Source organism: Lepidochelys kempii, chromosome 2 (assembly GCF_965140285.1).
Source record: "Lepidochelys kempii isolate rLepKem1 chromosome 2, rLepKem1.hap1, whole genome shotgun sequence".
NCBI classification, from domain to species: Eukaryota; Metazoa; Chordata; order Testudines; family Cheloniidae; genus Lepidochelys; species Lepidochelys kempii.
The window spans coordinates 185,534,765-185,823,122 of record NC_136381.1 but is presented as its reverse complement, the minus strand read 5'-3'; positions in this window follow the sequence as shown (position 1 = coordinate 185,823,122).

Sequence of the window (288,358 nt, the reverse complement as noted above, 5' to 3'; positions counted from 1 at the left end):
ACTAAACTCTCATGGAGATATTGGGCAATCCACTGCCACAAGTTCTTTGGCAGAGCTGCTTTCTTTCTTGCCCCATTAAGGATAACTTTCCCGTGCCATTCTGCTGTCACTGGGGGAGGGGAGGACCATTGCTGAACACAGACGAGCTGCATAAGGGCCAGGGCGGAAGCTGCGGTCTTGGAGATGACCCTTCCCTGTTCACCCTCAGCAGCGAGATATCTTCCATAACGAACACAGCCTGTGGAAAATGTGGGGACAGGAATGATGAGAAGGCCTGCACCGCCATGCTGGCTCTCCCAAAGAGCCACGTGCCCAGTGTACAGTATGGTCCTGGAACACTGATTTCCCCTGTCCATGCGGCTACTCACCATTTGGGGGTCTTGTGGCTCATGTGTGCTTGCCTCGGGTCAGCCAGTTAGTGACAGGTATGTGAATAGTGGCTGCGTTTTAAATCACTGAATCAGTGGTCTGTGGGTTGCAAACAATACTGCTTCTGAAAATGTTGCATTTTGGCTTCACAGATATGACCTTGGGAGCCCAGACTCCCCTTTGTTATTGCTGGCTGAACGGCTGCACAGAATTAGAAAGTGGCCACGAAGAACTAAAGAGGACGTTTGTGTGTGAAGTCATGATGCACTCCATGGCCGAAAAACAAGATTTGAAGGAGTGGCGGGACAGCAAGAAGAGGGACTGAAAGGAGAACATGATGCACCAGAATGAAGCCACAGAGCGGCTCTTAAATGTTATGGGGCGCCAAGCGGACATGCTCCAGGTGCTACCAGCACTGCAAACCGAGCAGCTCCACGCCCGCCCTCCTCTCCAGCCTCTGTCGCAAAACTCTTTCCCATGCACCCCTCAGACACCGCCAACACACTCTTATCAACCTCCTGGTTCCAATCTGTACCCGTAAATTCCACTCCTGCCCTGTCACAGTCCAGCCCTGCAGACTCCCAGTACCCACTGCACTCAGCACCCGTCCCTCTGCAGTTTAGGCCTGCTGAAGTACAGTACCCATTGCACTATACTCCAAAGGACAAGGTTGCATATGATACCTGGACATACACAAATATTTAACCATCCTGGGACCCTCCATTCCTCCATCCCCCACAGTGCTGATGTGTGTTTTTGTTTCTCTCTCCCCTCTGGTTGTTGTTTTTTTAATAAAAGAATTGTTTTGGTTTGAAAGCAATCTTTATTCCATAGCAACAAATATTAGTGGCTTTCAGCTTCAAATTGCTGCCTCAAAGCATCCCTGATCCTTATGGCCTCACACTGCGCCCCCTCTAATAGCCCTGGTCTCTAGCTGTTCAAATTCAGCCTCCAGGCACTGATCCTCAGCAGTCCAGCTCTGAGTGAAACTTTCACCCTTCCCTTCACAAATATTATGGAGCGTACAGCACACAGCTATAAGCATAGGAATGTTGTCATTGGCCAGGTCCAGCCTCCCATATAGGCAGCACCAGCGGGCCTTTAAACAGCCAAAAGCAAACTCAAGAGTCATTCTGCACTTGCTTAGCCTGTTGTTGAACCGCTCCTTGCTGCTGTCAAGTTGCTCCATGTATGGCTTCATAAGCCACGGCATTAAGGGGTAGGCAGGGTCTCCCAGGATCACAATTGGCATTTTGACTTCCTCTGTGGTGATCTTTGGGTCCGGGAAGAAAGTCCCTGCTTGCAGCTTCCTGAACAGGCCAGTGTTCCAAAAGATGCATGCGTCTTTCCGGACCAGCCTTTGTTAATGTCCGTGAAATGCCCATGGTGATCCACAAACACCTGGAGAACCATAGAGAAATACCCCTTCAGATTAATGTAGTTGGTGGCTAGGTGGTCTGGTGCCAGAACTGGAATTTGCGTGCCATCTATCGCCCCTCCACAGTTAAGGAAGCCCATCTGTGCAAAGCCATCCACAATGTCATGCACGTTGCCCAGAGTTCCGGTCTTTTGGAGCAGGATGTGATTAATGGCTCTGCATACTTCCATCAACTTTCCCACTTCGAACTGGTTAGTGACCTATCGGTAGCACTCTGGAGTAGCCAGCTTCCACAGTACAATCGCCACGCACTTCTCCAACAACAGGGCAGCTCTAATTCTCATGTCCTTGCACCGCAGGGCTGGGGCGAGCTCATCACACAGTCCCATGAATGTGGCTTTCCTCATCCGAAAGTTCTGCAGCCACTGCTCGCCATCCCAGATGTGCATGACGATGGGATCCCACCACTCAGTGCTTATTTCCCGAGCCCAGAAGTGGCGTTCCACTGTGGTCAGCACCTCCATGAAAGCCACAAGCAATCTCGTGTCATAGCTACTATGTGTGGCGAGATCTATGTCGCACTCCTCTTGCTTTTGTAGTTTAAGGAATAACTCCACTTCCACTCATGATGTGTTAGTGAGCTGCATATTGGTCAACAGTGCGGGATCCATTCCTGCAGACCAAAGAGGCAGAGCACACAGTACACAAACCATTGAAAGATGGCGCCAAATGCATGTGGAAGCACAGGGATTGCTGGGATGCGAAGCAAGGCACCATGGGGCATTGGGACAGGATCCAGGATGCCCAGTGACCCCCTCTGCCTTCCCACAACCCTTAGCCGCAGAAGAGGAAGAGATGCTCTGTGGGATAGATGCTCGTTCTCTATCCAGAGTGCACTGCTCTGAATACCACTGCAAGTGCGAACACGCTCTTGCGCAGGCAGCTGACAGCGTTAACACACAACAGCGGTTTCCCTACAGTGCTCTCTGAGTGGTGCTGTAACTGCCGGCGATGTAACTCTGCCAGTGTAGACATACCCTTAGATCGACCTAGCCAAACAACCCTTGGGTATGAAAATTGCATACCCTGACTCGAGATGTAGTTAAGTCGACCTAAGCCCTGGTGTAGACACCACTAGATTGACGGAAGAATTAGCTACTGCCTCTTGAAGGGGTGGATTTACTACAGGGATGGAGAAACCTCTTCTGTCGCTGTAGCTAGTGTCTCCACTACAGTGCTGCAACATAGCTGCCAGCATTTGTAGTATAGACATATCATAAACAAAAACAATACTGCAATCTGAACTGTGGGGGCAACTCCCTGTGCCTGTGCAGAGCCCTGTTTACTCCAAAGTGAATGCCCACGAGAATCAGCTTGCCAGATTTGAGGGAACATCACAAATTTTATATAGGGATTAAAGACTTCCTGGTTTTGAGGTGCATATGTTAGACTTGGTAAAATTAATAAGCTATCTCCAGGGGGCAGGTAGTCCAGTGACACGGGCACTGGACTGGGATTCAGGAGACTTTACTCACAGCTCTCTTGCTGATCTAGTATGAGGCCTTGGGCAAGTCACTATACCCTTCTGTGCCTCTGTTTCTCCACTCGCACTTTGTCTCATCTATACAGGGCCAGTTTGTGATATCCTTATATTATTTATTTTCATTGTATTTATTTATTTTGATTTAAAATGATAAAAAGCAGCCTATCCAAGGTTCTAGGTGCACCTTCATTAATGATGCAGTGTCATTCATACAAATTTAAGGCCAGAAGTATGTATGTAATTCATACATGTTTAAGGCCAGATTATCTAGTTTGACCTCCTGCATTACACAGGCCATAGGACTTCCCTGAATGAATTACTACTTCCAGTCCAATAGCTGTAGTTGAACCAGAGCATATCCTTTAGAAAAACAGCCAATCTAGATTTAAAAATTTCCAGTGATGGAGAATCTATCACAAGTCTTGATAAATTGTTCCAATGGTTAATTACCCTCCCTTGAATATTTGCACGTTATGTCTAGTATGAATTAGTTTAGATTCAATTTCTAGCTGTTGGACATTATTTCTTTGTCTGCTAGACTGAAGAATCCCCTTTTAACAGATTTCTGTTCCCCATATAAATACTTACAGACTGTGATCAAACAGACCTTCTGTTGTTAAGCTTAATAGATTGAGCTCTGTGAGTCTTTAATGGTAAGGCATGTTTTCCAGTCCATTAATCATTCTTGTTGCTCTTTTCTGAACCCTCTCCAATTTTTCAACATCCTTCTTGAATTGTGGACACCAGACCTGGATACAGTATTCCATCATTCATTGCATCAATGCCAAATAAAGATGTAATATAACCTCTCTACTCCTAGTCCATGTTCCCCTGATGGATCTCCTAAGCAGGGGACTAAAACTCCCATCAGTCCCTTTCCCACTGCACTTCCTGTTTTTGACAATTTACCATTTCCATCAAGTAATGTACCAATACCACTGTTAGGATTCCTTTTGTTCCTAATACACTTTTTAAAATCTCCTTGTTGTCCCTGGCTCTGCTTGCCATAGATTTTTGTCCTTTTGTTTCCCCCATCAATTTTCTACAGTTTATAGATTCTAATTTATATTAATTGCTATCCACTTCCCCTTTTTTCCATTTGATAGCTATACGTATCTATATATCTATATCAATTTTAATTATAGTTGCTTTCACTTCACCGCTAAGGCAGGTTGGTTTTTAAGCCAGTGTGACCTTTCTCCATTGTGGGATTTTGGCTTTTGGGTATAAATCTTCCTAAACCGTTCCCAATTATCATTCATATTTTTCTGTTTAAATTCTTTCTTATAGCTGATTTGGTTCATACTTGTTTTCTGCTTTGTGAAACAGAGTCTTTTAAAGCACCAAGTATATATATTATTTGTTTGGATTTTACTTTGCTTACACATAAGTGTAATGAAGTTGCGATCATTTGAATCTAAAAAACTACTAATTTTTAGTTCTGTGATCAATTCTTCTTTATCTGTCAAGATCAGGTCTAATATAGAATTTCCCTGTGTAAGGTGCAACACTTTGAGTTAGAAGAAAAGGAGTACTTGTGGCACCTTAGAGACTAACCAATTTATTTGAGCATAAGCTTTCGTGAGCTACAGCTGAAGTGAGCTGTAGCTCACGAAAGCTTATGCTCAAATAAATTGGTTAGTCTCTAAGGTGCCACAAGTACTCCTTTTCTTTTTGCGAATACAGACTAACACGTCTGCTATTCTGAAACTTTGAGTTAGGAAATTCTTTTATTAATTTAGTTAATGAAATCCCAGCAGCACTAACATAATTACTGCACAGGAACTCAGCCTGCTGGACACCTACAGAAACTCCTTCCCACCCCGTTTATCATTCTGGGAATCAGCCTTTTCCTACCAAATGGATGTATTTTGCAGCATGCTTGTAAGCAACAGATTTGGCCTTTTTTGGAAGCAAAATAGAAGTGCAATGCAGGGAAAAGTCCCATAGACCCCTCAGAGAATGCTCTCTCAGCTTCCCCCTCTCTTTTATAGTGAGGGGGATCCAACTCATTCATCCTAACTGACTGCAATTGTGGCAGTATGTATGTCTAAACTATTTAGGAACAGATTATGATACCCTTATTCATTCTGAGAAGTACCTTACTCCAGAATTATTCCCTTTGACTTCTGTACGACTAGTTAGGTCAAAAGTGCTATTCAACATGAGTAAGTGTAACATAAACTGGCCCGTAGATCTTGATTCAGAAAAGCACTGAAGTTAAGCTTGTGTTATAAGTACTTCCCTAATTCAGGTTCTTAGATTTGTAAACTTTTCAGGTCAGGGGCTGTTTCTTACTATTTGTCTGCATAGTGCCTAACAATGGTGGATGTCTAATCTTAAATTGGGGTCCCCAGCAGCTATTGTAATACCAATAATAAACAGGTATTATCTGCACACACATTTGCATTGGTTTAATTAAACCACACAACTTCCTTCATGGATATTCTTATTTCAGTTTGGGTGGCTTATTTTGATTTAGCTTAAATCTGTTCCCAATCAATTTAAGCTAAACCAAAAGCAACCCTCATTTAAACGGAAATAAGAACTGAATATCTTTTCCACTAGTGTACTAACTCAGCTTAAGATAACATCCTTAGTTCAACCAGTGCAACTCTGAATGTAGACCTACTGATTGTAATGAGATACAAGATAATAGTTTTTTAAATCCTTTTGAGCATTCTTTCGCTGTCAGAATGTCCTGTATGTTACTGAACCACATGCTCACTATTGATCCCAGCTAACCTTGGATTAATAAAAAAAAAACAGTAGATATATTTAATTGGCTGTTGCCCAAACAATTTTTGTTGTCCTGGTTAAATAATTTTTAAAAGTCAATTTTCTGAGATGGGTTTCAACAAAGATATCAATAAACCAGAGACAAGCTCACTTAAAATGTTACACTGTTTTGAAAAAAATTACTGTTTCCAGTGATATTTCTTATTTTTACAGTGCTGAATCCATTAAAATGGTTAAATCATACAAAAGAGTGTACACGTTTTTAAGGGTCTGTATTGTACACCTCTGCTTCTTAAGCCTCAGTAATTTTTTGTTCTCTGATTAAATTGGTAAACTTTCTGTGCTCACTCGAATATATTTTCATAAATATTTCTTGTTTTGCTAAGCAATATATTTTTCCTGAGGTCACTCTCCTTATGGGGATGTCTTTAGACTTTAAAGGATTTATTTAGATTTGTATAGCTTTGTATGTGAAATCTTTCTAATCCTTGTTAACTGCATTTGAATGATTGCTTGAATGTAATTATTTTAGGGAATCAATATTGGGGATGAGGGGGGGGGGGAAGAATTCTTCTAAAAATAGATGCAAGAAAACCCCACACATGGATCAGAGGAAATCCTAGTTCCTCTTTGCATCTTTCAGTATCTTCTTTTGAATTTCACAGTTACAAGGCAAAAGTAAGGGAGAATAATACTGATGGAAACATATTGTTATGTCATGGTGTTACCAGTCTGTAGCAGGCTTAGATTGCCAAGTAACAGAACATATCGCCCACCAATTATTGCTAAGAGGGCAAAACTAGAGGTAGCTTCCACAAATCCAAAGTGGATATTGTCCTATTTTATCCAGGCCTACAATAATATAGACAGTATCTATTTACCGTGAAGGGGAGAAGGAAGATGTTCCCACTGTAATCAGGAGGAGACATTACTTTGTAATTTTTGTATTTTAAGATTTTTTTATGGTTTGTTGATTTTGTTTTTTGTTTTATTTTGTTTTAAAATCCATTTAAACTCAGGGTTTTCCAAACCCCTGGTTCTTCTCTGATGCTGCCTTGAGATTACATTCTTCAGTGCCCTAGCAGGAAACCTAACGCAAGGCTTGAGTTTTTCTCTCATCTCAATTTGTTGCCTCTGCTTTAGTGCCACTTATCTACAATCACTTACTTCCATGCTAGGTCATTAAGGGTCAGAAATTGGGATTGGAATCTTTAATGTCTTTTTCTGTGGTTCCGTAGAAGATTGGGCAGCAAAGGTGCAGACATGTGATGCTCTGCTGACCACTGAATTGCTCTCAAAGAACTGGGAGCATCACCAATGCAATATTCCTAATGCCAGCAGGTGTGGGGAACAGCAGTCCCTTCCCAGGATCAAAACTATGTCTTCTGTATGGCTGCCAGCCTGTTCACTGATGCTTGGCCATCAGGTCAGTCTTGCAGTGTTTTCACTAGTTTGCATTTAGGATTTGAGATGAGCAGCAAAATAAAGACTGCCAAGGAGCAAAATCTTTATGGGATTTTGCTGTCATCGGACTGTTGGGGTATTGCCCCTTTGCCGTAACTTGTTTAATTTACATTATATACCCCAGTCATTGAGCCCAGTGGCCAAAGAGCATGCAGGGAATCCCCTCTCCCAGAAATCTCAGCTAAGACACCAATGTCTCGTTGCTAGGGAGCAATTCTTTCCCCCCATATTGACTCTAGTTACAGAGATTAATTCAAAGAGAACACTGTCCAGCTGCTTGCAACAGCTTCCATTAAAGAAACAATACATCAGAAAATGAGCGCAGCATTTCTTCAAAGACTGAAAAGTGCTCACAAGCTAAGAAAAAGAATGTGTACAACTGTGTAGCCATGCTGTCTGGGGAGTCCCACCAAAACAGAGAAATTAAATCTCCATAGGACCTAGGTACACTCCAGCAAGATTGACCTAAATTCTGCAGCAAAGCCCCTTGGTTTCTGCAGGCCTTTGGGGTGACGGGATAGAAATCATGCAGTAGCTTCTGGTAAATCCAAATATGGACCTGTGTACTGAATTAACTGTGAAAGGGTGAAATACCCCCTCTCCCCCATGTCTTCGCATCAAGTGGGATGATCACTGCACTACCACCAGCATCCTCACCGAAGCCAATGTCACCAGCATTGAAGGAATGATCCTTATGCACCAGCTCCACTGGGCTGGACATTGTGTGCAGATGCCAGACTCATGTCTCCCAAAACAAGTCCTCTACTCTCAGCTCGCCCATGGTCAGAGGTCCCAGAGTGGTCAAAGGAAATGCTACATAGACATATTGAAAGCATATCTCAAGAAAATTGATGTGGACATCACAAGCTGGGATGAGCAAGCCACCAACCAACCCCAATGGCACCACGTTCTCCATCAGGCAGTGGCCCACTTTGAGGAGAAGTACCTTGCCACTGAAGCTGTGAAGAGAGAGAGAAGGAAGGAAAAATAAAGAACTTTCTCCCAGCAGGCAGCTGACCCACGAGGAAATGTCTCTACCTACTGCGGGAGGATCTGTGGTTCCAGGATTGGACTCCTAAGTCATGTCAGGACCCATGTGTAAATCCATGGTAGAGATCATCCTCAAATCGAGGGATCGCCAATGATGATGAGTCTGGTTAGGGAGCTTGGCCCAAAGGGGATAATGAGAGCATCAGGCTCTTGAACTACAGCTCTCTTGAGGCAGTAAATACTCTACAATAGGAAAATTTTGAATTTTGCTCAGCTCTACCCTTTGTCTGTAAAGGGTCAAGTAGTTAGGGTGACCAGAAAGCAAGTGTGAAAAATTGGGACACTTTTGCCGGGGGAGAGGGATAGTTGTGTATATAAGACAAAGCCCCTAATATCGGCAGGGGTGGCGAGTTTTATATGGGCTTATGGTGCCCGGATTCCAGCTGTATTCAGGGTCTGGGGGCCCAGCTCCCCCAATGTTTGGGGCCGGGACTCTCCCCCGGCCCCACCCGCCTCCCCCACCCGCCTCCCTCCACTAGTGCCAGGGCAGGCTGAGCCTGCCCCTGCCCTTCTGCCTCGGACCCTTCACTTTTCCAGCAGCACCCTCCACCAACACAGAGGGCGCCCCTGTCCGCAGTCACCACTTCTGCCCCACTCTGAGCAAGGGGCAGCCCCACTCCCAGTGAGGCTATAATGAGAGGCAGGAGCAGCAGGGGAGGAGGCGCACATGTGATGGCAGCCCCCTCCAGCACCTACCACAGTGGAGGTGATGGGGCTTCCTGGATCTGAGAGGGGCCGTAGGAGCACGTGCAGTGACAGTGGTGCGAGGTGAGTGTACTGCTGGGAGGGGGGGGGGCCCTCCCCCGGGGGGGCCCTCCCCCGGGGGGGCCCTCCCCCTGGAGCTCACTGCTGCCAGCGGGGAGAGAGCTGGGGCGGAGTCCTGCTCCAGCCCTGGGGCAGCCTGCCTGCACCCCAAACTCCTCATCTCCAGCCACGCCCCACCCCAGATCCTGCACCCCCAGCCAGAGCGCTCATCCCCATGCACCCGAACCCTCTGCCCCAGCCCTGAGCCCCCTCCTGCATCTTGAACCCCTCATCCCTGCCTCCACCCCACAGCCTTCACCCCTACACCCCAACCCTCTACTTGAGCCTCTACCACACCCCAAACCCCTCATCACCAGCCCCACTCTGGAGCCCTCACATTTTTACATTATTTAAAAATATATATATATTGGCTTACAAGGCAGATGTGCGTGGGGGGGTGGGGCGGGACTTGGACCTGTTCTGGGCACCACCAAAAATTATACAAACCTGCCGCCCCCGAATATTGGGACGTCTGGTCACCCAAGAAGTAGTGGGACTACTGGCTGCTATCCCAGGAGACAATGCCAATTAGCAGTACAGTTGCTTTTTCTAACAAAACTCTTTTCGCAGCAGCTGAACATGGATATATGTAGGAGAGAGAGTTCTATAAAATCATATTTTCTTCAGCTTCATACCATATAGTCAAGTGCAGCCAGGAACTCCATCATGGTCCTTTGAGTCAGATAAGAACTGATTGTTAGGTGCTCTGTCTCTCACCTTTGGCAATTAACTGTCTGGGCTTATTCTTATCTGACTAGTAAATGACCACAGCACTGATTTTTAATCGTCCATTATATTTGAAGTGGACCCCTGGAGAATGCAAAGGCTAAGATTATTTAGTCTAGAAAGGAGAAATGTTGAGAGGATTTAATTGAAGCTCTTAAATGCTATAAAGAATAGAATGAAACTGAACAGTTGCTACCTTTCGCCTTTCTGGTAAGATGCAATAAAAATAAAAACCCCTACGGATAGAGCTGTGCAGAGGATGGAAGTTTCATTTTGCGAGGGCTGTTGAAAGTTGTCTTTGTTACAAACAGGAATGAATACTGAAACTTTCAAAATTCTCAGCAAAGGAAAAATTAAAAAAAAAAATCATTTTGGAGTCTGCCAAAACGTTTCCTTTAAAATTTGACTTTGCTGCATTCTATTATAATGCAAATTTTAAGAAAATCAAAATTAAGTCATTTCAAAATAAAAAAAATCAAAATGTTCTGAAAAAGTCAAACCAGTATGCTTTGACAGCATTTTTCCGTGGTTTTCTTTCAGAACAAAATTCTGGCAAAATCAACTCAGTTGCATGAAGCATTTCAATGGAACTGTATATTCTGACAAAATATGCTCTGTCAAAGTTTCTCCAGTCAGCTCCATTTATGGGCCAAATCTTGAGAGTTGCTGAGCATCTGCAGTTTCCGAGCTATAGCAGCTGAAGGCTGCAACCTTTGGCACATATTGACTATGGACACTAGAAGCAGATTTAGAAAAAGTAAAAGGGAATGATACTCTACACGTTGTGTAGTTACTATGTAGAAGTTTTCGTGGGCCAAATCCAGAAATCTTTGCTCAAGGCACGCATGGAGATCAATGACAAAGACCTGGATCCACAACGGGACATGAGGCGTTGAAGTGCTCAGCTTTGCAATACCTAATTGTTAGGTGCCTAAAAAATCACTGGAATCCTCAAAGTCTGAGTTAGGTGTTCAGGCTCCCTGTACAATGCATGGGGAGAGAGAGGCAACTAGGAATGGGATGCACAAAAGCCGGCATGCTAGCCAATAGCAGATGCTGACAAGAGGGTTACCTAAGCCCTGCCCCTCTCTGGGACTTGGCTATCTAAGCCTGGGCTGGAAGAAGGTGCCTTCCTCTGGTTGGGGTCCACAGCCATGAGTCCTCTCCTGGAGCTAGGCACCTAAGCTGTTTTTGTTTTTTCCAAGAAATGCCAGAGGTGTTGGTGCTGGTGTTGTCTCCCTTATAACTTTTAGTCCAGTGGTTAGCGCACTCACCCCAGATGTGGGACACCCAGGTTCAGTTCTCTCCTCTGTCTGATGTGAGCAAGGATTTGAACAAGGGTCAACCACATCTCTGGAGAGTGCCTTAATCACTGAGCTATGGGATATTCTGGTGTGGGGCTCCCTCCATCTCTCTCATTGAAGCTGTTCCACTTTGGATAAATAACTAGTTATTGAAACAGGGAGGCTAAAGCCTGGGGTCTCCCACCTCCCAGGTGAGAGCCCTAACCACCAGCTATAGACTGGGACTTCAGGTTTTTCCTCCCTGTGTTCTCAGGCAAATTCTCGCTGACTTCATTAATCAGTGCCCAATAGTTAGTTATTTTTCTCTGTGGAGTTGTCTTGGTGTTAAAAAAACAAAAAAAACAAAAACACACAATAACAAATTCAGCCCTTGGCACTGTCACTGATTTCTATTGACAAGCGTACTTGTTACTGTTGTATGTCCTTAAGAAGGTTCCTTGTTAAAGGCCGAAGGTTAACAACTGAACCCAGATTGTCTCCAGTGAACAAAGCTCAATTTTCTTGAGCTTATTGAAAGCAATCTGCTCTACTGTAGCTAATTAGAGTAAAGACTACAAAATGTCAGGCTGGCCCGCCACCATCTCTTGTATTCTCAATTACGCTACGCATTTCCTTCCTGCAATCTTGTGAAATCATTTACTTCAGTCTATCTCCTTTTCCCCTTTGTAAAAGAAAAGCTTGCCTGAAAATGGAAACTCATGCACCACAGCAATCCGGCAGGTCTGATACTGCTGGTAGCGTAATGTGCAGGGTAAGTACCATCAGATTCAAGGTCCCCCTCTATGGGTGGATTAATGGCTATTGGCTGACTCTGAGATGATTCGAAGAACATTGAAAATTCATTTATATAAGGAAATTGAATTACCTAGCTGGGATCTGTAATGCTGACGAATTGAGTTTATTTTCTGTCGGTTTGTATTTTTTTTTAAGTCCTGTTTGTCTCACAATCGTGGATTCTGTGTTTCGCGTGACTTGAGAGAGGAACCATTGAGGGACCATTCTTGTCATGTATAGTTCCATACATGAGGCGATTGCTGCTTCATCATGTAGAAGAAATAGGCCTGAGCTGCAAAGTTCAGATCTTGACTTTGAATATCCTAAAGTTCAGGGCTGTTAGGACCAAACTTTTGGGTTAGCTGTTCCTGTGGAATGGTGGCTAACATTAGACACCCACATCTGAAAATGTTGCCCTCAACTTTTAAAGTGACATTGTGTTCAAAATGTTAATATGTGAAATATAAAAATATATTGACCTGTGTTTGTTTGAAATCCCTCAATCAAGATCTCTGTCTCTCTTTAGGAAAAGGATTGTTTTTTCCTTGGGATAGGAAAGCTTCTTGATTTTATATCCTTCCTTCCACATCTGCATCCTTCAGATTTAAGGTGGAGTTTCAGCAGTCCCTGGGAAAGACTTCTCCAGGTAGGATCATTGCCAGTGTAATCAGGAGCAACTCTGTTTATCTCAAAGATTTGCGCCCATTTATACCAGCAGTTAAGGTCAGGATGAAGTATATGTCAGCAGGGGATAAAGAACAAACATGCAGAGGAGATTAGCTGAATATAGAATCTGGCCCTTGTAGCGGTGTGGTCACCTGCTCCTGCCTGGAAGGGCTTAAAACAGCCCTAGGAGAGGGTTGGGGCAGGGGAAAAGCTGGGCTGATTGGGAAACAGCCTCAGCTGTGGCCACACCCCAAACAGACGCAGCTGGCCCCATAAAAGCCAGTGAAGCTAGGAGAAGAGGGACTCTCTCTCTAGCCTGTTGAGAGGGAGGGATCTGGCTGCTGCGAGCATACCGAGGTAGAGCAGGGCTGGGGGAGGGCTAGAGGAGCTAGGGAGCTCCAGCCTGGAAACCCCCCAGCTGCAGGCCTAGTGGAAAGCCAAATAGGTACTGGGGTTGCAGAGGGTAGCCCAAGGGGTAGGCAGAGGCAGCAGGTCCAAACCCCCCCTTGCCTATGATGATGGAGCTTACACTGCACTTGGCCCCAAGGAACGGGGCCTAGGTGATGACTAGCAGTGGCCATAGACTGAGGTGAGGTGGGGGTAGAGGGTTGGGAGTTCCCTGGGGAGGGGAGACCCAGATCTCTGTGGGGTATTGCAGGTTTCAGCACCCTGGCATGAATGGGGGCACCGGGGTCCAGGAGGGACTCGGGGCCCAGTGGCAAGCGGGACACTGGCCTGCAGAGAGTGCTCTGGAGGCTGGAAGGCTAATTTCCTGGACAACCAGCAGGAGGCGCTGCAGGGGTGAGTTGCTGCCCCGTCACAGCCATCTTTAAGAAACACTGCAAAACTTTTTTCTGTTTGACAAAGCCTTTCCATCACAACATCAACCACCTACTTCACCCATAATCCCTAGCCTAGAACAGAACCTGGTATGGGAGAAGAGGTAGTGATTCCACTGAAGTTCACAGGGTCTTTGACCATGACAATCTATTTGACATTCACCGTGCTCATATCCTATAGTTACAGGCAGGCAACACAATACCCACAGATAGAGTGAATTTGCCCTCCATTAGTTCGTTTGACTGTTTCATAATGACTTGTTCCCCATTTCCCATGTTCTGTTTTGTCTTCATAACCATATCATTAACATGTTTCAAATCCATTTGGAAAGAGGGTGCTAAATTTTAAAACAGATACCGAAAACCATATGTTTTAAAAAAGCAGGACTGAATATAGAGGGCAAAAAATATCTCCAACTGCTTGATCCAGCTTCTCTTGATGTTAGACAGGTGAAAGTGAGAATAATTAATCAATGTGAACTTTCCAAATGTATCATCGTTAAAACACACCTGTGCCAAACAATTTTATGCTGAGCCTGTGTAAAAATGTGTACTGTGTTTGTTAACCATGAATACTTCTCATGCCTCATCTGTGGGGAAAAGGCCAGGAAGTGGGGGTTGCTCTGATTCATGCTGAGCTACTGCTATATAACCTTGGCTAAAGATCTAATATGTAGCTATTCTCTTTTCCCAATCTGTATAACTTTTTAATGTGAATGGGAGCTATATGTGAGCAGTGCTGCTCTTCCCCCAGCCTTATGGACTTCTCTGTTTCAGCATATATATTTTAAAAGGAGTTTGATGGATGGTAGTATAAGATGGCGTTGTGTAGCCAGAGCCCAAAATTAGGGTTGATCCACTATCTGCAATTTGGCCCAAATCCTCTTTTCCAGTGACTAGCTCAAGTAATTCAGCCAGATGCTGGGGAACTCTGTGGGCTGAATACCTCAACACTTGACCGTAGGTTAGGTAGTGGTGGCCTGGAGTCATTGTGGGAGGTTGTATCAGTAGCTGTTGTGGAGCAGGGCTATGTGATGCTCAGGGGTGTGTGCCCCAAATGTGTGCAGGCTACTGGCAGGCAGTTATTTGAGAGAGCTTCTCCCCTCTGTCTGACTGTGGCCTTAGAGGTCCTCTCGTGGTTTATTGTTGGTGCTCAGAGCTCTGCTTTCCATGTTCATTGCCAAGGTTTCTTCAGTACAGGGCCTTGTCTGTGGGACTTGTGGACTGGCAAAGGTAGCCAGAGTCCAAGTGTGGTGATGGATGTTCAGTGTATTAGCATAAAAGCTTCTGGTTCGTTTGTTCAAGCCTATAACCCAATGTATTTTGTTTTATTTGTTGGTTGCCAACCAAGGCTGAGAGTCCCTGGGCATATGGTGAGGCACTGATTTTTATTGTTAAGCTATGGTCTGACTCAGACATTTTGTAATTGTTTTATGAAATGTAAGATATACTAGGGTATGAATATCTGGTAAAATCTAGATGCTGCATGAGCAGCATACATAGCTAATAAAATAAAGTTACTGTATCAAGTGGAATATTCCAAAGATATATATTCCAAAGCAAGACTGTTTCAGCATGTACACTGTAGAAATGTTAAAGGTACAATATTCCTACAGTGCTTTTAGTCAGGGATTTATAGGATCTGTGAAATCCTGCAGCGAATCCAGGAAAATCTGCATGACAAATTACAATACATGTCTCCCACAGGTCCTGCACTTTTCAGCTGTCTCGATTGTAGCTTATTTGTTGGGAATGGGTACATTATATTTTCAATTTCTTGTAGGTCAGGAGTAGTTCTTACCAGGTATTTTGGATGCCTGCAATTTTGTAAGATTGTCAAAATAAAATATCTGAATGTTAAATGTATAAGTTGCACCTTTGAATATCACCAGCCACCTGGTGCTAGCAGCAGCAGTTGAAATACCAGGAGCTGTTGATTCTAAAAAAACAACCAGAGCAATTAACAGAACAGGGTAATGTGAACAATGTTGCGAATTTCATACACAGTTTGATAGCACAAGTGCTCTGCTTGAATGGCAGCTTGTGGTATCACAGACCCTGTTTATGAACTACCCAGTAACATAATCTACACAAGAATGGGGAGTAATGGATGAACCTCAAAAAGCTAAGTGTGGAGTCAGATTAACCCATACTGGTGCAGTGAGGTGTAACTGATACCTCCCTCAGCCAGTTGATCTTGAACCCCAGAGGCCATCCACCCTGATAGAGGGCAGGCAGAATTTAATTCCCACCAGGGGTTCCTTTACCAGCTCTCTCAATTCTTTGAAAATTTTCACGATATTTACAGTTTATTTTTAAAGACTCATCTCTTAGAGCTGTGTAAGAATCTTTTTTTTTTTTTTTTTAAAGCTAAGTTTCTAACCTCCTGGCTTCAGACAAAGGCTTGTAAACATGAATGCTGAAGGCTCAAAAATCTGAAGGGAACATTTTCCCCAAATGTATTGGTTTTTTAAAAATGTCATGATTTTTAAGCCAACCTCATGGTTCCTTGGCGTGCCTGACTCCTGATTAATGCTTGGGTTGGAAATACTAGGCTCCATAGGAGCTCCACTGGTGGAAGTTCCCAAGCAAAAGCTAGGAATTGGAGCCCCGATACTCAGACCTCAGTGGTTCAGGAGCCAAATCAGCAATCATCATTAGCCAAAAGAGCCATGGTAGTGTGAATTAATAGTTTCATTTACTATAGTAATACATATTCATATTTAAACAGTGTGACGGGAAATATTTAGTGTGTGCGTGTGTATATACACACACATGCACAATATAATCTCACAACAAAAATGACTGACCAATTATTATTTTTAACTACAATTGGTTAACAACATAGTAAAATCATCTTGATTGGCTAATAACTTAGATCAGCTGATTAAAACGCTGTGTGATTAAATTATTATGTGCTGCAAAGAGCCCCAGGAGACACATTAAAGAGCCACTTTGTGCTCTTGCGCCTCAGTCTGAGTATAACTGAATTAGAGCGTCCCCATGCCACCCTATTCATACCCTTCTCTGGTCTGTGTTGCCCCTGTTTTGGGCTGCAGTCGTTACTGGGATAAGGTGCATTGGTGCAAGTCCTGGTTTCCATTAGTGCACTGTATCTACATTGTGGATTTGCACTAGTGTATCTACATTAGTGTAAGAACTTCAAGGGCTAAAGTCCAGGCCTATTTTTGGTTCTTGGTTTGGTCTGCATAAGCATGCACACATTCAAATTCTTATCCAAACTAGCCAGGCCTCTTGGGTCTACAGGACCAGCTCAAAAATCCTGTGAGAACCAGCCACTCTTCGCTTCTTGTTGGGCCAGAAATAATAGGAAAATCGGTACACCTGGTACTTGAACACTTCAGTTTGATTGTTGGTGGAACCAGGAATTTCAGAGGCATGAAAAGAAAAAAATGAAAAGTCTCTTGAACGCTGAAGAAGGAACTTTATTGAAACAAGATGTTAAGATGGCCCAGTACCTCAGTATACAGTCACCAGTCTGTTGTGAGTGGACATAATGATGGTCTCACATGCTTCCAAGCCAACTGAGTCTGTGTAGAGTCCAGTCCTTGTTTCTAGCTCTGGACACACTTCCAGACCCTTATTTGATGCCTCTCTTTGCGATGGGGTTTACCATTGTCCAGCCACTTGAGACACCAAAACCAGTCTCTGAGACTGAGTCCACCAGTTGCTTATACACGGTCCACCAGAGTTCTACCTAGGTTGTGGTTCTCTTGGGTTTTAGTTTAACCCCTTTGGGAACAATGTGGCAGTAAAGCAAAGAACACAGGCATAGAAAAGAAAATTCTTACCTGTTTTGGCTTTAATCTTAAAGCACTTGAAGAGCTAAAGATTTTTGAAAGTAACAAGTCCTGGGATGTGCTCTCCCCTTGTCTGAGTTCACCCTTTCTGTGAGTCCATGGTTTGTCAGCAGTTCACGCTGGTCAGAGTCTGTCCTGCTCACTACCCTCCAGTCCCGCTTACTTGTGATAGTCACACAACCTGGCCCCCGCACAGAACAGCACCCTGTTTTTAAATGAGGCCTTCATTTCTGAGCCATGTGCTCACACTGAGAAGCTCCCGATCCATCAGTCATGCTTGCCCCCTCTTCAGGTCCCTGAACAGAAAGACAGTTCCGTGGGGATGGGCCATTAGTTGAGACAATCAAAGGTGATGACTCCAGATTGCAGTCTCAATGGCTCTCTGTGATAGACCTTCAAGGAGATGTCAAGCAGGGCAGCTGTCTGAAATGCAGCATAACAGGCCTGCTCCTGGACAAGTTCAGACTAGTGCTCAGCACATAGTACAAAATACAGTGGGATAAGCCTGAATCAAATTCTGTCTCACAAGTAAAATATTGTCCCTACAGCTACTCTGCACTTCTTTTCTTTACCCTAGAACTTTGGCCTAGGATCTCACCCAGCCCCTTCTGCCTGGCTTCTGGTTACAGTTTGAAAGTATGGACACATTGGCAGCCTCCATTTTGTAAAACAAATTTCTTTCAGGTCAGTCATTTAGAGCTGGGGTTTTAATGGCCACTTTTAGCAGTTCTTATTTCACAGATAAAAATTCTTTAATGAAAGCAAAAGTTATTGTATTAAAATACATTTTCTTCAAAGGAGGGAATTGAGACACCATCTGTCCTGCTCTTGGCTCCCATCCAGAGCCTTCAGACGAAAGCCAAATTAACAGCAGCATTCCTCCCCCACAGTTGTCTCTCTGAGCTTTGCACAGAATCTTTGGGAGAAAATACCGCCTCTGCAAAGACAGCTAAAAGATTTTTTTTAAAAAAAATGTATAACTAGAATAGCTAATTCACAGATCCTTATAAATCACTACTTCACCTAATATTTTTATCTGCCCAATTTAAAGTTCTCTTAGGGTTTTACACCACCACCCATTGCTGTAGGATCTTAGCACTATCTTCTTATAATCAATAACAATAGGGAAGACCCCACTGGACTTTCTGGAGTCTCTGGGTCTCCTCACTTTTTGGGATATAAAACCGAATTCTGCTTGGTTTTTGTTTGGTTAATTTGTATTTTATTTTGGGGGGAGTTATTTGGATGGAGGTGTCAGTGTTGTGCCAGGGCTTTTTTGAAGGGAGGTTTTATAGCATGTTTTACGGTCAGACTCTGGATTCCTCATTCCCTCTGGAGGTTTAGTTTTCATAGAGAGATCGCCTTGACCAAGAATGTGATATCCCAGCTATCATGTACTTCAGTCCAGGCTTTGTGATAAGTTGGAGGTATTAAGGGTGGGTGGAAGACTAGTGGGAGATGCTGCCTGCAACTTGAGGTGGTGCTGGTAATGGAGAAAAGGCCTTTCTCTTCTTCCTTGTGGGAGGAGTTTGGAGGGTGGGGAGGGAGGGAGAGATGTTGCTTCCTGTGTTCATGTTCAAAACTCGCATACCCCAGAAGTGTTGAGAAGGAGGGAGGCAGTGTTCCTCTGTCTGGTGGAGGGTGGGTTGTTCTGTCTGCCTCTGTATACTTATAGTCAATAGATCTCTGTACATATTTCATCCCATCCTCACCCCTTCAAATGTGATTCTGCTCTGAAAAGTAACACTGCAGAAATGGGATTGTGGGATTCCATACGTACTATGTCTCTAGGAGTCCAGATTTACTAAGTTTAAAAGTAAAAATATGGCTTCTCAAGTGCTGCTCTGGCAAACTCAGCCTGGCATCTCCAAGTCAAGCTGAGTTGTTTCCTTCCAATGTACCATCCCCAGAAATAAAGATGCTGCTACAGGAATTTCTGTAACTGCTCTGCTGATGGTTTATGAGCCAAATCAGAGTAGAATTGCAGTCTCTCTCCCATAGCTGTATCTTCTCTGTAGTGCTCGGGGGGGCTGGGACTAGGTACAAAGTAGTAAAAACAACTACCAAGTACAAGTCTAAATGTATTTAATTCTTAAGATTCCTTGAGAAGATACGTATGGGAGCTCTGTGAAATGCAACTACAGTTTGACCTATTCACTCTTTACCATGACTGCACCTTCAAAATCCGCTAAGCAGTAGCTACTGCACCAAGTGACTAAGTTGACTAATCAGTCTTTCTTTTTTTTTTTTGCAGTAAGAGCTACCTATCTAAAATAGTGCTGCAGAACTTCCTATGGTAGCAGCCTGACATTCTTACTTTACTGTCAAATATGTCTCTTAAGCTCCAGAGAAAGACTGACTGGAGTAAATGCTGGTGGTGTCTTTAACAAGTGCCCCAAAGAGGCAGACTCCTAAAACCTTCTCAGCTTACCAGGGCTTTAGCACTACTACTATTTACTACTACTATTCACTACTAAATACTATTTAATAATAAATACTTATTTCTCACAAAATCAGGCAGACTGAAAAATTATATTTTTTCCTTGGCATTCATCTTAAACCCATGCCAGAAAGAATAAAAACTTGTATAAAAAAAGCTAGAGAGTCCCAGAGAACTACTTCTACCATAGTGCAAAATTACTATAGTATTATCTAGTAATAGTCTTGAAGTCTATAGCTTGCAATGCTATGCATGATATGGTTACAATAATCTCCCTCTAGAGCCGGAAAAGGAAAGGAATTCAGAGGCAAAAGCAGAAATGAGTTACATTTTTCACCTTGCTGCATTTTTAATATACAGTATGAATGACCAAAGACTTGTAAATGCTGAAGTTAGGTATTCTGCAAACATAATGAATATGTATTTATATGCTTTGCAAATAATTTGGTTGTATTGCTCAAAGCTGACAAACTTTTTGGATGTTTGTGCTGCAACCGCAACACTAAAAAATGTAACAGGCACAATGATGATTTTGAAACCCTGTGAATAATCCAGAACTGTAGAGTGTCAGTTTACAGGCAATTCCAGTTCAGTGCAACTCTTAAAATTTGCTTAATATTTGAAAGCTAGCACTTTAAACTTGTTTATCTTTTTGGCTCAATCTGCATTTCTCACTCAAGTTGGGTTGCCAGCCATCCAGTTTTAGACCAGAACGCCCAGTTGAAAAGTGATCCTGGCGGCTCTGGTCAGCAGTGCCGACCAGGACATTAAAAGTCCAGTTGGCGGTGCAGTGGGGGCCCAGGTCTAAGGCAGGTTCCCTGCCTGCCCTAGCTCTGTGCAGCTCCTTGAAGTGGCTGCCAGGTCCCTGCAATCCCTAGCCTCCTGGGCGGCCAGGGAGGCTCCATGCGCTGCCTCTGCCCCAAGTGCCAGCTCCACAGCTCCCATTGGCCAGGAAACCGCGACCAATGGGAGCTGCAGTGTGGCACCTGCGGGAGGGAGGGAGGGCAGCACGCAGAGCCTCCCTGGTTGCCCATGCGTCGAGGGGCTGCAGGGACTTAGTGGCTGCTTCCTGGAAGCCATGGTAAACACCACCAGGACCCCCAAACCCCACCTGCACCCCAACATCCTGCCCCAGGCCAGAGTCTCCTTCTGCACCCAAACTCCCTCCCGGAGCCCCCCCCCCAACACTGCAACCCGCTGCCCCGGCTCCCTCAAACCAGAGCCTGCACCCCCAGCCGGAGTCCTCTCTGAATCAGATAGGCTGTTTGAGGTATTTGGGACCTATTGTTTTCCAAAGAGAAACATCTCCATGCAAAGGAGAATTCTCTGCGAGAAATCAGGGACCTACTGAAACAACTGATGAGTGGGTAACCCAGTGACAGTTGATGATAAAAGCTTGTGCTTCCACGGATGGGATGACCTGCTGAAGGATAGGATCTTAATGGGATCAAACTCAAAAGAAATATCAGAAAAACTACTAATGGAGGAGAATTTAACATTAGAAAAATTAGAATAGCCCGTCATGACAACATGCAAAGAGCAAATGAAAGACATGCGCACATAATAAAGGAAGCAACAGCAGGGTACCAGCCTCATGCAGCATTAAAAGAGAAGTGTACAATAAAGGTACAGACACAGTAACAGGGTCTGTAACAGATGTACATTCCATCATGCAAAGCAAGAAGAATGCCCATCTGTAGGGAAGGTATGCACAAAGCAAAACCATTTTGCATGAGCATGCAACACAGGCAAACAGAAAAGTACAGTGCATGTAATTGGAGAAGGAGAGGAGTTTCACAACAATGACACAGCACTCTTTTTGGCTAGAATACAGAATGAGGAAAAGGATGGCAATGAAGCATACCATGAAGCTGAAAATTGACACTTGGGCCCAAGTACACTTCATCTCCGAGACAAAATTTATGAAAAGGCTAGTCCACAGCATGACACTATCACTTGTATCTATGAGACTAGCAGGATAGCGAGGGCATCCATTCCACATAGTGGGGAAAATGAAACGTTAAATGTTGGTCCAAAGGAAAATGTCAAAATCCAGATTTCTCTATAATAAACACAAACAGAACTAGCCCTGGGACTGAAAGCTTTAAATCATTAAACTTGATAATCCTAATGGCAGTAGAATCTAAAAGGACCTCTCATAACAGAGGGAATAAAGAAAAGATTTCCTGATGTGTTTGAAGGCTATTGCAAAATCAAGCTGTCTACAAATGCAGTGCTGGTAGCTCATGCAATGTGATGATTGCCATTAACTATAAGGCCCAAAGTGGAGATGAAGTTCCAGTGTATGGAATTATTGGGTATAACTGGAAAGATGGAGGAACCATTGGAATGGGTTAGCTTGGTGATTGCAGTAGAAAACAAGGATATTGGAGCAGTCTGGATATACATCGACCTAAACAAAGCAGTAATGTGTGACATCACTTACAAGCTGTCTGCAGCAAGTATGCTAGATGCTCAGTCTGGATTCTGGCAGATCAGAACTAGATGAAGACAGAAGTAAATTAACTACTTTCCACACTCTGTTTGGAAGATGGTGCTTCAAAAGAATACCTATTGGTGTATCATCTGCACAGGAGATCAGAGAAAAAGATCTACAAAATACGAGAAGGACTGACAGGACTCAAAGTCATTATTAATAACATTCGTGTACCTGGCAGCACCAAAGAGGAGCATGACAAAAACCTAATAGCGCTACTCACAAGATGCATTACTCATAAGTGCAACCTAAAACTGAATCACAGCAAAATGCAAATCAGCATAGAGCAAATGAGTTGCTTTTTTCATATCTTAGAGAAAAAGGCAGAAGTCATAATTCAAATGAAGTGAAAGTGATACAGCAGTTAAAAGCACCAACCTCCCCAAACCTATTGGAAACCATGTGAGGGATGGTGACCTACCTACCTACCAAGTTATATACCAAGATTAGGAGGAATCACAGCACTGGGGGGAAAGAACACAGCGAGTGGTATTGGGAAAGGAATCTGGAGAAGACTTTCTAAAACATGAAGGATGCCATCAGCCTTGAAACTGAGCTAAAAAACAAGGTAACTACACTCAAGTAGTGCAAGTGTAACCCACACACCACCTGGGTGTGGCGTTCTGTCCCATCTGGTGGCACCAAGACCACTTAGAGTAATTAATGAGTCTGCTCTACAGCCTTAGCTAACAGGCAGCTGGCTTTTAGCTCATGCTGTAGAGGCTCATGCACTAAGCTCCAGAGATCCCTGGTTCTATCCTGACGACCTGGGTCTGTCGGTGATACACAAGCAGCAGTTGGAGCAAGATAGTTGCAAGAAGGATCTCCAGTAGCATACCCATCCAGAGGGCTGATGGCAACACAGCACAATTGTGTTCAAAATATTTTAGAAAAACTAGAAAAAAAATTTGCCATTTTTGCTAATGTCAGAAATTTCAGTACCTATATGGCCTCACGGTAACAGCTGAAACAGATCACACGAACTGCATGCCAGAAAATATTCGTGACAAACCTCTACCTTCTGCACCACCAAGACTTCAGTGCGTGACCTTAAATCTACAAAGGTATGATCTGAAAGGGACCACTCAACATAGAGGGGCCTGTTATCACCTCTACAGTCATAGAACAAAAGGAGGTTAAAGTGGGCTACAGACTGTGATGCCGACAATGATCCGTAAATCCAGGGTCTCTGGCCAGTCCCTGATTTTTAGTGTCTCGCAGAGTTATGAGTTTTAAAAAAAAAAAAAAAAGAGCCTCGGAGCTTAAAGTGTTTGTGAAGGTTTCTTCAGAGGATGAGGACCGATAGCGTGATCGCTTTGTGAAAAGTGTTTACCCACAGGTGACAGGGTGTTTTTATCTATCATTTTTCTGGGTGAAACACAGGCTGCTCTCCCTTGAATGACCCCTTACAATATGTGCTAACTACTTATGCTAAACAATGTGGTCCACTTGCATTTTGCGGTGTTGCTTGGAGTACGTTTCCCGGACCTGAAGAAGAGCTCTGTGTGGCTTGAAAGCTTGTCTGTCTCTGTCTCCAACAGAAATGGTCAAACCACGTTTATTACCTCCCGCCACCTTGCCTCTCTCTTATCCTGGAACCAACACAACTACAGCTACACTGCATATTTGATGAGCTCATTTCAGATAATGGACCATAATACATACTGAGGAATTTCAGATTCCCAAAGGATTGGGGTTGCATACACACAATTAACAGTCCATATCATCCACAGTCCAGTGGATTTATAAATAGTCAAGCATACCAAGGCGTATGATCAAGACCTTTACCTCATTTTAATGAGCTACTGAAATACACCTATGAAATCAGGGCCTTCGCCTGCACAGGTGTTAATGAGCAGAAAGCTCAAATCATTAATTACTACAATTCAGGTCTCCTAATGCCCAGAGTTGTGAATCATGACATCATAAAACAGAGCTGTATGGATGGAAGAAGACAACAGAAATCCTATTATGATAATGCCAGAACAGTGTAACTCTCAAATTCCAGTGTAATGATGTAAATCTCAAGTGATCAGTGGCATCCTGGCTCAGTAACTGAACCAGCAGAACAACCTGGATCATATATAGTATAGACAGAATGGACAGTTATTTAGGCAAAACTGTAGACACTGGAGACCCGCTCCTCTTAGTGCAACCACCCCTCCTGAGGAAACATGGCCTGTGATGCAGAAATGGCAATTGAAGTGAACGCTAACTGCGATACAAACAAGTCCTGGGCAGAGACGAGACGACAAAGTTACAAGCACAGTCACCAGATGACACTGCAGTGGTGCTTCCAAATACAAGATGCAACTCTTACTCCAGGTATGGAACAAGATTTAAACCCAAAGAGTAGAAGAACTAGAACATCTGGAACAGCAGAGAGGCTAAGAGAGGGAGTTTGCCTGGGATCTGTCTGAGAGGAGGTACGCTAAGGGCTGCATTAGGGAGGCCATGTTGGTGAGTGTCTGTTGTGGGGACAGTTTGACCGTGTGCTTGATTGGTGGTTTTGTTTGAAAAGTGTGACTTGGAAGTGCTTTGTCCTAGGTGAGCCTTGAGTGGGCCTGACTGTTATACAAAGCCAGTCAGCTGCGAACCAGCTGAGTGGCGAACGGTGGAGAGGCTAACAGAGGGAGTTCGCCCAGGGAGAGTCCACCAAGGCTAACATCTTGCCAGCTTCTCTGAGTTGTGACTATAACTCCTGAGGAAGCTCGTAGAAGGAAAGTAACAGGGATGGGGAGCGTTCAGCTGTTGTGACCTGCACTGGATGTGCCATGTTTGTCTTTCTTCCACAGGACAGAAGCGACTTTATCTGTACAAAGTGCAAGCTGGTCTCCATATTGGAAGAAAAGGTTCAAGGTCTGGAGAAACAAGTATCGACCCTGCGTTGCATAAAAGAAACTGAAGATTTCCTGGACACATGTCAAGATATGCTCCTATGGGCGCAATATTCTGAAGATTCAGAGCAGGCTGCGCAACAGGGACAGGAGGACGGTGAAGAAATTTGGCAGCGTGTGACCTCCAGAAGAAGGGGAGCGTCCATGTACCAGTAGCGCAGATACAGGTAAGCAACCATTTTCATGTTCTCTCCACAGGTACTAATGCGGAGAGTGGACTGGATGATACATCTGAGGGAAGGGAACAGAAGGAGACTCCACTGACTGGAAGGTATGGGATGCACTGTCCTAGGGATGGGGATTCCACGACCACCACTCCCAAGAGGAGGCGGTGGGTGTTGGTTGTCAGGGACTCTCTCCTCAGGGGGACTGAGTCATCTATCTGACGCCCTGACCAAGAAAACCGAGAAGCCTGCTGCTTGCCAGGAGCTAGGATTCACGATGTGACGGAGAGACTGCCGAGACTCATCAAGTCCTCTGATCGCTACACCTTCCTGCTTCTCCACGTGGGCACCAATGATACTGCCAAGAATGACCCTGAGCGGATCACTGTGGACTACGTGGCTCTGGGAAGAAGGATAAAGGAGTTTGAGGCGCAAGTGGTGTTCTCATCTATCCTCCCCGTGGAAGGAAAAGGCCTGGGTAGAGACCGTTGAATCGTGGAAGTCAATGAACGGCTACGCAGGTGGTGTCAGAGAGAAGGCTTTGGATTCTTTGACCATGGGATGGTGTTCCAAGAAGGAGTGCTAGGCAGAGATGGGCTCCACCTAACGAAGAGAGGGAAGAGCATCTTCACAAGCAGGCTGGCTAACCTAGTGAGGAGGACTTTAGACTAGGCTCACTGGGGGAAGAAGACCAAAGCCCTGAGGTAAATGGGGACGTGGGATACCGGGAGGAAGCACAAGCAGGAGAGCACGAAAGGGGAGGGCTCCTGCCTCATACTAAGAAAGCAGGACAAACAGCAAGTTATCTCAAGGGCCTATACACAAATACAAGAAGCCTGGGAAACAAGCAGGGAGAACTGGAAGTCCTGGCACAGTCGAGGAATTATGATGTGATTGGAACAACAGAGACTTGGTGGGATAACTCAGATGACTGGAGTACTGTCATGGATGGATATAAACTGTTCCAGAAGGACAGGCAGAGCAGAAAAGGTGGGGGAGTTGCATTTTATGTAAGAGCAGTATGACTGCTCAAAGCTCCGGTATGAAACTGCAGAAAAACCCGAGTGTCTCTGGATTAAGTTTAGAAGCGTGAGCAACAAGGGTGATGTCGTGGTGGGAGTCTGCTGTAGACCACTGGACCAGGGGGATGAGGCTTTCATCCGGCAACTAATGGAAGTTACTAGATCGCAGGCCCTGGTTCTCATGGGAGACTTCAATCACCCTGATATCTGCTGGGAGAGCAATACAGCGGTGCACAGACAATCCAGGAAGTTTTTGGAAAGTGTAGGGGACAATTTCCTGGTTCAAGTGCTGGAGGAACCAACTAGGGGCAGAGCTCTTCTTGACCTGCTGCTTACAAACTGGGAAGAATTAGTAGGGGAAGCAACAGTAGATGGAAACCTGGGAGGCAGTGAGCATGAGATGGTCAAGTTCAGGATCCTGACACAGGGAAGAAAGGAGAGCAGCAGAATACGGACCCTGGACTTCAGAAAAGCAGACTTTGACAACCTCATGGAACTGATGGGCAGGATCCTGTGGGAGAACAACATGCAGGGGAAAGGAGTCCAGGAGAGCTAGCTGTATTTTAAAGAATCCTTATTGAGGTTACAGGGACAAACCATCCCGATGTGTAGAAAGAATAGTAAATATGGCAGAGGACCAGCTTGGCTTAACAGTGAAATCCTTGCTGATCTTAAACACAAAAAAGAAGCTTACAAGAAGTGGAAGATTGGACAAATGACCAGGGAAGAGTATAAAAATATTGCTCGGGCATGCAGAAGTGAAATTGGGAAGGCCAAATCACACCTGGAATTGCAGCTAGCAAGAGATGTTAAGAGTAATAAAAAGGGTTCTTCAGGTATGTTAGCAACAAGAAGAAAGTCAAGGAAAGTGTGGGCCCCTTACTGAATGAGGGAGACAACCCAGTGACAGAGGATGTGGAAAAAGCTAATGTACTCAATACTTTTTTTGCCTTTGTCTTCACGAACAAGGTCAGCTCCCAGACTGCTGCACTGGTCAGCACAGCATAGGGAGGAGGTGTGGAGAAAGTGGTTGGTTTGAGACTATTTAGAAAAGCTGAACAAGCACAAGTCCATGGGGCCGGATGCACTGCATCCAAGAGTGCTAAAGGAGTCGGATGTGATTGCAGAGCCATTGGCCATTATCTTTGAAAACTCATGGCGATCCAGGGAAGTCCCAGATGACTGGAAAAAGGCTAATGTAGTGCCCATCCTTAAAAAAGGGAAGAAGAAGGATCCTGGAAACTACAGGCCAGTCAGCCTCACCTCAGTTCCTGGAAAAATCATGGAGCAGGTCCTCAAGGAATCAATTCTGAAGCACTTAAAGGAGAGGAAAGTGATCAGGAACAGTCAGCATGGATTCACCAAGGACCAGTCATGCCTGACTAATCTAATTGCATTCTATTACGAGATACCTGGCTCTGTGGATGAGGGGAAAGCAATGGACGTGGTGTTCCTTGACTTTAGCAAAGCTTTTGACATGGTCTCCCACAGTATTCTTGCCAGCAAGTTAAAGAAGTATGTGCTGGATGAACGGACTATAAGGTGGATAGAAAGTTGGCTAGATTGTCGGACTCTACGGGTAGTGATCAATGGCTCCATGTCTAGTTGGTAGCCGGTATCAAGTGGAGTGTCCCAAGGGTTGATCCTGGGGCCGGTTTTGTTCAATATCTTCATTAATGATCTGGAGGATGGTGTGGATTGCACCCTCAGCAAGTTTGCAGATGACACTAAACTGGGAGGAGAGGTAGATACGCTGGAGGGTAGGGATAGGATACAGAGGGCCCTAGACAAATTAGAGGACTGGGCCAAAAGAAGTCCTTGTTGAACCTCATCAGATAAGTGCAGAGTCCTGCACTTAGGACAGAAGAATCCCATGCACTGCTACAGACTAGGGACCGAATGGCTAGGCAGCAGTTCTGCAGAAACAGACCTAGGGGTTACATTGGATGAGAAGCTGGATATGAGTCAACAGTGTGACCTTGTTGCCAAAAAGGCCAATGGCATTTTAGGATGTATAAGTAGGGGCATTGCCAGCAGATCAAGGGACGTGATCATTCCCCTCTATTTGACATTGGTTAGACCTCATCTGGAGTACTGTGTCCAGTTTTGGGGCCCACGCCACAAGAAGGATGTGGAAAAATTTGGAAAGCGTCCAGCAGAGGGCAACAAAAATGATTAGGGGACTGGAACACATGACTTATGAGGAGAGGCTGAGGGAACTGGGATTGTTTAGTCTGCGGAAGAGAAGAATGAGGGGGGATTTGATAGCTGCTTTCAACTACCTGAAAGGGGGTTCCAAAGAGGATGGCTCTAGACTGTTCTCAGTGGCAGCTGATGACAGAACGAGGAGTAATGGTCTCAAGTTGCAGTGGGGGAGGTTTAGGTTGGATATTAGGAAAAGCTTTTTTGCTAGGAGGGTGGTGAAACACTAGAATGCGTTACCTAGGGAGGTGGTGGAATCTCCTTCCTTAGAAGTTTTTAAGGTCAGGCTTGACAAAGCCCTGGCTGGGATGATTTAATTGGGCATCGGTCCTGCTTTGAGCAGGGGCTTGGACTAGATAACCTCCTGAGGTCCCTTCCAACCCTAATATTCTATGTCCTAATGCCATTGTTAAGCAAGAACATGAGTAATGGCATCTCCAAATATCTTTTGCTGACAGAAAGGATGTATTGTATTCATGCACAGTTAGATACCTGGTGCACTGTGCCTTTTTAAGAGGCACAGGAAGAGACGCTGTGACTGGCTCTGAGCGTGTGCACACTAAGCTGGGCTGTTGAAAGCAGTGTGTATTTGCAAGCCATGTAAATAAATTCTGTTTAGTTTACCCTACCTTGTGTGGATCTCCATTCTTGTGAGGAATGGAAACAAAGGCAATACAGTCAAGATCCTTCAAATTTCTGTTGACAGGTGGCTGTTTATTTAGAGGGCTTAAAATATTCACTATAGAAAGTTTGACATTCATATTTATCTTGTGTGAGATCAAAATAAATTAAACAATGCAGTAGTGTTCAGAGAGGATAGCAATACCTTAAAGATGTTCTCTGTTCAGCTGCTTTCCTATTATGCCATCCCCTTTCCCCCCACATTTTAAAACTTAAAAAAAAAAAAGAAAAAGCAAAAGCTTTTGTAAATCAGGAATGCTAAAATAAGAAAAATAACTTGTTTTAGTTAAGGAGCAATTGTGGTAACATTACAGGGGAATTTAATGGCATTTTACTGTGATTAACACAAAAAGGAGGAAAGCAAGCTTTGGATTTATCTTTGTTTTGTATTTTTGATCGGTAAAGACTAATATCAGTTGCAAAACTTGGAGCTGGATTTTGAACTTCCAAAAGTTTGTGTGTGAGATTCTGGTATTTGCCCATCTCCGATAGGTACTATGCCCCTGCAACATTGGGCCATATTCTTTGCTAGTGTAAACTGAGTGAGATTCATTTGACATCAGGGGAACTGAATTAATTTACACCAGAAGACAGTTTGGGCCACTATCAGTGTATACATCTAGTATGTCTAAATCTTAAGTTTTCTTATGAAATTTTTGGTGTCTTTTCCCATGTGATTGGGCTGGACACAAAGCACAGAAGGGAGCAAAAATGAAGGGAAAGAAAGTTAAACTTTTTCAAACTTCACATTGATTTTGGGTGTCTCACTGGCCTGCCAAAAAATTGAGACACAACCAGTGACCAGTTCAACATTTTGGCAGCCAAACAAAGCAGCCTGGAGAGGAGTAATGCTGGTCTCAAACAGGCCTGCAGTAAAGGGCAATATAAAGTGTGAGTGGTCAGACTGCCCCGCAGAGGAAAAGCTGGTCAGCACTACTATTGCATGGCGCTAGGCTGTTGATTAGGTTTTTGTTTGTTGGACAAAACAGAAGAATTGCAGGCTGCTGCAGGAGTGTTGTCCCACTACAGCTGTCCAAATCAGGATTGTACTCCCCTGGCCTGTAATCACCAGTGGTGTTAAATTGAATTGCAAGTTCAGTTCACAAGGTGTTGACTACAAACTAATCTCTTATGTTCACTTGGAGAGTTAGGTTGGCAGACTAAAAATTCTAAGGAAAATCCCAATAGCTTCCTCTCCACTTCTTCTGCCTCCTGGGTGTCTTGCTCTGAGTTTTTCAGATTATTGAACTGCCAGTTGACTCTTCCCCATGTCTTTTACCTTTGTTGGGGGCTGCCGGGGAAAGGAAAAGGTAATGCTTTCTGTTCTGTGTGCAGTGCAAGTTAGACAGGCAGAATGGCAGGGTCTCAATGTGTGGATGAGAGGATGATATAGGGAGGAGGATTTTAGATTTACTAGGAACTGGGGAACATTTTGAAAAAGGAGAAGCCTATACAGGAAGGATGGGCTTCAGCTAAATCGAAATGGAACTAGATTGCTGGCTTGTAAAATTATAAAGGTCATAGAGCAGTTTTTAAACTAAGGGCTGGGGGAAAGTCGACAGGTGCAGAGGAGCACATGGTTTGGACAGACCTCCCTTAGGGGAGGATCTATTAATGGAGATTCTCTGTCCTTGTAAAGAGGAGAGGATGGAAGTTACCATCCAAGTAGGATCTGATGAGAAACAGTCAAATGAAAGAGTCCCATTCAATTACATCACGTAATGGCAGACAGCTAAAAAGTGACAATTTAAGTGCTTATATACAAATGCTAGCAGTCTGAATACTAAGATGGGTGAACTTGAGTGCCTTGTGTTAAATGCGGATATTGATATCTCAGGCATCACAGAAAATTGGTGGAATGATGACAATCAATGGGACACAGTAATACCAGGGTACAAAATATATCAGAAGGACAGAATAGGCTGTACTGGTTGGGGAGTGGCACTATATGTGAAAGCGTAGAGTCAAATGAAGTAAAAAATCTTAAATTAACCAAACTGTACCATAGAATCTCTATGGATAGTAATTCCATTGTTGAATAAGATGGTAGCCATAGGGATATACTACCAACCACCTGACCAGGATGGTGATAGTGACTGTGAAATGCTCGGAGACTAGAGAGGCTATTAAAATAAAATTCAGTAATAATGGGGGATTTCAACTATCCCCATATCGACTGGGTACATGTCCCCTCAGGACGGGATGCAGAAATAAAGTTTGACATCTTAAATGAATGCTTCTTAGAGAAGCTACTCCTGGAATCAACAAGAGGAGAGGCAATTCTTGATTTAGTCCTAAGTAGAGCACAGGATTTGGTCCAAAAGGTGACTACAGCTGAACCGCTTGGGACTAGTGACCATAATGTAATAAAATATAACATCCGGGATGGGAGGGGGGGAACACCAAAGCAGCCCACCGCAGGAGCATTTAATTTCAGAAAGGGGAACTACACAAAAATGAGGAAGTTAAACAGAAACTAAAAGGTACAGTACCAAAAGTGAAATCCCTGAAAGCTGCATGGAAATTTAAGTACACCATGACAGAGGCTCAATTTAAATGTCTACCCCAAATTTAAAAAAAAACATCGTAAGAGGACCACCAAAGAGCCACCTTGACTAAACAACAAATTAAAAGAAGCAGTGAGAGGCAAAAAGACATCCTTTAAAAAGTGGAAATTATATCCTATTGAGGAAAATAGAAAGGAGCATAAACTCTGGCAAGTGAAGTGTAAAAATATAATTAGGAAGGCCAAAAAAGAATTTGAAGAACAGCTAGCCAAAGACTGAAAGTAAAAACAAAAAGAAATGTTAAGTACATCAGAAGCAGGAAGCCTGCTAAACAGCTGATGATGTGAGGGAGATTCCTAAACCTGAGCCATTCTTTTTAGGTGATAAGTCTGAGGAACTGTCCCAGATTGAGGTGTCAGAGGTGGTTTGGGAACAAATTGATAAACTAAACAGGAATAAGTCACTAGGATCTGCTGGCATTCATGCAAGAGTTCTGAAGGAACTCAAATGTGAAATTGCAGAACTACTAACTGTGATATGTAACCTATTTTAATCTGCTTCTGTACCCGATGACTGGGGGATAGCTAATATGACACCAGTTTTTTTAAAAGTCTCCAGATGTGATCCCAGGAATTACAGGCCAGTAAGCCTAACTTCAGTACCAACACATTCATTGAAACTATAGTAAAGAACAGAATTGTCAGACCCAAATTAACACGATTTGTTGGGGAAGAGTAAACATATTTTCTGTAAAGGGAAATCATGCCTCACCAATCTACTAGAATTCTTTTGGCGGGGGGGGGTTGTAAATGTGTGGGACTCACCCCGTGGCACCTCCTGCCGGTGTCCAGGGAATTAGCTCTACTTCCAGCCTTGGAGCACCCTCTGCAGGCCGGTGTCCCGCTTACACTGGGCCCCAGTGGTCCCCCCCCCCCCGACCCGGTGCCCCTTGTACGCCAGGGTGCTGCCCCCAGGCAGTAACCCCTCACTTGCAGGATCTCCCCACCCAGGGGAACCGCCACCCCCATCCCCACACCGCCTCAGTCTTTGGCTACTGCCCAGTCACTATCTAGCCCCTATTCACTGGGGCTGACTGCAGTATATAAGCCACTCATCACAGGCAATGGGGGTTTGGACCTGCTGCATCTGCCTACCCATGGGCTGCCCCCTGCAACCCCAGTACCTAGCCCTCTCTGGGGCTGGTCTATGCCCCTCAGGGCAGGAGTGGCTGTCTACCCCACTACAGGGGTCAACAAGCATGTGGACAAGGGGGATCCAGTGGATACAGCGTTCTTAGATTTTCAGAAAGTCTTTGACAAGGTCCCTCACCAAAAGCTCTTAAGCAAAGTAAGCTGTCATGGGATAAGAGGGAAGGTCCTCTCATGGATCAGTAACTGGTTAAAAGACACAAAACAAAGAGTAGGAATAAATAATCAGTTTTCAGAATGGAGAGAGGTAAATAGTGGTGTCCCCCAGGGGTCTGTATTGGGACCAGTAATGTTCAACATATTCATAAATGATCTAAAAAAGGGGTAAACAGTGAGGTGGTAAAATCTGCAGATGATTAAAAACTAGTCAAGATAGGTAAGTCCCAGGCAGACTGCAAAGAGTTACAAAGGGATCTCACAAAACTGGACGACTTGGCAACAAAATGGCAGATGAAAGTCAATGATGATAAATGCAAAGTAATGCACATTGGAAAACATAATCCCAACTATACATATAAAATGATGGGGTCTACATTAGCTGTTACTACTCAATGTGCAGTGGCAGTCAAAAAAGCTAACAGAATGTTGGGAATTAGTAGGAAATGGATAGATAATATTCAGAAAAATCATTGTCTATATAAATCCATAGTACACCCACATCTTGAATAAAGGTTCAGAAAAGGGCAACAAAAATTAGGGGTATGGAACAGCTTCCATATGAGGAGAGATTAATATGACTGGGACTTGTCAGCTTGGAAAAGAGAATAAGGGGGATATGATAGAGGTCTGTAAAATCATGACTGGTGTGGAGAAAGTAAATAAGGGTGTTATTTACTCCTTCTCATAACACAAGAACTAGGGGCCCAAATAAAATTAATAGGCTGCAGGTTTAAAACAAACAAAAGGAAGTATTTCTTCACACAATGCACAACCTTTGGAACTCTTTGCTGGAGGATGTTGTGAAGGCCAAGACTCCAATAGGGGTCAAAAAAGAACTAGATAAATTCATGGAGGATAGGTCCATCAATGGCTATTAGCCAGGATGGGCAGAGATGCAAAACCAGGCTCTGACGTGTCCTTAGCCTCTGTTTGCCAGAAGCTGGGAATGGCCAACAGGGGATGGATCACTTGATGATTACCTGTTCTGTTCATTCCCTCTGAAGCACCTAGCATTGGCCACTGTCAGAAGACAGGATCCTGGGCTAGATGGACCAATGGTCTGACACTGTATGGCTGTTCTTATGAGTTGAAGCAGCCTAACCTTCACAGAGCAGCAGGATAGAGACACCTTTCCTCTTCTACTATAGCTCTGCCCTATGCTTTAGGGGCCAGCAGTGCCTAACATTCTAGTGGAATTGCTTGGGAACATGCAGTATATTAGGACGTGAAATTCCTTAATTCCTAGTGTAGTTGTACTAAGCCTTATGGGATATTGCCTGAACTGGGTTTAATGCAGAACTAGGTGCATCAGGAGAAGAAGGGTTTCTTTCTCACAGCTTCAGCTCTAAATTCAGGCCACTTCCTGGCCTTTCTCCAAATGCCCCTGGAGTTTGGGTTGGGGTGGTAGACAGTGGCTTTGCCTGGGTCACTCCCATCTTTGAGGGCAGAAAGTGGAGAAATGACTACTCAGTGCCCTCTGAAGATCCTAAAAAAGAGCCAACGGAGATTTAATTGGTAGAAGAGGAGGTATCTCAATATCCACCCGCTGAGGATACCAATGGTATGTAAGGGAGCTCCACTCTTTTGTAGGGAAAGAAGGAAGTTGGCTGGGAGTAGAGACTGTACATCAGTGACATTTCTGGCTGTGTGAACTTTCATTTCCCCTCCCCATGTTCATTAAATGTTGCAGGCCAAATTCCTTCTTGCTGTAATTACCCAGTCAACCTTGACTCTGAGGTAAGTTTGAGGAAATGTGAGGCCCTCTGTGAATATTTCACATTGTTCTTGTTTAGAGGAGAGCTGGGTGATTTTTTTCTTTTTTTGGCAAATAATAAATTCACTGAAAAATGTGTTTTGGGGGGCACTGAAACTATTCACAAAATCTGGTGAAATTTGGCCAGTAGTTCTGGCTGAAAAAATTTTGTTTTTTTCCCCCCAAAGAAGTTGAAATGGTTCATTTTGAAATGAAATACTTTGACTTTTCATTTTGAAGTGTAGCTATATGTAAAATGAAAAAAGGTGAAAAACACCCCAGGAACAAGCCAAAACTAAAACTTTAATTTTGTTTGTTAGATTTTCATTTTGGGTGTGTTTTGTTCTGAAACCACGTTGGTTTGTTGTTTTTTTTGTTTGAGAAAAACCAAATGAATCAAGTTTTTTGTTAAAAAAAAATTTTTTTTTTTTTTTTATGGTTCAGCCTGCTCAGCTCCAGTTTAGAGTTCCTTGTTATTCAGAGCTGTGATTGTCACTAGCCACCTTTATTATAGCTGGTTTGGTTTTATTTGCCTTAACGGAGATTGTTTTTAATTCCCTGAATAATAAAGTACCTATAGATGGTGTCTTAATTTTAAAAAAGCCATTACAACATCTCTCAAATCTATTAAATGCATTAATAAAGAGGAAGAAAACTAAATGCAAGCAGGAAACTGAGCTGACTCGTTTTTTGCAGCTAGAGTGAATCATTTGGAATCTACAAAACTGTCATTTGGATTGCCCTTTCAGCCTGTGAGTGAAATGATCCAGCCCCATGGGAAAGAAGAGATACAGAATGAATGTAGATTTTTTTTTTTGGCCTGTAAGCTTTTCGTATACAGAATTCAAAAATAATTGGACCTTCTTGGGCTAATTTTATTAGGTATCATTTCATTTCTCTTCCTGAGAGAAGAAATAAAAGGAAAATTTCCATAACAATAGGACAGATTTAGCTTATAGAGCATAAATCACTATGTCCTATTAGCCAATTGTGGACCTTCCTAATTACTAACATTTTGCCTTGTAATGCTAATTGGACAGACTGTCATCAAGCCTGGACTTGAAGCCATACACTTTTTTTTCAATTTGGGTGTGTGGCATGTTTGACTATACTGGTACTTTGAAAGCTATGTCTACTTGGGCCAAAGGAAGAATAATGACAAATATAAAGATCTCTCTCTCCTGGGGGAATTATTGCCCTTATGTTAGGAAACAAAATATCTTTCATCATATATCTTGAATGCTGCAATATAATTAATTGATATATAAATGTACTCAAGATTTAGAACTGTGTGAAACTTAGTGATTTGGATTTGTTGAGGATTTGGCAAATGCCATTTTTACTATTATGGTTCCTGGCCCCTGGGTTTTTTGAGTTTCAAATTATATAAAAGTCAAAAGGAAAATCCACTAAAAACATTGAGTTTTTTTAATGCTTTCCATTCTGCCTCTTCAACCATCTCCCCACCGAATAGCCTTCCCATTTTCACCTTTGTCTCCAACTCTGTTCTATCTATTCTATCACCTTCTAGCACTAACCACAGCTGTTCTCTGTGACAGTGATTCTGTCCTGCCTGGCTGTCCCTCAACTTTTTCCAACTGCTTAGTCTTTGTCTTGGACTCTCTCTAGAATCTCCTGGATGTCTTGTACCAGCTCAAAGAAAATGTGGTGGAAATTGAGCTGTTGATCTCTTCCCCATTACTCCTGCCACAAGCCATCCTTTCTCCCTAGCTTCCATGTTTCAGAAAACTCCAGGATCCTCCATCACCCAGGCTTGACATCTTGTGCTATATTCAGTTCCTCCCTTTTCCTTATATTTAGGCTCTCACCAAATGCTGTTAGTTGTTTCTTTACAAAATCTCTAAAATCTCTTTTTGTGTTCCCTAAATACCATAAAAACTTTGCCTACCTCATTGTCATCTCAGCTTAAATTTACAAAAGCGACTTTTGATTTTTGGGTACCTCCATTTGTAGGTGTCCAACTTGAGACGCCTTTCAGGTTCCCAGTGTTCTGGATTGCTCGGCACCTGCTCTCTGGAAGTCAGGCCCCTTTAAGGTGTCCCCAGCTTGACACCCAAATCGCTAGTTGCTTTTGAAAATCTAGGCTGATATTGCCTCAAAAATTGGAACCTTCTCCTCTCTGTATCTCATCTTGCTCTACTCATTTCCATGCTAGGTACTGCTGCTAAAAGGAAATACAAAGAAGATTATTTCCAGACAAAAACTTAAATGCTCTAATATAATGTATTTATTTAAAATAAAGCTTTCTACTCCAACCTAATAATTTTCATAAGAACGGCCATACTGGGTCAGACCAAAGGTCCCTCAAGCCCAGTATCCTGTCCTCTGACAGTGCCAAAGGCAGGTGCCCCAAAGGGAGTGAACGGACAGGTTATCATCAAGTGATCCATGCCCTGTCACCCAATCCCAGCTTCTGGCAAACAGAGGCTAGGGATACCATTCCTGCCCATCCTGGCTAATACCCATTGATGCACCTATCTTCCATGAATCTATCTAGCTCCCTTTTGAACACTGTTATAGTATTGGCCTTCACAACACCCTCTGGCAAGGCTTTCCAGAGGTTGACAGTGCATTGCGTGAAAAAATACTTTCTTGTTTGTTTTAAACCTGCTACCTATTAATTTCATTTGGTGGCCCCTTGTTCTTGTCTTGTATAGTATTTTCCCTCAATGTTATGACCCATCCTCCAGTAGGCACCATAAAACACACCAGCTGCCTCATTACATTCAAGCCTCCCATGCTGAGTTCATGGATCTTATAGTTTGGTGACTCATGAGTGGAGTTGGTCAGAAAAATGGAAAATTTTCTATGAGAAATTTCAAACAAAAAAAAATTACTTGTTCGAAATGTTTCAATTTAAACTATATTGTTTTCCCTGCAAAGATTTGAACCCATTTCAAATGAAAATTTTCATTTTGAATTGACATTGTAAAATGGAATGTTTTTGTTTTGACTTAAAGAGGTTTTGTTTTTTGTTTTAAAAATACTGAAACAAAATTTTAATTTCATATTGACTTAAAATGAAATGGTGGTTGAGAAATTTTCTTCAGGAAAATAAAAAAAATTCTTTGGAAATTATCATTTTCCCATGGAAAAAGGTTGTATTAAACAAAACCCTATATTTTTGGAAAGAAAACTTGGCACAAAAAATGACCAACTCCACTTATGATCGCCACGTAGGAATTGTTGAAAGTTTGTTTGCAACATGGCTTTCACAGTGGCTGTAAGTTTCTGAAACATTATTGATGTGTAATATTTACAGTAAATCCATGTAATGACTGTATCCAAATTACAACCCACATGAAAAAACAATTCCACATTTCCCATATAATGTGTAGAAACACTGTATTTTGCTTGCCAATACTATCTAAACCATTATTAAAAAGTATAGGTATAGTTCTGCTGCTGCTGTTGTAATAGGGGCACAGCCCACTTCAATTTAGACCAGCTGAGGCTCTGACAGAGTCTAGTTAAAAAACAGATGTCTTTAAACTTGGGAATGAATTAATTTTTTTCTATTTTAGGGATATAAAATCTCCAGAATGGACCAGTAGTCCCCCAAGTCAGGTATTCTGACTCTGACAAATGGCCTATGTCAGATGTTTCAAAAAAAAAAAAAGGAAAATTCAGTAATACAACTGCGCGATACTGCACGTGTGGTATGTGGAGAATCTGTATTTATATCAGTCTGAACCTGTATCGTCTTCTCATGTAATACTACTATTGACTCCAATGGGGTTATAGGACTGATAGTCTGAAAGGTGTCGGTTTACCTACATGTTAGTCATTATTATATGTTTGTTTGCTTGTGTGTGTCTGTACTTCAGAGGTCAACATAGCATACAAAGATGTAATCCATTAGTCCATTGTATGCAGTTGTACTCATGTTAATTGCTTTAATTAGAATAGTAATTTAGAATTAAGTATCTTATATGTGTGTTTTTTTATCTTGACTTACAAAAATGCCTATTTTTCCATGTTGTAATTACTTTTTATACTTACAACCTTTCACAGTCATCCTTTTTACTTATTGGCATAAGGAAATGTAAACAGGGGAGCCAGGTATTGTATACATGGCATATTTGTTCCAGTCAGAATTCAGCAGATAATGAAATAATTGAATTGGATAGTCCTGTGAGACAGTGGTTCCCAAACTTTTGTATTGGTGACCCCTTTCACAAAGCAAGCCTCTGAGTGCGACCGCCCTTATAAATTAAAAACACCTTTTTTTATATTTAACACCATTATAAATGCTGGAGGCAAAGTGAGATTTGGGGGTGGAGGCGGACAGCTTGCGACCCTCCACATCATAACCCTTTGATCCCCTGAGGTGTCACGACCCTCAGTTTGAGAACCCCTGATCTAGATTTTCAGTTGTCATTCTCTCCTCTCCTGATTCTCTTCTACCACTGGTGTAAATAAGAAGTAACTCAACAGGAATTACCATTGTAATGTGTAAAACCAATGTAAGTGAAAAGAGACTCTCTCTTTCAGTTATTGCACATGCATTTGAAACAGGCATTCCTTCAGTCAAATCATCTAGCACCCTAAACATCAGCGTGTCCTTATTAACCATATTAGTTACAGTACCTTGAAGAGAGTTTAGCTCATTACCAACCTGAGAAGAAGTGAATGTAGTGGGAGAGAAAGTGGAATAAAGTCAGGTTTGCAAATAGCTGCAGCCAAGCTCAGAATTTGCATTTAACATTTGAACACAGAAGAGCTAATAATAATATCTGTTGCAGTGGAACATCTGTTAGACCATCAGAACTTGAATTAATGGGGAACTCAAAACAAGCAGCTAAAGGTTACAAACTAATTAGTTTAATAATATTACTCTAGTAGCCTCTCCATAGCTTAGATTGCAATTGGCTTCCACTATAAAGTCACTCTATTTTAAGCACCCATAGATTTTTTTGGGTTGAAAAATTGGTTTATTTTGAAAACTGCTATATTTATGTTGAAGGCAAAGGCAAATTTTTCTGCAAAGTTTGGAGAAAATGTATCAAACTGTTCTTGAGTTACACATTATTTAAAAAAAAATTACACTGATTTAAAACGTTGACTTGTTTCTTTGTGTCTCACTAGGTCTAAAAGGCTTGTTGTTAGTTCATATTTTCCATATAGTTAAATCTCCTTAGAAACTAATGCACCAATGATGTTTGACCAGGATAGATTAGTATTAAGTGAAGTTATTTAGACATTTTTTGCCATTGTCTTTAGAAGAAGCAAGATCAGACTCTATGGCCTGAATTTTCAAAATAATATAACATCCACAATCAGGCCAGATTTTCAAAACAGCTGACTATGTTGGGCTCTTTCTGTAAAATAAATAAATAAAAAATAAAAAAATAGAAGAAAAATCTGGCAATAATTTAGGTGTCTGCATGGGAGCTGTTCTCTCTTGAAAATGTGGCCCTGATATGTTGCTCTTTACTAGCCTATTGCAAAAGGGTAATAGCTAATGTAGATAATAGCTTATAAAGATCTCTCTCTTTAGCTCATGTGTTAATATTGTGTTATTGGAGCTGTAGCACCTGACTTCCAGACCAGGCTCAATAGATGAGTGTGGTTTATTATGGGATGGAATTAGCCTTCCTATAGATGAGGATGCATAGTCCCATTAAACGGTTGCTTTTGAACCTTCTTGTAGTTAAAAGAAGAGAGCGCCAGGCTTTCAAGTCTTTAAGGTTGAGTCTTTGACAACTAAACAGTCTTCTGAAAACTTTGCTTAAACAGAGTGCCTACTTGGTGAGAATAAACTAATTAAGAATGGTTTCATTTTGAAACTTCTGCAAAGCACTTCTCTCCATCTACCCAGTGAAAGTCTGGTACACAAATTTTTGACAGTGGCTCATGCAAGAGTCAATTTTCAAGGAATAGTTTCACACACAGGTAAACACACACAGGGGAGGTAACAATAAAAACATTTACTTTTTGAACCCTGCATAGGTCTGTCATAATTATTTCTTCATTAAAAAAATCCCTTCCTTCATCTGCAGCTGGATGAGTAAAAAAGTATATATTTAGTATGACTCTCTCATTTTTAGGAGTTTATGCAAGAGCTGTGTGTGTGAGCTAGTTAACACCGATTGTATTCTTTTCCATATTGTTGGATTCATGGTTTTCCCAATACCTAATAACTGCATGATGCTTCCACTGGGAGCTTCTAAATAGCTCAATTCATCTCTGTAGCGAGGACTCTGTTTAATTCCTAGTTTGTTAGATAGAGGCTAACTTGGTTTTCCTTGGAAATGGAGGGTCAAAGAGCCCATTGATGCTCAGATCATCTCTGTTTCAATTACAACCATGTTGGCTCTTGCATATTTAAGATGGTGGTGCCCCAGATGTACAGTACTATTGTTTATATTTTCCTTTTTAGACCAGCTGATCCATGGTGTTGTGACAATATCAAGAGAACCACACTACATCCCTGAAAAGAGGAGGATTGTAGCAAGTTCCATTAAAATGGTTAATGGTTAACCTAATAATGGCTCTAACATTGTTTGGTTCAATTCACAAACTCTAGAAGACAATTGGCATCAGGTGCCATTCTTGCTATTAGCATACTAGATAGCTGCTTAGGGTGGGATATTTTGCTGAGGGAGCAGGGGTGGACAGGCCAAACCTGGGCAGCTCATTGACATGGTGTGCCCAGTCACAACTCCAATCATTTAAATTTGGCCTAGTTGCGCCTCTGCCTCTTCTCTCTCCCCCCACCCCCGTCATGATGGAGGGGCAGCTGGGCCAAACCTGAGTGAGTGGTGCTGTGACCTGGTGCTTGCACGTACTACCATAACCACAGAACCACCAGAAGGCTCAACATGCTCGCCCAGAAAGTCTGATGTGCCCCCAAGTTGAGAACCTCTGTTTCAGTGGGTAGGAGGGGGGACAGCACATTGAAGTTTTGCCTAGGGTGGCATATTGGCATGCAGCCTAGTGGGACTTCTAATTCACCATCCTAACCCACAAGCAAGCACCTTTTTAAAGGGTCTACCTAAATAACTCTTCAGTTTAGGTTTAGGTGGTCGCTCCTCATAATCAAGGTTGAGGTGCATTGGCAGGGCTTTGTGGTGAAGGTTTCAATGTTGCTGCTCATGTTGTACCTGTTGTATGAGGGTGAAATTCATCCTTGTGGAGAGGGCCTCCACAGGACCTATGTACAAATTAAGTCACTGTCGAACCCTCAAAGTTGTGCCCAGTTCTCCCTGGATGAATGTAGTTGCTCATTCTCCAGAGCTGTTAACCTGGTACCTTTCACTAGCACTAAAAATTCTCTCAAAATAAAACTTAAAAACAGAAGAAAAATACTTCAGCTTTATTCCCAGGGGTTTATTTTTTCACTTGTTACATATTGTTGGATTTTGTTCGTTGCCGCATGACTCCCAAGATTGTCATACGTGCTAGCTGTCTGCCTCACCTATACTCCTTAATATAGTCAGCAATGTGGGGATTAAGGACTTTTAATAATTCTCCTCTCTCCAGTTTAGAAAAGAAGCCTGCTTCTATGACACAGAGATTAAAGCTGCTTTCCCCAGTCCTTTCTGAAATGTACACATTGAGCTCAGTGTGATATTTGCTTCTTAGTGGCACCATTCAGTGTTTTGTTCCAGTGCCCTTCCAATTATTACTGTATATTAATTTTGATTAGACAGGAGGCTGCTTTGTGAGTCTTGACTTCCTGCCAGTACAATCAAGTGTGAGCCATGGGAATGAAAAGCAAATGTTACTTTTAAAACCTCTGTGAGGAATATATAACTTATAAAAATATATATATATAATATGACTAAATATGTCTCTGCTAGTACAGCAGGAATTAAAATAGGACATTCTCCCTACCCTAAATGGGGAGGATCATTTTAAAGTTAAGAACATGTGTAAAAATTATTGTCCTGATTTCTTTGTTTTTGTTTTCAGTATTCCACCTTCATATTCTGCTAATTTGAGAGCAACTGTTTCTTCCATGAATCAACAGCTGTTGGAAAAATTAGGGGTGCTGAACCAACCAAAGCTAGAAGAAGTAAGAATAGCTTAAGTTTTCAAGTGTTGTATCTCATAAGAAAGCCACAAGAAATTCAGACAGGAATTAATTCTGAAAAATCCTGTGACCTGTGTTATGCAGGAGGTCAGGCTAAGTGATTACAATGGTCCCTTCTGGCTTTATATTCTAGGAATCTATGAATTCTGATTGCAAGCTCAGACCTTGGATCTCTCAAAATGGGACTTATAGGGCTTGCATAGATTTTTAGTGTTCTTATTTTCATATTGTCTTTTCTTTCTCCCTTTATTTCTTTGGTTGGAGTTGTCATTTCCAGTTCCTCATGCTCTTTTTTTCTGGTTGGAGACCACTGACCTGTCACCTTACATTATGCCATTGAAAGGGTAACTCTTCTGGCCATGCTGCATCTGGCTCAGCCAGTAGTGGGTGCTGTGGGAACATGATGTGTTAATATTTCATGCATTTGAAACCAAGCATGTTGACTCTTGTATTGGTTGCTCCAAGGAACAGGATTCAAATGTCTATTTACTTGATGAAGGCATGATAAACTGCTGTTACTAAGACACTACTAACCAGGCAATATAAATCTTATTACATACAGAAAAGTATGTTAAAGAACATTAATGAGGTTGCAAAGTCAGGCACTTGAAAATTAGGAAGTGCCAGATTTATAGTTTCCTCTGCAACCTTAATTCTGCCTTCTTGCGTGTCCATCCTGTGCACTGAATGAGGCAAGGGTTCTGTGGAAAAAAATTGTATGCAAGTCATGTAATTAAAGATTGTCATAATGCATACGTACAAAGGGGCAAAACTGAGGTCCAGTGGGCAACCTAAATTCTGGCATTTCCTAACTGTTGACTGTTTGACTTTGCAATCTAAATAGTGTTATTTTTACTTAGCAAATGACCAACAAAAAAGCTAGGTTTTTACAAAAAGAAAAAGGTAAAAGCAAACATATTAGTTAAGTCTACACAGCAATGTAAGCCTACAGTTAGTGGGACTCGAGTTTGCTGACCCATGTCAGGGAACCCTGGACTTGAGCGCAGTGGCAGGTTAATGCATGGGCCAATGGGACCCGTGCCCAGGGGCCCTGGTCAATTTAGGGGCCCCTGCAGGAGCGCTGGAACCTGTGTAGAAATGGCAGGGCCATTGGTGCTGGAACTCTGGCCCTTCCCCATCTCCTCCTCCTTCCCCCACAAGGCTCCACTACCTGGCCAGGCTAGAAGCCAGAGCTGGGCCATGGTAAGGGTTGCCCAGGGAACCCAGATTGCTGTGGGGAGCCCTGGATCCTCCACCTGCTCTGGGCAAGGTGCCAGGTGCCCAAAAGCAGCTCCCAGCCCATGTGCCCGTCCCTCCAGCTTAACAGAGGCTTGGACTCCCCAGTCCTGCAGGGTCCTGGGACCCTGGGTCTGAACCTAAGTTAACATAATTGATGTGTGGATACAAGGGAGGGGGTTGGCTTGAGCTGGGCTTACATTGTTGTGTAGACATACCTATTATGTACAAATCGAACAAGTCCTCAAATCATACATCAGCAGCAGGGTTTGAGCCCTGAATCTTCTGCATTTTAGCACAGATCACTAATACTCAAGCTACAGGACTAATTATGCTTGTTTGATAGCAGGAGAAGGCTATTGGCCCAAAGCTGGGGGGTTGGCCACTGGAGCCAGTTGTTGGGCCTGTGGGCAGTTGAGGGGACCCTAGTCTGTCTCTCTTCTAAAACACCCCACTCCCTCTGTCAAGTCCCAGGCATTCCTAGTGCTGTCTGTTGCTGCTGCTCCTACTTTAGTGGTGGCATGGGCCTGGGGTTAGAGTATTCATATTCAGTTGTTGTTTTGGCATGCTGTCAAAACGTTCCTGAGGCATGGAAAGGTCAGTGGAAAATGGCAACAGCTTATATCTCAACAAAACCTGAGGAGAATTTCAGGGGGTAAAGTAAAGGCATTTCTCTAGTTTGAGGGCTTTCCCCTTCCAAATTTCAAGCTCCTGCTGCAGTGGAGGTGTTAGTGTCTCAAAGAAAGGCTGCACAAATTTTTATAACAAAGTATTTGGCAACCTAAATAGAGGGGTTGTTACCAGCTTCCCTTGCAATAACTATTTCATGAAACCAGGGCTGACTTGGCAGCCTGGTCCAAAGTGGATATCAGGGTTAGGGACTTTTAGGGGTGGTTTTTAAATCTGGGTTGGCAAAAGCTGAGATTGCTTAAGAGGAAGCATATGAATGTTTAGCAGCCCTAGGGAAAGAGGAAGGCATGGAACATCTAACATTGCTGTCTAGAAATTACCCTAGCCAATTCTTTATAACCATTGATGGACAGTAATTCTGGCCAATCTAGTCAAAATGGAGTTGGTTTAAGGAGCGTAAAGAGAAAAACAGCAGGGATACTTGGGTCTATAAAAACCCTTCCCTCAAAAAATAACATTTAAAGGCATCCTATTGAGAATTCACTCGGCCTCATTCTCCTCATCGATATTAGTCTTATACCTGTAAAATTTAGTTGACTTCACTGGATTTGGTTCTGATTTAAACTGGTGGGAGAGGAAAATTAAGCCTAATGCTTTATTTAACAGTTGTAGGAATGTTGGATTTTTTAAATGGTCCCCACTAATTTTTAAATTTTCTTTGTAGTATGACACCTACCAATGACAGGTTCTTGCTAAGACTGAAAGCAGAAGAGCTGAAATACTTAAGACAAGTTGCTGTGCTACTTCTGCACAAAGAATGCAGGGAGTTCCAGAAATCTCACAAATGTGTCCAGTCATAAAAGGTTTCCTGGCCAATTTTGCAGACTCCAGGGTAGAACTGCTTTAATTTTTTTGGTTTCCTGAAATTTTGACTATTTTTTTCCCAACACTTTTTAAAAATCTTTTCCACAAAATAATATTAACCCCCATTTTGACCAGCTCTGCCGAAAAGTAGACCTGGGTGACATTTTTCAGCCAAAACAGTTTTTGGCAAAAAATGCAGATTCGGTGTCACTGAAATATTTTATGTAGCGGTGTCTGTTTTGCTGAATTGTTTTGGTCAAAACAATTGACTTTTGGTTTCAAAATTTCCTTTAAATGTATTTTAAAAGCAATCAAAAATAGTCAAACTCTAAACAAAACATTCTGATATTGCCACAAAGAAATGTTTCATTCGAACCAAAATGAATTTTTTTTAACTTCTCAACTTGTTTTTTTAATCTAGTTTTCGGTTCAACATAAAGCGTTTTTTTTCTTTCAATTTTTCGGAATTGCTAGTGAACTGAAAAAATATGTTGTTTACACTGCTCTACTCGAGTTTTTGATTAAGGTTCTGAACTCTCAAACTTATCCAAATCAAAGCTCCTTTGTTGCTGAGGTTTGCTCACTAGTGACACCCACAGCTGGACATGTTACATGTGGTGCGTACCATTGGCAGAGGGGCCACGTCATCAGTGTTGGGCCCTCCCAAAGGCAGTGGCGAGGTGGAGCAGTGCTGGCCAGCCCATTGCCTGCTCAGGGTTGGCCCCACAGCTTCCCTCTCACTACTGGGTGGGGAGCACGAGGCTAAATCTGAGCAGTGCTGTGACCCCCGTCCCCCCACCCCCCCCGGCTGCAATGCCACTCAATTTTGGCTGCTGTTGCTGATGAAACAAAACTTCTCCTTTGGAACTATGCAAAGCAATCCAAGTGGAATAGAGCCAAAGATGGCAGGAAATGATGCGTACTGGGCCTTTAATAATAATAAAAAAAAGGCAACAGGAATCTCATAAGGTGATTAAGTATTTCAGCTCTTCTCCATTATGTGAGTGATGTGTGTCAGTGACATCTCCACTAAGATAGAATTGTCACCTGGCAGCTCCATCTACAGAGCCCACCTAATTTCAAAACCCCCAAATGTGCTTAATCTCTCTAAATCCCCACACAGTTCCAGAGAATATCAAATCTGTCGCCAGCCTGCTCTTGACTTTTGAGAGATTTATTTTGCCACCATGGATAGAAGCAGTGAGTTTGATGTAGATGTTAGCAGGTATGTTGAACAAACCCAGCAGAGTGCAGGATTTCCTTTTAATTTCCTCTAAGCAGCAAGCATTTCTTTAAAGGTATAAAGCAACGAAATGCTTGACATTGTTCTAATCTTTTCTTACTAAGATGTCCAGCGTTTCCCCCTACAACGCCTTTTTATAAGAAGCTTAATTATGGCCTTTGCACCTTTTATTTTATAAATAGTGTGCTTAAATGAAAGCTTGATTGACAGGTTGGTATATGTGCATTTGTACATATATGCCTACATGTACATACACATGCAGAAATCAGGGATCTGCTTGTGCACATCTGGATGGGTAAGAATATAACTGTCATCGCTAGGGATTAATTATTTTCGGAAATAAGGCCATATATCTCTGCATCTTGGGCTGAGGTCCCCTGCCTGGGAGCTGTAGCACACTCATATCTGGGGTTTAGGCACAGATAAAAATGGGTAATATGCACTGAACTGAGTGAGCTACAAGGGTACATCAGGGATGCATCTGGGAACAAACAAATGAGTTAGGCACCCAGGGGCTGAGAATCACAGCCTATATGTGCACCGGCGTTGAAATTTGCAGGAACCAAATGAGGAGCAGCAACAACAACAAAGTAATAGCTAGGGAACACTCACACAATTGCATGTGAGAAACCTTATTCTCGCCGAAGATTGAGGAGGGAGGTAATGCTGTTGCACACGATCAATCGTATTGAGTTATGATCATCTTCCTTTTTTTCTTGTTCTGGTTATGATGTGTGGTAAATGGAAACTCTATTCCGTTAAGTGAAAACGGTGAGCTAACATGGTAAAAGTGGAATGACTGGGACCTCACTTTCTCTCATGTGTCCTGTCTCACCACACCTGGGTCCTGTGTTGATTAGGAAAAAGTATGTGTCTCAGTTGTTGGCTCAATATAATTGTCGTCTTTGCAAAATGGTGCGTCTTTTTTTATATCAAGATAAGCTCCAGGTAGTTTTTACCCCAGTGTAGCTAGTCCGGGTCAACCCTATCCCACCCTTGGGGCTAGGCTACAAAGTGGTCATTTAACGTGTGTTAGCTTGTATCTTAATGGGAATTTTCAATCATGTTAACTTAGCTAACCAATTGAAAAACACACTTTTTTTTTTTTTGCTCATCAAGACATATCCACTGAGACCAGCTAATCTGAGAGTAATAAGCTATTCTATGAAGCTTCAGCCAGTTCTAGGCTAATGCATTGACAGCTACCTGTTTACCCACTAATAAATCCTAATGAGTTTTACATGCGACTGTGGTCTTGATTCTGATCCATTTTACAATTATGTAAGGACTAAGTCTCCATCATTCAACCTGCCAAAGCCTAACTGTGAGATGCAATGTATGACAACCACACAAACATTTTTCATGCAGGAAAATTGAATGCTGTGGGATTGATTAATTTAGTATAAATGACTTGTTAATGTCAGTTTCATAATTCTTTCTTTTTGATGTAAATTATTTTCAGCAATAAAGATGAGGGGACACCAAATTTGTGTGGAAGACAGGTAACTTTGTGACTTAAATGAGTGATGTCTTTAGACATTAGGGTCATTTTGAGAGGTATTAGTAACTCTAGTGAAGTTGATGGAAAGGTACCCATTTGTACACAGATATACGGTAAGTGAGGTCAGAAACAGGCTTTGAAGCCCTTAACTGCAAGGACAGAAATCAGTTCGTTCCTGGATAAGAATAAGGCCTGTTAGTTCAGATCTTTCAGTGAGGCTTGTCAGGTTCTTCTTAGGACAGCCATTTGTCTCTGACTGTGAGACATTTCACATAGCACTGGGGAAACAAAAAATCTTGAATCCAAAAATGCAAATGGTTTGTATTGCTACTGGGTATGAGTTTAGATGGAAAAGGTCTTTACTTTTCTCCGCTGAAGGATAGCCTGCCAGGTATTGAAAGCTGCTCAGGTTAAATAAGAAAAGAAATGTAAAGAACAATTTTAACCCAACACATGTAAAGTTTGATTGCAGGTCTCATCCAGAGAATTTGTCTTTCTGGATGATTGTTTCCCCTGATAATCCCAGTTGAGGTTCCAATAGGTAGGTGGGTGCCATTCTGAGACTGACAATAGCAATATGCACATTGGTGTGTTTATCTCCAAAAATAGCACATGAATCAGGATTTTTGTTGTCTGTTTGGCAAAGTCCCGTGCTTACTTTCTCAATTGCATTGTTTAAAAGAATTATTTGTAACTCCTCTGATATCTTACGTTTACCCCTCTGTGTCCAGTATAAAGCCCTCCTATCATTCATGGCTGCACATGCACGAACATGTTGTGCATCCTGATTATACATAGAAAATAATAGTAGAGATTTTAAATGCAATTTAGGAAGCTCTTATGAAATTGACAAGTGTACTCATTTGCACGCAGCACTCCCTGCTTTGTGCATAGAAATGGATGTATATGTAATGTTTGCAAACCTCGTTTGAGAGGCACCTTTGAGAATTTTGCCCTACAAGTAATGTGAATGGTGGGTCATATAAAGGATGTAGTTAAGTAAAAGGTACTGATGCTGCTGTTACTATGACCAGTGTATGTGGCAGGGCCTGTCTCATTTTTAGTTCCGGAAACAGACCAGTGCAAAGTTTGTCCGCAAGATGACAGGTCTAGAAAATATGAACATTTTCATATGTTGGCTCCTGTCCTCATCTCCCTGGCAGAGAATAATAGAACAAAAATTCTAGCCTGTCTCTTTCATATTTGCTGAGGAATGATCTATTTTATAATATATGCTATCTGTGCACATCAGTGCCTTGCTTCAGGAAGTAATTGTTTCACTGAACAAACGTGGCTGTGATATCAGGTCCTTTTTCTGCCTCTGTATGATTACCAGAAATATCAGTTCTTCAGGAATGCCACTAGAAATGTATACGATTGTTGTGTGTGTGGCAACATATGGATCGAAAAGGAAACTGTTTAATTTACAAGAAAAGACAACTGAAGCAACTGATTTTAAGCGACAGTTATATATATTTTTTAATGCAGTGGAAGACCAAAAGCTCTGTTTTTTTAAATTTTGTGACCCATAATACAGTTTTTAATAGTATGATACATAAGTATTGCATTCTGTGTGATACACATAAGGCAAAATTTTCAAAGCAAGTAAGTCCCATTTTTAAAAGGGACTTAGGCACTTAAGTTCCATTGGCTTTCAATAAGATGTAGGCTCCTTTCAAAATTTTATCTGAAAATTATGCAGCAACTGTAGCTCTGATGGGGCAGGAATACAGTAGTTAATTGAGAGACTCTGAGGTAGCGTGTAATGTTTTTTACAAGGTTAGGAATCCAAAACTGGAAAAGAGATGAGTTTAGAAATGGAATTTGAAAAGTATCAAGGGCTAAGAGTCTGTTTCAGATAGCAGGGGAAGAGTGGGCGAAGATTCTACAAGATTTTGCGTAGACATGGCAGGTGAATGCGTAAGTGTGGGGTAAGGAAGAAAAGATTGGGGAATAAATTGGGGATTAGAGAGGTGAAGTCAGAAGAAGAAGCAGAGTCAAGTCCATGAAGACTTGAGAGCTAATTCTACTCTCAGTAACAATAAATCAGAGAAACTCCGTTTAAATAAAAAAAAGAGGAGTCCGGTGGCACCTTAAAGACTAACTGATTTATTTGGGCATAAGCTTTTGTGGGTAAAAAACATACTTCTTCAGATGCATGGAGTGAAAATTACAGATACAGGCATAAATATATATTGACACATGAAGAGAAGGGAGTTACCTGACAAGTAGAGAAGCAGTGTTGAAGGCCAATTTAGTCAGGGTGGATGTCGTCCACTCTCAATAATTGATGAAGAGGTGTCAATACCAAGAGAGAGAAAATGGCTTTTGTAGCAAGCCAGCCGCTCCCAGGACCTATTCAAGCCCAAATTGATGGTGTTAAGTTTGCAAATGAATTGTAGCTCAGCAGTTTCTCTTTGAAGTCTGTTTTTGAAGTTTTTTTTGTTGAAGGATGGCTACTTTTAAATTTGTATTTGAATGTTCAGGGAGATTGAAGTGTTCTCCTGCTGGCTTTTGTATGTTAACATTCCTGATGTCTGATTTGTGTCCATTTATCCTTTTACGTAGAGACCGTCTGGTTTGGCTAATGTACATGGCAGAGGGGCATTGCTGGCACATGTTGGTATATATCACATTAGTAGACATGCAGGTGAATGAGCCACTGGAGGTGTGGCTGGGTCCTATGATGGTGTAGCTAGAGTAGATGTGGGGACTGAGAAGGCAACAGGGTTTGTTACAGGGATTGGTTCCTGGGTTAGGGTTTCTGTGGTGTGGTGTGTAGTTGCTGGTGAATATTTGCTTCAGGTTGAGGGGCTGTCTGTAAGCAAGGACTAGCCTGCCTCCCCAGGCCTGTGAGAGTGGGGGATCATTTTCCAGGATAGGTTGTAGATCACTGATGTGCTGGAGAGGTTTTTAGCTGGGGGCTGTATGTGATGGCCAGTGGTGTTCTGTTATTTTCCTTGTAGTAGGTGACTTCTGGGTACTTTTCTGGTTCTGTCAATCTGTTTCTTCACTTCCCCAGGGGGGTATTGTAGTTTTAAGAATGATTGATAGAGATCTTGTAGGTGTTTTGCTCCAATCCCTCAGATAGAGACAATGTGGTTGTATTTTAGGGCTTGGCTGTAGACAATGGATTGTGTGATGTGTCCTGGATGGAAGCTGGAAGCATGTAGGTAAGTACAGCAGTCAGTAGGTTTCCAGTATAGGGTGGTTTTTTGGTGACATCACTTATTTGCACTGTAGTGTCCAGAAAGTGGATCTCTGTGTGGACTGGTCCAGGCTGAGGTTGATGGTGGGGTTGAAATTGTTGACATCCAGGTGGAATTTTTCAAGGGCCTCCTTCCCGTGGATCCATATGATGATGTCATCAGTATAGCGTAAGTAGAGGAGGGGATCTAGGGGACGAGAGCTGAGGAAGCGGTGTTCTAAGTCCGCCATAAAAATGTTGGCGAACTGTGGGGCCATGCGGGTACCCATAGTGGTGCCGCTGACTTGAAGGTATAAGTTGTCCCCAAATCTGAAATGGTTGTGGGTGAGGACAAAGTCACAAAGCTCAGCCACCAAGTGTGCCATGACCTCATCAGGAATACTGTCCCGGACAGCTTGTAGTCCATCCTTGTATGGAATATTGGTGTAAAGAGCTTCTACATTCATGATGGCCAGGATGGTGTACAGGAAGATCACCAATGCATTGTAGTTTCCTCAGGAAGTCGGTGGTGTCTCAAAGATAGCTAGGAGTGCTGTAGCATAGGGTCTGAGGAGAGAGTCCAAATAGCCAGATAATCCTGCTGTAAGAGTGCCAATGCCTGAGATGATGGGGTGTCCAGGTTTCCAGGTTTATGGATCTTGGGTAGCAGATAGAATATCCCTGGTCGGGGCTCTACGGGTGTGTCTGTGTAGATTTGTTCCCATGCTGTAGCAGGGAGTTTCTTGAGCAGATGGTGTAGTTTCTTTTGGTAGTCCTCACTGGGATTGGAGGATAGTGGCCTGTAGAATGTGGTGTTGGAGAGTTGTCTGGCAGCCTCCTGTTCATAATGACTACAGCACCTCCTTTGTCAGCCCTTTTGATTATGTCAGAGTTGTTTCTGAGGCTGTGGATGGTGTTCCGTTCTGTACAGCTGAGGTTATGTGGCGATGTTTGTTCACAATGTCAGCCTGTGCATGTCTTTGGAAGTACTCTGTGTAGAAGTCCAGTCTGTCATTTTTGACCATCAGGAGTAGTCCACGCAGAATTCTTCTTGTAGTGTTGGTAGGAGGGTTCCTGTTGGTCAGTGCTCTGTTCGGTAGTGTGTTGAAAATATTCCTTGAGTTGGAGATGGCGAAAGTAGACTTCCAGATCACTGCAGAACTGTATCATGTGTGTGGGGGTGGTGGGGCAGAAGGATAGTCCCCGAGATAGGACAGACTCTTCTGCCAGGCTAAGTGTGTGGTTGGATAGATTAACACTAGTGTTGGGTGAATTAAGGGTGCCACTATTGTTGCCTCCGTGGCATGTAGGAGTTTAGATAGTATACTGTCCTTTTCCCTCTGTACAGAAATAGCGTGTGTTGTAAATGGCTTCAATTTAAGTCAATGAATGCACCAGTGTTAAACTGGTGGAAATGGGAACAGAACAAAGTCTTTGGAAAAAGATCATTTTGCTGGGTTCTGGGCAGGAAGCCAGTGAAGATTTCTGAGAATAGGATGCTATGTTTGCTCTTGTGGATACTGTAAATCAGTGTTGTCATGGACAACTTGAAGCTTGGGGTGGTATATTTAAATCGTGTGACAAAGTTCCTCCTCTGCCTTGGTGGGTACTGCGCTTATTGGTGGATTTTCTCACCTCAGAGATTCATAGGAGCCCACTTTCGCTAGTGGCTCAAACCTGCCATTCAATCTGCTAACCTCATCACTGGCCGGCATGGGGGAATGGAAGAAGAACAATCCCCGCAGTCTCTGCTGATCCACCTAGTGGGTTGGGGGACAGGCCAGGGACCTTCCCCTCTGGTGGGACCTATAGTCCAGGACAAATCATCCTGTATCCAATAGGGAGTTGGGGGGATGGGAGGAACCCGGGCCCACCCTCTACTCTGGGTTCCAGCCCAGGGCCCTGTAGATCATAGCTGTCTACAGCGTTTCTTATAACGGTTGTGTGACAGCTACATCTCCCTGGGCTACTTCCCCATGGCCTCCTCCTAACACCTTCTTTATCCTTACCACAGGACCTTCTTCCTGATGCCAGATAGTGTTTGTACTCTTCAGTCCTCCAGCAGCATGCCCCTGTTACCTTACCCAGGGAAAAAGGACCTGCTTAATTTGGGGCTAATATATCTGCTTTCTATCACTCTCCTGTAGCCATCTGGCCCGACCCTGTCACAATAGGTCTTCTAATTCCCTGTTAGCCCTTCTTTCTTCATTTTACATTACACCTGTCATAGTTTATTGTGCTTTCTATTGACTTCTCAAGGGTTAGATTTACATTTTCTGAATGATCCTGGGGGCAAATGTTCCCTTCTAGATTCACATGCATTGTCTCAGTGTTACGAATGGGGGTTTCTCATATGGATCTAGAGTAGAATAGGCTCCTTATTGTGGGTTAAACCTTTCTTGCTATAGGCCTTGATATTGCATTGTGATACCTTCTGGTAAAGTCAATGGAAACCAAATTGACAATAATGGAAATTACTGGGTAAATTCTTTTTATGAGCTTTTAAATAATGAAGTTCCCTCCAAATCTGTACTGCTCAAGAAAAACCTTGTCCTCTCATTCAATTAATTAATCTGTAATTTCCCCACGTTCAAAATTCTCCATAGGGAGTCTTCCTTCACACTTACTTTGACTATAGAATCTTATTACTCCTTGAATTTTTCCTTGGGTACGAAAATGAGTCTTTTCCAGATTTCAAAAGTCTTGTGGGACATTGATACAGAGTAGATCAACCCAATGGTAATTAAGACTATCAAAGGATAATCAATAGAAAATGACTTATAGGTAAGCTTAATTATAGGACCCATAACGCAGTTCTGGGGTATCATTTAACTTAGATCATGACCAGAGTGGTTTATGACTTGATCCTTCTCTGCTAGCGAAGGTTAAAAAATGAAATGGAGCATGTTATTTTACATTGTATAGTGTTTGCAAATTAGAGGCAAGAAGGTCGTTTGGAATTCCAAACATTTGTGGAATAATCATAAATAATCCCATTTTACTGACGGATCTTTCTATAATGGAACTTAATGACAGTAGATGTATTTGGCTACTGGTCACTAAAAGGGGCAGTGGATGGCAGGGGCAGAGTTATAAAGTCAGTTATCTACTTTAGCAGGGGACAACCTTCAATATGTATGGATTATATATTTCAAATATTGCTTTTCACATAAAGCCTTATTGTAACTTGATTTTTTTATTAAAATAAAAAAATTAGGCTTTTATATGGGTACAACATTTTTTAAGATTGAAAAGGTGAGCCCACTTGAATGGGTGACAGCATTTATGTTAAAGGCAGACGTGACTGATGTATGAAAGCTAGCTATGAGAACTGAGAAGTTTATCCAAGTGAGATATCCAAGTATACGTGAGAGGGGCTTCAGAAATAGGAGGGTACTTTGTTGTCTTGTGAGGCAAGGAAAGTAATCAATACATGTGTTTGCCTAGGCAACAAAATACACAAGGTGAGAATTCCTAATGTCCTAACCAAGGGGAGATTTCATGGAGTTGCCAGAAAGTTAGTGGAAGATTCCACAGAAGTCAAGATCTGGAATAAAATGCATTTTTTCAGCCTCAAACTAAAGCACCATAATCTATGTCTTCACTGTAGTGTAAACTTGGGGCTTACACTGAAGCTTGAGCCCAAACCCCCCTACCATCTACACATAGTTCTGTCTGACTCAGGCCCAGGCCCCAGGATGCAACAGGGTGGATAGGTTCAAACCCAGGTTCCTCTGTGACCTGGGTCAAAGCACCATCATTTTGCAGTGCGGACACAGCTTGAGCCCAGGCACCCTGGACTTGGGCTCTGAGAGTCTGCTAATATGATCCGACAACCAGGCCGGTGTTGTTTGTCCTCTCTATCCTAAAAGTAGCCGACTCCCAGGAAATGGAAGCAACCCCCCTTGTTCAAATCCAGCAGCTCAGCATTTAACCCTTTCATTTTATTCTGACCATTGAGCTGCAAACACAGTGAACATTCTCCTGCATATGCAATGGCCACTGGCCAGTAGAAATCCTTTACCTAGTGTGCTGCTTCGTGGTTGCAGGAGTACAGCGAGATTTTGGGTGAACCTCTGATGTGAGGCAAGCAAAATTTTTTTTTTCTTTTTTTTAGTAGGAGTACCAAGAATGAAAGCTTGTCTGTCTCACCAACAGAAGCTGATCCAATAAAAGATATTACCTCACCCTGGGACTAACATGGCTACAACTACACTGCATTTACGAATATAGTTCATTTAAATTAAATGTAGTCCATGGATGACTAAATCATTTGTCAAAAATACAGGGGCAGGGAGAAGTGGGAGTGGGGTTTTTAAAGAAATTCAGAAGTGTGCTGGGGGCAGGGAGGGGAGTTGGTGGTGTGGCTGTAGAGTTCTTTGAGCGTCCATATTAGCGTATGTTTGCAGGCAGTCATAAAAGGCTGTTTTGAAAGCATGGGGAGGCAGTAATCCAGGCAGATGCTAACACAGCATCCTGCTGATTCCCTCATGAATTTTGCCCCAATCCTGAGTGCTGATAGCTGCAAACTTTTCCCATAGCAGGAACTCCAGATAGGTAGTCACATTTTGGGGAAGCGATTACTTTGGTAGCATACGCAGCTGGCTTGCCATGGGAAGCTTAGAACAAAACCTTTTGCCATTCAGGAGCCACAAGAATTATGTCCTCCAAGATGTGGAATGCCTAAAATGATCAAGCATGCTGTGGCCATCCCTCTTGCCCTAAAGCCCAAGGTGGTCTGCAATTTGTAAACAAAGGCAAAAGAGGGGTATGCAGGTCCCCCCGAATAACAGTGGGGACTGTAACTCTGCTTACGACAATGTCATTTGGTGGCAATAGTGTCCCAGATCGTCCATGTCGGTAGACTCCCAAGTGGTCGAAAACCCTGGCATCATGAACCTTTCCAGTGCAGCCCTCACTGGCATCCAGAAATTGGTCTCTGCTGTCCACAAGAGCCTGCATAATAATGGAGGTTTATGTACTCATTTGCTCCCTAAGGAGGGCAAACTGTGGGCACCTGAGTCCAATCAATGGCCCCGGCAGAGTTTGGAAAGCCCATTCTCTCAAAGCAAGCAATTACTTCAGAAATATTGTTTGTGCTCACCACGGTTGAGTAAATCACATGCTTGACCACCTAAGAAACCTCTGCCACCACTTACCTCACAATTGACTTTTCAACATCAGACTGGTTAGCAACAAACTAGTAGCAGTCTGGGGTAGCCAGCTGGCAGATGGTTATAGAAACCTACTTCTGGACCGTTGTGGTTACTCTCATGCATGTCATAACATTGGAGGGTCAGGGCAAGCTGCTCACAAAACTGTAGAAATGTAGCTTTCTTCATGTGAAAGCTCTGGACCTACTGTTGATCATCCCAGGTCTGCATGACAATTTGATCCCACTAGTCTGCACTTGTGTCCCTGCCCAAGAAGCACCAGTCTACTTAGGAGGCATCAGTGGCTATAGAGAGTGCCGTGAGCCGCATCAGCAAGTTTGAGTCTTCTATGTCTGTATCCTCCTCCTCCTCCTCCTCCTCCTTCATAGTTAGCTGCATCAGGTGCCTTCAGTGGGCCAGAAAACACCACTGAAATGTTCATCAGCATCTCATGGAAGCTCTGCCTGTTTCCTGAAAAAGGAGTGAAAGCCTGAGCAAGAGAAGGTCTTCAAATGATGACTCCTCAGTGTTTCTGGCTTTGGTTGCTGAAAGCATGCAGACCAAAATGACAGCTCAGCAGGATGTGTGAGTGGGCTGTGACAACTTCTGGTGATGTACGGCATGGACAATCAGGTTTTCCCACACTGCACCACGAAGAAAGTGGTAGAGTGGCCACATTTTGGGAGGGTGCTAAGTAGTCTGGTTTATGGCTGGCTGGACTCAAGTCTGCATACTGGAGAGTGAATGTTGGGGACCCAGCCTCAAAAATTGTTAACCTGGGGGCCCTAATGCATGTGGATGCTCAAGCCCTGGCCTTTCAAACCCAGGGTCTGCAGACTTAAGTCCCACTATCCCTGGGCTTATCTTGCAGTGTAGACCTATCCTTAGACAGCCAGTTACAATGTCTAATGGCTGACTGACATCACACTCATCCAACCGATAGCTGAAGCATACATTCAGTTGGAACACATTATTATTATTATTGCTTATAATGACTTCAACACCTATGGAAAGTGACTTTACTATACGATCAGTAAATCAAATAAATACATTGCTAATCGCTAGCCACTGATACAAATATTCTCAATATCAAGGTGATCTCTATGGCTGAATCCAAAAGTCACATAGTCTAACCAAATTCTCACATATTAAAAATTTGCATAATTCAGTTTTTTAAAATTTATTTCAGAAAACAAAAGATTAAATGAGGGTGTGGAGGGATGGAGAAGTTAGATAAGTTAGAAATGAACATTCCTATCAGGTGAGTTACCTACTTCATGGAATAATTAATTGTAATATAAAATCAAATAAAGAGGAGCACTCACCAATTTGCATACATGAAATGTATGAATAGAAGTAATTGTACATTGACTGGAACCTTGTCCTCATGTCACACTGTTTCTGTCAGAATTTTGTTCAACCACCTTGACTCAGCTTTAAGTTACAGTAGTATGTGAATTTACTGACATGCATGAACTGAACTGTCACACATTTTTTATTTATAATCGGCCCAGAGAGAGCTTCAGTAAAATCCATGGAGAAATCTGCAAGAAACAAACAAAAGGGGCACATAAATATGTTGGTTTTGTTCTGAGCTCACAAAGATTCTTTCATCCACACATGTAATGATGTAAAGGATATCATTTAAACCTCCTAATCCAGGAATTTCTGTGTCAAGGAAGAATTTTCATGCATGTTTTAGCTCTTTGTTCCTAGTTTATTGCAGCATTTATAGAGCCAAATCCTAAAACCTTTACACAGGCAAACTTTCCATTAAGGTCAATGAGAGTTTTGGTTTAGTAAGGACTTTTAGGTTGGTTCCACCAACTCATATTAATTGGTGCAGGGACTGGAACCTTGGTGTTTCTTCTCCTGGGTGAGTGCTCTGATCACAAGGCTATATAGCCCCTGTTAGCTGGGCAGTTAAGTCACTACCTGGAGTAGAGATTTGTACCTGGGTCTCTCACATCTCAGGTGAGTGCCCTAACCATGGGGCTGTGGAGTATGTGGGGGGAGATCAGGCAGTGGCAGCAGCACCTCAACCTCCATTTTGTGAATGGCACAGAAAGTCCCCTTGTGAAACCAGTCCAAAATATTAGAGAGACATTTCCATTTTTTTCTGTGTCAACCAAACCAATTCACCAAAATCAATACAAATATGTGGAGTGTTTTGTTGGACCCAAATCTGCATTTTTGCCACTCTGTCTTCACTGCTATTTTTAGTCATGCCAGCTAGATTCAAGCTAGCACTGGTATGTCTACATGAGCTGCAGTCACACTTTCTGAATGCAGTATAGACATACCCACAAGGACAGCGAGAGTCCCCACTCTCCAGTGGTGAATAAGTGAACATAATTGGTGCCCATCCAAACCTTATGGAAAAGCCATATAGAATTTCTATAGAATTTTTAAACTAATTTATAGATTTTAATATCAGGGATATAATTCCCTATTGGATACTATAAAATGTTTTTTAAATGCTACAGAAAGTGTATTATTATCTATTAAATTTTGATTAGTTTGTGGAGTAACATCTTTTGAACCTTATTTGTTTCATTCTTACTAAATTAATTTTTTCTCTTCCATAATTGGAAGTGCATAAATAATAGTGTTCTGAACTTACTGTTGGCTACTATTTTACCTCTGTTGGGGGTTTTTAATGGGAGAGAAGTCCAATATTCCATATGGAGAATGAAACCTGTCAAATGCTTTGGAAAACTGGGCAATTCAGCCACGTTACTTAAAACTACTTTTATTTGCTCCTCTGACAGTAATAGCCTATCTTTTGTACCATTGGCCTTTGGCAACCATGGAAGCATATTTTTGAAAGAGGAAGGAAATAAAAATGGAATTAAGCCACAGGGAGCTGGGGGAGAGGAGAAGAAATCTTGAAAAAGCAGAGCAAACTAGGAAATATCTTCAGAGCAAGTGCCTCAAGTATAGATTTCTCTTTGTCACATTCTCCTTACATAGAACCCAATATAGTACACCTTTTCCACCTTTAATACTTTTGTTATGTCGAAACAGAGCTGGTCAAATGTTGCCATATTGTATGAATTATTAGTTTAACTCTTTAAAATGAATTGGTTTTTATTACGCTTTCGTCCCTTTTCTGTTTTGCTGCCCTCAGACAGTCACGGTTAAACTTTACTGACATGTTGTGATGACTGGTGTGTGCATTGCCTTCCTGCTCCCTGTGTTTCCTGGTTCCTGCACCCTGAACTCAGTCCTTGTTTAAGGCTGTGTGTGTGTGTGCAGTGTTGGATGTGTGCAGTTATTCAAGGCCTGCTGCTACATATCTGCTGTTTGGGCTGGTACTTGTTGTTCAAATGTTGCTGACATAACCCGTTCATGGTTATTACACGTTTTGATTGACAACCTACCTATGTATCTTTGGTTTGGGTTTTTTTTATTGCTATTCTGGGGTGCATCAGAGAAACATAATGGTGATGAGTGCTTCTTTTCTGTAACCCATGCTGCCTGTATGTCCTTTGGATGATGACTGACAATACTTTTTGTTTGAAATGTTCAGAACTATGTGCAGATCATGCAATCCTCTGTTGCTGCTAGGTTAACCTTGCTGCAGAACTGTTTAGGCTGTGATGAGATTGATATTTATGATGGACTTCCAGAGCCTGAGTCTTCTTTTGATGCAGCTGTGTACCACTTTAATGAGTATTTCGGCACTGGAGATTGTGTTCTGTTAAAGACAATTTTCTTTTTAAGCTCCCCAGCAGCCCAACAAAACCATACATGAGTTTGCATGTTGCTTGCAGCAGTTGGCCTAGGACTGTGAATTTGGGGCTGAAATGGCGATCATGCTCAGGAATATTTTTGTGGCAAGTCTAGCCAATGGCTGCCTGGGAGAACAATTACTGGCTGAAGATGCTAGAATGCCAACTTTTGATACTGTGTTTGCGAAGAGTGAGGCATTTGAGAGGGCTCGGGTTGAAAGGGGTTCTGTGCCTCAGGCTGCTGCTACTTTTGTGCCTACGCTTAAACAGTCAACTGCTGCTCCTATTTCCCTTGCCCAAAGTCATACAACGCTACCTGCTCCTGCTCCAAACTCTTGGCAGCGAAAGTTGCTGTCTCTTCACTGTTTTCACTGTCAGTATGGGTCACTTGGCCAATATTTTTGCCTGCCTGGCTAGCACTGCTGTGTTTTGAGTTTGCGGGAAGGAAGGATTCTTTACATTAGTGTGCTGTGCTACGTTGGATCTTGAAGATGGGATGCCTGAAGTGCATACTGTGAATGTGGAGCCACATGAAACCACCTTTACCAGGGACCCTGATGTTTCCTGTAGTATGATCGTCTCACGTGGCAAGGTGCTGGAGCTGGTATCCCATATCGTGGAAATTAATGGTACACTGTTGAAGTGCATGGTGGGTATGGGTGCAGAAGTTAACATTCTCCATTCTGCGTTAGCTCACAATCTGGACATTTGCCCATCTACAATGATTATAAAAGCTTGGTATCTGTATGCCTTGCAGACAGTGGGTGAAGCTGTCTGCTCTGTGCTCTACAAAGGCATAGCCTTGACTGCAAAGTTTTACATTGTTAAAGGCATGGCTGTGAATATTGTTCCATTTTTGTCCTGTGATCTGTGCTTACAGCTTGATATTATGCATGAACTCTCACAGAATACCTCAGGTGTGGTTATGTCAGATAGAATAGAAGGGGATACCCAAGATATTGTCCAGAGACACTGTGGTTTATTTAACAGTGGTGTTCTATCCACAGGATGTGTACGCTCTGCAGTTGGATTTAAACGCCAAGCGCTTTGCACCGTCTACATGTTGTGTACATCCTGCACTTGTGGAAAAGATCCGAGCAGAGTTGCAGTGCATGAAAGCTCATGGTATTATTTGGGAGGTGGAAGTGTCTATGGATTGGAGCTCACCCATGATGAGTATATACAAGAAGAATAGTGATATTCAACTGCGCACCAGTTTTAGGGCACTTAATAAATATATGAAATGTGAGCAATTTCAATTGCCAACCTTCAAAGAGGTGACTTGCCATATCAGTGGATCCTGGATATTCTCTTTGTTGGACTACTGATACAGTTATTGGCAAATATCTGTGGCTGAAAGTTTACAGTTGTTATGGACTTCTAGCACACCAATTGGCAGCTACTGGTAACAACAACTCCCTTTTGGCTTAGTCTCGGCTCCTGAGATATTTCAGAGAGTTGTCTTGGCTCCTGCGTAGTATCCAGGGTGCACATTGCTATTGCATCTTTTGCATCATCTTTGCTAAGAATCTTCCTGAGCATAATGCTATTCTGGACCAGGTGCTAACCTGACTCCAACAAGCTGGTATAAAGTTGAGTTTTTCAAAAGATGCTGCAGAGTTTCTATGTCATTCTTTATTGGCTGACGGTGTGACACTAATGCCTGAATAGCTACAAGCTGTTGCTTTACTACTGTTATCCACTGACTGGAGCGGTTTACATTTGTTCCTTGTCCTAGCTCAATACATAGGTGGCTGTGTTCTGCTCTATTTTAGTACCCTTGCCAAACCGCTGTGGGATTTAACCCACAACAGCTGGTTTGGACTAAAGAAGCAAAGCAGGCTTTTGAAACCCTGCATCAAGCCCTATGTCAGATCCAATCCGGTGCTTATTTTAATCCATGGAATTTAAGCTGCTTCAAGAGGGACAGCTGAGTTATATTTGCATCACACATTCTCACCATGATGGAAGTGAAATATTCCCAGACAGAGCTAGAGTTCTTGGCAATGGTTTTTCCTATTGTATGCTTCAAGGTATACTGAGCATGAAGACATTTCACCTTAGAAACTGATCATTTACCTATTCCAGGCCTCTATCATAAGGCCATTGACTTGCTGAGTGTGAAGCTTGCAGTGGTGGATTATTCAGTTTCAGCAGTATCGTTTTGATTTGGTTCATAAGAAGACATCATTTACTTGCCAGTGGGTCTTTCAAGAAATTCTGCTGGGTTGGCACCCTCCTATCTTGAAATGACAGAGTAATCTGAATGCTTTGGACTGAAAGATTTACCAGTTAACTTAGGGAAGACAGCTGATGCCACTCTTCAAAATGCTGAACTGTGCAGGGTGATATTTGCTGTACATATGGGTTGGACAGACTAAGTCCTTAATTTTTTTTTTGTCAGCATTCTACAGAATTTGTTCTGAGTTCACAGTGAAGACATGTGCTACTCCACATATTGGATGCAGAGGAGCCCAAGTGATCATTCCAGAAGCGTTGCGACAAGAAGTCCTGTATGTAGCTCATGAAGGACATTTGGGAGTAACGAAGATGAAGGAATTCCTGTGTAGTTATGCATAGTGTCCAGGGCTGAACTCAAACATTGATTGTCATATGAAGGCATGCTCAGCTTGCACAATGAATAGAACTATTCTCCCTCTGGCCTCTTTGAAACTGCTAGACAATGGTAGAGAATTGCAGTGGCTATTACTGGCCCCTCGATTACACTGCATGGTTACACACTCTTGATGTTACAGGCTGTTATAATTTCACAAGGCATCTAAAAGGAGCTTATTTCTTATCTAACCACTTTATTTGCTATATGAGGCCCTATGAGGACCAAGTTGTCTACGTGGACAGGCAATGTACATTCCACTCCTTTTGTTGTTCTCGAAGCTGACTAATGTGACGAGGAAACATACTAGTTTCAACAAGTATATCTATGCAAGACTCCAGGTATTCTATCCTGGACAAGCAGTGTATATTAGACGAGGGTCTGGAAACATTTTTGATACTTGTGTATGATCTTGTGGGCTGTAGAGTATGGGGTGTGATAAGTGCAATTGCCATAGGGAACACACTTTGTTAACCAGCCAGATATACTGCCCACTGAAAGGGGAACAGATAGGGAAGAGAATGCTCTTTCTGCATACAATGATGTTATGTGGCCAGTTGAGGAAGTGGCACCTAGGCATCAGCATCCACCTTTTGAGCTGAATCAGAGATGCCACTGAATGTTTTGGGAGAAGGGAAGGAAATTGTGATGCTTTCCTGTTTCCTGCTCCCTGAATTCAGTGTTCCTGTTTAAGGCTGTGTGTTTGCCTAGCTGTTCTGGGCCCACTGCTATATATCTGCTGCTTGGACTGCTATCATGTTTTGTTCAAACTTTTGCTGACCTAGTTGGTTCATGGTTACTGCATATTTTGATTGACAACCTACCTGTGTGTCTTGCTTCATTCTTTTTATTTTTTTTTAAGGTTGCTATTCTGGGGTTTATCAGAGCATAACACATGAATATTCTTGTATGTAGCACTATTCATGCTGGAAGTGTGTGTGCACTTATCCAATCAGGGAGCAGAAACAATGATTTATGTGACTAATCACAACTAAACAACTATCCTGAATAGTGAACCTGTAGAGAATGGTTTCTAATCAATCCATAGATTCATTTTTTAAAAAATGACAAAAAAATGTGCTGAATACTTCTGAATAAATGTAAAGAGATAGACATCTGCTTGTGTTTTTTTCCTGCAAGAAGAAAGAGGCATTATTATTTGCCTGATAAATTATTCATTGTGAATTATTCACCCAGCTGTATGGCTAGACAGAAACAGGAAGTGACAAGACTGCTTATTAATAGATTCCCCAATCTATAATAAGAAATTCATATACTGCTTGCTCTTTTTTGTGCTAGTTTGAATACATTTGAGTCAAATTTTAAAATTACTGGGTAGAATAGTGAGCTTGACATGGGTTAATTTTATACTTGCCATGAGCTCTTGCATTGAAAATAACAGCTTGTGTGGCTGCAGCCACACTTTATATGTCTGTTATGAGCTCTCATGACAGGACTGATATAAACTCATGATACTGTTGTACAATACATGGGAGATTTGAAATGATATCACCTGTTTTCCTTCTTTCTCTTTATATTCTGTACTTGTAATTGATTGCATAGGAGAAGGTTACGCAGTTGAGATACAAGTAGTGAAGTAATTGAGAGACTACAAAACACACATCTAGGTGAGGGCTGGAGCTACAGAAGCCCACCATTTTATGCACTATCAGCCTCACTCCCCCCTTCAAAGTCTCTATTTCTGAAGGATTAATGAACATTTTAAAAGGCTGTTTTAAAACTAACTGTAGTAGAACCCCTCTGATAGAATCATAGAAATATAGAGCAGGAAGGGACCTCAAGAGGTTGTCAAGTCCAGCCCCCTGTGCTGAGGCAGGGCCACGTAAACCTAGACCATCCCTAACAGGTGTTTGTCCAACCTGCTCTTAAAAAATCCAGTGATGAGGATTCCACAACCTTCCTTGGAGGCCTAGTCCAGATCTTAACTACCCTTATAGTAAGAATTTTTTCCTAACTGTAAGCAGGAGAATGATCCTGCTATTGTGGGGAACTTTCCTGTCTTCTGCACTATCCTGGTGGAACTGGATAGCAAAAGGATCTGAGTCCTCGCTCCAACTCCCTTTACCTGGAGGCCTGCCTGACCTCGAGGACTTCCTTTCCACTCTCCTGTGTGGAAGAATCCTTGTAACCAGACAAAGCTGAGCCCAGGATTCCTGGGAGGCTTAACCCCCAGTGTTGTCATTGTCACTTAGGACAGGGGCTAGGGTGTTCCCATGCTGGAGTACTCTCTCCACACTGGCCACTTCCCTTACATTGAGTTCAAACCAAATACAATTAATTAAACAGCAACTGTAAGAAATATAAGGAAAAATGGAAAAGGTTAAAGGAAACAAAGAACCTTGCCCTATGGGCACAGGGAATACCACAAACAGCAGTCTCTGAGGTGAAAGAAAAGTTTACAGTCTGTTCCTCACAAGTCCCAGGCCTTCCTTCCAGGACCAGGCTGTGCTGCGGTGATACAGTGGGTAAGACACCTGCTCTGGTGGTGGCCGCAGGCACTAGGTGGCAGGAATCCTTCTCCCCAGTATTGGTCCACCTGTCAGGTTCACATCCTCCCCCCAAATCCAGCTTCTGCATGATATCTGTTGGAAATCAGCTAATTGATAATGGCTAGGTTGAAGGGTAAATGGAGGTAGCTGATACTTAATCACATTAAAATAGATTAATAATAAAATACATCTATAGAATTTTGCATATTTGATTGTATCCTCCTCCCAAATTTCATGTCACATGTCATCTTAGAATTAGATTTTCAGAAGTGCTCAGTGTTGGCCTAACACTTCTCCTATTGAAAGTAATGGAAGTTTTACTGTTGACAGGACTGTGCTCCCATTAAAGCCAACACGAAGTGCTTTTGCAAAGCTCTGCCTTAAATTGTAAGCTATTTGAGGTGAGCGCCCCATATCTTTGTATGTGATTGTACTGCACCTGGCACATTTGGGCCTTTGTACTAACTGGGGACACTGGATGTTGCTGCAATATGCATATTTACTACTAATTAATAATAAATAAAATATTTGGTGTAGTGAGCAAGCTGACAATCAGGAATAGGCAGTGGTGAAGCAATTTTTCTCCTGTATTACAGCCATGAGTGACTGACAGCTGATAAAACTAGACAGAACCAGCATGAGACTTAGATACACTCTCAACTAAATTGCTAGATCACTTACGCAGAATTAGTGTCCCCATTAAGCAATAGTCATTTGTACTAAGTATTAGTGTTGAGCTGATTCCCTGGGAGAAGTCCCAGTTAAGTGGAGTTATAGTTAGAAGTACACTTGGCCAGAGTCTGTTGACAAGCACACGTGATATTACTTCACCATTGTAAAAAAGTAGCAGTATATCACTTTCTGATGTATTTTTATCTGTCAGTCATAGTTATATGTAGAATGGCATTTTGTCAGAATTGAACTGATCTTGTGCCACCATGCTGCTGCTTCAGTCAAGTTTTAGAATTTGAATGACACATAATGAAGAATACTTGATTGATTAAGTATTTTAACAAAAATAAGTTGCATTCTAAAAATCACCAATAAGCTAGTCTTCACTCATTATCAAAAGCTGGCCTGTCCTTAAGATCCCAGGGCTTTGCCTGAGGCCAAAATGGTCTCTAACACTCCATCAACTTCTATGACAACCATGGGGAGTCAGTGATTGTTAGAATTAGCCATGACATATTGTAGTCTTTATAGTGTCATTTAAAAAGTGCTGTTACACCAGATTATGCATCTCTGACTGAAGTAAATCTCTATGCATGACAGTAAAGTGGATCTACAGGTACTTAAAGGCAATGTTATGTTGTATTAATTTGGACCCCTCCCTAATGTCCTAAATGCCTACTAGTGGAATCATTCATTCCTGGGTAACAATGTCACATTGTATTGTAAAAATCGCGTAAGTGCTTCTATTTTTGCCTGCAGCCATGTTGCAAATCACTAGAGGGGAGTCGGAATTTGCAAACAAGCCTGATGAACTAAAAGCAAGCATATGGTATAAGTGAGCTGTTGCTCTCCTACTGAGATGAATTTAATATAGATACTTATATTTTAAATATACACAAATTGTAAATCCATTATTTGGCTCATACCACTAATAGCACAATCCGTGTTGTTGCTTTGCCCACTTGTAATTTACTCGTTGACTGATGTATTATAGATAGTAGTTAGGACAAAGCATTAACGGTGTACACCTGAAGAGTGTCTCTCTCTCTCTCTCTCTCTCTCTCTCTTTTTTTTTTTTTTTTCAGGAATTGTTGAACAATTGAGCAGGGGGTTGGATTAGATGACCTCCTGAGGTCCCTGCCAACCCTGATATTCTATGATTCTAAGGGCACTTCAAACAATTATATTTGTAACAGATAACCATGTCCTTTTGCCATTTTCTGGAGCTAACTCTCACACTGACTCATATCACAAGAGACAGAGATGTGATGGCATTGATTGAAATGGGAGTTTTGCTTGAATGAGAACTAATCAAACTTGAGGGAGGTCCTTCGGATTTGACTCATAATATAGTTTGATAGCTGCGGTAATGTATAATTTCTATTGGTTAGCTTTAGTTTCTTCATTATTAGAGCTGGTTGAAATTTTTTGAATTTCAAAATTTGGATGATGATTCAATTCCATGAAAAGCTTCCCTATTTCAACTTTTCATCCCAATGCAGGACTAAAACAAATGTTGAAATATCAGAATTTCCCGCAGGATGGGAATTCAGATAGGATTTATATATAAAATAATGCCAAAGGTTTTTAAAGGTCTTCAAAAACATTTTCCGAGTCACTGGAAAATTCTGTACTCAGCTAATTGACTGGAAAGTGGTTGCTAAGCCTTTGCTTATGTATTAAATCCCCCCACCCCTGCCCCAGAATTGATGAAACCTGGTTGAAATTCAGATTGTGTATGAGGCATGGCATCTGATGTGTGAACCTTGTTATACAGTGTTACTGCACTAGACCATGTTCCTTCTCATTAGCTTTCTGTTTAGTAGCCAAATGCTGACACACACAAAAATACTCACAATCACTTTATGAGCAAGTTAAACGAAGACTTGATATTGGTTCAGTTAAGATACACATGCTAAACTGCAAGTACAAATATTTTTAAGCTTGAAAACTATAGACCAAATTGTCAATAAAGTTACTAGGTGGTGCAGAGGTGCACGCACTCTGTATAAACCATAGAGGAATGGTTGCAGAAGGAATGCATTCTGTTATTTACCCTTTGAAAAGGTGCAGAATGCACTCTCCCCCACCAGCTGGTGTGTTCAATGCTGCCAGCAGCACTAGATTCTCAGAGATTTTCCCTCTCTGAGTAAGCAAGACTTTGCCTTATTACAGAGGCGCAATTGGTGATGTGGCTCCCTGGAACCCCCTGTGAGTTCCTGTGCAGAATTGGCTACAATTTGTGTGGATTTTTTACTGAATGCAATAGAAAAGAAGAAGAGAAAATAAAAATAGGAGAAATAGAAAAAGGGGTAATCCATAAAATCTCTATAACAGCCTATATAAATCTTTGGGAAATATATACAGAAGGAAGTTATTTTGAATATTACATAATTGTAGTTATGAAATGCATTATTGTTCTCATCCATTTTAATTCAAAATCCTTTAACCAGACGCTGTGTATTTATGAATGTTTCCAGTCCCTTTTTGAGGCACATACACTACAGTGCCCTTTCAAATGTGAATGTCACAAATGTGGAATCTGTCCAATACTCAATATTTAGTCGTGAGGAATCTGTCCAGCAGTGCAGAATGACTTTCACAGCAGCTGTGATCAAGATGATTGAGTGTTTTTATTTATTCCACACAATTTTTTAAAATTTAAACACAAGCATTATAACCCCACCCCCAAATCTTCCTAGACAGATGTTATCCATTTTGCTACAGTTCTAAACATGGCTGTAATGAAAGCCTTACCATACACTAGGGCCCTTGTCATGTTACAACAGTGTGCTTCATCAGTACAGTAAACACTCCTCCACATACAGGTGTGCAGCTGTATTGTTTATCTTTTCTCAGGCAAGTCCTTGTTTGCATACAGCCAAATCCTTCCCTCTCTCACAGTGGTGGTGGGGCCTTGACCTGGCAGAACCTATTTGCCTCTGGTCTAGGAAATAGTAGAGGAGAATTTGAGGACCTTAGCTGCTATGTTCCAATGCCCCAGTGAACAGAAGTCTTGAGCAAGGCCTGTAGATCCATAACTACAGCTATTTTCCCTCAAGGAAGAGGGAGTATACTGGCCAGGAGGGCTACTGCAGACCTGTGGTTGTACAGTTGCTTTACAGCTCTCCCAACCCCATGAAATCCCCATGTGCAGGTTGTAGTTTTATAACCTCTGTGATTGCTTTTGTATTTGATGTTTAGAGTTGCCAGGTACCTGGGTTTTGACCAGAAAGTCCGGTCAAAAGGGAACCTGACTGTCCGGTCAGATGTACTGACCAGACAACAAAAGTCCTGTTACCACAAGTGGGGGAAGGCACTGGGTCATCAACCCGTGCCAGCCCCTACTTAGCCTGAACTGTCTCCTACCTGTATCTCATGGGCGGCATGCAGGCACCACATCAGGCTACAGTTCCCGTCCCAGCACAGTAGCAGAGGAAGCTCAGCTGTGGGGGGAAAGGAGGTGGAGAGGATCCAGTGATGAGGAACGGGGAAGGTGGAGAGCAGTGAGAAACAGGAGAGAGGAGTGAATGTCTGAGTGGGGCCTGAGGGAAGAGGCTGAGCAGGGGCGGGGCCTTTGAGGGGAACAGGCAGGGCCTCGGGGAAGAAGCCATGCAGGGGGGTCCGGTTTTCAGCAACTAGAAAATTGGCAACCCTATAGTTGTTAATGACCTAGCTAGCTGGTGTCTGTTATGAGATATACACATGGAATTCTGAGTGTCTACATGTTTGGAAATACAGTAACTTAAACTTGCCTAATCATTTCCACCTTTCCTCAGAGGAAATTGAACGAAGCTAGGTTTATTTTGCTGGGATGGTTCTGGAGCTCCATAATTAATATTTAATGGCTAAAATGTTAAAATGCTATCTAAGAGAATCAGAACATGCATTTTCTTTTACAATGGAGCTGGACATATTTAATACTTTAAAAAGTGAAAGCAGAAATAGGTCTAGATGAGTGATGGTTACTACACTCTAATACGGGGAATGACTCCTACAGCAAGAACAGCTGATGCAGAAATAGCAGTGGCCACAGGGAACAAAATAAGAAAAAAAATGAAATGTGGAACTTTTAAGCAGGCTATGCTATCCAGAAGCAGTGAGAAAACTGGAGTCATAACAGCAGAGCACTATTTCTAAAAGTGAGAATAGATGCTGAAACATAGCTTAGCTTCTTCAAACCCTACTAGGCAGAAGAGTTGCTTCTTATTGTGATTGCAGGCATTCTCAAAACTGCAATTTTTAGACAACTGTGCAAGAGTTCCACATTGTCCTAAATACCAGCACAAGGGGACAAGAATACAGTCTATATGGTAACTCAGGCTTGCCAAGCCAACCCCTTTTTCAAGTTGACTAAGGATTTAAGGGTCTTTCCATAGGTCTCTTGAATAAACTGATTGGTCTAGTGCTGGACTTTGGGCTCAGTGTCACTGGATTTCATGTGAAGTTGAAGAGGGATGTGTGTGTATATTGGGAAGTAGCTTTTCTATTAAATTGTTTAAAAGTAGCCTTTGTTCCTTGGTTTTATCTCATCATTTAGATCCTCCATATCTGAATTCCCCAGGCTCATCCACAAGGGGGTGTAATTCAAAGCACTTTTTTTCCTCCTGTTTATTTTTAATATCCACATTTCCTGTTCAATTTGAAAATATTAAGACTGTCTTGGAATTGTCCTTGAAATTGTTCAGATTGTCCTCTGGGATCACAGAGCACAAGCTCTTTTGCAGAAAAAATGAGGGTGAATCTTTTTGGGGTGGGGAGAGGAACTTGTCATTTTTCAGTATACGAATGAAAACCATGATCTTGCAGAAGAAGAATAATTTTACTCACATGAATATTACCTCTGACTTCAAGTTATGCACATACATAAGTGCTCTTAAGTGGTCATCATAATTTCTTTGAAGCACCCCCATACAGTCTTGTTAAAAAGGGCTCACCTTTCTTCAGTTCCTTCTGTCATATTTGGTGTTAGTGAATAATGAATTCAGGGGTTGAAGTATTAGGACCTTGTTCGCTATAGCTAGCTCTTCTTTCTTAGGAATTATTTCTATGAAAACCATATTGAAATATGGCATGAAAATGGATTACTTTGATTTATATATCTATGGGGCCTAACATCAATAGTCTGACCTTTGACCCCTGACCTGCTCTTGGAAGGTTTATGCTTATGTTTTAACTATAATCTATGTGCCTAAACTGGTAACATTAAAGCTGTAATGCAATAGGAAACATAAAATATATATTGTGACAAAGTTCCTCCTCTACCTTGGTGGGTCTTGCGCTTATTGGTGGATTTGTTCGCCTTGGAGCTTCACGGCAGCCCTCAGTTTGGCCGTTTTCGTGAACCCACACTCCAGGTCAACTCCTCCTGTGTCTGACCAGGAGTTGGGAGGTTTGGGGGGAACCCGGGCCCGCCCTCTACTCTGGGTTCCAGCCCAGGGTCCTGTGGAATGCAGCTGTCAAGAGTGCCTCCTGGAACAGCTGTGTGACAGCTACAACTCCCTGGGCTACTTCCCCATGGCCTCCTCCAGGTGTCTGATAATGCTTGTACTCCTCAATCCTCCAACAGTACACGTTCTCACTCTCTGCTCCCAGCTCCTCACACGCGCACCACAAACAGAAGTGAGCTCCTTTTTAAACCCAGATGCCCTGATTAGCCTTCCTTAATTGATTCTAGCAGCTTCTTGATTGGCTGCAGGTGTTCTAATCAGCCTGTCTTAATTGTCTCCAGAAGGTTCCTGATTGTTCTGGAACCTTCCCTGTTACCTTACCCAGGGAAAAGGGACCTACTTAACCTGGGGCTAAATTACTCTCCTGTAGCCATCTGGCCCGACCCTGTAACAATATGTGTATTAATATTTAAAACAGGCTTTGCTTTAAGTTGAAGGCCTAATAAAACTAAAGCAGTTAGCCTAAGTTAGCATGAATGCTTGACCTAAGGTTATAAGATTTAGCAATAAACTTGCGATAATGTTTAAGTTTGAAATAATGGACGTGTGGGGGATTGTTGGGTATGCATAACCATGAGGTTAACCTCATTAATTTATTGGAAACATTGGGAAATGTATTAACGCATTATTGATGTGAATAGCTTATGTTAGCAATTGGAACCCTAATTATGGTTTCCTGGAACATCACAAATGGACTGGGCCCCAGTCAGCAATCTAAATATGGTCACCAGACATATTCAGGTGTACAGGAAAAGGGTATAAAATCAGGTGTATGTCTAATCTGTAGTGGGGACAGTTTGGGATGACAGGATGGCAGAAGTCTGGATTGCCATATGCACTTACTGCACTTTCTCTGCTTACTATTCTTGTCATCTTCACTTCTGATGGTCTTCCTAAGTTTGTGAGTGTGTGCAATACAAGGGGTCATTATCGTGGTGGTCTTACTTTTTTATAACTGCAATTCTACTTGTTTGTATTTAAGTACTTTAAATAAAGTTTTAATGTTTCTACTAGGACTGTCAATCGCAATTAACTCGCACGATTAAAATTAATTGCGATTTAAAAAAATTAATCGCGATTAATCACACTTATAACAATAGAATACCAATTGAATATTTTTGGATGTTTTTCTACATTTTCAATATTGATTTCAGTTACAACACAGAATACAAAGTGCACAGTTCTCACTTTATACTATTATTTTTGACTACAAAAACATGCACTATAAAAATGATAAAAGAAATAGTATTTTTCAATTCACCTCATACAAGTACTGAAGTGCAATCTCTTTATCATGAAAGTGTAACTTATAAAAACAGATTTGTTTTTGGTTACATAACTGCACGCAAAAACAAAACTGTGTAAAACTTTAGAGCCTACAAGTCCACTCAGTCCTACTTCTTATTCTGTCAATTGCTAAGACAAACAAGTTTGTTTACATTGTCAGGACATACTGCTGCCTGCTTCTTATTTACAATGTCGCCTGAAAGTGAGAACAGGCATTCACATGACGCTTTTGTAGCTGGCGTTGCAAGGTATTTACATGCCAGATATGCTAAACATTCGTATGCCCCTTTATGCTTCAGCCACCATTCCAGAGGACATGCTGATGATGCTCATTAAAAAAATACTGCATCAATTAAATTTGTGACTGTATTCCTTGGGGGGGGAATTGTATGTCTCCTTCATTCTGCATATATTTCATGTTATAGCAGTCTCGGATGATGACCCAGCACATGTTCATTTTAAGAACACTTTTACAGCAGGTTTGATAAAACGCAAAGAAGGTACCCATGTGAGATTTCTAAAAATAGCTACAGCACTTGATCCAAGAAGAATTAAGAATCTGAGAATGACGAGGTGTGGAGCATGTTTTTAGAAGTCTTAAAAGAGCAGCACTCTGGTGTGGAAACTACAGAACCCAAACCACAAAAAAAGAAAATCAACATTCTGCTGGTGGCATCTGACTCAGATGATGAAAATGAACATATGTCAGTCTGCATTGCTTTGAATTGTTATCAAGCACAACCCATCATCAGCATGGAAGCGTGTCTTCTGGAATGGTGGTTGAAGCATGCAGGAACATATGAATCTTTAGCACATCTGGAACGTAAATATCTTGCAACACCAGCTACAAAAGTGCCATGTGAATGCTTGTTCTCACTTTCAGGTGACATTGTAAACAAGAAGCAGCCTGCATTATCTCCTGCAAATTGTAACTAACCGTGATTGTCTGAACAAGAGGTAGGACTGAGTGGATTTATAGGCTCTAAAGTTTTACATTGTTTTATTTTTGAATGCAGTTTTATTTGTACATTATTCTACATTTGTAAGTTCAACTTTCATGATAAAGATTGCACTACAGTGCTTGTATGAGATGAACTGAAATTTTTTTTTTTTACAGTGCAAATATTTGTAATAAAAATAAATATAAAGTGAGCACTGTACACTTTGCATTCTGTGTTGTAATTGAAATTAATATATTTGAAAATACAGTAACCATTCAAAAATATTTAAAATAAATGGTATTCTGTTGTTTAACAGTGCAATTAATCACATGATTAATCACGATTAATTTTCTTAATTGCTTGATAGCCCTAGTTTCTACATGTGGCTCACCGATCTCATCCTTAATAATAATCTGATGCAGCTACCTGAATAAAGAACCTGTGGTTAGTAACTTGTGCATTTTGCACCCAAATCAATCAAAAGGCTACAACCCTAGGTGCACCATAATTACTTGCAGTTTTCACTCCACATCATTGTTTTGTTCCAGTTCCCCTTTAAAATGGGAAGGCATGATTTCCTAATGACTTGTGCCTGTATTCATAGAACTGTGATTATTACCTTTAACATTTCTGGTGTTAAAATACAACCCTACATGTATCACTAATTTTATTTTGCGGGGGTGGCAAAACAGGTGCAGGATAATAACTTTTATTACTACGAGGGGTGCATGGGCGTGAGATACCACTGTAGTTAATGACTTTAGTCTTAAAAAGAGAGCTTGACATTTGATTATAACAGAATTACCTAGCCAAAAAGAAAAAACAAATTCTTTAATGCTCTCAGTTCTTTGCCAAGTTATACAATCATCAGGACACTTGCCTCTGTCTCATACTTTTTTTTAGTGTCATTGTGTTAGGAGTTTAAAGTCTAATTCCATTTATGTGGGCATCCAATATTAGAAACTGAAGAATAAGATATGCTTTCTCTTCTCACCTAGCAATTCATATCATATTCATGAACCTTATTTTCCGGAGTAAACTGCTCTCAGTTTACCAAAAATATTCACCTAAACCCACTCAGATGACTCAGACATCCTCACCCACTGAGGACTAAATTAAAATCTCATAAATAATGTGTTTAGCATACATGTTTATTTCCTAACATTTTATTCTAAATAGTTCTTGTGAATGAATGACAATTCTTCTAGATTTTAAGTTAATTCATTTTGCACTGGAGAGTCCCAGCATAGGCTTTTTCTTCACCTTGGACAAACCTTATATCAAGGTGGTACTTATCACCCTGAGCCACTGAGTCAAAGCATTTGGGCCCATCTGAGTGGAGACTATACATCAGTTAGGCAGCCTTTTGGTCACTTTTATTCTATTTTTTCTCTCTTCTCATAGTACAGGCTTGCACCCACGAAATGGTGACGCATCTTGATTATTACCCCAGACCTGAGGGGGTGAAAATCTTGCCTAAGTAACAGGAGTGATTTTGTTTGCATCTGTTTTAGAAGCACCGTAATATGTGGTCCAACCCTGAAAAGTGCTATACTATATCACTGTGGGGTTCCATGCTAGTTGTGTTTTGCTGATATTTATATTGAATTTACTTTGTAAGAAAAGAATATTCTGCTTACCTGCTAGCCCATCAACTTACCAGGCATCTGAGAATCAAGCCGGGTGTTTTCATTTGGCACTTTATCACCAATGATACAGTATTCTGTTGTGCAAAATCATCAGCAGATAGACCTGGGCAGCCCAAATATCTTTAAATTATGCCATCAATGACACTGTATGGACTTTTAGGCTAGAACTGTGCTTTAATGTTTGGCAGCTTTGGGTAGTCAAACAAAATTACACAATTAAGTAGTCAAAATTTCACCCTCAAGGTTCTAGCCTTACAGTATTGTCATTGACAATCTGAGGAGAATGAGGCTGGGTATGTGAAAGGGCAGGACATGGCCTGCAGAAACTCTGTTACTAGTGATACATAAGATTGGGATAAGCTAATAGCTTATCCCAATGCATCTTCCAGCTCTAGATTGAACATGACTCTTCCACCTCCATTTTCTCCTATTCTGTGAATGGAGGAAACCCCTTGCCTTCCTGGGCAATAGACCCCGTTGATTCAAATATACATTCTTAGAGATCTGTTTTTTTTCATCATGAGTCACACTGATTCATTTTGCATGGCTAGTAAATCTTTGGCAAAATGATTGTAGCAGGAGGTGGGAAATCTGGTTTCCACATGGATTTGTAATATTTCTAAGGTGAGAGGTGCCAGCAACTCCTCACAGTGGAATCTGGGGTCTGTGTACAACATACTGCAATCTCAAACTTGCTATCACTAACTTGACCTAACTCTCTCATCCTGGCAGGGGGAGAGTGGGCAACTGATATTGGGGAAAATAGAGAAGCTTCTCAGTATATTGAGCCAAAGAAACCCAACACTGAGACTTCAATACCAATAAACCCTTTTTGGTGATTAGCAGTTTCCCATCAGTGACTGTAATGAGATTCTACAGTACTCCTTTTCATCAAAATATATCTAACAACTGTCTTCATAAAGACAGATAATTACATCAAGGTTCATTATCAAAGGATTACACGTTCTCCTCTGCTGCTTTTTCTTTCTACCTGCAACAGTCATTTTTCAAGGTTTTTTTTTTTTTTTTTCCTTTAGGGTTATTTTAGTTTTCAGAATTTGTTTTCCTGAGCAGTAGATCTTTTGAGTAGAACTTTTATAGATTCATAGATAGTAAGGTCAGAAGGGACCATTATGATCCTCTCGTCCGACCTCCTGCACAACGCAGGCCACAGAATCTCACCCACCACTCCTGCGAAAAACCTCTCACCTATGTCTGAGCTATTGAAGTCCTCAAATCATGGTTTAAAGACTTCAAGGAGCAGAGAATCCTCCAGCAAGTGACCCGTGCCCCATGCTACAGAGGAAGGCAAAAAACCTCCAGGGCCTCTTCCAATCTGCTCTGGAGGAAAATTCCTTCCCGACCCCAAATATGACGATCAGCTAAACCCTGAGCATATGGGCAAGATTCACCAGCCAGATACCCAGGAAAGAATTTTCTGTAGTAACTCAGATCCCACCCCATCTAACATCCTATCACAGGCCATTAGGCCTATTTACCATGAATATTTAAAAATCAATTAATTACCAAAATCATGTTATCCCATCATACCATCTCCTCCGTAAACTTATCGAGTTTAATCTTAAAGCCAGATAGATCTTTTGCCCCCACTGCTTCCCTTGGAAGGCTATTCCAAAACTTCACTCCTCTGATGGTTAGAAACCTTCATCTAATTTCAAGTATTATGCACACACAATACACTATTCCCTTATATAATTTGTATTCACTACTGCTGCTTAACATAGACCACAACAGAGAAGCAATATTAATAGGCAGTTTGCTCTTTCCTGAACTATAAAGATGAAGGAGATTCTAGTGTGGTGAGATTTTCCTGTATTTTCTTAACACTGAAACCCCGCACACCCTCCAAGCTCCTGAACGTTGCAAGACACCTACAGACAGACCTGAGTGTGGCCCCCATTCATTGAGGTACTTGAGCAGAAATCTGACTTTAAATATACAAAGTCAATGAGACCAGGCATGTGCTTAAAGTCAGGTGCATGCTTAAATACTTGATGATTCAGGCCCCGTGTATGCAGTCACTGGAAGTCACAGTAGACTCAAAGGCTTTGTCTGAAATCTGCTATATAAATACGCCTCACTCACCTGTCTTCAAAGGGACAGGGAAACAAATAGCTTGAGTTAATGATGGTGAATATGAATAATAAAAAAGAAAAATTAAAACAAGAGATTGTCCTGTAAAACTTTGTCAGAGAGGAAATGCATCTCTATTTTAACTCTTTTTCTTTTAAAACCTGTATTGCTTAAAAAAAAGAAAAAAAGTAATTTGTGGTGATGGAAAGATCCTTTTGCTTAAACAGCGCCTGGCCTCTTTACATACACACCTTTATTTATTTGTTATTTATTGAGCATGGCGATACTGATGGAATTGTGTCCTGTTATCTGCTGGCATCATATAAAGGGAAAACAGCAAGAAAAACAAGAAGCAAAATTAAATTCTGCTGAACTTAGTGATGGATGAACCTCAGAATGTTCCAACGTTTTGATTCACCCTAGATAAGTGCCCAAAAGTTTGGATGTTGATGCAAACTATCCAAGAACTCTTTGTTCTGCTAAGCTGAACCAGAAGTATAGAATAGACTTTTATGGAATAGTAGTTCTTATCCCCATCAAAATCAGAACGCACAGTAGTGCTCAAAAATAAAAATACTGGGGAGATAGTGTTTGAATACTTTGTAACTTTGGCTTGGGTGTGATTTAAATTTTTGGACAAGTTCCTATGTTCCTATTTATTTTATTTTATTTGTATTATTGTAGTGCCTAGGAGCCACAGTCCTGGGCCAGGATCCCATTGAGGCAGGCACTGTACAAACACAGAACAAAAAGTCTGTGCCTGCCCCAAAACTGTTTCATCCATCCTTTAGTTCTGTAATGTGATAAAATCTGGGTGAACATACTTTGTCTAACATCAAATTCACTGGAACATCTTGTGTTGTGGCAATGTTCCTTTGAGTTGAATCTTATCTAACCTTGCTATGGTGTTGCCTAGGCTGAGACCCACAAAGATATTTAGGTTCCTAACTAGGTTCCATTGATCTCAGTGGAAGTTAAGAACCTAAAATACCTTTGTGCATCTGGGCCTAGGCGTACTCCCATAGTATCTAATGCTATGGCTTGCAGCTGTAAACTCTCTAGTGTAACTGCTCTAAGCTGACGGGAGAGAGCTCTCCTGTCAGCTTAATTACCCAGCCCATGCGAGCAGCAGTAGCTATGTTGGCGGGAGAAGTTTTCCTGCCAGAATAGAACTGTCCACATCGGCGCTTAAATCAGCATAAGTTATGTCGCTCACTGGGGTGGCTAATTCACACCCCTGAGCAACATAATTAATGCTGATTTTAAGATGTAGTGTAGCCATAGTCTAAGACTTGAATACCTGGGCTAACTTTAGTTTTTATTAAAAAAAAGAAGATCCACAAAAGTCAAATCCTATTTTGAGTTACCAAAATGTTTTTAAAAAACTCAGGAAGTTTTGCAAAACCTTGCCCTCCTCTGGGTTCAGCCACTGTGATCTAATCTGAGTTCTTACACAAAGTGGCATATTACTGCCATCAAACTCTTTAATTGCTCCACTATGAGACAAGTGCAGATTTCTCTGCATGGTGTCAGGTGGAACATTACTGTATCCACACAGGTTATTTTTACTTGACACAGCGTGTCCTTTTTAACAATAGCATTCCAAAGCAAATTAGCCTTCGTATAAAATGCCAACAGCACTCAAATGCCATCCTGCCCTCCCTGTTCACAGGAGGTGTGGATTATGCTCTTATTTTCCCTCTCTGCTGTATAGTCAAGTACATGTTTGAAGGGGGGTGGGGTTGAACCTCTGTCAGACTTGACAGGTGCAGACTCAAGATGCACAAAGCTCTCCAGCCTTGCCGTCTGGGAGACAGCTTTTCTTCCTTGGTTTTGCTGCTGGGGCAAGATCTGCCGGCTGCTAGAAAACTTGGGCTCTTCATCTGTTATGTGGTTGTAAGGACCTGCTTGTTACCATATGGCTGTGTTTAAAAGAGAGAGAGAGAGAAGATTAGGCTGCAAAGCAACTGTAAGAATTTTGATCAGTGCTGTTTTGTGGTAAAAGTGGGTTGTTGGCTTTCCCTCCCACAGTCATCACAGTTACTGGTATAAGTAGGTGCACCTGTGTCCCTTCAGCTCCTGTCATTTGGCCACAAAGTTGTTTTTCTTTGAATCTGCCACATACTTCTCAACTTGGCACTATAAAATCCTGTATATTTTAGGGTGCTTGGCTAGAAGCCTAGTTTTTTTGTCCTTTTTTGTGAACATAAAACCAAGGGTGGAATGAAGTGAGACAGGATTTGCTTTGATGGAGATGTTTTGGAAAGCTTGCCAAGCTAGCTGTATTGATCTAGTGGGTAAACAACAAAGCTTCTGTCCTCTGCAAGTGGCTAATTCCATCACATCACAACAGAAGAGAATCCTTGTAGCAGCCTCAGCAACAACCAAAAGAGGATATTTTGCAATATAATAGTTCTGTCTGTATGGTTGAAGGAGAACAAATGCTTTCCTGGCTCCCTGTGGAACTAATAAAGAAAGGCAGGTTGAGGAGCCTTGGATAATTATTTAGCCATCTTAAATATTTATGAGGTATGGAGTATGGTACATACAATTTAAGATGCGACTGACAATTGCAACCTACATCAACTTATTTCACAGAAGCTAAATATACTTAATCTTTCTCCTTTAAAATAAAAACACTAATCCCAGATATGTCCTCAGCTAAGAGAGGGGCTATAAACTATAAATAGAGAGGAGAAAATCATTTTTCACAGGTATAGAGCAGGAAAACTGTTATAAGAACGAAGTATTTGCCAAGAGATTTCGATACTAGTTTTCTTGTATTTTTCTTACTGAAAAGTTCACCCTTGGCTGAGCCAGAGTCTGTGCCATTTAGTAGACTGGAAGTGGGCCAGATTTTCAAACCTGTGTTTGGCTTGTGTTTTTTGTGCCATAAAATTATGGCTGTACAACCAGAGGCCCAATTAAGGTTGCGTTAAAGACTTACCCCACCGTTTCTTCACTGCACTTTATAGATGATGTTCAGCACATGAAATCTTCCCTGTCTTCCAGTCAACATCCTACATATTCCATCAAGCTTGTGCAGAAGCATTTTCTGTTCCACACATGGCTTCCAAACACACACTCATTACAGGATGTTTGTGGAGGGCTTGTGGACAGTTTCAGACTTTATTACAACGTAAGGGCCCAATATGGCAGGTCTGTAGAAGTCAAATAAAATGTGTCATATACAGGAATTCCAGGATCATGTGCTAAGTTTGGGCGAGAGGATGTATCTGCCTCTTGTATATGGGATCTGTGCTCCTGTTGAAATCTCACTGGATGATACATTCCCAAGTTAATAAAAAAATAAAATGGTTTTTATACTGATAGAATGGCTTAAAAATGTTCAGTTTAAGTTCCGCTCATGATTTTGGCTGAGGACAAGTCTACATAGTACTTTGTCAAATCAATTTGCTCATCTTCCATCATTGCATGGATGAATTACTGTATGACAATATAATTGAGTTAGGTGGAATTTTTTTTTCCATTTCCAAATCTTTGCATTGCACCAGCACTTGAAAATGTTTACGTAATACCATAAGCAGCTGGCTCATGTCCTGGCTGATGGTTTATCCTCAGTGCTACCTATTTTTTTATTTTTTTTTAATTTTTTCTTTAACTGTAGTGCATCTTGCTCAAAGTAATAGCCTGGATATGACACTGTAGTTAAAAAGATCCATGGTCAAATTCTATAGACCAAATATAACAATGGTTATGTTGTATCCCTCCTGAACCATTGGAAGAGATCAGAACCCACTATCACCCGATGAAGTGAGCTGTAGCTCCAGAAAGCTTATGTTCAAATAAATTTGTTTAGTCTCTTAGGTGTCACAAGTATCACTGCATTGACACTCTCCTCCCCTGCAATTAAAATACTAGGTATGGTTCATATATGGTATCATATAAATAGTAAAATATGTGCAATTAACAGGCTTTCATTTATTGGAACGTAAAGATAGCCAGCAAGATCATGAGATGAAAGACATTCATTTTGACCTGGTGTAAATTGCATGGGTGGCTGAATATGCTTTAGAACAAATGTCTTGATGTGGAGAAGCTTGCAGGCTGCTTGTTTTGCATTGTTGCACAGAAAATAGTCTCTCTAACAGGTTTCAGAGTAACAGCCATGTTAGTCTGTATTCGCAAAAAGAAAAGGAGTACTTGTGGCACCTTAGAGACTAACCAATTTATTTGAGCATGAGCTTTCGTGAGCTACAGCTCACTTCATCGGATGATGAATGATGCATCTGATGAAGTGAGCTGTAGCTCACAAAAGCTCATGCTCAAATAAATTGGTTAGTCTCTAAGGTGCCACAAGTACTCCTTTTCTCTCTAACAGGATACTCATTCTTTCACTGAGCAAGTGCGTATTGGATTCCTAGTGGCAAAATAGTGTAAATTGTCTTCTTTGTAGTCAGTTACAGCATCAGTAGCCAGAGCTTGCTGGAAAGGGAGAAAAAGGGTGAGGGGAAGGAAAACATGCTTTCCAATTAGACAATGGCAAATACCATACTCTTATATATACAAAGTCAGAAAGGCAAAAGCCAAAGGAGCCACGTAATAGACAATCTGATGATAGTAACTAAGAAAATATAAAAGGCACCCAATTCCTCCCCCATTGATAATGCTGCCTGAGATGCTGTAGATCAATTTAGTCATGGTGGTGGTGAAGAAATTGCTCTTGTTTGATGTTCCAGAAGCAGATCATGCAGTTTCCTAGGAAACATCCTTTCCCACTTACAATCTAATTCTTTTACATTGCTTGATCTGATGAGTCACCCTACCTGACTTTTCTTTACTTCCTTTTACCTATTAAAATGTACCCACCAGGTGGAAATCCACTAACTGATAGGGATTTGAGTCCACATCACCTGGCTCTTCGATTAACTCTTCTGGTTCCTCTCTGTAATCCAGACAATGTGCCTGATTTGACAAAACAGAATTAATGGGAATGATAGTGTGAGAGGAATCCCTGTTTAATTGATTTACCCACTAATGGAACAGTGTGTTGTCCTATCTCCTAGAAAAAAAAGAGCTCACGCACTGCATGATCATTTTTCCTTCATGTCCTATGCTGGAATTTAATTTCTGTTTTGTAAGAATTAAGGGTGTGAGCCACAAAACAACTTGGATGCCTAAACTCCAGAGTTAATTGCCTAAGTCCCTGTGCATGACACCACTGCAATTTACAAACCAGGGGAAGATAGGCAAAGCAATGCCTATCTTGCATGTGGAACCTGATCTGGTAGGCATGCTCAGAAGCTGCCTAGCTCCTGGGGTACAGCAGCTCCTGGAGCATGGGGGGTAGAATGCAGGATACTGATAGGTGCAGGGCTGCTCATCCCCACACATAAAACATAAAACAATAACTGTGAGCACAAGGCAAGCAGGATTGTGGTTTCAAGCATGAGCCGGAGAAAGAGAGAAGTGAGATCTATTTGGGGAGACAGCAGCTTGGTAGGGTTGAGTACAGGTGGTAGGTTAGGTGGACTGGGGCAGGGATTAGGTTAGTGCAGGAGAGGGGCACAGATTAGAGATCAGGGACAGCTGGGGTAACGGGGTGGGGGGAGGGAAGGGGAGCCACAGATATCCGAGGTGGGGAGGGCATTTTGGTGAGGGAGAGAGAGGGCTGGGACAGGGCTAGGGAGCAGGAAGGGACAACTGTGTGGGAGAGTGGGAGCAGCTACTGAACAGGGAAGGGGGAAGCGGGAAAACATGGTCCAATATGATAAATAATAGCATCTTTATGCTGCAGCCTCTGCTGTGACAGAAGAACAAGGAGGAGGAATGGAGTCAAAGGGCAGAGGAGCTTGAGGCCAAGGCCAAGCCTGAGCCAGAGGCCAAGGCCAAGCCTGAGCCAGAGGCCAAAACTAGCCTCCATCCATAGCCAGCCCTGCAAACATACCGTTCTTGTTGGAGTTTTATGGGGATCTCATAATGGGCCTGAACCTAGTGCAAAGGGCTGGTCCTGGGCACACTCCAGCAGTTGTGTGACAGTCTGCAGGATGGAGGACCTATCCACCGCCACTCATAGGAACCAGCCACTATCCAGCATCATGTGGATCAGCCACTGGACCCTTCCAGTGCATCACCACATAGACTACTAGCATCCTTCTGGATGCTGGGCCCATTTTTGAAGGCCATAATCAGTATATGCCAGCCACCCAGAGGGAGAATATGATTGAGTTCCACTAGATTGCGGCCTTCTGTATCCTGGGAGTGAGTGATTGTATCGCATGTATCCTGGGAGTGAGTGATTAGAAACTGCATGGCCATTAGGAGATCACACCATGACCCTCATGCCTCAATAAGTAGACACTGCAATTATATGATGGATATTCTGATGGTTGTGGGTAATGCCAGGCTACATTTCATAGACATTGTGGCAATGTACCTGGTGTCATGCCATGATGCATATGTACCGTCACCATACAGACTGGTTTTGTGTTTGTTGTAGTCTCAAGAATTAACCCTTTATGGATCTCAACAACTAACAGAGTTTCTATTATTTTTTCTGCAGTGCTGTTGGGTTTTTATTCCTCTCTCCCTCACAGTAGTCAGTTTAATTGCTTTACAGATCACCTTCAGGGTGTGAATCAAATGACATGCAATTGATGTGAGTTTACCTGAGACAATATCATGATTTCAGTGTTAAACATGTTGCAAACCATATTTGGAAAACAAAGTCTCAGTTCTTGGGTAAGACACTTGAATTCTGAGGTGAATATAATGAATGGTACCTATGTTGAACGGAGAGTTGCCAGAGTAAGGGGTAAATGCTGCTCTGTCTGTGGCCAAAGAACAGTTGTCACAAAGCAAGTTAGCAGCTGGAGCTTTTCATGGCTAATGAAATCAACAGAATCCCCTGATAGAAAAACAGCCCTAGAATGTATAGTTACCTGTTGCTTGTTCTATGTATAAAACCTAATAGTTTGCAGGCATCTAATGAGCCCCTGTAGCTACATCATTAATACTAGTTTGGTCTAGCAGAATACAGCTTTTATTAAATCCCCAGAGGGCTGGGTTTTTTATCCCAACTCCATCTGGAGTTGGGTCAGAATCAATATTCCTGCTACCTTCTAGGGCCTCTGATTACACCAATTGTCATCATACCAGCAGATACACAAACAGCTGTGACTAATACCTCCAGAAGATGCAGCTTCTGAGACTGGTAGAACTACTGATTTAAAGAGGCAATACTTCTGAATGGTACAAAATATGACGCTCTTTGACCCTGTTGTTCCTAAAAGAATGTGGGTAGCAAAATTCCCACCATGCCTATCAGACGTCAGCTACATTCTCATGATTTTCTGAGTCTGTTTGTAAGAATCAGATCTGTTCACTTATGATTTCCTTCTGCTCCCTTTTACCTTGATGTGTATATATATTTGTACTCCTTCAGCACATGGCTTGTTCTGCTGCAGCTGGTGAGTAGGCGGTCTTATGTAAAACTATGTGGAATATTTGAGCATTCTTTCTGGTTTATAAGTCTATTTCCTGCATGTTAAAAGTTATAAAAAATAACAAAGTGTACAAAACAGCAAAACTTGAATAAAACTTGACTAATTAAAAATAAATAGCTTATAAAATACTCTGAGAGATAACAATGGTACTTGCAAGTCTGTGATTACACACAATTTAGAACTGTGTAAAAATAGTGACTTTTTTTATTAAGACCTTTGCAACCTCATTTCAGGTGATTCATGCCTCTACAACTTAGCTTTCCTGTTAAATTTTAGGGGTTTTTTCCTCATAGATTTAAGGTCAAAAGAGATCATTATAATCCTCTAGTCCGATCTTCTGCATGGCACAGGCCACAGAACCTCACTCAGGAACTTCTGTATCAAGCCCACAACTTCTGGTTCAGCTAGGTCATGTCTTCTAGAAAGATATCCAGTCCAGATTTAAAGATTTCAAATGATGGAGGATCTAGCTCATCCTTGGGTAAGTGGTTCCGATGTTAAATTTTACTTTTAATATTTTATTCACTTTGAAACGTGTAGAAATGTGAAGGATCACCTTTGTTCAAAATTTCCTGCCTGAAAAATATTGAGTAGAAGTTCTAAGGGTGGTCACCTTTGAAATTCTTCTTTTACATTATCATCAGTGAGGAGAGGCTATGAAAGTAGAGAAGATGAAGAAATGAATACATTATTTAATAATGTTGTCCAGGCTGCTGACTTTGTCCAAAAAAACTTGCCCAACGTGTTCTCACACAGACACTGGGGCGAGTTCTGCAAGAAGCTCTGTGTGAGTGAACACCTGCACACAGCCACATTGAAGTCAGTGAGCACATCCATGAAGCAGTTTGCAGGACTGGGGCCCTAATCTACCCATAGTCTATTTGGATGGAAACTCTCTTACCCACACAGATACTCAAGAAAGCAAATAACTGGCAATATATCGAGTGCCAGTATTTTTGCTAATTCTGCTTTGGGGAGATGTGCCAAGCAGGCGTAAAAAATCAATGGTAAACAGACATAGCAGCAGGAGCAAAAAACAGGCAGTGTTTTTAGATGGGAATTCATATAAACAATTGCTTACACACAGAGCAACAAGCCCTACCAGGATCCCATTGTGTGTCCAAAGCATTACTGATTTTTATCACCCATCTGATTCATATGCTCACAGTCAAAAGAGCGATCATGATCAGCTATGAAAAAGTATAATAAACTCATACAACTGCTGAATTAGACAATTCCAGGTCTCCTTCCCTCTGCTGAAAATATGTAGGCAAGGCATTAATGCATCTGAGTTGTGCACATGCTGAACGTACACTTGGGGGCAGACAGCTTATAGCTCATACTTCACGCAGCTAGTGCCGGAAACAAATATCTCCTTTTCCCCTTTCAATAATTCCTCCCATGCATATAGGACTGTGACAAGGATAAATTAAAGGGCATCTATAGCCCAGTCTCACCATTATTGGAGACCTATTGGCTTCAATGGAGCAACACTGACCGACTTATACCAGCTGAAGATCTGGCCACATATGTCTAGTGAATGTGGGGAGCCTCAGAAGATTCACTTGTTGCCTCAAAAACAGTCACAATAATCTGGAAACACCTAAGCCTAAAACACAATTCTCCCACCCTGCTGAGCAAGAAAATAAAAATGGAACAATTTTTTTTTATTAATAGTGTCTGCTGCTTCATATGAAAATGACAAGTGGAATTGTAAAAAGGACTATCCAGTTCGAAATTAGGAAGGAATGGCAACTCCTTTCCTTTTTAAACTACACTGCAGCTCTGGAATAGTCTCCTTCTGCCCATATACATCACAGATAATTGCCAAGTATTGCTACATGCTGGTTACATGACATCTGGCTGCTGTATGTGTCACTTTTGAGGCTGGCATGGCCCAAGCACTAAACAATTTGCCAGTCTAATTTCTTTTATCCAGCCTGACAAGCCCTTCATGTTCAAAACTGGAGCAAGTTGTATTATAGGATTTATTTGTTTATTGTTTGAAATATGTTGAATGGTTCAGCAGAACTTCGCTAGAAGAGAACAGAGGTTTGTCCCTGATGTGTGGGTCAGTTGAGTAATTCACAGACAAAACCACTGTTCCACTGCAGAATCTGAGTGCTCAAATCACTATCAGTTATCAAGGAAGAGAGTGATGAAAGAAGGATAATTTATAAATCTCTGCAAATCTCAGCAGTTTTGATTCTCAAATTCATGGAAACCTTTTCTTTTGTTTCAGTTTGCATAGGTCATCCCCCTTGAGTTTAACTCAAAATGAAACTGCTGAATTTCATCTGGTTCCATATCAAAATCAGACCATGCCTTGCTTCAAATATTCTCAGACCTTTTGATGAACTTGGTTTGATTCTTGAGACTACAACAAACACAAAACCAGGCAAGTTTGTGCAAGGCTTGGATTTCCATGCAGTGGTTGGTTATAGCACTAATAATTTATAGTATGCATGTGTGTGGAAGTAATAGGAACATGTAAATCCTGCCTAGCTGGTGTGGTCTATTGATTGGAGTTCAGGAGTCAGGAGGACATCTAGGTCCTAATCCTGTCTTTTTTTTTTTTTTTTTTTTTTGCTGTCAGAACAAAGCACATCACTCAATACCCAATGAAGCTCACGACTCACAGGTGAAGTGTATAATTCTTACTGACCTCTGAGGGTGGGAGGTTATGGAGGGAGTCACCAGATGGCACTGTTACACATAGTCTGGCTAGTTCTTTCTCTTAGCAGCAAACACACACTCTGTGAAGAGAGGCTTGTTTTGTTCTTGAGTTTGTGGTGATGTTTTTTGAGGGGGAGATGTGGCAAGCAGCCAGGACATTTTCTTTTTGCCCTAATCTCTCTAACTGGTCAAGATGTTCCCTTTATACTGGACGTTGCTGTTTTGGCTGAGAGACTCCCGAAAGAGGATTGCCTTCTGGCTGGCTGTGAGCCTCTCTGTTCAAAGACTGTTGTGGAAAATAAGCTTCACAGAGGGTAGGTTGACATGGCACACTTCTTTTGGCAGCGTGTACAGTACATACCCGTGTAGCCCCCTCAGCACAGGTATAAATAGCTGTGTAGACTCTACGGCACAGCTTAGATAAGTAAAGATGCTGGAAGGGTGTGGTTATGTATGTTAGGATATAGATATTCAGGCCTATCTGTAAACGCCTATACTCTAAGAATTTAGGTGTATTCTTATCACTTAGCTAGTCATAGAGGTATAAAAGAAAGAAAGAATCAAAATCACTGTCTGCTGGTGTAAGGGCCTTCTCTTACTGTGACAGTCTGAGGCCCTGTGCTTAGGCTAAGGCCTTTGGCTAAGCAGCAGAGGCAGCCATAAGCTGGGAAGCGACCGGTCACATCCTCACAGTCCAACCTAGTCACATTGAAATAAGGTGCTATTGGGCTCTTAGGAATACAATCCTGTCCTGATAATGCCTATCGCCTCCAGAGAAAGGGAAGTGCCTAGAAAATGTAAAAGGAAACTTAGTTTGATAGCATCCTGTCTGGCAAGAACTCACTTATCAATAGCTGGGGTGTGAAATCCTCACTTCTGTATTGTTTTGTCATTATAGTTCCCACTTTGCTATTGTTTGTCTGTATAACTCTGGCTGGTTCTGTGATTGTTCCTGTCTGCTGTATAATTAATTTTGCTGGGTGTAAACTAATTAAGGTGGTGGGATATAATTGGTTACATAATCATGTTACAATATGTTAGGATTGGTTAGTTAAATTTCAGAAAAATGATTGGTTAAGGTATAGTTGAGCAGAATTCAAGTTTTACTGTATAGTCTGCAGTCAGTCAGGAAGTGTGTGGGGGAAATGGGAACAGGGAATGGGGGTGGGGAAATTGGAATCATGTTTGGCTAAGGGCAGGAATGGGAACAAGGACACAGGTGTAAGGCTCTGTGGTGTCAGAGCTGGGAAGCGGGACACTAAGGAAGGAAACTGGAATCATGCTTGCTGGAGGTTCACCCCAATAAACATCGAATTATTTGCACCTTTGGACTTTGGGTATTGTTGCTCTCTGTTCATGCGAGAAGGACCAGGGAAGTAAGTGGGTGAAGGAATAAGCCCCCTAACAATGTACCTGAGTATGTACCCTACATGGCTCTTTACTTGCCCAAGCTATACCTCTCTGTCTACACTGCTACCTGCTACCTCCTCGCTGCTGGAGACTTTTGCTGCTGCAGTGAAAGACTTCAGCAGCAGGGAAAGGGTCAGCCTTTCCCCACTGCCAGATCCTTTCACGGACGTATGTAGCTACACGCTGCAGTGTGGATGCATCCTGCCTTTTGCTGTGGTGTGTAGCTACATGTACACTACATGCCACCAAAAGTGGTATGTAGTATGGATATAGCCTAAGAATATATCTAGACTTCATATCACTGAATTCCAGTCAACCCACAGGGCCTTGATATCTGCTACCACTCAGCAGGGAGGCAACCATATATTTCAGTTTCCTATGTCCCTTGAGAAAGAGATCAGTTTATTTCTATACCTGCTGACTAGAGCTGATGAAAAAAACCTATTTCTTTTTCTAAAAATGGTTTCCATTTTGCAGAATTTGAAATGGACCTGCTTTTCATTTTATTGAAACCATTGTCAAAACAATTAGTGAACTTTTTTCTTAGCTGTTAACCTTAACTGGATTTTGTCAAACAAACAAACAAAAATTAACTAAAGGGTTATTTTTTGTTGAAAAATAAACAAATTCAACTGATATTTTCAGAATGTTGTTAATTTTTGATGACTATCAAAGCTGTTACTTAACATTTTTATCAGCTCTAGAGATGACTCATATAGTGGCAGAGAAGAGATGGTGGAAAAAATTGATTGAACTGGTATAATGGCTGAGTACTTTGCACAACTTGTGTCTGGCATCTGATTCCATACTTATGCTTTGTGTGAGCTATACTCTCTTCTCTACAGCTCTGATGTGATTGTACATGCAAATGTATAATTTAGGTCAAAATCTGTCCTTGGAAGTATATGCAGGCAACTCCCATGTAAGATACCCTAGTTCTATTGACTTGAGTGGGAGCTACATGCAAGTATTATGAAAGCAGACTTTTCCCTATGTGTGCAGTATTTCTCTTGGAGAGCAGTGAAACTATCCTCGGCATGATGATGATATAATTATAGGGTCTCTCTTTCTCCTGAAGGGTAAAGGAAATGTTAGCTCCTATTATTGCAAAGTCAAGCACTCAGATATTAGGAAATGCCAGAATTAAAATTGCCCTTACAACCTTAATTCAGTCCCCATTATGATACAGCCTTTTAGTCACTTGATTATATACTGTTTTTTCCACAGGACTCCTGTGACAGTCTGTACCCCAGTATTCACCTCTTGCATGCTATTATGATAATCTTTGACAAGTATGCCGTGTGAGGTATCATTTAAAAATGAATAACTTGCTGGTCAATATTGTCCTGATAAAATACGTGTAGTAACATTGTATGAAAGTTATTCAGTTCTACTGCATGGTGTTACTCATACATATTCCAAGTCTAGGGAGTGGCAAAACCAGTTCCTCAGAGACAAAAGATAAGCCGACACCTCAGCCAGGTGTAAAGAGACCAAATGGGCTACCACCTGCTTAACTGGCTATTCATTGGCAGGAAAAGAGACATGGGTGAAAAATCTATATTTTAAAAAGTAGTAGCTTGGGGTTCCCATTCATACAGACTTTTTGTCTCCTGAACCTCAGCTGGAGAAGGCTTCTCAAGGAAGGGAAAGAAATATAAGAAGGGAGGGCAGACATTCCAAATTGTCCATCCCTTTCTCTCAACCACAACACCTGAAGAACAATGGAAGCAGCATTGGAGTGGGGGAGGGATCCTGACTGAAAGAAGTTCAGCAAGAGGACTGTTGACATGCATAGTGAGGGATGCCTTCTTTGATTCCACTCTAGTTTGTTAAGTTAGGCATTACTTGCATTTTATTTTTATTTTCCTGGTAACCAATTCTGACTTTTATGCCTTGTATTTACTTAAAATGTATCTGTTTGTAGTTAATGAACTTTTTTTATTTTATCTAAACCATGTGGTTGAACTGAAGTGTTTGGGAAACTCCATTTGGGATAACAGGATTTGTGCATATCATTTTCTGTTAATAAAATAACAGAGCGTATATGAGCTTGTATTGTCCAGGACAGAGCTGGGCTGTATAAGACATACACTTCTGTGGAAAGTGTGGGACTGGGAGTTTGCTGGTGTTGCTCTGTAGTGTAATTCAAGAGTGGCAGGCTGCAGCACTCCTACAGTATGATTGGGAGTAACTTACGTGCTGGAGGCTGTGTGTGTAAGTGGACCAGGAGTGGTAGCTCTCACAGCAAAGGAGAGTAAAAAGCACCCCAGGTTAAAGAGCTGAGGTGACACTGCTCTTTATCAGTCCAAGCGGTACCCGTAGTTATGTCACAGCTCCTACCTTGTTCAGTGTATAAAACATAGTGCTCACTTAATGAGAAGCTATTCAATATTTTGTTTTTTTCCCTCACTGTTCAATGTGTAGCCCCATTTACTACACACTATTCACACCCGGCTCTGAAGGCAGAATTATTGATTTCCTCCTGGGCTTATTTGTGGCACTCATCACAATAGAATCTGAGTGCCTCACAAACATTCATTTATTTTCACGACACTGCTATGAGGGGAGAGGATATTATCCTCATTTTATTTTACAGATGGGGAACTGAGGCACAAGTATCAAAAGTTTCCACTAATTTGGGGTGCCCAATTTGAGACCTTTCGGACCCAATTTACTTAGCATTGTGTAGCATGTTATATATTCAAGCAGAGCTCCCACTGACTTCAGTGGCAGCTGTGAATGCTCAGCATTTCTGCATATCAGACCCCATGGGGCACAAAGTCAGGCACTCAGAAAATGAGGAACATACAATTAGAGAGCACCTGTGAAAAATGTGTTCTAAGTGACTTCCTTAGCATCCCATAGGAACTCTTTGGCAGAGGCACGGATAGAATCCTGTTCTCCAGCGCAGTATTCATCTGCCTTAACCATCCTTTCTCTTCCTGCAATCGCCAGCTTCATTTACTACACACCTTCCAACTTCATAACAAATGAGGCAGAGGTCCTACAGACAACAGCTTCCTTCACTACTCACTCCTGATTTATCCACAGAACATGTCCATTCTGTCCACTGAATGAGGCAGTGGTCTGTGATAAAAATAACATGTGAGCATGTATGTAAAGCTTGTATCAAAATGCATACGCAAAAAGGTTGCACAGCTAACTTTAATGCTGGCATTTCTTAACTTTCAAGGACTTTGCAACCTGGATAATATTCTTTTAATGTAATTTTTCTGTGTGTAATTTCCTAGGCTTTTAGAAAAGCAAGCAAACAGAAAATTGAATCATGGGACATCACACTGACATGCACATGAGTCATTAGCTAGGTTGGATTGTTCGATCTACCACATACACCTTTGCCACTTGAGCTAATGGAATAACCGATAACAGATTATCATCTTCTATGTGGACCAGCACTAGAGGGATTGGGACACTTTACACTTTGAGTTTCACAAATATTTGCTAACAACAGAGGAATGGTGAGACTCAGAATCTTGTGTTCCATTCCAGGCTCAGACTCTCCACCCCCCACCCCCCACATGATTCCCCCCATCTTGACTTGACCCCTTCTGCCCCTTGCCTTCCAACCTGTCCTAGGCTCAGTCCTGTCTCTTCCTCACCCCTGGCTCCACATCCCAGTCCCCTAGTCAGTCCTGGTCTCCACTCCTCAGGCTTCTCATCCCAGTCCTAGTCTCTGTACTCAGCTAGGTCCATTTTCTTCTGCCCTGCTCCCCTTTCCCTGGGCTCCCAGTCACGGTTTCCCTCTTTTAGCCTCCCTTCACCCTCCTCTCTCCACCAGCATCCAGTTTTAGTCTTCTCCACAACAAGCTCCTTGCCCCAATCTACTCCTCCCACCTCCCACATACGGCTCTTGTCCCATTTGACTCAGGCAACTTCCTCTTCCATGCTCCCTGGGGAAGGGAGGGCTACATTGAGAGCACAGGAGAGACAAACTCCCTGCTTTCCATTCCAATGCCCAACCCTGGCCTGGCCTGCAGCAGCATGGAGCAGCAATTGGAGAGAAAGCCCTGTTCAGGCCAGGATTGGACCATGCTCAGTGTGGACAAAATTTTCAAGGGAATTTAGTTGCAAAGCCCTAGCAAGCCTATGCTAAGCACCTGCAAACTGACATTTTTCAAGGGCTTATAACTTGGTCACATTTGGGCAATTTTACATGGCCAACATTTATTTTTCAGTAGCTTTGTTCTCAGAAACAGCTGAACTGTTTTGGCTGAAATTTTACAAATAAATAAATAAATAAAAATAACTGAGCTTAAGGCAGACAACTGGCTGGAAAATTTTGGCCCAAATGGTTAAAATCTGACAAAGTTATAAGCCACCTGGAAATAGCAGAGACAATCTTACTAGACAGGGATACCAATCTGCCTATAATAAATACGTGATAATTTATTTTAACTTTAGACCTCTCACTCTTGAAGGTTTGGTTCTAGTGTTTAATTTTTCGGATAAAGATGGGACTTAATTATATTCCAAACCAGTCTCCCTGTCCCATACTAATGAGCTGTCTGTAATTCCTGCAGTCTTTTTACACAATTGTTCTACAGCTTTTTCATTTCCTTTTAAGAGGGCTATTTCCTCCTGGACCATCTCTCCTTTCAATGCCACTGTTTCTCAATCCAGATGTTTTATTTTGCTTATCAGAAAGAGATGCTTTGGAGACTGCCCTTACTCATAGGCCCCTTCATTTCAACCTGGCACTTTGAACAGAAGAACTCAAACCTAGTCAATCTTTGATATATGTGCATACGCATCAACATTGTCTAAGGATTTCTAACATGTCTATCGCTGTGATATCTATGTGCTGGACTGATCTGGTGATAGTATGGTCATTAATATTTGGACTACTTAAAATCCAGTAACAGCAAATTTTCAGTACAGGTGAATCAGAGCAACAGAAAAACAAATCTCAACAGCTATTTGTGCTGCAGAGACAGATATAGTCTGTATCTCCAGGGACAACCCGCGTTCCTCTTGCTGCCATTCTTTGTAAAACAGAGCCCATATCACACACAGTATGACAATGTGTATCTTCCCCTTGAGCTTCCTTCCAGGTATCAAGGCTTGGGTCGTCTTATTGCCCAAGAGACCTTATAAGCTTGACACTGCCTTAGTTGGAGAAAGGCTATATGGAAATGAGCTGGAATGCAGCATAGGTCTGAAAATGGTTTTAAATTCTGTCATCATCACAGTTTAACGTGACTTTGGGATCTTTTAATTACTCCCTAGAGGGAAAGAACTGCTCATACTGACTATGTTGAGGCCTTTCACTAAACCCGACACACCTGCATATTCTAAAGATTGGTATTAGTTATACCATAAACTTAAGCAAAATGAGTTTCAGTTTATTGACTTTCTGGAGTCAGTGGAAGTTGGGGGTGCTCAGCAACTCCAAGGTGATTTTGAGTGCTTCAAGGGGCCAGGCCCACAGTGGGTCATATTAATCACAGGTCTGATTCCACTGGAGTCAATCGACATCCGAATTGAATCTGGCAGTGACTCTTTAAAAGGGTAACGGTTAGAAATGTAAGTTAGGTACGGGTGTAAATCTTTGCAGGACTCAGTGCTTTAGATTGTATTCTTTAGCTTACTCTTTACTTTCCCCTCCTTTTATTCTGACCCAGTAAAAAGACATTTTATCCTTTATTACTAATTTTCTGAGGTGTCCAATTCTCCCAGCTCCAATATCCTGAACTTTCCAGAACACCCCTTTCTTCATCTTGTTTCTCCTTTTTTATTATGGAGAAAATGCTATGAGTAATCCTTTTTTAAAAAGTACTTGTATTTCATGAGTAGATACTTGTCTTTGGAGCATCTGTAATCTCTCGGAGGCAGCACAGTCTAGAGCAGTGTTTCTCAACCTTTTTGATAACTGGGACCGGCTTGCTGCCTTCCTAAACTGTGTCAGGGAGATCTCAGGGCCCAGCACCAGTCCACGGACTGGTCGTTGAGAAGTACTGCTCTAGCGGATATGGCACTTGGCTAGGTGTCAGGAGACCTTGATTCTATTCCTGCCATTGATCCTGACCCGTTGTATGACTTTGGGTAAGTCATTTCACCTCTCTGTGCCTCTCCTCCTACCCTTTGTCTGTCTTTTCTACATAGATTGCAAATTTTTCAGGGGAAGAACTCTCTCTCCCCATGTGATTGTACAGTGCCTAGCACAATGGGACTGTGGTGGGGTGGCTGCCCCACCCAGGTAGGAGAAGGGTTAAGGCAGCCTTGAAGAGGCTGCGCAGAACCCAGCCAATCAGGAAAGGGCTCATTGGGAGAGCCAATCAAGAGAAGGCTTGCTGGAGCAGCCCATATATAAAGGGCTGCTCAGCAGAGCAAGGGGCAGTCTTTCTGACGGGCAAAGGGGAAGGACTGGCTGCCGAGAAGCGCAAGAGATATTGCGGTGCTGGGCAGGGTAGTGGAGCAATAGGGGAGCTCTTCGCTGACCATGGCCAGACTGAGTCCCTGAAGCAAGGGCAGGGAAGGTGCTAGGGCTATGGGGGAAGTGGCCCAGGGAAAGTAGGCAGCAGGAATAGGAGGATGGCAGTAAGTGGCTGACATCTATAGGGTCCCTGAGCTAGGACCCAGAGCAGTGGGTGGGCCTGGACCCCCCCACCCTTTGCCCCTACTTGCCAATGAGGAGAATGGCCTAAATCCAGACTGCAGTTTGCTCCTGGAGCCAGGGGCTAGAACAGAGACTGCAGTTGGCCACTGAGGCAAGTAGAAGGACTGAGGACCCCCTGAAAGTGGGGAGACAGCGGACTGGGGCACAGCCAGAGGGCCATGTCCTGAAGAGGATGCTGCGGTCTGAAGCAATGTGGGTCGAGATGGTGGAGGCGAGTGAGACGCCGCTAGTAAAAGGTACCCTGGCGGTCCAAGAGAGCTAATGCCCAGCATGACCAGCAGGAGGCGCCACGGCAGTGAGTCAGAACCACTACAGAGACCCTGGTGTCAAATGGGGCCAGTAAGTGCTTCCATGATACTAATAATGACAGTAAAAGACAACTGAATAAAACAGCCTGAAACCATCAGGGTTCAGTCCATGATTAGATGAACCCTGCAGTTTAATCTGTAGAGATTTTGGAATTGAATTATCTTCTGCAGATTTTCTTGAATGTTAGAGTTTGATAAACATCACGTTCAAGGAGGAGCCTTAACTTGTCTCCCATCAGGGGGGCCCTCCTCTATTTTTTGTGGAATTTAAACTTTTTTCTGCATAACTATTTGAATAATAACTCTAAATTAGCTAAGCCAATTTTTCTCAAACTTAGAAAAATAGTTTGGAGTTGACTCCAATCATAGGACATTTCAGCCAAAAAGAATTTGAGAAAGTTCAGAGCTACTGGAAAAGAGGAGTTAAAATGGAAGTATGACTGTAGGCTTTTCCTGCACTGCAAAACTACCTCAATGTAAAATCCAACAGGAGACAAGGAATGTGACGCTTTTACTTGGATGTACTTAGTTGAGGTCAACCTTATGTGCCCCACCTGGGAATTACCTTGACTAGCTACATAGAGGTAAAAACTGCAGTGCCTTGTCTTCCCTATGGTTTTACATAGAGATGTGGATGTAAAAACACACCACATTTGTAAGGGATAGTCTTAGTCTCAGCTGTTGCAGTCACTACCAACAAGTCTGGTTTGCATGGAGTGCTCAGGAAAAGGGCTTGACTCTCAACCCTGGAAATTGAGATAGGAAACCCCACTTAGTAACCCTGATTTATTTAGCTTGTTTTCATGGAGTTCAGTAACTTTTGGTGAACAGCTTTATTTAGGTTTTCAGGCCACATTTAATTATTCAGAAAAGCATTTAAGCACATGCTTTAGTCCCGCCCTGTTCAGCAGAACACTTAAACAACTGCTTAAGAGCTACTGATCGCATGCTACAGTTGATGTGGATTTCAATAGGATTTAAGCATCTGCTGAAGTTCTTTGCTGAATAGGGATGAATTACTGAACTGGGGCCAAATGTGGGAAGTGCCTGTGCATGGTAATCAAAGAAACATTACGGTGACACCCCCAACCCCTGAGTTATTTGCACTGGAAACACTTGAAAGAAAGGTAGGTTACACAACAATGTAAATTACTTTTTCCTATGCCTCCTTTGTGCGTGCTGGAAATAGATTTCCCACACAGTCGTCAATTACTTTTATTCATAGATAGCCTCTAAAATGTGTGTGTTCTGTGCCACAAGGCTGACATTCCTAATACCGCAACCTTTTGCGGGACCAATAAGCCACATTGTCTGATTCAGAAATGAGTCTCCATGGAGCTAATCGGCTTTGTTTTTGACTTTGAGCACTTGATGTTTTTTTTCCTGCAGTGCTATCAGAGCTGTGGGTTGACTTTAACTGAACTATTGATTGACAAACTAGTGTCACGAAGTGGTCTTATAAGCTATACAGTGACAGTAACTAAAATCTCATACCATTTAGGGGGCTTTGTTTCTAGTTAGAAGTAGTTTTAGTAACAGACTTTGAATATTTAAACAGTAGATGGGACAGTGCAACTGTGCCACTGTAGCGCATCTGGCAAAGACGCTTGTAGATGATAGGAGAGAGCTCTGCCATCAGCATAATAAAACCACCTCTGTGAGAGGTGGTAGCTATGTCGGTGGGAGTGCCATCCACACCAGTGCTTAGGTGGGTGTAACTTACATCATGCAGGGTCGTGGCTTATTCACACCCCTGAGTGGCATAAGTTATACTGACATAAGTGGTAATGTGTACAAGCCCTTACATTGGCTGATAGCTGCACTCTGGGCTCATAGCTGGAGTCCCCCCGCCCTGGGGCTGACAGCCTATGCTGTCCATGTGCCCTGAGCAGGCGGTGAGGCTCCAGCTGTTGGCCGCAGGGCCAGGGGGCTCCAGCTGTCAGTGCCCCACAGTTAAATCGGTGAAAGCACTCCTGGTGAGGATGCACACCACCAACAGAAGGAGGGTAGTGTGGACATGAACCACCAGAGTTGTCAAGGTTCCTCCCCCACTCTGAACTCTAGGGTACAGATGTGGGGACCTGCATGAAAAACCTCCTAAGCTTATCTTTACCAGCTTAGGTCAAAACTTCCCCAAGGTACAAAATATTCCACCCGTTGTCCTTGGACTGGCCGCTACCACCACCAAACTAATACTGGTTACTGGGGAAGAGCTGTTTGGATGCGTCCTTCCCCCCAAAATACTTCCCAAAACCTTGCACCCCACTTCCTGGACAAGGTTTGATAAAAAGCCTCACCAATTCGCCTAGGTGACTACAGACCCAAACCCTTGGATCTGAGAACAATGAAAAAGCATTCAGTTTTCTTACAAGAAGACTTTTAATAAAAATAGAAGTAAATAGAAATAAAGAAATCCCCCCTGTAAAATCAGGATGGTAGATATCTTACAGGGTAATTAGATTCAAAACCATAGAGAACCCCTCTAGGCAAAACCTTAAGTTACAAAAAGGATACACAGACAGAAATAGTTATTCTATTCAGCACAATTCTTTTCTCAGCCATTTAAAGAAATCATAATCTAACACATACTAGATTACTAGATTACTTACTAAAAGTTCTAAGACTCCATTCCTGGTCTATCCCCGGTAAAGACCAGCATATAGACAGACACACAGACCCTTTGTTTCTCTCCCTCCTCCCAACTTTTGAAAGTATCTTGTCTCCTCATTGGTCATTTTGGTCAGGTGCCAGCGAGGTTACCTTTAGCTTCTTAACCCTTTACAGGTGAGAGGAGCTTTCCCCTGGCCAGGAAGGATTTCAAAGGGGTTTACCCTTCCCTTTATATTTATGACAAGAGTAATTACTGAGGTGGCTGTACATAGAGCTAACGTAGTTCGATTTAATGTTGTAGTGTAGACTTCCCCTAAGCTCCCAGGCTTGTCTTTTGAAGGCTTCTTTTGTGGACAAGGACTGATGGATAGATTGTTTTGTGAAAAGCGTTCACCCACAGATGACAGGGTGTGTTTCTTTTATCATTTTCCTGTGTGAGTTCATTTGAGAGCGTAGTGATTGTCATCTGGTTTCACCCACAAAGTTGTTGGTGCAGTCAGTGCACTGAATGAGGTACACCACATGTTGTGATAGGCATGTGTGGGACCGATGGATCTTGAAAGGTGTATTGTGGGTGGTATTTGTCATTATAGCAGTGGAGATATGTCTGCAGGTTGTGAATCTGTTGTTTTGGCAGGGTCTGGTGTCACTTTGAGTTGGTGTGCCCTGGTCTGTGGGGAGCAAAACACCTTCAAAAGACAAGACTGGAAGCTTAAATTCATAATTCTGCTAGACACCAAAAATCATGGCCCCACCAACTCTTTGTCCTACGATTGCCAGAAGTGTTAGAGACTTCTGTTGGTGAGAGACAAGCTTTCGAGCTTACGCAGAGCTCTTCTTCAGGTCTGGAAAAGGTACTTCCGGTGTCACAGCTAAATTCAAGGTGGAACAAATTGTTTAGTGTAATTAGTTAACACATTTCAAGGGGTCGTTCAAGGTGAAGTGGCCCATTAACACCCCTTCAGTCATGGGTGGGGAAAGGAATGGATAGGGGGGAAGGCAGCTGCAGAGCGGTTGCGTGTGTGGGTTAAGGATTGTTGTCATAAGACATAAATCCAGTGTCTGTATTCAGTCCATGATTTTTAGTGTCTAGCAAAGTTATGAATTTAAGCTCCCAGGCTTGTCTTTTGAAAGTGTTGTGCAGGTTTCCTTTGAGGATGAGGACTGAGAGGTCAGATATAGCGTGATTGCTTTGTGAAAAGTGTTCACCCACAGGTGATGTGGTGTTTTTGTCTTTTATCATTTTCTTGTGTGAGTTCATTCAAGAGCACAGTGATTATCGGGTTTCATCCACATAGCTGCTGGGGCAGTTAGTGCCCTGGATAAGGTACTCCACATGTTGTGATAGGCATGTGTAGGACCCATGGATCCTGAAAGATTCACAAGAAATGTTAACTGCTCACTTTGTTTTGAATGGTTTCTTGCAACATATGTTAACTTCTTGTGCTTACAAATCTGTACCACCTTGTATTTAGCTGTGACACTCTGATTAACTTTCCCCGCCTGAAATAGAGCTACGTGGAGCTCAAAAGTTTCTTTCACCAACAGAAGTTGAACAAATAAAAGTATTACCTTTGTCCACCTTGTCGCTCTCATATCCAGAAACCAACATGGCTACAACTGCAAACAAAAGTAAACCTACTCATACTCCATCATTACCCTTTTAGTCGTTTATTCTTGTGTATTCCTGGGGAGAAGTGTGTTATATGTGCATAATAGTTTAAAAATACACTATGCTGTGTTCCAGAGACCCTGTGATATCTTATTCTACTGCTGACCAACAAAGAAAATTCATTCTGCTAAATAAGAGACAACCAGCATGTCAGTGGGTTTTAGAGCACATTTGTAGACAGATATATATTTAAAAACATAAGAGTTGGGGGCTGAGGGACACATTTTTCTCCAAGCACAATAGAGCTTCCATACAGACCAGATGAAGAATTAATAATGAAACTTTTATTCTTGACAGCTTTGTTCACAGTAGGAGGGAAAATTCCTCAAAATCAAAGGTAAGAAAAAAAATTATAGGTTTCCAAGATGACAAGGGAGACCTGGCAGTCAATCAGCAGGATAACTATTCTAGATGACAGAGTGAAAGATGGCTCCAAAGTCACCAGCACGCCTATCTGTATGGAGCCACCTGCCACATGAGTGAAAAATATATTTGGTGCTAGCTATCTGATTCATATAATTACTATACAACAACAATTCTCCAAGTAGCCCAACACAGAGCGGTTAAATGGTCATCACCTAACTGCCAGCAAACTGCAGCCATTTTTATTTTCCAAGAGCATGGTTATCTAGAAAAATCTTAAAAAGGAAGCTAAAATGTGTGAGGATTGTATAATGCTAACCTACATATACCACAGTAGCACGTTAGTGTTTGTATTTAAAGGAATAATTGCATGTGGCACAAAACCCCACTATGTGTTTTGGAACTGATGACTGAGGTGATTGGGTTTTGATTTAAATCCAGCACCAGCTGGGAGTAGATCAAAATCATGCTCGGATGGCTTTTTAGTTATGCACTGCAGGTGAAATGAGTTTTGGTCTCAATGCACTTTCAAGTGGAAGGGCCACCAAAAAGCCACCAACACTATTGGCACTCTTGTTGGCAGTGAGGCTGAAGATTTGAATGGCCTGGAGACTAAACTAATCCTCGTTCCTTGAGGTGATCCCTCTAGAGCAATGTTCAGACATGCTGGCAAGAAGGTGTGTGGAAGCTTTTTTGCTTTTGCTATCCAAGTTGTAGCAGATGGTCTTATGATGCAATGTACTGAAAGCCTTAAAGCAAATAGTAGAAAAATATTTCATTTGGTTACTTGTTCATTTTTGAGTTAACTGGAAATGTCATACCATGCCCTTCCTGAATGCTAGTTAAGGCGCTTGAATACAACACATTGCGTGCCAGGACTTGACAGTCATTGCATGGTTAACTTTGAGGTGATGGTTGGCCCTAGTAGTTTAATGAAGTTCCATAGTGTAGCTATTACTTGTGTCACGATACATATATAGGTTTCCCATATGTCTGCTCTGACTGTAGATACAATTAGTTTCTAGAGTTAAGCGAGATAAAGCCAATGACTTCATGAAGATACAGTGGGCACAGAGTAGATAATTTTTGTTTTCGCTGTTTCCATTGATTTAATGACATTGCTATTGCTAACTGCCATTGCCCCCTCTTCAGAAAGAGTTACTTTTTCATATATTTTTCCATTTGTTAACATAGTATGTTAGCAGTGATTGTAGCTCAATGCTGGTAGTTTTGTCTCAGTAATTTACTCAATGGGCAGTATAGGCCTACAAAGTTCCATATATTCTGTAATACTGTTAAAAAAAAAACCTGTCTCTTATGCAGAAATATACCACCCCTAACCTCAGGTCTAGTAAATACAAAATGTATCATATGCAAGATACACAGGGCCAAATGCGAGCTGCACATCAACATCCAAGATCAGAAGTTGGCCTGCTGAATAGTGGCCTAAGAAGCAATGAAGTCCCTGTACTGGCTATATACCATAGTGTACATGTAACACAGAATGTTCCAATCATTTGACAGAAAGGATGAACTATTGTGCATTTATATTTTATAGCAGAAAGGGACCTCTTTAATTGTCTTAGAAATGAGGCATCGGCTATGGTCAGCAGTTAGCTCCTGAATGCTTCTCTGTAATTAGAGTGTTTAATACAGGATGATGTAATCAAAAATTCAGTTTCAAAATATAGTGCAGGATTTAGAGAGCAAGGATGTCTTGTAGTTAAAATACTGATGTGGAACTTGATCTGGCTTTGGTTCCCGGCTCTGCCACAGGCTTCTTGTGTGACCCTGGGAAAGTCACTTATTATCTCTGTGCCCCAGTCCCTTAACCTGTAAAATGGAGATACAATTTAAAAGTGTTAAGATTTTTTTGGGGCAGGTACTGTTTTTCTATGACTTTGTGCAGGGTCCAGCAAAATGGGCCCCTGAAACTGGTTGGAGCCTCTAGGCCAGTGGTTATCAGCCTGTAGGCCGCATGCTGCCCAATTAGCGCTCGCTGTGTGCTAAAGGCTGCAAGCTCCGGGCCCACAATGACAAATAGGTTGCGAACCACTGCTCTAGGCATGACCAGAATACTACTCCTAATACAATATTTATCTCATCACTTCTTAACCTGAGCCTTTGCCCGTATAAATATAATTGAGATTTAAAGTGATTTGTGTTTGTGGCGGGGTGGGGATGCTCATAACCCATTTCTTCAGCATCCTGGAAAATCTCCCTTAAATTTGCTAGTGGTTTCCTGTATTATACAGACACAAGTCATAGAGAGGCTAAAATATTGAAATAATGAGCAGATATTGACTTCCTCCAAGGTGTCTGCTTCACTGAGCAAATACATGTCAATGGATCAATGCAGCACTTGCAAGTCTGTGACTCTATGACATGGTAGGACTGCCTTGTGTTGGTGACAACTCATGGCAATCTGTGGATATTAGTCAGAGAGAGAGACCTTTGGGTAAAAATAGGGGAGGGAGGGCAGGAATTTATGAAGCCTTCAGTTTAATTATTTAAAACATAATTGTACAAAAACTTTAACATTTTCACAGATTTTTTTAAGCATTTAGTACATGAAAGAATTCAGTGTGTAGACTTGCATTTGCTGAATGTATTCTCTTAAATGGAGCAGTCAACGGGGTAAAAAATATTCAATGCAAAAATCTCCTCTAATGCAACATTTTTAGAGTTAACACCACAATAACAGTCAAGAGAAGCAAAAGTTAACATTTTGATAGCAACAATAATGTCACCATATTGCACATAGGGCACTATGCTCTGATTGAGCCAACCACTTAAACACACTTAAGTGCCAGTAAAGTCAAGGGCCAGATCCTTGGATGGTTTAAATTGGCATAGTTCCACTAAAGTCAATGAAGCTGCACTGATTTGCACCAGCATAGAAACTAGCCCAGTGAGTTTTGCTCGTTAAAAACTGTATATTATGGCTCAATGGGATTTGATAATTTTGCAGGATTATTTTTGTGGAGAGCAGTATGTTTGATGAGTAGTTTGGTAACAAATACCACCATGAAATTTGAAACATTTGAGGGTCTACCCTTCTCTCCTATGCATACGTGATTCCTTTTAATACTAACAGGATTTACATGTTTGCATCAGTGGGCACATAGACTCCCCCTCTAATATCTGTATTCTCTTCTGAGAGTGGAATTAGGGTTTTATATCACTTAAATTTAGCTTAAATATTTTTAGAGACGTATTAAATCATATATCGCATTTTCTTCAACATTCTTGATGAGAACATTAGCTCTGCACAAGAATTCCCGATTTTCACACTGGGTTTCATGACCTCATGTGACTCTTTTCCAGTGCACCTGTTAATGATTGCTATATTACCACAACCTCGCATGCTTTTCTTCAAAATAAATTGTTCCAGTTGTATGTGCAGACCCATGCAAGAGGCCAGGGTCTTGGTTTTAATGTGTTCTTTAAAAAAAAAAAAAAAAATCAAGCCAGTGGGTGTGGGAAAACTGTGAAAAAGCCACATCATAGAATTCTTTATGATCAGTAACAGGCTGAGCTAATGGCTTTAAGAAATACTAAACTTAAGTTGGGGGTATGAGGTGGAGTTGGGGGTGTGTGTGTAGCCAGTGCGTATGTGTGTCGTTTTCCTTTTTATAAACTTGCTAATAACTGAGTGAGACACTGAGGCAGCAAGGAAAGCCTAAAGAATCATTAACATCACTAGTTTGGAGTCTGCAGGAATCTGTACCATTCCAAAAGAATGTGGATCTTGTTGAAACATAATGAGGTCTAAACTTCCTTAGGTTTATTTAAAAATCAGGGTCCTGACCATTTGCTGTCAGTAAAGATCCCATGGCACCCTTCATAGAAGTTAGAGGTATTAGCCCATATGTCCCTGGCCAAATTCCAACTGGCTAATTACATTTTTCTGTCTTCCTGAATTCCCCCTGCTGTTTCACTTGGATACAGTATTCTTCATGCTCTCTCTTGAACTATTGTGTAGTGTTAATGTGCACTGCCAGAGGTCCCTTTCACTTCATTGCGGGCTATATTTCAATGGTGAATGAAATGCGTATAATATATATACAGGTATACTACATATGTAAAGGTGATATCCATGTGATAAACTGTGACCTCAGGTGTAAATAAATCTATTGTGCACTTCTGACTTTCTATCTTTCCTAGGATTTATTTTAACATTTCCCCCCTACCTGCCATCAGCTTTACTGAGCAGCCATTCTTTTAAAAAAATCAACCTGACACAGATATTTCCACCAAACTGGTATTTCTCATACAAATAATTATCTCCTCCACTGGGAAAAGATTTGCATGATCTCCCTGGATCCGGGAGACTGGAACGCTGCCCTTGACTTGAAGGGTGCATTTTTCCATTTTCCCAGGACACAGCTGGTTCCTGTTTTGTGTTCGGCCAGTGCCATTTCCAATTCACGGCGCTGCTCTTTGGTCTCTCGTGAGCCCCGACAGTGTTCACAAAGTGCATGGCACCAGTGGCCACTTACCTGAGGCGTCAGGTTGTTCAGCCAGTTGTTGAGGTATGGGTAAATTTGATCAAGGGTCGGTCTTGGTATCAGGTGAGGCAGCACCTTGGGCTGATTTGCTCCACATGTTGCGATCTAGGTCTCTTGATAAATGAGAAAAAATAAACGTTAGTTCTGGTGTAATGCAAAGAGTTCATAGGAGTGGTTCTTGACTCTACTCAGGCCAGAGCCTTCCTCCCCGAAGCCCAATTCCGCGCTATGTCAGACCTAATCTCACATATGCAAACCCACTCTCTCACCACCGCGCACATGTGTTTGAGGCTGTTGGGCCACTTGGTGACCTGCACTTACATGGTCCAGCATATACGGCTCCATCTCAGGCCCCTACAGGCATGGTTGGCGTTGGTCTACGTCCCCAGCAGACACAACATAGACACAGGTAGTCAAGGTTCTGGACCACATACTGTCATCGCTCGTTTGGTGATTGGACCCGCATTGGTGTTGGAGGGAGTCCCCTTCGTGGCCCCAACCCCGTCGGTCACCCTGGTTTCCAATGCTTTGGATCTGGGATGGGAATCCCATCTGGACGACCTCGGCATACAAGGTTGTTGGTGGAGTCATGATCACTTCTTACACACAAATGTCAAGGAGCTCAAAGTGGTAAGCCTGGCCTGTCAACATTTCCTGCCTCATATAAAAGGGTGGTTCAAGTCCTGATGGCCAATACTGCCACTATGTTCTTTACCAACAAGCAAGGCAGAGCCTGGTCCTCAGCCCTTTGCAAGAAGCCATCAGGCTCTGGAATTTTCTGTGTTCAGCACGCCATTTATCTCATGGCCGCTATCCTCCCAGGGACAGGAACACTCTGGCACATCACCTCAGCAGGACCGTCTTGTCTCGCCACAAGTGGTCGCTCCATCTTGAGTTAGTCAGCCTCATTTTCCAAAGGTGGGGGGACTCCCCAGGTGGACTTGTTTGCATCCAGGCACAACAGAAAGTGCCATGCTTTCTGTTCGATTCAGGGGGGCTGACAGAGGCATCCTGTTGAACGCTTTCCTGCTCCTGTGGTCGGGAGCTATGGTGTATGCCTTCCCTCCAGTAGTATTTACTCCAGTGTCATTAATTCACAGAGTTCTCATGAAGATCAAGCAGGACAGAGCAAAAGTAATCCTCATTGTGCCAGCTTGGCTGTGCCAGCAGCGGTTTGACACGTTGCTGGACCTCTCGGTGGCTGCCCCGTTACAGCTATCGCTCTGGCCAGACCTGTAGTCTCAAAACAATGGCAGACTGTTGCATCCGAACCTGACAGCGCTGCTGCATGGTTGAATGCAGATGAGTGGCTGTGCTCAGCTGGTGTCCAGGTCCTGTGGGGCAACAGAAAACCCTCTACCAGAGCAACCTACCTGGCCAAATGGAAACTTTTACATGCTGGACTTCAGGTAAAGGCATTCAATCTGAGAGGCTCTCAATGCCTTTTCATAAGTCGCCGCAGTGGCCAACAGGATGAAAGATCGTCTAGAGGATCTCTTTTTGTATTGCTGCCTGTATCCACTACTGCTACAACCAGGCCAAGGTGCCCCCTCCAGCAATTCATTCAACCAGGCCACAAGCCTCTTCGGCAGCTTTCCTAGCTCAAGTGCTGATCCAGAATATTACCTAGTTGTCCATCCACACGTTTACATCATATTATGCGCTCACCCAGCAGGCTCAAGATGATGCTGGCTTTGGTAATGCAGTATTGCAAGCTGTACGACTGTGAACTCCTTCACACAACTCAGTCAACCTGTGTAACTCGTTGTCGGGACGTTGTGATGGCCAAAAGTATAACAGGGTTCAAAAGAGAATTAGATAATTTCATGGAGGATAGGTCCATCAATGGCTGTTTGCCAAGATGGGCAGGGATGCAACTCAATGCTCTGAGTGTCCCTAGCTCCTGACTGCCAGAAGCTGGGAGTGGACAACGGGTGGTGGATCGCTCAATGATTGCCTGTTCTGTTCATTCCATGTGAAGCCCCTGGTATTAGCTACTGTCAGAAGGCAAGATACTGGGCTAGATGGAACATTGGTCTCACCCAATATGGTCATTCTTATGAGACTGTCACTGCATCATGATTGTTATAAACAGGCCTACTTCTTGGATACACTAAAAAGGGCAGCATCAGTGGTTTAAAGATAGATTAAAAAAGATCCCTCCAGAACGGAACAAAACCATATGTTGGGGATCGTCCTGCTTTGAGCAGGGGGTTGGACTAGATGACCTCTTGAGGTCCCTTCCAACCCTGATATTCTATGATTTCCAGCTTCACGATGGGGGAGTTCAGCATTGGCTTCTACACCTGAATGGGCTTAAGGTGAAGGAGTTTAATTTTGACCTTTTTAGTAAAGCTAGCTGAAACTGTATTGACAAAGCAGTTTTCCAGAGGAAAATGCAAGATTATGTTTATCATAATCTAAATATTTTGTAGGAATGTGTCTATTTCAACTAAATCTTTACAGGAAAAAGTTGAAACAACTTGTTCTGTTCTTGTTTCAATAACATTGAAATGTTTCATTTCAACTTGCTTATTTTGATTCATTAAACTTTGAGTTTTGTGTAATAAAAAATTAGTTTAATTGTATTATTACATATAATGTATTTTATATTGTGCTATGTTATGTATTGAAAGAAAACTTTTGCCTTGTCAAAATGAAATCTCAATGGTTCCAAATTTAATTTTTATTTTTGAATTTTCATTTTGTGGGAAACATTTAAATCTTGGCCTTTTTTTTCTGATTCAGAACAAAAACAAATATCAATGTTGGAATTTCCCAGAGAGCTGAATTTCCAGTTTCTGAGTAGCCTTTAGGTATAGAAACAGCTTTTAAAAGTCATATTTGTAGAAATGTTTATATGTAAACTTCCTCTCCCCCAGAGCCTTGTGTAGTTGGACTCCTAATAATCAAGGTGCCTGGCTTTACAGCTGATTGGATACCAAAATCCTTTATTAAAAATCTCTCTGAAGCATTCCCAAAATAGCTTTTTCTATAACACATGTGGTGTATACAACCTACAAAATAGTGTTGTGTAAAGGTTTTATTGGCACTTGTTTGGTTTGACCTGCTTCACCAGTCTTTAATGGGGAGGTCTTCCCAAACTCAGGTCAATACAATGTTTATAGCATGCCATTATATGTTCTCTCTCTTTCTCCCCTTTCTAGCACATCTCTGCCTAATTACATAGAACACTCAGATATGGCTGTGTCGTGACTGCCATAGAAGCTCTGTTGTGTGAGTTTCTTCCACAGACATGGGAAGGTCCCCATTTTGGCTCAAGTGAGGAGGTGGGTCCTGATTCCTTATCCTTCTGTCAAAGGTCCTGATCCAAAGTGGGTTTTTTTAAGTCAATGGAAAAGCTCTCATTGACTTCCAGTGGGCTTTGAATCGGGCTCAAAAGGAGCCCTCTGCTGTCTATGGCTGATTTGATCTGTGAACTTTAAAATAATGAGAACAAAATTATGCCTTTGAAGTACCAGTCTGTGATTTATTTTTTTTCTTTCAGAGCTATTTTGCATAGCCACAATCACAGGTCCAGATTCAACTGCCATGTAAATAGGAGCAACATATTGAAACAAATAGAACTGTTCACACTGCAAGGTTGAATTTGACCCAGGGTTTATAAAAAACTTGCAACTCCCCCACAGCAAAGTGATAGGTCTGTGAGAAGGTTGGGAGATGTGTCAGGATTTTTTTTTCCTTCTTCAGCTGAAACATTCTGTGACTTTGGCTCTAATCTACAGGGCGAGATGATGAACATAACACCTGTCAGCAGCTCAAAGCAAATCTGTTGGGAAGTTTTAGTATTTTATTTTAGTATTTACTTTTAGTATTTTTGTTAAAGTAGTTACAACTTCTCTGCCTACTCTCTGGCTGAATCTATTACAAATAAATTATATAGATCTGTGGTACAAACCACATTTTAGACTGTTCTACTTACCAAAATACTGGGGAGGAAGGAAAGCCAGTGGTGTTTGAACAATGTGTAGTTTAGGCTCATAGCCATAAATCTACCCTGTCTGACTAGTGCTTATGCTTCCTTCTAGAAACCGTCTTCAGACCAAAGAGAACTCTATTAATTAATACTTTGCTTCCCAGCACATGAAGACACAAAGTTGGGTTGGCTTCCCCCCGCCATCCCCTGAAACCAACTTGGCATGCTTGATACACACTGTAATAAGTGGGGGAGGCCTTTGCCTGCTCAACAAAATAATTTTGCTGTATAACCCTATTCCTTTTCCTGCTCCTAACTGCACATTGACGTCCCCTCCCTCAACCCCATATTCCTTGTGAATGTTCATCTAAGTGAATCACCTGCAGTTAGAGGGGCACATATTTTTCCAAGAACTTGTTTTCAGATCTGCTCCCTAGACCTTCTAGTTTTTCAGTCTGGGAATTGTGTTGGTCTCAAGTTCCTCTTATCCCAGCAAGTAAGGAAAACAACTTGTGGGTTATGAAAGTTATGAGATATCAAGTGAAGGCTGATTAAAGCCAGAAACAAATACAAATACAACCCCCAGCATGAAATTTAGAGATGCTTGACCCAGTTCTTGAAAGATAATTAAGATCTAGCCTGAATTGCACCTGACCCTTTCTGAGCTGCTTTGCTGTTGTCATGGCTGCAGTGGAATGTGGTTGCACTGTCTTTTCCAGTCCCAGTGTTCTGCTTTCACTTCACAGTCCTAGCAGGTGCCTGAGCCAGTGGCATAGCTTGTGCCTTACAAATTAACGGTGTGTGCACACACACATTGGAAAGTTATTTAGGTTGCAAAGTCAAGTACTCAACAGTTAGGAAATGTCAGATTTACAGTTGTCCAGGCAACCTTAATTCTACCTCCTTGTGTGTCCATCCCATACACTGAGAGAAGCTGGGGTTCTGGGGGAAAAATAGCATGTGATCATGTAATTAAAGACCGTATCATAATGCAGATGGACAAGGGGGCAGAATCTGGCATTTCCAAACTTCTGAGTGAGCTCTTCTCACAACGGGAAATATCCTATGATGAAAGTCCTAAAAAAAAAAAAACCTCTTTATTACAAACAGCTAAAGTCGATGTTAAAACAGTATGATTCCCAGAGCACCTGCCACACTAAAGACAACTGTGTCATCAGCAGATCTGTGCAGAAAAATTTTCAAGGTATGTTTTGCTGTTTAATGCTTGAAAGGAAATGCTTACCACTCAGTACATGTCAAATTCATCTATAATGCAATGTCTGAAAGAGTGTACCTTGGTGTTAGGACAGTAGAGATGTGGGACTGGTTTCCTGCTACAATTATCGAAAGCAAAGCAAATGAATATAATTAATTTTTAATACAGACAAATCAATATCACAACTTATTTTTAGAGGTACAAGTATCTTCAGCAAAGGTACGAGGGAAAAGTTAAAGGGACACTGACAGTTAAGGCACAAATTTGATGTGTGATAGGGAATAGATTTGGGTTTTGTATTTAGTAGCTTAAACTCTCTGTAGAGTCCCAGAGCAGTCAGCAGAGGGAGCAAAGTCATATTAGCAACACATCCTGTGCCAAGAACTGTATTGACATTATTGATAACATTAATGCTGATGACAAACAAGGAAGCAAGCACTATGTTACCTTATTCCCCCTTAGAAATTGAAGGAGCAGAGAGAGGAATTAGTGTTTGTCAGTCTGGAAGAAGTAAAGGAGTAGAGTGGTATTTACTTTCGAGCTTGCAAGAGGATAATTAAAAATACAAAAAAAAAACCACCAAAAAAGTATGCATGAGTGTTGAATCTTTTTCTGGTATTTTAACAGTGCTTTGCACTTCCATAGCAACTGTCCTCTGATGATCTCAGATGATCTTTAGCAACTGTCATCTGATGATCTTTATAAACATTAATGAATTAACCCTAACAAAACCCCTGTATGGCAGGTAAATAATTATATTATACATTGGTAAATAGAGGCACATACAGCCTAAGTAACTTTGTCAAAGCCAAGCTCTGAGCCAGTGGCAGGGGTAGGATAAGAAATTTGGCTTCTAGTTCCCTGCTCTACCTACTAAAAACATTCCCTCTTACAGACGCTGCATACTTACAATGTGTGGCCAGTGGTGCCCCGGCATTACTATTTTTAAAGAGAGGCAATTGCTGTAAATTAATATTCCAATAGCACAGAACAATTTGTTGTAAACTCCCAATTCAACATAAACTGACACATCCAGCTTTGAGGCCACAAGCAGCCCACACTGCTATAGTGCCTTTGTCCTACACAGGTCAGTGGCCAGTGGATTTATCAGCTGTATTCAACAGCTCCTGCCCTGCCCCCACAAATCCCAATGCACAGGCCTACTGGGAGCCATATAGGACTTGAGTCTAAGGAGTTTAAAGATGTAGAAACCCTGTTGGGTCAGTCTGTGTCCCATCCATATAAAACTTGCCTTTTCTGGTGTGCATACTTTGTGTGCTAGCTTAAAAGCTTTCTGCAAACGGTACAGTGGCACTTGTTCACTCAGATGTTCACAGAAAGCAAACACAGAAGGGGTACGAACAGCCAAATCACATGCACTTTTAAATATAAGTGAATACTAGTTGATTTTTTTATTTTAGCACTTACCCAGCTCTGCTTGCAATGTTGAAAACTAAAAACACTGAACGTTATACATTAAACACTATAAATATTGTTTGGTTACAGGGGCCCCAAAAGGCTTGTTGTGGTGTGTGTATGTGAGGGGGGTTTACTAGTATTCTTGTTGGCAAATTGGAAAGGCCTATAAAACTACAGTAACTGGGCATTAGTGGATGTCCTGTGTCCTCTCCAGTGCTCTTCTATTTCATGTACAAACCATCTTACATCTCTTTTTTGTCTTGCCCTCTAACATAAACCCCTTTAAATTGGCTTAAAGCCATGTCCCCAGAGCTGTGTATTGTAACATTTAATAGCGTATTGATGATCCACTTTAAACAAAAAAGAAGTTTTAATTATGGCAACATTATTTTTATTGCTGTTTTAAATTTCAGTATGGCCTGGTTCATATAAGTGTTCGTCATCACCATCCAATCCTGAATATTTTATTGTGTTTGGGGAGGGGAGGGGAGGGGGTGAAAAACTTGAGTTTTCTATTTTCCCCTCTCTCTTCTCCCCCCCCCCCCCCCGCTCCTCTGCATTCACATACATATAATGATAGGCCTCTAAATCGAGGTAGATGTTTCAGATCTGGCTACCATTCACCCACCTCATCATCCCTTGAACAGCTGCAGATTCTTGTCACTGAGCTCTTACACCAAATGCATTAAAGAGTTTAGCAGTACAGTTGGTGTGCTTTTAAAAGACTAGGCACACTCATTCACAATCCAGAAAGTTTGGGGGTGGGGAGAGGGTGGTGAAAAAGGAGGAGGCTGGATTTAACGAGCTGACCACCTGCTCTTGTAATCTCCGTTTGCAAGCTATATGAGCCCATGAATTCAGACATGGCACTTACGGGCTTTGGGCTTATCTCTCAGTCTGCCAGCACAGTCACAAGGAATGTGACCTCAGGAACAGAGATGTTATGTCCTGGATACATTGGCAGGGCAAGCTAATAAACATTTTAATATGAATAGCTAATGTTGAGTGGGGTGTGGGTTAGGAAGCATGTAGGATTTCGTCTTCCCTTGGTATTTATTAGGAGTAGGAGATCCTAAATTTCTGATTTGGGGTTCATTGAATCCTAACCTCAAGTGAGAACATTACTGTTATGTCACAAGAGAGACATGGATGCTGTTACAACATCTGCCTGATTGAGCTCATATTTCTGGGATGGACTGCAAGTAGTGGTGGGATGGGATGGGGTGTGGGAACGGTGCACTGACTGCACAGGCAAATAGACCCCTAGGGTTGGGCTCCTGCTGCATGGCCTTTTCAGAGGTATCATCATTTGTGATATGATGATGTCTTGGCCTGAGTCTGTCAAATTTGGATCCTCCAGTGTCTTAAGTACGTGGCCCATATTCTGTTCTGTGGCATGATCTGCTCTGTGCAAGATGGGAAGGGGCAGTCAGGGTGCTGATTATGACTTCCTGATATTTGCACTGCTCCACTAAGTTAGAGCAGTCTATCAGCTGCTCATCTTATGCCAGCTGGCTTTGGTTTCTAAGGGGCTATATGCCAGCTGAGCATTGCTGGAGTGCAAGTACACACTGCCCTGTCCTCAACATACCCCCAACACCAGAGGATGATAAGTGATTGATGTAGGAGCCATCTAAGTTGCTTTATATCAGCTGTGAGCTCCCCCATGCAAGCTAGCAAGCTTTGCTATTTCCTTGGTAGGCTCTGTCATTATGGAGGGCCTAAGTCCATTCATTAGCTTCACGTGTGCCTGAAGCAAATATTACATCTAAGGTATTATCACTAGTGGGAAACTTATACTCTCTACGTAGATTTGGATCCAGCTGAAGCACGGAACAAAATGCCAACATTCAGAGCAAGACCCCGGTGTCATGCTTTCCAACTATACGTACCTGTGCAGATGATTGCATTTGTTGCACACCTGGGTTCTCTTGGTCAAGAAATTTTATCCCCTATTATTTCCTTTTTCTTTCTAGAATTCAAACCTAACAAACTGAGCTGGCAACACCACTGTTTTATGAGTAGATGGGGATGGCAGTTGCATGATTTCCTGTGACCAATCTTTAACTGATTAACCTGATTAAATCTTGAATTTGCATGTTGCTGTGAATGAACTTGCTGGTTATGAGGGATGAGCCAGCAGCATTCTTAAACCATTACCCTAGCTATCTTCTGTATTTTTGCACTCTGACCTCCTATTGGGTGATGCCAGGCTCTCTAATGTGCAGTATAGGTATCACTCACATGCAATTTTCCCACTGTGATTTAAATAATACATTTTAGGTTATTGATAGAAATAAAATAACCAGAAGGAGTTAGATAGAATGAGGATTGGGGGTGGATGGCATGTAGTTAAGCCTGTGGACTGGGATTCAGGAGGTCAGGGTTCATTTCCCAGCCCCACTATGGACTTCTTGTGTGACCTTAAGCAAGTCACTTAATCTCTCTGTGCCTCAGTTCCCCATTGTAAAATGAGGTAATAATACTTGTCACTTTCACATAAGAAATGGTATCAATGCAACAATTTTAACTTCATGCTAATTTGTTATGGGAAGCTGGTGTTATAAAAATCTCCAATTTCTAGAGCAAACGAAGCAGGGATCCTACAAACAAAAAGTCTCATTCACTACGTAGCCCCGATTTATTCCCGGAACAGTGTCCATCCTGTGCTCTGAATAAAGCAGTGGTCCTGTGGGAAAAATAGTATATGATCCTGTCATTAAAGACTGAATTATAATGCATCTGCACACAGGGCGGGCAGGGGATTTAGATGTCATGGGTTTTCCAAGCAACCTTAAATCTGACATTTCCTAACTTTTGAGTACTTCATTTTACAACTTAAATAATGTTCCTTACCACAGTTTTTATGTAACATATTAGGCAGAGAGAGAACACATGCTGCTGTGGTTTGGCATGAAGATTGACATGAGTTTGGTATATTCATTTCACTCATGAGTGGTGAGTCTTTGTGTAAATTATACAGGTCATCTCAAATGAATGGCAATAAAACCTTTTAAAGCATACTATGCCATCATACCTCTCTTATGCTTTTGTGGGGAAATTACCATGTTGGGGGGAAGAAAAACTTTTCTGGGTGTTGGATTTATTTGTTTATTTTTTTGAGTGGAGGTTGCTTGGAACCACTCAGGAGATTGGAATTTTAGAAACCGTTGCATTGGGAGATGGATTAATGAACGAAGTCCAGCAAAGGCAACCAACAGAATTTTATTACATAGATCCATTTTTCTGGTATATGGTCAACATCTATTTTTGTATCACAGGCAAGTATCTAGAGAAGGGTAGTCAAGAGCTCTCATTCTCCATTATATGTTACCATTATCCAACCTAAACCCTAAAGCAGCAAAGCACTTAAGTGGTGGGATTCCCTCCAAGACCTTTTCCATTTGGCTTATTGCGAACACCTTGTCCAGTTCTGGGAGAACACTTCATGCAGTTCTCTGGGATCCAAAACACTCTGTCTCTGGATTTCATCACTCCTATTTCTTTATTGGGCAGATAGCAAAGCTACGCTAAGTTGATCAGATGCAAGTGTAGGGGGTATATATAGGGTGTACCACACAGACAACCTTTTCCTTTATATATATTTACTCATTACGTTGAATTTGCCATACATTACATCACACATTTTTGGATTAGCTTAGTCACTTTGCAGGAATCGGTTCCTGTACAGGATGTTCTTCTGTCCAGGTGCTGTTCATGTGGATCATTACAATCCAGGTTTACCTTGTCCCATAGTCCCTAGCATCAGGGTGTTGCTACTGATCTTAGCTAGTAAAGACATCCTGACTCCAGCATACTGTTTGTCAAGCCCCTGTTTATGACTTAACCTTCCATTCACCTTCCCAATGAGGCCCACTAAAAATGCAGCATGCTACTTATGTCAAGCCAGGCCTACATTAAGCAGCTTGTGTAAATTGTTTTAGCTCCACTGAAGTAATAGGAGCTATGATAATTTACACCAGCTGAGGATCTTATCCTGCACCATTGAGTTCAATGGGAACTTTACTGTTAACTTCAGTGAGTACAGGATCAGATCCTTTAGCAATTTCGGTAGGACTTAAAGCACTTAAGCACATGCTTAACTTTGATGAAATCAGGTCCCTAGTTAGGTGGGAGAGGCTGTGTTCTTGTCTCTCCTCATTGTCAAACCCAGTCAATAGCTTTATGTCTCCTCTTTGAGAGGGATGTAAGGAAAGAATGACCAGGTGTTTGTAGATTCCACTTACTGTATGTAGCAGACTAGACACATTGGCAATATCAGTCTGAGTTTGTCTGATCTGACACTGAGAGTGGAAAAATGTTTTTAATAGAAGGAAAGTGTAACCTGAATTTTATAACAGATGCCAAGTTCCTTGAAGGGTGACACAAAGAAGGTCATTTGGCTGGTACAGCACGTCCACATCCAAATGTATGAAATAAAAAGTTATCAGTCTCTTTTGTCAGATCACCTGGAAAATAGTTTCTTTTCCCAGAAGAAAGGGGAGGGTGGAAGTACCAGTGACGACCTCTGTCAAAGCAGGAAAAGCAAACTAAATTTCATTGAGCTTGTTTGGATGCTATATATTTAAAATGGTTTGATGATAGTTTTGCTTTGGATTTAGCATTTGAAACCAGGGCACAGCCCTTTCTATTTTCTATATTTAGATTAGCAATAGCCCCCAAAGTTTGGAACTAGGGGACTTGGGGGCTGGGGTTTTGGCTTGTTCCCTAATGGAGAGAAGAAGCAGCCATGAAACTCGGACCTGAATCTCGAGCTACACTTCCCAAAGCTCAAGGATTTATTTTGGGCCAATCTGTAATTGAGAGTTTACAAAACCAATAATGTAAGTAGATTACAGGTTGTTATATGCAATTCAGTAGATAGAGTGTAAGATCTTCAAAGCATGTCTTTCCATGTGTTTGTATAGCAACTAGCATAATGGGACCCCAATTGTGTTTCAAATCTTTGGGTGTAACCACAGTACAAACGATAAATTTTTGGCAAAGTATCTTTTTAATATGAATTTTTATAATTCATTTTTTCTATTCACCATCAGAATGAGGAACTGAGAGTTCCTACAACAATCTTAAATGCAAGTGATTGAACAGATGAGCATGCAGCATAATGGAGCTCATAGGAGCAGAGACAAGGGGGGTGAGGTAATATCTTTTATTGGACCAAATTGATCCCACCTTGTCTCTCAGATATCCTGGGACCAAGACAACTACAACAACACTGCAAAAAATTCATATGAGTCGATAAATTTTGGATACCCAATTCTGATTGTATAACGTTTGGGTGTGCAGAACTCTTTGGTTGTTTAATGGACAGATGAGGGCTTGTCATTGAGGGTGGGAAGTACTGGTGGTAGAAAGATTTTAAAGAAAAAACACATGCTACACTTAACTAGCAAAAGGTCTTCTTCCCACACTGAAACCATTATAAACTGAGCTTTCCTTTAAGTAAAGGAATCACAAATGCACAAGGGAATTGCACTGAATAAGTGAAAATAATTGTATTTTTGTCTACATCCCCAAACTTGAGGGGCCTAATTATCCCATCAGTTGCATGCAAGCAACTAGCAGGATGATTGGCCCTAAGTTCAGGCATGCAGATGCATGGTCTCTGTGTCTGAGCAAATAAAGAGTGGAAAAGTAGCTAGCAGCAGCATCCCTATAAATCATTGTATGTGTCACTCAGTGAAGAAACAGTTCTTTCTGGCCGTGTTTTTGGACAAGACAAAATTCATTCTGCCACACTGTTAATCAGCAATCAATAAGATTTGATCTTCTGTAGTTCATTGGGGACTTGCTCAATTAGCTGTTATAGATGCTTTCCCACTCCCACCCCGCCTTCTGCACATTTCATGACTTGGGAATAGACATTAGCTCTGTTGTGTTTGGGTAGCATGAGAAGTTTTCTGTATTTCCCTATTAGTGTGATCATTTTTCTTCTTGTTACTAATTTTTTGGGTTAAGGTTAGATGATGATTTTTTAATAGTCTCAAAGTATGGTGGGAGTTTGCATTAAATTGTTTTGAAATTTAGACATAATTTACTGTACAAGGTGAAATTTTGTATATTTGAAACATAAGTATATGTTCAGATTACACTCCCTAAAATGATAAGGCTTCCAGTGCTCATGCTAATTTAATTTGGGACTGCAATCATAAATGTGTTTTTTTTCTCTCTCAAACTATGGTTTCATTGTTCAGACTGCCCCAAGTAGTGGTAATGAATGAAGCGGTTTGCTTCAGATAATCAGTAAAAATACATCCAAGTTAAAATGCTACCTGAACTATCCAATCCTTGGGTCTTCACAACTGAATTGGAAACCTCCCAAGAACAGGCTTTCACACTAGATTTCAAGGAGAACAGATTATCTCAATGTATTTTGGCACACCCGCACCCAGTACTGGCAGGAGGCAAGACATTAAAAGGAGGCATATAAGAGTAATAAGAGAGGAAAACAGTTAACCACATTTTTTAAACCTTAGATCACAAAGTATTTTAAAAAAAAAGGAATATCCATCAGCACTATGGATACTGCTACACTAGTATGGAGTGCCCGAGAGCTTAGTGTGTCTAGTGGAAGAACTGTACCACAGTTCATTTAGCTATGTGAGAGTCAATGGTTGTATTACAGACTGCCTTTCAGTAGACTCAGGAATGCTTTCTCTGACCTAAATTATTTAATGATTGAGTAGATTATCTGATAACAAAGCTGATGGAGGCCAAAATAGGAACTGTGAAATATAAAGATTCCTGTTTAGAGGACCTCAAACATGTGTGACGTTGCCTTACTTGGAGAGACGACTGAACAACCACAGATAATTTGGGAGAGCTGCAAAATCTATGGGACTAAAAAATGTTGATAAAACCAAAGCCATGTGTGCCTCCTATATAATGGAAATGAATGGCCTACCAACACTTTATGTAGATGGCAAAGATATTGATTTTTGTCACAAAAAAGGAGATGCTTAGACAATCCTGGAAAGTTGCAGTCTTGCACCAGTTGTGAACACGATGACTGCAATGGTAACCCATGTCCAACATACAAAAGAAGGTACTCTTTTATAGAAGGCTTATAGAGCTGAGACTAAAGGAAGTAGAGCATAAGGCTGACCACGAATGAAGTTGAGAGATGCAAATTTGAGGGATTTAAGAAATTAAATCCTCTCATACTGATTCTTGCCAAAGGAAGACGACTTGTAAGGGGCTGTTAAAGATGTAAGTCCATTCCATACACCATCCAAAAATATGGGAATCTGCTGCTGTAATCATGAAATAAAAGAAATAAAGAATAATGCTACCAAGATAATTACTCCCCACAGTAAAATGATTGGCTCAAACTGTGGCTGAAAAAAAGGCATATGGTGGCATTTCCAAAGAATTTAAGGGGGAGTTTTGGAGAAGCACAAATGGCAGATAGACACCTGTCATTTTGTGTTTTGAAAACTTTCCTCTAAGCTGCTTGAGTATTATTCATTTTTCAAATGGATTTGTGCTCTTAAACCATTTAGACACCTTTGGAAATCCTACCCATAGTCTAGATTAGATAGCAACTCTTGCATGTTAATTAGAGCTGGTTAAAATGGGAGAAAATATTACCTCTCTTGTTAGTTAATATATTTTCTAAGACAATGCATTTTTCTAGTCTACTCTGGTTCTATCCCTCAGTGCAAGCCATTAACAGATCTCAATTCTGCTAACACTGAAGTCACTGGAACTTTACCATTTACCCTAATGGGAGCCGGATTGGTCTCATAGCGTGCACTGAAGGAACAAGCAGTTTTATAGCTTGATGTGTTAAAGAGCCACGTCATGAAGTATGTTGTTGTCTTTAGGACAGTGCAAGCATAGCTTTGCTGAATGTACACATTGGTGGGATGCTGAAGAGTTAATAATCAATTGCTACTTAATGAACATATAGCCACCTTATTAAATCCACATTGAACGTGTAGGTAAGTGTACTCAGGGCATTTTAATTTAAAACGTTACCATAAAATCTGTAAGTGGAATTAGTGTGATGCTTCTGAGATTACATTAGCAGCAAAACGGGGTGAATAGTCACTGTTGTTTAAACCATACTGACAGGATCCAATGGAATCTTAACAATATTTAAGTTCTATTTTTTTTTCTATCTTGCAGTTGCAAGATTCCCTGCTCACCAGCAGCTTATTTCTTTGTGTTTGAATAGTGGGAGAGTTTTTAAATACTTTTATTGTTCCATCAAATGAGTGAAACCATCTAGTTGTCTCTGGAACAGGTTTTGCTACAATGTGCTCTATGGAGTGATGGAACATAATTATTTCACCATGTGTTTGTTTATTAAAACCCTTTTATGAAGTTAATTTCTCCCATCAAACCAGTCTCTAATGAGAACCGGTGATTTAGATTCTCTGTGATGAAAGTGCCTGCACATGGTCACAGTTTTTGCAGCAAGTCCAGTATTTTCATACCAGATCTCTGCTTCTCTGGTCAAATACTACTGATATCCCCAGGTTTTTTCTGATCAACAATTTCCTTCCTCTGCCCCCCTCTCCAAATTAGAAAATCACATGAGAATGCACACAGCTGCTATATCAGTGGGATTTCTTTATGTGGAAGAGTTCTGGAAACCACCTATGAGACATTGCTGTACTTCCACAGGGGCACCTGGGGAATAGCCAGGTCTGCCTGCCCCAAAACATTTCTCTGCCCCTACTAGGAGTAATTGCCCCAGCTGTTCAGCTATTACTAGTCCAACAGCCTCTTCCCTTTGTAGTCTCTACTTTCCTCACATTGTTTCTCTTCCAATTTCTTTCTCCTACTATCTCCTTTCACCTTCAGGTCTGGGCAAACTTACCAACCTGCTGCCTCTGTTTAATCTCCACTGCACTCCTGCAGATCTTTTAGTGTCTCAGTTTCCTCTCTTTGCTCGCCACCAACATTACTCACTCCTCCCCTCTATTCCCCCACCATACAATCCTCTATGATCTCCAGGTGCTCAAGTGTATCCACTACAGTGGATTTCTCTGCAGTTCTTGGCCCTATCCTTCCCTCCTTGACTTTATGTCAGATAGCCTTAATTTTTTTTTAAGCCCACTACTGCATCCATTGCTCTAGGGGCTAAGGCCCTGCCAACACCTGCCCCATAGAGGATTCTGCATGTGGTAGGAGAAGAGTACAGTGGGCTTGGCCCAACTCAGCTGACACTGCTACTGTCCCTGTCACTCTGGGACTCACTGCTATGTCCCTGCCACTATTGTCCCTGCCCTCTTATTGGCCCCACGGTTCCCAAGGGAAGGGAACCCCTTGCTACGAGGGAGGGAGCCTAGAGACATCACTCAAGTGGGTGGCAGGGCCATATGGGACCCCATGTCATGGTGTGCCTATGGCCCCATAATCAGGGGTTCCGGGACAATTTTTATAGTGGGGGTGCTGAATGCTATTGAACCAAACTGTAAACCCTGCATATAATGGAAACCACTTCAAGTGAGGGGGATAGGGAGGCGCAGCACCCCTAGTTCCAGCACCAATGCCAGGACTGCCTTAATCTGGTCATAATGGCTACCATCTGCTCTATAGCCTCCTAATTCTCCCATTACAGGCCTCAAATCCTTTCAATGTCCTGCTTTTTAAATTATTTTACTCACCTGCCAATCTGAATGTCACCCCCTAATTGAGTCACCCTGCTTTGATTTCTTTTGTCCTTGCCTATTTCTATTACTTTCCATTACTAGATAGAAAGATAGAATAATCAATAATAATGCAGAAAACACAGACCTGTTCAATGAATATTTTTGGTCTGTATTTGGGGGGAAAAAACATGATGCAATCATAGCATATAACACTCTTTCCATTCCACTTATATCTTAGGAAGCTGTTAAACAGCAGCTACTAAAGTTAGACATTTTTAAATCAGCCCGTCCGCATAACTTGCATCAAAAATGTTTAAAATATTTGGCTAAGGAGCTTGCTGGACCATTTAATGTTGATTGTCAATGTGTCTCAGAACACGAGGAAAGTTACGGAAGACTGGAAAATAAAGCTAATATTCTGCCAATATTTAAAAAGGGTGAAGGAATAATCTGCGTAATTAGAGATCTGTCAGTCTGCAATCAAACATGGAGCGGCTGATACAGGACATGATTAATAAAGTAGTAAAGAAGGGTAATATCATTAATGCCAATCAATATGGGTTTATGGAAAATAGATCCTGTCAAACTTATTTTGTATCCTTTTATGATGAGATTACAAGTTTGACAGAGGTTGATAAACATAATAGTGTTGATATAATATATTTAGACTTCGTTCAGGAATTTGACTTGATACTGCATGACATTTTGATTAAAAAACCTAGAACAATATAAAACTAACATGGCACACATTAAATGGATTAAAAGCTGGTTAACTGATAGGTCTCAAAATGTAATTGTAAATGGGGAATCATCACTGAATGGGTGTGTTTCTAGTTGGGTTCTGCAGGGATTGGTTCTTGGCCCTACGCTATTTAACGTTTTTATTAATGACCTGGAAGAAAACACAAAATCCTCCCGAATAAAGTTTACCGATGACACAAAAATTGGGGGAGTGGTAAATAATGAAGAGGAAAGGTCACTGACAGAGAATGATATGGGTTGCTTAGTCATCTGGACACAAGCAAACAATATGTGCTATATGGGTAAATATAAATGTATACATCTAGGAACAGACAATGTAGGTGATACTTAGAAGATGGGGTTCAGAGTAGCAGCTGTGTTAGTCTGTATTTGCAAAAAGAACAGGAGTACTTGTGGCACCTTAGAGACTAACAAATTTATTTGAGCATGAGCTTTCGTGGGCTACAGCCCACTTCATCGGATGCATAGAATGCAACATATAGTAAGAAGAGATATATATATACACATACAGAGAACATGAAAAGGTGGAAGTAGACATACGAACTGTAAGAGGCTAATTAATTAAGATGAGCTATTATCAGCAGGAGGAAAAAACTTTTGTCATGATAACCAAGATGGCCCATTTAGATAGTTGACAAGAAGGTGTGAGGAGACTTAACATGGGGAAATAGATTCAATATGTGTAATGAGCCAGCCACTCACAGTCTCTATTCAAACCCAAGTTAATGGTATCAAGTTTGCATATTAATTCGAGCTGAGCTGTTTCTCATTGGAGTCTGTTTCTGAAGCTTTTCTGTTGCAAAATTGCGACCTTTAAGTCTGTTACTGAGGGACTAGAGAGGTTGAAGTGTTCTCCTACTGGTTTTTGAATGTTATGATTCCTGATGTCAGATTTGTGTCCATTTATTCTTTTGCATAGAGACTGTCCAGTTTGGCCAATGTACATTGCAGAGGGGCATTGCTGGCACATGATGGCATATATCACATTGGTAGATGTGCATGTGAACGAGCCCCTGATGGCATGGCTAATGTGATTAGGTCCTATGATGGTGTCACTTGAATAAATATGTGGACAGAGTTGGCATCGGGCTTTGTTGCAAGGATAGGTTCCCGGGTTAGTGTTTTTGTTGTGTGGTGTGTGGTTGCTGGAGAGTATTTGCTTCAGGTTGGGGGGCTGTCTGTAAGTGAGGACTGGTCTGTCTCTCAAGATCTGTGAGATTGAGGGATCATTTTTCAGGATAGGTTGTAAATCTTTGATGATGCACTGGAGAGATTTTAGTTGGGGCTGAAGGTGACAGCTAGTGGCGTTCTGTTATTTTCTTTGTTGGGCCTGTCCTGTATTAGGTGACTTCAGGGTACTCTTCTGGCTCTGTCAATCTGTTTTTTCACTTCAGCAGGTGGATACTGTAGTTTTAAGAATGCTTGATAGAGATTGTGTAGGTGTTTGTCTGAGGGATTGGAGCAAATGCGGTTGTATCTTAGAGCTTGGCTATAGACAATGGATCATGTGGTGTGTCCTGGATGGAAGCTGGAGGCATGTAGATAAGTATAGCAGTCAGTAGGTTTCCGGTATAGGGTGGTGGTTTTGTGACCATCATTTATTAGCACAGTAGTGTCCAGGAAATGGACCGCTTGTGTAGATTGGTCTAGGCTAGACCCGTCCTCGCTTCAGAAACAGACTGTAACGAGAAACTGCTGAGCTTGAATTAATATGCAAACTTGATACCATTAACTTGAGACTGGGAGTGGCTGGGTCATTACACATATTGAATCTATTTTCCCCATGTTAAGTCTCCTCACGCCTTCTTGTCAACTGTCTAAATGGGCCACCTTGGTTATCACGACAAAAGTTTTTTCCTCCTGCTGATAATAGCTCATCTTAATTAATTAGCCTCTTACAGTTGGTATGGCTACTTCCTCCTTTTCATGTTCTCTGTACTTATGTGTATATATCTATCTATCTACCTATCTCTTCTTACTTTATGTTGCATTCTGTGCATCTGATGAAGTGGGCTGTAGCCCACGAAAGCTTATGCTCAAATAAATTAGTTCGTCTCTAAGGTGCCACAAGTACTCCTGTTCTTTTAGAAGATGGGGGACTCAATCCTGGGAAGCAGTGACTCTGAAAAAAAATGGGGAGGTCCTCGTGAATGATCAGCTGAACATGATCACCCAGTATGATGCTCTGGCCGAGAGGGCAATTGCAATTCTTGGCTGCATACACAGAGGAATCTTAAGTAAGAGGAGAGTTGTTTTATCTCTGTTTTTTGTACTGGTGTGACCGCTGCTGGAATAGTGTGTCCAATGCTGGTGTCCACAATTCAATAAGAATTTAAATTGGAGAGGATTAAGAGAAGAGCTCCAAGAATGATTAAAGGATTAGAAAACATATTTTATAGTAATAGACTCAAAAAGCTCAATCTAGTTAGCTTAAACAAAAGACAGGGTAAGGGGTAACTTGATTACAGTCTTAACAAATATTTAATAATAGGCCCATCAATCTAGCAGAGAAAGGTATAACACAATCCAATGGCTGGAAGTAGAAGCTAGACCAGTAGTGGGCAGCCTGCTGCCCATCAGGGTAATCTGACTGGGGGCTGAAGACATTTTGCTGATGTTGACTGTCCACAGGCACACACCCCCCGCAGCTCCCAGTGGCCACGGTTCGCCATTCCCGGAAAAGAAGGTGTAAATTCTGAACACTGAGAATAATTAACCATTGGAACAAATTACCAAGTGTCATGTTGGATTCTCCATCACTGACAATTTTAATATCAAGGTTGATGACATCTTCATCATCTGGACCCATGGAAAAGAAGCCCTTGAGGAATTCCACCATGATTTCAACAATTTCCATCCCACCATCAACCTCAGCCTGGTCCAGTCCACACAAGAGATCCACTTCCTGGACACTACAGTGCTAATAAACAATGGTCACATAAACACCACCCTATACCGGAAACCTACTGACCGCTATTCCTACCTACATGCCTCCAGCTTTCACCCTGACCAACCACACGATCCATCGTCTACAGCCAAGCTCTGCGATACAACCACATTTGCTCCAACCCCTCAGACAGAGACAAACACCTGCAAGATCTCTATCAAGCATTCTTACAACTACAATACCCACCTGCGGAAGTGAAGAAACAGATTGATAGAGCCAGAAGAGTTCCCAGAAGTCACCTACTACAGGACAGGCCTAACAAAGAAAATAACAGAACGCCACTAGCCATCACCTTCAGCCCCTAACTAAAATCCCTCCAACGCATTATTAAGGATCTACAACCTATCCTGAAGGATGACCCAACACTCTCACAAATCTTGGGAGACAGCCCAGTCCTTGCCTACAGACAGCCCCCCAACCTGAAGCAAATACTCACCAACAACCACATACCACACAACAGAACCACTAACCCAGGAACCTATCCTTGCAACAAAGCCAGTTGCCAACTGTGCCCACATATCTATTCAGGGGACACCATCACAGGGCCTAATAACATCAGCCACACCATCAGAGGCTCGTTCACCTGCACATCCACCAATGTGATATATGCCATCATGTGCCAGCAATGCCCCTCTGCCATGTACATTGGTCAAACTGGACAGTCTCTACGTAGAAGAATTAAATGGACACAAATCAGATGTCAAGAATTATAACATTCATAAACCAGTCGGAGAACACTTCAATCTCTCTGGTCACGCAATTACAGACATGAAGGTCGCTATCTTACAACAAAAAACTTCAAATCCAGGCTCCAGCGAGAAACTGCTGAATTGGAATTCATTTGCAAATTGGATACTATTAATTTAGGCTTAAATAGAGACTGGGAGTGGCTAAGTCATTATGCAAGGTAGCCTATTTCCCCTTGTTTTTTCCTACACCCCCCCCCCCACAGACGTTCTGGTTAAACTTGGATTTATGCTGGAAATGGCCCACCTTGATTATCATACACATTGTAAGGAGAATGGTCAGTTTGGATGAGCTATTACCAGCAGGAGAGTGAGTTTGTGTGTGTGTTGGGGGGCTGGGGTGGTGAGAAGACCTGGATCTGTGCTGGAAATGGCCCACCTTGATTATTGTGCACATTGTGGGGAGAGTGGTCGCTTTGGATAAGCTATTACCAGCAGGAGAGTGAGTTTGTGTGTGTGTGTTTTGGGGGGGGTGGGGGGATGAGAAAACCTGGATTTGTGCTGGAAATGGCCCACCTTGATTATCATACACATTGTAAAGAGAGTGGTCACTTTGGATGGGCTATTACCAGCAGGAGAGTGAGTTTGTGTGGGGTGGGGGCGGAGGGTGAGAAAACCTGGATTTGTGCTGGAAATGGCCCAACTTGATTATCATACACATTGTAAGGAGAGTGATCACTTTAGATAAGCTATTACCAGCAGGAGAGTGGGGTGGGAGGAGGTATTGTTTCATGTTCTCTCTGTATATAATGTCTTCTGCAGTTTCCACAGTATGCATCCGATGAAGTGAGCTGTAGCTCACGAAAGCTTATGCTGAAATAAATTGGTTAGTCTCTAAGGTGCCACAAGTACTCCTTTTCTTTTTGCGAATACAGACTAACACGGCTGTTACTCTGAAAAATATCAAGATTGGATGTTTTTCTAAAAGGTCTTCTCTAGGAATTATTTTGGGGTAATTTTATGGTTTGTGGTATACAGAAGATCAGACTAGATGATCTCAATGGTCCCTTCTAGCCTTGGAATCTATGAAGCTATTTAATTCAAACTCTTCTTTCTCATCTTACTTCTAAGGCTATGCCAGCCTACTTCTCATCTTTTGTTGATTCCCCCATTCATCCCCTTTGATCTGCCATTTCTGCTTGGTTGGTTGCTTGCCGGTCTTCTCCTTCCAAGAGCAGTTTCTTGCCTTTACCCAGTGAAATGGGTAGCCCATGCAAGGGAATAAAAGGGGTATAAGTAACCCACTACTCCACATCAGGCACATACAACAGGGGTCATGACCAAGCCCTGCGAAACAATAACACATCTCATGAACTTTCACTGTTGCCACCTTTATCTACACTCCACCCTTTGTTTATAACCTCTTGCTGTGGAATGTTGTTACTCAAATAGCATTCATGTTACAAGCTTGTTTTCATATGTAAAATGCCATGCACATTGATGGAATTGTATAAATCCTAAACCATAATAGTGGACACAGCCATATGTCTTAGCTATGGAACACTCTTTTAATTCTGACTGTCAAAACTTTTGTAGACTATTCATTTTCAGAAGAGATGGATAAGACATTTTGAGGCAAAAATGTTGTACAGTACAACATATACACCTTTAAGAAAGGAGCCCATTTGGATCTGTGTTACTAAAAGGGGTAGTTTTAAATTGTTGCACAAACAATTTTGTTTAAAAATTCCTAAAAATAGTCAGTTTAGAGAAGCAAGAAATGGTAGGCCAGCTCTTCCTGATTGTTTCTTGTACTGCCAATTCAGGGGTGCGGCTTCCACTGTTTAGTCAGATGGAATCCTTTACATATCTTAGGGGACACCATGATGAAGACCAAGCAAAATCATCACAATTTCTAATCATGGCTATTTGAATATTTAAGGAAATAGAAAAAATTAAACAACACAAATTACAGAACACAAATGATAAACTGGTTACTTCCATTACGAATTCTTCTGTGTATCTCTCTGTGGAGACCTTTTGACAGAGATTACACTCATGAGAATTTAGCGCAGATAGACCAGTTAGTTATTATTAAATAACCAGCTAGTTTAGAGTTGACAAAAAAAGCAATATTTACATCCAGTGAAACTGAAGACAATATTTAAATCAGTTACTTAGAAGAAGTCATTTAAGGAGCTGTTTTGAGGCAGGCCAATTAATCAATATTAGGAATTTTAAATCCAATGGAATTCTATTATTTCTCATTTACCAATGTTTAGCCCCTGTCTCCTCTTTAAGATTTCATTGTCTAACCACTTAGTGATAAACAGGAGAAGCTATTAGTCTTTTAAGTTACAACAGTAGTTCAATATTCCAAATCGTAACAGGAGTTTTAAATCTAATCCTTTTGCAGTGTCTTAGTTAACTTTTTCTCACCAATCCATGCTAAAGTTTTGTGGAGATTTACTTGTTTGGTTTCCTCTTGAGTCCTCTCTATTTTTCTTATCTGTCTCTGGCAGCATGTTCATAGAGATGAGCGGGATGAGAGGTGGAGTGCTTGCAGTCTAAGCAGAGTAGCAGAGGTGTGTGAGTGAGAGCTCACTTTTAGAAGCTTTTGTACCCTTCTTATTTTCATGAAATTACAGGAAAACACATTTCTTTCATGCTTGTTTAGATGCAGGTTGGTTGCTATCACTCTTTCATTGGCTCCTTGTCTTTGGGGTTGGCTTAGGTGACACTTTCAGCTCCTGAATGTGTAGTCTGTTTAATGAATATGCAACATTCCTTTAATTGCCTTTTGTTCTTCTCCTGGCAGGAAGGATCCAGATACCTTTTAAAGTTAGTTTTAAGTCTGTCTTTTTATTGAGACCATTTGCTGAGATTTTTTTTTTTTTTACTTTGATTAGAGTTTGACGGGAAATGAACTTCTGTTTTTGAAAAGTCCAAACACTGTTCTTTATGTAAGAGTTTTTAGTTCTTAAAACAGTCTTTTAGATTAAATAACTCTTAAAAAGTCTTTAGCCTAAGTTGTTGACTCTGCATGACCATTTCTGGAATGATAATTTAACTTACATGATTTCTTATAGAAGTAATTACTCTGGCATCAAACTGATCTTGCTATATTTGCACATAAAACAGCTTACTACTCATATAACAATATCAGGGAGTTATTACAGAGAGGCTGGCATTTAGATACAAAATATTTTCAAATATACAATAAAAGAATCTTATGCCATCTTAAGCATTTGAGAAACAAAGGTTTCACCTTTAAGTGGAAACATATGTTGGAAATAACCAGTATCTTCTGTAAAAACATTTCCGACCATTTGAGAATGCAGATTTTACTGTGTTTGCAAAAGAAATCAATTTCTGTAAGGATATTTCTAAAAATGTGTGGGTTTAAACTCAAGTTTTTCTTTGGGCTGGTCTACACTAGAAGCGCTAGATCAGCACTGATGCAGCTGAGCTGCCATACCATGTCTGGTGAAAATGCTCTATGCCGAAAGGAGAGCGCTCTCCCATCAGCATAATTACTCCACCTCAACAAGAGGCAGAAGCTGTGTCGGCAGGAGCCTATCTCTTACTGACACAGCACTGGTGTGGACAGCACTTAGGTCACTGTAACTTGCATCACTCAGAGGTGGGTGGGTGTCTTTTTACGTCACTCAGGGGTGCGAAAAAGACACCCACCCACCTCTGAGTGATGCAAGTTACAGTGACCTAAGTGCTGTCCACACCAGTGCTGTGTCAGTAGGAGATAGGCTCCTGCCGACACAGCTTCTGCCTCTTGTTGAGGTGGAGTAATTATGCTGATGGGAGAGCGCTCTCCTTTCGGCATAGAGCATTTTCACCAGACATGGTATGGCAGCTCAGCTGCATCAGTGCTGATCTAGCGCTTCTAGTGTAGACCTGCCCTTTGAAAATAGGAAAAAGGAGGGGCGGGGAAGAGTTTGGTATAGTTCCACTTTATCTCTAGATTTATTGCTCTGATAACGCAACCCTGCAATCCTTTCACAATCAAGTTTCTTCCAGTGGTGTTTACATGGTTTGTCGTCTTGAGATTTGCTTGTCCTTGGGAGCTACAAGCAGAAACCTTCTGGAATTTCTTTGATTAGCTTTAACATTTTGTAACATACTGTCATAAATATAAAGGGAAGGGTAAACCCCTTTAAAATCCCTCCTGGCCAGAGGAAAAATCCTCTCACCTGTAAAAGGTTAAGAAGCTAAAGGTAACCTCGCTGGCATTTGACCAAAATGACCAATGAGGAGACAAGATACTTTCAAAAGCTGGGAGGAGGGAGAAAAACAAAGGGTCTGTGTCTGTCTGTCTGATGCTTTTGCCGGAGACAGAACAGGAATGGAGTCTTAGAACTTAGTAAGTAATCTAGCTACCTATGTGTTAGATTATGATTTCTTTAAATGGCTGAGAAAATAGCTAGCTGTGCTGAATAGAATGAATATTCCTCTCTGTGTGTCTTTTTTTGTAACTTAAGGTTTTGCCTAGAGGGATTCTCTATGTTTGAATCTAATTTCCCTGTAAGGTATCTACCGTCCTGATTTTACAGAGGTGATTTCTTTTTACTTCTATTAAAAGTCTTTTTGTAAGAAAACTGAATGCTTTTTCATTGTTCTAAGATCCAAGGGTTTGGGTCTGTGGTCACCTATGCAAATTGGTGAGGATTTTTACCAAACCTTCCCCAGGAAGTGGGGTGCAAGGGTTGGGAGGATTTTGGGGGGAAAGACGTGTTCAAACTACGTTTTTTCAGGAACCCAGATAAAGTTTGGTGGTGGCAGTGGAAATCCAAGGGCAAAGGGTAAAATAATTTGTACCTTGGGGAAGTTTTAACCTAAGCTGGTAAAAGTAAGCTTAGGAGGTTTTCATGCAGGTCCCCACATCTGTACCCTAGAGTTCAGAGTGGGGAAGGAACCTTGACACATACTTTGCTAAATATATATGTTGTTCTATTTCCAAGCATCCTGGCTATAACATCTTTGTAACTATGTCTTAATATTCAGTAAAGGTGCAAACAAGTTTGTAACAACTTACTTATAATGATTTTATTCATATAATTTTTTCATTAAGATTGAGTTCATTCCCACACAGATCATTTTAATGCCTAATTTTAGTCATGTTAGTCCAATTATTAGCTCTTTTCATTCTGGGAGAGAAAGAGCTTATATCTCTGCTAACTATAAGTGGTATGTTGAGAGCCAGCCAACCCCTAATGGTGGTCCTAGAAGATTAAACAGGTCCCTTACCCCAAAGAGACATACTTCATTAAGTTACTTCAGATCTCTATTCCGTTCGTTGTGTGTGTGTGTGTGTGCAGTGAGTATGAGTTGCAGAACTTAGCACTTATTTTGTTAAAATTTGAAAAACTTTGCTACTGATAATAAGAGAAACACTGATTCAGTAACCTTTCCCGGGTCTGGCCTAATGTGTATCTCCAGAGACCATGGTAAGCACAGTGGTAAATTGATTTTAAAGAGTACACCATTTCTAACTTTTGATGCAAGACTGGCCAGAGTTTCAGGCTCCTACTTAACAGCACTGAATAATGTAGGGCTGAAAGTGTTGTTGTGGTGTGTATGTGTGTGTGTGTATATATATATTGGGGCAGATTCCATTATCATTATCTTTCTTGGAATTCTTCCTACTGTAATAGAAAAATCAATGGTAAAATGAGTGGATGGACTATCTAAATGAAGAAGCAAAGGGTAGCAATGTGACTCCCAATTTTGTCCCATAGTTATGCATATGGTATAAAGCAATGACTAGTTTTACATCGCCTGCATGTTATGCCTAAGCGACATAAGTTATACCGACAAGTGCTAGTGTAGACACGTCTCCTGACCACCACATACTGTATATATGCTATCTGGTAGGCTAAGGTAGTACTCTTCATGCAGCCACTTCAGCGCAACTGCAGAGTGTAACATGTGAGTGACAAAACAAGAAGGGTGATTATATACATTACCTTCAGAAACTGCTTTTGCAAGTGAGAAAAACACAGCCTCCAAGGCAGGAGGTAGGAGGAAATGGACTCGCCCTGCCAGGGGCTGGAGGAAAAGTGATGACATCCCTTTGCATTAGGTGACTAATAGAGGTTGCTATTAATAGCTAGTCAGTTCAAGCCATGACAGTTTTCTTTGACATGCTGGGAATATATGGCAGGTATAAATATTGGACTTCAGTTTGGAGTCCTTTAGAAAGGATGGTATGCTACTCTTCCAGGGAGCACACACACGCAATATACATATGCACACATATGTAATTAATTATCCATATGACATGCAATCTTTAATCTCCTGAACCAATTATTGGAGGGTATAAGTTTTTTGTTTATAAAATATCTTTTTTTAACATACAGCCCATATTTTTTTCCAATTATATCTGTTTTAAAAAAAAAAATCTGTTCCACAACAGATATATTTTTCAGTGGGTCATTGAGTCGACTCAGAAGTGCCTCTCACTTTGCAAAGGTAATTAATTTTATTAGTACTGTACCTTAATAGTGCTTCTGCAGAGCATTTGAGTGTCAATTTCTATTAACCATACACTAGCTCATGGATGCAATAATTTGAAGCAGCATTCAGATGGTGACACTTTAAGAGGTTTAAGAGAGCTCTTTTGCAGCGTGTTTTTGCCACTTACTCTTACCAAAGGTTTTCAGGCTGAATGCAATTTATTTTAATTTTTTTTCAATCGTTTGCTAAATCCCTGTTGGGAATGACAACTTTCCAGTCCTATAAAATGTGCAGAAGCTCAAAGCTACCTCAAACAACCCTCCCTTCCAAAACCACAATTTGCTGCCACTTTTAATACAAATCATCCCCCCCAACCTCATTTTCATTAGTGTCCCAATGCTTGTGTATTCAGCAAATAGGATACATTATGAAGGCTAGAATCCTTTTCTGAAGTGCCTGCTCCACCCAAAAGGATTTGGTAAAAATCATGACACCAATATATCCAGAATTCCAAATGTTTGGAATAAGATACCCATAATGCAAACTTTTTGAACTAATTGTTTCTATTATATGAAAGGGAAAGAAGTACCCTTAACATTTCCATTGAACTGTATTTGTAACCACCAATGAGGTGTTTTGTCATACAAAATTTGAAATGAGTTAACTCAAAGTAGCTGTCGGAGTAACCACATTTTAAAAGAGCATTGAGACCAAGGTGAAAAAAAAGAATTAAATGGTGGGGAAGGGAGTGTGGGGAGGAGGAACCAGGATGGGCAGGAATGGTGCCGCTAGCCTCTATTTGCCAGAGGCTGGGAAGGAGTGACGGGGGTGGATCACTTGATGATTACCTGTTCTGTTCATTCCCTTTGGGTCACCTGGCACTGGCCACTGTCGAAAGACACGATACTGGGCTAGATGGACCTTTGGTCTCACCCAGTAGGGCCATTCTTATGTCTTATGTTAGGAGGAGGAGGGCTGCCTAGCCAGGGCCAGTATCCTGCCTGATCTTCCTAGTCATGTGAGTTTACTTATGTGCCACTAGTGCATGAACATTAAATGTTGCACATACACATTAATCATAGTGAAGCTGCTGTCCTGAGCTCCAGTCAGCTTTTAGTTTTCCACTTCCACTGACTGAGTCTCCAGCTTGCTTCTCCTTTCACTCTGCCCACTTGCTAACATTTGCTTTGTGGTTAAAGTGGATTGAAGTGGCAGGGGGAGTTGTTGTGGGCTAGTGCTGTTACCGCAAGTCATGGAAACAAGGGGGAAAGCTCCTACGGTGTTGCAACCCCCGGTACCTGGTATCATATTATGGTGCTGGCAGGACTAGGAGTACACAGAGATGTCCAGGCACAAAACAGACAGAGGCCTTAGTAGTAGTAATAATTAGGAAGCTACACAGATACTCATCACTGCTTCTGCATATAGTGAGAGCTACACTATTAACTGGTCAAGTACCTTCCAGTGCACCTTTCAGTTCTCACATTCACTTTGCTATCCTATTGGTTCCCAATTTGGTACAATAGGGAGAAACTTAGCCCTGGTTTACACTACACAATTAGGTCAACATAATGCAGCTTCCTACACACTACAGCCTTGCTCCCACCAATGTAAGTGCCCTACTACACCAACATAATCATTCCACCTCCATGAGAGGTGTTAGGCTTATGTCGGTGTAGATAGGGTGACGCAGAGTCAATGTAGACACACTGCGTTACTTACATTGGCTATTGGTTGTCTTTTCAATTTCACAGCTCTGTTGGAGCCCTGACATTGACAAGAAAGCCTGGCTCCCCAGTTGGGCTGCTGATGGATCTCCACTCCAAGCCAGGCTACCACCCAGATTTTTGGCTTGGTCTGCTGCTCAGTCTCCCTGCTGGGAGCCCTGCTGCCCCCTGAGGTCCTGGTTTCCCGCTCCTGGCAGGGAGCTCAGTTACTCACACCGGGCTCTCGGTTCCCCACTGGTAGCATGGCAGCCTATCTAACTCCAGGTGCAGATCTTCCTGCCGGAGACGAGAAGCCCCAGAGCTCCGAGCATCTTCCTCCTGGCTCCAGCTGGGAGGTGAGAAGCCCAGGGGGCAGCTGGGCTCCTGGGGGGGAGAGCTGCATGGAGCGGAGATCCCTGGCTCTCAGCCCCCCACATGCCCCACTAAAAGAAGGAGGGTAGTGTGGATATCTGCCACTGCAGTAATTACTGCGTGGCTGTAAGTCAACCTAACCTAAGTTGATTTAAGATTGTAGTGAAGACATCCCCTTAAGCAATGTGTCCACCACCTGAGAAGAGAGACTAAGGTAGAAAATTCTGCTATATAGCATGAAATCACATCTAGTAATATCAGAAGAGACTACTGGGGGCAAAATTGTACAAGGAAGCTTTTGCTAACATTTTAGCATTTTCTAACACTAGCTGCAGGGAGTGATGGCAACAGCTGTTGGGCAGACAAAACTGGCAAGAATAAGTGGTGTGGGACCAAAGGTTGTGGGGTGAAAATGGTATTGGGGTCACCGCTGGAAGGAGCAATTCTGTCCCAAGCCTTTCACTGTGCCAAAGGAAAAAGAGAGGATGGAAGGAGTGGCCATCACCAGAAAGAAGGAAATTTGGGCGAATAATGCATCCATTGTAACAGTCACATTAACATATTAGTTTGAGAACTGCATAGATTTACCAGTTATACAAAATCATAGTGCTCAAAATATTTGACACTATTTATTCTCTTGCTGGTTTGTGCTGAACACCTTCCTCACTTGGTAACCTCCCTGAACAAAATATAAGGGCTTTTCTATACTTGAAATCAACTCTGTGTGTGGGTTCTCTGATATCATTTTATACCTAATTTAGATTAGTTTAATTTGCCTCTGTAAATTTGTTAGTCTCTAAGGTCCCACAAGTACTCCTTTTCTTTTTGCAAATACAGACTAACATGGCTGCTACTCTGAAACTCTTCTTCTTGGTGGCTCATGAAGAGGTTAGCATATTGGGGAGCCATCCTAGTATCCATAGCTGTTCCTATGGTTTGGACAAAGTGTTTGTTGCTAAATGTAAAATTGTTATGGGTGAGGATGAAACGGATGAGTTTGGCAATGTGTTTGGGGTGGATATTTGAGGGTTATCCAGTCTCTTGTAAATATTTAAGGCAAGCAGCTATGCCATCATTGTGAGGCATGTTTCCTGTTTGGTGAGTTACACAATTACGGAGTTTTACAATGCAAACATTTGCTATCGCTCTATAGCATAGGGTACAGATAAATGAGACTCATACATACAGCATCCTACAAGCTATTTATGAGGTCTAAGCACTAAACACATTCTTATAAATTTAATATCTATTTTAACAATGCTAACACACAGGTGACCCAGACTGGTTTGCAGCTCTGCATTTGTCAGTGTTCAGCGAGGCCCATGCCTTTGGCATGAGCTGGCACCTGGTCTGCCACTGTCACACACACATCTGTGACATTTTGGTTCAAAGAATATATATGATTTTATTTGATCAAAAGAGGGAAGGCCTGTGGGATATGGGCCATTAGCTACTAACTCTTCTTTGTCATCATCATATTATTATTAAACCAAACTGAAGCTTCAAACTTTGCAGCTCACCTACAACGTACATCTTCGATTTAGGGTGATGGTCTCCTCTGTGCCTGAGGCCAATACAAGGCATCTTAACCACTTAAGTCCCATTTAAACCTTCTGATAAGATTCAGCAGAGAGGTAAATTTCACCCTTAATGCTAAGCCACATATTCCTAAGGGCTTGGCTACACTTGCAAGTTACAGTGCAATAAAGAAGCCCCGGGCGCCCTAGCTCACTCCCCGTCCACACTGGCAAGGCACATAGAGCATTCTGACTCTGCGGCTACAGCGCTGCTGGTAGTCCACCTCGGTGAGTGGAATAACGTTTGCTGCATCCCCACTGGAGTGCCGCAGCACCAGTCTGGACGAGGTTTTGCATTACTGCTCTCTGATTGACCTCTGGAAATGTTCCATAATCCCCTTAAGTCAAGTGGCCACTCTTGTCATTGTTGTGAAATCAGCTGCAGGAATGTGGAAACGCCTGTTGAAAGCTCTGTTTCAGAGAAGTCGGATGCTTATCAGCGCCGAGAAAAAGCAAACATTTACTGTTTGCTTTGAGTGAGTGAGTGAGAGGCTAGGGAGGGAAGGGGGTCTGAACTGACAAGACAGCATGCTGACACACTCTCAGCACCCCAAAAACCCACTCTCTCTCCCCCCACATACACACAACGCACTCCCTGTCACACTCCACCCCTACCCCCATTTGAAAAGCATGTTGCAGTCACTTGCATGCTGGGATAGCTGCCCATAATGCACTGTTCCCAGTGCCGCTGCAAGTGCCGCAAATGTGGCCATGCCAGTGCGCTGTCAGCTGTCATTGTGGACAGACTGCAGTGCTTTCCCTACTTCACTCTCTGAAGGCGGGTTTAACTCACAGCACTCTACATCTGCAAGTGTAGCCATGCCCTTAGAAAATGATTAATTTTGCATAGAAGTTGGGTTGGCTGATGTCTCTTTTTAAGAAGTGGGGTAGGGACTGACAGGTAGAGAGAACTTTTATCTCCCTTGATAAATTGGAGATGATGACCTTTTAAACTACAAAGTATTAAAAAGTATAAGTTATCTGTCTGTTGGACAGAAACAAACAAAAAACCAGCTGCTTAAAATTCTGAAAAAGACACTGGTTGTTTCAAACGCTAAACAGCCTTTTCAATGGCAGGGTTCAGAAAGATCTAGCCATACAATGCAGAACTGTCACTCAATCAAAGTAGTTTTATAACCTACCTTTTGAAAGCAATAATTTCCTAAATTCTGTGAAAACATCATTCTTTTTCTCTCAGAATTTAGAAAATTATCCCCTTTTAATGCTATTTTTTTATTCAAAGGCTTCTAATTATATTACTAGGAAACCAAGTTGAATGGAACTATAAAAAGAGACTAAAACAAAAGAAGTCTGAGAGATGTTCTGAATGTCTCAGTATAACATGGGACCAGAAAAAAAAGTGTCTTCTCATTGGCTGAAAGTAGTTACAACCAAAGAAAATATTCAGCTCAAAATTCACATACTATACAAAACCAGATTGACTTTTGGCATTTGGTACTTAAATAGATTTTTGAGAGTAAATGCTTCCAGTTTAATATCTCACATTTGAATGCCAGTTCAGCCACAACTAAATGGTCATTTAAATTTAACTTTGGTTTTCTTTTGATTTGTTTTTAAAATTAAACAGTAAAAGCTGTTTAGAACATTTCAAAAGGTTGGAAATCTCAACAACAATAGCGATTTTTCTTTGCCCAATTTTCAGTCAGCACTACCAGAGAGAGGTTGTTTAACTCACCTTTCTGACAGGCTTAGTTTTACCTGTCCTATCCTGTTCAAGTCCTCTTATTAACCATTTAATGCACCACGTGGGTAGGCATTTTATTATTAGTGATATTCTAGTAGCACCTAAGAGCCCGAGTCATGGACAAAGACCTCATTGTGCTAGGTGCTGTACAAACAAGGAACAGATCCTATCTATAACTTCTTGTTTTGTTGAACGGCACTAAAATTTGCAAGTTCTCAGGCAAACAACTTCTAGGTGCTAACCAGGATGCCTATAGCTTTAGTTTATCAAATAAAAAGAATTAATACCCCATCCCAGTATAGTCTGTGCTGCTATGTAATTCCTCCTCTTTTCCACTGAATGTTTTTCTTTCTTCCCTTTCCCACCACGCACCATTACAATCCATACTGGAACCAGTTCTCCATCTGCATAACAGAGATAATCCTTCCTTTCTCTCATCCTTTAGTAATATTATTTATTTTGATTGTAAGCTCTTCAGGGCAGGGACTGTAACTTATTATATACATGTACAGTGCCTAGCACAGAGGTGCCCCAATCCTGATTAGAGCTCAAGGGACTAATGTACTACATTACGGAGGAAGGATGGCCCAGTGGTTAGGGCACTAGCTTGGTGCTCAAGAGATCTGGATTCAATCCTCTACGCTGCCATGAATTTCCTACGTGACCTTGGGCAAGTCACCTCTCCTCTCTGCACTTCAATTCCCCATTTGTAAAATTGAGATAATAACACTTCTTCGTCTACTGGGTGAAGTAATGTCTCTACCTTAAAGTTTGGTAGACGCTCACATACTACACTCATGGGGCTACATAAGTACCCAAGATAGATAAATAATAAAGCCTGGAGATATCTCTTTTTCTATACCTTTCCCTCATGTTCAATATAACATTTATCTTCTACTGTCCCATCCCTCTGTGTGCATCTCCTACTAACTGCCCTGGAAACAGCTTTAATTCAGCCAATCATCTCCACCTTCTCCAGTTTATTTGCATGCTGAAATCCTGTTGGTTGAAATCATATTAAGCATAACAGACATTTCCAAAGTTACTAGCCAGACATTTCCAAAGTTACCAGATCTTTACTGTGAATCTACAGATGCCTAGGTTTCAAATTTCACCTCCTCATCTATGGTGAATGACGGAGTCTTTCACAGGAAATTCCTTCACTAATTCATCAAGAACCAGCAAAATTAGAGTTAGAACAACACCTTATGGAGACAAGTTTAGTGAAGGACAGGAACTAATAAAAGTGGAACAAAAGAAAGAATTTGCTAGTGTCAGATATGGAGACACCAAGCATCATGGCACCTCGATCTGACTGCAGATGAAAGAACGCTGTGGGAAGGATAGACAGATAGCTGTCCAGTATCTAGGAATGACAATGAGAATAAGATCTTAGTGACAGAGTCTAGGGGAAATAAAGATAAGGAAGTACCAAATGAGAAGTCTAATTCCAGAAGTGTGGGGTCTTTGCTTAGGAGAATGTGTCAGGGATGTTGGCAAGATGCCAAGGGGAAACAAAAAAACCGCGAAAAGCAGTGATAGGAAAGGGTAAAGAACTGCATACCAAAGTCACTCTGAAAAAGTCTATAAAAGTTTATTTTCAATTATTTTTAGGCCATGTGACTCCCCCAGTCAGCTATTAGATGCAGCAGCCCAGCAGGGATCTTTTCCCACATAGATCCAGGGAACATACATGACGTTTGCACAGAGGTGTCAGTCAAGGAAAGCAGAGGGGGTAATAGGGGATGATGAGAATGAAGAGCTTGGGTTGTGCAACAGATGAGCAGGAAGCAGTAGGGAAAAGGAGAAACATATATCAGTGATTTAAAAAAAGCTGCCACCTTTTAGAGAGATCGTGCATGTTCTATTGATCATTTCAATTTTATAGGAAATCTCTCTCAAAATGATCTGGTAGGTACATTTGAAGTCATCTGCAATGCACGTAGTGCCACTTTTGAGACTCATGTGACTTTTCCACTCACTTAAGGTCAGATTTAGGAAAGCATTTGAATTCAAGAAAGCACTTCAGCATATACTTAAGGACGCTGATCAGTATATTTCCGCTGTAATTTTTTTTTTAATGGAAAGTGCAGTTTCCAAAATTTTTTTAATTTGCCATCAAGAAGCCTTAATATAATATTTCAGTTCAGGTCACTTCAATATTAAACTGCATCTGCATGAGGTGCTACATTGCCTCACGTAAGCTGGAGTTCAGGAGCCTCATGCCCCCATTCTCTTCTATGGGCCAGAATCCCTGACCAGACTGCCGTCTCCCCTTTGGCCAACTGCTGTGATGAGGAGAGTTCCATGATGCACTGTGGTCATGGAAAATGTAGTCAAACTGTGGCGCTTGGCCAATAGAGAATGAGGACATGAGGCACTGGGGCAGCTCAGGCAGATTTTGTTTAATATTAGCTTGACATGAAATAAACCATTTTGACATTTCATATTGAAAGTTTTTGAACTTTTTATTCCAGAAAAAGTTTCAATATTTAAACTCATAGACTGAAAGGCCTGAAGGGACCATCATGATCATCTAGTCTGACCTCCTGCACATTGCAGGCCACCGAATCTTATCCAGCCACTCCTGTAAATAGGCCCCTAACCTCTGGCTGAGTTACTGAAGTCCTCAAATCATGATTTAAAGACTTCAAGTTACAGAAGACTTCAAGTTACATGTACACTAGTTTAAACCTGCAAGTGACCCGTGCCCCATGCTGCAGAGAATCCCATGAAAGAAATCTTTCCTGAACTCCCTCTTCAAGCCTTCAAACGACCCCCGCCCCCACACCTCTCCAAGTGCAAAACCTGCAGACATATCTCTACTGCTACAATGATCAATACCACCCACGCCACTCCTTTCAAGGTCCATGAGTCCTACACATATGGTGTACCTCATCCAGTGCACTAAATGCCCCAGTAATAACTATGTGGATGAAACCAGACAATCACTGTCCTCACAAAGGAAAATGATAAAAGACAAAAACACCATATCACCCATGGGCGAACGCTTTTCAAAAAGCGATCATGCTATATCTGACCTATCAGCCCTCATCCTCAAAGGAAACCTGTACAACACTTACAGAAGACAAGCCTGGGAGCTTAAATTCATAACTTTGCTAGACACTAAAAATCATGGACTGAATAAAGACACTGGATTTATATCTTATTACAACAATCTGTATTCCACTAACAATGTCAGGTTTCCCTCCCCACTCTGAACTCTAGGGTACAGATGTGGGGACCCGCATGAAAGATCCCCGAAGCTTATTTCTACCAGTTTAGGGTAAAACTTCCCCAAGGCACAAACTCTTTGTCCTTGGAGGGTATGCTGCCACCACCAAGTGATTTAACAAAAAATCAGGGAAAGGACCACTTGGAGTTCCTATTCCCCCCAAATATCTCCCAAGCCCTTACACCCGCTTTCCTGGGGAGGCTTAGAATAATATCCTAACCAATTGGTTACATAGTGATCACAGACCCAACCCCCTGGGTCTTAGGACAATAGAGAAATCAGTCAGGCTCTCAAAAGAAACAGAACTTTACTAGAAAGAAAAAGGGTAAAAGAAGCACCTCTGTAAAATTAGAAGGGAAGCTAATCTCACAGGGCAATCAGATTTAAAACACAGAGGATTTCCCTCTGGGCAAAAACTTTAAAGTTACAAAAAGAAAACCAGGAATACACCTTCCTCTTAGCACAGAGAAAATCACAAGCCAAAACAAAAGTAAACTAATGCATTTCCTTGCTAGTACTTACTAATTCTAATGGAGTTGGAGTGCCTGCTTCTTTTGATCTGTCTCCGACAAGCACACAGAACAGACAGACAAAAGCCTTTTCCCCCCCCCGCTAGATTTGAAAGTATCTTGTCCCCTTATTGGTCCTTTTGGTCAGGTGCCAGCCAGGTTACCTGAGCTTCTTAACCCTTTACAGGTAACAGGATATTCTGCCTCTGGCCAGGAGGGATTTTATAGTACTGTATACAGGAAGGTTGTTACCCTTCCCTTTATATTTGTGACTCAACTCCTCCCCGCTCTGCAGCTGCCTTGCCCCCTACTGGTTCCTTTCCCACCTATGACTGAAGGGGTGTGAATGGGCCACTTCACCTTGAATGGTCCCTTGAAATATGTGTTAACTACTTACACTAAACAATTTGTTCCACCTTGAATTTAGCTGGTTTCAGAGTAACAGCCGTGTTAGTCTGTATTCGCAAAAAGAAAAGGAGTACTTGTGGCACCTTAGAGACTAACCAATTTATTTGAGCATAAGCTTTCGTGAGCTACAGCTCACTTCATCGGATGCATGCAGTGGAAAATACAGTGGGGAGATTTTATATACACAGAGAACATGAAACAATGGGTGCTACCATACACGCTGTAAGGAGAGTGATCAGGTAAGGTGAGCTATTACCAGCAGGAGAGCAGGGGCGGTGGGGGACCTTTTGTTGTGATAATCAAGGTGGGCCACTTCCAGCAGTTGACAAGAATGTGTGTGTGTGTGTGGGGGGGTGGCAATAAACATGGGGAAATAGTTTTACTTTGTGTAATGACACATCCACTCCCAGTCTTTATTCAAGCCTAATGTAATGGTGTCTTGCTAGTAGTGTACAACTTAATCTTCTTCCAGGTAAGCACAAAGATCCAGATACCATTGCTATAACTTCCACTGAATCCTGTCTACAGGTGACCTGCAAAGGGTTTGCTAAAAGTTTAATTTGTTTGCAAAATTCCAAAAGAGGTATACAAGCAGGTAGGTTTGTCTTCATGCAAAGTTGCATGTAGTTTTAAACTGATCTAGTTAATCCAGTGCAAATCATTGTATGGATACTTTTATTGTGGTTTAAACCAGGATTATTCAGTTTAGTGTGTGTCAGTTGGGAAGAGGTTTAAGGTACACTGAAATAAATCATTCTTAAACATAAATGAGTGTCCCCCAAAAGGATTTATAAGCCAGTATAAAATTGTGTATGGCCAACTCTTGTGACAAGGGATGCAGTGTGGCATAGTGGATAGGACTAGAAATCAGGAGATATCTGTTCCATTTCCACCCTTGCCACTGATATGCTGGGTGATCTTGGGCAAATCACTTTGCAGCTCTGTCTCAGTTTCCCCATGTGTAAACTGGAGGTAATTATACTGACCTCCTTCGTAAATCACTTTGTGATCTGTTGATGAAAAGTGCCCTGTGAGAGCTAAATATTATTATTAGTTGAAAGGTTCAATTAATCATGTATGTTAGCAAGATTATGAAATCTGAAGTGCGGGCTTCCTAGTTTCTCTGACAATGGGCCTGATCCGACCCCTACTGTGAGAGTTTGCTGTTGAATTTAATGAGCGTTCAGTTTACAAGAGGCGGCTGCATTGTGGTTACACAAAATAAATCACGTAGTGCATGGATTTATGAGAGCCCCATAAAGCCATCATAGTGGCATCTTAGTCACATATATATACTGAAGAACAGTTTTCAGGTTTATAAAGTATTCAATTTCCCCCCATAGGTTGCACTACTGAGCATTTAATGTTTTTCTATATGTGAATAGTCACTGGGGGTGTGCAAATGGTTTCCCTGAACCCTTAAGAAATCTGCATAATCTGTGAAATTTAAAAAAAAGGACAAAATTGCAGGTTTTATGCAAACTGTAATATTTTGTGGTTTCCACCTCTCCGTTTGTGTGTGTGTTACGATAAAAACAAGTGTGATTTCAGCTATAGAAAAAAAGATCTGTAATATTGAGCAATTTTTGTTTGTGGAGTGGTTTTCATCCAAAAATATACACAAAGAACACCAGGGCATGCACACACCTATAAAGCCTACTATGGAAATGCATATCTGTATGCAGTGCTTTATTCAGCTGGTTTCTCTGGATTATTGTTGTTTTATTGTAGCAAATATAATGCAAATAAAATAAAAAGCTTAACCCAGCAAACAGACACAGAACTGTTGAGATCACATAACCCTACTTTGCATTAGCCCAAAACCCTACATGATTTCAGGCAAAAAACTGGTCCTTTGTAAACAACGATCATCATCATCATCATCATAAAAATCCATTCCCATAGAATAAATACATTAAACCTCTGAAGAGCTATCATTGCGTTACCTCCCTTGTACTTATGAGAAAAGATTAAACTGGCTCATGAGTTATCTGTCTTATGCTCCTGACAGAAAGATAATCATCCTTAGGGGTGATATATGCTAAATACTGCATAACTATTCCAAACCGGCAGCGGTAGCTTTATTCTTTATAGCACTGCCATTTGTTCCCACTCACGTTGTAAAATCTCTGGACCAATATTATTTTTCCTGCTTTTGAAACCTATTTCAGAATGTTTCAAACTATCATAAAAATTTCAGCTCCCTGAGGAATTCTAAATCCTGGGCAAAAAATTGTTAACCTGGCTGGTTAAAATTAGGCTCCCAAATTCACATTCAGACCAAAGATGCTGGAACCTTTGTAAAAGTGTGTGTGTGTATGTGTGGGGCGGGGGGGGGACACTTGTGCCGGAATCAGGGGCGGTCAGGGAGCTATGCCCCACCCCCACTGTGTAACATGGGCATAGTTTGGGGAGAGAGGGGGAAGCATTGCCGCCCCAAACTGCAAGCCTTGGGCAGGCACAGAGCGGTATTGGCTGGGGTTGCGCTTCGCAGGAGGGAAGCTAATAATGGGGATCAACTCCTCTGCTGCGAAGCTCCTGAGCGCTGTTCCTGGAAGCTCCTGAGAAGTGGGAGGGGGGCACCAAAGCCTGGACTGTTGTCCTGCCTGTGCTGCTCCCCCACTCTGCCTGAAGGCCCCGCTCCCACTCAGCCTTTTCCCCCGTGGCTCTCCCTGCACTGTGCCTCTTCCCCCTAAGGTCCCGCCCTCTCTCCACCTCTCCCCCGAGGTCCCCCACATTGCTCGCCCTTAAGGCACGAGGGGGCAGAAAGGAACGCATGGTGGGTGAGGGCGCTCAGGAGAGGGGATGGAGAGGAGCATGCGGTGGGCGGGAGGTGTGGGGGAAGGGGTAGAGAGAGGGAGCGGCAGGTGGGAAGGGACTCGGGGGAGGGGGCGGAGAAGAGCAAGCAGTGGGCAGGGGAGATTTGGGGGCGGGGTGGAGAGGAGCGAGCAGTGGGGGGGGGCCTTAGGGGAGACAGCGGAGAGGAGCGAGTGGGAGAGCCTCGGGAGGGGATGGAGAGGAGTGAGCAGAGAGGAGGCAGGCAGATGGGGGTTTCAGGGGAAGAGGTGGGGCTGGGCACGGGGCCATGGTCCGGGTGCTGGCGGCTCCCACACTTATAGGGAGCTTCTGTGGCTCTCACTCAGCCTCCCCAAATGCAAGAGTCACGCACTGCCTATGGCCTTGCCTAATTATACTTGTCAGATTTCTGTTCCTTTCTATTTTCCTCAGTAGGATTTGACTTTCAGTTTTTAAAAGATGACTTTTTGTCTCTAACCACCTCTTTTACTCTGTTTAGTCACGTTTAGGCATTTTTTGGTCATCTTACTGTTTGTTTTATTTGGGGCGCACATATAGTTTGCACCTCTATTTTTGGTGTTTTTAAAAAGGTTCCATTCAGCTTGCAGGCATTTCACTTTTGTGACTGTTTCTTTTAATATCTATTTAAGTAGTCTCCTCATTTTTGTGTAGTTCCCTTTTTTGAAGTTAAATGCTACTGTGGTGGGTTTCTTTGGTATCCCCACACAAGGATATTAAATTTAATTACACTATGGTGGATATTACAGAGCAGTTCAGCTATAGTCAGTTCTTGAACCAGATCCTGTGCTCCATTTAGGACTAAATCAAGAACTGCCTCTCCCCTGGTGGGTTCCAGGAGTAGATGCTCCAAGAAGCAGTTGTTAATGGTGTCTAGCAATTTTATTTCTGCATCCTGTCCTGAGGTGACATGTTCCCAGTGAATACGGGGATAGTTGAAATCCCTCATTATTATTTGCATTTTCTATTTGTATAGCGTTTCTAGTCTCCCTGAGCATTTCACAATCACTGTCACCATCCTGGTCAGGTGGTCGGTAGTATATAAGCTATACACTTATTCAAGAATGGAATTTCTGTCTATAGAGATTGTATGGCACATTTTGATTCATTTAAGATTTTAACGATATTTGTTACTATGCTTTCTTTCACATATGCGCCACTAGTGCAATCATGTCTGTCGTTCCTATACATTTGGTACCTCGGTATTACCATGTCCTTTTGATTATCATTGTTACACCAAGCTTCTATGATGCCTATTATGTCAATATCCTCATTTAATACCAGGCACTCAAGTTTACCCATCTAGATATTTAGACTTAGTGCATTTGTCTACAAGCACTTACAAAATTTGTCAATATTTACTTGTCTGCCTTCACATGATTCAATGGGACTCTTCCGTTTGACAGTTTCTCTTCAGTTCCTACCTGTACTTTATCAACTTCTATCCTCTACTTTTAATTAGGATATAGGTATCCCCTTTAATGGATGTGTCTGTTTGAACCGTGTGCTCCTCTGTGCCTGTTGGCTTTCCTCCAGCCCATAGTTTAAAAACTTCTCTGTGACCTTTTAAATTTTACATGCCAGCAGTCTTGTTCTGTTTTGGCTTCAATGGAGCCCATCCTTCTCTATAGGCTCCTTCTTCCCCAAAACATTCCCCAGTTCCTAATAAACTTAAATCCCCCTTGTGAACACCATCATCTCATCCACACATTGAAACCCTGAAATTTTTCTGCTGTGGTGTATGCGAAGTATTATAACTAGAACTGTGTGAAATGTGTGCAGCCATGTTTAAAAATAACTTTTGAAATGGGTCTGTTTTCAAGTTTGTATGAACAGGCAGTGTTGGTACAAAAGGCTTTGCATCACCCAAGTTTGAGTTTGGTTGTGACAGAGGGTTTCCACTCCTTACACTTGCTGAAAGGGCCAATGGATTTTTAATGAACTTGGGCCAAAAAGTCCCTTTCACCTCTGAAAGGATGACAATTCAGTGGATTCTTGCAATAGAGCAGTGTGCTAGAGAATCACCCCAGAGACAAATTGCCTCCCTAAGATTTATTCCAGTCTTGGAGGGTACACTGGCTGTGCCTGCGGATGGTCAATGTCAGCAAAATATCTCACAGCCCGCAATCAGATTACCCGCAAGAAGAAGAAGGGGGCACCCAATGAAACTTAAAGGGTTCAGATTTAAAAATTAGAGGTTTAGAAAATGTGACCTATGATGAAAGGTTGAAAGAATTGGGCATGTTTAGTCTAGAAAAGAGAAGACTGAGGAGGGACATAACAGTCTTCAAATATGTAAAAAGGTTGTTATAAAGAGGATGATGATCAATTGTTTTCCATGTCCACTGAAGCCAGGACAAGAAGTAATTGGCTTAGTTTGCAATAAGGGAGATTTAGGTTAAATATTAAGAAAAACATTAAAGCTATAATGATAGTTAAGCAGTCGAATAGATTATCTAGGGAGGTTGTGGAATCCCCAACTTTAGAGGTTTTAAAAAACAGGTTAAGCAAACATCTGTCAAGGATGTTCTGAGTATACTTAATCCTGCCTCAGCATGGGGGAAAGGGTTAGACGGCCTTTTTAAGGTCCCTTCCAGCCCTACCTTCCTGTGATTCTATGAAAAATGGGTATTTTATATAACATATAATTAGCCTTTGGGAGTTACTACAATATGATATTGTTAGACATATATATGAATAATAATTATCATTTGCAGTTACACTAGCTAATATAAAAATATCTACTGACCAGGTTTAGCACATAAAGCAACCTCAACATGCCTGGGATTAAGAAGAAATGTCCTAGAGTTTGTCAAGAGAGACACTTTAGGTTTACTGACCCTTTGGTACTTGAATAGAGGAGTGAAGCACAATATCAGATATAGTAGTACCCAGATTATCTCATAATTCACAGATGTGATGTCATGCCACCACATTTTATTCATGGATGTTTTGTTAGTCAAAAGATCTATAAGCTTGCCAGAAGCCTCACTGAAGTTTTAATTAAGGTCAGCCTGTTCTGCAGATATTTCTACAAAAATCTGCCCTGATGACATTTTGAAAAGCCCTGCTTCAATGGCATTAAAAAAAATAAAAGATGCCTTAAATAATAGCTACTTGAGATTAACTCTCACGTCATTAAATCATTGAAACCTGGTGCAATTATCATCTGATAATTCATAGTTGCTTATCGTGTTCTTTTGTAGAAAAAACCCCCTCAATTAAGTTATAAAATTTTTTGTTCCTGAAAATATTTGGTTGTAATTTAGACACTTATTTCCCCCTTTAATAGTTTCTCATGATGATCTGTTGGGCATCTCATAATTTCTTTGTCTGATCAATGGCCAATAAAGGCAGGACACTATTAACCTAGCAACCTCAGAGTGAACTTTATACTTTTTCTGGTGTCATATCTGAGAATAACCAATTTCTGTGAAAGGTAGGATGGAACGTGGCAAGTTGACATATTAAAACAGAAAGGAATGTGAAAGAATAATAAGGTCAAGAGAGTAAGGCTAGTTTTAAATCTTATGACAAAGTCTGACTGTGTTCCTGCTTTCCCAGTTTATGAACCAGCTAGATTATAATGATATTTGTGGGGCTAGCATGGTTTATCAGGTAAATAAATACAATAATTACCAAGGAAATATTCCAGACAAGATTATCAAACTGATTGAGTAAATAAGTATTATAAGGCTTTAAATTTGTACTTAGCATTGTCATGAAACTTGTGCTACCAGGAACTAAAGGGAGCCCCAAACAGTTCTATCCTTTGCCCCAACATTTCTGACAATAGCGATCAAAAATATCTGAAACCAATTTGACGGCACAGGGTTTTCTTAAAGTTACTCTTTTTAATACTAATAAAATAATGAATATTTTAGAGTTTTTAATCTCAAAGATATAAATGCTCCACTTGTTTTGTTTACAGATGGATAGAAATACAGATGAAAGGGAGCCTATGGTATGGCATAAAAGTTTTATTGTATGTGATTTGGGATGAGTAAGAATAAGTTATACAGATTCTTTCGGACTAGTGCCAATAGTACTTTAATGCTGCACCATTATATGCCTGGTAGTTGCTACATGGTATATTGAAAACTATATTGGAAATGTTTTAGTGGTTGTTTTTTAAAATCAAGATTACTATTTTTATGTCTCTTTGCCCATAAAGACAGAGCACAGGACTCAGAAGGAAAGGAAATTTATAGCTAAAGATTTTAGAAGCCTATAAATACACAACCTATACATAATAATTATAATCTGATATCTTGGAATCTTCCAGGTAAAAGCAACCTTTTCAGAAATTCCAGTTGAATAGTTTTACTGGCTCCAGTTTGATCAGATAGCTTTTGGAAGAGAGCAACTGATCATTTGTTTTGCGGACTCCTGGAGCTATTTGTTCTCCAGCAGAATCCAACAGAGACCAATAGAAAGCATCACAAGACAAACAGAAACCAGTTGAGACCAACTGAAGAAGTGTAAGGGACATTTCCACTAAGGATGTGCTACATATCCTATTGAAAGCTGACATTTCTCTCTTTCCAATCATATAAAATCTCTTGTTTCTGGCCCTGAAGTATTCCAGGTATCTGACCTTAAAATGTCACTAGTGCAGGACGGAATATTGATCATGTTGTCATTCAGACTGGTATAATTTTGGGGGGTGAATTCATATTTGTGGGAAAACAGCAAACCTTTCTTTGACAGGTGGGGGAAAAAGGCATCTATATGGATTGTTAAAAATAGTTTAGTTCACAGAGAATAGGTGGCTAAAGGTGTATTATATCACAGAGCTCTGCATTTTACTATGTGGAAATTACCAGCAAAGTGGCATGTAATATACAAAATATATATAAGATACACAAGATATTAAACACTGCACATTTGCTATATGTCTATATATAACTGGAATCACTTCCTCCATTACTGAAATATAGTCTCTCTGGCTGAACCTAGCTGTTGAGCTTTTTTTGGCTATTTTAGGTGATTCAGTGATAATATACACATGGTTCATATGATAGCAAAACTTTCCTAATATCAGAGTCAGTGCTATACATAACTCTGAAATGCTTTATTATTAAATTGTTTTGTTTTCTCTCCCGGTTTCCATCAAACATCTCAAACAAACCTTTAAGAATGGATTGTTGGATACAAATGACTTCCAAGATATTTGCATCAGTTTTTAACAAATCAGATTGTCAGAACATGATGGCTGAATATGAACAAACAGATAATCACAGGTAAATCAGGTCTTCAATTGTGCATTGCAAAGGAGGTGTCTACAGTAGAATGGCAGTATACACCATACACATATCACCCTTGTGACTCAAAGACCCAGAAAGACAAATACATTCTTTGAATGGGCACAAGTTCATCAATTGTTGATGCTGGTATTTAGGGGAGATGAAGCCTGGTTTGAAGATTACATCTGGATCCAGTTTTTTCCCAAAATTCAGTGATAGTCAGATCTGGGGTTCTCAAGCTGGCAGCTGCAAACAGATGTCAGAAGGTCATGACCACCTTGCCTATGGAAGGGGGTTCCAGAGGTGGTCCCAGTATGGAAAATGGAGTCACGGCTGGAAAAGGTGCCACTGGTTTTGATCTGTGTGCAGTATAGAATTTTTAACATTCAAACACTTTCAGAATAGAAATAATTGCAATTTGAAGTATTCTTAGGGTAACTATTACATAGTATCCACTTTCATTTTCACAGATTCAAAGATTTCAAGGCTGGAAGGGATCATTGTAATAATTGAAACCACAGGCACACAAGCCAGACAACTACACCAAAATAATTCCTGAAGTATATCTTTTAGAAAAACATCCAATCTTGATTTTAAAAATTGTCAGTGATGACGACCCTTGGTAAGTTGTTCCAATGGTCAATTACTCTCACTGTAAAAATGTACACTTTATTTCCTGTCTGAATTTGTCTAGCTTGAACCACAGGACTTTCTCTGCAAGATTGAAGAGCCCATTATTAAATATTTGCTCCCCATGTAGGTACTTTATAGACTTTCTCTTGGTTAAGCTAAATAGATCGAGCTCCTTGAGTTTATCACTGTAAGGCATGTTTTCTAATCCTTTAATCATTCTTTAATCATTTAATCTTCTCTGAACCCTCTCCAATTTATAAACCTCCTTGAATTGGAGGGTAGGGATAGGATACAGAGGGACCTAGACAAATTAGAGGATTGGGCCAAAAGAAATCTGATGAGGTTCAGCAAGGACAAGTGCAGAGTCCTGCACTTAGGACGGAAGAATCCCATGCACTGCTACAAACTAGGGACCAAATGGTTAGGCAGCAGTTCTGCAGAAAAGGACCTAGGGGTTACAGTGGACGAGAAGCTGGATATGAGTCAACAGTGTGCCCTTGTTGCCAAGAAAGCCAATGGCATTTTGGGATGTATAGGTAGGGGCATTGCCAGCAGATCGAGGGACGTATTCGTTCCCCTCTATTCGACATTAATGAGGCCTCATCTGGAGTACTGTGTCCAGTTTTGGGCCCCACACTACAGGAAGGATGTGGAAAAGTTGGAAAACGTCCAGCAGAGGGCAACAAAAATGATTAGGGGTCTGGAACACATGACTTATGAGGAGAGGCTGAGGGAACTGGGATTGTTTAGTCTGCAGAAGAGAAGAATGAGGGGGGATTTGATAGCTGCTTTCAACTACCTGAAAGGGGGTTCCAAAGAGGATGGATCTAGACTGTTCTCAGTGGTAGCAGATGACAGAATGAGGAGTAACGGTCTCAAGTTGCATTGTGGGAGGTTTAGGTTGGATATTAGGAAAAACTTTTTCACTAGGAGGGTGGTGAAACACTGGAATGCATTACCTAGGGAGGTGGTGGAATCTCCTTCCTTAGAAGTTTTTAAGGTCCGGCTTGACAAAGCCCTGGCTGGGATGATTTAGTTGGGGATTGGTCCTGCTTTGAGCAGGGGGTTGGACTAGATGACCTCCTGAGGTCCCTTCCAACCCTGATATTCTATGATTCTATGAATTGTGGACACCAAAGCTGGACACGGTTTTCCAACAGCAGTCGCACCAATGCTAAATACAAAGATAAAATAACTTCAACTCAAGTTTCTCCTGTTTAGACATCTAAGAATTGCATTAGCCATTAAAAAAAATTAAATGCTTTCACGAGAGTAAGGGCCTTAGAGCAGGGGCACACTCATGCAGAATCAGTTGCAGGATGAGGACCTTAGTCTAGTGATAATTCTGGATTGGGTAGTTACTAGAGCTGTGTAAAATTGTGTGGAATTTTTCATATAGTATTCGCTCTTTTTTGTACCTCTTCAAATTTTGAATAATCATGAATTTTCACATTTTCACAGTGAAAACAAACTTTCTTGAAAGTAGTCTCTTTTCTATTGAAAATGATTTGAATATAGTGCAGATTTGATGAAGACTTCATGGGTACTGGACCAATATAGAATTCACAAGGAAAATACTTGCATTTCTCTTCTTACATCTATTTCTCATACCTCTAGTATTTGTATATATCTACCTATAAGCCCCTGCAATTTCCAATAGGTATATTTTCTTAATTTTCTGCTCTCATCTGTTCTGCAGTGCTGATGTGTTTGAAATAGTTGTTTCAAGCCTGTAAGCAATTGTCTTCCCCAGTTGGCTCTAAAACACAGTGAACACACCTTGTATAGCATCAGTACATACTCCCATTCTGGCATTACACATTATTTCCAAAGAAAGGTATAATCAATGTGTAACCCAAATCCTATCCCCAGCTATCTCCTTGAATTTGCCTATTGTTCAACCTAGATTTTCTCTTCAAGGGCCACTCCCATACTTCCTTATACCAGGTGGAGTTAACAAGCTACCTGCAACCATGAGTCACCAGGACTGACTTAGTGTTTCCCAAGAAGACCAACACCTGTTAACAGGATAGGTTCACAGGAAAACACAGTCATCCATCTCACTACAGATCCAGCTCAGACGTAGTTTAATTTTGGTGCTGCCATGAGTAATTTCTTTACCAGGATTCTCTATCCTCACCCCTTCCCTGTGCGTGTAGAGGGTTCTCTGATAGTTGGTTCCACTTCACATGGAAACAGGGGAAGGATCTGGGGAGGCTTCATAAGAGATGTGCACTTCCTAGGCCAGATCCTCAGCTGGTGTGAATTGGGGTAGCTCCACTGATTTCAGTAGCACTTCACTGAACACCAGCTGAGGTTCTACCTTAGTGTGTGGTACAAAGCCTAGCTCTATTCCATGGAGTAGGGGAGATTGGGGTAGGTCAGCACTGGGCTGGGAAGGGGCTTGCCCAAGTTCATACCAGATATCTCTGGAGCAGCTTGTGAAGAATTTAGATCTTCTGACTCCCAGACCTCTACTCTAGCCACAAGACTCTGAACGTGGATTCCATGATACTTTGTATTAAAGCAATTAGTGTACTTTTATTCTGTTTGGGCACGTACACTTTCTTCAGAGTGGAACTGTTATTGCTGTGATGATTAAATAACCTTTAATTTTTTTGGCATTTCAGTCCAGCTAGTTAAGGCTTATGATCTAATTAGCATTTGGTATTTGATAACTCCAGTGACTATCAAGAACCTCTAAATTAAAATATTTCAGAATCAAAATGTCTTGTCAAGGAATTCAGTTAAAACAAAACAATTTCTTCTTCCATTCCTCACCGTTTATCTTCAGGTTTATTGGTTAATGTTTAATGCTCAGAATGAAAACTTAATAATCTCAGAATGTCATGCACTGCTATGTTCTGAAGTGCTCTTTGCCTCTTTCCTTCTCTCTGTCATTTGAAGTTCTTGGCTAAAGGTTGATAACCTGAAAATCTCTCCTGTCCACCATTGTTTAGAAACCTTAAAAGTGACTGAGCAATAAGTCATGGCAACAAATAATTTTCTATCCATCTTAATGAACATCATTGTAGAAATAATGACCATTGCTCATATGCCAGTAGATAGATTGAGTGTTTTGCTGTCTCATACAATTATTCTGTATTAATGCAGGATAATCAATAGGAGTCATGTTTTAGGAGAAAACAGTTCACCACTTCTTAATGTCATTTGGTAATTATGTCTGAAACTGAGCAGCAGTATTTCCAAGTTAAGTGGTTGCTTATGTGCAGTATCCCTGTCATACTATGGCAATTATTCATCTTAAAAAAATTAGACGTGCTCCTCTCTCACCAAGGTTAGAACCAGATGAAAAATTCCTCAAAGTTCAGGTATATTCAGATCCAAGGTTTTGTTTCAGGCCCAGCTCTCTGAAAAAAAAGGCTGGAGTAGTACTCCTAGTGTCCTGGGCCAATGATTTCAAACTTGGACTTCCAAAGTTAGGTGCTTAAATCCATATTTAAGCACTTAAATAAGTGCCCTGATTTTTTCAAAGAGACTGAGCACTCACAACTGAAGGCGAGGGGAGTGTTGAGCGCCTCTGAAAATCAGGGCACTTATCGATGCAAAATGGGGGCCCGTATGTCTTGGTGTCTGGGCAGGAACTGCAAAAGCAGCATATTTAGGCCCCTAATGCAAGAGCTCTTAAGCAATCCTCACCTGCCTAAGGCAGGAGAGGGGGAAAGGAGTTTTCTCTTCTGGAAGGCGCCATATCTGTGTCTCCTACAGAAGGACAAATCAGTTCAGTGCAGGGGCTCTGAGGGGGAAATGAAGGGTAAGAAAGGGAGCATTACACAAATCTAAATATACTGTGTTTGTACTACAGTAATGCCTAGAAGTCCCAACTGAGATTGGGACCTTACTGTGCTAGGCAAAGAACAGATACAGAGTAAGAGAGAGTCCCTGCCCTGAAAAATTAGCAATCTAAATAAACCAGACAGACAAAGGATGGGAGGGGAAACAGAGGCAAAAGGAAAGACAAGGGACTTGCCCAAGGTGACGCAGGAATTCTGTGGTAGATCTGAGAGTAAAACCAAGATCTCCTGAATCTCAGACTATTGCCTTAATCACAAGATCTCCATCCTGTCTAAATAATGAATAAGAAAGCAACAGAAATTAACTAACAGAAGTACAATCAAAGTGCAAGCAATGCTGAGTCACTGCAATGAGAAAATTGCTCTGCAATTTGAACAGCCCTTAATGTCTGTAATAAAGATCAGAGTGGTCCTTCTTGGCCTTAAAATCTATGAATTTATATAAGAAAAATAAAAAAGCCTCAATAGCCATCTGCCATAAGGGAAAAATCTTTGGGGAAAAGGCTCTATTAAGACCAGAATATTTTTCAGTAGTTTTATTGCTTCTGATCAGCTTCCCCCTCCCCCACAAGTTTAAATGTTTTGAGGCATAATACTGTGGAAGGGAGAATATTATGGATACTGTTGAGGAAGAAATGTAAAAGAAATAGGGTTTGGACCTCAGCATGGCTCAGCTATTGCACAGACAATTGATGGACAATCTCCTCAGGACACCAGGCATAGATAAAATGTACATTCTAATATGATCCAGCCTATGAGCTGTCTTTGACTCAGTTGATCATGAGATGCTGTTGATCCACCTAAGAGACCTGGCAAGAGTTAGACAGAGTGCCCTCTGCTATTCCTCTCTAACAGATGCCCGTTGCTCTTCCTCATCGCCCAAAACCTCCAGCTACAGAGTTCCACAGTGCTGAATTTTTTCCTTATTTTGTACTAGAAGAATTCCTGGAGAAATCGTGTCACAATGTTCAATGGTTTCAGTTTGCAGCTGACATGCTGCTCTATGTCTACTTCTCAACAAACACAAAGGACACATGTTTCCTGTTGACAGCGCTCATTCTGGCCTCCTCCTTCATCCAGGCACTATCTGCCTCAAGTTCTAGGTAGTAGAAGTGATGTTGGGTGATGGAGGGAGCCTAATCTTATCTATGTTCTTCTTTAGCACCCATCAACATAGTATCTGAGTGACTCATAACATTATAAAGTGTACTGTTCTCTCTTCCCACCTGTCAGCAGGGGCTGGACTTTGTTTTTTGCTTTTTGGTAACATTATCATGGGAAGATTAGGTTGACAAAGTGGTTTTGCATTTTACTCTGAAGCTCCTGATGCTTGTGTTCAACTGGATCTCATCCAGGAATACGTTCCGTATTCAGGGGTCCTTTGCTGGGAAAGCGTTCTTTCCTCCTCATGCAAGTTTCATTCTTGACTTTGACACTTAGGGTGTGGTCCACAACTCCAAAGTTAGGTGCCTAAGTCCCCATGCATGGCACCACAGTGATCCGCAAAACCGCCACTTGGCTGCTGCCTTTCCCAGTAGGCACAGAAACATACTTGGAACCTAACTTTCTGATGCCTAGAGCCCCAAAGTGATTCAAGAAGTGGGGGAAGATAGGGGGCTGAAAGCCTAAGTCACAAGCTGAGCATGATCCAGTAGATGGCCTCTGACCACACCTACTGTAGCAGGTCCCATTCAAATCCAGCCAGAGGAGGAGATAATGCAGCTACTGCCCACCTTAACTGTTAGCTCAAAAGTGGTTAGAGCATTCACAGGGGGTGTGGGAGACGCAGATTCATTTCCCCTCTCTCTGGCACAAGGGTAGAAAGGAGACCCCTGTTCACATCCTATCTCTCCGGAGGGTACTTGAACCACTGAGCTATGGGATATTCTGGTGTAGGACTCCTTCAATATCTCCTGTTAAAGCTGTTCTTCCCTCTGTCCCTCCCTCCCCCTGAATGACTGTTCCACTCTGAATAAATACTTAAATAGTCATTGGTGCAGAGACAGAATGAGAATGACTCTATAGTCCAGTGGTTAGGGCATCCACCTAGTAGGGGGGAGATCCCAGGGTCCAGTTGCCCTGCTTTAATTACTCTTTCATTGTTTATATACAGTGGAGAGGCTTCAACAGGAGAGACTGAGGGAGCCCCACATGAGAATATCTCATAGCTTAGTGATTAGAGCACACTTCTGAGAGGTGGGAGATGCCACTGGGTGTGCCACTTAACCACTCAGCTTAAAGTTATGAGTGGGGGAAGCACCACCATGTCCTCCAGTCACTTTGTGTGAAGTACGGCAGGCGCCAAGCTCATTGGTTCCTGTCAATGGGTTGCTAGCAGACATAGGCAACTCTCTGCATCCCAGACTAGGCGCCTGTTTCCAGGAGAGGGTCACAGCTTAGCGCAAACCCCTGTTGTTAGCATCTCCAATCGGCTAGCTTAGGCGGCTCCCTGCCTGTTGCGCTGGCTTTTGTGGATAGTATTCTAAGGTGCCTACCTCTCCCCATTCTTTGTATAGGAGCCTGTGTATAATGCGGCTTTGGGGATTGCAGTTGCTCCTGTGATTTTTCTAGGCACCTAACAGTTGGGTGCTGCAATGCTCAGTGTTGCAATGCCTAAGTTCCTTCATGGCTCCTACCCGCACTTATCAGAAAATTGGCCAGAACATCATGGGGCTCCAGTCCACAGACCTTATAAACAGCAGCAATTGCCTCAGTATATTCTGCAGCCAGTATTGTGCGCCAGTGTGGCCTCACAGCAGTCACACTAAACTCCTTGACACTCAACTCAATAATGCTATATGCAAAGTGTCAGGACGCTTAAATTGACTCCAGTCAACTGGCTCCCAGTCCTATCGCACATCCCACACCCACACCCCACAGATTAGAAGAGCTGCTCAGACATCTCACTGTCTTAAATCCAAGGATCCCACTGCATGATGACCTGCAGAACCCTTACACCCAACTTCGATGCTGAGGGTCAATGGGGAGTCACATGGAGCATTTCAATCACTCAAAACAAACAACTCATTATTGACCCTGCTGAGGAACCACCGGGTTCTGACTTACGTCAGAAAGACTCGTGCAGATTGAATTGCATCAGCACATATCATGGGAGATGTGGACAAACCCTCTTTAAATGGAAAATGAGGCAAATACCTGTATGTGACGGTGGCCATCAGACACAAACTATGGAGCACATCATATCTGAGTGTCCCTTTTGTTCTTTTGCTGGGGGCCTGAAGGCCATTCACGAGCTCGCTGCTGTGGCAATTTGCTGGCTATAAAACCTAGATATAAATTTGTAGTCGTTGCTACCTACCCAAGCCACACGAAAGAAGAAAACTCTGACTTTAATGATGAAAGCCAACAAAGCTGATATAAGGGGGCTGTTGGTTCCTTACTAAAACGGTGGGTGCTTGGTTGGCCCTCTCCCCATAGCAGGAGAAAGGGTAAAGGCCGAAGAGGAGTCAGGATCTTGGGACTGACTGTTTCTGGCCAATCAGAGAGCTCCAGACCGGGACCAGTGAGAAGTAGTCAACACCCTAAGTCAGTCTGATTGGCCAGGCAGCTGAGCCAGTCAGGGAACCCCAGCTCAGCCCTGGCCTCCATTTGTGCTGGGGAAGGAGACAGTGAGAGCAGCTCCAGGGGGTGCTGGAGCTGTGGCTGGAAGCCAGGAAGAGAAAAGCAGCATGAGAAGCCCGAGGGGAGCTGCCCAAAGACACAGCCACCCACATTGGTGAGGCCTCATCTGGAGTACTGTGTCCAGTTTTGGGCCCCACACTACAAGAAGGATGTGGATAAATTGGAAAGAGTCCAGCGAAGGGCAACAAAAATGATTAGGGGTCTGGAACACATGAGTTATGAGGAGAGGCTGAGGGAACTGGGATTGTTTAGTCTACGGAAGAGAAGAATGAGGGGGGATTTGATAGCTGCTTTCAACTACCTGAGAGGTGGTTCCAGAGAGGATGGTTCTAGACTATTCTCAGTGGTGGAAGAGGACAGGACAAGGAGTAATGGTCTCAAGTTGCAGTGGGGGAGGTTTAGGTTGGATATTAGGAAAAACTTTTTCACTAGGAGGGTGGTGAAACACTGGAATGCGTTGCCTAGGGAGGTGGTGGAATCTCCTTCCTTAGAAGTTTTTAAGGTCAGGCTTGACAAAGCCCTGGCTGGGATGATTTAATTGGGGATGGGTCCTGCTTTTGAGCAGGGGGTTGGACTAGATGACCTCCTGAGGTCCCTTCCAACCCTGATATTCTATGATTCTATGATTCTATGATCTGAGAGTGCCAGTAAGTGGGTCGACGTCAGTATGGCAAGCAGGAGCCCACTGTGAAGAGGTGACGGACCTAGCAGGGCAGGGCCCCATGGATGGGTATGAACAACAGCACCAGAGGCAGGAGGAGCCTGCGGGGCGGGGCCTGGGGAACCAGAGACACCCTGTAAGGGAATGAGAGATAGTCACACAGACTCAGCGAAGGAGAGTGAGTGGAGCAATCAGGAGGGGGGCTGAGCTGTGGACCTCCCATGCTGCCCTGAGGCCAACCACGCAGAGACCCGTAACTAGCACCAGCCTGGGAGAGTCCCTGGCAGCCCCTGGGAGAAGGTGCTGGGTAACTGCAGCCGGTTCTACAGAGGCTTGTCCAGTCCAGTCCTGAGGCAAAGAACTGTGTGAACTGTGTGTAGCATGGCCAATGGTAGCCTCACCTTGCACTGGGCAGGGGAATGCATAGCCCAGGGGAGGGTGTTTTTTTTTTAATTTGTCACTTTTTCTCTCTTTTTCAGTTGACACTTGACTACATGGGAGTGAGGGGACACTCCCCCGGCAAGTACTCCGCCAGTGTATTCACCTGCTTGGGAGGAGGGTATTCATTCACTGAAGCCTACTGTGGAACAGCATTAGTGATCTTTTGAACCAGGGTATGTGTTGCAGGGGAAGATTTTGGGCTTGCACATAAAAGAGAAAAAAAGCGGGGTGTGTGCGTGTATGTGTTTGTGACATCTGGACACGGTTGTGACAATTTGTTTGGAACTCTAAATGAAGCTATAAGCTGATGGGCGGAGCATTATCCCTTGTCACGCACCCCTTCTGGAACTATCGAATCAAAGAGCCAAGTTTCACCACCACAGAAGAGACTGTTAGTGTTTAAAGTGGATTTTGTATGTATACATACTAAACTATTTAATCTATATGTCTTTCTGTCCTGGTATAGGAAGTAGTGTAAGGATTGCTTTAGGATATTTTAAAACCTTTCAACTGCTCAGTATATTTTGAAACCTAACAACTTTTTTCCATTTTTATGCTGTTCCTCACAAAGATAAATCTGTTTTACTTAATTTGGTGTTTTGTGTGTGTCCCCTTTTTAACAGTTTAGTTCAAGATAAAGCTACTACCCCATTAGGGGTAGATTCCCAATAAGTAACATATCTGGTAACTAGGTGGGAGCCCTCCACCCCACAGACGGATTGACATGGATAATAGGAGCAACTGGAGAGGAGGTAATGTGACAAGAGGGTGAGGTGATTTGGAAGATCCCTTGCCATGGTCTCCAGTATTCAGGTTTCAGTCCTGGAATCTCACAAGCAAGCTGTGATGTTCCTCAAGAGGGAGGGTAATTGGGTCTGCCTTAAACCCAATTCCAGAGTGTTCTAGGGACCCGATAGGCAATGCCCTGCTGGTGTAGCCTAACTAGATAGATCGGGGGAAAGGAAGTCCCCTGGAGTTACTAGTGTCCCACTCCTTCCCACAGCTGGGGAAACAACCCCAGCCTCTTCCTCTGGTTAATACCAGGGGCATTGAGAGACAGGTTGCTTCTCATCCCACCAAGATAACTTAAGGGGTGGTTGGGTCCCATTTTACCACACCTCTTCTCATCTCCCAATTGCTCTGACTATGAGTACATGCAAGGAAATGATCTGTTGAAGAACAGATCTTTTTACATGGTTCTGTTTCAGAGCAAAACTACACTCTAAACTTATTATGAACCATATCTTGCATTCTGCAGCAATAAATTAGTTTAATATATTTTCTTTAAAGCAAGCACATTTGAGGGCAAATTCACCCCATTCTGCAAAATAACTTAATTGCTCAATTACATCTTTAATTACAGAAGCAAATATAGAAAAAGTACTAGTATGATGCTGTCTGCAAAAATAGTTGAAACAATGCCTCATCTTTTCTAGGTCACATTTTTTGTCTTTACTTCTATACTGATATCTAAAAAGTGAAAACAGAAACCACAGAAAGAAATGATGATACACAGGTGCAATGGTTGTTATTGCACTGATAACATAGTGAGGTTTTTGTGGTGGTTGCCATAGTAACAAGATCATTTACAGAATATAATCCTATTAGAAGAAACATTTTTAAATTGAGCTAATTGCACAGGAGTTTATTCTGTTACACAACGAATTGTCTGTTTCTGGTAGATTTCATATTTGAAGTTACTAATAACAAACCACTTAAGAGCATTTCACATTGTCCTAAATTATTCTCAGAGAAAGAGAGAGAGAAGATAAGAATTATGTAAATTATTGCATATATCTACAGATCCAACAGGTAAGATATAATCAATTAACATATGTGCTTCTTTCTATAGTAAGAGCCAATGGGTAGCAGACTTGGTGATAACATATCAGCTTGACATTTGGTTCAAAGGGATAATCTTCAAATTCCAATCTTCTTCTTCTCTGCATGCACAAAACTGTTCCTCAGCTGGGCTTTTTAATTCCTGAGGCTTCATTTATTCCTTTAGCTGGAAATTGCATGCATGGCCAAGTAGTTTTTCAGGAGTCTTGGGAAAATTCTCTCTTCAGGCAATATAAGAGATTGGTCAGTGCACATAGGGCTGCAGACAGCATCTGATAGTGGATTAGTGGGAAGGGAACAGATCATAAAAAGTAGTGTGAATAAATCCTGTATGAAACTCATCACCTCTGAGAAGGCAAAGTTAGGATTTAGTTAAGAGGAAGGAAAAGACTAAAGTCTATGAAAAGTTTAAGGAACCAACGGCTTCCTGCATCTGCTAAGAAACTCCATTCAGCCTTGGTTTTATATACCTGCAGTAAGATTGGCCTTTTGCCCTCCTTCAGAAAGAGAAATCTTCCTTGCCAGGTAATAGAATCCAAATGGAATGAACTCCACTATAGTCAGATAAGTCCTCCCCTGCCAGGGCATAGCTCTCACTACTGGCTAAATAACAGCATCCTACCTTCAGTTCTTGGTTAGCAAACAAGAGTATTCCAATGAGGAAATGCTTGTCTGATATTCCATTTGTCACGCTGTCACTCAGCAAATAGACTGTGGAACTCTTTGCCGCAGGAAGTCACGGAGGCCAAGAATTTAGCAAGATTCAAAAAGGGATTGGACATTTCTATGGATAATAGAATATGCAGAGTTAACAATAGTTATAAGAGATTAAGATAGGACCTAATGTCGGGGTCAGATTATCCCCCATTATAGACATCTTCCTACTATGGGGTTCTTACATTTTCCTCTGAAACATCTGATGTTGGCCACTGTTGGAGGCAGGATACTGAACTAGCTAGACCACTGATCTGATGCATTCTGTTACTATGTATCCTGTCAGAGGTGAGGTTCACAGAAATCTTGAGGCCAAAAGCAGCCCTGGGTACATGTGTATGGTTCCCATTGAGTTCAGTAAGAGTTGTGCAAGCCCCACTGTATGATGGGATGCCAATGAGGGGCAGGATGAAGAGGCAGCAGGAACCTCAGAGGAAGTCCCTGAGCCAGAGGAACTCACGATTCTGCACTGCTACCCACTTGAGGGAGCCTCCACTGAGGAGGCTGAGGAAGACCTTGAGCCACTGCAGGAACCAGAACCTAGTTGGTAAATGACCTTGCTCCCTCAAAATACCCCTTCTTGCACTGGTAATCCATGCCTGTTTGGAAATCCCATCCTCTGAAATTCCACTATAATTTCAAGGACTCTGGTTATGGCAACCACTGTGGGTAGATTACAGTATTGATAGCATGGCAAACCTGTATAACCATCACACCATCGGTTTACTTCCCAACCCTGAACTGGTTTGCAACTGACTGGTAGCTGTCAGGTGTTACCAGCTTCCAAAGGGAAGTAACCACCCACTTCTGAGCTGGTGTGGGTTTCTTAAAATTAGTGGTCTAGTGCTGGAGGATTGGTGCAAGGCGCTCGCACAACTCTGTGGAGGTCTGCTTCCTCATTCAGCAATTCTGCCACCACTGGTCCGCATCCCAGGTATCTAAGACGGTGTGGTCCCACCATAGCGTGCTGGACCAAAAGTGGAGGTCCACCCATGTGCATACTTTTGCAACCTTGGCACGCAACACATGTGTTCATTGGGATCACAGGGGATTTTTATTCACTCTCATCAGCCATATTTAGCGCCTCAAATTCTTCTGAACCCATTCTGTCGAGTATCTGGTACTGCACCACATGAACATTTGTCCTGTGTGCAGTAGCAGGAGGAAAATCACATCATCATGAACTTGCTCCATGTCTTCAACTCAGTTTGGTAGAAGGGAGAGATGACTGGGAGCTGCCTTTGCCAGATGTGTGAATACGGCGTATAGTACCGGCATCTTGCAGCAAGGTGCTTCCCAGCATGTCTCCTGGGACACAAAGAACTCTGGGATACCACCTGAAATGTAACACTACTGTCACATACTGGAAAAAGGGTAGCATGGGCGTGGGTATATGCCTGTACACAGCGTAAATCCATGCCCTGCACAACATATGTGGACACTCCATGTATGTATGGGGTACATGTGCGAGCAGTCATGGACATGTATACAGGGAAGAACACAAGTGTAGACACAGCCTTACAAATAGATTTCTACACAGTGAGCCATCTTTGTTCAGCTTCTCACGTCTCCTCACCCAACATCCTTCCCCACCCCTCCACATACACATGCACATGTGCATTATGAGATAACAGTACATTCACAAAATAGCGTAGACTAGAGGAAAATTTCCTTAGGGATGACAGGCCAAACTATTTGTCTCCTACATATGGAAAGTAGGAATATTTTAGTAATGAAGGTGGAGAAAAGCATTTCTTCCCCACTTCACATGCACTCTTGCACACTTAATTTTTCTGCAAAAAATCCAAGCAGCACTGTCAAGTTTGCAAAAGGCCCCAGTTTATTGCAAAATAAACTTTAATTTTTTAAAGCATGTATTAAGTATTACAAATATTTTAGACTTGGACTATTATCTTGTTCACAAGCCTTTCACGTATTCCATATGGGAGGTGTTTATTAGTGTAGTGTATAACTTATTTTTGTTCTGAATGCATAACGAACAGCATTTGAAACCCACTAAATATCTTACCATTAGCCATTGAATTTCATTGATCTAATTCTTTGAAAACCTTAAATGCTGTAAGAGCCTGGAAACACATCCCTCAATCCCCTTTTCTCCCCCTTTTTCCAAACCAAACTCTGTGAGCCTGAGGGCCAGTCATTATGTTTGCAATAGGAAAACTGAGCTGTTTGCAAAGCAATTCTAAATCTTCTTTTCATGGCGGTTTTTATGAAGGTTTTACATTTCTGTCAAGTCTTCTCACATGGTACCATAGACAATACGGTACTTGATTGGCTTTATTAGGACATTTTAAAAAATCTATAGAGAAAATCATTTTAATGCATCAGCTTTCCAGTTCATGGCACTCAGTTCTATTATTATTACCAATATTTTGTATTGAAGTACAGCAACCAGGAGGGCTATTCACTGCACATCATATTGCTCAACATTAGGGGGATAATAGGGCATCTTGGCAGCTTTTATACTCATGCTGGGGCTCCAATTCAGTGCCGCCATTTAAAGCTGACCTCTCCTAATGGAAGGCATCAATGGTACTGTTGCCTGCCTTCCACACAAAGGTATGAATTGGCAAAGGAGAGGAGGGCATGCTGCTTTCTCTTAAGGAGTGGCACAGTGGATGTGTACCTCCTGAGTATTAGGGAGTTCAGGGAGGTAGAGAGAGAGCTCCTTGAGCTTTCCTTTGTGCTATAAGCCTCAATCTGGCACTGGCTTGTGCTTAACACACTTCAGTTTATCTTTACGATGTGGCTTGTTCTAATTTTTTTTTTTACTATCCTCCCTATGTTATTGCTGTATTGTGATGTATATACCATCAGACACGTTAATGCCATCAACATTAAGATCAACAAATTCATCATTAATATTGTTACTAGGAAATGAGAGAGCCTGTACGGAACAGTTCAGAACTGTGATAAAACCGTCAATGCTGAATCAGAGACAAATGTGTTTTTTTGTTTTGTTTTTTTAAAGCTTCAGATAATGTGTACCATTCACATGCATCTCCAAGCTGATGCTCCCTGGTTTCCTACTCCATCTGCTCAATGGCAGCATGGTGGAGCTTGTTCTGGAGAAGCAAAGACTGGGGAAGCAGATAGACCTCTTGTTTATCATGATCACAGTTCATCAGCATCTACTGAATTCACTACAGTAGGTCACTGATACCATACAGCAGTACGCCAGCAGGCTTCCCACCACCACCTCCATACAAGCAGTTCTGACAATCAACATGGGATGGAAAATAATCAGGCAGAAGAGTCATAGTCTCCCAGGGTCTGCGCAGGCATTTGCAGTCATTTGCACTTCCCTGTTTAAGTTGGGTGAATTTGGCCATGTTTTCACAAGGCTGGTGTTGGGAAGGTGACATTTTTAAAGAAGTTTTGTGAGTATGAGCTAGCATGTGTCTGTCTGCTGACTCCGGAAAGCACACTGCAGTGTAGATGTACTGATAGGTGGGCTTAGGATGCTTATCCAAAAGGTTTTCTGAATGTTGGCCTTGATCTTGCAATGTGATTTCCATGGGCAGAGACCCCAACATGTGTGGAGTCCCATTTTGGTCACTGGGACGCCATGCTGGCATGTCAGCACATGTGATCGGGTTGCAGGTTCACCCATCAGTATTAACTGAATTAGGCTAAATGGCTTAAAATATGTATTTTTAACCTAGCTAAATGTATTTGTCAACTAGCAATGAGCAGCCACAATTTTGACAAGTTAAGAAAGTTGGCAAGATTCCTCTTTTTAGCCTTATAGCCCAGTTGCAACACTGAACCACAGACATGGTCACATGGAGACTGAACAATCAAAGAAACAAACCTCAGTGATTTCATGCGTCAAACAGCATAACAAAATTGAAGCTGGCTGGCTTTATGCAACAAGCTTTTCTCCTTGGTCTGCTGTAAACACAGAGACCACATCTATTTCTGTTTTTAAATCTAGGTCAACTTTAATTTACGTTTAAAGTTATCTTGAAAATAGGCACCAAAGAGCACTTCAGGACACACGAATGTCAGGAAGCCCTTTTCCATGCCTTGTCACTTTGGGGTTGGCAGTTATTAACCTACAATATTCTTTCCCATGATTCCTGGCTTAAACAGCTTCTGTTAGTGGCATCTATTGTTGCTTCTATTGGTGCCCTTGGTAATTTTTGTGTACTTTCTGTATAGAGAGATTCTACCTCAGTACTAAGGCCTAGTGCCTACTTACTTGAAGTTCATGCTCATTTGCTTTTGTATTGGATGCTAGCTCGTACAGCTTCAGAGCATCTAATTTCTTTTTTCTCTTTGGAATTTCTTATAACACAATGGAGTCCCCTTGAGAGTGCCTTTTTCATTTTTAATTATTAAGAAATATGTACCATAGCTCATTTCTGCAAAGGGTAAAACATTGTGTCGTATTTTTCAGTGGCTTTCTGCAGTATTAGGAGCAGATGAAGAGGGTCAGGTAAATAAGGCATGTCCACTCAAACACTAAACTTTGTTTAGAAGTTAACTGAAACAAGACTTTTAAGGTTCTGAAATATTCCTGTAGATTTTTGTTATCCCTTTCATTTTTGCATCCCTTTGGATTTCCTGGTTCCAGCTGGACTGGAAGCAAAGATGCCAGAAATATCATGAGAGCACCTCTCTCATAAGACTTCCAGCCCAGTGTTGCATTTTCCAGAAGATTGGATAAACTTTAGAAAAGTATCTCAAATTTTGGTTGTTTGTCCACACTTGAACCCAAACTCCAAATCTCTGTTATAACTTTTTTATTTCTATATATAATAAGGGGATCATAATTGTGGAGTATGCTCATAACTGGAGACTCTGACTAGCTTATAGCACAAAGAAGGAATAGTTCTATCCATTCTTTATCTTCGTGTTTGTGCCTTTTAAAATATATTTTGGCTTTTGCTCTTCTTTGTCATTGCTGATAAGAGCTGTTCTGGAATGTTTTTCATTGGCTCCTTGCAGGTCACTCTTCTGATAGGTATCTCATGGAGTACTAGATCTGGCTTCTCAGAGTACATTACATTTTCCAGTTTTATGTCCTTAATCTTTTGTCTTCCATTTCTCAGTATTAGCAATTGGCAAACCAGTCCAAAAAATTAAGTATTTATTTGCACAAAAACTAAAGCATACACAAACTGTTGTGGAAGTTTAGTATATTTTGGATGAGTAGCTCACAGATGCAATACACCCAAGTCTGTTCTTTTCCTGTTGCATTATTCTGTGTGTATTGACTTCTGACCAAATCTGTTGCAAGGGTCTCAGCAGGCCAGTCTCTATTGGGACAGCAGAAGGCATCAAAGGACCTTGGGGTGGAAAGGCTATCTCTTGAGCCAGCTGAAGACAAAATGGAGGGGTTTCTCAGGGGCTTATATAGTCTCTCTCTCTCTTGTCGGTGGAAACCCCTCCCTCCCCCTATGTAGAATCACAGCCACAAGATGGAGTTTTGGAATCACATGGGCAAGTCACATGTCCATGCATGACTCAGTTCTCTGTAGGAACATTCCCAGGAAAGCTCAGATGTGGACTGGCATCTATCAAGGTCCATTGTTAGCCAAGTACTTCCATTTACTTGAATAACCCCTTCACACTATGTTGACCAAATCTGCCTTAGGAGCTTTCTACGATGAACACTTTGAATACAAGCATAGAACCAATGGTCATCTTCAGATCTGAACATGATACATGCATATGAATAGGATGAATTCATGCAGTAGAACATAACCTTTGCAAAGATATGTTACCTGACATATCTAGCATAAAACATATTCCAGTTATGTCATATTTACACTCACAAGCATATTTCTATAAACCATTATGGGGTGCAATGTCACATATGGGTGTACTTATTAGGAAGCAAGAAAGAGGTTGTAGACTACTGGAAACCCGTTGGATGGAGGAACTGTCAGTCATAGAGAGGGTTAGAGGTGGGTAGCTCAAAGTTGGGATTACTTTTGAGCTTCTTAGTACTTATCTGAATCAAAACCTTGCAAGGTTTGCCAGTCCTATCCTTGGGTGTGCTTATATGGCTTGACCTAAAGACCACTGAAGTCAATAGAAGGGCTCTCATTGATTTCACCTGAGTTTGATGAGACTCATTTTCTTTCCTTTTAGGCTCTCTTCGGTCCTAATTAGAGCTGCCTAAATATCACAATTTTAGTGTTTGACAAAAAAAGTGTCCCTTCATTTTACAAGTGTTCATTAATCTTTACATAATGGCATTTGTTTTGTGTTGATTCCATCAAAATCATACTAGAATTCATAACAAAAATCCTCGTAAACTCAATTCCAAGCAAAGGGATTCCAGTAAGAAGTACTGCTGTGTTACACTAAAGGCTAGCGGGATTAGTGACTCCAATTTTGCCTTTTTAAAAGTGTAATAGAAAATTAGCTAAAATACAAAGCTGCTCTTAAAATGCTCCAGTGTTTTTACAGATGATACATGCCTCTTTTGACCCACTGTTTTCTCATGTGTACAGGAGTAGTCTGAGAGGGATACATCCACCCCAAAGCATTTATTTTAAGGAGTATTATTCTTATTAGTTATAAAAATATAGCTGCCCTAATCTGATTTCTGTTACTTCATCTGTATCATGGTGTATTGCATAACCCCACCCCCTCCCCCCTTGCAAGTACTGGATCTGATGCCAAAAAATTGCTTGGCCAAATCTAGTCTTGGGCAATCTTTTCTTCTCTCCTAATGCCTCCCTCCCACTTCAATTTACAAAATTTCCAATCGGATTTAACCCGTAGAAAAGCCCTTTTTCACGGCTTGATTATTTAAAAACCTCCATCCAACTGCATAGCACGCCCCTAAGGACTCTATTTTCAGCAAAACACTTGGATACATGACTTGGGTTGTTGTAGTGGAGTAGGAGAGATGGGGAACTAAACTACTTTATACAAAACAAATCTTCTTTTACACAACCTACAGTGTACAATATTAAACTGCAAGATGGAGATACCCGGAGAAATAACTAGTGAAATTTTCATCGAGGTCAAAATCTAGATGACTTTTTCTTTGTATGTTAAAAGAGTTCTTGTTGGAGTCAAGGAATTGGTCATGACTTTGAAAATACAGGTTGAAGCTCTCTAATCCAGCACTGCCTGGTCTGGCGATGTTCGTGGTGCAGCATAGGCACCGACGCCATGAGTGCTCCGGGACTGGAGCACGCACAGGAAAAAATTAGTGGGTGTGGATCATCCACCGGCACCAAGCTCCCCTCCTCTGTCTCCCTCCCACTGTGCCTCTCATGCGCTGGTGGCCGCGCACTTACCAACTCCTCCTCCTCCCTTCCAGCCCTTCTGGAGTGCCACAAACGGCTGATTTGCAGCGTTCAAGCTCCAGGAGGGAGTGGGAGGACCTGGGGCCGGTGGCTGAAACCCTGGGAGAAGGGTTGGCAGTTGGGACCTGGAGCCGGCATCAGAGGCCCCGGGTGGCAGCACCGCCCCTGGGGGGGGGGGGCTGAGTCATACTGGATGCAAAGCCTGGGGGGTGATGTTTTTGGCCAATCACAATTCACCGACACAGTGTGAATAGCAAATAGTTATGGTTTACTGTTTGCAATTGATCCATACAGATAAAAGGACTAACGATAATTCAAAGAAATTATGATGAAATTTCCATGAAAAGAAAAAGATGTGAAATCATCATATAACTTATTCACGTTACTTACTCATCTCTACTGAATTAGTGCATGTTTTCTTCAGATACTGCCTTGAGATTGAGAGCCTAGTTTTCATTGAAATACAAACCTGCTCTTGATTCTTTTGTAACAAGGAAAGCATTGCCATATCAAAAAGGGCTGAGATAATTTGTTTGACATGCAGCCTATTTTAGGAATAGATATTAAAAGCATTGGTAGTTTTGTGTCTTGGGATTTTCAAATTTTGTTGATAGTTTTAAGTAGTTTTCTTAGCTAGTTGGCACCCATTTGGTTTCCACTAATGCACTTAAACTTTGCAAATGCCATCTTAGTTTGACCTCCTTAATGGTTGTGTCAAAAATGTATAAAAATACAAAAGCTGAATAATAAAGATCGCATTTGCTAGCTTGGAAAAAGTAATCACTTTCCTTTTTTTTCCTTTCTTTTATAAGTGATGGGCCATGAAATGTAGAAATATGTCCAGAATAAGACCTCAGAAGTCATCCTGTCAATCTTAAAGCACTTGTTAGACCCTTCTGTTGTAAAATTAAAGTGTTAACCATGTTGAAAAACCATCCTTAACACCATTCAGGAGAGTCTTTGAAAGTGTAGTTCTATTCTGAAAAGTGATTATGCTAAAATGGCACCTTTTAACTTATCAGATCTGCTCCCTCTGGGAATTCAGGTTCCAATCTGCTTGCTTAAGGGTCAAAAATAAATTTTTACTGCTTTACTTTTATTAGCCCTGCAGAGCTAAAACAACTATGAGAGAGTGAACTGGATTCTATTATGATGCACATCTTCATCATCTGAATTATGTACTAAATTTCAATTACAGGACCAATTGGATACTCTTGTGAGACCCTATTGAAATCAGTGGTGTTACACACGTCACAGTGAAATTCAAAGACAGTGGGGTTACACAGGTGTGACTATGAGCCTAATTTGGCCCGCACAACTTTTCTTACCAGTGATTGGGCACAAGAAGGAAAGAATCCAGCTCGGCTTGCAGATACAAAGTTCAGTTTTCAGGTTAGCTGCTAGGGAAAAAAAAATCTTTAATTATAAGCTAAGCACATTTGATCTGGAATCACCGAGAAACATTACGCTTCAAACCCCATGAGACTATTTTTACAGAGACACTTTTCATAGTGGAACAGCACTTTAAATCCCCCAGTGGTGGTGTGGGTGCCGATAGGGAATAAGACCTCTCCAAGGCCCTTCTGGGCCATTTAAGTTTGCTCCGCCTGTATTCTCTACCAAGTGTCCGTTGTTCTACTTTTCTATTCAGAATTTTGCCAGCAAGTTATTTTTAGCTCACTAGTGAGTTAATCTGTGTGTATGACTGACATATGCCACATTGCTGAAAACTTTATTATAACAAGGCATTGTCCATTTAATGGGCAATCTCTGTCATTTCCATTGATTCCTGAAGCTCTGTAGAGGGGGAAAAAACCAGTGGCTTTAAAAATAAATTCTTATTAAAGATGTATCTGAACCCCAAACCCTAGATCTTCTAGGGGCATTCAGAATCTGAATGTAGCTCTGGTTCTGGCTCTGGATTCGAATTTTGTAATTCACCCCTATGTTTCTTATGAGATGAACTGTAATCCCCAGTCCCCCAAAATTATGGCGGTTCAATATTTGAAATCTTCATCTGTCGCCAAGTTTTCTAGTTTGAGTTGATTCCCAAGGAGATTGAAAAAGGACACTGCACCACCAACGCATTCTCATGATGCTCATGCACTCAGATACCATGGTGATGAGCAAGATATAAATACCCAGACAGATAGCAAAAAAAGTGTAATGAGGCAAAAACATAAAAAAAAGTAGCACATTTGGAATTTTTTTTTAAATCAAGCAATGCCAATTATATGTATAAGGTTATAACAATGTATTGATGTAATATTGTTATTAATTAGATTTTACTTTTAGGAATGACACTTTTTAGAGAATCATTACCTGGTTTCTACTTATCCTGTTTTTATGCATCTTTTTTTATTCTAAGTCAATCTCTGTTCACTTAATCACAGTTCTCACACAGGAGAGGTCTACAGGTTTCACTGGCTAACTGTGTCTGAGCTCAGAGTCACTTATTATAATGAGGAAGATAAGCATAGCAGACATTGTTCTTAGCATTTTTTTTTAACCTGCAATCGACAGCAGTTCTGCAGGACTCAGAAACCTTTCCATAATTGCCACTGTGTGTCATTGTCATTTAAAGTCCTGGTAGCTGCTTTAAAATAATATATATATAATATGTATGTATATGTATAGCTCTAGGAGACTGAAAGGATAGTGCTAGGGGAAAGATGGGGGTGGTCAGCTGATGTATGTCGAAAGCCAAGATCCAGTCATTATACCAATGTGGTTGTGATAGTGTTAATGTTCTGCATATTATCTTAAATTCATTCATATCACACAGATATATAGCTATATGGAATTCAAAATAAATAAGTAAGCATCATATTATTCTTGGCCTATTGTAATCATTATAAGGGTCACTGCCATGGGCTGTAACACAGCTATTGATGACATTTCTGTCCATGCTTCAGGGGAAAATGAATCAATATTTGTTATTAACAAGTCCTTTTATTGCTGTGCATTCCCATGCATATGAGACTAGGGAGGTGTTGATTCTATTCCCATCTCTGGTTATGACTCACTGTGTGAAACAGAAATATACCCAATATAAAACTTCAGAAGTCATCCTGTCTACCTTTAAATGTTTCTCAGCGCCTTCTGATATATTATAAAACAACATGGGACATTTTGTTAAGAGTTTACTTTGGGTGCTCTGCAGAGAATTTCACTGTGCATACTCAGAAAACAAAGGGAAGTTTTCAAAGCAGCATGTGGGCAGTACTGATTATTTGAAAATATTCTCTCAGCACTCGGTGCCCAACCTGTCTTGGCACCCAGTCATTAGGATTTTCCAAACCTTATTGCTGTATGATTCCATCCTTTCCAAGCACTACTCCTCTTCCTGTTTCTGAATATCACAGTCTCCCCTTCTTCCCCATCCCACCCCAGGTCATTGGGAGCAGTCTTCCCATGGGACACCTGTTGTCTACTGAGACAATGTATTGACCTAGCCAACACCTGAACTGATAGAAACAAGAATTATGGGAGCAATTAAAAAGCATAAAGATATTGCAGAGATGCTAGAAACTGTATTTTCATGCATTGTTAATCACAGATGGCTGGTAAAATACTGTGGCGTTGCACTCCATATGTTTTAAGGAAATATGCTTATGAGTGTGAATATGATGTAACTAGAATATGCTTTATGCAAAAGGTCTCTTGTAAGGTATCATAACAAATGTTATAACCTACTGAATATAATATTCCTCCTATGTGTATGCATGTATCATTCTTAAAGCTAGAAATACCAAGTATAATTCTGAGGTCCTATTGTAATTATGCGAAGTGTGGGCCATTAATGGTGGTTTAGAATCTTGATGGCTCCCATTGACTAGGACAATTGGTTGTAAATGGTTTATTTACCTGCAAACCTTCCTGTGTATGTGTGAGCCAACCCAGGAAGAATGGAGACTAGGGGTCTTATAGTGACATGTGACCATGTCACATGATACTGGAATCCATCTTAGTCCTTGTACTTTTCCATTGATGAGGCGGGGTTGGGGACAAGCACAGACAAAAGATTCCCGCCTTGTGCCCAAGCTATAAAAGCCGGTGAAGCTGAACAAAAGGGGCTGCCAGTCATGAGAAAACCTCTGCTTACCACCCGAGATGTCTGCTGGAACTAACGAGGACTGTACCAGGGGAAAGGATTGAGCCCAGACTAGGAAGGAGTCTAATCTGTGAAAGAAGCTTATTGGAACATCTCTGAGGGTGAGATATTACCTGTAATCAGTTTCTTAACGTATTAGGCTTAGACTTGCTTGTTTTTTTATTTTGCTTTGTGACTTACTTTGTTCTGTCTGTTATTACTTGAAACCCCTTAAATCCTACTTTTTATACTTTTGTTTATTAATAAACCCAGAGTAAGTGATTAATACCTGGGGTAGCAAACAGCTGTGCATATCTCTCTATCAGTGTTATAGAGGGAGGACAATTTATGAATTTACCATGTATAAGCTTTATACAGAGTAAAACGGACTGTCTGCTGCTGACTCCTGGGAATTAGCTCTTTTTACCAGCTCCGGAGCACCCTCTGCTGGTGTCTCACCATCGCTGGCCCCCGTGTCCCTCCCAGACCCCAGTGCCCCTTTACCTGGGGTGCTGCCCCTCCAGGCAATACCCCACAGATCTGGGTCTCCCCTCCCCAGGGAACCCCCCACCTTGCCTCAGCCTATGGGCTACTACCAGTCACCATCTAGCCCCTTTTCACTGGGGCCGACTGCAGTTTGTATAGGCCAGTCATCATAGGCAAGGGGGGTTTTGACCTGCTGCCTTTCCCTGCAACCCACTACCTCCAGGGGCCTTGTACAAGGCCCTGCAGCCTGGGGAGTTGCCGGCCTGGAGCTCTCCAGCTCCTCTGGCCTTTCCCCAGCCCTGCTTCACTCCAGTACCCTTTAGCACTCAGGCAGCTAGGTCCATTTCCCTCCTCAGCTAGAGGGAGACTCTGTGTGCTCCTGTTCCACTGCCCTCTTATAAGGGCCAGCGGGGCCCTGATTCAAGCCAAGCCGCGGCCTGATTGGGGCATGGCCCCCAGCTGAGGCTGCTTCTCCCAATCCGCCCAGCTTTTCATTCCCTGTCACAACCCTCTCTCCGGGTTGTTTTAAGCCTTTTAAGGCAGGAGCGGGTGACCACCCCACTACACCCTGTTAACTGAGGAGGCCCTGGGCTGAGTGAATCTCAGTGTCAGTGAACTGCAGAGCGGCGTGGCCCAACTTCTGGGTCTGTGCTGGAGCTGACTGGAGTGTCTAACTCAGCAAGACAGGAGTGGAGGGGTGCCTATTCTGACAGGAGGGTTGTTCTCAGTGGTATCCCAGCTCATTGAGTGACCGTCTCGAGGGGAATCTCTGTGACCGAACCCGTCATGGATACCTATTATTTTCAGGTGATAAAGATGAGGCATTGTCAGAGACAGAGGTGTCAAAAGAGGAGGGTGCTGCAAAAGAGAGGATAGTGCATACAAACACTAGCCAGTTCAATACAAAGTGTATATAGTGAGTTAGGCATAGATCATGCATTAGTTTTATATTATGTTCAGCAAGGTAAGCATCTAGGCATCTTGAAGTGCAAGGCTGTGAGGGCATGAATACTGCGTACAGATGTGGTCCCCTCATCTCAAAAAATATATACTGGATTTAGAAAAGGTTCAGAAAAGGGCAACTAAAATGATTAGGGGTTTGGAACGGGTCCCATATGAGTTAAAATTAAAGAGGCTAGGACTTTTAAGCTTGGAAAAGAGGAGACTAAGGGGGGATATGATAGAGATATAAAATCATGAGTGGTGTGGAGAAAGTGAATAAGGAAAAGTTATTTACTTGTTCCCATAATATAAGAACTAGAGGCCACCAAATGAAATTAATGGGTAGCAGGTTTAAAACAAATAGAAGGAAGTTCTTCTTCACTCAGCGCACAGTCAACCTGTGGAACTCCTTGCCTGAGGAGCTTGTGAAGGCTAGGACTATAACAGGGTTTAAAAGAGAACTGGATACATTCATGGAGGTTAAGTCCATTAATGGCTATTAGCCAGGATGGGCAAGGAATGGTGTCCCTAACCTCTGTTTGTCAGAGGGTGGAGGTGGATGGCAGGAGAGAGATCACTAGATCATTTCCTGTTAGGTTCACTCCCTCTGGGGCACCTGGCATTGGCCACTGTCGGTAGACAGGATACTGGGCTGGATGGATCTTTGGTCTGACCCAGTATGGCCGTTCTTATGTTCTAAATCCTTCAGTTGAAACTGATGACACAGTTATTATTGTTCAGAATATTTTCCACTTCCCACCAACGTCACCTTTGTTTTGTCCAGGTTTAACTTCAGCCAGTTGTCTTTTGTCCAGGTTCTTCTCTCGGCCAGGCATGGGGATGGATGAGTAATTCTACTCTTGTTATTAAACGTGGATGAGCTTGAGTTATCTGTGTATCACAGAGACTTGCGTCAATGATGTCTCAACATTTCCGCTAGTGGTTTCACATAATTGTAAAGCAGAATGTGAAAAAGAGTAGCGTCTTATGGAATTCTATGGGGAAACAGTCCAGATCTAGAGGAGCATCTGTCCAACATAACCCTCTGGTTCTGTCCAGAATTTTTTTTTTTACAGGCTTTCCAATAATTTCCAATCAGCTCTATAAAAAAAATTGTTGAAAAATTGGAATTTGGAAAAATTCAACCAGTTTGACCAGAGAGGCAGACTTTGAGCCTTCCCTGTTCTACTCCATCAACCTCGTGGTAGGTGTTTAAGGGGAGGTACTATAATAATAGACTCCAACAAACTTTGCGTTGAGATCTAGTAACATGAAAATTGCTGTCTCCTTCTTCTCCAGGGACTGGAGAAGGTCATCTATGAGTGTGAACAACTGATGATGGGTACAACTATAGATGTATATGCTGCTGTACAGTTGGAAGGCTCGACCAGAAAAAAAAACAGGTTCTCTGCCCTGATGGATCTACAGTCTAAAGATAGATAAGGCAATATGCAAACAGAGGGGGTTGTTTTTACCCAAATCTGTAAAGCAATTGAATATATAATATTTCAGCTCCTGACTCCTCCTAGATTCCATAATAAAATCCACCCACGGAAAGCATTTCCTACTTTTTCTGTATAGTACCTATATTACCGTAATATCTTAGTATCTCATAATCATTTGATATAATTATTCTCACAATACCTCCGTGAGGTAGAGAAATACTGAGGGAGAGAGGGAGATGAAGTGTCAAAGGTAACACAGGAGGTCTGTGGCAGAGACCTTGAACTCAGGTCTCCCAAGTCTCAGGCCAGTGCCATAACCATAGAGGTCATTCTCTTCTTGCTGTGTGTACTCTGCTGAAAAAGGCGGCTAGCTGTGCAGGGCAGAATTTACTTCCTTAGTTTAAATAGTGTACATTTCACATTCTGAAGAGATTTCTAGGTTAAGCTGTTGAATATGGCAATAATATTCCCTGAAATCTCCAACACAGTCTGAATTATTAAAGAGCTGAGGAGAAAAGTTATTATAAAGGGCTTTTTTGTATCCTTAGGTTTTTCTGAAGTAACTTGACTCATTTTTTGTGTTTGTTGCATTTCTGTTTTTGTTGAATTCGTTTTCTTTGTCCTCAATAAATCTTTGTCCTGAGTTTCTTTTCTTTCTTCCAACATGTCCTTTTATTAAAAAAGCCCTATGCAGTGTGTTCATCTTCCATTGTGTTTTTATTTAGAGCTGGTTTAATTTACACCCCCGAGAGACATAGTTAAGTTGACCTAAGACCCAGTGTAGACGCTGCTAGGTTGATGGGAGAATTCTTCCATTGATCTAGCTGCCACTTCTTGGGGAGGTGGATTTACAACAATGATGGAAGAACCCCTTCCATAGCTGTAGTGTATACACTGAAGTGCTACAGCAGTGCCTTAGGTTTATTTTCTGTTTTGTTATTGTTGTCTCTATTTTGGTTGCTTTTTCTTTGTGTCTATTTTTGCTGATCGCCTGGGGTTGGAATTGAATTTCAGTTGGTCTTGATTTTTGTTTCTTCACTGGTTTTGAGACAACTTGTTTTAGTTTCTTCCTCCTTTTTGACTTTGATCATCTTTCTTCTCTGACCTGGACTATTCACAATGCATCTCTAGCCAACTCATTAGTTACTAGCAGAGCAGTAACCTAAGTTACCCTACTGTAGAAGATCGATGGAAGAATTCTTCCATTAACTTAGTTACTGCCTCTTGGAGAGGTGGATTTCCTACAGCGATGGAAAAAACGCTTCCATCACCATAGTAAGTGTCTTTGCTACAATGGTGTAATTGCAGCTGTGCTGCTGTGGTGTTTGTAGTGTGGACATATCCTCAGGAATTGGTCACAGCAAAGTGCAGGATCCAAACACCCACAGACTTTGGGAAAGTTTGGATTTAGATCTGAATTTGGCGTCTGATTCAGCACCAGACTTAAGCATATGCTTATTCAATAAAATACGTACGCATGTACTTAACGTGTCATTGAGGGTAATAAGCATGTGCTTGAGGGTCTGATCTAAAGTCAGTGGAAAGCCTCCCATTGATTTCAGTGAGCTTTGGATCAGTCCCTATGTACTTTGCTGAATTGGGGCCTTTTCTTGGAGCTTCTCCACATGGTGTGGTAATGTGCACATGTAGGGTGTGAATTCTAATGTGCACTAATGTGTTGCACACTAACTGGCCCTTGTAGACCCTGCTGGCATGCACAGGAATTTTCCTACTGCACATTACTGTACTCCCATTTCAGGGTACTGTGTTAAAACATACTAGATAACTTTTCAGCCATGCCAGCAGGGTTTACATAGACCAAGTAGTGTGCAACACACTAGTGCACGTTAGAATTCACACCCCACGATGCACATTACTGTCTGGTGTAGACAAGCCCGTGGGCCTCTCTCTAAAAAGAAGTCAAGTTCAATAAGGGGTTAATCCTGCTTATCTGCTTCTTCTCCACTTCCCCACTGCCCACCCTAGAATTGAAACTAGTGTGACTCCACTGTACAAGTTGGTATGTGGTTTCACAGCACACAGGGGGCTGTGGAAGCAGGATCAGAACTTCTCAGGTTATTGTAGAATCGAGGTGTGCTAATGTAGCTTCTGAGCTGCTAAGTGTTTCCACAACCACTTTGCAGCTTAGGACAGGAGGGAAGATTACTTCCCCTCCTTCCCTTCCACTATGCATCTCCCAGCCCAGTTCAGGTGGGAGCCTCAGGGGGGAAATTTCTGAAAGCACCTAAGAGATTTAGAAAGTGAAGTCCCCAGACACTTTCAATGGGACATGAGTTCCCTAAGGCACCTTTGAAAATCTCTCCCTAAATGTCCCCTCCTTCTCTTCTAGGGAACAGGGAAGAGGGCTTGATTCTTGCTCACCCCCTAAATCAGAGTACTTTGGTCAAGGAAACCTCCTTTCCCTGAGAATTAATTCTTGTCAACAAGGTGCTTCACTGATAGTTCACTATGAAGATGGAAGAATTCTGTCACTAGCAACATGATGTACTAACTCAGAAGTCTAGTCTGAAAATGGCAAGATCTGTAAAACCAGAGGGGATAAAAAGAGTTGCAAGGCTGTTGCTCTCAGTGGGGGGAAATTAAAGGTGGCTTGTGTTATAAAATATTAAATAGTAATTTAATCAGCAGTGAGATACGTAAGTGTGCTTAATTAGAAATACATATTATTATTTGACTTTAAAGCACAAAATGAAAAATTAAAGCAATCTTAGAGGATATGTAATCAGTGAGGAATAATATGTTGGAAAATGAGTCTGATGTTGTAATTGGTGTATGCAATTAAAATTAATTAATTTTAGTTAGCATACATGCATGCAAATATGAAATCAATGAATTTCAGATATTAAACTCATAATTATAGTGATACCAGTAGCCGAGCTGTAGTGACAGAGGAATTGACTTTTGTATGGTAAATACTAACACTTCAAGTTTGAGGTCTCTGCTATATTCTATCAGGCCAAAATGTAGTGCAGAAACTGACCAACTAAGATTTTTTAAAAATTGGTTTTAATACCCACACTATTTTAACTTATATCTTCTAGCTCCTCGGCATGTAAACTACACCAATTTAGACACCTTTACACAGCTTTACAGTGGGCGGGGTTGGGTTTAAGGTAGGCTCTTAGTGTAATGGGGGTTCTAATTTATACCATGTTATTACCTCTAAATGCTGCCACATGTGTGTTGTGGACAACACAGGCCACTCACCCACTGCTACCTCTATGTTTTTTGACCCATCTGCTGGGTAATCTCATGAAAGGGCTCCATTTGTATTAAACACAATGGGCTCAATGTTAAAACAACTATTCACAGAACTCCTACAGTTGCAGTTTAGCATTGCTAGCCATGTGCATGTAGACTAACTTCCTGGCTGCTTCTCCAAAGTCATCTCTCTTGTAACCCATGCCCCTCCTTCTGGGTTCCATGCAGGTTGCTACACGCTTTAATACAAACTAATAAAGCAATTTTCTTTAATTTTTCCAACTAAACAGATAACCCACATCACCAGCAACAATGCTATGGAAAAAGAACAGGAGTACTCGTGGCACCTTAGAGACTAACAAATTTATTAGAGCATGAGCTTTCGTGGGCTACAGCCCACTTCATCGGATGCATTTGTTAGTCGCTAAGGTGCCACAAGTACTCCTGTTCTTTTTGCGGATACAGACTAACACGGCTGCTACTCTGAATGCTATGGAAGTAACCTACATATCCATGAGCCCACTGGGATGGGTAGGTTGCTGAGGTCAGAATGGGCTTTATCCTCAAGCTATACAATTCCCAGCCTCTAACATGAGCTGTAGTTACAAAAAGCTCCTGCTTTTTGAAAGTCATTCAAAATAAAGTAATAGGCATATTAACATCAAATGACAATTGAACTCTGCTAAACCCCAGACAACTACCACTGTTATTAAACACTCCATGTACTATTATGTTGTGCCTCAACAACCTCTGATTAATCCAACGTATCATAGCAATAGGTGTTTTATTAATCCTTTTAGATTATATATACTCTTCAAAACAGCAAACTATCCTTTAGGGTATGTCTACACTGCCATAAAACACCTGCCTTTGGCCCAGGTCAGCTGACTGGGCTTGTGGGACTCAGGCTGCGGGGGCTGTAAAATGGAAGTGTAGACATTCGGGCTCAGGCTGGAGCCTGGGCTCTGGGACCCCTCACAGTCCCAGAGCCCAGGCTACAGCCCAAGCCCAAATGTCTGCACTGCAATTTGATAGCCACACAGTCTGAGCCCCGCAAGCCTGAGTCAGCTGACTCTGGCTAGCCACTGGTGTTTCATGGCAGTATAAACATACCTTTATTGGCTCAAAAAGTCCTTTAAAAAAAAGCAGATAGCCCTTAAAATACCATTAGCAAGAAGGTTCCCTGTTGTTATGTAATACAAATAGCCATGGAAGGACAATTCAAGGGCACTCCTCTAAGAGAAACAAAAATGACAAACTCCATTGACAAGCAAAAGGAGGGGATTGCCTCTTCCCCTTTACCAGCCCTTCGTATATGTGCATGCTACACACAACTCTCGAATGCCCTGAGTTTTCCCCTTGCCTTTGATAAATATCTCCTGTTCAGACATTTATCTATTAAATGGTCTCTAGGCAAGCATATTTCATTATAAAAGCACATAGCTAGATAGAGGCAGCTGTGTCTCACACTCTGTATTTGTACAAGTGATATTATCTAGGGGAAATCTCTGATGGTCGATTACACAGGGGGCATTGCAAAAACACAAAGGGACTGAGTGAATGGGGCTGCGGCTGCTTTCACTCTGGTTTTCCTTGCTTTTGTAGGTGCACAGAGGTTTAATCTTCACTGCCCATTCCACTCTTTCATTGTACTATGTTCACCTGTGTTATAGCTTAAGAATCAAATGCAAATTAACATATTTGTGGGGGTGCTAGTTAAATGAAGCAGTCTGTGCTGAAAGTGTGCGTTCATGTAAAAAAAGGCACAAGAGCAAAGAGTTATACAATAGCCATAAAATGGCGGATTTGTCTAAGCTTTGCCACTTTTATCCCATGCACACAATAGCAACAGGAATCAAAGCAGCTAACTTTCCATCATCTCTGGACAAAGGTGCCTGTTTGATTCAGTTTCAAGGGCTGCATGCACAATCAGACCCCTGGAGATACTGAAAGGCAGAAACCAGAGAGAGGCTTCAACAAAGTTCATAGGGAGGAAGCTGCCTGCATGGAACGAAACAGAATGAGAAGGAAAATGAACAATGGGATTGGGCATGAAACTGCTTAGAGGTCACAGAAAGGTCTAAAAGAGGAAGAAAATATTCAGTAAGACATTTAAAATGGAAATATGGTAGCTATTAAAACGAAGGAAGGTCATTACTTAGGTTTAATGAAGCCGAATATAATCAAGAAGGAATTGAACAAACCGGTTGACAATTGCTCGCTGTAATCTAATATACAGTGTGACACAGCTTTACACAATGGGGCCAATTCTGCCTCTGCCACCACATCCCTGGAGGCTCTTTTTAGCAGCTAACTAATGAAGCTCCTCTCTGCAGTGGGGCAAGGCGGGGCAGGATTCCAGGGTATGAAACCTTCCTGAAAAGCATAGAGCTGAGATATATGGGGTTCCCTGGTGCATAGTGGCATGCAGAAAGCCAATAGAGTGCTACGGGCCTGAGGGTGGAGTGAGTGGGCCAGGGGACTTGTATGATTGGTTGACCTGGAGTAGTCTCCATAGATCATCTGTATAGCAGCTCTCAGTCCAGGTTGGGAGGATTCCATTCTCCCATCTCTTTTGCATCTCCATAACACCTAGCCTGGCTCTTTCTAGCCAGGTGCTGGGTAGAGACTTCATCCCAGCATGTGTGTAGCGTGGAGGAACCATTTCACCCATCAGCAACATATGGCTATGAAGGAGTGAGCCTATGTGCTTTTCAGAGCCCTGATTGGTTTAGACATCCGGCAGGAAATCCCACACCCCACTTCCTGATGCCTGCTCTTTCTTTATTGGAGGATCTTCTAGAGTGGCACTGAAGGTAGGGTTGGACACAAACTGAGCCTGAACTAAGTGCTGGGAAATAGCCTAGGGAGCTCATGGGCCACTGCTGGCTTACCTTGCATGCGAAGGTCAGTTACCATACCAAAGGCAAGGAGGTGCCCTATTCTGGGGCTAACGGACCAAGGCTGAAAGGGTCGTTCAGACTGGTTTGTTTTCTGATGTAAACGTCACAGAGGGAAGCAGAGGTATGAGTACAGCTACGTTACCTTTGTAAAGATTCTGGGATTCATTATTATACTCACATTAACTGTTCCCTTCAGTGACCCTGTCCTTCTTTCTATGCTGATAAAGATGTTGGAATAAATGTGGGTATTCAAGTGATTCCTGGGTGAAATCCTGCCTTCTCAAAGGTTATCAGAGGTTTCTCCCGGCCTAGGCAAGGGGGTGGGAATTTGAGACCTAGCATTTAGTTTGTTCGGTGCAGGGATCGAAGTTCATCCTGCAGTCTTCCTTTCCTGAGGCACACTCCTAGAGAAATTAGTGGGTATGCTATGTGTTAAGGTATGGAGTCCTCTTATTTTTCTGAAACTAACAATGGCCTTTTCACTTTTATGCATCAGAAGGAAACAGAGTTATGAGTGCAGGAATGTTACATTATCCCAAGTGAGTGAAATCCAAAGGGCCAAATTCTGCTGCCTCAGGATACATTTATCTCCCATTGATTTTACTATCCAATGTCTGAGGGCAGAGTTCAGACCGGGGGTTGGCAACCTTTCAGAAGTGGTGTGCCGAGTCTTCATTTATTCACTCTAATGTAAGGTTTTGCATGCCAGTAATACATTTTAATGTTTTTAGAAGGTCTCTTTCTATAAGTCTATAATATAGAACTAAACGATTGTTGTATGTAAAATAAATAAGGTTTTAAAAATGTTTAAGAAGCTTCATTTAAAATTAAATTAAAATGCAGAACCCCCCCGGACCAGTGGCCAGGACCCGGGCAGTGAGCACCACTGAAAATCAGCTCGCGTGCCATAGGTTGCCTACCCCTGCTTTAGACCAAACTATTATACCCGTTCTATATCCTGGTGAATTTAGTGTGGCTTAGTAGGAAAGAGCATTTTTAAATTCACCTAAATTTGCCCCATCTTCAGTCAACAACTGTTGTTGGTAACTGCAACGAAAACAAATTCTGAAGTGTGAAAGTAACATGCTCTGTTTGTTTGTTTTTCAACATGGGGAGATTAAAGAAGCCAGTGTGATATGTATTTAATTTTGCTCTTTTAAGTAAATCAGTACATTTTTCATCTATCCCCATTCTCCATTTTGCTGCAAGACAGGCTTTTTTAAACTTGTGTTCATTTGATGTTGAGTATATTTTAAAGGATGGCAAATAAAAAATTAAATTTAAAAAAAACCCCAACAATTAAGAAACAAAATAAGAGCGTGAGAGAAATTTAAGTCCAGAGAAAAGCTCTTATGAAGGAAATGGGGGACCAATTCAAAACCTTTGAGATCATAAACTCTTTTAAACCCATAGCTTTGCGTTAATACAGTTCAGACAAGTGAGCCAAACTGTTCTTGGTTTATTTGCTGAGTCCCCTGATCTCACAGCCAACAATGAGCTATTCTTGAAGTATTGAAATAAAAGTTGTAAATAGAAAATGCTTTGCCATTTGCATTGCGAGTGGAGCAAGTTAATCATCACTCCCCAAAACATTGCTTGCTGGGCATTATTAGTATTATTTGTTCAGTGGTGTTTTAAATCTGCAGCTCTTTTTCTTAGTAAACACGTTTACTTATTAAATGTTTCTTTCTCTTGCCCTTGCACAAAGAATCCGTTGCGACAATTACTACTTCATGGCACTGTAGTTAGCATATTTGGCAAAGGAGCTGAGGCTTGTAAGAGAGAGAACAACCCACTCACGCATAAAGGTCCCTTCAAGTCAGACTATCGGCGTATTGGTGGGGTGAGGTAAGCTCATGCTGTATCTATTTTGTGGCTAAATAGAGAAACCGGCACTAAATTTGCTGAAATATGTAAGTAGATGATAGTATTTATGTAGTAGCAGCCAGCAGTGCTGACCCAAAGCGTTCAAAAAATTGTAAGCCAGTCATGAGATTGGCGTAAAAATCATGAGATTTTAAAAGAATGGAAAAAAAAAGTTTTTATTTGCCTTCTGGGTTTTGAACCTTTGGGCTTCACTTTGGTCACATTTTAAAGCTCTTTTGTGAAGGCACAAGGGCTAGAAAGTCACTTCTTTATTTAAATGAAAACTTAACTTCTCCGGTAATGAAATGCCTCTGGGAACTAGGGCTTTAAGAAAAAAAACCAAATAGCATGAGAGTCATGATAAAATCATGAGAGTTGGCAAGTCCCTGGAGCTGTACTGGCCTTTCAGAGGAGGCACTCCTTAAAAGTGACTAGCAGTGAAGAGGAGAGAGTGGGGATAAGTGAACTGAGGTGGGAAGATTATTGTAAAAGGAGGAATTAAGCATGAGCAGGGGAATTGCATTCTCACTGCTTGCAGCATTTAAGAGCTTTGCGTGCTGTTCAGATATTCTCGAGGCATATATGCCTGGGCCCTAAATATCTCCAGCTGACATGCTAAAGTTAGTGTTGGAGGATATGCATGTTTTTCTGATATGTTTACATACACAAGCTGGAGCATGTTCCTCTATTCTGTATAAGCAGTGCTTAGGTCAAGACAGACAAGGGACAAAGGTGATGCTATTCTACTTTTGCGGCTCCCAGATCCTGGGACCAAATCGGCTTAGAGTACAATTTACAGCAGCCCAAGGGGCTGTTGCAGCAGTTGGGGCTTGCCAGAGCACAGGTGACCTTCTTGCTGTGGTCTGTCCTTTACACTAGGCACTTGGGGGCGGGGAAGTAGAAGCTCTACATCTCCCAAGGACCCCCATATAAACCCAGATAGCCAGTTAAGCCAATTTGCAATCAGATAATAGGAGGCAATCGAGGCCAAGATTATCTTAAATAGACCTCATGCTTAGAACATCTGAAACAGACTGCGGTTGTAGATAGTATTCATCTCCTTCAGTTGTTCTGTGCTTCTGGGCAGTTTAAACCGTTTGGGATACTTCCTGAGCTGGTATAAATCCATGTAAATCCATTACAATCACTGGAGCTAATACTTCAGGTTATACCCGCTAGGGTCTGGCACCTCGTACTTATGTATCTTGAAAGCTTTCAATTGATTTAAAGTGAAAGAAACAATAATAAAAAATATTCGTTGGAAGGGGCAATAGAGTGCTAGCCAAAGTGTGTAAAGGGTTTATGCAGCCACGGTGAGTTACTGAAACTGCACAGCTATTATCAGCAGAGTTGTTAGTGGTGTCTATACTTAAGACTACCTAACACGTTCCATTATAAGACCCTGTTTTCAGTTGTTTGCCAAACTTTAGCCATCCAGGTTTAAATTTCCATGCTGTGTGTCTGCCTCAGGATGCGTTTTTCAACTAACACTAAAGCTTTTTAGTGTTAGTTGAAAACATTTTAGTTGAACTAAAACTATTTTAGTTGAACTAAAACTTCAACTAAAATGGTTCAGCCATTTCCAAGAATGAGATTAGGGGAAAATACATTGTTTTGCTCCTGTGGGTTTTGTTTGTTTTTTAAGTATAACCGTTTTGTTGAGAAGCTCTGGCACCTCCATTCTTTGGAGCAGGGACTTAAAATTTGAAAGGCTGGGGGGTGGGGGTCACCCTGTTGCCATGGATGTGCCTTTTACCATCCCATTAAAAATACATCCAAATTTGGCCAATTTATAACCCTCTGAAAATAGTCTGTTTTCACATGCTCAGTAGAGACTTCGAATTTGGCCAGTAAACTCTCTGAAGAATCTCTCTGCACTGAGCATGCGCCACCCCACGAGTGCAGGGGCTAAGCAGGACTTTCCCTACAGTTGATCAGTCAGATGCCTGGGACCACTGTGGCATCAGGCACAGGGACTGAGTGTGGGGAGACTGTCTCTCTTGTGCTTTCAGTGCACCCCTTGCGGGGACCCAGGCAGTGAGGAGGACAAGGAGTCAGTCACACTAGAATGCAGAGGGGTGAGAAACGCAGGACACAGAGGCTAGTTGGGGGTGTGTGTGTGTGGCACAAGAGCTGGGTGGAGTGAGGACAGGAACTGGTTGAGTACTGGAGGGGTATATAGGTGCACATGGGGGTAGGGTTGTGGAGCAGGAGACAGGAGGTGGGGCAGTTAGGAGCAGACTGGGACAGAGGTAGGCTAGGGGCACATAGGTCTATAACCCCTAACAGATACTCCTCTGCACTTGAACTCTTCTGGAATTGCACCCAGTTGTCCTGTATCTCTACATTCATCTACTGTCAAAAAATAGCTATTAAACCCACTGGCAAAGTATGTGTCCCATCCCCTTTTAGTGACTGGCTCACCTAGGAGATAACAGCCTACTACTGCTATCAGTTACGCTGTTAACTGAAGTGATAGCAGTCTGTGCTATGGATATAAAGATCTGAACACTGCTGATGACCCAAGCTGGGATCAATATGATTCCCCATGACAGAGTTTGTTTTTTTCTGTTTGCTTTTTAACATAAAATTAGGCAATTATATTTACAAATAATAAAAATTAAAAAGAATTAAGGTTGCAAAGTCAAACACTTGAAACACCAGAACTAAGGTTGCTTTGCAGCCTTAATTCGCCCCCCACCCCTGTGCATTATAACAATTTTTAATTACATGAGCACATACTCATTTTAAACAATTTTGATAGACCATGCCTGCAAATTTTGTGGTTTTCAAAAAACATTGTTGATTTTTTTTTAAAAGGGGATGTAGGAGGGAGGGCTCATTTTAAAAACAAAATGAGGGTTTTGACAACTGAATTTTCTTTTACCAAAATTCTTTCCAGAAATATTTTGGTTTCTGGCTTCTTTTTTTTTTTTAAATAAATTTCAACCAAAATTATAATTTTCCACACAAAAAAAATTGGTTTGAGTCAACAAAGCTATTTTTCATTTAAAAAAAAATTGATGGCAAAATTGAAATCTAAAAGCATCTCTAAATGTTTGCCCATTTTAAGCCTCAATCGTTCACTAAGAATCACCTGGCAGGACCTAGCCCTCATGCAGAATCCCATCGATTTAGAGGTCCACCTATGCAGCTTTTAGTGGGGAATCAGGGTCTAAGACATTACGCTTCTTGAGCGACGGACTATGATATCCCTCTATGCCTTGCACAGGATGCGGATGCTGTTATTGATCAATATATAATAAATAATAACCGCTTGAAAAAATGTCTTGAATTGGTCTTTTCTTCCTAGCTTTGAGGTGTTAGTCCTTGATGTTTTTTCTAATTTGGTTGGCCCTTTATTTTTGACTTTTCAGAGCGTTTATACAGCTTGTTTCCTTTTGCTATTGTAAGTAAATGGGTTTTGCGCTTCGAAGCTCAGAACATGTTTTTATTTTATTTTGTGCAGTAGAAAGAGAAGAAACGATTATTCAGTGTCTCATTGTCAGCTGAAGGTTAATTGTGGTTTTCTGTGGGGCATTCGTTTTAAGGCAGTGATGCCAGGTGAGAATATGAAAATGAGCTCCTTTAATGACATTGACCTGGTAAAACAATGGACTTTGATTGGGCTGAGAATGCAGTCTCATTTCCATGCTTCCCTGAAACAAAGGGAGAATTCTCCAACTGCAATGCAGATTCCTGCTTCTGTATTAGACCCACCTCAGAGCTCACACGCAGCTCTGCTTGCACCACTGTGCCCATTTATCACCACAGATCTGATCACTGCAGGCACTTGGGGTCTTTAATCTGATAGAACTGACAAAAGATGCTTATGCATACCATTAGGAAAGCAATATTCCATATGCTCTCTAATTGGTTTGAATTTATCCTATTATTTCAACATTTAAATGTTGCTGAATGTAATTTAGATGTGTCAGACTCATAAAGTGCAGGCTCTAGTGGGAGTTCATTATTGAAAAAAGATACGTCCACCAAGACTTCCTCTGGCAAAATGCCCAAACCCCCATCATTTTGCTTATCTTGTATGGCTTTTATCTGTTACTGATACTCCTACTTCCTCACGGATGGTGTTTCTGATACGTTTTATTATCTCTTACCAGCCATTTTAATATTTTTCTCCTATTTAGAAGATATATTTTCCAAAAAAAGTATCACTTGAAAATGCAGAGCTATTATCAATTTATAGTAAACAAAACTCTTCTGTGAAAAATGCTGAAAGACTGAATGCCAATCTCAAGCCGATCATTTTGCTGACTGACTGGCTAGTGTAACAAAACCCGATAATTATCATTTTCCAAACTGAATGACTCAAGCAATGCCAGGACTCACCCACTGAAACCTCTGAAAGACAAGCTGTTTCTTTTCCTGATTAGGGTGCTTGACCCATGGTCATCACACAGGCTGAAAGCTTTTTCTCCCTTTGCTCATATGTAATCTGTAATTTAAAGAAAAATATAATTTGAAGTGAGCTTTAAAGGTTTGAGACTACTTAGTTTTGCAACTCGGCTCTGCGCTGTACTTCAGACTAACAAGAAGAATAAAAACAAAATCTTACGTGCACTCGCAGCTGCTAAAAGTAATAACCAAAAAGAGTATGCTGGCAGCTCAGCTTGATACATACAGATAATGACTCAAATCGGAGGGAACTTAAAAAGTATGAATGGTCATTTTCAAACTTCAAACCTATGAGAACAGAGAAATTGGCAATATTTACAAGGTAGTCTCTGAGGTGCAAATTAGCAACAACAACTAAAAATTAACCAAAACAATAAATAAATCCAGGGCTGTGGTTAGTAATCATGTTTCCTGTGTCTTTGTGAAAGAAAAAGGGCCTTATTCAGAATGATATACTCAGGGAAAGCCTAACTACTCAATACCTTCCTTTGGTTTCCTTATGCCTTGATGTATCTCAGATCAGTCTTTGCTGTTACTAGGGTATTGAAAATCTAATATCAGAAGCAAAACTTGCAGGTTTAGACCTCTTTCAGATGCACTTGGGCACATATGTTTCCAAATTTTAAACTTACTTGCACCTCATAGATATGGCATCACACACCTCATGTATGAGTGTTTCTGCATGTGTGTTCTGGCTTTGTTCTTTTTGCAAAACCCGAACAGTATTGCCAACTCTCATGATTTTTATCGTGAGTCTCACGATAGCTGGTAAGTTTCCTAGAGCTGCAGTTCCCTGAGTGATGTGAATATGCAAGAATCTGAGCTTTCATTTTTTTAAAAAAGAATAAGTTTTTCCTCTCGTGGTTGTGAAGAAACGCTTGAAAATATGACTTGAGTGCATCCTAAAGGTTCAAAGACCAGAACGCACATAAAAGAACCCAAATGGGTTTTTCAAATCTCATGATTTTTCAGCTAATCTCATTCTTTTTGGATGCCTAGTTCGCAATATTTTAATGTTTGGGATGGGCAGTACTGCAAAAAAAATACCCAGTTATAGAGTCAGCCAGAAGGTAGCACACCTCTTACCAATGGCTCTGTAACATGCATTACTGAGTTTCAGGTTATAGGGAGAACTGCACTTTATACTCCGTTTAGTCCCTCTGGAGTGCATTCCTTTGGGGATAGGCTTCATTCCCCTCCCCCTTCTCCTTCTCCCCCAGGGAAGTTCAACCACCTGGGACTGGATCTCTGGGCTGTAGTCTCCATGTCTCCCTGCTGTGTTAACGTGACAGGCCTAGCTGTGGTTGGCACCTGTGAGCCCTTTTACTTTGGGACTTGTGACCAGCAAGCTGAGTAAAGTGACTCAAAAACAGCTTCTTCAGAACAAAACATTGTATATTCATTCACCCAAAGGCCCAAGGCACGCAGAGCAAAGTGTCTACATGCATATTTCCTCTTAACGAACCTGTCATCTTTCCTTGCAAGCTCCGGTACATTTCACCTAACCCAGTTATCTCTATCTCTGGGTTAGGAAAAGTTGACTGCCCTGCTGTAGTTTGAATGTGTGTCTCTCTGTGTCTCCTTGACAGCCTGTCAACTCTCTCTGATGTTCACTGGGCAGCCAGCCCCGGGCAGAACCTCTGCCTTTCTGAGGCTGGAGTCCTGTAACAATTTAATATCCTCTTTTGATCCTAAGCTCAACCTTGGGGAGAGCAAACCATTCTTGCGTGTATGGAGTCAGGTAGGTAGCTCGTTACCAGTTGATGTCCCAGGCATTGGGGTTTTAACTCCTTTGAAGTTGTTTACCCCAGGTGTCTTATCTTTCATTGTTTCGTTTCCTGTGGTTTTTCCCCTTACAGCTGCATTTGATTTAACTCTGTGCATTGAGACAGTGTAGCATCATACAGATAAACAGAGGTGCATATGACACAAATAAAAAATAACACCCTGAACTCCCCCTTTTTTCCACACCCAGCTACAGAATGGTAGTTCCTCCTTTGTGGAGTGGAAATCTTGTGCAGACTTCTCACACAATATATCCAGCCCATATAAATGTCCTTTATATAAATAAAAGTATAATTCAGCTTTAAACCCTCATTTGTAAATGACTTCTGTTTCACCAATTTTTCTTTAAGGTCATAACACCTCCTGAACTTTGACTGAAATATCAGGGTAAGTAGCTTTAAGCAAGTTAAAGTCTGCCCTTCTAATATACACATACAGGGGATTGCATCACATTTAGAACTGAGAACGCTGAAGAAAGTGTTTAACCACAATAGCTCCCCGAAGGGTATTGTTCTCTCATTTAATTCAGATTTACACCCAGAACAGGTTTTAAAATTTTGATTATGTACAAGTGATGGATGTTTTGAACAGCACATGCATGGCACAATGGTAATGGAGGTGATGGAAATCACAAAGAGATGCTGGAGCTTCTCAATCTCCCTTCCCTCTGGGTGAAATTTGCTCTTGTGCAGAAGCTCAGCATAAGGGCTCCTCACCCTGTAAACAGGACATAATGGGATGTGCGTGGTACATAGGCCTGGTGCAAGGCTTGAGCATGGTGGTGAATTCAGTCTTTTCTTTGTAGTACAGTGGGGAGAATTGCACATTTTTAGTCATGAGTTAAGTACATTGGATGAAATTCAGCACCCGCTTACACAGGAGGCTTCAATCTTCTCCTTCAGGATGTGAGGAACCTCACTGGGGATTGCATGCTGCAGTGAGAGGATAATATCCATATTCTGAACTTGACTTCTGACAATAGATGGAGATATAGTCTCTATCTGACTTCTTTGAATGTCAGCAGATCAGGTCATTTGGATCACAATATTCCAGGCTCAAACAGGAGTTCCCAAGGCACTGTAATCATAAATATTGACTGAAAATGGGATGAAAGAGAATTTAAATGTACACCAAATTACAATTTATTCTTCTAAGTAATCACTGCTATTGTTCAAATATCTTCGGTGGTAGTGGGGGAAACCAGAAACTCTTTTGTTTTTGAAGTTTTAACAGTAATCACAATAGTTTTCTATAACAAACAGAAACCAAAGTACTGTCATTTGTCAGTCAAGCTCACCTAAGGAGATTAAAACTCGACTGACAGGGACACAATAGACTATTCTTACTGCACTTTCAGTGCAGAAAAGAGTGCAAATGTTCTGTCTCACCCTTTGGCAAATAGTGCAAGGAATGTTATTTTAAGCTGTTTTTTCTTTATTTTTTTGTGGGGGACGTGATACAAGGAAACTTGTCTTAATTAATAATAGATTATAGATCCAATCCTATATGCCTCAGAGCATCATTTGGAACACTGTTAGGCCTGGTCTATGTTTAAAAGTCATAGCTACGTCACTCAGGGTTGCAAAAATTTCACCCTGAGTGCCACAGTTAAGCCAACCTAACTCCCTGGTGTAGATGTGTGAAGGCCAACAGAAGCAATTTTTTTTGACACTTTAACAGCTGTCACAATAATTTGTGGCTAGGTCGACGGCTAGCTACTGCTGCTGGAGGAGGTGGATTACCTACATCAATCGGAAAAAATGCTTCCATCACTGTAGGAAGCATCTGTGCAACAGTGCCACAGTGGCATAGCTGCAAGCACTCTAGTTGTGCTGTATAGCACCCGGAGCGTAGACATGGCCTCCCGTCCTGTAAATGCATATTTTGTGCAGTTATCCATTATGTTTGAAATTCAGCCCGTGCTGGGGGCCAGCAAAGTCCTGTGGTTTTCAAGTGCATTAGGCCATTTGGCAGTGCAGGGACCTTGTGATGGCTGCAGGGAAGAATTTCATCTGATTACAGTTGTCCAAACTCACCATTTCAGTTTGAATGGGTTTGTACGCTCTGAACATTGCCCAAAATCTAAAACAAAACACAGGCTAAAGCATTGCATTTTACATGGCTTCAGTCAGAAACCTGGAAAACATCAAGTTTTCCACTTAAAATACAACAGAGCTAGGTTTCTTTGACGTTTGTCTCAGGGTTCTTCCAAATTCCCTGAAAGGTTGGCAGCACTTGGCAAACCTGCCCTGAGTTCTAGGTTTGTAACAAAACTTGTAATTCGGAATCATCTGTATTGTTTGAAAAGCTGTCAAACCCTGTGTTTTAGTAGTCAAATACAAAGCCATGCATCTAGAAACAAAGAAATGTAGGCCATACTTGTAGGCTGGGGAATTGTATTTGGGAAAGCAGTGACTTCGGGTTCATGGTGGATAACAGCTGAAAATGAGCTCCCAGTGCAATGCTGTGGCCGAAAGGACTACCATTATTATTATTTATTATTTGTGGCAGAACTTAGCCCCCCTGCACCAGGGCCACGCTTTACTAAACATGGGGCAAACCCATAAGAAAAAGATGGTCCCTGCCCCACAGAGTTTACAATCTAAGTATAAAATGAAAACATGATTCCTGGATGTGAAAAAAGGAGAACATTGAATACGAGTAGGGAGGTGATGTTACCTCCATGTACAGCAATTGTAAGACCACTGCTGACATTCTGTGCCCAGATCTGCTGGCCACACTTCAAAAAGAATTGAAAAATTAGAGCTGTAGCTCACGAAAGCTCATGCTCAAATAAATTGGTTAGTCTCTAAGGTGCCACAAGTACTCCTTTTCTTTTTGCGAATACAGACTAACACGGATGCTACTCTGAAACCTGAAAAATTAGAGAGCGTTCAGAATAGAGCTACAAGAATGATTTACGGTCTGGAAAACACACCCAAAAAGTGAGATTTAAGGAACTTTAATTTAGCCTATCAATAAAAAGATTGAGGTGACTTGTTTATAGTCCTTATGTAAGGAGAAGATCTCTGATAAAAGGATAGTTAAATCAAGTAGACAAAGGCGTAACAGGATCTAATGGATGGAAGTAGAAGCTAGAAAAATTCAAATCAGAAATAAGGCACAAATCTTTGACTGCGTGTGTGCTTGTGTGTGTAATTAACTACAGGAATAGATTGCCAAGGAATGTAGAAGATCCTTTATCTTTTGACGTTCTTATATCAAGATTGGATGTCTTTCCAAAAAAGGTAGGCTCTAGTAGGCTCTAATTTAACTACAAGATATTGGGCTTGATGCAGGAACTACTGGGTGAAATTCTATGGCCTGAGTAATTCAGGTCATCAGATTAGATTATCATAATATACTCTCTTAAAATCTATGAATTTTCAGCAGCTCTAGTACTGTAAAGTAATGTTGTTATGGCCATTGCTTCCTGTATTTTTTTTTATTCCAGTGCAGCCAGATAAACATTTCCTTCATTTTAGATTTTTTGATGCAAACAAATGTTTTTTACTTCTATAAATTGATTCAGTGAGTGTAATTGATAACTAAGGCTGAAATTGCGACTGGTGCTGTGGGGGTGCAGAAGGAAAAGTCCCACTGGAAGACTGAGGTCATCCTCTTTCTGATTGTATACATAGCCTCAAAAGGATTAGCTTTTTCTCTGTAAATGTTGATTTTGTACATGCACAAACTGATGAAAACGTATTTCCATCAATAATAGAAATTTACAGGTAAATAAAGTAAGAAAAATATAGAGCCAAATCCTGTGATTCCGACTTTTGAATTAGGCTTGTTAGAAACGAACTAGCAAATTAATAGTAAAAACAGATATGATTTGTTGATTTAAGGATATTTACGTTGTATATTTTGATATGTGATGTTGACAGTTTGTGTTCTAATGGTTTGATAAAGCTTTACATTTTTTAATCCCAAGGTCTACTGTCATTACATAATTCATACTCACCATAATTTTCTGCAATTGTGAAAATTTAAATGGATAAAAATTGAAGGAAAAAAATGCTTAAAACCCATAGTTCCACACAACTGTGAAAATGTAAATAGATAAAATTGCTTTAAAATAAACATTGGTGTTATCTGTGAAAATTGTAAAATAAATAAATAAAGATGAAAAATCTGCCAAACCTATGTATAAAGCCTCCATTTCTAGTCTTGCAGAGTCATGAGAAATCAGACTGGTACAGGAGTTAAGTGTGCATTCCTCTCCCTCCCCCCCCAACCCCCGTTTGTGGAAAGGAAATACTTTTGGACAAGATTTGTTTATAGGCTTTTGTAAGCTGCTTGGGGGAAGGGCTGGGATCCTGGAATAAGCCCCAGAGTATATGGTCTGTGGGCAGGAGGCAGGTGAGGCTGTCAACGATAGACAATAAATGCAATTCATCACATGGCTATGCTGACTTACTGTATGGCAATGCAATTTTTCATAGGTCTATCATCACCATGGTGTGTGTGTGTGTGTGTGTGTGTGTGTATACACCACCACATGTATGTCATGTTCAGTGCTTAATACTGTAGGCACATGCTTTGCTAATGAAGCTATTAGATCCTAGCCTCTGTGTCCCAGATCATTTTTATTTTGCTTCTAATGGAGCTCTAAGGACATCATGTGACCTAGGACTTTGAAGCAATGTTAGCCTCCAAAAGCTGCAATATGAAAGACATTGTGAGTGTGAAATGAATTACCCTTGCTGGGGCTAAAGCCAGACTTTCTAGCTAAACTAGGCCAAGGTGAGCCAGCGACATAATTATGAAGGGAATACAACTGCTGTTTAACTCACCAGTAAACCTAATACAAGACAAACCAGAAGAAGAAATTGTCATAAGCAGTATCCTATTTTTTTAGCCATGCAGGAGGAGAATACGTTAAAGAATGAGGTGGCTGGAAATGAGCAGATGAATTAAACATGGTCTTGGATTGAAATTGCAGGTTTAACTCTTGCCAATAAATTATGATTTTGAAATCATAATGATGTTGACATAAGGAATGCACATACACTAGTCAGGTCTCCAAAGAGGGATTGTTACATGGAGTAGTCCTTGCTGCCTAGTATGAGCTTCAGAGCTGAATCCTGACCTGGTATAAATCAATGTAGATCCATGGGCTTGCAGCACATTGGACTGCTTTGCCTGTTCTCAGCCCACAAATCCATATTCGAACATCCCACTTGCTTCTTTAAAAGTGGCAAAGAGTCCTATGGCACCTTATAGACTAACAGACGTATTGGAGCATAAGCTTTCATAGGTAAATACCCATTTCATCATTGTAATTATATCCTGAGAATCTGAACAAAAGTTTGTCTGAAGGAGAGGGCAATTTGTGTTGATGGAATTTGATGTGGGAAGAGGCCAGAAGACGACAAAGGGATTTGAGGAGAGTTGGTTGAAAATTTTCTGACACAACATTTTCTATCAGAAAATGCTGACTTGTCAAAACCAATTCATCGAAACCAAAATGATCTATGGCAACATGGCGGTTTTGATGGAAAACGGGCAGGTTTCCAATGGAAATTGGGCAGTCCATGTTCTGATCGAAACCTGCCTGATTCCCTGCCAGTTTGTCCACCTGTTATTTGCCTGGTAAACTGCTTTGGAGGCAGGGCTTCCCAGCTTCTTGGCAGCTGCCAGGTGGGCTATGGGGAAGCCTGGGAAGGTGAGACCCTATTTTTTATGAAAAATTCCATTTTGTTTTTTCTGAAGTGACTGTTTCAGACACTTCCATTCTGCAGGAAAGTTTCTGACTCTGTGTTCCAAATTAACATTTAAAAAAAATTTGTGGGGAAATGTTAAATTTCCCATGGCATGGACATTCAAGTTCCCACCCAGCTCTTGATTTGAGGAATGTGTGTAGGTGAAGTAGTTGACAGGAGATGGGAAGATAGGTGCTTGAGAGATGTGGGGATTCCAGGGAGGACGATGTTAGAATACTCTAGGTGTGAACATTGATTTTAGCAGCAGGGATCTATTTTGATGGTAGTGGAAAATGTTTAATGACTTGATGAGAGCGTGGTCATGCAGGAGGCTTTTCTTTGCAGGGACAAAATGTTCCTCCAAACTCCTCCCACTCCCCACCAGCAAAATTAGTTCAGATACCCCATTCAAACATCAGACTGAACTTCTGAACTCTGCGGTGTTCACCAATCCCTGCTTTTGCGCCCATGAAAGTCAATTGCATAACTTTCATTTACTTCAGTCATGCAGGATTAAACCTTTACAGAGTGACATTGTGCACTCTCTCTCTCTCTCTCTCTCTCTCTCTCTCGGAGAGAGGGAGGGAGAGGGGGTCCACGCCAGATGGCTATAGGAGAGTAATAGAAGGCAGATATATAAGCTCCAAGCTAAGTAGATCCCTTTTCCCTGGGTAAGGTACAGGGAAGGTTCCAGAACAATCAGGAACCTTCTGGAGACAATTAAGACAGGCTGATTAGAACACCTGCAGCCAATCGAGAAGCTGCTAGAATCAATTAAAGCAGGCTAATCAGGGCACCTGGGTTTTAAAAAGGAGCTCACTTCAGTTTGCGTTGTGCGTGTGAGGAGCTGGGAGCAAGAGACACTAAGAGCTGAGAGTGAGAACGCGGACCCTCAGAGGACTGAGGAGTACAAGCATTATCAGACACCAGGAGGAAGGTCCTAGGGTGAGGATAAAGAAGGTATTGGGAGGAGGCCATGGGGAAGTAGCCCAGGGAGTTGTAGCTGTCGCACAGCTGTTCCAGGAGGCACTCTAGACAGCTGCATTCCACAGGGCCCTGGGCTGGAACCCAGAGTAGAGGGCGGGCCTGGGTTCCCCCCAAATCCTCCCAACTCCTGGTCAGACACAGGAGGAGTCGACCTGGACTGTGGGTTCAGAAAAACGGCCAAGCTGAGGGCTGCCGTGAAGCTCCAAGGCGAGCAAATCCGCCAATAAGCGCAAGACCTACCAAGGTAGAGCAGGAACTTTGTCACATATATATATATATATATATATATATATATATATATATATATATATACACACACACTTCTTGGTCAGAATGTCAATCATGGATGAAAAGTGATCTCTGAACAGATTGAACAGTACATTGTTGTTGCTTTGGCCGAAAGTTGAGTATCTGCTATTCTTGTCCTGTTTTGTGGCAGAGCATGAGTTTGTTGCAAAAAGAAATATAGCACATTGCTTCAAAAATCAGCAGTTACCAAACCATGGCATGAGAGATGACACAGCTCCCCTATACTTGAAATAGAAAAGAAACAGAGACTGCTGGGAAATGCTGATTTTAATGGTGAGCCTTATGTAGTTACATAATTTTATTCCTGTGAATAAATCTGACTCCTACCCTACTAACTAATATTTTGTTCTGGGAAATATTCTCTATGTACTGTTGACTAAGATTTGTGAACCAAAATAGAGACAGCACCTGAAGACTAAACCCCAGGTTTTACACAAGTCCCAAGGTTGGCTTGGGTAGAACACTTTGGTTCAATAGCCTTTGCTATGTAAATATCTAGCTGGTAAGCTGCATTTGGTACAGGAAACTAAGCTCCAATGTGTGGAGTCACCTAGTGGACATTAAACATCACAATGTTGGTTATTCTAGTATACTGTGCTCAATAAAGTTTGACTGAACCTCTGCTGAAAAGCTGTTAGTTCCAGAAAAGCTGTTAGTTCTTTACCGTGAATGACTGAGCCAGTTGACATTAGTAATTAAACCTGACTGCAAACTAGCACAGCCACTGGTCAGCTGTTTTCATTTGTATGGCTGATTCCCAAACAAAGCTGTAGTTGCCACAACGTTTCTGATGACTTGAGCTTCAACCCACATTTTAGAAATTGGGTCCTTTTTCATTTTTTTTTAAATGATGCACTGTCAGGAGAAATCTCCTTTGTGCTTGATGCAGTGCTGCAGAAAGACACAAACATGCTTCAGCCTCTGTGTCACTAGTGTTGTGCTCATGGTTCTGGAAGATGGTCCTCTAGCTTTCTCACTTTACCTTGGAGAGTTGAGATTTTTCTAACTCAAATATTGCAGAAAAACAAACAAAAACCAACAGCCTCCAACCCTGGGTCTTGTCTCCTCACATCAAATTATTCTTTTTAAAGGGATCCTGTTGAGATAGAAAACATATACATTTTAAAATGTCATCACCTTTCATAATCATTAATATTGTGACTGGGTCGGGCCAGATGGCTACAAGAGAGTAATAGAAGGCAGATATATTAGCCCCAGGCTAAGTAGGTCCCTTTTCCCTGAGTATGGTAACAGGGAAGGTTCCAGAACAATCAGGAACCTTCTGCAGACTATATTAAGACAGGCTGATTAGAATACCTGCAGCCAATCAAGAAGCTGCTAGAATCAATTAAGGCAGGCTAATCAGGGCACCTGGGTTTTAAAAAGGAGCTCACTTCAGTTTGCGTTGTGCGTGTGAGGAGCTGGGAGCAAGAGGCACTAAGTACTGAGAGTGAGAACGCGGACTGTTGGAGGACTGAGGTGTACAAGCATTATCAGACACCAGGAGGAAGGTCCTAGGGTGAGGATAAAGAAGGTGTTGGGAGGAGGCCATGGGGAAGTAGCCCAGGGAGTTGTAGCTGTCACACAGCTGTTCCAGGAGGCACTCTAGACAGCTGCATTCCACAGGGCCCTGGGCTGGAACCCAGAGTAGAGGGCGGGCCCGGGTTCCCCCCAAATCCTCCCAACTCCTGGTCAGACACAGGAGGAGTCGACCTGGACTGTGGGTTCAGAAAAACGGCCAAGCTGAGGACTGCCGTGAAGCTCCAAGGCAAGCAAATCTGCCAATAAGCGCAAGACCCACCAAGGTAGAGCAGGAACTTTGTCACAATATCTAGATTAGTAAAGATTTTTTCTAATCAGGTTTACTTTTCAAATTGATGCTGTTTTATTTATTTTAAGACATGTGTTTTCCAAACTGGTGTATGTGCACCACTGAGAGGGCATAAAGCACTAGACAGGGAAGGGGCCACACCTCTTTTTGTTTTAGTTTTCACTTTTTAAAAAAAGTCTCTACTTTTTATGATTATGAAGAAAACATGAAGTGAGTATAACTTCTGTTTGAGTTTGCAGAGAGCCTGAAACAATAGCTGAGGTATGAACTCAATTAAATGAATTAATCTGAATTGGTGCTAATTTTAAATGTCAACAGTGTTAACTATTTCACTGCTCCTCGAAGTGTGTAAGAAAGGAGAGGAAATATATTATGATGATCTTAAACCAGCATTTCCCAAAATGATGAGCACTGGGGGACACGGAAGACATATAAAGATGAGTATTGCAAAAGGAGGTGGGATTTGTTTGATTTCCTTTTCCTGAAGGGGAGGGCAGGCTGAACTTTCAGAAGTTTGGAAAATGCTGCTTTTGATAATAAAACTAGATGCGAGTTATAGTTAAGTTTCACTTCCTGGCTTTTCTGCACGAGTATAACACTCACTGCTTCCTCACAGACTTTCATTAGGCCGCAAGGACATGAGTCCATCTTGCAGGTTGTAGCCCTGAATTCCCCAATGCCTTTAGAATCTTAGGGCTCACTTCAGCTAAATATTTGAGTGTGCATTTAAAATTAAGCATTTGCCTGAGTTAGGACCTTAATGAAGGAAGCTGTGTGGAGCTGCTATTCCAGATAAAGCCCAGAAACTATTTGCAGTGAACTATTTATCTGACACATCTCGCCATTTTCCAGCTTGTAAACTATTTTTGAACAGACTTTAATATAGGTGCACTTGCTCATTTTCCAACAAATGGTTTATGAGAATATATTTATTTCAGCAGTCTATGAATTGATTGTGAACTCGTCACTCTGACTGTTGCTTCTGAGTATCTGTAATTAGCTACTCATGCTGAATAATTGGATGCCTCCAACCTAAGTTGTATTGTTTCTGCTCCCTAGCTGGCTCCCCCTGCCCACACAAGGAGTTTTCAAGATGGCTCCTGCTAACCATTTCAGCACGATTACTTGTGTGAATACATATTTGATTCAACACTCGTGACCTTTTCTCTGTCAACTTTTGGGAACAAAAATTTGCTCTTGCAATATAAAAGCTTGCAGAAAACGGAATAAGAAAGGGGTAGCAAATACTGTTGAGAAGAATGAGCTGTATTCACTCCATTTTAATTGCAGACTCTCAGCCAGCTTTTCATGTTGCAGCCATAAAAGTGTTGTCAGTAACAAACAAACAAAAAGAAAAAGACCCTCAAAATGTTTGTTGTTCCCTACAGCCAAAGTAGCCTCAACAGTGAATAGTGGACATTAACATTAATGCACGAGAACATATTTCATCCAAAAAGACACAGATGCATGTAGTGCAGCGATCCTTTAGCATTCGCCATTGGCATTCGCTACCTGGATGTCTTGTGGGGTGAGCGGGAGGTCATGCTGGCTCCCTTCAGTCGGGCTGCTGAAGACCTGCCACAAATTAACTAGCTGCAGTTAAACTGCCACTTCTGGCCTCGCTGACAATCTGGCATGGTTCTTCATTGCAGGAAGCTGAGTGGCAATCTGTTCACTCTCTCAGCCCTCCTGAACAGAGCAGCCTTATTTCTTTTCGCTCCAAGATAGAGCTTTCTAGTCTGTTTCCCTCTGGCAGTGACATCCGTAGACACCAACGTTCACGCCATCTGGCTCCTGTGTCTGTGCTCCCTCTGATGGCAGTGGGAATCCAGGTTCTGTTTCAAATGGATGTGGTCACCGAATTTTCCTTCTACTTTTTCTTCTGATGTTCATGTGGTGCTGGGGCCATGGTGTCAGTAGCTTGGCACTGAGACGGCCGAGCCTGAATGGTGCTCGCGATTGGAAATGCTGGTCAGACTGTTGCTTTGCTCATGCTATGTGCATCTGGAAAGAAATATAACCATATACAGACTTACAATATAACCATTAGCATAACTGGTATAGCGAGGAGAGAACTAGCAGTGTGGTGGTAAAAATAACCAAGAAATAAGCGTTGCTCGTCAAACATTTATAATCGTATACCACGGAGTGCACGTGCATGACATCCACATGAGTGCATGAAGTGGCCAATTGCCACTCTGTCAATAGATCAGGCTCCATACCAAGCAGAGATGACCCGTACCTGACTACTGGGGGGGCACAGAGAAGGCAGAGGCTTCAGCAGATATTACTGAGCATTCTCAATCTGTGTGAGCACGCTTAGTACAAGCCAAGCAAAATGGGAGGCACGTGTTGCCTCTGATACCAAGATGACTTTTTCTAATTAGATCATTTTGAGCTCAACATTATTTGGCTTTCAGGCTGCTTCTCCCTTCCTCTTTCCTCCCCCCACCCCCCTCCCCTCAAAGGAAAACAACACCCCGGATCACATCACATTCCCACTGTGGCTTGATTTCTCTGTGTTCAAGGCCCCATGTGCTGTACAGAACGTTTAGAACTAAATTATGCCGCAGGGGGCCCTAGTTTACACTGCACAAATGCCGTTCAATTACTCATTAATTCGTCATTGAAATTTCACTCTTATTAATATTTCCTGAAATGCATCACAATGAAAACATAATTAAGCAGCCATCATCAGCCTTGTCTACTAGTCCAGTACAAATCCTCAGTAACATGGTGGCACTTCATTCTTGTGACCTTTCCAGCAAATATGTGCTCATAATCACCACAAAAAGGCAGGTTCTGATGATCTTGCTGCAATGAAATGACACTGAGAGAGTTATTCAGTGCCATTTTATAGACTGAACTGCCGCTGAACTGTCTGACTGAGTGAGAGAGAAATCAGAAACATAAGGTATACTGAAAGAAATACATACTACATATCATGGAATCATATACACTAGCAATGAAAAAGACCTCTTAGGTCATCTAATTCTGTGGTTCTCAACCAGGGGTATGTGTATCCCTGGGGGGTACGCAGAGGTTTTCCAGGGGGGTGCATCAACTCATCTAGATATTTGCCTAGTTTGACAACAGGCTACATAAAAAGCTCTAGCGAAGTCAGTACAAACTAAAATTTCATAAAGACAATGACTTGTTTGTACTGCTCTATATGCTCTATCAGCAGTTCTCAAACTGTGGGCCAGTTCATTTTAATGGGGTCACCAGGGCCAGTGTTAGACTCACTGGGGCCCAGGGCAGAAAGCTGAAGCCCGGGTTTTTAAGTGAGGTCAAACTTGGAGTATGCAAGACAAATCAGACTCCTGAAAGGGGGACAGTAGACTGGAAAGGTTGAGAGCCACTGGTCTAGTTCATCTTTCTGGTCTCTACTCCCTTTATTAGAGCATTGCCTAGTATATGTTTAAATGTCCCCAGTGATGGGGACATCTTCCTGGGGAATTTATTCGGCAACCTAATAGATCTTGCAATCAATTTTTCCTGATGTTCAGTCTATATTTTCTTTTTGCTTACATTTAGTATACAATCTAAGTGTGTGTGTGTGAGAGAGAGAGAGAGAGAGAGAGAAACTGGGAAAGTAAAGCAAATGTTTTATAACATTTGCTTTTTTAGAGCCATATTCTGATATAACCACTGGACCATAAATCTGAAAATACATATCTGTCTCCATGCATAGTCTCAGAGGTGGGTTTATTTTTGCTATGTATTCCTCCACCCACCCTCGATAAGCACTGTTCATTAAAGGTTTTAACAAACCAGAGGCAGAGGAATGGCAATTACAGTTTAGATGGTAACACCCTAAGCTGTGCAGTAAGGTACAGTTACATATAGGTTTAAGTCACTGAATTAACTCTCGGTAGATATAGGTTCAATACTGGGCTTTGCCACAGATTTCATGTGTGACTTTGGACTGTAGGGAAAATGTTGGGAGACTGAGATGTGTGTGGCTGTCACTCAGAGATAACCTTCCCCTTAATACTGCGTTCTCAAACTTCTTTGCACCATGACCCCCCTTCTGACAATAAAAATTACTACACAATCCCAGGAGAGGGGACCAAAGCACGAGCCCATCCAGCCCTGCTACCCCAGGCTGTGGAGGAGGGGCCAAAAGCTGAAGTCCAAGGGAGGCATGTAACCTTAGCCCCCCTTCCCAGGGCTGAAGCCTTGGGGTTTCAGCCCTGGACGGTGGGTCTCGGGCTTCAGCTTCAGCCCTGGGCAGTGGCGCTCGGGCTTTGGCTTTGGCCTTGGTGCTAGGCCCCAGCAAATCTAACACCAGCCTTAGCGACCCCGTTAAAATGGGGTTGCAACCCACTTTTGGGTCCTGACCCACAGTTTGAGAACCCCTGCCTTAATATCAAATTTAATCATGGCAAAGAGTCCTATAGCACCTTTATAGACTAACAGACATATTGGAGCATGAGCTTTCGTGGGTGAATACCCACTTCGCTGGATGCATGTAGTGGAAATTTCCAGAGGCAGGTATAAATATGCAAGCAAGAATCAGGCTCAGGATAACGAGGTTAGTTCAATCAGGGAGGACGAGGCCCTCTTCTAGCAGTTGAGGTGTGAACACCAAGGGAGGAGAAACTGCTTGTGTAGTTGGTTAGCCATTCACAGTCTTTGTTGAATCCTGAGCTGGTGGTGTCAAATTTGCAAATGAACTGAAGCTCAGCAGTTTCTCTTTGAAGTCTGGTCCTGAAGTTTTTTTGCTGCAGGGTGGCTACTTTTAAATCTGCTATTGTGTGTCCAGCTAGACTGAAGTATTCTCCTACAGGTTTTTGTATATTGCCGTTCCTAATATCTGATTTGTGTCCATTTATCCTTTTACGTAGGGACTGTCCAGTTTGGTTGATGTACATAGCAGAGGGGCATTGCTGGCACATGATGGCGTATATTACATTGGTGGACGTGCAGGTGAATGAACCAGTGATGGTGTAGCTGATCTGGTTAGGTCCTGTGATGGTGTCGCTGGTGTTCATATGTGGTCAAAGTTGGCATCAAGGTTTGTTGCATGGATTGGTTCCTGAGTTAGAGTTACTATCGTGCGGTGTGTCGTTGCTGGTGAGAATATGCTTCAGGTTGGCAGGTTGTCTGTGGGCGAGGACTGGCCTGCCTCCCAAGGCCTGTGAAAGTGAGGGGTTGTTGTCCAGGATGGGTTGTAGATCAGTGATGATGCGTTGGAGTGGTTTTAGCTAAGGACTGTATGTGATGGCCAGTGGAGTTCTGTTGGTTTCTTTCTTGGGCTTGTCTTGCAGCATACCCTATATGAGGATATTTGAGGGAATAGCCGAATACAAGATGTCTTGGACTCCAGTCCATTTCTGCTAATCAGACTCCATAAGGAGTAGTTATGTGTCTGCGCTGGAAATAAAATGACAATTGACCCAAGGTGCCAGAAATACATTTTCAAATGTCTTGGAAACAGCTTTTATTCTTGACTCTTCAAATATCCTCTAAATGGCAGAGAGTCTATAGCCATGCTCAGACAATTTTGCTTTAGCAAGTTGTGTGTGTATGTTCCCAGTAATTGAGGCTACACTGTCAGATAAAAATGCAACAGGAATCTCCTAACTTTTTAATAACTCATTAAACAGTTCCATAGTTCCCAGGGTGCCTTTCAGATAAATTTAATAAAATGACCAGTAGTTTGACATTACCACTATCTGTGTTTTGATCAAAATATACAGAGTCTTGACACTTCCCAGCTACTTATAGGCTGGTATTTCAGTCTTAGAGCACTCCATGCAATGCAGTCCTGGGTCAATGCCTCGTCTTACTCAGAATCTTCCAATCCATACAAGCTTTCTTAATAAACCTAATAATGCCATCTTCCCAGAAAAATGACTAACATTATATTGTACCAGAAAGCTGAAAAAACAAATCCTTTGCCACGGTTAGATTTAAAGTTGTGTTTTCATGTAAAAACGTGTTCTCTTGCAGCATGCTTCAAACTTAGTTGGCTCCTTGATTTGATTCTCCTATTGAAGCACCAACTGTGGCTAAGAGTTAAAAAGGACATGAAAGTGCACTAATGCATTATACAAAGAAACCTGAATGTTAGGTCTGCTAATCTGTTGTGCAGTTATCCAGCCATTCTAGAGAATTGTGGGCTCTAATGTATATAGCCATTAGTTCGCATATTAAAACATCGTACGTCTGTATTGCAAGAAGAGGCATGACTGCAGCATGTGTAGATGTACCTGTGCTAACTTCGACCTAAGTAGCTTGAATAAACCAGCCCGGAAACTATGGCAGCACAGGCTGTCCAAGCCCGGAATCCTGTGTATGTGCCCATGTCACCGCAGCTTTGCAGCTGCTGTTATTGGGGATAGCTAGATCAAAGCTACCTTGAGTATGTCTGCATGTGTTGCAGTCAGGCCTCTGACTGCAGCGTAAATGTGCCCTTAGGTTGTGTGCGCTTTTCTGATACCCAGTGCCTTGGTTCTTATTTTCACATTGCTTTTGTTTCTTTGCTAATAACAGTTTAGCTCTAATGAAAAGTGCCTGGCTTGTGGCATTGCAAACTGGACTCTTCTATCTCTAGAAGAAGTACAGTACAGGCTGCAGCAGTGCAAGTTTCCCTACACGATTCTGCCAATACCTCAGTCTTTAAATAATAGGAGCTACTGAGGGCCTGAGTAGGGGGGGCATAAGAGACCAGAAAGAGGCACTCTTGGCATTAATAGGCATGAATAACCTGTTTTCTGCCTCAATTGCCAAACCTCCAAATGCTCTCTGGAACTGCAGGGGGTGAAGTAGTTGTTAATTCTCCAAGAGCCATTTGGCCCTTGGTCTGTCTGCTGGGACTGTCACATAGGCCACAAAAGGGCGAGGCTTGGATGGAGAGTAGCCATCCCTGCAAGGACCCTGAGTGTAGAGGAATGACTGAAGATATTACAGGGCAACCAACCATCGTATCCATGAGGGCACCTACTCTTAGAGCTGCTTTGCAGGGGCAGTGTACCAGTCTGCATCTGTAGCTATGAATGCCTTTTGACAGGGGCACAGAATAACACCACAAGACCAAAAGTGTGGCCATTCCAGAGGTGGGAATGATATGTGGGTGTCGAATGTTTATACAGAAGGGGCCACTTATGTGCTATTATATTCTAGTCTGCACTGGGTCAACTACCTCAATGCTAGAGGCCATGCCATATAGCCTGGATGTTTAGCCCAGTTTCACACATCTGTCAGTGCCTCTTGGATCTCTCCATTGGTCTGGATACTCTCCTGATAGTAGTACTGACTGACAGTATATTAGGTAGCACTGTTGCCATTGGCTGCAGGCTGCACAGATGGTGGTTGGCAGGCTGCGAGCGGAGACAGAAGAACAAATGACTGGTGTGCTCTGAAGCACATGCAGAGCGTCTTGGCCGCACCCAACTGGTAACCAGTATTCACTCTCTCTGGACCACTCTCCAATCAATGTAAGTGACTGTTGATGTAATTCTCTTTAATGACTGCACAAGGTGCTGTTACACCAGTGCATAGTGATGGCAATACACTAGCATTCTGTTTTGGGTAGAATTTTCTTACCCAATTTACAGGAGTCTTAGACTGTGTCTACACTTATGGCAGCATGTAGAGTACAGGCACTATCTGTTTAGCTACGAGTTGCAGTGGAAAGCAGGCTGCATCCACACTTGTCACTGTGGTGTGTAGCTGCATGCTGCATTGGAAGGCTCAGGTAGCTGTGAGGCAGTAGGGAGCCTTTCCCCGCTGCCTCCTCCATCATCAGAGCCTTTCTCAGTGGCAGGGAAAGGCTCCGGCAGCAGAGAGACAGCAGGATGCTACACCGCTAAAAAGAGCGGTGAAGACGTGGGAGGCACTGCCTGGCTGTGTAGTGAGCTGTGTAGGGTGTATGCTCTAGGGTTCAGGCATGTAGGGCACTCAACTCTACTTGCCTAAGCCCTGTTTTACCATCTATGCTGCTATTTATACCCAGGCTTGCTGGGCATGCAGTTTCTGTCCACTCCACGCCGCCATAAGTGCAGACATATTTTAAATGAGATGATGCCAACTGGAGGACAATAGAGAAGTGGACACCACATATCTGTCACTACTGTGAATACCTGCAGCTGTGCACCAGGGTAACATTTTCAAACGTTTGTAAGTCACTTGGAAGCGAGTCCCCATTGGCCTTAAAACCCCCAATGAAAATAGAAAAGAGAGTTGAATCTAGCCAGCACTGAAAGTCTGATTAGCAAACTGAGGTTCGTTTAATAAATAGAAAAAGGGACTAAGAACGTATTCCAAAATTGGAAACTATTTAAATAATGTAAATGATGGGATTCCATTCTACATTTACTCCTCCATACAAGTGTAAACAACTAATCATTTAGTAAGATAAAATCTTTGGAGTAACAGAACAGAAAATATAAAGCAATAAATATAGTTCCAGAGTGCCTTAATATTTCTGGCTAATAAAGAGTGACCAACAGCAATAAGCAACTTGAGCACCAGCACACCTGAAGTCCCTGGGGATCATGAGTGGCAGGGACACACTGGTCAACTAAGTGGCTCTATAAGTTTAAAAAAAAATCTGGAGGAGAAAAAGTGTGGTAAAAATAGGAGCTGTGAGAACCTGGAAAATTGCTACCTGGTGAGCAAATTCACTTGTTGCTGCTTTTTAAGAAGAAGAAAAAAAACCCCACCCCATCCAAACAGTTTAATGGCCCTAAGGAGAGCTTGTTTATGAGATTGATCCTGTACTCTGTGTGCAGCCACAATTGCCTTTGAATTTTGGGCACAGAGGGCAATGAGGCTCTAACTGAAAGTTACTATTTGTTATCTGAAAGTCTGGCCACTTCTCTCCCACTGCTTTGAGACACAGATGGTCCAAGGAAGCCATCATTTGGTTTTACACGGGTAGTTTACACTTTATCTGAATCACTAAGGGCTAGATTCTGATAGCCTTACTAGAGTCTCACTGAAATCAAGGGGGCCACTTGTGGAGTAAAGTGGCTCGGTGCTTCTCAGTATGAAGAAGCAAATGACAACAAAGAAAATTAGTGCTCTTATTTTGCTCCCTCTTCCCCCCACCCCAAGCTATAGAATCTCCCCTTATTCTACACTTGATCTTAGCTCCAAGAGCTAATTCAAATATTTTTTTTTAAAAAAAAATCCATTTCTTTCCTGTCCATTTTACAGTAGAGAATCTCAGTGTAAAATCCAAGCTCAAACCAAGGTCTTTATAGGTGAATATCATTTACCGAAAGCAAACATCCAAAAGTTTTATAAAATCTGAACATAAGAACGGCCATACTGGGTCAGACCAAAGGTCCATCTAGCCCAGTATCCTGTCTTCTGACAGTGGCCAATGCCAGGAGAAATGAACAGAACACGTAATCATCAAGTGATCCATCCCCTGTTGCCCATTCCCAGCTTCTGGGAAACAGAGGCTAGGGACACTTCAGAGCATGGTTTTGCATCCTTGCCCATCTTGGCTAATAGCCATTGAATTTTTTTTTTAAAAATTATTATAATCCTTCACCAGGACTTTAAGTGTGCCATTTTACATTTTTCATCCTAACTTCTGATCAGATAGCAGATGAAATAATAAATTTTTATTCATTTATTCTTCACTCTTGGCTACTTAAATTCTTGTCTTTGAATCTTGTACAGGAATTAACTTATTTTCCTTAGTATCAGGACACATAACTATATTGAAAGATGTAGTTTTATTTCAGATAATATCCCAAATCTGGGGAAGATCCTTCCACTTGTCTTGAAAATACCTTTAGTATTAATTGCTCAACCCTGGACTTTTTCTTAATTTAGCTGAGACTTCAAGGTAGATAATGTCATTAGCCCCTTTTTTCTTATAATTAAACTCCAAAGAGCAAGTCGTCATTCAGAAGTCATCACAGATTGTATTGCATAGCAGCATCCTGGCAACATTTTTGATCCAGCCAATGATCTCCTATGTCTTCCTTTCCATACAAGCCTTGCGCCTGGCTGGCTCTTTGCAGACTGCACACTGAGGACCCAGATCACAAGGCTTCTCTCAAAGTCTACTACAGACCTTATAAGAAATGGAATCTATAGCAGAGTAGCTAGCCAGGAAAACTGAGAACACAATTAGCTCCTCTTGTATAAATGATCTGGATGTCAGATAGTCAGGGAGGGGAAGCTGCAATAGTCTGCTACTATGCTGGGGAACACAAAGACATTTTGGATAAAAGGGAGTTTCATAGTTCATAAAATTGGAATGTACTTCTCTGTGTGTGTGTGTGTGTGTGTGTGTAATACTTTGTGAGGGGCTGGATGATATGGTAATGGACTCTGTAGCTCTTTGCTCTAGGTTATTGCTTTGACTACAGCTCAGGTCAATAGTTACTGGAAACTGTTATACTCTGGTAGCTGTTTTGTGGCTTGTGTGAAGTGAGTTAGTGGTCTCAGTCCAATTCTTATGAACAAGCTGTCCATAACATAAAAATACTCAGAGCAATAATTGGTTCCCCTGTTGGCAATCTCAGCAGAGAAGCCAAAAGGTTGAATGGGTCATGGAGACTGAATTTTCACGTTGGCAGGGCAGTATGCAGGAAGTTTGCATTGCTGCTGCTCGTGCCATGCCTGCTATGTGGCTTACTGAAGGACTTTCCTCTGTTACAACCTTACACTTGTTACCTAGGTGGTCATTATTCAGGTCTGGGTTATGATTAGTCCTGGGCAGGTATGCAAGAGGGGCATGGGCACAAAAACCTCCCTTTTGTCCCACCAAATATGTACCCTGCAGTGGGGCTAATAAGAAATGAAGTCCTTCCACTCACTGAGTGCGAAGACTGCTCCAGACTGGTGTCACTGGTGGTGCTATCCTGGACCTACATTGATTTACAACTGCATAGGATCTGACCCCCTAACACTAATCACAGCAGTCCAGCCCCTGCCCTCCATACACAGAACAAATGGCAATTTGAGTAACAAATGGTGGCGCACTACAGCCCAGCAAGCTGAAACATTTTTTCAGCATATCAATATAGATTAGCAACACGGAGGCAGATTCTCAAATCAGGGGCAATAAGTAAAATGAGAGAGAAATACAAAGATAGGCATAGAAAAGTATCATAACCCATACTAACATGTTGTTTCTTTGTCTCCCTCCAGTGGCTGGACCATATATATGACTGCTACTAAATTCACAAACCATGTATGCAGTGTAGTTGTAACCGTGTGGTACCCAGGATATTAGAGAGACAAAGTGGGTGAGGTAATATCTTCTATTGGACCAACTTCTGTTGGTGAGAGAGACAAGCTTCTGAGCCACAGGCTTCTCTCACCAACAGAAGTTGGTCCAATAACAGATATTACTCACTCCCTTTTCTCACAAACCTCGTCGTTTAACTCCAGTAATGGAAGGTCATGGTTTTTAAATCTAGAAGCCCCAGGTTCAGTTCCACAGACAAGCTGTCCTGGAGCATTTTCACAGTAGCACATCATGTATCCTTCCTCTTTCAGTGGCTAATGCCTGATGCTTTAAGTAAGGGGAAAAACCCCAAAGGAAAACAAACCAAAACCAGACCAGCAACAAAAGCTAACCCCACGCACCCCATTGTGGAATGTTGTACAGGGGAAGCATTCCTTCCTGGTCACTCTCTGAGCCATGGGAGTTGATTGTTTCTGCTGACCTTCCATTAGGATGAAATGTTTAAAGAACTTGTTACATTTATCGCCAACATCACTTTCTATACTGAGCCAGTTTAGTTGCCTACATCATATGCTACATTTAGAATATCTCCAGTGTTGCCAGGGTAACCGTTTCTGCTTAAGCATAGGTGAGACTGTAAGTTAATTTTAAATGAGCTAAACTGAAGGGGTGTGTGTGTGGGAGGGAAATACCCCCAAATCATTCCACACCATACAGATCTATGAATCGAATCAAATTAGTCAGTAAATTTTTAAAGCCACTTTACACCCTTCAGCTATGTCTTCTTCCTAATAGAAAGCTGTTCTCTTCCTGTTTCTTTAAACTTGCATTGCCAGCTATGGTTGTAATGCTAAAAAGCTTTGATGTGTTTTTCTTTTCAATCTTCCCCACGTACATGTAATACCCTGCTGATGTGCTGCTGAATACTGTGCATATCATGGTGTCATAGGGATGAATAATTTCTGTACCCAGCACACCCATTTAGGTGCACAGAAGATTAATGTACGTGGTGGAGCAAAAGAGATCTGTTTGGTGTAAATGGACAATCATACGTCCTTCAAATCGTGGTCCAAACTCTGCATCCAGTTACATCCATACAACGCTGGGTCCATATTTTTGATAGGCTATATTAAAGTACCAAAAGACAAAAAAATGGAAATATTCTGTTTCTGGTATCATTATTCAAAAAAGAAAAAATTGGGCATTAAAATAATTGTCATAAGTGGTGCAACTCACGTAAGGATCACAGGATTGAACCCCTTTCACTTTTTGTTGGTCCAATCAAAGAAAGATTTAGCAGTCTAGGTTCTATAATTGGCACCTTTCACCACTGTGTGTGTGTGTGTCTAGTCCATTAAATAAACATCAGGGTAACAATAACAGTTCCAGGAGTCCACTTAAACATTCACCTAGTCACGTAACGCTCTGTAATCCCTGCTTTGTATCGGCTAGCTTCTATGTAATATACAATTCGCAACTCAAGAGCTGGCAACTGGAAAAAAAAGTAAGGGGCAGTTTATACAAATACACTTGTGACATCAATAACAATTGCTGGGGGAGACATGATATATATCATTAGTGACCTTTAGTAAGGCAGTGGGAGTTGATCATTGGGTTCTGAAACCTGACGAACAAGAGGACATAATTATTTAGATTTTTGTAATAAGCAGTTGCTTGGTTACCAGCATTTGCAACTCATTTGCAAGCACAGATAGAACAAAAAAAATTACTCCTAGGTCTTTTTCTTCCTTCCATTTTGCTTACAATGACACTCCTACAAACTGAAATAAGAGATTTACCGCCTATTTCTGCATTCATGGCCAAGTATTTGCTAAGCAATAAGACATGAAAGACCAAGGCAAAGCTCCAGTGTGCATGAATTGGCAATACCACATTTTGTTGTTTCCTTTTTTTGTTTGAGTTTTCAAAACTGTCTCATCCTTTCTCATCTCCTTTGCCATTTTTTCTTCACTTGCCTGCTTCTTCTGAGCTGTAACTTCTAGAGTATCAATTCTATAACATATTATGAAGGTGCGATACCATACTATAAAAAGGCTGTGGAAATTTTTGCAACTTTACACCTATTGACTTATTCACTTGTGTTTTTGAATACTGACCTATATTCTGGTTCATGATGGCAATGTGGTGATCCATTGAAAAGAATTAGTCAGGAAGGCTAATTAACTGCATTGTCACATGATTGCAATACCAGACATAGTTAAAACTACAAGACAAGGGAAGACATAGCTGCTGACATAATGATTATTAAATTGTTTCCTTCTCTAAACCATCTGGATTACTTAGAATTGACACAGATACATCCATGAGGATCCAACTGCCCTACGGTACCTGATGACCCACAATTAGGATGACTATTTTGCTACATATACTACAAATAGCAATGTTGTTATATTTATATGATACCAAAATTTTGCTATGTACTTTATAGACTAGTGTGAGAACGAAGTTCCTACTTTGTAGAATGTAGTTACAATCTAACCCGACAACATACAGCTGGAAGCATCAAAAGGAAAGTGATTCTTTATGGAACTAGCGTTATGAGGAAGAACTTTAAGGAGGGAAGTAAGAAATACATCAGATCAGGGCAAGAAAAGGTTCTGAGCATAGGGAGCGATGGGAAAGAAAATAGGGTAATGGGAGTTACAGAAGGAAATTAAGGGGATGCGTAATTATGGGGTTTAGATGGCATGAAGGAGGCCAGGGAAAAAAGTGATAGTTCCTTTGCTGCCTGCCTTGGCAATAGAGGGACAGTGTCTCATTTACCCTAAGGTTCATTTACATCATACAGGCAGCGTAAAGAGTCTTAGTGAAATTAAGAATCTGACCCACAAACTCTGAAATGTGGTGCTTCTAGGTATAATATTACAGGGATTGCTTTGTGTTATGCCATTTCCCACTGACAGCACAGGCGCCGGCTTCCAATTGTCCTGGGCGGGGGGCTTGCTCAATCCCCACTCAGTTCCAGGTCCCGCCCCAGGGGGTCCGCAGACCATAGGTTGAAAATCACTGTTCCAAATAAAGGTTACAGAAGTGGTATAATGTCAAACTTACCACTTCCTTTGGTTTGGTATGATTGGTAACTCATATAATAAAACATAAACCTATTTTGCGAAAGCCTATTTAGGCTTTCTCCCTAAGCCTGGCTGTTTCTAGCTGTGATAGATTAATCTGTCCATGATTCAGATTTGGCATAAAATAGAATGAATGTGAAGATTGAATCATGAGAATTACATAAACCCTGCCTCTTTCAAAGCAGAGCGAGCTTGACTCATTCTAACACCCCCAGCCAGGACAATTAACATGATAGTTTGGCAAAAACAAAGGGTAGATGATCCCCGGGGTATGGGATGATATTTGGGGTAAATAGATGCAAAGATGGTAGGGAAAAAATAGGAATTAAAACTGTTTACCCCAAGCAATGACTACAGTCCTGAATGGATTTGGAATACAGACATGCAATGTTAGACTCTCGGGGGCATCACTCTGAGGAGTGTGTTTCTAGTATGATAGATAAAGTCAGGCATACAAAAGGGAAACAAAAATTGTATAACAGGTCAGGTGTGGGGGAAAGGATAAGATAAGATACCCGGAAGAAAAGGTTCTCTCTCTGACAGGCTGCCCTGCTGAAAGGGGGGAAAGAAGGTGTTTCTCTTGCCACCTTCTTTTTATTGACTGTAACTGGACCTAAAATGAAGCTAATTATAAGAGCTGCTGCAGAATGTCACACTAGATGTTATGAGTTTGTGGGACAGATTCTCTGTCCCAGTATGCTGCCTTTGCTCTGCTCCAGCTTGTGCTGGAGTTGAGGTTTGGGCAAGGGGTTAAGGCTGATTGAAAAATGAAATTTCCATCCCACTGCTCGGTATTTCGACATTTGTCTTTGCCTTGAATCTGTATGAAAATTTGAAATATCAAAACTGTTCACAGACCATGGAATGAAATGTTTTGAAAATTCCCATTGGGAAATATTGAAACATGGAAGTCTTATGTTGCACCATGGCAGCTCAACCATAGGGAGAGATCACAGGGCAACATGGGAGATGTAGTCTGTCTAGGAAGCTGGGCCTGTAGGAGATAATAGAAGCACTGGGAACTCAGAACTACAACTTCTAGGAGGCACTGCAGTGGCTTAGGCAGATGCTGAGATTAACATTGATGTGAAACAAAATGTTTCATTTTGATTTTCCCAGTGGAAAATTTCAATTTAGATGAAACTCCATTTTCTGATGGGAAAATATTGCATTTGAACATTTTTTGACCAGCTGTAGAGAGAATCCAGTTCCCGGATAGCCACTTTCTCTGGTGTACCCAGCAGAAACTTAATATTGCAGAGAACCTGAACCTTCCCTTGAGTGAGTTGCCCAGAGTCACACAGGAAGTTTATGGCAAAACTGGGATTAAACCCTGTTTCTATTTTTTAATCTAATCTCCTCTCAATTTAATCCTTGTTTTTAATTGGACCACTTGTGTCTTTACACTCTTGTCTGTGTAAAATTCCCAAACAATCCCAGAGAGGAAAAACATCCTTCAACCTCTTGGGGGCAGGTATCAAAGGAGGAATGGCTGGATTCTGCCTCATTAGAGATTCTTGGTAAAGAATTTAGACTAAGAAGGTGTCTTGCTTGCAGGACTGTTGTCTGACTGAGTTTTAAAGGTCATAGGATAAAAGTAGGGTTTCCTGCAGGATCTCCCTGTCTGTATTCCTTTCATATACTGTAGAATTATCAGGCTTCACTTCTCAAATGAAGATTCTCAGCAGAATCTACTCAATCAGCTTGATGCAGGGTTACAACTCTTTCTTACAGGGCCAACAGAAATGCCCTGCATCCCTATACCAGATCACAGACCCTGCCACGCTGTTATATCCCTCTCTTGGTACTGCTGAAGCATCCCTGCCACAGACGGCAAAAATTGTAACTGATTTAATGGTTTGTGTCACTTTATTGGTGGATTATTAGTCCCCTTTCCTTCTGGTTGACTTAGAAATGGCTCCTCTGCAAAACATCCTGCCCCTTTTATTGAGTCAGCACCTACGACTCTGTCTCTTGATTTTTCATCCTATCATTGTTCCATCACTGACTCCCACATGCACAAAAAGCTTGGGAATTTGTTTGTTTTTTGGAACCATTAAAACTATTACTATTCCACAGGACCTGCTTTAGGTTTGCAGAGTCCTTTGTGAAATAACACCATTGCCAAGATCCATCTAGCTTTTCCTCACCTGGCCACTTTCCTCTTTAACCTCTCTGGATACTTACCATCCCATTTCCATTCCTTAAGATGTGATGATCTCACTTGCATCTTACCTGCTTCAGGCCCCATGGCTTCGAGTGATCCACCTACATGACCTGGGAAAGCAGGAGAGGAACTAAAGTACATCTTTCCAATCCAAGATAGGGGAAAGGCACTTTCTGACATGGCCCACTGGTATCAGAGTCAGACAGGACATAGAATGAGACTCAGAAGGAGCTCTGGCTGGTGAATCAGGTGTGCAGGGAGAGAGGTTACTCAGGCTGTACGGCTGAGTGATATATCAGGATGCACCATTTCTGCTGTTCTAGTTCCTACGTCATGCCAAAACCGTGATGCTAACCAGGTCAGCTTTCATCGGCTCCCTTGGCCTATGTCTGGAGTGCCAGGGATCCAAAGGTGTGAGAACTTTAATAATTTAGATCTGAAAATAGCTAAAACAAAACACTGAGTAAAATTTCAAACATTACTTGAAATTTACTGCAAAAGCCTTCATCACAAGAGCTGCTTTCACAGTGACTACAAAATCAGTGAGACGGGCAGAACTACTCTGTATCATTCTGCCATTTGGCATGGCTGCTTTTCATATTCCCCTCTGCCCTTTCCTGGCAGTAACAGTGAGGTCTGCTAAGACGTCAAAAACAATTAAACCTACATTGTTTCCAGTCTGCAAGAGCCCAGATATCTGACACTGAGTTTTACAATGTGTGACAGGCTTGAAATATGGACCTCAGCTAAAAACTGAAGCAGAGGAAGTTTGAAAAATGTTATTGAGATATTATTCACTTACTGCACATGAAGATATCTGGGGCCTGAGTTTTAAGTCGTGTTGAGTGTGAACTATATTTTTTGTTTTCACAGAAAAATCCATCCTTCTGCCATTTTTTCCAAAATGGAATGAAAACTTTTGAAAATTTGAAATTTTCCGCAAAATGAAATTAAAACAAAAACAAAAAAAACCTTGTTTTGCATTGATTGAAATATTTTGTTTTGATAACATTGTTTCATTCTGATTTTGATACTTAACATTTTATATTATAAAGTTTAAAAAAACTTGCAACAAAAAGAGGTTTTGAAACGGAATACCAAATGTTCCATTCCTCCAAAAATTTGTGAGAGAACATTTTGTCAAAATTGACTCGTTCATGACATGTTTTGCTTTCGACAAATTGGCATTTCCTAGTGGAAAATTGTTACATTGGAAAATTTCCAACCAGCTCTAGTCTCAAGATTTAGCAATTTGGGGTGTGGGGGGTGGGATTTTTTTCAAAGCTTCTAGGAACACCAGTTCTAACAACAGTCAAAGGGACATGTGCTCCTAAGTCACTTAATTACTTTTTTACAAATCCCATCCTCTCATGTTAAAGTACAGTAATAATGAGGTGGAGGTAAATTTGGGTAATAAAATAGTCCTGTAACTCATGAGGTGCTGTTGAGAGGTAAATGTTCAGATATCATCTGATGGAAGGCAACAGTGTTGGTAGGCACAGAAAATAGCCCCCTCATGTTTCAGACTCATAGAGGATGAAAATAGAAGAACCTCCATAAGAATGGCTCAAAATCTGTCAGAGAGAGAGTACAGTTTAGCCAACATGGAATCCTCCATCTCCTCCCCTCACTCTAGCATCCTTCCAGATGGTGTGGATATGTCTATATTGCAGCTAGGAGTGAACCTCACAGCTCAGGTAGGCAAACCTGCAGTACCGGGTTCAACCTAGCACTCTAAAAATAGAAGTGTGAATGTTGTGTCCCCTAGGCTTGAGAGCCCAAATTGCAATATCCTGTACAGTAACAAGTAGTGGGTGCTTTCACTAATGCTAGGCATTCTGCATTGTGAAATAATAAAGATGAATCATTTTCCCCCCCAAAATAGATTTTTATTGTGTACGAACACCAGTGTAAAAAAACCCCAGTGTGCAATTAAAAAACAAATACAATACAAACTTCTGAAATAAATTAATGGAACAGAACTTAACAAAGAGAAAGGACTTTCATGTCCATTCGAGTTCATTTTGGGTGTACATACAGCAGCCGTGGCTCTCACAGGTCAGAATAGGTGAATCTGTGGTTTTCCTTATGGTCCCCTGGCATGGAGTCGTAGAGATAGAGATTTGGCCCCTGATGCCATGTGGAATGGTGGAGGAGGGTAGGAAAGTGCTAAAATGTAGTTCTCTATTAATTGCAAAGGGAAGTACGCCCATGCTTGTTGAACCTGAAGGTTAACAAAAGTCTGTAGCATCTGTGTTTGCTGCCAGAGAAGCCCAATTATGTCCTGGTGCATCTCCCTCTCCTTTTCCTGCTGGGACTCCTGGCTCTTTCTCCTATCCACTCTTTCCTTCTCCATGCTGCCTGCCAGATTCACTCTCCACACTCTCTATTCACAGTCTGCTGCAGCACTGGCTTGCAGGGTCTTGCTACACCTCTCATCCTCTTCTTTGTCCTCCTTATCATGGTCAGATGTTCTGTGGGTGTGGAGGGGGACCCCTCAATGCCACAACAGCAGCAGCTACAGATAAAACACAGAGGTATCATTGTCAGTGTAGCCACAATGGAAAGCAAAAATGAAGACACAGAACCCGCTTCCCTTGCTCCCATAACGTTTTAAACAAGACATTCTTATTGACACTTCAGCCTTGAATTGTCTGCACACAGAATTGCTCTCCAGCCCCAGCCATGGTGAGTATGGCCCAGCAGGGTAGAGGGAGGGGAAGGAATGAGGAGGGAATTGTTCAGAACTGAAACTGTTCATGGGAAAAGTTTGCTTTCAACAAATTTCCTGTTTTGAAGAAAAATTGAAAAGAAGTTTTGAAATGGTCAGAATGTCCTGTTTCAACATTTTCTAAATGAAAAGGTTCTGTTTTTCAGGTCAAAACAGCTTTCTATTTTGAAATCTAAGTTAAATTAAAATCAAATCTGTAAAGTCAAAATTGAAACAAACTGTTTTGAAATTTTCAAAGAAAACATTTCAATTGACCCAATCCATTTTTTTTGTTTTGATCAGATTTTTGTTTGTGAAAATTTTTGAGATGTTAAAAATTCTCATGCAATGGAAAAATCATTTCACACCCTGCTCTGCACCAAATATTGTAAGACTTGTGTTAAATCACAAGTTGCCAACAGAGCAGGAGTGTAATTGACACCAATCGGACTACTCACATGCTTAAAGTTAAGCATGTGCTTAAGCTGTTTGCTGGATCCAGGCCAGTGTGCCCAGCACCTTGCAGGGTTGAGCACTGCATCTTTAAATCAATGAGATTGTATAGGGTATAATCAGAGTGGAATTCAGTGGGATCATTTTGTGTATATGTTGGTACAGATGTAGATCCACAGGGCCTGATTCACCACCGCATTCCTTTCTTTTCAGGCCAGGGTAGCACCATTGATTTCAACATAAAATGGTGTGAATCATGCCCTTTGAAACTTTCAAGAAATCCAGCACAATCCATCTTGTTATAGTGTGTCATGCAGCTTCCTGTGTGAAGGGACCTGTCAGTGTTTTTCAACTGTTGGCGCTGCAATAAAAACATATTACAAAATTTAGAATAGAAAATTTTAAAATATCTTAAACTACCCAATGCAAATCCATTTAAAAACTCTTATCTCCAAGAATGCAGTGTCAAACACAGGAAGCTAAAAAAATCTGTTAAAAATACACCAAAAACAACTTTTCTAGCTCCCACATACACTGCTGAACTATATCTATGAATAGACTCTGTATAGTATTAAAACTCTATTATCCTTTTCAAAATTCAAACCTGCTGTTTGAGAGAAGCTGTCAGCGTATATTTAAAGGAGGTTTTGGAGGTTTGTTTCATTTGACTTGATGAACATTACGAAAAAAAAAAAATTACAATCTTACAGAAAGTATTGAGGAGACATTGGATTTTCCTTGTGCCCAGAAGATTCCTAGTATTGACTAAAAGGTGTAGCCAATAGTTTGACTGCATTGTCATTTCATTCTTAAAAATGTTCAAGAGATCAAATAACTGAATCTAGCCAAATTTATTGTCTAAAAACAAAACAGTACAATACAAAAAGAAGACCTTTATAACGTCCTTCAGGAAAGCAAATTCTTGCAGCATATTCACCTTATACAGAACTTGTGCTTCAAAAATACGCATTTAAGCTAGTATGATTTTGCACGTTAAACTCTACAATCACTAAAATCCAACCCACCAGTTTGTAACAGTTCCTAATTTGTTCTGTACTGTTCTTATCTCTCTTTTCGATACTACATTCCAAATCAGTTGGGCATATAGGTACATTCCAACATCATTCATTATCTTGACTTTGACAGGCTTCCTGTTTTCCGATACAAAGCTGACTTCAGCTTTGCAAAGAGTTGTCATATACTTGACATGGGTGAACACAATTGTGGAGAGACCATAATACACTCAGTTAACACAACTTCCAAAACCTTATATATAATATTGTGTGATAGACCCAGGCCAGCTGGGTATGGCAGAGTAGCAGAAGGCAGATACACTGGCCACTGGATTAACAGTTTTCTGTTCTCTGACTGACCAGAGCAGGGGCTGCTCCAGGCTAATGAGAACACCTGACTCCAATTAACCTGCAAAGAGTCAGGTGAGGCCATTAAGCTAATGTGACCACCTGACTCTAATTAAGGCCCCTCTGATACTGTAAAAGGGCTCACTCCAGTCAGGTAGAGGAGAGCTAAGGGAGAGCAAGTGTGGCTGAAGGACTGGTTAATGAAGACACCCTCAAGTCATTGGTAAGGGAGAAGTAGGAGAGTTGTGGGGAAGTGGCCCAGGGAAATGTAGCAACTCTGGCAGTGAAAGGTTGGCTGCTAACAGCTGCTACCATCAGGGTCCCTGGGCCAGAACCTGGAGTAGAGGGCGGGCCCAGGTTCCTCCCCTCCCCCAACCCACCGCTACAGAAACACCTCCTGAGAGGGGAAAACAGGCCCCTGTAAGGACAGGAGGCTAAACTGTTTTGGTATGAGGCCGTAGGAGCAACAGAGACTGTGGGAGTTCTCTCACCAACCTCCTTGCTGGCTTATGATAAGGGCTCAGTAGACTGGATCCCTGGCCCTAGAGAGAGAAGGGCTATGTGGTGGGTTGCAGTGAGCTCTGAAGCTAGCATAAACAGCCTGGAAGTGCTGGATCCATGGGGACAAGGTTGCAGCTCTGCCACAATTGATACAGTGTGCATAATACCTATGAATGTAGTGTATACTGTGCCTAGCACAGTGTACTGGCTAACATGTATCCAAACTTCCTCTGGACAACATGTAAACAAAGCCATCAAAGCCTTTTCTCTAGAATATTTCCATGGGGCATTATTTCATTTTCTGTAACTGGAAACAAAAACATTAATTTTGTAGAGGAAGAAGAATTTCCAGGATAGATGACATTGTAGAAGATGGGAGTAATAACGGTTAATTACTTGAGCTGAAATTCTGTGAGACCTGTTTAATGTTGGTATTACAGTAGTGTAGTAGCCCCAACTAGTTCAGGGACCCCATTGCACTAGTCAGGCCTGTTGACTGGGGGGCAAAGGGGGCAATTGCCCAGGGGCCTGGGCAATTTAAAAGGGCTTAGAGTCTAAATAGATAAGACAAAGGAACAATTATTAAACCCATTTTTATGGATTGGGAACTGAGGCAGAGAGACCTTTAGTGCTCAGAGTCTGTAATTGAATTTAGATCTCCTGAAACCCAGTTCAGTGCCTTAACCACAAGACCATTCTTCCTCTCTGTTTAAACTTTAAGCTCAGTGCTGTAGCTATTTCTATGTAGCACTATCTGTATAGTCAAAAGAAAAGGAGGACTTGTGGCACCTTAGAGACCAACCAATTTATTTGAGCATAAGCTTTTGTGAGCTACAGCTCACTTCATCGGATGCATTCAGTGGAAACCTTTCATGCATCCGATGAAGTGAGCTGTAGCTCACGAAAGCTTATGCTCAAATAAATTGGTTAGTCACTAAGGTGCCACAAGTCCTCCTTTTCTTTTTGTGAATACAGACTAACACGGCTGCTACTCTGAAACCTATCTGTATAGTGTTACGCTCACAAGAGCAAGCCATTAACAAACTATAACTGGAAAATGACTATCTATTATGTTCTGTTTTGTGTGGTTTACTACTTGTTTGGGTCTTCATGTAATCTTTTACAGGAAAAAAAATCCAGTGTAATATAATACTTGTGACTGATTTATTGCTAGCCACTGTTCAACTGCTAATTCGCCTTTGTCCCAATATCATTTCCAGTTATTTTTCATTTGCCTAAGTATTCCAAATAGATACTTGATACAGCCCTAGCAGCCAGTAAACATTGAAAATGCACGAGACTAACCAGGAAAATGTTTTATTACCACCAAACTAAGCTGTATTTTTCAGCATTATTGCAGTAGGTAACCTTTTCCTCCAGTCAGTGAAAAGTGCACAAAGAAATATTGCTAGAGACTTAGAAGATCCATCCTTGCATCTTTTCATTGAATTTTTAGATTGTCCATATCAGCCGTTTTAAATCAGTGCAGCTCTTTTGACTTCAGCGAAGCTATGCTGATCTACGCCAGACGAGGGCCTTGCTCATAGCCTCTCCCTTCCTTTGTTTGTTTGCTTTTATTCCTTTCTCAGCTGTCACAGAGGGAGGTCTGGTTGCAAACTTTTTTTGCTCTGACCTTTCACAGGTGCTCCACTAGGTCTGACGCAGAGCGTGTAAATCATCACACCGCATCGACTCCGGTTTTAATCCAAAGGCCTGATCATGCAAATCAATGGGATTCTTACCATTGGCTTCAGTGGGAGTAGTGTCAGGCCTCTCCTTATTACAGACAGGCTTTTCAGAAGATCTTAATGGAGTTAAACGCCCAGCTCCCACTGAAACTTGGCGCGGGCCTAGCTCCCTTACCCTTGTTTGAAAATCTCACTTTCCAAGCATGGTGACCAGCAAGGTGCTGGCAGGGTCTTCACAAAGTATGGTGTGCAGCTCACAGTAAAAGCGGCTGGTCTGCGGCTCAGCGCCAGCTCAATAGTTGGCCTCCCTGACCTTGTGGTATGTCTGCTGAACTTTCCTCAGTTTCACACAGCACTGCTTCCGATCCCTGTGCCTGCATCCCCTGTGCAGTCTTTTAGTTGATGTCCTTTTTTCTACAGCTGGTCCATTGTCGTGATTACATAGTCTCCTCTTCCCACGGGCCCATGAGATCCAATACCTTCTGTCTACTCCAAGTAGGAGTGCATCTCAGGCATGGGGCCAGCATGGTCAGTTGAAGTTGTGCTTGCCAATCTGGGCAATGAGGGAAAAGCATTTCAAACCCACACGGGAGGCTTTAAAGGGTTACCCAGGGTACAGTTTTAATGGATGGACAGTGTTGACCGCTCAGTTCCCAACCTGGGGTGCCTTTTACCCTGCTTCAGTATGAGATCTACAACTCCTGGTCTGTTTAGACACAGCCTCCTGTCTGTAAATTACTCCCAGCTATACTGTATGAGTGCTCTAGCCATCCACTCATAAATTACATTACAGGACAACACCAGCAAACTCCCAGTCCCTGGCTTTCTCCCAGAAATGTGCCTCTTGTCCTGCCCAGCACCCTCGTGGACAATACAAACTCATATAAAGTGCATCATTTATTAACAGAAAATGATATGCGTAAATCTTGTTTCCCCGAACACTTCAGTACAAATGCACAGGTTTAGATAAAACAACTTTATGATCTACAGAAGGATAGATTTTAAGTGACTCCAAACAATGAGGCATATAAATCAGAATTGGTTGCAAGGAAATAAAAGATAAAACACCACTAACAATAACTTAACATGCTAAATGAATACAAAGCCAAAGGGGTCTCTCACCACATGTTCCAGCAGTCTTACTGGATCTTTCAGTCAGGATCTTTCACCCAGACCAATGCTGCTTCCTTTATGTGTTGATGATGCCATGGGTACACAGCAAGGGAGACATGATTTGGGGTATCTGCCCTCTCCTCTTATAGCCCTTTCTCTTGAGCAAGAATAATCTCTAGCTGATGTTCAGGAGACAAACTCTGTGGTCAGGAACCTTAAGCTACTTCTTTGTCAAAATGTAGATTTGATTCCACCCCCCCCACACCCTCTTCCTGCCGAAGAGTGGCCATTCACTCAGTGATGGTCCATTTGAGCTCATTGAAACCTGGCTGAGGCATTGGCTAGCCTTTTGTCTCTGGGGAACTTGTTTGTGACTGCCCTCCAGAATATGTTGGAAGATGTCTTGGTAATATCATACAGTGGAATCTTATTTTTACATTCAATGTTGCCACACATTTTACCAGGACAATAATGGTCAGCAGATCGAGTTTTCAAATGATACCTTACACAGTATGCTTTGTACAAAATTTAACACAGTTTTGTTCACATAAGGATTTAGACTGTTACAGAGGAGGGGGGCACCTCTGGTCTCCATGACCCTGGGCAGTGGAGGTTACAATTGTGACCAGAATGGCCACTTGTTGCAGAGAATGGGGCATTGTGGGACTGCTGCTGGAGGTCTCATAGGATTGACATAGATCATGCAGTTTTTACACTTGTATTGTGTCGACCTCAGTAGGTGAACCATGGCTCCATGCCTTACAGGAAGGTGGTTTTACTGCATCTCCAGAACAAGGCACTTACATTGGTGGGAGATGTACAAATTGGTCAACACAAGGTGCCCTAACTTTTTAGTGTAGACCAGGACTTACAGTAACCAGACTGTGGTTAGAATACCTGCTTCAGGTGCTGTTGTATCTGTATTACAAAAGGTAATGTATATAGTGAGTTTCTCTTTTGAGTTCCCTCTTTCATTAAGTATGATTCAATAGAAAACAATATCCAAAAACTTAGCACCAGATTCTGACACCTACTCCACAAAATGTCCCATTGACTTCAGTAGGACTATTCGTTGTCAGCAAGGGTAGCAGAATCTGGCCTTTACTGCTTGATTGCTTCCTTCCATTCTGTGTGTCCCTGTTTATATTGAAGTACATTATCTCATTTTAGCTTTTAACCTTACCAACATAGCTCAATGCTCTGACAAAGAAAGCTCTCCACCTGCCATTTCAAGCATTTTTGATATTACAGACTATTACAAACCCACCCCACAATTTGGTATGACTGGCAGTCACTGCTCAAGACATTGCAATTGCAAAGATGCTGGAAGTCAAAGTGAACTGTATTAGCAAGAGCTGTGTGGGGAAGCATGCAGGAGTCTAAAACTTGCAGGATGCCTGTTTCAGTAAATGTTAGCAGTCTTTTCCTTTCCATTCACTCATAACTTGAAAGCTAAACAAACTATTTTTACATTTAAACACTGAATCAATTGCTTTGTGAACACACAGATTATACACGTTCTTAATATGGGTCGTACGTTAGCTCTTCCATTCATGGAGAAATAGGTGCAATTGGCATATAATCTTTGGTTACAGATATTTTTGGTCTGACACAAAGACAGGCCTATATATTTTCAAAACCTAGCTGGGGTTTTTTAGTCATGGTTTTTATATTCAGACAGAATTAGTAGGTGGAAGTGATCATATGTAGACTTTACAGAAAGTCTGGGGAATATTTACCGTCCAGACTAGCAAAGATCTCAGTTGGTGAGTAGTAAGGTATCCTTAAGGGCAAAATCCTGTCCCACTGTAAGCTCCAGAAAGTGCATTGGGGAATGGACTGGGGGAGACAGTGGCATGGGAGCAGCTAAGCAAAGAAAGCTTTGTCATTCTTCCCTGTCCTGGCAGTATGGCTCGTGGAAGGCTGTAGGGGTGCAAACGTAGTGGCCCTTACTGCATCCTTCACAGTCTCCTGCTTAGTGTTTCTACTTAAGGCCATGTTAGCTAGGCATCTAAATATGTCTTTGGAGGGCTTGATCTCGCCAGGCTCCAATTCAGCAAAGCACTTAACCACATGCTTACCTTTGAGCATGTACATACTGCCATTGGGAGCAATGAGATTCCTTAGGTGGTTACATTAAATAGTATATGTATTCAAGTGCTTTATTGGAATGGGGTCAAATGCTCCGCACCTTGTAGGCTTGAGGAAACACAGGATGGGATTTTGTCCTGGTGAGTGAGTAAGTTAATCAAATGATGCATTAAGATTCCAGGGTGAAATCCTAGCCCTAGAGAAATCAATGGGAGTTTTGACTTCAGTGCAGCCAGGATTTCAGTCTAGTGTTGATCAGAGTGTTTCCTATGTGATAGACGAATCAAATTGAATGAGAAGCAATACCTGGGAGCTTAAGATGTTTTGGATTCTCCTATTAATGATTTGACTGTTGAAGCAGGATGTTGCCTTATGTTCTGACAAAGTTTAGTTTGTTCTTCAGTTCGAAGAACTAGTTTGCTGTTAATGGGTCCTCACTAATCAGACAGGCCATGTGGCAAGCTTATCCAGGAGACTGTCTGCAGTACTCAAGGTCGTCCTCATATTTCAGAGGGAATGGCATCTTGGAATCTAGGCTCTTAAAATGTTCTGAGGAGTCCTCTGATCTCCTGGAGTCCTTGGATCCTGTAATGCACCATGCTGATCCCCAAATATTCAGCAACTGTGTCCTCAGCTGCTTCAAAGTGCTTACTCATACAGGTCTTTTTAAATTTAGTTTAGTTTCAGTGGGCAAACAAATGGAATGATCTCATTTTGGCTTCAGGATGGAACGTGGACATTTCATAAGATACTACTCAGCGACTGTCAGCTGTTTCACTGTAAGGATGCTCCCCACCCCCCCACCAAATTCTCAGCACTGCCTTGCCTTTCCCCCAAATTTTTTTTAATTTTGTGAAAATATGAAATAAAACTGTTTTGCTCCATATTTGGGAATTAAAGAGTTCAAGTGTTTTCCATGTGGGAAAACTAATGTTCTCCTAAAGATACCTGACAAGGGACAAGCCCTGTTTGCCTTATTTACACAAGAGTTCTACTGACTTCAAGGTGAGAGAACTTGTGTAGGACAAGGTGGGTTTGATTCCAAATGAAGACTGCTGGTTTGAAACAGAGCTGGCCCTGCTTAGCTCTTCTGAAATCATTAAGGGATGTCCAGTGCGCACAGAGCAGGCTGAGGGTGGGAATCCTTCAACCTGGCCAGCGTTAGGGGAAATGTTTTCTGGGCTGGCACAGGGACAGGCCTATTTCCATCTCAGGCTGATATCACATCTTGAAAAAGCTGAACAGGTAAATTGGCATTAAGTGAAATAGCCAGTCTGTTTTCCACTGCCGCTGGAGCGCATCTGGTGAGGACGCGCTATGCTAATGGCCAAGCGCTCTCCTGGCGACATAATTACTCCACCTTGATGAGAAGCAGAAGCTAAGTCAGTGGGAGAGCATCTTGCAGTGACATAGCGCTGATATGGACTGCACAAAACTTGTGTCGCTTGTGGGAGGGGGGCTTTTGCACATCCCTGAGCGATGTAGTATAGATCGACTTAAGCGGTAGAGTAGACCATATTTTTCCCATTAGCAGAGGCCTTAAACCCAGCAAGGTGTGTGTCTGCGTAAAGGAGGCTGGGCGAGAGTGAGAAGAGAAATCTCATGAAAATCAGCACTGTGAATTTTTTTTTCTGATGCATCTCCAGTGCATGCATTGCAGGGTGGGATTTTTCCAACGGCACACAAACAGTGCTTCCTGAGATGCAGGTCAGATACCAGGTCTCAGCGTTCTGATGAGTGTGGGAGACAGATATGTATGATAATGTAATTGAAGATCAAGAAAATAACCCATATTGAAGATCATCTTCTGATTGTCAGGGGAGTGCATTCCCTTTTATAACAGGCAAAAACAATGATTCTGAAATTATCCTACACTCTGATCAACTCTGAATCTTTTTGCACTTTTGCTCTAATGCTTCTCTGTCCTTCAGTGAAGCTTTGAGGCTGCTATGTCAGACCCTGAGGAGGTGGGGGAGCAAGGTTAGCTTTAAGCCATGATCCCAGGGGCTGCCAAGTGTGGACCAACCCCATAGTGTAATTTAGAGCAGTCTCAGGCTGCTCTAAATTACACCGACTTGTTATGGGCACTGGTGTGCTAGATGTGGGGGATGCTCTTGGATAGCTTCTCTCTCCTTCTCCCACACAACTCAGCTCCAGGGGGGTTGTGAATCCAGTGCAGAGTTTGTTGAAATGCCACACGCATTCCCCAGGTGCAGAGTAGGGGAGGGTGGGTTGTTGGGGAGTGGTGGAGGAGGAACAGAGGAGAGTCAGAGGCAGGAGGAAAAGTGGGGAAATAGCAAGTTGCTCCTTTCTCCTGCCCTGACTACTATAATGATTTTGCTGAGTTTTGTTGCTGCTTTCTCAACTGCAAGACTGTGACCCAGCAGGTGCCCCCTTGTCACCAGCTTCAAGGTTCTGCCCTATAGTTTAAGGAGGGCTGGTGTGGTGGATGTAGAAGTGACTGAATCAGGCAAGCTAGGTTCTGTTCCTAGGTCTGCCACTATCTACTACTCTTACTCTGAGTAAGTTTCCTCATTTTAGGAATGGGGAAAATAACATCTTGTGTGAAAACTCTGGGTATGTGTACACAGCCTGTGGCAACGATTCCCTTACTCTTAATGAAAAGTGCCTTACTCTAGGAGTGTTCCAACTGAAATCAATGGGACAATTTGCTGAGTAAGGTAGAACACAACATGAGTGAGGGTATCAGAATCTGACCCTAAACTTTTACATCCTTTTCCTCTACATCCCATGTTCTTTGTAAATGCCTTTGGCTTCTGTGGAGTGGAGGCCAACTTTAAATATTATTTAAACTCATTGTTTTACTATTTAAGTTTAAAGTAAGTTATAAGTAAAAGCAGCAGCCTTTGCTCTGATGGGATCCCCAATATTATGAAAGTCACATGGATGATCAGCTATATTGTAAAAAACGATGCAAATCAGAATGACCCCTTAAAAACTAACATCCCAGGATCAGTTGAAGTCCCATTGACTACAGAGGGGCCAGGATTCCACCCATGGTCTGCAGCTATGGCACTCTTTACAGACTCCTTTAGAAATTAGCTGAAAGTAGTTTGTTTTCTAGGTGTGGATTTAATCCACAATCTTCAGATCAGTTTAGGAAAACAAATTGGTAGCTGTAATATTGGTCTTACTGAATGATTTGTTAAATGGGCACTTTTTTAAAACCACATGCAAGTAATGCACATGAAGGGCTGCAATCTGCCTCAATAAAGACAATGGGAGCAAAACTGGGACTGAAAGGTTTTGTACTAACTACTGTAGACACCGCAGTAATGTATCTGCAGTACAGCATAGGTGTCCCCAGGATGCTTCAATATGCCTCAACCCTGACCTGGTAGGGGGTGAGTACTTCCTACTCCATAGCCACCTCTTGATGGTTTGTGATGTGGACACAAGTTCACTAGCAAATGGTCTGAAACCAACAATTCGTTTCAAATGGCAAGCCGCATTTTTAATTAACACAACTCAAACTAGATGTGAAGTGGTGACTTAGAAGTGAAAGACTCTGCCTGGCAGTTATCAGCAACAAAAGCAGAAGTGGCTCCAGTACAATAAGAACTGACCTCTTTCCTGGCTATCTCTGCACCTCACATGGGCTTTCTCCCTCCATATATAGGATATGCTGGAAATAAAAAAATATGAAAATGCTGAACATGCATCAGTGAACAAGATATGAAAATTGATGGCAGCTCACCTTTGTGGATTTTGTTGGTCCTTTCAAAGGACACATTTTGTGTAGCCACTAATGCTTTTTCAAAGTGATCAGAATTCTCTGATCTATTGAATTGATTGTCTAGAGACTGCATGGCATGTTTTGCCATCATGAGCTTCCAAAGCAGCCTGCAAATGTCAATGGTCTTATCAGTTCAGAACTTTGAAGAAGAATGGTGTGTGTCAAATCAATTAATTTTGTATTATCTTAAGGAAACACAGCTGAAGCTACAACAAAGGAATCTCGTGGAGGTCTAGTTGTTTGACAGTAATACATATCTTTTCTGAACTTACTGAAACCACTAAAGGTAAGCAGAGTTTTTTTAAAACCTGGTCAAGGAATACTAGCTCTTAACTATGCAATAGAGCAGGGGTGGGAAAACTTTTTGGCCTGAGGGCCACATCTGGGTATAAAAATTGTATGGCAGGCCACGAACGCTCACGAAATTGGGGTTGGGGTGCGGGGGGGGGGGGGGGGGAAGGAGGGCTGTGGCTGGGGATACGGACTCAGGCCAGAAATGAGGAGTTCAGGGTGCTGGGGAAAGGGGGTATGTGTGTGTGTGTGTGGTGGGGGGGCGGTAGGGTTGTGGGCTCTGAGGTGGGGCTGGGGATGAGTTGTTAGCGGTGTAGGAGGGTGTTCCAGGCTGGGACTGAGGGGGATCAGGACTGGGGCAGGGTGTTGGGGTGCAGGCTCCGGGCAGCGCTTACCTCAAGCGGCTCCCAGAAGCAGTGGCATGTCTCCCATTCCGGCGCCTATGTGGCAGTGCAGCCAAGCGACTCTGCTGCACGCTGCCCCATCTGCAGGTGCCACCCCTGCATCTCCCATTATCTGTGGTTCCCAGCCGATGGGAGCTGCAGGGGTGGTGCTTGGGGTGGGGACAGCATGCGGAGCCCCCTGGCTGCCCCTATGTGTAGGAGCCAGAGGGGAGACATGCTGCTACTTCTGGGAGCCGCACAGAGCAGTCCCTGACCTGCTTCCCTGGCTGGAGCGCCGGAGCGGGGTAAGCCCCAGACACTGCTCCCCAGCGAGAGCTCGAGGGCCGGATTAAAATGGCCAGATCCAGCCTACGGACTGTAGTTTGCTCACCCCTGCAATAGAGTCTAACTAGGTTCATAGTGTAAGCATGGCCAAGACAGAGCCTTCATAAACAGTAGAATAATAGAATGGTCTCACAGTGCAGAGGCATTTTTGTAATCTTTTTTTCAAGAGCTATCTATGATGCCTTCAATAGCGAAGTTTAAACATGATGGACATAATTCTGAACACAACTTGACCTTGTCTACACTGTTAGCTAATATTCGCCAACTTGACTCCTCACAACTACATGTCGTCACGGAGGATTCTTATTGGGGCTACAAGTCCTGGGGACAGACAAGTTGCCTGAATAATGAAGGAATTGAACCTAGTGGATGCTCACAAAGTATTCACATAAGCTTTAGGTAAATATATGAAATGAAAACAAGTGATTACTAATGTAATATTGCATTCCTCAAACTGTAGAGAAAAACATTCACATGCAAGCAAGCAATTTTTGAACAGTAAGTTTACATGAATAACAAAGGGAACTGTTAAATACTGTAACAAGAATTTTTTCTTATACATGCCTCTCTCATTGGCATGAATCATACTATACATACAGGTTTCAGAGTAGCAGCCATGTTAGTCTGTATCCGCAAAAAGAAAAGGAGTACTTGTGGCACCTTAGAGACTAACAAATTTATTGAGCATAAGCTTTTGTGAGCTACAGCTCACTTCATCGGATGCATTCAGTGGAAAATACACTGGGGAGATTTATATATACAGAGCACATGAAACAATGGACGTTACCATACACACTGTAACAAGAGTGATCACTTAAGATGAGCTATTACCAGCAGGAGAGCGGGGTGGTGTGTGGGGGGAAACCTTTTGCAGTGATAATCAAAGAGAGCCATTTCCAGAAGTTGACAAGAATGCCTGAGGAACAGTGGGCAGGGGGGAATAAACATGGGGAAATAGTTTTACTTTGTGTAATGACCCATCCACTCCCAGTCTTTGTTCAAGCCTAAATTAATTGTATCCAGTTTGCAAATTAATTCCAATTCAGCAGTCTCTCCTTAGAGTCTGTTTTTGAAGTCTTTTTGTTGTAATATTGCGACTTTTAGGTCTATAATCGAGTGACCAAAGAGACTGAAGTGTTCTCCAACTGGTTTTTGAATGTTATAATTCTTGACATCTGATTTGTGTCCATTTATTTTTTTACACAGAGACTGTCCAGTTTGGCCAATGTACATGGCAGAGGGGCATTGCTGGCACATGATGGCATATATCACATTGGTGGATGTGCAGGTGAACGAGCCTCTGATAGTGTAGGTTCCTGGGTTAGTGGTTCTGGTGTGTGGTTGCTGGTGAGTATTTGCTTCAGGTTGCGGAGCTGTCTGTAAGCAGGGACTGGGCTGTCTCCCAAGATCTGTGAGAGTGATGGGTCACCTTTCAGGATAGGTTGTAGATCCTTGATGATGCATGGGAGAGCTTTTAGTTGGGGGCTGAAGGTGATGGCTAGTGGTGTTCTGTTATTTTCTTTGTTGGGCCTGTCCTGTAGTAGGTGACTTCTGGGTACTCTTCTGGCTCTGTCAATCTGTTTCTTCACTTCAGCAGGTGGGTATTGTAGTTGTAAGAATGTTTGATAGCGGTCTTGTAGGTGTTTGTCTCTGTCTGAGGGCTTGGAGCAAATGCGGTTGTATCATAGAGCTTGGCTGTAGACAATGGATCATGTGGTGTGGTCTGGATGAAGGCTGGAGGCATGTAGGTAGGCATAGCCATCAGTAGGTTTCAGGTATAGGGTGGTGTTTATGTGACCATTGCTTATTAGCACCGTAGTGTCCAGGAAGTGGATCTCTTGTGTGGATTGGTCCAGGCTGAGGTTCATGGTGGGATGGAAATTGTTGAAATCCTGGTGGAATTCCTCAAGGGCTTCTTTTCCATGGGTCCAGATGAAGATGTTGTCAATGTAGCGCAAGTGGAGTAGGGGCATTAGGGGACGTGAGCTGAGGAAGCCTTGTTCTAAGTTAGCCATAAAAATGTTGGCATACTGTTGGGCCATGCGGGTACCCATAGCAGTGCCGCTGATTTGAAGGTATACATTGTCCCCAAATGTGAAATAGTTATGGGTGAGAACAAAGTCACAAAGTTCAGCCACCAGGTTTGCCGGGACATTATCGGGGATACTGTTCCTGACGGCTTGTAGTCCATCTTTGTGTGGAATGTTGGTGTAGAGGGCTTCTACATCCATAGCAGCCAGGATGGTGTTTTCAGGAAGATCACCGATGGATTGTAGTTTCCTCAGGAAGTCAGTGGTGTCTCGAAGATAGCTGGGAGTGCTGGTAGAGTAGGGCCTGAGGATGGAGTCTACATAGCCAGACAATCCTGCTGTCAGGGTGCCAATGCCTGAGATGATGGGGATTTCCAGGTTTATGGATCTTGGGTAGCAGATAGAATACCCCTGTTTGGGGTTTTGGGGTCCCCCCCGCTCTCCTGCTGGTAATAGCTCACCTTACCTGATCACTCTTGTTACAGTGTGTATGGTAACACCCATTGTTTCATGTTCTCTATGTATATAAATCTCCCCACTGTATTTTCCACTGAATGCATCCGATGAAGTGAGCTATAGCTCACGAAAGCTTATGCTCAAATAAATTTGTTATTCTCTAAGGTGCCACAAGTACTATATATACATGTTTTACAATCCAAGACATCTGCTAGATATACTTATCAATTGACTTGATATTCTCTGTGGTATTTCAGAAGCACAGAAAAGTTTTGACTCTTTTTGAGGAGTCCTCTAATGAGTAAAGATTAAATATGCATTCAACATAATTTATAGTTAATTATTAAGTGGAATTGAGTAAGTCTCAAGCCAGAGACAGTGTTTCAGCATGAAAACTTCAGGACAGACCTCTCCCCATTCCAGAGAAAAGATATAAGATCACAAAAGTCAAATTGGTTCCTTGCAGTTTCTGATGAGATCATTCTAAAAATTTAGTTAATGGAAAATTAATTATAAAGGGCTGGTTTGATACGCCGCTAATGAAAACAGTTATTGGGGTTTTTTGGTTTTTTTTAGAGAAATTGTATTGAAAAATTCAGACTCCCCCAGATCAACTTCATTGCAAGGAATGTGCCGCATTTAGACACAACTTTATCCAGGAATGGCATCATAGTGAAAATTTAAAATGACAGATTTATAAATGAAATCAAGCTGCTCAGAAAATGTTTTGTGCTAAGAACCCAAAATGCCTCATTTTAACTTCAAATGGAATTAAACCAAAATCCTGAATCCAAACATCTGCAAATCTGGGAAAGCTCAGATCTAGGTCTGAGCTGTTTTTGATTGGACCTTATATCTGTATTGGGATAAACACAAAGTTGATGATTATTTTGATTGAGAGTTTTGGACTGTGTAGATGTGGGTCTGAAATTTGGGGCTTGGGTTTACCTTAATTTAAAAATTCCTGAACTATTATTATTTTTGCTTCCCTTTCATTTTGTGGTTTTTTGGCACATTTTTGCCTGGAGAGACATCTTGGCAAATTGATGGGAGATGATTTGCCCAGGTCTAGTGTGTCAGGAGTTACACTGATTTACACCAAATGAGGATCTGGCCTACTATCTATCCACCTAATTCAAGTATTTAACATGCCCATCCCTTTATTTCTGGGAGTCCTCTACGTATGCTATTACAAACTATACACACTGTGACATCTACAGTAGGCACAACCTGTTGAATTGCAGATGGGCTAGTAGCCATAACACTGAGTTTAGGTGCTTTCAAATGTGTTTGCTTCAGATTTTATTTTGTTTGCTCTGAGGAGTTAGAGGCCAATGGGCCACCTATTTTCTGAATGTCATTATTGATTTACATTCTATATAATAAGTTAAAAAAACATGTCTAGTCTCAAATGGAAAAGTTTCTTTTCATTGATCCTCCTCATTGCTTGGTATGAGAATATTTTGTTCTACAGCCTAATTGATAGCTGACCTTTTCTCCATATGCTCCAAACCAGGGAGTATAGTGTTTGTCTTGTAATTACATTTCTGCCAGAAGGTAGGTTTTTTTTTCCTTTTTCTTTTAAGAGGTCTAAACAATTATTGACAGTAGGATGCAATCTTTTGAACATTTTAATCAAGAAGCCCACTAGGTTTAGCTGGTGCTTTAGCTTGCCACCAGGAGTTTAATAGCGTAGTGGAGCAATAATAGCAACAGTGCAGTGTTCAGAGGACAGAGGCAGCCCTGGGCTTTATCAACAGGTAGACCAGACATTAGCTGAGGGCAGCAAGTGTTAATTAACTGTTTGTGCAGGTGGCTGGGAGGTGCAAAGGTAGATATTTTCTTATTTGCCTAGAGCTTCATAAACCCTAAAACTAGACCTTATAAAGCCACTGCAATTACATGACTTAAATTAGGGAGCACAGTGTGTGTGTGTGTGTGTGTGTGTGAGAGAGAGAGAGTTTTACTGTGAAAGAAGTAGCAGTGGGTGCCATTGTACTTCTCTATTGATGTCAACGGCAGAACTCTTATGTATTAACTAGAGCTGGGTGGGAAACGCTTTCCCCATCCCATGGGAATTTTCCAGAGTTTGGAAATGTTTCTGTTCCAAATAGTCAATTTAAAAAAAAAAATCTGATTTTTTTTTTATTTCTCAATTCAATTCAATCAAAATGTTTTGTTTCAGTTTCAACCATTTTTATATTAGCAGTACTATAATTAGCTTAAATTTCTATACTTTTTTGTATAGAAATCAGTAAATCCAAAATTTTTCGTTTTGGAAGTATCAAAATGGGAAGTTTCAACAATTTCATAACTTTTTCCAAAAGAGTTCTAGTTCAGATGTTTATCAAAATCTACCCTTTTTTCCTCCAAAAAGGACTGGTTTTGACAAATTGGCTCTTTTTTTTTTTTTTTGACAAAAAACGGTTGATTGAAAAAATTCCAGACCAGCTATATGTGACTTCAGTAGGAGCAGGCCTAGTGTCTTTATATGGCTAAGATCCAGCATAGTATCAGCTTAATATCTGTAATGCCCTGCTATCTGGGTATATGGGGAGAGGAATTCTGCCCAGCTTAATGATTTAATTGGTTGTTTTCATCTCTCACTACTGTGATCCTGAAAGTTGGGCCTCTAATTCCAGTAAAGACAAGCTATCTGCACTGCAGAATTTAGGACAATCAGAGGTCAAGGTTCAGGAGTGACACTGGGCCTTGCACCTTTTGGGCTATGAAGGCCGGGGATCATTAATGGATCATTCATTCACCTCCTGGAGCAGGGAAGCTGAGCTCCCATTAGCAGTGAGCCACAGCCATCACTCTTGAATTCCTGGAGTAGCTGCCTGTATGTAGAATGGCAGGATAACCTCAAAGGAGGCTTTGTGTCCTAACGGGTGTGAGTTCAATGAACTAAGATATAAACTGTATCTGCAGTTCACAAAGCTGCTGTTAAAAAGAACTAGGGGATTATCAAGGCGAAAACTGGTCGGTCAAGAGTAACTGAAGTATTTGACTTCATGGTAGCCAGACTGCATTTTTCAGCAATACTGGAACTGAGCAAGAAATGTTTCATGCTTGGAGCAAAAGAGGCACATTTGTGCTTTCGCTTTGGTTGATTTTTGGAAAGCAAAAGCAAAGAGCTACATTCTGCTCTGAGCTACAGTCAGTGTCACTTCAGGGTGACTTCAAAGGCCAAATTCTGCTCTTAGTTACAATAGTGCAAATCCAGAGTAACTGCATTAAATTTGTGAAAAAAATTAGGCCCCAAACCACACTTTGTTTGCATGATAGTAGGAGTTAGAGCTGAAGATGAAATGGTAACTTAATTGCTTCTGCACATTTTCAAGGAGCAAATATATACTTGCTGGACATGATCACTGTTGCTTAAACTCACAAGGGAAAGTTTGGAGAACATAACTGCTGAGAAGTTGTTTTTTTTGCTTTTTAATCTGTAAAGTTATGAAATTGCTCAGTGTAATTTAGCTGTTCTTTTCTAGCTGATTTGATTGTTTTAGTGCTCATGAATAAGGCTAAGTTTTAGTCATGGGTATCTTTAGTAAAAGTCATGGACAGGTCACAGGCAGTAAACAAAAATTTACCTATCTATGACTTCTATATACCCCTAACTAAAACTTGTGCCAGAGTGCCATCGGTGCTAGGAGGTGGGTGGGCCAGGATCCCTGCTGGTGGGGAGACAGGCAGCAGCATGTGGACCCACGCTGGCACTGGTGTGGGGGCGGGGTGGCAGCACGCAGCCCAGGACCCTCGCTGGCCCTGGTGTGTGTGTGGTGGGGGGGGTGCAGGGCAGCTGCACATGACCCGGGACCCCTGCTGGTGCTGGGGGGTGGGGTCAGGCTCCCTGCCTGGCTCCAACCAGCATGTCCCTGCAGCTCCTAGGGGAGGGGTGGCCGGGGGGCTCTGCGCGCTGCTCCTGCCACAAGCGTCGGCTCTGCAGCTCCCATTAGCCGTGAGCCACAGTCAATGGGAGTTCTAGGGGTGGCGCCTGCAGGCAGGGGCAGCTTGTGGAGCCCCCAGGCCCATCTGCCTAGGAGCTCTACGGACATGTCTGTGGGAGCCAGGGAGCCCCCACAGGTAAGCACCAGCCGCACCCCAAATCCCAGCCCTGACCCCTTCCGACACACCTAAACTGCTGCTGCTGGCCTGGGGCTGCCTGGCTCGGGCAGCCCCTGTAGAAGTCACGGAATCAGTGACTTCCGTGACCTTCCTGACAGACACGCAGCCTTACTCATGAAAGATGCCAGATTGATAGCCAAGGAGACTAAAATCCTCTGTTTACTTACAGAACAGAAAAGAACATTGTAAACTTCTTCAGACTGCCTTGTCACAGTATGCTTAACTCCAGACCTTTTTTCTTTAAGGGTAAGAGAGAAATTTGGTCTTAAGACCATTCGGTTCTTGTCCTCTTCACCACAATTTCCAGCAAAAGTAGTGGTGGTGATGGTTTTAATGATTTGGATCACCAAGAATGGGACAAAGACCACAAACTTGTGCCTATGTCTTTGAATAGCTATTAGACGGTATAAGCATTGTTCATCACTTCTGTACTAGATTAGATTATGCTCATGAGCTATAGGTGAAAGACTCTTCTATTCCATCATCAGTCTTCTGAGCCATCCAGGTTTGGGGTTTTGATTTGAAAGGAAAATAAGCAAAAATTTCCATTTTTTCTTTTTCGTTTAAAGGAGGCTAATGTAAGAAAAAGGATGGTACTTAGTGGATGGTACTTAGGTACTTAGTGGATGGTACTTATATAAGAAAAAGGATGGTACTTAGTTTTCATCATGCAAAACGCAGAAGATGAAGTCCTTCCAACTATAATTTGAATTACATTTGTTACAAGTACTGCATCTTCCTTTTCTTATATATGGGGCTGACAGTAACAAAATGGAGGATATAAGAAAAGGAAGATGCAGTACTTGTAACAAATGTAATTCAAATTATAGTTGGAAGGACTTCATCTTCTGCGTTTTGCACTAAGAAGGAAACTCGGTGGGAGCTGGACCTAATTCTCCTCCGATGAGCATCAACTCAGCAGTTCTGCCACCTCCTTCTCCATTTATAAAATCATTACCTCCACAGGATCCAGCCAGGGTTTGTCAATGCTCCTAAGCACTCATATTTTGTCAAGTGAGTCATCTTGTGTAGCTTGCATAACTTTAGTCAGTCCTGATTGGCTGATGAGTCTAGCTTTCCTGCTGGTGGACCATTGCACTTTAGCAGGTGAAAAATGCTTTTAAACATGTACATAAGCAGGAAGGAAATTATATAGAATACTAACTGCACAGGAGAAAATTGGACTGACCTATAAAGTACATCTCAGGTGGATGAGTCCTTAAGTTTGAGTTCTGGTCCTAGGGACATTCAGCTTTAGTAAATTCCCCTCTTCCCTCGGGAAACGACATTCTTCTACCACAAGACGTACCCCAATGGGATCCTGTTTGAGAGCAACAATAATTATTAATAGATGTACAAAATCAATAACAAATCTAATAACAGATCTTTGCTGAAGCCTGCTTCCTAAGGGTATTTTCAAATTTCGTGCAAATAAAACTTCATTTAGCGTTTTACATTGTCATTCAAAAGTGAGAGTAGCATGGGAAATGAATAAGAAGAAAAAAGCTTTGTTTTCTTTAATATATCTCCGTAAAGAGCCCAGTCCTGCAACCTGTTTCCTCCTTAGTTAAATGAGGATAATGATCCCTGGGTTCTAGCTACTTTTGCTTACTGATGTTCCAGGGATGGTTAAGGAGTTTTGATTCGTGAGCTGGTATTTGGACCTTTGCTCATCACAGCTGGTAAATGTTTACAGGGTGCTGGTGGGGTCTGTGGTCAGTCTGGCTCCGTTTGAGAGGCTGAGGATCCAGTATTAGAATAGTATTAGAATTAACATGAGTAGTAAGCATTACCTTTTGCTTCACATTCCCTGCAGTTCTAAGGAAAGGCAACACCACCAAGAATGGCTGTTCTATGTTCCTGATTGCTTTCTGGGAATATATGCTTTTTTGCAACCCCCAGAGCCTACATTCTCTCTCAGGGGCTTGTACAGGACTCGATTAAGGTCGGGGGGAGTGGAGGGGAGAAATCACACCATGCAGTCACTGCTTTCCACTTTGTACACCCATGGCTTTGGGTCTCCTCCACTCATGGAAGTGGATGGAATGGTCAGTGCCTGCTATAATTTTGCCACTAAACGCACCTAAAAGAGCTAACCTGACATAGGAGCCCTCCGAATTCCCCTATGGATTCTATGGTTTCATGCTGGTATTTTGCAAGAGTCTATTTATACAGTTGCTTCCCAAATGAGGTTGAATTATGCAATGTGGCTATATACCTATGAGTGGAAATGCCAAAATCTTTCTATTAAGATGATGCCCTTTTAAACTGTGGTCTGTTTTCTTTTATGGGAAAATGGTGTAACAGTGCAAGGGACAAGAGTATTTTTTTTCTTTCTAGTTTAATCTTCTTAGGGAAAGGGGTAACCCTCTGCTAATTTCCTCCATCAGAGCAAGCATATGTCTCAGCATATTTATAGCTGAAGCAGAACAGCACTCGGCACTAAAATTATGCTAATAATAGTTTAGATTACCACTTTCTTGGCATTTCTTCATATCAGGGATCCAGAGCATGAGACTTTCTAGCATGTGAACTTATGTGCTAAACTCATATTATTTTCTTTAATATCTCCTTGGGTTCATGCCAAGCTAATCTGGAGCAATGTTACTTTGCTAGCAGGCTGAGATAATCTGAAACATGTAAAAATTCTGGATTTTTCTACTGTCATGAAGTTGGTCTGGCAGATGTAGGGCAAAGGGGGGCATTGGAAGTGATGCATTAAATTTGGGGCATTTTTTAAATTACATGGTGAAATCAAGCACAAATGACATGGATATGACAATCATACTATACCAAGAGTGTTTAGAGATTACATGTATTATACACACACATTGTCGAGTATATTAAAATAATAATGGGGAAGGGAAATATTCTTTCTACAGGTATATTAAAAGTACCAGAAGGAACTTAATACAATGTGAATTATAATCTGTGGTCTACAATATTTTTTTCCATGTATGGTGAATACCAATTTCAAAACACTATGATACTTTACTGTATAAACTTCTCAAATTTAATTTGTACTGTGTCTAAAGTGAAAATTTTATATTAGCTGTCTGAGTGTTTTCTTATATTGAAATGTGAATTATACTGTGTATGTGTATCTATATAATACAGTATTTTAAGAGTAATTGAGGTTGAGTCAATAAGACTGTCACTCATGTTTTGATATACCTTTCCCTTTCTTGTAGATTTTCCCCTCTAAGCACTTTTTGATGGATTAGCTCTGCTGCTGATAAGCGCTATGAGTGGTAGCTGTGAGACTGATACACTGTGGAGGAATTTGTAGTAGTGTCCTTAACAATGCAGAACAACAGGCATTACTCATTCGTAATTACCTTACAGTCTTCGAATGAAAGGTCTCCTCCTGCGTCAAGGTGCACAAAAATTGCTACAACTCATGTAATGTGGTTGCAAGGATCAGTTGTCGTTATCCTTCATATTAGTCATTTTATTTTTAGAGATGGATGGATGGGAATTGAAATAAATGACCAGACTGCTGTGTGCAACTATGCACACCCAAGAAAATCTCTAGGCAGACATGGAGCATAAGGCTTTCTTCTACTTTCAGTTTGGCTACCCTTAGACTCTACAATTCCCACTGCAGTCCACCTGGAGTGGGAATTGTAGAAAGACATGCCTGATTGAGACCAGGTGGCATGGTCTGCATTCTGTGCATGTATACTTGCTGACAGGCAAAAGGAGATTATGTATCACTAGATTATGGTGCTCATAGTAGAAATGGGATGGGTGGAGGTCACCAGTCTGAGTATTAGCATACAGCAACATTACTTTTCCACTGTTTTTTCCGGGTTTAGATGCCTAAAGAAGACAGGATCATATCCGTAAAGGAACTTTATCTTCTATGTAGGTCGTTTTTTCTATCCCTACTTTTTGCAGAATCAAACATCCGATGTCGTCTTTATGTAGTAATTTGTTGTTTTGCAACTAGTCTTATTGATGACTTCAAGCTAGATTTGGGATATATCATTCTGCAAATAAACTCCCCGCACCTCCAAAATGTTACATTCTGAGAAACACTAAAGAATTCTTTCTGAAATGCATTATAGGGAAAGCCTCTGATGTACAGCAGAACCTCGTTTATCCAATCTAATTGGGACCGGGGCCAGATCGGATAATCAAAAATTTGGATAATCCAGAGAATGGGAAAGTATGAGGCTGGTCACTAGACAGTGCTGCAGAGGTAAGATCATCTGCTTCTGGGCCTGTATGCCCTTTTTTTTGGATAATAGAGAGGCAAATGAATGGGATTCTCCTGTTTGTTGTCAGAGCAGATGAGCTGGGCAGCTAGTACATATTTCCTAGTATTGGGAAAGGTCATCGAATAGGCCCCAGGTGTAAGACCTCACACATCTAGAACCCAGGCCTGTGGAACCGCCAGGTAGCAGGCATTTCCAGGCTGCCACCCAGCAGCAGCTGTAACTATCTGGCACGCCACATCCCATGACCCACTGTGGACACGGACCTCAAGGGTTTGACGGACCACACTCTCATGGCTTCTGATTGGCTTCCTGCCCTATATAACCCTAAGGGGTGCTCTAGGATGTGTCCAGGTAACATTGTGGAGCTCCTGTGGCTGCTATGACTGTTTCTTGCTCAATTACTGGCTTTGACCTTGGTTTGATTTGGACTTTGCCTCCTGACTCAGACCCTCAAACCTGTCTTGGACTCTGATGCTTGTTATCGACCGGGGCTGGAACCTATGAACTTCTCTGCTAGCCTCAGGTTTGCTCCTGGGCCCTGACTGAGCTTGTTGGGATCCTGACACCAGTTTAGTAAAGCACTTAAGCAGGTGCTCAATTTTAAGCCCATGAGTAATGCATTGCAATCAGCTATTCAGGTGCTTAAAGTGCTTTGCTCAGTCAGGGCCTTACACTGTTGATGGACTTGGAGGTAGATCTCATCACCGTAACAGAGGGTGATGTGTGTGGGTTGGATAATCATGGTGAACTGATTAGTTCTTAAGTTTTTGGGAGCTTAGTTAAATGCTGTGGGTGGGAATTCCAGAAGCCTCTAAGTGACCCAGGAGCACAAGACCCACTGATTTTTCATGCACTGATTATAGTGACTTTAAATAGGACTTGTGCTCCTGAATCACTTAGACACCCTTTAAATATCCTACCTTGTCTATCATCTTCAGCATGATTTTCAATTGGTATGATGTTTGTGCATCTTGGGACAGGCAGAAAACACAGAAAGTAGTTGTGCAGATGTTGTTCCCTAGCTGAGAAAACAAGGGTGAACAGACTATGGCTCCTTAGTTTCATCCACGTTTTGGAGGAATGGATGAAGAAATATAAGCAATTATTTACTGTGCCACTTGCTTGGTTCAGTACATTTTTTTCCCCAGCCTGCCAGCATGGCCACAAGTAATCTCTTCAGTCATGTTCTGTCTGTCAATAGCAAATCTAATTCTTCGAAGATGTATATGTATAAAGGAAAAAGTTGGAAGAGGGATGCATTGTCAGAGCTGATTTATAGTATGTTGCTGTCAATTCAAACTGCTTAGGTATGCACCATAAATTATCTTTGTGTCCACTGCACAGAGCTCAGTAAATCACCTTTCTGCAATACTGTGTGTTAATACACAGTAACCATTATTATTAATTGTATTACACATGGCACGTGGAGGACCCAACTGATATGAGGGCTCATAGTGCTAGATTCTAGACAGATACACAGTGAGAGACAGTCCTGGCTCTGAAGAGCTGACAATGTAAGTAGACAAGAGATGGAAGGGGAACAACGTAAAGGAATGACTTGTCTAAGATCATGCAGCAGGTCAGCTGCAGAGCAGGAAAGAGAATCTGGATCCTCAGTCCTGCGCAATTCCCTCTTGTGTCTTGCTTTTTTCAATAGAAGTGTGTCATCTAAGATACCCTGCATCTCTAAATATGTACCCTATCTAAAATAAAATGCAGTTCTAGCATTCTAGATTGCTCTATTTCTGAATATTGTAAGGATTATCACATGCCTTGAGAGAGTGACTGAAATAGCCAAAGATCTTTTGGGAAGTGCTAATTAGACAGCAGCTGTTACAGCACTAAAACGTTATTTGTAAATGATTTTTCCTAGTTTTAGGACTTTATGGTAGCTCAGACATATGCTTTGTTCATAAAAGCAAAACTCACCACAGAATAATGCACGTTAAACTTTAATAATTGGAAAAATAAAAATAATCCGCTACAGTTTCAGAAACTGAACAAGTTCCGGATACAGGACAACACTTGGAACACACCAGATCTATTGAAGATCTCCTAAAGTCCCAGGATTGATGCATGTGCTGGCTCGTTTCAGGGAACGATCAGTTCTTAAGTCAGTGGGGAAAAAATCAGGATGCAACACAGCCCAGCTATTTTATTTTCTGTGTTAAGACTTCCTATAGTTCCCTTTGACGTTTATCTTAAATCTTTCAGTTCCTGAATACCCCAGATCTTGTGTGTTCTTATGGGTCCTATTACCAGGCAATATAAATCAGTATAGTTCCATTGACTTCAGTGGAGCTACATCTATTTATACCAGTTGAGATTCTGGCCCAATATATGCAAATGAATACAACATATGCGACTCAGGGGATGACTCTCATTTCATCTTGAATAGACTGCTTTCAAGTCCTCTTTTCCAACTTCATGGTCTGTGACTTTCACCCACAAAATGCACGAGAATACTCTTTAGTTCTATTGTTCTTAAGTTACAGCATATATATCCAGATAAAGAACTAAGATCCAAACCAGATTAGACTAACCATAAAAAAAGTAATAGCACAAATTTATCCTAGTTGTGGTACACCAGTACAAAACTGTAGCCTTCACAATCCCAAAGCAAGATTAGTCTGCAGTGAAATACATTAACACTGAGAGGTCAGGGGCTGCTGGAACAATTGTTATAGTGGGGGTGCTGAGAGCCACTGAACCAAACTGTAAACCTTGGATATAATGGAAACCACTTCAAGCCAGGGGGGTTGGCAGCACCCCTAATTCCTCACTTATGTGAAAGGTGCATATTAAAAGCAAGTTTCCAGAGGTTCATTCGCTCCTTTACAGTACTTCTGGTCTTCTCAGTTAAATCTCACTGCTTTTGAAAAACCTTACAACACTCTCTGAGACTGGAGCAATGAAGGGACAGACAGAGAATACCCTTATATTGGCTGTCATCTAGGATTTCCATTGTGTTTAACCCATTTGCAGTTGTGGGTAAACACCTCTACAAAGTCCTGAGAAGTAAGGCATTGTGATACTGCTCCATTCAGCTTGATAATATATATTTAATCACTTTTAAATATTACTGGGAGCAACTGAAGAAGCAGAAAGGAACACCCCCATGAGTGTAACATAGTGGGGATGGTAGCATCTGTCCAGAAAAGTGGATTTTGGCATAAACACCCCATTGATATGCATGAGGAAGTTCACATCTTTAAGAGCTATTGTTCTGGGCTTTCTGCAGACTCAGGCAGGTATCACTGCCTTGGTTACATTTGGGTCACATTTTCAAGCATTTCTTTGCCACCATTAGGGATAGAAACTTACTTTTTGTAAATGAAAGCTGAGATTCTGATGTAGTGAGGTGATTCCAGGGGCTGCGGTCCTATGCACATGTCTGTCATGCCTGTGCCTTACTCCAGCACTGCTCTTGAGTCATAGAGGTGTCACTTTTTTTCTTGCCCACTGAAATATTTTACTAGCAATGGGCTGGGGTGGTTGCTTCTTCCTTCCTAGCCATTTTTTTGTGGGGGAGGAGAGAGAGGGGATGATTATGTTTTGGACATTCTAGAATTACAAATTCTTCCTGTCCTTGGGCTTATCACTAATATTTAGAACTATTTCCACAGAGGTGGATCCTCCAGACCTTGCAGACAATGGGAGTTTTGCCTGAGTAAGGTCTGCAAGATCAGGTCTATAGTACTGTTCTTTCACCTGTTAAATTATTGGGCATCAAAACACATATTCAGTCTTTATTCTGTTTTGTTAATCAGGAAGGCCTTGATCTTGCAGAGACTTACATGGATGCTTAGCTTTAGGTGCTGTGAGTAGTCTGAACTTTTTACTTCAGGGGAACCATTCACAGTATATAATGTTAAGCATCAAGATTGCAAGTATTTGTGGGTCTAGGGCCTAAACTTATAGTTCTGGATAACACAGAGAAACATAGACAGGTCTTGGAGATTCTAATGGCTTAAAAATAGAGTTGAGGTACAGATCCAAACTTTTCCAGAGCGACAGGTTTTTTGTTCGATCCCATCTCTTTGGTTTGAGCCCTTACCCCCTCTCCTTTTCAAAGAGACATTTAATTACTTCAAAAGGTCCTCCCTCTTTTGTAAAAGTTTTCTTATATTTAAGAACAAGAAAGAAGTGGATGAAGTAGTATTCCTGGAACTCTTCCCTTTTTACCGCTAGAACAAAACCCAGTCACCACAAAGGACTAATTATGAACTAATTATTCTAATATTTTTGTCTTGCTCTGCTCTTTTTCTCAGTCATGTTCCCCCCCGCCCCAGCTCCGCCCCCCATGCTGAATAGGAGACAATCCAAACAATCAATTAATGAATGACTCTAAATTCCTTGATCTCCTCTTTGTTACAGCAACTCCCACTCCTGATATTTAAAACAGTGAGGATAATCAGGGCAGCATTTAATTTCACCAGCTCCTCTTGTTTCTCTTCCACCTCCTTCTCCCAATTTCTCTCACTCCCTCTCTATTTCTTTCCTGCTTTTAATGTTTTTCATCTTAACCTGGAGAAAGAACTACCCAATGGAAAAGGAGAGGGAACAAAACCGGGCCCTGATTCTGTCACTGCTTCCATGTGAGCAGAACCCTGTGCCCACACTTTGGCCCATTGAAATCAATGGAGCTCCACTGAGGTGCGGGGGTTACCCATGTTGAGTCAGCACCAGGAACTGTCCCTGTTGTTCTCCTGGGTCTTCTGCCTCTACGAGAGCTGACAGGGCTGCCATACTGCTTTGCCACTGGGCTCGCTACACAGATAGGATGATGCATCAGAGTACTGTGTGCAAAAGGCCTAACTTCTGAACTAATATCCCACTCTTCTCCATTTGCACTTACAGCTTTAATCCTAGATTTCCACCAAGCATCCAAGCAACATTGGTTTTTAAAACAGCTGTCAAAGAAGACGCAGTTAACTGGCTGCATCTTCTTAATGAAGATAAATTGAACTCCTTAGAATAAAATTTCACCTTCTAAAAAGGCAACCTTTCATCAATATTAATTATTTGTATTATGGAAGCACCTAAAGACACCAACTGAGATCACACTGCCCTTAGCTCCAGTTCCTATGTTGTGCCCATGCGCGTACCAACACGTGTGTATTTCACCAAAAAAACTGATTCCAAGCCCACTGAAGTCAGTGGAAAGACTCCCATTAATTTAATCAGTGGTCTTAAATTCCTGTGTGTCTAAGTTTTAACTACACAGTAGTTTGACTGGGGAATCCAGTGCATGCTGTGATTGTTCATAATTTGCTATGTACCTGAAGGGGAAGAAATACTGGCTCCGTTAACTCAATGAGAGTTTTGCCATTGACTTAAATGGAGCCAGACTTTCACTGGAATTTCATGTGTTAATAAAGGGCAATATCCTGCTGTACCTGTTCAGCACTTACTGTAACAGAATTTTTACCTGAATAAGGACTGTGGGATTTGGCTCAAAATACCAGTACTGTAGCTTGAAATATTATTGTTTTGTTACATTTTCATGAGCTTACAAAATTTGTTGTGAAATCATATTCTTCTTCAGCTCTTTAACTTTGTTTAAAATTCTTTTCTTCTTTCCTTTCTCTTTTGAGCCCTGTGGGAATGACAGAAAATTCATGACTCTGAGGGTTTTTTCTGTTGCACGTACATACAGACGCATACGTTGCCCTTAATGGGAAATATTTGCATGCCACCCCCACTGCCATTTCCAACATCGAAATATCTGTATAAACTGCAAGATTAGTCTTTTCAAGACACAGTTCTGACACTTGCTGTGTGAGCAGCAATGCAAGTACAAAGCAAACTGACATATACATTATTTCAACATTAACTTATCAATGCTCCTATCTGGGGATAATTACAGATTCAATTCCGCAAGGTACTGAGCAGCTCCTCTGAACTGCTGAGCACCTTGAGGTCCCATTGACTTCAGTGGCACTGAGGATGCTCACCACTTTGAAGAAAGCACTTACCATCTCAAAAGTTAGGGCCTTTTAAGCCCCCTTTCACCTTGACTCCAATGGTTTTTTTTTAATAATTAGCATGCATCTGTTAATTAGCCCAAGAATTCCCTAGTGGTTATTCTAGGTGATGTGACTGGCTAGTGACCCCGGGATTTGTTGAAATTCTCTGAGGTTTTGGATACTGAACCTTGATCAGCTCCTGCTGTGTGCATACTTCTCTCATATGTCGTTCAGGAAACTTCTTCTGTTTCTGAATCTTCTTCTCCCTCCATCCATGGACTGAGAGTCCTTTGGATTGTGGTTCAAATAAAATAAAATGCAATAAAATAAGAAAATCCTGATTATTATTTATGCAAGTTCTCTCTAGAGAGACAAGGAGGGTGAGAGAATTTCTTTTATTGTTCCAACTTCTGCTGGTGAAAGAGGAAAACTTTCAAGCTTTGATGCTTCTTTAGGTCTGAGAAAGTATTCAGTGTCACAGCTAAATATATAAGGTGGAACTGATATGGAGTTAACACATGTTGCAAGAGACCATTCAAAATGAAGTGAGCAGCTAATACCTCCTCAGTCATAGGATAAAGGAGGGTTAGTGGGTCACAGATTGTTGTAATGAGACATAAATCCAATGTCTCTACATTCATGATTTTTGCTGGCTGGCTAAGTTATGAATATAAGTTCCCAGGCTCATCTTTTGAAGGTGTTGTGCAAGTTTCCTTTGCGGACAAGGAGTGAGAGGGCAATATGGAGTGATTGTTTTGTGGACAGATGTTCTCCCACAGGTGGTACGGTGGTTTTTGTCTTATCATTTTCTGTGAGTGTTCATTGTGGGTGAAATAATCATGATACACTCCACTCTTGCTGGGGGATTTAGTGCATTGGATGAGGTACACCATGTGTTGTGATGGGCATGTGTAGGACCCACGGATCTTGAAAGGTGTGTTGTGGGAGGTATTGATCATCATAGTGGTGGAAATATGTCTGCAGGTTTTGCATCTGTGGTTCTGGCAGGTCTGGTGCCCCTTTGAGTTGGTGTGTCCTAGTCTGTGGGAGGTTGGGGAAAGATTTCTTTCAGGATGTGGTCCCCATCAAGTATGGGTTGTAATTGTTTGATACCTGTATGGGTTCCAGAGTGGTGAGGTAGGTGACAATTAAGCAGTTACAACCCATACTTGATGGGGACCATATCCTGAAAGAAATCTTTTTTCCCATCCCCATCTTCTGGCCTTCCAACAACCTCCCAACCTCACTAAGCTCTTCATCAGAAACAAGCTTGATTTTTCCCCCCTTAAGTTAGAAATCATTTGGGTTGCACCTAGGTAAATGAGGGAAGAAAATTTAGCTTCATAAATACATTCACCAGAGGGGATTGTATTCACTTCCTAATCCTTGATGATATTCATTTATGTATTTATAAGTTTATGCAAAGGAACTTTTAAAACAATTTGGAACTAGCAACTATTAACATACATGCCCATGGGATATTATTACTGTTACCCTCATCTTCCCTCCTTCCCTTTCTCTCATTACTTGCTGCATTCACTTATTGCATCTTGTTTAATGTTGGATTGTCAACTCTTTGGGGTCAGGATATGTCTTCATATGGGTTTGTATGGTGATTGTCTTCATGACCTATGGCAGCTGCTGCAATATAAATGTTTAATAATCATCTTCTCTGATTTGCAGCTGGCAGAGACGACAGACAGTCCATAACTTTTCACATCACTACACATAGGCAAATTAACAGTAACAGAGAAAAAGAAGCTAAATCTTACTTTGGCTGATGGCAGTTCTGCTGCAGTATATCAAATGAATATAGACAGCACTGTGGTTACTTGAGGAAGGATGATGCAGTTGTGAGAACGCTAGTCTAGGCCATAGGAGATCTGGCCTCAATTCTCTTCTCCACCAGAAACTTCCTGTGTGACCTTGGGCAAGTCACTTTGTCTCTGTCTCTGCTTCCCCATCTATAAAATGGGGATAATGGCACTTCCTTACCTCACAGGGGAGCTGTGAGGGTAAATCCATGAGGAGATGGAGGCACTTAAACCCTACACTATTGGGGCCATGTAGGTGCCTTAGAAGCCTTAACTGAGATCAGAGTCCCCGAGCGCACACTGGACAAACATATAGTGAGAGACAACCTCTGTGCCCTGAAGAGCATATAATCAAAACGGACAAAGCAGATGAAAGGTGGAAGAGAAATGAGGCCCAGAGAGGAGAAATGTCCAAAACTGGGACTAGAACCCAGGTGTCCTGACTTCCACTCTAATGCCCTAGCACTAGAATACTTTGCCTTTGCAGAAGATGTAAAACTAATAGACAAGAGTTGCAAAAGCTCATATACAGACCAAATCCTCCTGGGATGCGTGCGTTTAGATTAAAACAGTTTCATATGACTGAAAAGGTAAAACAAAAATACATGACCAAACATATATTTTCTCTATTGCTCTGTACTTTTACATTGCGTTGTTGTAATGATGCCACCTGATTCCTTTTAAGTGGGTAATGTCCCTTATTTGGAAAGGGTTTTTTCTCAAGCAAATTCCAGTTTGGGAAGAACATGTTCCAAAGTTGTTTGTTTTTTGGCAGAAGTATGTGGACAATGTCTGTTGATAAGCATCAGATGTGCTGGCTATAAAATTGATTTAATATTCAGTGCCCATGATTTCTTCCAAGGAAGACTAATGAGAAAATAGATAAGGGAAATGTCAAGGAGAACTGCAATGAAAATTTAGCTTGTGTTCCAGACAGGTAAGTAGAAACTAGGATAAAAAATAGAAACTTTATGTCCAGTGTATATCACTGTAGATTAGAGGAACTTATTTCTTGTTAAATAACATTAGTAAAAGCAAACTATGTAAATCTTTTGTCATAACCACCTAAGTGATCACATTCAACTTTGCTGTGAAATGTACTCTGATATAGAGCAGGTACATTTTTTTCAGCTGAAACTTTTTTGGGTGAAAAATGCTGATTCAGGTCAACCAAAACATTTAACAAATTTGTTTCAATTTTACAAAAATTAAGAAAAAATGAAAGGTTTTGTTTCGACTTTTTTTAAATGAAAGGTTTCAATTTGAAACAACTTTTCACTTTGAAATTCCTTCAATTTTTTTTAAAGGTATACTATCAAAATCCAAATGGAATGTTTAATTTTGTGTCAAACAATGTTTTGTTTATCTGAAATGAAATTTTAAAAAATGTTTGGAATTGCCAGTGAACCTAAAAATGAGTTTAGCTAGTCTATTTTACTATAGTTGCAAAAGAGGAACTGATGCACATTATAGCTGTTACTTGTAACAAAGAGGTTACAATATGTTTGTTAATGTAATATATCTATAGTGGGGGTCCTTGATGGTTTGTACCATTTTAAATATTCTACTGTTTACCAGAATTCCACATTGTTAGAAATTAAATACAACCATTGTAAGTTTTCATACTGTGACCACTACCTAGTACTCAAGTTCCTTTAAATGTATCCATTCACAGAACTGGTAGATTACAATAGCAGGTGCTGATCATATTTTTTTCATTGCCAATATTTTTTTTTATTTGGTAAAATTTAACACTTTTTATTTTGGTTCACAAATCCTTCCTAAATAAAACTCTATTTCTGCAACAGTATTTACTAGACACAAGTCTTCACCAAATAGTTTTGATGAACAATTTTCAACCTTTGGATTGCTTATGAACTGGTGACTTGAACTATTCACTATTTGTTGGGTCTTATGAGTGGAATGGTCAAGAAATTGTTTCTTCTCTCTGAATGGATGAGTGAAGCTCTTTAAAGAGAAGAACTATAAATGATAGCAAATAAAAGTTTCTTGCATGCATACTTGTTCGGATGGGAATATAGATAATTGTATCAGCTGTTCCCTAAACGTATGTGCAAACAAAAAATTGCAGGTGTGAATGTTCATGGACAGTGAATAAAAAGAGAAATGAATGTAATTGAACTAAATGTGTTTGGAATGCAGTCAAATGTTCATGAGCATTGGCTTTGAATTTTTCAACAAGCTTTGAAGATAGCAAATCTGGGAATATTTAAGGTGTGTGTGTGTGTGGGGGGGGGAATCTGTGTATAATTTATACTTTTTTTTAACTTTGGGGTATTGGTCACTGGGGATATAGTTGTACCAGAGCAACCTCCTACTGTTTCAAACAGGAATAAGATGAACTAGTGCAAGTCACTTTTCACAGCAGTGCAGCACCTCTTCAGTTAGGGGTTTGCATCAGTGCAGCTTCACCAGTGGTTAAGACTCAAATGTAGACAAGAGTCTAACTTTCCAAATTATTTCAGCACAACTTTCATGAATATAAGGATATGTGGAAACAAACCAGTTGGAACTGAAGTGTATTCAGATTCTTCAAATTGTGTATTAAGATTACCGATTACAGACAAGAACCCAGGGAAACCTGTCACTGTTGTTTTCTTCTGTCTTCAAAATGGCTAGTAGAGTCTGGCTGTGATTTTGCTCTCTTCCTGGTTTTAGGCCAATATGCTGGAAGCCCATTGACTTAGGGGGAGTTCTACTGAATTATGCTGGTGAAAATGAGATCAGTCAGCCTCTAACTGTGGAGATATTTTTCCAAGGCTTGATAGGCTACTCATCATTATAAGTGATTCTACCAGTAATAGGCTCTTAAGCATGAGTTACATGTTCTGAATCACTTGACGCTATGATCTCTGATTATTAGCCAGATTAAACAACCGACTCTCAACCAGAGCATTGTGAAAGTGTTGAAAAGGCTTTTGGGAAAGTTTCACTTTCAAATTGTCACTATTTCATTCTGGCTGTTTTTGTGTCTCTGAAATGGGCAGTGATGATCTGTTTTCAGTTTCAAACATGCGGAGAAGTGGAAGGCCTCTTTTTACTCAGAATTTCATGAGCAAGTAAGGTAGAGGCCATCTCTGACATTTTTGTTTCAAGCGTTTGTGTGTGTGTGAGAGAGAGAAGGAGCATAAAAGAATTTTACAATTTATGAAATTCTGCTATAGGTTCTTTTATAGAACAGTCTTTTTGCCTTTTGGATCGAAGTACCCCCAGATACTGCACAGTATAATAATTTGTACAAGAATATGTTTAGTGCGAACTTATAAAAATGTGCCTTTTCCTTGAGAGAAATGACTGATATGTTGTGCAAAGTCAGTCGTAAATTCTGAGCAAAGTTCTTCTGTATCCCATTATTTCCCTGGACACCTAAAAAGATCAACAGTGGAGGCTACTTTGAATTAAAGATGTAAATATTGTAGTAGTTCAGAGTAATCTGAACAGCGCCAAAGGTGAAATGCAGGCTTGTTTGGTACTAGATCATTTCTGATTTAATCACAAGGATGAGCATGTTACTTAATTAACATGTTTGTACTTCCTTGATATTTTAATTTAAGTGAGTTCCAGTCCAGTTAACTGGAAGTGCTAAATAGATGTTTAACATTTAATTGATTTGATTATTAGTTTTATTTAACTTGGTGATGGTTCTCTTCCTCTTCCTCCTTAATATCCCCCCAGAAAATATTGTTGTCTCTCTTAGAGAAACATGATGAATAGATTTCAGAGTAACAGCCATGTTTAGTCTGTATCCGCAAAAAGAAAAGGGGTACTTGTGGCACCTAAGAGACTAACAAATGTATTTGAGCATAAGCTTTCGTGAGCTACAGCTCTCTTCATCGGATGCATGCAGTGGAAAATACAGTGGGGAGATTTTATATACACAGAGAACATGAAACAATGGGTGTTACTATACACACTGTGACGAGAGTGATCAGGTAAGGTGAGCTATTACCAGCAGGAGAGGGAAAAAAAACCCTTATGTAGTGATGATCAAGGTGAGCCATTTCCAGCAGTTGACAATGTGTGAGGAACAGTAGGGGGACAAAACAAAACATGGGGAAATAGTTTTACTTTGTGTAAAGACTCATCCACTCCCAGTCTTTATTCAAGCCTAATTTACTGGTGTCCAGTTTGCAAATTAATTCCAATTCAGCAGTCTCTCGTTGGAGTCTGGTTTTGAAGTTTTTTTGTTGTAATATTGCCACATTTAGGTCTGTAATTGAGTGCACAGAGAGATTGAAGTGTTCTCCAACTAAAAGTGGCAATATTACAACAAAAAAACTTCAAAAACAGACTCCAACGAGAGACTGCAGATTAATTCCAATTCAGCAAACTGGACACCATTAACTTAGCCTTGAAGAAAGACTGGGAGTGGATGGGTCATTACACAAAGTAAAACTATTTCCCCATGTTTTGTTTTGTCGCCCCCCCCCATTGTTCCTCTCACATTATTGTCAACTGCTGGAAATGGCCCACCTTGATTACACTACATAAGGGTTTTTTTCCCTCTCCTGCTGGTAATAGCTCACCTTACCTGATCACTCTCGTTACAGTGTGTATGGTAACACCCATTGTTTCTTGTTCTCCATGTATAATCTCCCCGCTGTATTTTCCACTGCATGCATCCAATGAAGTGAGCTGTAGCTCACGAAAGCTTATGCTCAAATTTGTTAGTCTCTAAGATGCCACAAGTACCCCTTTTCTTTTTATGATGAATAGAGTAAGCTTGATCCTGCATTTTGTTACTCAGGCAAATTCCTATTGATTTCAGGATTAGGATCCGTAATTCTCTATTTTTGGTGAGCAGTATAAGGTAGAAAATTGAAAATGACATTCCTTTTACCTATTTGCAGTGTGGTTATAGCTGTGCTGGTCACAAGATATGAGAGAGAGACAGGGTGGCTGAGATAATAACTTTTGTTGGACCAATTTCTGTTGGTGGAAGAGACAAGCTTTGGAACATCACAGAGCTCTGTCAGTCTGGAAAGGGCAACCAGAGTGTGTCAGCTAAATACAAACTAAACACAAGACTAAACACAAGGGGTTAACACATGTTGAAGAAACCACTTAAAATGAAGTGGGCAATTAACACCTCTGCCCTCATAGGACAAAGGAGGTTAGTAGGTTACAATTTGTCATAATGAACCATTTGTCATAATGAAGGTGAATGCTGCAAAGAAAATGTTTGGGCTGGCACCCAGACTCTGAAACCCATTGAGCAGGAGGGTCTCAGAGCCCAGGCTCTAGCCTGAGCCTACATGTCTACACTGCTACTTTTAGCCCTGCAGCCTGAGCCCTGTGAGCGAGAGTGTCAGATGACCTAGGTTCTGAGACTCAGTGCCATGGATTTTGCTTTGCAGTGTAGACATATTTGCACTGTCTAGCAGAGTTGTGAAGTTCCCAAGCTTGTCTTGGAAGGTGTTGTGCAGATTTGCTTTAAGGAAAAGGATTGATAGGTCAGAGATGGAGAGAACACTTTGTGAAAAGTAAAGGAGTACTTGTGGCACCTTAGAGACTAACAAATTTATTTGAGCATAAGCTTTCGTGAGCTACAGCTCACTTAGTGTTCACCCACAGGTGCGATGATGTTTTTGTCTTCTATAATTTTTCTGTGTGATTGTTTCACCCATTGTTGTTGGGGCATTTAGGGCACTGGATGAGATAGGCATGTGTAGGACCCATAGATCTTGAAAGGTGTGTTGTGGGTGGTGTTGATCATCATAGCAGTGGAAATATGTCTGCAGGTTTTGAATCTGTTTTGGTAGTGTCTGGTGCTGCTTTGAATTGGTGTGTCCTGGTTTGTGGGGAGCTTACTTCTGATGATGAGCTTGGTGAAGTTGGGGGGTTGTTTGAAGGCTGGGAGAGGGTGTTCGGGAAAGTCTTCTTTCAGGATGTGGTCCCCAGCAAGTATAGGCTTGTAATTGTTTGATACCCATATACTTTCAGTGTGAGGTGGTAGGTGATAACTAGGAGTGTGCAATTGGTGGTTTTCTTTTATTTTCCTGGATTAAAGCAGGTTCCCTTCAGGTAATTGAGTGGCCCATTCCATGATGCAGTTCTTATACAAACATCCCTCACTAAGACAATATTGTTTCCTGCTTCAAATATCTACATAATGGACAACAGTCAGGTACCCACTGCTAATACATCACCAAACTCATCCATTTCATCCTCACCTTTATTTAGCTGACACACTCTGGTGACCTTTTCCAGACCTGAAGAAGAGCTCTGTGTAAGCTCAAAAGCTTGTCACTGTCACAAATGGAAGTTGGTCCAATAAAATATATTACTTCACCCACCTAGTCTCACTCATTCTTCTTACCTGGGTATCCAGGATCAGCATGGACAGAGGCAGTGTGCATTGCTGCTCCACTAATGCATCTCTCTTCACCCTGGAAGACCATATCTAGAGGTGAAATTTTAGTTCAGTCACCTGTGCTTATTTAGTCTTTGACTTCTGCAGGCATTTTATTGATATGCACCACATATTGAGACATGATCTTTCCTGTATTCCACTGACAATGCCACTTCGGAGTTTCCATTTTTCTGATCCCCCCCCTCCCCCCCCCGACAGCTCCAATATACATTCTCCCATGCTGCCCTTACATGTGGAAGAAGCAAAATGTGCCAGGCCACTACATTCACCCTCTAAATACCTCCTTAAAACCCACCTTTGCTGTGATGCCTGCAAAACACTTGACAATGGAGAGGCAGCTGGTGTGCTGCGACCATTGTTCAAGACTGGCCTGTTGTTCCCTTGTGCTCTCACCATCTGTTTATCATGGAACGTGTGAAAATAGATATAACAAAGACTTTGTCGCTACTGATGTTGGCTGCATTGAAACCAGAGATTAAAAGGTGAACAATTCTGAATCACTTTAGCATTCCTCTGAGGCATCTAGTCCACCTTATCCCTGAATCCTGTATTCTGTTACATAAAGACTACTCTGTCTCTTTGAACAAATATATAACCAACCTACTAAGCTGTAATGTCTGCTTCATAAGCATTAACAAAATATTAGCCATCTGTAGCTGTCACACTTTGCTGATGGGCCAGATCAGAGCACAGACAGTTAGTTTTTTGTCATCGGATTGGTGGGGAAAGAGAAATCAATGCAGGAAAAATTCTGATATCTCCATCTCTTGCTTTTGAGAGTGCCAGTTCATGAACAGTGAATATTTTCACAGGTAAGTGTCAGATTCAATAAAAGTTTAATCAGGAATGGTTTCTCAGGTCCAGGATGGAATGTCTGGTCAAAACCAGAAAAGTGAGCTACCCTAGGGTTGTCAATAGCCTGCTGGTTAGGGCACTTACCTGCGATAGAGATGACCTAGGTTTGAATACCTGCTCTTTCTGATTGGTAGCATGGACTTTAAACCTACGTCTCCTACAAAAATGCCCTAACAATCACATTATTGGCTATTTCGGTGAGTGGGACTCTCTCTCTCTGTTTTGAGAGAAATTTTAATGTCTCTCGTTTGTCCCAATACAGAATGGAAGGTTGGTTTTTTGGGTTTTTTTTTTGTTTAAGCGGAAAAAATATTTGCAGGATGGGAAAACCATTTCCCACTCAGCCCTACTTGTAAGGGCCTTCGATACAACAGCAAGGATGGCATATATTTGGCATCGTCAGTCTTGTGGTGGTCACACACATGTTGATTGAGACATAGAGCGTGTGTGAGAGCCATGGCCGGCTCTACAGGTTTGGCCGCCCTAAGCAGTGAAAAAAACTGCCATGGTGGACGGCAAAAGGAAGAAGCCGCCGCCGATTTGCCACCGGGGGCACAGAGAAGCTGCTGCCGAATTGCCACTGCAGCCAGAGGAACTGCCGCCCCAAGCACCTGCTTGGAATGCCAGTGCCTGGAGCCGGCCCTGGTGAGAGCGCAGCCTTTGTTAACCATGAGGAAGCATGCACCAAATGTTAGTCTGTGTAATCCCATTGGCTTGCGGATTTTAATTTCTGTGGACAATATTGGTTTTTGTAAACTATTCTTTACATGTAAGTAGGGCTTGTCTTGTCATACAATTTTTGCCTAAACAGTACGGGTTAAGGAAAGCCATTCAATTCATAAACCAGTCTTCATTTGACCTCTTCAAGGACTAGATATTGAGAAAATCATGGGCATGGTTTTGTTACCCAAATGTTTCTCCAATGCAGGACGAGGCAAGAATTATAATAATATTAATAGATGCTGCATCTCCGCAGGATGGAAGCAGCATGAAGTGAGGGATGCAAATCTGGCTATTTGCCAGTGCAAATTTGCCCACCCAATGAAACTGTCAATGTAGCCTGATTTTTATGAAATCTTCAAAGATTTCTACTGGGCCGTTTTTTCTCATTTCCTCTCAGTATATGTATGTCACTAGCATCTCTAAAGTCTTTTGTTATTTTTTTTTCTTAGTGTCTGCTCATTATGCCCACCCCATGAGGCCTGCCCACCCTCCTCTCTCTCTCTCATATAGAGAGAGACACACACACACACTCTTTCAATACATGGAGAGGAGAAACTCCAGATACATTTGGTGTAATTAGTACAAGCCTTGAGCTTTTTCCACTAATGAGTGAATTTCTGATCGTTCAAGATACACCTTTAAAACATGTTAAGCAATCTAATGGAGGAATAATAAACAAGACAAATAGTTTACTTGAAACAGCTGACCAGCTCTATTTATTAGGGGCCTGACTCAAATCCCATGGAAAGACTCCTGTTGACTTCAATGGGGTTTAGATCAGGCCATTTTTTTTTTCAGTTGTCAATCCAGCTGCAATGGCACTGTCTGAAGTTAAGCATGTGCTTAAGGGCTTTACTGAACTTGGACCTCAATGTGTAAGCAGGTCTCCCCATTTGCATGAGATGGTGCCCTTCTGTAATGCTTCAGATGTGTGTTTGCATCCTCCTTGGACACACTGCACCTTTGAGCAGAAAGGGAGGATGATGAGATTGCCAGGGAAGTGAGACTGTGGAAGGACAGGAGGTTGTGGAGGAACAGAGAGGGAGATGGGGCAGGATGCTGAAGGGGCAAGAGGGGGAATGTGAGCAGGAAACTGATGCCGTGACTTTAATGGGCTCAATTTTAAGCCTGTTCTTAAGTGCTTTGCTGAACTGGGCCCAGAGGTGATTGGCAGAGAGGATGGGGAGCAAAAGGACAGCAGGAGGGAGTCATGGTGGAGCATGTTTAAGTATGACACATTCTCTCCTGGGTTGAAGGGGGAATTAAGTGGAGTTCCCCACTAGTAGCAGCCAGGGTGGGGCATGTTTTTGTGTGTCAATTGTGTGTTTGCTACAGGTTTGAATTAAACTGAAGCAATCTCACACAAATAGAGTAAGTAGGATTGGGGAGACTAACATTTCAAAATTCAGCACAACTTATTACTTTTTCGTAGTTTTTAATCCAGTCATGACTTTCTGGATATTTGAACTCTTAAGTGTTGTCAATATTGCAAATTGTTCTTCTTGCTTTAAAATACATGTTTGGAACTAATCAGATATGTATATTAGCTGTGTTTTTGTGTTTCTAATAGGTACCAAGGTCAATGCCTTCAAGGTATATTTAGCACACCGTGTAAATACTGTACAGTTTGCCTCGCAGACTATTAAATGTGACATTCTACACAGAGCCAAAGCAAATATATATTTACGCACAACAGTTTGAATTATTTCAGTGGTAAAGCTGAGCACTAGAGAATTTGATAGGTAATGAAGAAACAAGATCTGAAGTCTCTCCGTTATTAGTGCCGTTTTCACCCGTCTCTTTCTTTCACTAGGAGCATAATTTCCCTTTCACTTCCTCATTAGAATTTTATATCCAACCATATGGAGAGACCACAGACCAGACAGTCTCTTAAATTCTGCTTTCTCCTGAAGTTATCTGAGCAGCTAAAGCTGCATTTATCTTGTCATAGACTACATATTATGTAATCACTGCATGCTGGTAAGTTAGTTTACTAGAACATGCAGTGCTACTGGTATAATGAACAATGGAATTCTACATGTGAATACAGAATCCTGCTTTTTAAAATAGGCCCATTCATTATTAGTGTGTATGAGAACAGTCCCTATTTAGATTAGGAATCCCTCTGTATACTACATAGACTGGGTCTGTATGCCACCATTTGGATTTTCCCCTCCAGTATGTTTATTTCTGTTACTAATTTGCCTAAATATGCTGACTTCCTCTCTCATCTGTGGGAGGGGACATCATGCTGGCTCAAGTATCTTGAGATATTTTCAGTGAAATATTGTGAGAATATAGCAGCTGGCTGACAAGAAAAGTGAAACAAAGAGCAAGGAGATTAACACACGGCAGAGGAAAAGGGGTAAAAAGAAGCAGGACAAAAAAGTAGGGAAAAGAGGAATAAACCAGACAGAGGTTGGGAGATAGCTGAAAGGAGAAGGAAGAGTGAGGAGAAAACTGAATAGAAAAGGAAAGAGAAGAAACAGGCAAGGCAGTGAGGCGTAGCAGCAAAGAAAATTGATGAAAATCAAAGGAAACACTAATGGAAAAGAATACATGAGAAAATAAGGAAAGAATGGAAAAGAAGGAAAACAGAAATAAATGGAGACTGAAGGAAAAAATGAATGAAAGAAATGGCGGAAGAGAGAGCAAAAAAAAAATGTAGTAAAATTTGAGGGAGGCCTAAAGGACGAGTGGAGACAGAAACGTTGGCTTCCATCCTGCACTATAGAAAGCCCATGAGAATTTTGCAGTCAACTCCAATGGGAGCAGGATGACAAATTCTAGAGATTGGACAATAAGACACTCCGTGGACACTCATGGATTAGGCTAAAGTTCAGAGCTAATTCAGGATAACTCCAATTTAATAGTGCTACAATCTTGTGAACTGTTCTTGTGAGCTATCGGCTGCACCTAAAGGAAAAAAATAAGTCTCTTCCAGCTATGATCTGTCCCAGAACCAAAATCTTAAGGACAGGTTCAGATGGGAGGATTCAAATCTAACTCTCTCCTCCTTGACTGGTTCTGAATTTGTCCCATCTCTAATAAATTCTAATGAGAGACAAACTCAATAATGGTGAAATCTGATGAATGCATCTGAAAAAGGTTCAGATTAGGTACTTCTCTGAACTAAAGTTTAAAATGTTCATCCAAATCTTATGTGGACTCATTGAGTCTGAAAAACCGAATTGGAAATCTCCCGGGGGGGGGGGGGGGAGGAGCTCAAAGGTTTGGCTCGTATTGTCATTGGAGAACATTTTAGCTGGTGTTAGACTAGCCACAGGGCTGCTAATTTGCACTGGGAGGCCTGGTTCACCTTCTGGAAAGCCCAAGATCAAAAAAGAAGTGAAGATAGTTTAGACATACCCCTTATTTGCACTGAATAGGGGCTTAATGTAGTTTGGGAGTGAGCCCAATGGGTATGAAATTCCTCACAACATAATGATCATTTTTCTGCAAACTTTTGCTAAAAACTTTCAGTGGTTGCTTCCAGCTCTAATGATGAGTCTAATGGACAATGCACTACATTTTATGGAAAGAAAAAAGTAATTCTTACCAAAGAAAGAAAACCCAAGATTTTAAAAAATAGGAAGTTAAAGTTCGGCTTCTAACAAAGTGGCCTGTTTTTGAGAAGTACTGAGTACCCAGCCACTTTCATTGACTTCAGTGATTTTGAAAATCACACCACTTTAAGTGCCTAAACATGGATTTTAGGTAACTAGTATTAGTCTCTACTCTTTACATTTTATGCCTGTATATTACCATGTACTCAGGCCTTACTCTCAAACACAGTAATGCACAGACTGGATTGAAAGCTCTTTAGTAAAGAGATCAATGTAACAGCCTATGAAGACCTCAGTGTATGAGTAATTTTCAAGCGCATTACGTTAGCATCATATTACGTTATTACTCATGTTCACTAAATTAGCAGATAAAATTACATTGTCATGACAGACTAGTAAAGAAAGGCCCTAATGGGATCTTACGGGAATTGCTGTTATGAAAGATGCTTGCTAAGCTGATGGGATAGATTACCTCTAGTAATGTCTGTTATGAAATTTCCTATAACCCCTTTCAACTCTCCTCACCCAGAAATAAGAAGGAAAGGACTGAGTAGAAAACTTCACCAGCTGAGGATCTGATTCCAGTTGGGTAAATGAAGATTTTTGAGTAGCTGTTTACATTAAATTTGGAGTGAGAAATTAAGAAAAATGTTGTTCTCTGGCTGATGTTTCCATCTGCATTTTTTTTTTTTGGAGTAAAAAATTTAACCGTGCTTCTGATGTAATGGGACAGTTTTTCTTTCATTCTGCAGAAACAACATGATTTCTTAATTCCCATCTTCCATAATTTCATACACTTACATGCAGAGATTTCATGTTGGGGATTAGATAATTCAGTCACCTGGTGAAATGTGACCCCATAAGTATGAATAAACCCATGGTATCACTTCTGGAAGACTTGAAATCTAGCTAGATAAGAAATTGAGTGCCAAGGAGTTCAGTGTGAATAAAGAAAGAAGCATCACGTGTACAGTTAACTATTTTCTTTTGGAGGAGAGAGCAATGCTCATTTCCTGTAAATGCTAGGTCACCTCAATTAGAATCACTATGGGCCCAATCCTGTGTTGTTGTTGTTGTTGTTTGAAGGAGTGTGCTTACTCTAGGTGATTTCCAGACATACAAGAAGAGATGGTCCCTGGCATAAAGAGCTTGCCGTCTAAGGATAGATAGAGAGATTAGGGAAGAGGACCAACAAAAACAATTTCTATATGAATCAATAAGATTCACTGTAGGCAGCAGGGAAGAAGTGGGTTTTGAAGTGAGACTTAATTACAAGGTGCTTACCCTCTCCACTTTTGAATTAATGAAGGTCAATCCATGCATAGAGGGGACCACATGGAGATAGGCATGGAGGTGATTGTTTGAGACAATGACAAAGGGGCAGAAAAAAAACTCAGAACAGTGGCAGAGACGTGACTGGGCAACTCAGTCAATTCTCATGTTGAAGCCAAATGTCTGTGTAACATTTCAAAAAGATTGTGAAATCATTCGTTTCCTAATTGCATACAAAACCAGTGTTACAAGAAGACTCTTTGGGTTGCAAAATTAAGCACTCCAAAGTTAGGAAATGCCAAACTTATAGTAGCCAGGCAACTTTGTTTCTGCCCCTTTGCGCATTCATCCTGGGAACTGGACGAGGCAGGGGTCCACAGGAGAAAACCAGTGTGGAAGAGAAGGTAATGAAGACGACATCCTAATGCATATGGACAGAATTACGCTGCACAGGCAACTGTAAATCTGGCATTTCCTAATTTTCAAGTGCCTGACTTTGTTGCAGCCTAACTAATGTTCCATTAGCATGGGCTTTTTTTTTTTTTTTTGTATGTATTTTCCTAGGGCTTTCCCCTTAAAACAATTTAAAAAAAAAAACCTTTTTAATGTGCAACCTGTGCGACGTCAGGGTTTGCACCCTCAACTTTCAGCATGCTGCATAGACTTTTGTGCTACTTAAATATGAAACTAACTACATCAGCTAGGGACTGAGGGGGTGGTGGTCTGTCCAACACTGCCTGACCACTGGGTGGCACACCACAGGCAGTTTCAGTTTTGCCATTTACCCAAAGGGAGGAGCTATACCTATGTGTCGCAGCTGGCTGATACGGCATGAAGAGACAGATCTGGGGGAAGAATTGGAGAGCAAGACCTATCCTTTCTTCAGGTTATTGTATCTATGTGGGAATCTGAGAACATGCCAAAGTAATTTCAAAGATAAAGTTGTTCCTTATGTAGACCTGAATAAATGCTGTATATTCATGAAAATTTCTTAGAAGAAAGAGCAGATTCATTTAATCACCTTGTGGTGGGGTCTATATAAGAACAGCCATGCTGGGTCAACCACAGTCCATCTAGCCCAGTATCCTGTCTTCTGACAGTGGCCAATGCCAGGTGCCCCAGAGGGAATGAACAGAACAGGCAATCATCAAGTGATCCATCCTCTGCGGCCCATTCCCAGCTTCTGGCAAACAGAGGCTAGGGACACCATCCCTGCCCATTCTGGCTAATAGCCATTGATGGACCTAGCCTTCATGAATTTGTCTAGCTCTTTTTTTAACCCTGTTATGGTCTTGGCCTTCACAGCATCTTCTGGCAAAGAGTTCCAGAGGTTGACTGTGTGTGGTGTGAAGAAACCCTTCCTTTTGTTTGTTTTAAACCTGCTGCCTATTAATTTCAGTTGGTGACCCCTAGTTCTTATGTTTATGAGAAGGAGTAAATAACACTTCCTTATTTACTTTCTCCACCCCAGTCATGATTTTATAGACCTCTATCATATCCCCCCTTAGTCGTCTCTTTTCAAAGCTGAAAAGTCCCAGTCTTATTCATTTCTTCTCATATGGAAGCTGTTCCATGCCCCTAATAATTTTTGTTGCCCTTTTCTCAATCTTTTCCAACTCCAATATATCTTTTTTGATTTGGGTCAACCACATCTACATGCAGTACTCAAGATGTGGTCATACCACGCATTTATATAGAGGCAATATTATATTTTCTGAATATTATCTATCCCTTTCCTAATGATTACCAACATTCTGTTAGCTTTTTTGACTGCCACTGCACATTGAGTGGATATTTTCAGAGAACCATCCACATTGACTCCAAGATCGCTTTCAGAAAACTATCCATAATGACTCCAAGATCTTTCTTGAGTGGTAACAGCTAATTTAGATCCCATTATTTTATATGTATAGTTGGGATTATGTTTTCCCATGTGCATTACTTTGCATTTATCCACATTGAATATCACCTGCCATTTTGTTGCCCAGTCACCCAGTTTTGTGAAATTCCTTTGTAACTCTTCATAGTCTGCTTTGGGCTTAACTATCTTGAGCAGTTTTGTATCATCTGCAAATTTTGCCACCTCACTGTTTACCCCTTTTTCCAGATCATTTATGAATATGTTGAACAGCACTGGTCCCCTGGGGGACACACTATTTACCTCTCTCCAGTCTGAAAACTGACCATTTATTCCTACCCTTTGTTTCCTATCTTTTAACCAGTTACCAATCCATGAGAGGGCCATCCTTCTCCTCCCATGACAGCTTACTTTGCTTAAGAGCCTTTGGTGAGGGATGTGGTTAAGGGTTTTCTTAAAATCTAAGTACACTATATCCATGGGATACCCCTCATCCACATGCTTGTTGACCCCCTCAAAGAATTCAACAAACCCCACACACTGGGCCCAAAGGGGTTAAAAGGCAGTACTGGGCCCAGATAGCCCTGCTCGTCCTTGTCTGCCAAGCATGCTCTGACTGGAGGAGGAGGTTAAAAGGAGTTCAGAAGCCCAGGTAAAGTGTCGTGGCCAGGCTGAAGGAGAGAGGAATCCTTTTCTGGGAAGCCAGATGGAATGTTAAGCCTGAGAAGGGACTACAGAGTGGGTAAGGCTGCTAGTAGTGCCTTCTCCAGCCACCACCTCCTTTGAGAACCTTCAGGGTCCTGCTCCTTTCGACTCTTTTTGTTAAGTAGTTGACTGTACTTCAGGAGCCATGCCCCAGACTGAAGGGACATACAGGTAGGAAGTAGCCCAAGGCAACACTTAGACTCCTGCGGGAAGGACCCTGCTGGTGTTGCTTTCCACAGGGTCCTGGGCTGGGACTCAGTGGACAAGGAGGGGCTGGGTCCCTCTACCACCCCACCTCCTTTAGGGGCTGAGGCCCAGATGTGGTGGGAGGCCAGAAGATTTCCAGCTTAGGGACAGAAATCAGACCCCTCTACTGCCCTGACAGAAACACTGGAGGTCGAGTGCATTAACCACTAGCCTTTGTGGTCCTCAAGCACCTCATCACACAACTTTTGTTTGTTTATATGGGTAATTTCTTTTCCTTTAACAAAAGAAAAGCATTGCAAATTTATGTAGAAATTTGCATTTCTGACAAAACAGAAAGTGTTTGTGTGGCCATCTTGAAAGCTAGTTATGGATGTTAGGAGTCATCCACTCAAGTAGCAGAAACAAAATCCTGTGACTTACGTGATCAATCACACAGCATGAAAAGTGAGTAATGAATAACAAACATTCAAAGCAATAGCCATATTTGCATAAGCCATTCATTGAATAATTCTGAATAACTGCCAAATTAATAAAAATCAAAGACAGTTCATGGATAATTTGAATGGGAAAAGGATAAATTCTTTGAATAAACTGTTCACTGTTTCTGTAAGAAAAAGAGTGGCAGATTAGTGTGGAAATTACCAGGCTATCACCTTTATGACTTTTCTTGCTAAGAGACTAACAAGAATCCTTCTCAGTCAGCTCCTACAATATGACAGGGTTCAGAGTAACAGCCGTGTTAGTCTGTATTCGCAAAAAGAAAAGGAGGACTTGTGGCACCTTAGAGACTAACCAATTTATTTGAGCATGAGCTTTCGTGAGCTACAGCTCACTTCATCGGATGCATACTGTGGAAACCTTTCATGCATCCGATGAAGTGAGCTGTAGCTCACGAAAGCTTATGCTCAGATAAATTGGTTAGTCTCTAAGGGTATGTCTACACTACGAAATTAGGTCGAATTTATAGAAGTCGGTTTTTTTGAAATCGGTTTTATATATTCGAGTGTGTGTGTCCCCACAGAAAATGCTCTAAGTGCATTAAGTGCATTAACTCGGCGGAGCGCTTCCACAGTACCGAGGCAAGCGTCGACTTCCGGAGCGTTGCACTGTGGGTAGCTATCCCACAGTTCCCGCAGTCTCCGCTGCCCACTGGAATTCTGGGTTGATATCCCAATGCCTGATGGGGCTAAAACATTGTCGCGGGTGGTTCTGGGTACATATCGTCAGGACCCCGTTCCCACCCTCCCTCCCCCCGTGAAAGCAAGGGCAGACAATCATTTCGCGCCTTTTTTGTCTGCTGCCAGCCAAAGATGTAAAGGATAGATGGAGTGGGTCAGAACAAGAAATAGACCAGATTTGTTTTGTACTCATTTGCCTCCTCCCCTGTCTAGATCACACTGCAGTCAGTCACAGAGAAGGTGCAGCGAGGTTAATCTAGCCATGTATCAATCAGAGGCCAGGCTAACCTCCTTGTTCCAATAACAACGATAACTTTGGTGCACCATTTCTTATTGGAACCCTCCGTGCAGTCCTGCCTGAAATACTCCTTGATGTACAGGCACACCCTTTGTTGATTTTAGCTCCCTGAAGCCAACCCTGTAAGCCGTGTCGTCAGTCGCCCCTCCCTCCGTCAGAGCAACGGCAGACAATCGTTCCGCGCCTTTTTTCTGTGCGGACGCCATACCAAGGCAAGCATGGAGGCCGCTGAGCTCATTTTGGCAATTAGGAGCACATCAACCACCACATGCATTATCCAGCAGTATATGCAGCACCAGAACATGGCAACACGATACCGGGCGAGGAGGCGACGTCAGTGCGGTCCCGTGAGTGATCAGGACATGGACACAGATTTCTCTGAAAGCATGGGCCCTGCCAATGCATGCATCATGGTGCTAATGGGGCAGGTTCATGCTGTGGAACGCCGATTCTGGGCTCGGGAAACAAGCACAGACTGGTATAGTGTTGCAGGTCTGGGACGATTCCCAGTGGCTGCGAAACTTTCGCATGCGTAAGGGCACTTTCATGGAACTTTGTGACTTGCTTTCCCCTGCCCTGAAGCGCATGAATACCAGGATGAGAGCAGCCCTCACAGTTGAGAAGCGAGTGGCGATAGCCCTGTGGAAGCTTGCAATGCCAGACAGCTACCGGTCAGTTGGGAATCAATTTGGAGTGGGCAAATCTACTGTGGGGGCTGCTGTGATGCAAGTAGCTCACGCAATCAAAGATCTGCTGATATCAAGGGTAGTGACCCTGGGAAATGTGCAGGTCATAGTGGATGGCTTTGCTGCAATGGGATTCCCTAACTGTGGTGGGGCCGTAGACGGAACCCATATCCCTATCTTGGCACCAGAGCACCAAGCCGGCGAGTACATAAACCGCAAGGGGTACTTTTCGATAGTGCTGCAAGCTCTGGTGGATCACAAGGGACGTTTCACCAACATCAACGTGGGATGGCCGGGAAAGGTGCATGACGCTCGCATCTTCAGGAACTCTGGTCTGTTTCAAAAGCTACAGGAAGGGACTTTCTTCCCAGACCAGAAAATAACTGTTGGGGATGTTGAAATGCCTATAGTTATCCTTGGGGACCCAGCCTACCCCTTAATGCCATGGCTCATGAAGCCGTACACAGGCAGCCTGGACAGTGGTCAGGAGCTGTTCAACTACAGGCTGAGCAAGTGCAGAATGGTGGTAGAATGTGCATTTGGACGTTTAAAGGCGCGCTGGCGCAGTTTACTGACTCGCTTAGACCTCAGCGAAACCAATATTCCCACTGTTATTACTGCTTGCTGTGTGCTCCACAGTATCTGTGAGAGTAAGGGGGAGACGTTTATGGTGGGGTGGGAGGCTGAGGCAAATCGCCTAGCTGCTGGTTACGCGCAGCCAGACACCAGGGCGGTTAGAAGAGCTCAGGAGGGTGCGGTACGCATCAGAGAAGCTTTGAAAACCAGTTTCATGACTGGCCAGGCTACAGTGTGAAAGTTCTGTTTGTTTCTCCTTGATGAAACCCCCCGCCCCTTGGTTCACTCTACTTCCCTGTAAGCTAACCACCCTCCCCTCCTCCCTTTAATCACCGCTTGCAGAGGCAATAAAGTCATTGCTGCTTCACAGTCATGCATTCGTTATTCATTCATCACACAAATAGGGAGATGACTACCAAGGTATCCCAGGAGGGGTGGTGGAGGAGGGAAGGAAATGCCACACAGCACTTTAAGCACAGCACTTTAAAAGTTTTCAACTTTAAAATTTATTGAATGACAGCCTTCTTTTTTTTGGGCAATCCTCTGTTGTGGAGTGGCTGGTTGGCCGGAGGCCCCCCCACCGCGTTCTTGGGCGTCTGGGTGTGGAGGCTATGGGACTTGGGGAGGAGGGCGGTTGGTTACAGAGGGGCAGCAGTGGCAGTCTGTGCTCCAGCTGCCTTTGCTGCAGCTCAACCATACACTGGAGCATTCTGGTTTGGTCCTGCAGCAGCCTCAGCATTGAATCCTGCCTCCTCTCATCACGCTGCCGCCACATTTGAGCTTCAGCCCTGTCTTCAGCCCGCCACTTACTCTCTTCAGCCCGCCACTTACTCTCTTCAGCCCTCCACCTCTCCTCCCGGTCATTTTGTGCTTTCCTGCACTCTGACATTATTTGCCTCCACGCATTCGTCTGTGCTCTGTCAGTGTGGGAGGACAGCATGAGCTCGGAGAACATTTCATCGCGAGTGCATTTTTTTTTCTTTCTAAGCTTCACTAGCCTCTGGGAAGGAGAAGATCCTGTGTTCATTGAAACACATGCAGCTGGTGGAGAAAAAAAAAGGGACAGCGGTATTTAAAAAGACACATTTTATAAAACAGTCGCTACACTCTTTCAGGGTAAACCTTGCTGTTAACATTACATACATAGCACATGTGCTTTCGTTACAAGGTCGCATTTTGCCTCCTCCCACCGCGTGACTACCCCCTCAACCTTCCCCCCTTCCTGTAGCTAACAGCGGGGAACATTTCTGTTCAGCCACAGGCAAACAGCCCAGCAGGAATGGGCTATACTGAGTGTCCCTGAAGAAAAGCACCCTATTTCAACCAGGTGACCATGAATTATATCTCACTCTCCTGAGGATAACACAGAGAGAGAAAGAACGGATTTTGGTTGAATGCCAGCAAACATACACTGCAATGCTTTGTTCTGCAGTGATTCCCGAGTATGTGTTACTGGCCTGGAGTGATAAAAGTGTCCTACCATGAAGGTCGAAATAAGGCTGCCCTCCCCAGAAACCTTTTGCAAAGGCTTTAGGACTACATCTAGGAGAACCGCAAATGCCAGGGCAAAGTAATCCTTTCACATGCTTGCTTTTAAACCATGTATAGCATTTTAAAAGGTACACTCACCAGAGGTCCCTTCTCCGCCTGCTGGGTCCAGGAGGCAGCCTTGGGTGGGTTCGGGGGGTACTGGCTCCAGGTCTAGGGTGAGAAACAGTTCCTGGCTGTCGGGAAAACCGGTTTCTCCGCTTGCTTGCTGTGAGCTATCTACAACCTCCTCCTCCTCCTCATCTTCTTCGTCCCCAAAACCTGCTTCCGTATTGCCTCCATCTCCATTGAAGGAGTCAAACAACACGGCTGGGGTAGTGGTGGCTGAACCCCCTAAAATGGCATGCAGCTCATCATAGAAGCGGCATGTTTGGGGCTCTGACCCAGAGCGGCTGTTCGCCTCTCTGGTTTTCTGGTAGGCTTGCCTCAGCTCCTTCAGTTTCACGCGGCACTGCTTTGGGTCCCTGTTATGGCCTCTGTCCTTCATGCCCTGGGAGATTTTCACAAAGGTTTTGGCATTTCGAAAACTGGAACGGAGTTCTGATAGCATGGATTCCTCTCCCCAAACAGCGATCAGATCCCGTACCTCCCGTTCGGTCCATGCTGGAGCTCTTTTGCGATTCTGGGACTCCATCATGGTCACCTGTGCTGATGAGCTCTGCATGGTCACCTGCAGCTTGCCACACTGGCCAAACAGGAAATGAGATTCAAAAGTTCGCGGTTCTTTTCCTGTCTACCTGGCCAGTGCATCTGAGTTGAGAGTGCTGTCCAGAGCGGTCAGAATGGAGCACTCTGGGATAGCTCCCGGAGGCCAATACCATCGAATTGTGTCCACAGTACCCCAAATTCGAGCTGGGAACGTCGATTTAAGCGCTAATCCACTTGTCAGGGGTGGAGTAAGGAAATCGATTTTAAGAGCCCTTTAAGTCGAAATAAAGGGCTTCACTGTGTGGACGGGTGCAGGTTTAAATTGATTTAACGTTGCTAAATTCGACCTAAAGTCCTAGTGTAGACCAGGGCTAAGGTGCCACAAGTCCTCCTGCTCCTACAATATGTCATATTAGTTCTTCCTCTGACTGCAGAGCAAGAAAGCGTGCCTCCTGTATGATCTCTGCTCTCTGCCAACCTCTAGGAAAAAACATGTGAGAAATACTTCCACTTAGTTGATTTATAGGGACCTTTTGCAGTTGAAAGAGGGGTTGTAACAACTCAGGAAACACAGTTGCCTAGAGAAGTTTGTTGCCAACCATCACCTGTTTATTCCATCAGGATATGTCTCAAACAATTCCTTATTATGGTGCCGTGCCTCTTCTGATACCTTTCAGATCAGGACAGGTGTCAGAGGGAAGTATGCATGCACCTTGACTGTTCAATTTTCTCTTCATTTTTCTGTGATTGCTGAAACTGACAATCTACTAGCAGGAGTTGAGATCCAGTTTCCAGAAAGTAAGCTTTACAAGCTGTCAGACCTGAAGGCAAAAATTAAAATCAATGACCAGCTTATCCAGAGGTGCTTTTTGCTTCTGCGGCTGCAGCTTTTGAGCTCGTTACCATTTCTTGAAGAGCCTTCTCCGAATGTTTCTACATTAAAATGGTTTGCCCAAGCAATGTGGTTCTCACTGGGCCAAATGCTGTGCTCCTTAAATGAGCAAAACTCCCACCAAAATCAATGGGAATTTTGCTGGATTGAGGATCACAGAACACGTCCCTCTGACAGTTTAAAAATAAAGACCGAAAACTTCTGCCAGTCTCTATCTGGCTACCTACCCTCTGCTGAATCTGAACCTTCCTTCTGTGAGCAAATGCTTCTCTTGCTTTCACTACCTTGGAAATGTCTACTGATGATTTTATGAATGCCAAAATTACCACCCAAATTACATTAGAACATAAGAACAGCCATACTGAGTCAGACCAAAGGTCCATCTAGCCCAATATCTTGTGTTCCGACAGTGGCCAGTGCCAGGTACCCCAGAGGGAATGAACAGGTAATCTTCAAGTGATCCATTCCCTGTTGCCCATTCCCAGCTTCTGGCAAACAGAGGCTAGGGACACCATCCCTGCCCATCCTGGCTAATAGCCATTGATGGATGTATCCTCCATTAATTTATCTATTTCTTTTTTGAACCCTGTTATAGTCTTGGCCTTCACAGCATCTTCTGGCAAAGAGTTCCACAGACTGACTGTGCATCGTGTGAAAAAAATACTTCCTTTTGTTTGTTTTAAACCTCCTGCCTATTAATTTCATTTGGTGATCCCTAGTTCTTGTGTTATGAGAAGGAGGAAACAACAATTCCTTATTTACTTTCTGTACACCAGTCATGATTTTATAGATCTCAATCCTATCCCCCTTAGTAGACTCTCTTCCAAACTGAAAAGTCCCAGTCTTTTTAATCTCTCCTCATACAGCATCCATTTCATTCCATACCCCTCATCATTGTTGCCTTTTTCTGAACTTTTTCCAATTCCAATGTTTTGGGGTTTTTTTGAGATGTGAAGACCACATTCTCACACAGTTTTCAAGATGTGGGCATACCATGGATTTATATCGAGGCAATGTGATCTTTTCTGAATATTTTCTATCCTTTTCCTAATGATTACCAACATTCTGTTAGCTTTTTTGACTGCCGCTGCACATTGAGTGAATGTTTTCAGAGAACCATCCACAGTGACTCCAAGATCGCTTTCTTGAGTGGTAACAGCTAATTTAGACTCTATCATTTTATATCTATAGTTGGGAATATGTTTTCCAATGTGCATTACTTTGCATTTATCATTGAATTTCATCTGCCATTTTGTTGCCCAGTCACCCAGTTTTGTGAAATTCCTTTGTAACTCTTCATAGTCTGCTTTGGACTTAACTATCTTGAGTAGTTTTGTATCATCTTCAAATTTTGCCACCTCACTGTTTTCCCCCTTTTCCAGATCATTTATGAATATGTTGAACATTACTGGTCCCAGTACAGACCCCTTCAGGACACCACTATTTACCTCTCTCCATTCTGAAAATTGACCATTTATGCCTACCCTTTGTTTCCTATCTTTTAACCAGTTACCAATCTATGAGAGGACCTTCCCTCTTATCCCATGGCAACTTACTTTGCTTAAGAGCCTTTGGTGAGAGATGTGGTAAAAGACTTTCTGAAAATCTAAGTACACTATATCTCCTGGATTTCCCTTGTCCACATGCTTGTTGACCCCCTCAAAGAATTCCAGCAGTTTGGTGAGGCATGATTTCCCTTTACAAAAACCATGTTGACTCTTACGCTACAAATTATGTTCATCTATGTGTCTGACAATTTTGTTCTTTACTATAGTTTCAACCAGTTTGCCAGGTACTGAAATCAGGCTTAGTGGCCTGTAATTGCTGGGATCACCTCTGGAGCCCTTTTTCAAAAATTGGCATCACATTAGCTATCCTCCAGTCTTTTGGTACAGAAACTGATTTAAATAATAGGTTACAGACTACAATTAGTAGTTCTACAGTTTCACATTTGAGTTCCTTCAGAACTCTTCGATGAATACCATCTGGTCCTGGTGACTTATTGCTGTTTAGACCCAGAGCGAGTGAAGGAACCGGTTCTTGAGCTTCTGGCAGCTCATCACTGACTATATCCGTCTCTCATCCTCTTTGCCATACTACCGCACTCTGGTGCTCCACTAACCTTGTCTCGTGAGTGAGTCCAGGTGTTCTCACCCAGAGCCCACAATCTCTGGAATATATCCCCTGTTCCTGTATGTCACGCAACATCATCCTACCCGATTAACTTCTTCCACTTAGCATTCTATTGCCAGCCTCCTCTCCTGCCAGCTTGCCTGCCTTAACTCCCTCAGACGTAATATTCCCATTACAAAGAAATTAAACACTCTTGTAGCATTGAAGCTAATTCATTATTAATGAGGAAAATGATAGAGTATGTAGCAAAAGTATATCCTTCTGCCTGACTATAACTTTTGCCCCACACTGTGTGCTTTGTCTAACTTAGGCCCTGGTGCTGAAAGCTGTTGTGCACAGGCGGACCTGTCTCTGTGTGTGTGTGTGTGTGTTGGGGGGTGGGAGACTACTTGAGGTCAGCAGGACTCCATGTGAGTGTAAGGGCACTTCTGAGCAGGATCGGGGCCTTAGATTGCAATATCCTCAGGCCAGTGACTTGTCTTATCAATTGTCCATAAAGTACCATTCAGAGCTATGGTGCTATAGAAGAAATAAATGATAATGTGGAGAATTTCATCACATATTGCTTTGAGATGGGAGCATGCTATACACAATGCCTATTTAGACTCCAACTTTGACTTCTTCCAGCCCTTTTGGTGTGCATTCCTCTATAGACATATGAGTAGCATGGAGATGCTGGTGGTGGCTATGTGATGCCACTGGATAGTATCACCATAGCTACATTTCTCTCCTCCACAGCGTCTCCAGATGCTTTTCAGTATTTCTGAATGCCATCTGCTCCCCTCCAAGCTATGTAATGGAGAAGCAAATATGGCCTGAAGTTATTCACATCTGAGAACATGAGCAAAAATCAAACATCTGAGCTGGATATTTCTGCTTTATTCTAAGCCCAGTGAATAGTTTTATAATTAGTGATTTTCAATTTAACACCACACAGAGCTGAAGGGTATGATATCATGTACACTTCATTCCCACATGAAAAGTGATAATTCTTCTAAATATTCATGCCACTTTAATACAGTTTATCAAATCCAAAGGCATTGCCAGCTTTTAATTTAGAGTACAGCTCAGACATTTTTCACTTTTAGCCATAAGAGGGTTTTTTTATTTCTTTTGCCAGATTTCATTTTGAGTCTGGATTGTGCATACAGATGGGCAATTAATCATAAACTTCCACTGTCACAAGGAGACCCTTATTTATTGATTTCTTTATTTAAAAAAAACATACTGCAGAAACATACATGTTTGCACATTTTTAATTACTACAGAAGCATTCATGTTTATACAACCAATTAACACAATTCACCAAGACACACAACAATAGGAAGGCAGTCTTTGATCATTACTTTCTTCTCATCTTTGGTTATGTGCATCAAAATTAAATGTACACATTGGTGCAATAGGCTGTTCAGTGCATCAGTCAGTAGGTGCTCAGCAGAGCTGGGTTTATTCAGGAAAAAATAGGACTTGCTTCAGTAAGAATAGAAACAAAACCTAGTTGAGGCTTTCATCAGCCAAAGTCAGAGAGAAAGAATTCCTTGTAACTTAAAGGCAACAACTGATAGAGCTCTTGCAGCTCCAATTTCCAGATTCAAAAGAGCAGGGACTTCTTGCTGTTCCTCTTAATGCCAACTTTTATTTTTCTTTTCCTAGGAAACCAGTTGCAGCATGCAAGTTAAATGCCCAGAGGGACAGCAGGAGGAGAATGCTCTCTTCTGGGTGCAGGCAGCAAAGAGCCTCAGGTTGTTGTTTTCTTTTTAACCACAGCAGCAGGGCCCATCTTAGGTGCCTAAGGCAAGGTTTTAACTCCCTGGTTCCCGGGTCTCTTATGAAGTCCACCTACGTCATTCTGAACAGTCTCTTCTAAATAGTCCAAAATGGGAGGAAGAAGGAACTTTCAAGGAAGCTGGCAATGATGAAGCGGGTGGTAGACATGCATTACAACAAATGAATTTGAGGCAGAGAAGAAGGTTTTTATTAGAAACCTTTTTTATTTTAAGGTATGACAGAAGCACTGTTCTATAGGGTTTCTGTTAGGTACATGTATCTTAGTCAAAACCTAGTGGTCTTCATTTGCTTCACATCTGATTGAGAGGGGGAATAGTGTCCCTGCAATGGAAATGTTGGGGGTTCCACTCCCCACAATAACTTAGGCACACCCAGAAGAGGTGGGATGGAGGGAAGAGTGGGACCCAGAGGTGCTGGGGTGGCTACCTTGAGGCATGGGATCAGGCCCAAGAACAGGTAGGAACTCCTAAAACCTTCCTTGCCCAGAGTAGGCTGTTCTACCTACCCTCCTCCCCAACACACACACATACCCTGCTGAGTCTCAGAACCTCCCTCCATTTGCAGGGAGCTTCGCCCCCTTCACCCCCTCCACCCCCCCCGCCGCAATCTGATGATGATGTTTTTGTTGTTGTAATTTATTACAGTATCACCTAAATATCTCAACTGAGATCAGGGACCTGTTATGCTAGGCACTGTAAATAAACATAGCAAGACACAGTCCCTGCACTGAAGAGCTTACAATCTACATGGACAGAGTAGACAAAGGGTGAGAGAGAAGCAGTATTATCTTCCTTTTACAGATGAGGAACTGAGGCACAGAGAGGGTAACTGATGTGCCCAAGTTCAATCAGGAAATGTATTACAAGTTGGGAATGGAGCCTAGATTTCCTGTGTCCCTGTCTAGTGCACTGTAGTTTGTCAAACTTCCATTCTAACTTGATACACCAAGATATATAACTATCTGTTTAATTGGTTAAAAGATGCCTGAGCATAAACTTGCTGAGCTCAAATTCCCTACATTTTGTAGTGCTCATGAAAATTATCCACATTTGTGAATATGCAAGTTGCAATGAAACTGGTTCACTGATCCTTAGTCTCCACACCAGTGGCGGCTTTTCTGCAGCTAGAGACATGGCTGCATTCCATCAAATTATCAGTGCCAACTTAAATGGCCTTCTAATGGGAAAAAGTTCACTTTAGAATCTCCTTGGATCTTCTTGATAAAGTTTGAGTGGTTGTATATTGATCCTTCTATATCATTTTTTAAGGCTGTTGCTTTTGGCAGCTTTGAAGTTTGGAATTAAATTGATACTTGTGTAGCAAAGTGGTGATTTCAAAATGATGCTTTGGGTCTCCTTGTCCTGTCAGAAAGGCACTGATCAATTTGACTTCATAGGTCCTTCTAGACATTTTGAAGCAGTACCATGAACACTTGGTGTTGAGTTTCATGTTTCTTTGATTGAAATACAGCGTCTCTACATGTCTTTAAAGAGGAGATTGTGAAGTGCGAAGAACCCTCAATTCACGTCACATTGAATTAAGAGATTTGGATTATTTCCTGCCTGATACAGATGATTGCTTAAATCTTAAATTGTATCCATAAAGGAGAATGAAGGAACTTCTTCAGAGTTTTAGTTTCTTTCTATTGCTGAACCCTAAGGCAAGTTGAGTGGTACCTGATGGAAGAGGTTATTAAATTCCTTCTTAAGGACTAAAAATGTATTTGTTTTAGTTTTCCAGTTGTGTTTAACTACACCTAAAAGGTGTTTTGTTTGAGACTAACATTAGTGAAAGTTGCTGGGTTGATGTCCCTAGACACTAAGGCCTTGGAGCCTAACTTTCATTGGGAGGGTTAGGTGCCTAACTGCCTTTTGAGAATCTGGGCCTACAGTCCTCCATTTATTCACAGAACAGGTACAATGGGTAGCACCAGCACATATTTCCTCACAATTCTCTACCAATGTGTCTCAACCCTATTCTAATGGGACAACCTACAGGGGCAGTGAAAGTACAGTAGTTTGGCATCCATTACCTGTTTGGAGCAGTCGGGGCAAGGAGCACCAACTGCTAGTTGCTGAGTGCCCTGTGTTAAAGTTTTAATTTTTGGCCTCCCTGCTGACATTGCCAACGAGAGTCTATTAATGCCCATGGTGGAGGTGGTTCAAGTAATGTGGACACCTGGTCACTAGGCAGTAGACAGAAGCAGCCATCTTTTTGTACCCAGACCACTGCACTGAACAGTTGTCAGATGGAAAGACATGCTCTGTTCCAACATGGGCTAAATTTGAACCAGCAACCTGGAGGTAAAAACTGTCATTAAAGGGCCCCACTTTTACAGTAGGGGAAATATACTGTTAAGTAAAGTAGATCTTTAATTACTAGCAGATTGCTCCCCCACCTGGTGCTTTGCTATACTCTATATTTAGCTAGAAGAAAAATTGAAGTGCAATGAAATTATTTTCAAATTTTGCTGTGGACTTTGTACAAAGATTGTGATCAAATCATAAAGTGCATGGTTTGAAGAAGATAACAAATCTGAACAGCTTGATGCAGTATTTTAATCACATAAATATTAAAAACAAATCCTACCCGTAATTATGAAGTGCAGTAAGGAATAACAACAATTTCTATTTTTATAGTTGGGTTTTTTGACTGTTTTTAAAGGGCATTTAATGCATGCTGGAAAGGTGGACTGAGAAATCTGGCAGCACTCCTGCATCCAGCAGCATCCAATGTACAGCTGAGAAATTTTAAATGATTTTTTTTCTCTCTCCTTCCTTCCCACCTCATCCCCCACCCTTAAAATATATATGTAGTAAATGTTGTGCTGGATTGACAGTCCTGAAGACTGACCCCCTCAGTTTGCCAGCAGAGGTGCACATATTCTCATCTCATTTTACCAATGGGCCTTAACCTTGATCTGATAGGATGCTCTCACACATAGGTGGTGGGATTTTCAAAAGTGCTCAGCCCTGCCCCAACTGACCACTGAACAGCCCTGACGTTTGGGCACTAATAGCATAGGCCCTATTTGAGCTGGTGACCTTGAGGTGAAGGTTTCCTGTTACCCAAATTGGTTGGTCATCCAGGCCCACCCAACAGAGATACATTTCTAAGGAAACAATGAGTATTTCAAAGCACAAACTCTGAAACATATACAGGAGGAAACGGATTACTGTTACAATGCAAAAGATTGACAGCGTCTCCAACTTTGTAGATTGACTGAGGACCTTCTTTTTTAGTTTTTCTGATTTTTTTTATCTGAAAAATTCCTGGATTTTATAAAAAGCTGCTATTCAGTTTTTACTGTTTTTTTTTTTTTAACTTGAATTTTGCACTACTACAGTACAGGAAAGTACTGATTGTGTTAAGAAAATCCAATATATTAGATAGACGTGTTTATGTTAATAGGAAGTTAGACGAAGTGTAAATGTGAGGCTGTCGAAGTAATGCAATACTTCGACATAGATGGTGCAGACTCATGCATGTGTGAGCATATGTGTATATACTGTTAAAATACAGTTCATGAAATAAAAAGCAGTGTAATGCTGTGGTGTACTTTCAATACGCTTATTTTTCTCTATTTGTTGCTTTTTGTCTGTCTTCCTGTCTCCCAGTATTAACACTGATATTTATCCAGAAAACAATGAAGTTAATTTTTCTCTGATTTTTCACCCATTTTTTAATTTTTATAATAAACACTGATACAAGCCCAAGAAATTTTAAATGAAATGAAACTGAAAATGAAGGGCTTTGACTATGGGCTTGATTCACCACTACATTGCTCTAGTTTTATGCCTCCGTTGAGATCATGGAGTGTAAAACCAGGTAACTCAATGGTGAATTGGGCCCTATGACTCTTTCCTGTAGTCGACAATAAAAAGTCTTTTTTTATTCTAATGCTTGTCCATGCACACACACACATACCCCCATTTCACATCTCGTCTGGTGCATTACTTATGAAAAGTTGATGATTAAAACTCAACTAGTTATTTAATACAGAATATTTGCAGGAATAAGAAAAGCGCCTCTAGATGTTGATTTAGAAAAAAGAGCCTCTCTGTTCTACATGGATATTAAGCATGGTACTTTTCATAAGGTTTCTTTGGACAAAATTTCCAATCCCTCATCTCATTATTATGCAGCATGTTCTGTGCTAGTTAGCTATTGTCCTTCACCCTGAGCAAGCTGAAATCAATTGTATTGTATTTCTATAATTGCTTAAGCCTTTTGGAAGCCTTCATAATAAAAGGCACTGTATAATTAAAATAGTATTACAACTAGCTAAGATTTTGTTCTGTACAGGGCACAGTGAGGCAGGAATGTGTTTATTGTTATGCCTCCCTACCCCCAGGCATCTTTATCTGCTTGTTTGACAGAGGAGGATATTGAAAGGCTTTTGACTGTTTGTCTTGTGAGGTGGAAAACTTTCTATACAATACTCTGCATTGAACAATTTAACTGGTTAAAGTTGTCAAGCCATGTTTTTTACTTAGTAACACAAAGTGCCATCACTTTTATCTTAGCTCTTTTTTTATTCCTATGTCCCATGTTGTTCCTTTGGTATGCTTACAACTCATATTTTCTGACTGTAGTGGCTAAGTTACTAGCTCTATAGTAACAATCTAAACTACAGCCTAGTTTGTGACATTAGGACGCAGATCATAGTAAGCAGTGGCATGTTTCTGTTTGGCTTCAGAAGTACCCCAATGAAGTAAGTCCTTCCAAAGGCGTAATTTCTAGAGTTGGTTGAAAAGTGGGCAGTTCTTTCCTGTGGAAAATTTTTGATTTTCTTTTACAGAAATTATTATACCAAAACACTTCACCAATTAACCAAAAATATTGATTTTTGAAATGCTGCCATGGTGCCAGATGGGAGTTGTAGTTCAGGTATCTCATGCTCCCATTTTCCTCTGTAGGCCAACCTCCCTGGTTGGACTACAGTTCCCACAGTGCATCATGGTCTTCCCTTTTGAGAAGAGCAGTGGTGCATGTTGGGGTCCCTGGTCATAGCACATCTTGGAAGATGTAGACTGGCAAGCTGGCCCTATAATGAGGAATGGGCACATGAGACAAACAAAGTATCGCTCTCATGCGGCACTGTGGCAGTATTTACAAATCAAAATATTTCAGGCTTGGGGCATTCAGGTTTTTGACCAAAAAAAAAAAAAAAATCAAAATTTCTGTAGAAAGGAGACACTTTTTGTGGGGGAAAAAAATTGGTTTAATTGAAAACCCATTTTTTTCACTATAAAACTGTTTGGACTCTTCAGGTATATTTATGTGTTTGCTTTTTAAATTATGACTGTAGAAAACAAATATTAAAAAGTTACAAATAAAGTGAAATAACGGGTTTTATTCAAGCACATGTTGTGGAACTTCTTTGCACTACTGCTTAGATGCAGCAGTATCTGTGTTACTTTTCAATTTAATTTTAGTATTAATTTATCTCTGTGGAAGTGGCTTTAAAACTGATCCTAAAAGAATTCAGATTAGAAAGCAATGCTACCAATGACAAAGCTCATTAGCGGCTTTTATCACTAGAAGCTGGTGAACTATAACCAGGATAATTGGCCTAAATGGAATAAATTGTTTCTTTAGCCAGGTATTCTTTATTGTGCTTTACACTGATAACCCCAAGGTTTCATTCTGGCCAAATAAAAATAGGATAATTCATCCATCTTCCCTTTTCCAAAAGCCAGAGGAAATACCAGGAGGAGGAGTTGGTGCACATCTGTGTGGAATCAGAAAGGGCAAATCTGCCACAAGCAAGATTAAGACATAAAAGGAAGGCACAAAGGGAAGGCAGTCCAATTGCCAACATTGATAATTGGAAACTAATTGCAGGTGAATCTCAAAAGATGACACTTTCAGAAGTTAGCATGCTTATCCACAACTGAAGAGTTCAATGAACCACTTGCATGCTGGAAGCAGAGGGGGGCATCTTAGGAGAAATGGGAAGAGTAAGGGGTTTTCCTCAACAGGAAGAGAAGTTCAGGCTACAAATGTTCATCCTCTCAGCCAGTGAAAAGACTGGACCAGTGTTCTTGAGGCATGGGATTTTTTTCTCCTCCCTCTGAGTTTACAAATTGTTTGTAGTGAATGGGAGAGACTCTCCAGGCCTCCTTGAGACAGAGAAGGGTTGGTTCCTTTAGAACTGATCATCAGTCTATGCCTGGCTTGCGGTGCCTAAATTATAATTGTGAGTAGAAGTTTTTTCCCAGTTCTACCCTGCTGCATGTCTCCTTTCTGGCTCTTGCTATAACAACTTGGCTCTTTGTACCTGTGACTCTTGTTAGTACACATACTGTGACCAGTGCTGCTACTTTCTCTTCTTGTTTCTTGTCTTTATTAAACTCTACAAGGCCGGGTGAAGGAATGCTTTATTTTGTAGGGCCAGTTGAAATGTTTATGAGAAGCTTTTGTTTGAAAAATTAGATTTAATTGAAAACAAAAAATTGTGAAATATTGACACAACATTTTTATTGAAAATTTTTAACTACATATTTTTTGTTTTGAAGTAGTGGAGATACTCCCACAATAACTCCGACATGAGGGGGTCTTTGTTTTAACACACACACCCCATCCATCAGCACTGGAAGTGAGAATAAACCATTTTCTCTCACTTATTATTGCTTCCTATTTGCAAAAGTTTGGGAAGAGGGGAAAGTTGTTTTTTTGTTGTTGTGTTGTGTTTTTTATTTGTTTTTGTTTTTTGTAAAAAAGCAAGAGATTTGCAGGAGGAAGTGAAGGACAATTTCTTGAAAGTATAAAAAAAAATCCACTGCAAAAGGGAAATGCCAGGGAGGGGTGAAGGGGGGGGGAAACCCAAACCTTGAAAATTAAAAATGAATTTTTCCATAACTTAAGGAATATCTTTTTTCTTTTTTAAAAAAAAAAACCCACAGTATTTTGTTTAGAAGGCTTTCATGAAAAAAGTGGGTGGGTGGGTATGTGTGTGAGAGAGAAGGAAAAAAAACAAAAACTATACATTTCAGCCATCTCTGTCTTGTATTCCTGTATCCTATTTTACTCCATTCTAAGGAGTCTCCCTCTCCCTATTCATTGAATACAGAGCCTACTTTAGGCTTTGTGGATCATAGTGTTGTTCCTGTGATTTTCTAGATGCCTACAAGTTAAGTGCCATGACACTCAGCGTTGCAATGAGTAAGTCCCACACCTAAGTCCCTGATGGATCTAGGGCAAAGGGCCTGTTTGTCAGCTGTCTTACACCTGGTTCACTCCTTCACACCTGATCCTGGCTTATACTGCCTCTCAAATCCCAGTGAATTCAATGCAGTTGGATGCCAAATAAACAGATGATTTACTGATTTTTTTTGTATGAACTAATACGTAACTATAACATACCTCTTATCACACAGTGGGGTTCTCTACCTGTTCCAAAGCTTTGCCATATTAGTGGAGCAGTCCCGGGTTAATAGTCCCAATACGCAGGATATGTGCAGTTAAATGAAGTAAAATAGATACTTACATGAATAACACATTTGCCATTTTTGTAACTTAATTCAAGGCATGATATATACAGCTGAGATTAAAAGACTTTCATATCCATTCATTAATGTTAGTTGCAATAATGAATATATCTTCATTAGAAGGGAGCTGATGCATGTTGAAACAATGAACAATATCCTTAATTTCCATGCTGAAATAATGGTTGCCATTATAGACTTTTTAATTTTAAGAAGATATGGATTTATAATGCTCCTGTGATGCTACAGGGGGCTCTTTTCTTTTTAATCTTAAATCACCTCCCAAGAGTAGACCATGACCATGTACTACTATAACCTAGGGGCCAGTTTCTATAAACCTGTGAAGCAAATGTTAAAACAAACGCAGCAAATGCATAATTACATTCTGGGATGCCTGCAAGTTGAAATGTGCTATTCTAGCAGGCCCATCCTCCTTCCCCAACTCTGAACTCAGAATACTCATAATTGTAGTTCAGTCAGCAATAGAAGATGTGGCTATATGTCCTGAAGATGACATCTCCTTGCTGATTGAGCACCAAGCACAGCACTGGAGAATAGATGGATCCTCACCCCAGTTATGACTGGAGAGGAATTGGAGAAGGGCTGTAATTTGATAATTTGAACCCATAACTGTAATAAGGGTAGAGGTCCCACAACTGGCTATAGAGACTGGGGACAGGTGCTCTTTTCAACAGCCTGCCTCCAGTAATCCAGTAATATCTCTCTCATCCTAAGTGTGTGTTAATTGAACAAAAAAGGAATCTGCCAGGAGCAAGGATTGATCTGTCTCCCCTTCATGAGGCCACGTGCTACAGATGCATATAACACCTGGTTTATTGTAATACCTACAGCTTACACAGATGTCAGAGACAGAGAAGAAATGAATATAGATGCAGTGCACAGGAATAGAGTTTGCTTACATGAGCTCTCCTTTTCACCACCACCTCCATCTGTACTGGTGCCCTTTGTTGTGAAGCTGGGTATTCTCTTCTTGCCCTGGCCTACTGAGATAAACTTTTCCCCTAGGTAGCTCATCATACTCCATAGCCAACATATATGACCACTAGGAAGTGCGTGCCTTCAAAAAACCATATTCCACACATGTATCTCTTCACGTGAATGTATTAAGATTTCACAACTGTGTGTGTTGTATCTAGTGCATAAGTGATGATCACCACATCTATAATAACACAGTGTTTCATTATTGTATGAACTGCTTTTTTGATTTCTCCAGCTTGGTTTTGAAATTAACCATATTGAGCACATCACTGTGTGTGGGAGCGGGGTGGGTGAGCCTTTTTAAAGAAAGATATTGGAGAGCAGTGTATCTACCACAGTGACAAACATCTGCAGTTCAGTAGGACAAATAAGGCTATCTAGATAAATTGTGTTGTCTTTAAAAACTTTCTTCAGTGACAGTCTCACCCCTAAATAAGGGCTGCAGTGACACACACAAGCTCAAAGTAAAAGTTATTTATATATAGTGTGACTGTCGTATGTATAATGCATACAAGGAAATTCTACGGGGATCTACATTACTGGATTTTGTATACAATTGAGCTATTAACCTAACACGTACATTAGTTGAGGATACTGTATTTTAATCAAGTGCCTTGCATTCACTTCACTTATGGGGACATAATGCCACTTAGAATGTAAGTATTAAACAGTGTTGAATGAATGAGTTCATGTGTTAACATTTGCCTTTGTTATATATTACTTTTAGATGTAGTGTACTTGCTGTGGATAGCAGTCTTGTGTTTGATGGGGATTCCCCTCTGAATATGCTCACCCTCTTTAGTCTTGGGGGTATACCCTATAGTCTGCTTTCTTTACCTCAGGTTCAGGAGCATTCCCAGTGTCCAACTGCAAGCTATTGTAAGATTTGGTTCTAGAGAAATCTGAACTCTTAATAACAACACGTGTATATCATATATTGTAAAATATATGAAAAGGATTATTTTATTTATTTACCCAAGGAATTATAAACAAGACAGATGGTTGCAAAGCTGGGATTCTGCAGAGCATTAAACTGAGTTTGTTTGTGACTTGAAGCCGAGTTAGAAAAAGAACATTATTGTTACAATACATGCAGAATTGAACTTGATGAGGAATCTAAGGTACAGCCCAATGACACCAACTTGGAAATGTTGAGTGTGGCAGAGATCTAATTACATCTAATATCGCATAGAAAAAAAGGAAAAATGTACAGTATAACTGAAATGTAGGAAAATTCTTCTTCATCTCATATGTTTTGTTGAAGGAGCAGGATAGACAGTAAATTAAGTCTTCATGGCACGAAAATGTAATTGCACGTATACCTTGGTAGGCATCTCAAGTCTTTTTTCCGTACTGTGACCCCATGTTACAAGAGAAAAAATTGGGGATCCTCGTCCCATTGAGCCATAAAAAGGAAGGGAGGTCATGCCCCTCCTGGACTTGTTTGAGACCTCCAGGGGTAATGACCCCCCCAGGATGAGGACCCATGAACTAGGGAACATAGTTTGTGTTCTATTTATTAGGGAAAAAGCTACACTCAGTATATTTCTGTCCCATTCATAGAAAAATATGTCCAGACAGAGACTTATAATTCTCTCTTCCATCCTCTTCTCGTAGGCTACTGGCAACAGAAGTAAATACAATAAATATTGGAGAGGATAGAAACTGCAACTTGACCAGTGCTAGCATATCCAATCAGGTAGAATCCAAACCTGGTTAAATCAGGCTCAGGACTAAAGTCAGCCATCTTTTGTTGTACAGTAGGGAGAAGGAATTGCAAAGGTTTGTCACCCTTACATAAAACTAACATTGTCCCTGTGTTTTTATGTACTGTATTTAGCAGCCAAGATGTATGAGTCTATAACATACTGTGTACTTTCATGTATGTAATTTGTATATTTATAATATAGCACTTGTATGGTCTGTATACAAGGAAATCCATTTTAAGCATCAGCTTTTTGAACAGTCAATTACATCTTTATAAATAGTGTTTGTAAGCAGAAGTTCTAGAGGAAGAACAACTCCAGCGCATCTTCAAAGATCTACAACCTATCCTGAAAAATGATCCCTCATGCTACCAGATCTTGTACAGTCCTTGCTTACAGACAACCCTTACACCTGAAGCAAATACTCTCCAGCAACCACACAACAAAAACACTAACCCAGGAACCTATCCTTGCAACAAAGCTCGATGCCAACTTTGTCCACATATTTATTCAAGTGACACCATCATAGGACCTAATCACATTAACCACGCCATCAGGGGCTCGTTCACCTCCACATCTACCAACGTGATATACGCCATCATGTGCCAGCAATGCCCCTCTGCCATGTACATTGGCCAAACCGGATGTGTCTACGCAAAAGAATAAATGGACACAAATCTGACATCAGGAATCAAAACATTCAAAAACCAGTAGGAGAACACTTCAACCTCTCTGGCCACTCAGTAAAAGACTTAAGGGTGGCAATTCTGCAACAGAAAAGCTTCAAGAACAGACTCCAATGAGAAACTGCTGAGCTTGAATTAATATGCAAACTAGATACCATTAACTTGGGTTTGAATAGAGACTGGGAGTGGCTGGGTCATTACACATATTGAATCTATTTCCCTATGTTAAGTATCCTCACACCTTCTTGTCAACTGTCTAAATGGGCCATCTTGGTTATCACTACAAAAGCTTTTTCCTCCTGCTGTTAATAGCTCATCTTAATTAATTAGCCTCTTACAGTTGGTATGGCTACTTCCACCTTCTGTGTGTGTGTGTGTATATATATATATATAATCTTCTTACTATACGTTCCATTCTATGCATCCGATGAAGTGGGCTGTAGCCCACGAAAGCTTCTGCTCTAATAAATTTGTTAGACTCTAAGGTGCTACAAGTACTCCTGTTCTTTTCATGAAGGAAACTGCAATTCTGCACTTCACTTCCTGCCTGTTCCTTATTTCATGCCACACTGCTATGTTTGCATCTTCAGTTCAACTGAGATTTCAGCCAATATTAACGTAGCCATTTGGCACTCACAAATTCAAGCCTTATTTGCAGGCTTCAGTTTGTTTTCAGCATTAAGTTCAGCTTAATCTCCATGGAGTTCACTGCTCCATTGCTCTTGTGAAGAAGGATCTCTCAGCCCTACTTCTCAGAGTTTCAGCATCAAGAATTGTCGTCTTTTCTGTGTCAAAGCCTAAAATCAACCGATGTAGAAATTTAATTCCTCCTATCCACTCCATGGTGCCTGTTCCTTCCAGGAGTTATTTTCCTGTCCAAAATTGCTTCACTCTTATCTGAACTTTCTACTTTGGGCCTCTTTATAAGACATCCTCCCTTCATCTCCAACAAGTCCTGTGCTAGTGAGAAGGTTGTGTTTTTTTCTTGTTCTCCACCTAAGAACATTTTTTTAACTTATATTCCTCTATTCTATTTAAGAATTAAGCTCCAGCTCTCCCTCCGTCAGTGGTGTTAATCACACTTACAAACATTTTATATTGGGCTAATAATTAACAGTGATTAATCAATTGATATAGATGTTAAAGACCAACAGAGCAGTAGGTTCTTTATAACTATGTAGAACCATCTAGAACACAACTACTGATGCATTTATACCTATCTATTACACATACTACTCATGTCTATAATATGCTTATTTATTAACCCTATATAAACTATTTATAAATGTGCCCTTAATACAAAGTGTTACTATTATTTCTCAGAACTAAGAAAAGTCAAGCTCTAGTTCTCACTCCTGCTGTCCCAGACATGATCCTTCCACCATCATCTCCATCAACATCTACCAGGATATTTACAGCTATCTAACAGCACATGACCAAATGTAGCTCTTCTAAATCTCAAGCCTCCCACCCAAATACAGCTGGATCAAACAAAGCAGAGCCCATTATGAGGCTAGTCAATCCATCCCACGACCTCAAGATGGATGGTTGCTGTGTATAAAACCACCTCCTCTCCCATTTACTCCAAACTGTTCTGCCATGGCAGTTGGATCAGAATTGTAGGGAGTGGGAATGACAGTAAGAGGTCTATAATTGAGGGGTGGGTGTTTTATGTAGTGAGTTAACAGAATAGTGGGTGGAGGTATCCTGCTAACAGAACAAAGAGGAAGGCTCTGTGTTCCAGACAGGCCAGAAGACACCCTTATTCCCCATGGGACTCCAGTGATTTCTGTGTAGACATACCCAAGTAGCAATAAAACACCCGTGGCTGTCTTGGGTCAGCTGACCTGGGCTCACAGGGCTCAGGCTGTGGGGCTGTAAAACTGCTGTGGTGGCATTTGGGCTGGCATCCAAGCTCTGGGACCCTGAATGTCTACACGGCAATTTTTAGCCCCTGAGCCCAAGTCAGCTGACTGGGGCCAGCTGCAGCCGTACACAGGTCTTTTATCCCTGTGTAGACATAGCCCCAAGAGATCTCATTCAAGGTGGAGTAGCTTAGTCTATGCCATGTGGAGCTAGAGTAGGTTCTGTGTATACTGCAGTCACACAGCCACATAATTGCAGATTACTTTTCAGTTTCTATGTAACTGAGCTCCGGAAACTAAGCTTTTTTTAAAAAAAAATAAATAAATACGCAGTAAACCTCACACTGACATCTCAGTTTAACCAGGTGGGATGGGATGGCCCAGATTAGGGGAACTAGGAAACCTGTGACTGCAGGTTTTGCCACAGTGTAAGAACTAGCTCTGCACAGACTTCAGGAAGAATGAATTTTTCACTTTCTCCCTCCCATTCCAAATTCCGGCTCAGGCTTTCCTCTATTCTACGAGAGTTGTTAACCTTTGTTGTCATTTTATTCATTCTCCCCACTCATGTCTGATGCCCTGGCCCTATTCAGGAATCCTGACACTCTTAGCCTAGGCAATGGCAGGTCTGCAACCCACTCTTCTGCATCTTGTGCTTACACACTTTTTTTGGTTCAGCAAGACACAGTGATTGTTCTTGTATTTTGCTGAACTGATGATGTCCTATTCCCTGAGCATAAAATCCACCTCTTTGTAGGGACTCAGTATAAGCTGTTGCGTAACCTATTGATTATGTATTACTTATATTGATTACTTAAGAATGCTCAATTGACAAATTAATACACTGAGGTTTGTAGGCTCTAGTCCTCCCAGATCAGGCCCAGTGTTAGAATTATATTAATTTGGGAATCCCAATGTGCACAGTTGCAATACTCTTACTTCTATATTTGTAACATTTTTATTGACACGGTTAGCAAAGTTACAAACACTTCACCTAGCAAGGTAGATAGAAATAACGTAAAATGGGTTTCTGAGCATCCATATACTCTCACCTTTCCTTGCAGAACAACCTGAAGTGTTAGCCATTATCTTCCTAATCACCATCACCAGTGGTAGTCCATACTGGCATCTCCCAGGGCACGCAGGCTGGAATAGAGCTTTTATAATGTGTTAGGTTGATGCCATTATGCCTAATGTATATTCAGTAGGGGTTTCAGCCCCTTTTCCTTATCTGTATTTCTTCACCCTACTAATATTGGGTTGCCCTGTTTCTCTTAGGCTAACTCGTTAGTTCCCTGTATGCTCATTAATATTTATATCACTTAGTCATCATGGCAACTTGTGGCAAGCACATTGCTGACAACCTATATCGGCAAAATCTCCAAACTAC